Below are 288358 nucleotides of genomic sequence, written 5' to 3' on the forward strand. Positions count from 1 at the left end.
TTGCAAAATTAATTTCTTTCTTTCCTTTTTTTTTTTTTTTTGCAAAAATCTCTCTCCATCCTTGAGGGGAAATTACTCATCTTCCTACAGGGGGAACTCTAAAGAGAATGTTTTCCAAAAAGGGGCCAGCTGGGCGGTGTCCTCTTTTCCCAACGCCCAGATTTCTATTCTTAGATCTGGAGATAGCAGGCAGCTTTCATTTTTTCTCTTCCTAATTCCCAGCCCTTCCGCGGGCCGAGGGAGCCCAGGCTGGCGGGTTGGAGCCGGTGGCCTGCCCAGCGGCAGACCCCGCACCTCCTCCGGCCTCTGCTGGGCTCCAGGCCTGGGGACTCGGCGGGCCGGGTCCGCTGAGTCAGTTTCTAGCGCGATTCCGGGCCGCGCTGCGCCCCTGCCACCGGGATCCGGTCCGCCTTGGCCCGCGAGGGGGTCACGGTCAGGGTCACCCAGGCCGGGCCCCAGCTCAAGCCGTGTCTGCGCTGCTCGCCACGGTTCCGCTGGGCGCCCAGCCTCGGCGAGCCTCTCGCAGGCCACTGAGCTCCTTTTTGGGGCCTGGGTGGGGGAGGAGGAAGCAGGAGGAGGAGGCTCAGGGAGGGCAGGGCGAGCTGGGTGGGGAGTCGCCGCCCTCGGCATAAACAGGCGGGCGTGGGTGCGCATGGGGCGTGCGGGGCGCTGGGGCTGCGGGCAGTGAGCTGTGCTCGCCCCGGAGCAGCGGCCTGGGAGCAGCGGCCGGGAGCAGCTGGCCTTGGCGCAGGAGGGGAGGCCCGCTGGGCGCAGGGTCCATCATGGCCAGTGGCAGCTGTCAGGGGTGCGAGGAGGAGGACGAGGAAACTTTGAAGAAGTTGATAGTCAGGCTGAACAATCTCCAGGAAGGAAAGCAGATAGAGACGCTGGTCCAAATTCTGGAGGATATGCAGGTGTTCACCTACGCTGACCACGGTAATCATTTGCAACCGTTCCTTTCTCTCCCCCTCCCTCCCTCCCACCCCCGCTCCTCTTTTGCAAACTTTCTCCTCCGCTCTTTGCGCAAACCTGGACTCTTGGGAAACCACGAACTCCACTCCTTAGCGCAGAAAGCAGCTGAGAGTTCTAGGAAGGGCTTGCGGTGACTCCTTTTGCTTTCTCCGCACTTTTCAGACTGAAAGGGGGTGCCACTGGGAATGGTGACTTTGCTGTTTTTTTTTTTTTCTGCCCCCACCCTCTTCTTTTCCAGCCGCCAAGTTATTTCAAGGCAAAAATGTCCACGTGCCTCTGTTGATCGTCTTGGACTCCTATGTGAGAGTGGCCTGCGTGCAGCAGGTAGAGTTTTCAGTCGCTTATTTCCCCTTCTTTTTGGAAAAGGATCTTTTCCTGTCAGCTTTGCATACCTAGAGCTATGAGTCATTTCAGAGATTTGGCTTGATAAACCCTGACTGTGATTTTAAGATGGAGAAGGACTGTCAAATCATTATCAAAAGTTAACGGTGTCAAAGGACACCCTAACTGTGCTCTTTAATTGTCTTTAAGAAGTAACTTTATACAGTTGACTAACAATATGGGTGGTGGTGGGAGGTGAATAATAGGTTGAGGTTTAGTTCTGTTACTGGCTATCTGAGTTCATCAGTATTTAAGTAAAAGTTATACCAACAATCCTGCCAATGTACAGCAGGCTCCAGATGACTGCATTGTGAATAATTTGCGAAAAGGGAACAATTAACAGTAATAAAATTAATAATAAATTAGTAAAATGAGGTAACACATATTTTCAGAGGGTTAAGCTTTTTTAAATTTAAAGACAGATTTCTGTCTTTAGTTGTAGTATATCTTGTAGTATCTAAATGAAGTCATGGTTTATGATTCCTCTATAAGCTCAGATTTATACTTTTCAACTGTTTTCACATAAAAATGAATGTAGAAGTGAAACTTAGAATGTCCACCATTGGAAAGCCAGAAATTCGCTAGATCTATTAGATATATATTTTTTGAAAAAGGAGCCCTAAGGAGATAATTAAGGATGATAACCAGTCAAAACAAATACTTCCTAACCTGTTAACTTCCTTTGTAGATTTAGAGATTTAGAGAACTGAAATCAGTGTTGTCATTTGCATGTAAGGTCCTGAGTGAAAGAGAATTGAACTTTGAACTCTATTGAGGTGCAGTCATAATACCTACATGTGAGGCTAGACAGCTGTAAGAATTATCTGTATCTCTAATCTCTATCTCCTGCCTATCTCTTTATCCAGCTAGTCTCTCCTGGGTGAACATATACCTAGCTTCTTTTATATAAGGACATTTATATCTGGGATAAATAGTTACTTTTGTTTTTCTTCAACTGAAATATTTGCCATCTGACTATTGATGTTCAGGCTGTCAGCTAATAAACTATGAAAAAATGGAGGCATGATAAAGACACTGTTCTTTTTATAATTTTTTTAAAAAATATATTTTATTGATTTTTTTTTTTTACAGGGAGGAAGGGAGAGGGATAGAGTTAGAAACATCAATGAGAGAGAAACATCACAAGGTACCTGCCCTTGACTGGAATCAAACCTGGGATCCTTCAGTCTGCAGGCCAACACTCTATCCACTGAGCCAAAAACGGTTAGGGCGATACTGTTCTTTTTAGCATCCAGTGTCTGAATGTCATCCATGAAATATGAGTCATTTTTCAGCTCTGGCCCTTTGAGCTTTCCACCCACATCATCCCCTCTTACTGGCCTGTTTTTTGGTATTCAAAAGTCCTTGTCTTGCACCCCCCATTCCTTGAGCTCTGTGCTTGGTGGAGCCACATCTGTTGGGTGCCACTCAGAACAACTGGACCCTGGGTGGGCTGGGCTTTGGTCTGCAGGGCCCAGAGGAGGCAGTGCTAGACTTGAGAACCAAGGGGAGCCTGGGACAAACCCACCACCGAATTCTTTATTTTAGGAACTGCCTAAGCAGTGACAGAGCCAGAACTCAAGTCTCCACACACTTAAGAATATCTTCCCATCAGGCAGTCCACTAGCTGTCTGAATTCACAAGCTTTTCGTGCAAGTAAAAATCACAGCCGTTTGGCGCAAATATTGTGGCCACTCTAGACACAAAGACATTATCAATTTTAATTATCAACGGTCTTATCAAAGGACTGCAGAAAGGGGTCTCTCCCTGATAGTTTAATACTCCACTTAAAAGAAAGTGGTGTGTTCCTTTTTCTTCACGTCTTTTTATATTACTTTTGCAATTAATATAGATATCCTTTCATGCTTTGTATGTTGAATTAGCTGGGAGTGCTGAATGAAAAGCTCTTAATGATGAATTAAAGGAGTTCCGGTAAATTACTCTTCATAATAAAATATTAATGTTTCAAAAATTCATTTAGCATGATAATCCAGATTCTGAATTTTTATTTTCAAGGTCTTCTCATATTTTCTTCATGCTCCTTAACAAATGACAACCTTCAGGGAATTGGTCGTTAGGCTAGCTGTCCTAATTACTTTTCTCTTCCTGCCAGTCATCTGATCAATCTCTGTGCTCCTCAATTTTACATTACTTGTCTTTATCCACAGAGTTTCAACCTTTGAAGTAAGGGAGTGAAGTAAATGAAGGGGCCTAAAATTTTCTTTAACCCTCTATACTGTTTCCCATTGTGCATTAATTAGATCTTTGAGTTTATAGACTAATTATAATAAAGTGAAACTACCAATTTGAACTATATATATAAAAGCCTAAGCAACTGTCTGATCATCCGACCATTCAACTGGTAGCTATGATGCACACTGACCACCAGGAGGCAGACACGCAACGCAGGAGCTACTGAGCTGTGGTGACTTGGCAGCTGCGGTTCTTGGGTGACCCACCGGGAATCAGAGGAGGGAGCCTGATTCTGAGGGGCCTCACCCAAGAACCGCCCTCTTGCATGCAGGACCTCTCAGGGGATGTCAGAGATCTGGTTAGGGGATGTCAGAGGTCAGGCTAAAGGACCCCACTGGTGCACGAATCTGTGCACTGAGCCTCTAGTCCTATCTAATAAAAGAGAAAAATGGTAATTGGCGTATGACGATACCCTTTTCATTGGCTAATCAGGGCTATATGCAAATTAACTGCCAACTAAGATTGGCAGTTAACTGCCAACAAGATGGCGGTTAATTTGCATATGTAGGCACAATGCAGGGAGGCGAAAGGGAAAGCAGGAAGAAGCCCCCTGCCACTGACAGTGATCAGAAACCCAGTCATGATCAGAGAATCAGGCGCCTTTGCCGCCCTGGCCAGTGATAGCAGGAAGTAGGGGTGGAGCCAGCGATGGGAGCTGGGCACGGTCGAAGCTGGCAGTCCCGGGAGCTAGGGGTCCCTTGCCTGGGCCTAAAGTGAAGCCCAGGATCGCAGGGCCGCTGCAGCTGTGGGTCCCCGCTGCCCGGGCCGGACGCCTCAGCCAGAGGCGGCGCCCCCCGCTGCAGCTGCAGGTCCCCACTGCCTGGGCCGGACGCCTAGGCCAGAGGTGTTAGGCCTGGGCAGGGGAGCTGGGGGTCCTCTGCCCAGGCCTGACACCTCTGCCGGAGGCCTCAGGCCTGGTCAAGGGGCCGATCTGGTGATTGGTGATCGGAGAGTGATGAGGGTCCACTCCTCTGGCCAAGGCATCAGGCCTGGGTGGGGGGCGGAGCCAGGGATTGGGGGGATATGATGGTCCCCTTGCCCAGGCCTGAAGCCTGGGTCAGAGGCGTCAGGCTTGGGCGGGGGGTGGAGCAAGCGATCAGAGGGAGATGGGGGTCCCCTGCCCAGGCATGATTCCTGGGCCAGAGGCCTCAGGCCTGGGCGGGGGCCAGAGCCAGTGATCAGGGGGAGATGGGGGTCCCCTGTCCAAGCCTGACACCTCTGGCGGAGGCGTCAGGCCTGGGCAAGGGGCCGATCAGGTGATCAGAGGGTGATGGGGGTCTACGCCTCTGGCTGAGGCATCAGGCCTGGGCAAGGGGCCGATCAGGCGATCGGAAGGTGATGGGGGTCTACGCCTCTGGCCAAGGCATCAGGCCTGGGCTGGGGGCAGAACCAGTGATGGGGGGAAATGAGGGTCCCCTGCCCAGGCCTGACGCCTCTGTCAGAGGCGTCAGGCCTGGGCAAGGGGCCGATCCTGTAATTGCAGGGTGATGGGGGTCAACGCCTGAGGGCTCCCAGTATGTGAGAGGGGGCAGGCTGGGCTGAGGGACACTCCCCCCTCCCCCCCACACACACCCAGTGCACGAATTTCTTGCACCGGGCCCCTAGTTGTATTATAACTGTAGGATGGGAACCTTCTCTCTTTGAAAGATAAGCTTTTAATTGAACAGGTCAATAGATCACTTGCTACCCATGTTTTAGGGCCAGCAATTCTATTTATTTTATTTATTTATTTATTTAAAATATATTTTTATTTTTTTCAGAGAGGAAGGGAGAGGGGAGAGAAATATAAACATCAATGATGAGAGAGAATCATTGACCGGCTGCCTCCTGCATGCCCCTACTGGGGAATTGAGCCTACAAACTGGGCATGTGCCCTTAACTGGAATTGAACCCTGGACCCTTCGGTCTGCAGGCCGATGCTCTATCCATTGAGCAAAACCAGCTAAGGCCCAGCAATTCTATTTAATCATAGCAGCATAGTTGCCTCAGTCTTTTTGCAAAGTAATTTCTGATGCTGTTGTTCACCAACCAAAACAAGACAGGTTTTCTTCTTGAAAAAGCCATGCAGCTACAGAAATGAATATAGCATCCTATGTGATTAATGATTTATTTTCCACCGGAAGCTGTTTCAAATGTTATTTTCTTAAATACTTGGGGAAAAAGTCTCAATGTATTTTATGAAAGCACAAAAATAGCCAGTTTCTATGACAGCTGCATTGTCAATGTCTGTTCAGCTTATATGGAGGAGGGTGTCTTACTTAAGTATAGAAAAAATAACTGTCAGAAATTGCTGCATTTTTGAGTAATTTGGAAGCATGTAAAAGGAAGTAATGATGGAGTAAAGCAATTCATGCTTAATCCAGAAAAGATCCAGAAATGATATGGTGAAGAGATCTTGTGTAATTATTTTTATCTTGTGAAATACTCCTTATTCCTGTAAACAAGAATGTTGTGCCATTATTCCTTATTAGATGCACAGAAATGTCTCATCCTTGTCATTCAACTCTTTGTATCCCTCAGTTCCACTTATGCATCCAGTGTTAGAATGAAGATATATTTGAAAAGTATGGATGGACCTGGAGAGCATTATGCTCAGTGAAATAAGCCAGTCAGAGAAAGACAAGTGCCATTTGATTTCACTCATATGTGGAATATAATGAATAAAATTAACAAGCAAAATACAGACTGATTCATAGATAGAGAGCAGGCCAACAGCTGTTGGAGGGGTGGGGGTTAAGGAGCTGGAGGGGCAGAGAGACTGAGCAAAAAAGAAAAAATAGAGAGAAAAAACGCATGGACACAGACAACAGTGTAGTGATTGGGGAGATGGAGGAGTGTGTAAGGGGGATAAATGGTGATGGATGGAGACCTGACTTGGGGTGGTGAACACACATACAGTGTATAGATGATGTGCTATAGAATTGTGCATGTGAAACCTGTATAATTTTGTTAACCAGTGTCACTCCAATCCTATATAATCCTATATAATAAAGAGGTAGTATGCAAATTGACCATTATGCCCTCGCACAAGATGGCTGCCCCCATGTGGTCAAAGATGGCCACCAAAAGATGGCCAGCAGGGGAGAGCAGTTAGGGGTGACCAGGCCAGCAGGGGAGGGCAGTTGGGGGCAACCAGGCCGGCAGGGGAGGGCAGTTGGGGGTGACCGAGCCAACAGGGAAGGGCAGTTGGGGGTGACCAGGCCGGCAGGGGAGCAGTTAGGCGTTGATCAGGCTAGCAAGGGAATGTTTAGGGGGTGATCAGGCTGGCAGGCAGAAGCGGTTAGGGGCAATCAGGCAGGCAGTGCAGGCAAGCGGTTGGGAGGCAGCAGTTCTGGATTGTGAGAGGGGTGTCTGACTGCCAATTTAGGCCTGATGTGGGACCGGACCTAAACCAGCAGTTGGACATCCCTTGAGGAGTCCCAGATTGTAGAGGGTGCAGGCTGGGCTGAGGGACACCCCCTCCCAGTGCACAAATTTCATGTACTGGGCCTCTAGTACATTCAATAAAAAGGAAAACAATCCCCCCCACCCAAAAAATAAAAATAAAAAAAATAAAGCATCGGTAAGATAGTATTTCATTTGGAAATATGAAAGAGCCTAGGGACATTTTTGATGTCTAGACATCATCAGCTCATTTTTTAGATGTTCTAAAGAAATTTAGAGGGTTCCCCGAACAGATTCTACCTTCTCTCTATCTTAGATTGCCTTTCTCTTTGTTCTGGAACAGATGTTACATTGTTATCAGACAGTGATGCTGCTTTTCTAGGTCCATTACCTGGGGTGCAGTCTTTCCTGATAACTCACACTTTGCCATAAAAATCTTCGACTTCCCCTAATCCTCCATTCCAAGCCACTTCATTTTTTCCTATTATTAAAATCCTAAATATTTCGAAGAAATTCTGTCAGGTAGATATGACTTGAATAATACTGAGGCCTGAGTATAGCCTCTCTTGCGCTTCATAATCCCGCTATGCCCTTGAGGACTACTTTGTGTGTTTTACTCTTTTTAATATTTAGACAACAGGCATGTCCGTTTCCTTTGTCATTCAGAAAGATGTAATATTTTTTTTGTGTGACCTTCTGGTATGATTTTTGGAACAAGATGTATTGCAAGTACATTGCTTGCTTTTCTTAGGAAGCATGTTAGATTATCATTTTGTTTAAACATAACTATTTAAAAGTAATCTAATCACCTGTCCTAGGAATGAAGATATTCACGTTTGACTGAAAATGTTCCATTAGCATGTTTTAAAAAGTGTGACTATTTGGCTTTCTTGCTTTCAGGTGGGTTGGTCACTTCTATGCAAATTAATAGAAATCTGTCCAGATACAATGCAAAGCTTAACGGGACCCCAGGACATTGGATGCGATTGGGAAGTCCTTGGTATTCACCAGTAAGTATGACAGATGTGTCAAAAACTGCATTAAATATTTCTCTATACATATGACAACCCTTTTCTTGATACATTGTATTTGTAATCCAAGTCAATCTAGTAAAATTACTTAAAATAAAAGGTTATTTATTTCTTGAATCAATGATTTACTTTTTTTTGGCTTAATCCTCACCTGAGGATTTTTTTCCCATTGATTTTTTTTTAGAGAGTGTGGAAGGGAGGGAGGGAGAGGGCGGGAGGGAAGGAGGGAGAGAGAGAGAGACATGGATGTGAGAGGGACACATTGATTGGTTGCCTCCCACACATGCCCCAACGGGGCTGGGGATTGAACCTGCAATCCTGGTATGTGCCCTTGACTAGGAATCGAACCCGAGATCTTTCAGTGGGGCTTATGCTCTAACCACTGGGAAGCACTGGCCAGGGCATCAATGATTTACACTTATAGAGAGCTTTCAGCTCAGAAGTATATTATCTAATTGAATAAGAAAACTAATATTTGAGGTAAAATGTCAGGAGTTATTTTAATAAAATAAGCAATACAGTTGTACAATTGGCTAAGTTGTACAATTTTGATGACTACTTATGAATTCAAACCAAGAGACTTTTTTTTTTTACTTTTAAATTTTAGAACTGATACAAACCACTAGTTTTTAAAAAGAGGGAAATGAAAAGTTAGTTGTTTGAACAGTAATTTAGAAGTTTATGCTTTACTGTTTTTAAGAAGTACATTTATGTATGCTCATACATATATATTTAATGAGCTTAAACTGCAGCTTTCAAAATGAAAAGAAGAAATTACCTTGCAGCCCATCTGCAGCCTATCTTGATAGCTGTTTTACCAGCTATGTTATTGCAGTTTGCATCATAATTACTTTGTAGATGGAATCACTTGTTTAGCCATAATTAGTTAAGAAAAAATGTTCCCAAGGAAAATCTGTTTCCAGGAAAATTCCTTTTGGATAACTTTGTTTTGTGACATTTAAAAACTATGTCCTGTCATTAACTTTTGTGTTCTTTGTTCTTAATGGGATTTTCCTTTAGCAGAGAGAACTGAATACATATTGTTCCCAATGGCATTTTGTTTGTGAAAAATGTAATATATGCAAAATGAAATTTTACATCTTTGTGTTGTTTATTGGTATCAGCGATAGCTGCAAATTTAGAAAAATAAGAGCTATTTGTTCACTCATTCATGCAGTCACTCATTCACTCATTTGATCATTCATTCATTTACCCTTCATTCATCAATTGTTTATTACACTCCTTCTTTAGGCAAGAAGTGTGAAGAAGATAGACACTGCTCTCTACAGTGGAGCATATTAGATTATTCCCTGCAAAAGTTTATTGTAAAACATTTCTCCCTATATTCAAGGATTTCTCCCCGCCCCCCCCCCCCCAAAGGCTTACAGTGTTGAAGAAGAAATCCCTTGGATGGTGAAGTTCTGAATAGAGGGAATGCTGTAGGGAGAGGTAGGGGTAGCGCGGATAGGAGGAGAATCCACAGTATTGAAGTATGGGGTCACTCACTTTCTCACCTCACCAACTGGAGACCATGTAACAAGTTTCTTGGATCTAAAATGAAGCTATGGATGCTACCTAACAATGGAAAGCCACGCAGTTCTGGGTGGGAATAGACTAATGATTGCATATTTTAGAATTGATAACTCAGAGACTCAAATTTAATAAATACTAATTGAATATCACTGATATCCTAGGTTCACTTTCTATTGTAAAATATTATCAATTTCTTTTTCAAAAACAGACCTTTTAAATTGTAGACTTAATATAAACCACTAGTTTTTTGAATATCAATAATTTATATATTCAAAGGATTCTTAGTTTATATACACAAACTAACATCTTTATAACATCTCTCTATATTTTAAGACATCAATATGCATTGCATGTATTTCATAAGTTTATATAATATAAAAATGGGCTTGATCTCTCTTTTTTTTTTTTTTTAAATATATTTTATTGACTTTTTACAGAGAGGAAGGGAGAGAGAGATAGAGAGTTAGAAACATCGATGGGAGAGAAACATAGATCAGCTGCCTCCTGCACACTCCCTACTGGGGATGTGCCCGCAACCCAGGTACATGCCCTTGACCGGAATCGAACCTGGGACTTTTCAGTCCACAGGCCGACGCTCTATCCACTGAGCCAAACCGGTTTCGGCTGGGCTTGATCTCTTGATGCATATAAATCTTCATATCTTAGATATAGAAAATCATTAATACTTAAATTTGAATATTTTGAGGAAGAAGTTATTACTTTTATATTGAGACTCATAATGGTTCCCTGTTGAATTGTCATAAGCCTGGCTCAGGTTTATAGGAAGAAAAAAATACATGAACTTCAGTATAGGGAATGAAATACAATGAGATGAATCAAGTATAGGCGAATAAAAACAATAGCTAAAAATAGCAAATATCTGGGCATTATATTTTACTGATCTCAATTTCTCTTTAATTACAGACTGATTATTAAAATGCTTACAGTTCATAATGCCAGTATAAACCTGTCAATGGTTGGACTGAAGGCCTTAGATCTCCTTCTAACTTCAGGTAATATATACACATATATTTTTAATGTTGCTTATTTAACAAATATTTTAAACTATTTGCAGTGTTTTAATGTTTAAAAGTATAATAACATAATATAACCTAAATATTGATGATCCCCAAATTCTTTGGTTCCATTTTTCTTTCCTTATCTCTTTTTCTCTAACCTTTTCTGTCAAATCCCACATAATATCTTGGCTTTTAATATTACCTTATATAGAACTATACCCCAATTTATATATCTCGCCTCAGCTTGACTCCTAAAATCTGGTTTTACATCTCATATTCCCATTAGCTTGTGGTCCAAACAGATCCTTGTCATTATTATATCTTTCTTCGTTATATCTTTAGAATCCTATCTAATAAAAGAGAAACATGGTAATTGGCGTACAACCGCTACCCTTCCCATTGTGTAATCAGGGCAATATGCAAATTAATTGCCAGCCAAGATGGCGGCCGGAAGCCAGGCAGCTTGAAACTAACATGAGGCTTGCTTGCTTTAGTGACAGAGGACTCCAACTTTCCCCGTTCCCCGCCTGCCGCTGCAGGCCTCTGAGCTGCAACTCTAAGCAACTATGTAACAAAAATAGAAGCTAAACAAAACCCCAGAAACCTGTTTTAGTCCGCCGGGCTTCAGCCAGCAGGATCGCAACATTGTAAGCAAAGGCCAGAAACCTACTTTCAGCAGCGGAGGCCTAAGAGCTGGAGCCAAGCCTCAAAGCTAAAGCTGGCCCAGAATAAAAAAAGAAAAAAGAAAAAAGAAAAAAAGGAGCGGTTGGGAGCTTCAGTCACACCCAGCCTGAAAACAGCCCTCAGCCCCTCACCCAGACTGGCCAGGCACCCCAGTGGGGACCCCCACCCTGATCCAGGACACCCTTCAGGGCAAACCAGCTGGCACCCAACCGTGCACCAGGCCTCTACCCTATATAGTGAAAGGGTAATATGCCTCCCAGCACCGGGATCAGCGGAGCCGCGAGGCCTCCCGGCACCGGAATCAGCCTGACAGGGGGCAGCGCCCAAACCCCCTGATCGCCCTGCGGCTCTGTGTGTGACAGGGGGCGGGGCCACAACCTCCCTATCCACCCTGCTCTGTTCGTGACGGGAAGGCGCCCCAACCCCCCCCCCCCCATGGGCCCTGCTCTATGTGTGACGGGGTAGAGCCATAACCTCCCCATCGGCCCTGCCCTGAGTGTGAGAGTGGCGGCGCCCCAACCCCCTGATGGGCCCTGCTCTGTGCGTGACAGGGGGCAGCGCCCCAACCCCCTGATTGGCCCTGCTCTGTGCGTGACAAGGTACAGAGCCCCAACCCCCCTGATGGGCCCTGCTCTTTGAGTGACAGGGGGCAGTGCCCCAACCCCCTGATTGGCCCTGCTCTGAGCCCGACCAGGGGCTGCACCTAGGGATTGAGCCTGCCCTCTGCCACCCGGGAGCAGGCCTAAGCCAGCATGTCGTTATCTCCCGAGGGGTCCCAGACTGCGAGAGGGCACAGGCCAGGCTGAGGGACCCCCCTCCCCCCCGATTCCACATATTTTTGTGCACCGGGCCTCTAGTATTTTATATAATACTAGAGGCCTGATGCATGAAATTAGTGCACGGGGGAGGGGAGGTTCCCTCAGCCCAGCCTGCACCCTCTCCAATCTGGGACCCCTTGGAGGATGTCCGACTGCCGGTTTAGGCCTGATGAGTTGGACATCCCTCTCACAATCCAGGACCGCTGGTTCCTAACTGCTCACCTGCCTGCCTGCTTGATCACCCCTAACTGCCCCCCCTGACAGCCTGATCGCCCCTAACTGACCCCCTCTGATGGCCTGGTCACCCCTAACTCCCCCCCTGTGCCGGCCTGGTCACACCTACTGCCCCCCCTCCCCCCCGCTGGCCTGGTTTCTCCTTACTGCCCCCTCAGCCAGCGTGATCACCCCCAACTGCTTCCCCACCAGCCTGGTACCCCCAACTGCCCCCCTCTGCCAGCCTGGTTGTCCCTTACTGCCCCCCTGCCAGCCTGGTGGCCCCCAACTGTCTCTCTGCTGGCCTGGTCACCCCCAACTCCCCCTCTGCTGGCCTGGCCACCCCAAACTTCCCCTCCGCCAGCCTGGTAGCCTCCAATTGCCCCCCCTGCTAACCTGGTTGCCCCACACAGCCTGCTGTTCAGTGGTTTGGTCGTCCCTCACTAACTCCCCTGCCTGCCTGGTTGCCCCCTGCAGCCTGCTGTTCAGTCATTTGGTCATTCCTCACTAACCCCCTGCAGGCCTGGTCGCCCCACGAAGCCTGCTGTTTGGTCGTCCATCTGGTTGTTTTGGTTGTGACGGCCCCTGGGTCTTTATATATTAAGATAATATCTATAATAATAAAAGCATAATATGCTAATTAGACCAGACGTCCTTCCGGACGACCTTCTGGATGAAGCCGAGGCTGCAAGGGAAGCCTGGGTCCTGGGTGCCTGCTGGCGGCCAGAGGGAAGCCCAGGTCCCAGGTGCTGGAGGGAAGCCTGGGTCCCGGGTGTCAGAGGGAAGCCGGTGCCGGCAGCCAAGGGACGGAAGGCTTACTCTTGCATGAATTTCATGCATCGGGCATATAATATAATATAATATAATATAATATAATATAATATAATATAATATAATATAATATTATATTATATTATATTATAATATAATATAGATAATATAAGATAATATAATTAATATATATTTTTAGAATATGACATAATAGTAATATTTAAAAAATATATAGCTTTACTTCTTGAGTGCTTGATAGATGCCATGTTTCACTTGTAAAATACTTCACATGGCTTTGAAAACATAATCCTCAAAACATCTCTTGAGATAGGTGCTTTATCTCAGTTTTCTAGGAAAGGAACACTGAATCACAGAGAGGTTGCCTCATCCCGTAAATAACAGAATTAGGGTCTGGTTCCCTATGTCAGGTTCTTTCCCTGAGGAAACTTCTGTTCGGATCAGAAAACAAAGACTCTTCATATTTTGAAATAGTTGTGCTCATTGCTGTGATGGATGCCTGCTCTGATAGAAGGTTCTCAGAAGAAAGGCTGCGTACAGGAAAGCGAATCAGGAAGGGTAGGGAGGCATTTCCTTCCAAGTGGTGGAGGGTACTGTAGGTCAGGAGAGCAGCAGGGGCAGAGTTGAGAGGTCTATGAGGATAGCACCATAGGGGCTGGACCCATGGGTCGGACTCCCTTAGTCATGAGGACCCAAAAGGAGAGGCAAAGGAAGAAAGAAGGTAAAGATCAGAGTACAAGGGAAGAGGGAGAGGAAAGGCCAGAATGTACTCACCACTTCACCACAACCTTTTATTAAAATGTATAATGGAACCTTCTAACGAATCTCAGCCATGATTTATTTTAAACTCATCCTTGGGAGCTTTTTTTTCTTTTTGAGGGGAGAGGAGTCATTCTCTATTTGGCAGTGGACAGGAAGCTGCTGAGGGTTTATGTATTTAAAAATCTACCAACACTGGATTATATAGCAGTGTGTGCAGCCATGTGTTTTGAAAAGACTAGTCAATTTAATTTCTTCCACATAACTTTCATAATTTTGCCCTGTAAGGCAAGTTTTTAATGTGTTTTAAAGTTTATCCCAGATACTTATTGAAGGTTAATTTATGAATCATTTTTATTGGTTGGCTTATTAGCTAGTTGATTTAATAGTTACTGGGTACTTCCTTTGTGCTGGAGAACTGCAAGAGAGATAAGGCAGGATTCTTACAACATAGAAATATTGCACAGCTCAGCACCACTGTCCAGTATTACATTTTGAAATGAAGGAAATGTTGAATATCTATACTTTGCGATATCATGGCCATATGGTAGCTGTGGAACATCTAGAGTGTGAGAAACTGAGTTTTAATTTTATTTAATTTTAATTAATTTAGAGTTGAAAAGCTAGATGTGCCTAGTGGGTACCGAACGGACAGCACAGGCAGAGGCATCAAGGGTATTTAAATAAATAATTTCAATTTATTAAGAAAAGTACTACAACATGGATATGAAGAAAACCAGCATAGGAATACAGAGAAGAGAGCGCTGAACTCATTTGTAGAAGTTAAGACCATGGACAGGAACAAGTTTAAGCCAGCCCTGCCTCTTATTAGTTGTTGGACCTTGGGCAAAGTCACTCGGCTGATTTACCTCTAAAGTTTCTTCAGTTTTCTTATCTCTCAAATGGGGATTGCCCCTACCTTGTGGGGCTGTGGTGGATTTACACGTGGTAGCAGGAAGTGCTTCAACCCGTATCCAACATGCTATGTACTATACAGGATTTGCTACTACTGCCACCACTTTCATTCCAGGACTACTGTTTTCATTGACAGAATAGGTATCGTTAGTGTTATTTCTTGAATTATGGTAGGAGCATGTTGGTGGTGGGAAAGGGCACGGAACTAGTGCAAGTGCAGAGGGATATCAAAGAAAATGTTTAGTGGTCAGTAAGGAGTTTAGCATGTTTCGAATCAGCAATGCATGGAGAGACACGGGGCTTATGAAATAAAGCAGCCAGCAGCCAGTTTGTAAAGAGTCTTGTTTGTCAGACTGAAGGGTATGATAAGGCCTTCGACAGTTTCAGCAAGAGGTTTACTGAATATCTTCCCTTTGATAAGGTAAGATAGTTATTTAAAGGGCCACTATGCATGACATAATTGAATTATTAGTTCCTGGTTCTGTAGGTTTATAGTTGAAGCTCTATATGTCTTTTTCTATTTCTGTTTCAAAACATTGCATGACATAAGGAGAAGTACCAGAGGATGTTAAGATCTTTTCCAATAGAAAGTATTAGAAATATCATTCAAGGAATAAATTAAGTAGAAATTTGGGCCAGGCCCAGCAATTAAGCAATTGTATTTGCATTCCAGGTGAGAGATGATGAGGTCCTGAACACAATAGGCATGGAGGGGCCTAGATCATAAGGAATTTTCAAGATATTTAGCAGATAGATTCAAAGGACCTGGTAATGAGATGATTGCTTGGTTGGGCAGAGAGTATGAAGAGAATGTGAAGAAGGAAGGTGACCCGGTGGTTTCTCTCTTGGGTAACTGTTGGGTGATGGTGTCATTGATGAAGATGGGGAACAGGAGCAGCCTATGTTTGGGATATTCAAATAGTGTTGTCTAAGAGGCAGATAGCAATATGTTTCAGGAATTGAAGGCAAGGTGTCTTGGCTACAGGTATATAGAGCTTGATAGGTCTAACATCTGGGGCAATTTCGTGGTTTATCAAAAATAAAAAGCCCACAAACCATTTGTAGTCCCCATGTTAAAATTAACACATTAACTGTTAAAGCAGCTGTTTACTTGGGACGTATTTTCTCTTCATTATAGGTAAAATCACCTTGCTGATATTGGATGAAGACAGCGATATTTTCTTATTAATTTTTGAGGCCATGAAAAAGTTTTCAGCCAATGACGAGGTCCAGAAACTTGGATGCAAAGCTTTACATGTGCTATTTGAGAGAGGTATGTTAATATGTCAAATTCTTTATTTTTATATTTATGTAAGAGATTTATATAAGAAAAAGAGGTTTATAACGGGTAAAGTAGAACATAATTGTGATACCAAGAAGGTATGTACTATTTATTAAGAGGTAGGCGTTGTCAGTCGTGGATGAGTAATGGTGTTCATTCAGAAATATTGCTTGCTGTTGTGGAATGAATTTTATTCATGGGCCATAAATTGTGTAATCATAGTACACTTTCTTCCATTGCTTAACAAGACATAAGGTTCACTTTGCAAACCAAATGTGTAGGTGTTAAGAAAGAAAAAATAAAACTGAAGACAAGCATAGGTTAAATTTGGGTTTATGACGTTGAGTCATCACCGGAGATTTTAGAAATTGGTAACAGCTCTGCATTACAGACTCAGGAGGTTTACAAAGTGCCCCTTAGGAAAAAGCCCAATATGTTTTTCTTTTTATCAGATGGCACTGAGATTGATAACAGAAATTATCATGTAATTTTAGAGTTGTTGGGATCCTTTCATCCTTTCACTGGCCGGATGGGGAAATGGATCAGGTGAAATGAGCAACCTGCCTGAGGGCACACAGCTAGCTGCCACCATTGCAGTTCAATTTACCACTATATTTTGAGAGCAGCTTTTGCATCATTATGAGAGCTGACTGTGCTGGGGGTTTAGGATGAGAATAATTTATGTGGGCCCTGTGTCCTTATCAGTTTGCCACTCTAGTGTCTGGCAGCTCCAGGAATAGGATAGATCACCTTATACTGTTGAATTCCAGCTCATTCCAGAAGGACTTTAAACAGCATATAGATATTTATACACACTAGAGAAAAAAATGATGAGGAAATGGGTGAAGGGAAAATGATAAGAAAATGATAGGTTCAATTTACTACCTACCTCAGGTCCTGTGCATTTGCAAATTATTGGACCAGAAATTTGGCTCTTTGCTTCCTATCTGGCAAAGAAAAGAGGTAAACATCATTGGTTACAAATTTACTTGAGATAAAAGAAAACTCACTTATGAGGACAGGCAATGGGTCTCATGAGAGACCTGAGAAATCATCCCAAAGGTTTCCTTGGATGAGATGATAAAGTACACACAATATGCAAGGAATACAAAATGTATTTCATTGAAAGACACTCTGTCAAGAGTCAGAGCAGCATGGGCCTGCTAGATGATCATACTTGGGGAGAAGAATTTGCTGTGAGTAATGAATGGAAGAACTGCATGTCTTTTGGGCTATCTTCTATAAATGTTTTATCTTGCAGCGAGGCTCTTGTGAAGAATTGGGCAAAGTACAGTTTGAGGTTTTATTGTCTTACAGGGCCTCCAATCTTCTGTTTTAGGGGCATATTCTTCCTCAGGGAAGAAGGGCTAACATCACACTCACCAGCATGTGGGACCCATCCATGACATATGGAGAAGCACCAGGGAATGTCAAGATCTTATTCAGTAGAAAGTTTGACAGTGCTGACAGTATTATGGTTGTCAATGTAGAGTAGGAAAATTGCTAAATTTTCCAAGGAGTATCTCCAGGACTTAGTGGCACCTGGAAAGTTACCTTTCAAAATTTGAAAGTATGCTGTGGAATCTGCTCCACAAAATGAAAGGTTCATGATACTTATTAGAAGAACCTAATTTCACATTGTATTATATGGGCCATTGGTAAAAAGCTGAAAAACAAAAAGTAATACTGATCATGAAGAGTGCTGCATTTTCTAACATTTTTGCCAGTGCTTTGCTCAGTCTGGATAAATCAGATTTTTGTACATGTGTTTGAAGTTCCCATCCAATAAAACAACTCTAAATGGAACTCATTGGCTTGATCAAGAGACTTTTATTATGAAAATTAATGATAATTTTTGATTGCTGACGAAATCAAGACCATTAAGACAGAGTGTTTGAAAGTCTAATTACTTGTCATTTGCTGATGTTCATTCCTCTTGAACTGATAGATTTAGCTGAGCTGTCCTTCAACAGTTACAGTTAACCACTCCCTTTTCAGTATTGTGGTATGTTTACTTCCCATAGGTTATGTTTATTAGTCATTGGTCAGGATTCTCCCAAATCCCCCAAATGGAACTGTAAATAATTTTGTTTTTCTGAGAACTGATGACTAATACTCTTACATTTGAAATCGTGGAGAAACTAATATAGGTCAAAACAAAATTATTTTAATCTCAATAGTTCTTTCTCCACTATAAAATTTTAGGAAGGGCCCTGGCTGGTTTGGCTCAGTGGATAGAGTGTCGGCCTGTGAGCTGGGGGGTCCCAGGTTCAATTCCGGTCAAGGGCACATGCCCGGGTTGTGGGCTCGATCCCCAGTCGGGGACTTGAAGGAGGCAGCTGGTCCATGATTCTCTCTCATCATGGATGTTTCTATCTCTTTCTCTCTTCCTTCCTCTCTGAAATCAATGAAAACATATTTAAAAAAATTTAGGAAGGGCTTTTTGCTGATATATATAAACATATCTCTATTGTATTTATTGTGTCTCACACAACTATCATGAATATTATATTTTTGATTAATTAAAAATTTCATGTCATCTTTAAGCTTTTTCTGTATTTTGCCTTTCATTTTTTAGTTTCAGAGGAGCAACTGACTGAATTTGTCGAGAATAAAGATTATATGATATTGCTAACTGCGTTAAAAAACTTTAAAGATGAGGAGGAAATTGTGCTTTACGTACTGCGCTGTTTACATTCGCTAGCAAGTCCTTGTAAGTAGCCTATATACATGATTTCTTTTTGTGTGTGTGAACAATTACAATATATTTTTTCCTGAGTGTGTTTTAAAAATATTTTTATTATTTAGAAACTTGTGGATGCTGAACCCATTCATTTATTTATTCATTCAATTGTTTTTTATTTATTGATGCTGTACTGGAGTTGGCTCTGGGCTTGGTATGGGGAAAACTGTTAGTAGAAAATATAAACATATTTATTGCCTTTTTGGAGCCCATAGTACTATGGGAGATACAGATAAGTACATAGGTGACTGCGATGTATTATAAGGTAAGAGTTGGCCGAAGTACCTTGGATTAGGAGCACAAACAGTGCATGAGGCATGATCTCTCAACAAAGACTTGAATGATGAGAAGAGCTTTTTTGTGTGTAGGGAGGTGGAAGTGTAGGCAAAGTGGCCCAGAGAGGGGGCATGATAAGTATAAAGATGCCAGAGCAAGAGAGAGCACAGTGCATTTAAGAAGATAAAAGTAGCTCAGTAAACTGTGTGTTTCAGAGTGTGTATGTGTGTGTGCATGCATGTGTGTGCATGCGTGTGTGTGTGTGCATGTGTGTGTGTATGCACATGCACAGCCCCAAGTGTGTGTTCGGGTGTCATTTAATGGAGGTGGTGGCAGGGCTTGATAAGAGTCAGTGGATGAGAATAGAGACATAGCAAGATCTTAAAGGACCCAAACAGCCACAGGAAGGAGTTTAAACTTTGTTGTGATCTTGTTTAGCATTTTTTGATGTTTTGAAATCACAAAAAAGTACAGATAAAAAATTAATCTGCTGTGGATGCTACCAGTGATTGTCAATGGGTTCAGATAATGCTTCAGATTCTGTTACTTTTATACGTGCATGAGCATTTTGTATTTCAGGTATTACCTGGGAGGGTTTATCCAGGACATACACATGCATTTATTTAGTAATGCTTCCATCTTCACATGAGATTAAATGGGTTAAATGATGTGAAAAAATGCAGACTAGTCTCTGTTATGTAATATGTTATAAAAACATTGACCATATTATTACCTAATTTGTATTTCACATATGCACGCATGGTTTCAGACATGGAAATTTGCAGGTCTGAGACTTCAGTAAAAACCCCAGTCCCTTGTGAAAGAAAGCCCTTTCTTTGTGATGGTTTTAAAATCCATCATTTTTTTTATCCCTAGGAAATTAACCACTTGGAAGTAGATGGGGCTGAGCAATAATTGATAATGGACATACCTTTAGATTTCTCTGAGTCATCCACTGTCAACAAACTGAATATATTCTTAATTTTATTTTTCCTTGGCTATATTTATACATTTATTTATCTACCAGAGGCCCGATGCACAAAATTCATACAAGAGTAGACCTTCCTTCCCCTGGCTGCTGGCACCGACTTCCCTCTGGCACCCAGAACCTGGGCTTCCCTCGCAGTCCCAGCTTTGTAGGAAGGACATCCGGTCTAATTAGCATATTATTAGCATATTATGCTTTTATTAGTATAGATTTGGGGCTGGCTGCTTTTGAAATTCAGTGTTTCCCACCCACATCTGCCATAACCCCAGGGAAAATGTGTTGATTCATAATGTAAAGGTCAAAGAAAGTAGCACATTTAAACAGTCAGTGTTTTGAACACTGATGGTACTTGGAAGACATTTACCATTATTGAGTCATAGAGAAAATCATGTCTGCTATTCTGAGTAAATGCAGAAAATTGTTTTAAGAGGCCGTTTTTCTTTCATTTTAACATGTTTTTCCACATTTAATATTTTTAGTACAACTTAAACATAAAAATATATTTTTTAGGAAAATGGTTAGTTTGGCTATGCTGAAAAAGAAATAAAAATCCTTTGCAAACATCTTTTTTGTTGTTGTTTTAATAATAGTCAACATTTCATTCAGCCATGTAGTTTTTTCCATATAGGTTCTGCTCGCACAATCCCGCTCTCTGTTAATTAACTGCCTTTCCCAGTGGATTCTTTCCTTCCTTTCTGTTCACCAGTGTTTGGCCCTTAGTCATACAGTTTAGTATGCTGCCTCTCCTCCCTGTCCCCCACCTTTGTTGCTTTGCACACTGGCTGTTCTGCTCCCCTTCTGGAATGGACAGAAAATTGCTCTTAGCTGACTTCAGCTGTTTAATTATGGAATGGAATCTTCATTTTTCTTTTGTTGATTTGAGGAAAAGGAACAATTAAAAGCCTTTATCTGATATATTAGTGCCTCATTAGGGAATAGGCCCTAAATTCCCCTATTGGAACATTTATGGCCAAGGCATTATATTTTTATGTAATAATGATATTTTTATACTTATGTAAGAACACTCTCGATTTCCCCTCTATCTTGTTTAAGTTTTTAAGCCAAGAAACAGCAATAAAGCAACTTTCCTTTAATGCTAGAGATGAATCCTAAATCCTATTATATTTGCAATGAACAGCATAGTATTTTTATAGCTATTTGACAAAGCACGGTATTTAAATTTGGAAATGTAGCCATTATGCTGCCAGAGATTTACAGTAAGAAGTCTTTGTATGTGTATTTATGAGGGAAAATTCTTACCTTAATGACGATTAGGATTTCTCTAAATTTAGGCAACAATGTTGAAGTCCTCATGAGTGGCAACGTCAGGTGTTACAACATTGTGGTAGAAGCCATGAAAGCATTCCCTGTCAATGAAAAAATTCAAGAAGTGAGTTGCTGCTTGCTCCATAGACTTACGTTAGGTGAGTTATAATTCTTGGTTCATTTATTATCACAGTCTCTATGATGTAAGTATATATAGCATATGTATATTTTATTCTGACATATATTAGATGGAAATACTGTAAAATTGTAAACTGTCCTGTCATGCTTAGGAGGAATTTTAAAAGGAGTGGCAAAAAAATAGATGTGGGTAAGAGAAGTCTTATTGTTAGTGCGATATTTAAAGTATCATTATGTAAATAGTTCACATATAAAGAATGAGAATAATATGCAGAAAATGTGAAGCACTAGGCAAAAGGACTCTCCAGTCAACTTGGATGTTAGTACATTGCCAGTTTGATAAAAGCTACTCTGGGCTCTTTCTTTCTCTGCTTTCTCTACAGAGGTTAACACTATCCAGAATTTTGTGTTGAAATATTTTTGGTTTTCTTTAATCATTAATCCATAGCTATCATGTGTTTTGTATCTGAGAATTCCAATATAAGAAGTTCTTGGGAGTTTAACCTTAGTGCTTCTGTGCTGCCCGTCTGTCACAGTCTTGTCTTCCTGTATGCTTGTGAGCATCTCTGACTGAGCTTAATCTCTGCAAATAGTGTGGATCTAAGTTACAGATCCTCAGGACTTGCAGGAGTTAGGGCACAGGACTGATCTAGGAGCACTTCAGAATCGTTTTAAGGTCCCAGCTGGATGTGGGGGACTCTGGTCGAGCTACCCTACCTTGGCGAGAGTCTGGGGCTAGTCCGTTGATCTGAGTGACCCATACTTTCCTACAAGGCTACCCTGGCTAGTCCATTTCCCTTCACCTCACAGCCCTTGTTTCAACTTCCTGTTGAACCTCCCTACCCCACTTCCTTTTATTTAGAGGAAATAAATCTGATGTTTGAATTTAGAGGAAATAAAGGAGTGGGGCAACTTCCTGTTGAACCTCTCAGCCCCACTCCTCCCCAACCCATCTTCAGGATCATTTAAAGCAGGGGTCCTCAAACTTTTAAACAGGGGGCCAGTTCACTGTCCCTCAGACTGTTGGAGAGCCGGACTATAGTTTAAAAAAAAAACTATGAACAATTTCCTATGCACACTGCACATATCTTATTTTGAAGTAAAAAAACAAAACAGGAACAAATACAATATTTGTATTTGCATGTGGCTGTAGTTTGAGGACCCCTGATTTAAAGGGTCAATAAAACAACAATATTATATATAAGAAATGACTTTGGAAACTATGAAATAAAAGTTCAAATATTAAGACATGTTACCACATCGCCATACCTACACATGAGGACCCAGTCAGCAAGTCTGTGCGTGCCACCCAAGATCACGTAGTGAATAAGTGGTGAAATCAGGCTGTGAGCTGGGATTTCTGCATCCCCTAAACAAAAGCATTTCTTCTAAGACATAGTAGCCATTTACTAGTGTATCGTTTTTTATCAGGTGAGATTTTTATTTATTATGTTTCATGAAGGTCATAATCTTCATGAAGATCTTGCTACATGATATTTGAGAGCATTTTAATGTAATTCCACTCTTCATTTCTTAAAATAGACAATTGATTACCATACTAACATACAATCCTCTATTTCATGTTCTGCAATATACCAGTCAAGTTACAGCTTGCTCCACTTATATTACAAATCTGAGTTTACCTTAATCCCCGGTAATGAATCAGAGGAAGTGGTTTCATTGTTGGGCGTAGGGAAATGGTACTTGCTTACCAAATAGGTCTGTCATGGCACATGAAGGGTGCGCAGCATTATGCTATTGAAATTAAATGAACCAGAAAAAATAGCAAATCACTAAGTTTTGTGTTGTTCTGTAACTTTTTGAAAATAAAAAGCCATCAAATTTATCTTCAGAAAAGGATGCATTTTTCTCTCTCATTGATTTCTCAACAGGTTTAGTATGTGTTCCATTTAAAAACTAGAGAATTTATTGTCTCTGTTATTGTTTCAAAAGAAGCTGGATAAAACTTTTAGCTTTCTCTTCATAATTAAAATAAAAACTCAAAGTCAAGATATAAATACTTAGCATTTTGTCAAATTATGTAATCTAATTAGGGGTTTAATACATTGAAAGCCTTATATAATTTACTATGTATTTTTACAGAAATTATCTGAAAATAAGATGGGGCCAGTCTTACTGGTATTTGCCCAGTCACAGAGCTGGCAGTGGCATGGGAATAATAGTAGGGAAAAGAACCAAGTTTAGGTAAATGGATAAAAGTAGAAGAGAATCTTTTTAAAATGACTCCAAGACCAGAGATCACGAAGGGCTGGGAGCATGTCTGCTTAGTGAGTGCATCTGGAAGAGGCAGAACGTATGAGGGTATTGGTAACGAAGAGCTATGCCTAGTAAAACTACCTTTTGATTTTGAAAACACTGATTGCTCTCTAGTGTGTTTTAGGTGTTTTATTATATAGGATCTTTTCCAATTCTGGCTTTGTTTCTCAGGGATCATTTAATTACATTTATGGCTAAATAGGAGTGCCATTCTTACTTCTACAAGGAAACCTGGCAACGGTTAGTGAATTACAAACAAGCTGAATGGAAAGAGGCACATCTTTTGGGAATTATCATTTATTTTTTCCTATTCAGGATTTAGATTTTTTGAATGATGTGTTGATTCTTGGAAGAATGAGTGTAAAAAGGTGGGGGACTTCTTCTGGGTTGGGTTAAAGTTGTTGAAATATTTGCTTGGTTTTCTCCTGGGATTTCCACAGACAAGATCAAGTAATAAGTGTGCCAATGGATTTTCTTAGCAGTATTCCTTTAAGCGAAAGAAGGATGTTTCAGCAAAAGCATTTAATGACAAGGCAGGGCCTTAACCCACCCCCCATCTTTCAGAAGACAGGAAAATTAAACTATTATGTACAATGAATATTGTAGAGCCATGTATAACAGACACCTCATTGTTTTCATATAATGATGGCATGAGAGGGAGTCAAAGAACACAAAGTTAATATCACCCAACCATATTAATTTTGCCCAGTCAGTTCCATTGCCTACATAAGATTATTGAATGACTGCATGAAATAAATTTTTAAAACTTAATGCCATCATATTAAGCTATTTTAATTAAGGTAAATGAATGTTTTAATGTCACTAAACTATTCACTACTTAAATTTACTCATTTAAATACTGTTATATAATTAAAGTTAATTTAAGTTCCATGAGTGAGAATACATCTAATATTTCACTTAACTTTCAGGTAATTTTTTTAATATCCTGGTATTAAACGAGGTCCATGAGTTTGTGGTGGAAGCTGTGCAGCGGTATTCAGAGAATGCAACGCTGCAAATCGCAGGGCTCAGCTGTTTAGCGCTCCTCAGTAAGTAACTTTACTAAAAAGGAAATTCTTACAGGTACATTTGATCCTGACTATTCACATTATAACAAGATAACATCATAACAAGAAAGTCATATGTAGAGAAGGACCCATTAAGTGCCCTTTCTGTCCTAATGTAATTCATTTTCCAGTAGAGGATACTTTCAAGGGGATTAACATTTCCCAAGTTCATACACCAGTACATCTTTGACTTGACTTTGTTATGGGGCAGCTAATCTTCATTAATCTTCCTCTAGTCCATTAGTTTTGTTTGATTTCCTCTTCCTCATTTGGCCAATTAGCTAGATGGGATAGCAGTGACATGAGGTGTGTGATATATTATTAAAAAGTTCTTTATAATTAACCAAAGCCGCTACTAATGAATACCTCACTATGTTTGTTTTGTTTCAAAATATGGACTTAGAGCTGGTTGTTCAAACTGTAAGTAAGGCATATATTTATGTTCTTTTCAAGCTGAGACCATTTTTTTAAATCAAGACTTAGAGGTAAAGAATGAAAATGAGGAGAATGAAGATGATGAGGAAGAAGATAAGTTGTTTTGGCTAGAAGCCTGTTACAAAGCCCTAACTTGGCATAGAAAGAACAAGCATGTGCAGGTTGGACTCCATAAATATTACAGTTATTCAAAATTGTTTGTTCAATGATTTATGTTTTGACAAGTTTTTTTTTTCCCCTCCCCTAATCCAGGAGGCTGCCTGCTGGGCCTTAAACAATCTCCTTATGTACCAGAACAGTTTGCATGAGAAGATTGGAGATGAAGATGGCCAGTCAGTTGTTTTGATTTTATATGTTTTAGTTATATTTCTAATCAATGCATATAAAATACCATAACTGCGAATTTTATTGTTAGATTTTTGATATAGGCACATATGTTTTAAGTCCCTTCAAAAAATAGTAGTGGATATATAATATTGTGATCCCATTGCCTTCAGGAATTAGTAAAAGGTTGTGTGTTTGAGTTATTACTGTGACATTTGGAGTCAAGAGTCATTCAGTAAACTATGAATCATCAAGAAAGAACCTAATAATTTTATGGCTGTTCATTTAAAAATGCCATTTTAGCCTGGCCAGCGTGGCTCAGGGGTTGAGCATCCAGGAGTTCCTTGTTAGATTCCTCGTAAGAGCCGGTGCCCAAGTTGCAGGCTCGATCCCCAGTAGAGGGCGTGCAAGAGGCAGCCAATCAATGATTCTCTCAATATTGATGTTTCTATCTCTCTCTACCTCTCCCTTCTTTTCTGAGATCAACAAAAATATATATTTTATTTTATTTTTTTAAAATATTTTTATTGATTTTTTACAGAGAGGAAGGGAGTGAGATAGAGAGTTAGAAACATCGATGAGAGAGAAACATCGATCAGCTGCCTTCTGCACATCTCCTACTGGGGATGTGCCCGCAACCCAGGTACATGCCCTTGACCGGAATCGAACCTGGGACCTTTCAGTCCGCAAGCCGACGCTCTATCCACTGAGCCAAACCGGTTTCGGCAACAAAAATATATATTTTAAATAATGCCATTTTAAATAGTCTCAGGTAATAGAAATCGCAGTCACCTGTGGCTTTTTTTGTTGCAGTGGCTAGCCAGCAGGTTGTCACTACCATGAGTTAAATGTGTTTAGAAGACTCCTGTAGTGATTCCCTACTTGATGTTGCAGTGTTGACCTGCCTTCTCCTGGGAGCATTATTTGTAGCTGATACCTCTTGAGGAGGCTTTCTATGGGAATGCTAGTCAAGCCTCATAAGACGGACCTTCTTTCCAAAGATACAAACTGTAAACAGGAGATCTGTGTATATCGGATTTGTATCAGGGCCACACCCATGTCTTATGGCAGCTGCTTACATTTGTGCTGTTTGCTCTCAGTATTTAAATGACTTATCTTGGAAACTTAAATAGTAATATCCATTCCTTATAGCCCGTTTGCATAGTGACCCACTGCCAATTAGAATAGAATTAATAACACACTTGCTATTTAATTAAACATCTCTATTTTGAAAGGAAATGCTAATCCTGATTTACCTTGAGCAATCTTTCCAAGAGGTTTGGGTAAGGTAGATTCATGTTGCAGTTATAAATTTCACTTCATAGCATACTGATTTGTCAATAGCCATAGGAATCTTTAAAATAAATACATTGTTAAAAAAAAATACCTGTGCTCTATATTTCAAAAACTGACACTGCTTCTTTACAATTTTTTTGTTTTTCCTTTCTTGCTTCCATTATATCCTTTTTCTCATTTTATCCATTTTAATATATATATATAGATAGATAGATAGATAGATAGATAGATAGATAGATAGATTTTGGAGAGGAAGAGAGAGATAGAAACATCAATGATGAGAGAGAATCATTGGTTAGCTGCCTCGTGCATGCCCCCTACTGGAGATCAAGCACGCTACCCAGGCATATGCCCTGACCAGGAATCGAACCTTGACCTCCTGGTTCATAGGTCAACGCTCAACCACTGAGCCACGCCAGCCCGGCTATCTTTCTCTTTTAAATTTAACCACTTCTTCATAGATTTGCTGTCTTTTCCCCCCTCTATTGCTTATCACTTTGAAGACAGAAACACTAATTTATTAGCATTTAATGGATTTAAATCTAACTTTTAAATACATATAAAAGTGATTACCCATAATTCACTCTTGTAAGTGGAAGTGATATAAAATATGTAGATGCCCTTGTATTTTGTTAGAGAGAGTAGAGAAGTGAATATTTGGGATCATGATTGGAAAGATTAACATTGTGGTTGAATTTGTGCAAGGTTCCCAGCTCATCGGGAAGTGATGCTCTCCATGCTGATGCATTCTTCGTCAAAAGAAGTCTTTCAGGCATCTGCGAACGCTTTGTGCACTCTCCTAGAACAAAATGGTAAGGAGTACACCATTGTTTTTAATAAAAAGAAACACATTTTGTGTTTTTTACATTATAAAAGCAACACATTGTTAAAAATGTCATATGTATATATCTGATATAGATAGTAAGTATATACATGCATCATGTATATTATACATCTCTCTCTATATATATACATATCTGATATATAGGTAAAAAAATTAAGAAAATAAATACTTTGATGTGTTTCTTCTGGACTTCTCTGTATGTACTCACACATGATATAGACAAAATATTTCCTTCCCTTTTATACGCAGAAATGGGATCATATACTCTTATACAGACAAAGTGTACATTTTTTTGTGTTGATAAATATAAATCCTTACATTTTCATTTTTTAATGCCTGGATAGTTTTCCAATGTATGCCTATATTCTATTTTATGAACCAGTTTCTTTTTTAAAAAATCTTTATTGTTGAGATTATTACAGATGTCCCTCTTTCTTCCCCCCATAGCTCCCCTCAACCCAGTTTCTGCCCTCCCCCTCCCCAGGCCTTCCCCACTCTATTGTCTGTGTCCATAGGTAATGCATACATTAATATAAGATCTTTGTTTAATCTCTTCCCGCCCCCCTCCCTTTCCTTTGAGAATCATCAGTCTGTTCCATTTCCATGCCAATGATTCTATTTTATTCACCAGCTTATTCTGTTTATTAGATATCTTATTTGTTTGATTTTTAGATTCAATTGTTGATACATATGTATTTGTTGCCATTTTGTTGTTGATATTTTTTTATCTTCACCTTTTTCTTCTTCCTCTTCTTAAAGACTATTCTTCAACATTTCATATAATACTGGTTTGGTGGTGATGAACTCTTTTAGCTTTTTCTTGTTTGTGAAGCTCTTTATCTGACTTTCAATTCTAAATGATAGCTTTGCTAGGTCCTTGTTATTCATCACTTTGAATATTTCTTGCCATTCCCTTCTGGCCTGCATAGTTTCTGTTGAGAAATCAGCTGACAGTTGAGTGGGCAGTCCCTGTAGGTAACTACTGCTTTTTTCTTGCTGCTTTTAAGATTCTCACTTTGTCTTTAGCTCTTGGGATTTTAATTATAATGTGGCTTGATGTGGTTCTCTTGTTTGGGGTTCTCTGTGCTTCCTGGACTTGTAAGTCTATTTCTTTCACCAGGTAGGGGAAGTTTTCTGTCATTATTTCTTCAAATAGGTTTTTAATATCTTGCTCTCTCTCTTCTCCTGGCACCCCCATAATTCGGATGTTGGTATGCTTGAAGTTGTCCCAGAGGCTTCTTACACTATCTTCATATTTTTGGATTCTTTTTTCTTTTTGCTCTTCTAGTTGGGTGTTTTTTGCTTCCTCATTTTTCAAATCATTGATTTGATTCTTGGGATCCACTAGTCTACTATTGAATCCCTGTATATTAATTTTTATTTAAGTTGGTGTATGCTTAATTTTTGACTGGTCTTTTTCTATTTTTTTTTTTTTTTGGCATTCTCACTAAGATCTTTGAAAGTCTCACTAAGTCCCTTGGAGGTTTCTAGAAGATTGTTGAGTAATCTTATAACCTTGGTTTTGAACTCTATATCCAGTAGTTTCCATTTCTTTTATTTGTGACATATTTCTTTGTCTCTGCATTTTGGCTGCTTCCCTGTGTTTGTTTCTATGTATTGGATAGAGCTGCTAAGTCTCCTTAAGTTGACAGAGTGGCGTTATATGGTAGGTGTCCTATAGGCCCCAGTGGCTCAGCCTGAGGTAGACACTCTAGGTCAGTGGTCGGCAAACTGCGGCTCGGCAAACCGCGGCTCGTGAGCCACATGTGCTCTTCCACAAAATACCGGCTCTTCCACAAAATACCGACTTCTGTGCATGGGCCACGAAGTTTCAATTGCACCATACGTGCGCGCCCGCATGTGGTATTTTGTGGAAGAGCCACACTCAAGGGGCCAAAGAGCCGCATGTTGCTTGCAAGCTGTGGTTTGCCGATCATGGTGCTAGGTCAAGCATGTCAAACTCACAGCCCGCTGGCCATGCGTTTGACATGCTTGCTCTATGTGCACCCCTTTGTGGGCTGTGTGCACAGTCTTGTTGTAGCTGAGCCTTAATTGCTGTTGGTGTCACTGGGAGGAATTGACCTCCAGGCCAATTGGCTGGGGGACCATCTGTGACGACAGTGGAAGAGCTGCTGTGCAGGAGACACCCTTATGAAGCAGACATGCTTCAATGGGGCTTTGGTGCTCACTGAGTCTGCCCCTTGAGTGTGTTGCTGATGGATATGTAGAGTTATAATCTGGTATGGTCTGACACTGACCACTGGGTATACTGGCTCTTGGGTCTCCAGGGAAGTGTAAAGTCAACCACTGCCTGTGGTCACCCAACAGGAGCTACAGAGAGATCTGCAAATGATTATAAAGGCATTGGGAGTTGACAGCTCTTGCAGGATATTTTTGGAGAAAGAAAAACAGAGGAAAATACTGAAAACCTGAGATAGGGACCAGTGTACTAGAGAACCTGCGTTTAGTGAAAAGAATCAAGAAACTACCTCTTCCATGTTTCCTTATGCTGTTATGGAAGTGAAATCCAGGGGAAAAAGCATTTGTTATTCCTTTTCTTCCTTTCTCACTCCACCTCTCTGGTGGCACTTGAATAAAAGGCTTGGGGTGGCAGGAGTCCTTGCAGGCAGACAGGGGGTGTCTGTGGGAATAATAATGGGGCAGGAGCAGTAAGAAAAGGCATTGCTCTTCTCCAATCCCAGCTTGTACTGCACGGAGCCTGGATAGGGATCCCGCTCCTGAAAGTAAGGGCCACACTGGGCTGTCATTGCGTGGAGTGCCATGCACGAACAACATGGCGTCGGTGCTGTGATTCTTTACCTAGAAATCGCCGTCATTGATATGTCAACAAAACAGTCATGACTTGTGAGATTTGGCCTGCTCCTTTATTAGGGTGTCAGGAGATCAGTTACATTTGAAGTCGACCTTGATATTTTTGTTCAGAACCAGTTTTCTGCTCTTTCTGGTTCTTTACTTCTTTGCTCTTGGCCACCTGCCAGGTAAAGTGCCTATAGACCCCTTTGAATCATCCTTGGAGTTCTGCCTTAGGAGAACATTAAGGCATTGAGCAGCTCGCTCACCAGCCTTCGTGGGCAACTTCTCCTTGAAATACACTTGAGAACATTGAATGTGCAGGGATGGCTGTGGTTTTCTAGAAATATGACTGGATTGGCAGCCAGTCCATTAGACTCTGCCATTGTGGTCTTAAGGCAAAGAATCAAACGTAGTGACATATGTTTTCATTTTTAATTAATTAATTATTGAGGTCCTGTTATGTACCACCCCATGCCTTAGGCACTTGGGATAAAACAATCTAATAGAAATCTCAGGCTCATGGAGCTTAAACTGTAGTGGGGAAGAGAGATAATAAGACTAAATAAAAATATCTGATATGCCCGGTAGCTAAGAAAACAAAACAAAACAGTTTTTTGGAGGAAATGTGTTAGGGGTCAGAGGAGATGAAATTGAGACTAGGCAGCCATGAAAGAAGGTGACTATTGAAGTAAAGCCCTGAAGGAGTTGCCTCTTGCTAATGGTCTCTTAAAGCAGATAATTTATCACTAAAATGGAATGAAGTCAAGAATATTATGTAGGCAGTTGGTAAATGAGATAAAATGTACAAAGTGTTCTGTAAACTGTAAAGTGACTCTATGATGAAATTTCTTCTCTAGGTCTAGTGTTTCATGAAATTTCTGTTCTCAATTTTCAAGTCTCAAATTGAGTTAGCGTCCAAGATAGTGGTTCTTAAAGTATGGTCTCTGGACCAGGAACATTGCCAGGGAACTTGTTAAAAAATGTAAATTCTAGACCCCTATATGGACCTACTGAATCATAAATTCTGGAGTTGGGACCCAGTCAATCTATGTTTTAACAAACTCACAGGTGATTCTGAGGCACCCTTAACATGTGCAAACTGCTTGTCTAGAATAACTTCTATATTTTAAAGTATCTCCTTGGTTAGACTTTAACCACTTTAGGAGGGGTTATTAAAACTTCTGATGTAACCAAGCGAAAGAACCAAGGTCTTACCACATTTTAATGTGTGATATTTTAGATGTCTTTGAAAGGTATGAGTTTTTCAGGCTTTGGCAGGAATTTAGAATGTGTATATCACTTCCACTTCCTTCTGAATTTTGTCATCTTTTTTTCCTTTCCCAATTTGAGATTAATAACTCATTTTTTAAAAAGCACGTAAGTTGCCATAACCGGTTTGGCTCAGTGGATAGAGCGTTGGCCTGCGGACTGAAAGGTCCCAGGTTCGATTCCGGTCAAGGGCATGTACCTGGGTTGTGGGCACTTCCCCAGTGGGGGATGTGCAGGAGGCAGCTGATTGATGTTTCTCTCTCATCGATGTTTCTAACTCTCTATCTCTCTCCCTTCCTCTCTGTAAAAAATCAATAAAATATATTAAAAAAAATAAAAAGCACATAAGTTAAAATGTTTTAAGTTTCATTTTCTACTGCTTTCAAAGTATTGACTTATACTGTATAATGATGGAATTAATATTTTTAGAGAGGTTTCAAAACAATTTATATTTATATGGAGACTTTAAGACATTGGATTTGTATTTAGTGAAGAAAGTTCATTGGAAGAGGAAAATTATTCTGTAATCATTATTGTTGGGATATGGTTATTTACATGTAATGTAAAATTAGCTGTAAAGCATATCTATGTGTTTCTTAAGTCTTGTGAAAATAAGTAATTATTACGGTCTATATCAGGGCTTTCCATTACTTCGCCTATGAAGGTACACATAGATATGAACATGTTTTTACAGTCCACTAGGGCAAATGGAGAAGGTAGCTCAAGGCGGCCCAGTCTGGTTCCAGTCTCTGGCCCCACCTTATGGTCCCTCAAGGAAAGAGAGAGGATGGTCAATATCTCCACACACCTGTAACTTTCCCCAGACCACTAGTGTCTAATATACCTAGTGAGTCTTAGCTCTATATAAATACAGGTATGTCATGAAATTATTTTAAATATTAGAATGAAACTTAACTTTCAATCTTACTTTGGAGGGCAATATTTTAAAACATTCTGCAAAAACACTCTTTTCACATGGCCGAGGGTATGGTGATTACATTGGTAGCCATTTACTCGGTGAATAAAACTTTTAAAAATAAAACCTCCACAAATGGTTCATAAATGAAAAACCACTGGAAATAGTATATATTATAATGAAGCAAATATTAATGATTGTAAAGTTGTCAATGAAATATAAATTACATATAGACTTGTATATATACTTTCCTCTGATTTTGGACTCTTTAGTAGTCTATGTGTATTCATTTCTACAAGTAACATTTAAAAATCTTGTAGTTAATTTCAGAAAAATCCTGTTGTCAAAAGGAATCTACCTGAATGTGCTGGAGTTGATGAAGAGGCATCTACACTCCCCTGAAGTGGCTGAAAGTGGCTGCAAAATGCTGAATCATCTTTTTGAAGGAAGGTAATATAGATTCATAAACTTATGCAGAATATGTAATATTGGACCAGGTAGAATAGAAATATTTCAAGCATATTTCTAAGAATGAAAAGAAAAATAAGGCATTTGATAATTGAAACATTGTGTAATATAATATCATATCAAGATATCACAGACTTATCTGAATATTGAAAGGGATGGTAGAGATTGTAGAAATATGTTGAAGGTTTGCATCTGTGCTTCATGCTTGGTGCTGACTACGGTTTTCAAAGTGGCAATTATAAAGCACATAACCTTAAATAGTTTTTCAAATTATTGTGTATGAAAGGTATAAAAATTCAGATCAGGATATTGCTTCTAATTGTTGATTTTTCACAACTAACTTTTATGGTTGTCCCTTCATTTAAATTAACTTTGTCTTCTCTTCCTGTTTATTCCTTAGCTGGGAAACTTTTGTTCACAGCTAGTCCAAGTCTAGAGATGTCAAGACTACCTGGCTGGTTAGAGGCACAGCAGAGACCAGATCTGGGGGTGGGTGATGGGGCTACAGGATATGCTCAGGGCCTTTTTACATTTATGCCAAAGAATGTGAGGTAACTTTGTCGTAGTCTGAGTAAATGTCAAACAAAAATAGGCTGTATAGAACGCTGTCATGCATAATAGGAAAACTGCATGGCACAGACGTTGCAGTAAAAACTGATTTCGTGTCCTGGTTTTCCTACTAATCTGAGCCAACTGTTTTGCCTCTAAATTTCAGGTGCCTCATTAGTAAAGAGGTATAACAATAACCGTATCAGTTGTACGTTTAGAGTGTAAGAATTAAATGAATTAATTTAAAGAAAGAAATTAGGATAATTTCTGGTGGAATAAGCACTCAATAAATCATAATTATTAATATTGTTATTAAATATGAATAAATGGAATGCATACAGCATGAGGAATTGTATGTAGCACATCTATAGATGTAAAAGGAATAGGATTACATTGCTTTCTTCATCAGCCTAGCTAATCTATTTGTGTTTATATATGTCATATCTTTGAGTTGAATTTCTCTTATTTAAAAGTTGCTCTTGAATATTTAAATGAAGTTTATCATAGATAGTGATTTTCATGGTCCTGCAAGTGTGTGAATCTTTATAAATGAGGTGAAAACACAGTGGAGTTAACCTACAGTTTTAGATTTTGTAGATTCTGGGCAATTCGTGTTTCTGGCTATTTGCTCACATATAATAGGCATACAGTTCCAGTCCTGGAGATTCAGAGTTAACTGACAACACACCTATGCTGAAAATTCATTGTGTAGTTGGAGAGACTGATAGGTCAACAGATAATCACATACTGTGTGATAATGCAATGGCAGTGATGTGTAAGAGGAGTAGTGGTGAGAACTCAGCTGGGATTGCCCAATGAGGGAGGGTACAAAGAGGGGATGTGTTTAAACTGGAACTTTAAGGTGGAAAAGAGGGACTGTATTTCAATGACCATAGAACCATGCAAAGTGAGGATATGGTTCTTAGTGAATACTAGTTGGCCCTAAAAAAGAATGAAATTTTACCATCTGCACCACCATGGATGGACATAGACTAGGGTATGATGCTAAGTGAAATAAGACAGACAGAGAAAGACAGATACCATATTATTTCGCTTATATGTGCAATCTAAAGAACAAAACAAACAAATAATCAAAACACAAACAGACTCATAGGTACAGAGAACAGATTGATGGTTTCCAGAGGGGAGGGGCGTTGGGGGACGGGGGCACAAAGGTGAAGTGATGAAGAAGTACAAATTGGTAGTTAACAAACTAGTCATGGGATGTAAGGTTCAGCATAGGAAATATAATCAATAATATTGTAATAACTATGTTTGGGGCCAGGTGGGTATTTGAAATATCGAGGGGACCACTTTAATTTGTAAAGTTTATGATTATTAATATAAAATAATATTAAATGGAAACTGTAACTGAAAATCTATAATAATAAAAAGGTAATGTGCTAATTAGACCGGACATCTTCCGGACGTCCTTCCTGACGAAGCCGGGGCCAGAGGGAAGCTAGCCCAGGTCCCTGGTGCCAGAGGGAAGCTGGTGTCGGCAGCCAGGGGAAGGAAGACCTCTCTTGCACAAATTTTCGTGCATCGGGTCTCTAGTAAAAAATAAAATGAAGAAAGAATAGTTAAAATGCCTTAAAGAAATCAAGACTTTAATGCAAATAAAACTAATTAGAAAATGATATGAGGAGTCTGGTGCTGTTTTTCTAGAAGAGGCGTGCAGTATGATGCAAAGAGCCCTTACCTTGAGGGTCAGGTGAGTTTACCTTCCAGCCCTGGCTCTGTCACCTTCTAGTGATAGGACCTTGATATTTAACCTCTATCAGCTTAAGTTCTTCATCTGGAAAATGGGGAAATAACTTCTACTTTTCAGGGTTGTTGCCAGTAACCCATGTGGCGCCCGTATGGGAGTTGTTAGTATTTGAAAGGGAATAAAAGAATGCCCAGGTGACTGTGAATTCAACTTCTTGAGGTTAAAGTTTAATGAAAGAATAATTAAAATTTTGTATGCTCATATCACTGAATTCAAATGCATTTTCAGATAGCCTTTTCTGATAGAATGTATTGGTTCTGTTTCCATGCACTTGTTTCAAATTGGTGCTCGTACAAGGAAATCAGTTTGTATTTTTAATAAGCATTTCAATCTTGTATCTCTAGTAACATTTCCCTGGATGTAATGGCAGCAGTGGCCCCCAAAATAATAACAGTTATGAAAAGTCACGGGACATCATTGTCAGTGCAGCTGGAGGCACTTCGAGCCATTTTACATTTTATGCTTCCAGGTAAGCTACATAATTGACTGTGGGAAGAGATAGCAATTTAAATGGATTTTTGTCTTCTTACAAGTATGAACTTGCTAGGCAAAAATTAAAGGGCCAGTTTCTGCCTAACGAATGCAATTCTTTCCACTAATCCAAAATAAAGGAAAATGATGTGGAACAGATTAATGTATAAGGAAATTTAATAAGAAAGTTCAATAACTTATTTACACAAGAAGTAATTACAGTGTAAGTATTTCCAAGGAGAGTATCCGTCTTTAATAAGTCTTTTCTATTTCTGTTGGCATCACTGAGTCCAAGTTATTTTTGTTTTGTTTTTGTCTAAACTATAAAAATAACTAACTAATTTTCACGCTTCTTCTCTTGGCTCTTTTCAGACCTTTTACACTGTTGCTGAATTAATCTTTCTCAAACAGAACCATGTGATTTTTACTCATTAACCTGAATAGCTCCCATCTCCTCCCCCTTCTACCTCCTATTTACATCTATTATGACCTGTTTGTCCTTCAGAGTCCGTTCAAAACATCTGCTCCTCCATTCATTCAACACATATTTATTAAGTGCCTCATGTTCTAAACATTGTGATGGCTACAGGGTATGCAAGATGGGGGGGGGGGAAGCAAGCATAATTGTACTATTTTAGGAGTTCAGAGGTAGACGGACATGTAAATAATGAATTTTCAGACAGTGGGAGAGGAGCTGTTTTAGATCTTTGTATAAAGGTTACGATCATACTTGATGGAGGCATAAAGAATATATTCAAAGGAGTAGGTCAGAGACTGTGATATTGCGGTGGAAGGGTGAGCAGGGCTGACCTGGTAGAAAAGTCAGGAAGGACATTTCAAGCAGAAGGAGAAAGTGCACCATGTAGTCTGCCGCAGAGGAGAGCAGTGCCTGAGGGCGAATGTGGAAGGACAGGCACAAGCCTGGAATTATAGGGCTTTGAATGCAACACTGAGAAACTTGTGCTTTATTCCTGGAAGTCAGTTCTACCTTATTAAAGGTGGTTAAGCTTGTTGTGTCATGACCAGATCTGCAGTTTATAACAATAGCACAGTGGTGTACAGGGCGAGGGGCATGGGGAGAGCCTGGTTACAGGGATGTAGGGTTGCAGGTGATGATATGGTGGGGGCCTAGCGATGGAGGAGAGGATGAAGGCATAGGAGATACATTTGGCATGACTTTCTGCTCATTGATATCAGGGATATTACTTTTTTTGGTTCTATAAAATTTCCAATTTTTTGGAAGCCCAGTTTTTTTTTTCTTTTGAAATGAAATCCTCATAAACCTACCATTACCATACATTTCTCTATTAGGTAAAGGCTTAATCATCTACTTTACTATATGCTACCATATCATATTGACACTCTACCACACCATGCTGCACCATACCTTACTGTACAATAACCTATCATACCGGTCTATATATCTGTTAGTAACTGTGGTATCAGTACCCCAGTAGTTTTGAGGTTAAATATAGTTCTGATTTGAACATTTTAATTTGAGGTGCTTTTAAGATATCTGGATGTACATGCAATCATTTATTAACCAGACCATATTCATACTTCCTTAATTGAAACAAAGATGTTCATTATAGCAAGTTTGTATAATTCAGCATCCAATTTAAGACCACATATATCCTCTGGTGTTATGGCTCTTAAATTTCTTTCAATCTAGTATTGTTCAATTCCTCCCATTTTAAAATACCATTACCTTATTGAAATGATTGAGCCAGTTGCTTTAAAAAATAATAATCAAGACCCAGTTATTTTAATGAAATATTATTTGGCTTGTTCTTTCTTGACTCATGTCAGTTCTAGTGGAAATAACATAAAATTCTTTAAGAAGGGGCATAGGTAAATTGGAAAGTGCATAGAAGAAAGTGACTAGTAGTATAAAACCGCATCCATGATAACAGTAAGAGGGGCTGAATCTGTTTCATTTGGAGAAGAGATGATTCAGAAGGATACAAAAACTATATTGAAGTCCCCTCATTTATAGCTAATAACAATAATACCTAACAATGTGTCAGGTATTATTGGAAGTGCTTTATGTATATAAACTTTTTAAATTCTTGCAGCAACCCACCAAGCAGTTGCTACTTTTTGTTGTTGTTGCCATTTTACAGATGATGAAACGGAGTCAAAGATGCAGATATTTTAAGGTGACATCGTAAATAATGGAGCCAGTTGTTCAACTGCAGCCTGACTCTTGAGTAGGCACTTTTAAATACACATTTGTGCAACTACTGTGTATCGAACAGCAGTTATATCTAAAGCACTTTGCTTGAAACCCTTGGGGGTCTGGAGATGATTAAATTATGGATTCTGCCCTCATTAACTTTGCTGTCCATACAGTTTAAAGGGCTATTATTATGTGGAAAGGAAATTAGATGCATTCTGGATAGTAGAACTTCAGTGATGTAACAGAATCCAGAAATGAAATTTATGGAAATGTTCGTTTGGTCTTAATAAAAGAAAGATGTCTAATAAGACTTGTTACATGTGGCATGAAGTTTTTACTACTCAACAGGCCTGCTTTTTCTTGGCACATCTGCTTGTGATGTAATGGGCAGCCTCAGAGGTTAATGTGGTCTTGGTCACTGAAAGTGAGACACAGAGTTTAAGTGACTTCCCCAAGATCCTACAGCAATAGCGAATGTCAGAACCTGTTTGAATAAATTTTAAAATAAGGACTGATTTTTTAATTGACACTACTACAGATTTCTCCCGTTTTCACTCCTTCTCCCCCCCCCCCCACCCCCCCGGGCCTTCACTACATTATTGTCTGTGTCCACGGACTATGCATTTGTGCATATATGTTCTTTGGTTACTCTCTTCCAGTTCTCCCCTAGCCCCGAGCCTCTGAGATCTGTCAACCTGTTTCATGTATTCATTCCTCTGGTCTTATTTTGTTTGTCAGTTTATTTCTTCATTAGATTCCACATATAAATAAGATCTTATGGTATTTAAGCAGAAAAAAAAGAGAGAGAAGCTGTATTGAAATAGCTAGAAGAACTATGATGCTAGAAGGACAAATATTGTGGATGGATTGTTAAAACAAATAAACTGAATTAAGTAAAAATGTATTTGCTTGGCAACATGCAGATGATACCTAATAAAGCAATAGAAAAAAAAGAGGGCTGCAAATTCCAGGAGTCTGAGAATCCAGCCTGGCTTATCCACTGTGGTATTCCCTGCATGTAAGAAAATTTCATGATACCATAGTTACTAACTGATAGCAGGCATTCATATATTTGCTAAAAAATGAAAAGCTACATACAGCCAATTTATAATTTGTGTTAATACAATTTTTAAAGTGAAAGATAAATAATTGGTTATTAATAATTATTTTTATAGTCTCAGGTTTTGGAAACCTCATTCATTCATAATAATTTTACTTAATATTCTATTGCATAATCAATTTTTTAACGTCCAGGTTTTTTCTAACAGTTTTGGATAGTTTAGCTACAACGTAGCTTAATAAGGCATATGTTTCCTTTCAATAACAATATACAGCCTTACGGAATTTTTCAGAAAACTCGATGCCCTTTCCCAGCGCAGCACTAAAATGCATCTTTATTTTTTCACTATTATTTCAACTGCTCTTTTTGCCTACATTTTATATCTGACCTTTTTTTTTGGTAGTTCAAATAAATTTGAACTTTTCTCAAGTTGTCCATTGTTGCACAAAAATCTTCTAGCTCCTTGTATGAGTACAGCCTACTCATACAAAAAAGAGATTGTTTGCCACAGAAAATTCCTCAACCAAAATAACTTCTTGCGTTTTGCTCCTTTCAGTAAACATCCACACTCACTGTATTTATTTTATATGATGAACTACTTTTATAAATTCCTAAGTGAGGCTAAGGTTTTTTTTTCCCTTGGTAAAAAAAAAAATGTATTAGAAAAAAAGTACAGCATGTATATTGTTAATTATGATCATTCCTAGCAAGTAACAATCTGTTCAGCTTAATATTTATGAGAAAAGTATGAATATATGTATGTATCTATGTATTTTTGCCGTTAGGCATGCCAGAAGAATTCACAGAAGATGCCGAATACCAACACAAGCTAAAAATGGTTACAAATCAGTGTTTCAGGAATGATATTCACAAACTGGTCCTGGGATCTTTAAACAGGGTAGGTACAATATAGATTTTCTGCCTTTATACTGTTAATCAGGGTATGAAGTTTGGGGAAATAGGAGGCATTTTTAGTGTAAGTTTTCTATGTTTTGTTTACTCTGATAGTAGGAAGTTCTGTGGTTAGAGAAGTTGTGTGGTAAGATGACAGTAGGGATACAGGAGTGAAGAGATGCGCCATTCCCGCTAAGAGAAGTGTACTTTTGACTACAACGATCAACTGTGAGTGTGCTATCAACCCCTGGCTTGGACAGGTTCTTTCGATTGCTAGTAACATAAAGCCACTCACGTTGGCCCAACCAGAAACAGAGCTGAAGAGCCAGAGACACAGCTGAGCCTCAGGGGTGATGTCAGGAGCTGTGGCTGCTGTTTTCTCTATCTCTCCTCCCAGCTGCTTGTCTTTCTTTTCTGGTCCCATTTCAAAAAGTTTGGCCCATGAAGACACATGTGGCACAGCATGGAAGTCTTCTTCTATTGCCTTTGCTTGCGTTTGTTGCTCTTCTCAGAGATAACCTCTGAAGTGGTTCCGTGTGGCATTGCGTCTTCCCATTTTTAGGTAGTTACATATCTATGCACATTTATGATAATATGTTATAATTAATATAATCAATAATCATACTAAGTATGAAAAGAGGAGAAGAGCTAAATTATGTTTCTATTGTGCAAGACAAAGTTATTGATGGAATTAAGGTGGTTAGGAAGTTTAACATAATATAAATTGGTTCTTTATAAAAGATGTAAAAGAGTGAAGAAGTAAGGAATGATTAGGGTTAATACTTTTGTGAAAGGAAGAGAGCAGAAAAGGTCATTAATGGAAATGATTTCATGTGATGTAATATACTTTGAAAAATGTCATGAATTAATTAGAATATAGCCTGCAGAGAGATCTCCTTTACAAATTCAATTTCAACTGAAATTGTCATGTAATTGTCTATGATATATTTAAAGCATTTATACTTAAACCTTAATATGATCCTTGAATATAGCAATATAATAGGTTGAATTTGATTCTAGGTATATTTGATCAAAGTAAGGATGTGGAAGGAACTGTGTTAGGCATTGGGAAGCCAAAAATGAATACATTTTAGTACCCTCTGTCATGGATCCCATAACCCAGCGAGGGGAATAAAGGCATGCATGAAACCAGTTGTTCTACATGAGCATTTATGAGCTCTCCTAGCTTTATGAACAGTATTCTAGGAACTTAGAAGAGGCAGCAGTTCATTTTTTTTTTCATGGCATGTGTTTGTGAGAAGCAGGAGGTACCAGAAACGCCTTAAGCTAGTTCTGAGTCTAGTTAGCCCAATGTTTTCTAAAGTTATTGAATATGAGTGTGATATAGTTGACAGTGAGGAGTCAAGAGACCCAGATCTGCCAGTAAGGACCTTGATGCCAAGAAATCAGTCAACTCCTATGTCTTTTTAACAATTTTTTTTGCTATATAATCCCAAGAAATGTGGGCTGAGAGCTTAAAACAGTTTACACTTGTACCTTGAGTTATCAGCTCAAAAGTTTCAATCTCAATTTTTCCCATTTATAAAGTAGGGCTATTAATAGTCTGTTTACATTATAGGGTTGTTGTGAAGATCAAATGAGTTAATATATGCGAATATCTGGCACATAGCAAGTGCTCCATGGGTTTTGGCATTATCCTCATGGTTGTTGCTATTGTTGTTATGGTGACTTGAGGTTGTGTCATGGTGGAATTCCATCCATGAATAGAAGAGTCATAAGAAGAGAACTTTGGACAAAGTTTGATGTTGAAAGAAGAGATTGTAAAGGAGCAGGGCAACAGAATGGCTTTGGGGGCATATTGTGTCATGGAATGACTAGGGGCATATTGTGTCATGGAAATCAAGGGAGGGAAAAGCAGCAAGTCAGTTATTAAAGGACTTTTTTTTCTTTGAATGGTTTGAATTCAGAGTGGTCAGGATCGAAGTCTGATTATAGGAAACTAAGGGGTGGGGAGAATGTGGAGTTAGTGGGTATAGACTTTTAAGTTTAGAAATGAAGGGAAGTGGTAGCTTGATGGAATGGAAGACCGATTTAATTATGCTCTGTCTCCCACTTAGAAGTATTTTTTTATCTGAGGAGAATGTCAGCCCCAGGCCTGAACTGTGGACATCACTCAATGTTTATTACACAATGCGTAATATCATCCTCAGAAGAACCCAGCATTATTAGGATCATTCAGCTATTTTATTTTATTTTTCAGTGACAGTTGACATTCAATATTACTTTATATTAGCTTTAGGTGTGCAGGATAGTGGTTTGACAATCATAACGTACAAAGTGATTCCCCGGACATTTCAAGTACCGCCTGGCATTAGGATCATTTTAGAGGTGAGGAAGCCAAGATGGATACTGAGCCATCCCTCTAGCTTCCGCTTGCACCACTTTTAAATTTTTAAATATTTTTTGAATAACACTGTCTGAATAAAGACCACTTGTGAGAAAAATGTTATGCAATTCATTTTAATGGTTCTCAAATTCATGGAACTGTTAAGTGATGAGACAGGATTTAAACTCAAATTTAATTGGCTCTAAAGTTGGCTTACTACCTAGAGATTTGTGAAGATGGAAACAATGGCAGGAAAAAGGGAGGCAAGGCTAGAGGTGTCTTGTTGAAATGCTAGATGAAATGATGTCCCACTGAACAGTGAGTGAGGCTAAGGAGGAGAAGAAGTTGTTCTAGGTATTTTCATCACAAGCATTCTTTTGCCACAAACATCTTGGCTGCAAGTATTTTTGCTGAGTGACAAATTGGTGCAAAGGCAATTTCTCAAAGATAAACAGTTGATGGTTTGGTTTACATTTGACAGACTTAATGTATTTTAGCTAGTTGTGGTTTTGGTTTTAATTCTCCATTGACTAAATTCTTGCAGTATTCCCATTGTTATCCCATATAATAAAAGCCTAATATGCTAAGTGTCCAGTTGTCTGGTCATCCGTTCAACCAATCAAAATGTAATATGCTAATGATATGCTAAGGCCCTCAACCGCTTGCTATGATGTGCACTGACCACCAGGGGGCAGATGCTCTGACTGGTAGGTTAGCTTGCTGCTGGGGTCTGGCCGATCAGGACTGAGCATGATGGGCAAGACATGCCCTGGAGCCCTCCCATGGCCCCTCCCTGGCTGGCCAACCTACCACGTCTCTCCGGCCCCAATCATTTACTGGTGGGGTCCGTCAGCCTGGCCTGCACCCTCTTGCAATCTGGGACCCCTCAGGGGATGTCAGAGAGCTGATTTTGGCCTGACCCTGCAGGACAGGCCGAGGGACCCCACTAGTGCCCAAATTTGTGCACTGGGCCTCTAGTATTATATAAAGCTTAGCCCAGTGGTTCTCAACATGTGGGTTGCAACCTCTTTGAGAGTCAAACAACCCTTTCACAGGGGTCACCTAAGACCATCAGAAAACACAATATATAATTACATATTGTTTTTGTGATTAATCACTATGCTTTAATTATGTTCAATTTGTAACAATGAAAATACATCCTGCATATCAGATATTTATGTTACAATTCATAACAGTAGCAAAATTACAGTTATGAAGTAGCAACGAAAATAATTTTATGGTTGGGGGTCACCACAACATGAGGAACTGTATTAAAGGGTTGTGGCATTAGGAAGGTTGAGAACCACTGGCTTAGCCCTCTTAATGGTCTCTATAGTAAGGAGTAGACATGGTGATCCTAAAGTAGTGGATGACAAGTACTATATATGAGGCCAGATTGCAAAACCACATGTAAAGCCAGATTTTATACTATGTTGGAAAATGGTAATGTAGTTTGTAAATCCTTTGGTGTGCACAGTCATCCCTTCCACCATCAACACCAAAAGTTTACCAAGCTATGGAAAATAGGAAAGGTGTGGCTACTAATTCTCAACAGTTTCAAGAGCATTAATTTTTGCTTCTTTGAAATTGATATCTCTCTTAAGGAAGGAAAAATTAGTACCTAAAGTGAAAAAGTATGAAGCTAAACAAGGAGACGAATCCACAGCCTATAAAGAAAAAGTACAGTATAATACTGTGAATGAAAGACTTCCAAAACAATATATGTTCATTTTTCGCAATTAGGTTTTTAAAATTTTGTTATTAATTTTTCATGTTTTATTTTGTCCTTTATAGTGTTTCTTATTTTTTGTTATTTTATCTTTTATGGCAAAATTGCCTTATAGCCAATTGGTTGTGCCTCGAAAATGTTTTCAGCATTTACAGTAAACATGCTTAGGTCAGGAGTTACCAGACATGTGGAGGAGAAGGGCACAAGGTGAGAAAATGATGCTTAGCCACACCCTATTCACAAAAAGATGCTGAATGAGGACAGTTGCTAGGCACGGAGGGACTAGATTGGTAAAGGAATGAACGTCTGTTCTTTAACAGAATGGGTGGGAGAATGGTGACAGGGTAGAAGATGTTGGTTGAGAGGTTTTACACCTGGCTTGAAGCCACTTCAGCTCTATGGTGACCTGTGCTGACATCAACCAGAGATTTGGAGTGGGGATACCATGAAACCAGTGTCCGTGAAAGGAAAAGTCCTGGTAAGGATAACGTTGTCATTTTTTTTGGAAAAGAAAGCTATTTATTTGGTGGACATGTGCATCATGGTAGAAGTTAGGAGAGCATCATGGAAAAGCAGAGAGGATCAGTCTAAGAGTTAGCTGTACATCACCAATGTCCAAAGGAGGGGAGGTATGGCTGTGATTGTCATGTGGTTGGAAATTGTGTTGACTGTGTTATTCTCAGTTAGTGTGATGGCCTGGAAAAAGAAGTGGCTTTTGTTAAAGAATATCATAAATAATGACAAATCACCTGGAAGAATTGAGATGAAAGGTTGGAAGTGGATTAAGATCCTGGGCTTTGAAGGCAGACACATGTATGTTCAGGTCTCAGGCCTGACACTTTTTAGCTGTGTGACTTCAGATCTGTTCCCATGTCTTTAAAGTTTGGTGAATCTATTCCATGAGGTGGTGGAGGGGAAATGAACAGATAAGGCATGTAAAGCACTTAGAGAGTAAATTCTCAATTAGTATTTTCTATAGTGACAAGCAGCATTGCATTTTCCTGATTAAACATGCAGGCTGTGGAATCAAACATCCCTGACATGGTCTTAACTTAGCAACTTACAATCTGTGCGACTGTAGGAATAGTTATTCAAGCCCTTTAACCATTTGTGAACTCATCAGTGAAGTCAGTAGAGTATGATATTTAATAAGATTATGAAAATGCATGTAAAGTATTTAGCCTGACATGGAACAGGTACTCAATATGTATTGAAGTATTAGCTTTTTAACCTTAATAACGAATAATAGTAATTATTAGTATGAGGCAGAATCAAGGATATTAATCTTTATTTAAATACTTTTATTATTTGATCAGTCTATATAACTGGCATTAACTAAAATAAGTACTAAGGACTCATTTTTAAAAGCAAATATTTTGAATTGTCCTTTTGATTTTAGTTCATTGGAAATCCTGGGATTCAGAAATGTGGATTAAAAGTAATTTCTTCTATAGCACGTTTTCCTGATGCCTTAGAGGTGTTATCTCTGGAAGGTGCTATTGAATCAGTGCTGCAAACACTGAAGATGTACCCGGATGACCAAGGTTGGTTGGTACAATTTGAACGCAGGGTTTACAGTAGATTTTTATAGGCCTTTAGCTGCTGGTGGGGTGTCTTTAAAGTTTTTTCTTTAGTTTTGAGATTTAAAACACTTAATATTGTTTATTTTTCCCCTTTCTTCTAGAAATTCAGCGTCTGGGTTTAAGTCTTATAGGATGCTTGATTACAAAGAAGAATATAATCCTAGGAATTGAGAATCTGCTAGCAAAAATTCTGGTTTCCAGTTTGCAACGATTTAAGGATATTACTGAATTACAGACTAAAGTATGTGCATTATCTTGAAGGGAATTTGATCTTGTGCAGATTTCTCTTTCAGAGAAGGTGGTATAATTCCCACTTAATGGAGATATTCTAGTTAATTGAAAACCATCTATCATTTTGTAATATTTTAATTATAGAAGGGGAAGAGAATTGGATTGAATCTCTAAAGATCCTATGTTTCTTCATTAAATCTCCAAGATCAGCTTGTCTATTTGCCATTTGTCTTTTCCATGAAGAGCAGAGACTGTGCTGAAGAGATTCTAGGTAGCTGAGCTGCATTTGCTTAGAGTTTGTATAAATAGAAGCTATAATTATTCTGAAGTTTGTCATTCTCTGTGTTTTGTTGTGGGCTGCTTACCTGTAGTATTTTTGCTCCTCAAATTTTTTTCTTGCAGTGAAACAATATTAAAAATTTTTTTCATCAAGCAACATTTAAAATATGATATATAATCAATCACTGTTTTTATGAGGAATCCAAGATATTGCCTTAGGGTTAATTAAGGCAAGATTTAAGAAATACATTCTTTCGCCCTAACTGGTTTGGCTCAGTGGATAATAGAGCATCAGCCTGTGGACTGAAGGGTCCCAGGTTTGATTCCAGTCAAGGGCATGTACCTTGGTTGCAGACACATCCCCAGTAGGGAGTGTGCAAGAAGCAGCTTACTGATGTTTCTCTCTCATTGATGTTTCTAACTCTCTATCCCTCTCCCTTCTTCTCTGTAAAAAAAAAAATCAATAAAAAAATATATAGTAAAAAAGAAATACATTCTTTCAAGTCCCCCCTCCCCTCCAACCCCCGTTCGAATGTTGGGAAAACAAACAGTTTCTTTAAGATTTCTGCCCTGGTTGTGGTTTTTAGTAATAGAGTTTGCAACTTTCATAAACCATGCTCAGCAAATAGTTTCACAAATGGAAGCATTGACCAGGAATAAAAATGTCTTGGCTCTAACCTTTGCAGAGACATTATTAGTAAATGAGATAATGGATATAAAGTTTTCAATTATGAAGTGCTGCTGAACACACAATATTCTTAGATTAAAAACAACAATATGCTTTATAAATATGCTCTTTATAATGTGCCTCTACCGAGACTGCTTAACGCCAAGGAAGAATTGGTTAAAAGTAATCCAAGGGGAAGTATATGGTTTTGTGCAGGTATGGGACTCTCAGTGACTCAGTGAGAAGTCATCTGGGCATAAATTCTAGGATTCCTATAGTAGAGGTCGCAAACTATTGACCTCATGCATTTAACCTGCCAACATACTTTATTTGGCTGGTTCAGTGTTTATGTGTTTTTAATTTGAACTAGGTGCCTTCTACACATTCATTCGCATTACCTACTTTGCCGCTGCATTTGCGTTGGCAGGGACCTCTGCTATAGAGGTGGGTGGACCATATGTCCCTAGACCTGCATAAATTAAGATTATGCCTCTTATCAAATATTAGGAATTATTTATAGGAACTCAGCATCTTAAGTGCTCAAAATAATTATTTTAATATTTTGATGATCTTATTAATATATGAAATTGAAAGATGTTAAACATCAAAAAAGTTAAGCTGATCTTTGGTGAGTTTACTCACACTAAGTAATAGAAAAGACAAAAAAGTTCATTCTTTCCTTCAAATCTCGCCTGGGTGGAGAGCCCAGAACTCTTGGAAATAGGTTTAGGTGGTTCTAAAAAGGAATGGCATGACTGATCAGTTCTTTATAAATAATTTGCTTCAAGGATGTAAACTTCAGAGTGCCTTGAGAGCTTCTCTCAAATACACTAAATGTGAATGAGATCCACGGGCTCACATTTGTCTCTGAGGTTAAAATTTTAGAAGAAAGCGCAAAACGTTGGGGGAAATGCTGCTGGGTTATCTATAAAACCCAATTGCAACCTCATAATAAAAACATAATTTTACTGGCCTGTTTGGTCTGCAACACTGCAGCCTGTGATGTTTCCACCCCGATGAATACCTGGCTTGCATCGTGTAGCAATAACTTCAGTCAGGAATCTTTAAAAGCTAAATATTAGTGAATTAGGAGTTTTTCCTGCTTTGCTAGACAACGGTTTGTTAGCATTTTATTTTCTGTGTGCCTGCTCTGTTTCTTAGTAATGAGAGAGCAAGGTGTATTTATAGGATTATTTCAAGGTTTGTAGCTTTAAAGTACACACCCAAAAAATACATCTACTTACTTAAGCAAACAATTCAGGTTTTTAGTATCAGATCCACGCTTTTTTATATTATTTATTTATTCTTTTTTTGCTCATAATTGCTTATGTTTCCATTATTATTTTTGATCACACTTGCAGGGATTTCAGACAGTCTTGACCGTGCTGGAATGCTCAGAGTCTTTTTCCAAGCTGTTGGTGCATTATTCCTTTGACTCAGTAATATTCCATCAGATGTCCTCCAGTCTCATGGAACAGAAGGATCAACAGGTACCAAGTTCCTCCCCTGCGTGCTAACTGTCATGTATTTAGCCAACTCTAATCCTTATTTCCATTCTTTTTAGTTTCTAAACCTTTGTTGCAAGTGCTTTGCAAAATTAGCCATGGATGATGAGTTAAAAGGTGTGATGCTAGAGAGAGCATGCGATCAGAATAACAGCATCATGGTTGAATGCTTGCTTCTGTTGGGAGCAGACGCCAATCGAGCAAAGGAGGGAACTTCTTTAATTTGTCAGGTAAACTTTCAAGACGACCCTTGTTTTATTCTGTTGACGCTGCCACTGTATAGCTCTTACTTACATCCCATTATTCCTTACCGCAGAATTGGCCAGTTTATTGCACAGCTCCTTGTGATTTGTAACAGGAGTTTCGTTTGTGGAATTTCAGAGGCAATAGGGACCTTAGGCATTGTTGTGGGATCCTTCATTTTACTTGTCTGCCTACTTTGTTAGGTTGATTAGTAACTTTTCAGATGTTCTCCTGTGCATCTCTATACACATTGTTCAGCAGCCACACTCCCTCAACCCATGGCTTTATTTGGTATTGATCATTTTTCAACCATTTTGTCTTCATTTTGTATTTCTTTGCCTAGAAAGTTCCCCCCTCAAGGTTATTGCATGTGGCCATGTAGGCTGGTACCGAACACCTCAGGGGCCTTGTTCACATCCCCTGTAATTGCTCCCACACAGTTGTGTAGCACTGTGGTCCTGCCTTCCTTCTCTGCCTTCCCTCCTGCACTGAGCAGACACATCTATGTAATTGTTCTACTTTCCTTAAATTTCTAATGGAAATTCTCTTTCCTGGATAAAGCCCTCCTCATACTCCCCGACCTCCAGATAAAATAAAGGTTTACTTCTTCTTAAGTCCATGACAATTTATGCACTCCTCTTGTATCTCTTCTGAGTTGTCTGAAAGTAGAAATCTACAATGTCCAGTTCTCAGTATGATTCAGTAAGTATTTAGTAAAGTGCATTGCATGTTTTTAAAAGTCTGTGTGTGTGGTATAAATTTTGGAGTCTCTGATAGCATTCAGGCAGTATCATGTATATTTTCTAGATATTTAATAAACAATTCTACCAAAGCAATTGCGTAATGATTTAATATATATTATTAGATGACCGGCAGAGTATTGTTTTCTAATAATTTATCTTTAAAGTCTTTATTTAATTTCTCACTTGCCTATGGATTCAAATCAGTTTTTTCAACTGTGAGATTAAGTTAGTACTAATTAGCAATCTGTATAAAAGAAAACTAAACCTGTTACTCATTTTCATGCATAATTAATTTATGCATTAAAACCAAATAATCAAATTTAGTCAAAAATTTTAAAGCTAGCAATATTAAAAAGAGTTGCTTCTCTATTTTAAAGGTAACTAAATCATTCCCCTCAATAACTTAATGTTTTTATTGTGTATCTTTTCTGATATGTGCAGATCACTGCATTAATGTTTTTGGGTATTCCAAGAACTTAGAAGAATCTTCCCCTAAAAGCACCTGAGTGCAGGTACTCTACATTTTCCATAGGAAGTGCATTGTACTTGTCTCTCAACTTAACCAACTCTTTCTATACAAAAGCTTTTTATTTTTCTTCCCATGTTCTTTTAAACTTAATTGCTTATATATTATCTTTTATTTTTAAAAAAATCAGATCTTTAAGTGAGTGAGTGTATGAACTTTAAAGAATTTGTCCTAGTTGTAAATTTTTTTAGCCTATCAAATAATAAATTGTGATTAAATATGTGGATAGATTGATTGAGCATAGCTTATTGTGTACTAGTGCAAAATAAGATAATCAAGGCTGTTTATTTATTTGGCAATGCTGCATATTTAAGGACTAGTCAGAGCAATGGTGAGTGATTCTTATTAGGCTTTCTGAGGAGATTTTATGTTGTAACTAGAGGCCCAGTGCACGACATTCATGCACTGCGGGGGGGTAGGGAGTTGTACCTCAGTCCGGCCTGCTCCCTCTCCCAGTCTGGGACCCCCGAGGAGTCCTTAGTGCCTCTGTGGAGGCGGGAGAGGCTCCCGCCACTACCACTGCACTTGCCAGCCGTGAACCTGGCTTGTGGCTGAGCAGCGCTCCCCCTGTGAGAGAGCACTGACCACCAAGAGGCAGCTCCTGCATTGAGCGTCTGCCCCCTGGTAGTCAGTGTATGTTATAGTGACCAGTCCTCCCACCATTCAGCCGATTTGCATATTAGCCTTTTATTATATAAGATGGGCATGATTGATAGAGAAGAATATGGAAGATTATTCTGGGTATGAAAATGCATGAATAGAGACCTGAAGATAAAACTCTTCAAATCATGGTGGGAAGAACAAGTATAATGAAGTCTGAATGAAAGTATACACACTTTTGTGGTATTCATGACCACCTGGGCACCGCTCTGTGTTCTTTCCACAATTTAATCCTCATCACATTCTTAGGAGTGGGTCCCAGTTATCTCCATTGTTTGGGCAGGAATTGAGGCACAGAGAGGTTAGGTGAATTGCCTGATAACACTTCTCCTGGTAAGTAGTGCCTCCCGAGTGTCTGGTTTAAATTTTTTGTTTTTGTTGTTTAGAGTTTGACAGAAAAATTCTTTAATCAAAACAAGTTTACATGTTGACACGGCTTAACTAGAATAATCTGTACAAATTTTGATTGTGCTAAAGACCAAACAGATGTAATAGCAAGAGTTCCTCCAAAACAGTGAAACTCCAGTTACTGAAATAAGTTAATAATTGATGATAAAAAAAGTATCTATAGATGAAAACAATTATCTGAGAAGTCAAAACATACAATGCACGGCACATGCAAACACTGAAGTATTAAAAGCCCCTTTCCCATATTGAGTTTCAAAGAACTACCAACTGACCTATCAAATTATCTTAGAAATGCCATCTGTTAAGTGATCCTTAAGTTCTGTGTGTAAACCTTGGTTCACCCTGATTTAGTCCATATATGTGAATATCAAAAACCACTCCTTTGTCTTCTTGCCTCAGAGCAACAAATGTTCCCACTCTTTGCAATCCTATCATGTGAACCACACAGAAATAAAAATCCCCTCTGATATAGCCATGTTTTCACATAGGTTAGTTTTGTTATATGGTATTTACCTTGATTTATTGCATAAGTATCATGGATTGTTCTCCAATTAAAAAGATACTACTTAGTGACTTATTTATTTAAAAATATATTTTATTGGTTTTTTACAGAGAGGAAGGGAGAGGGATAAGAGCTAGAAACATCGATGAGAGAGAAACATCGATCAGCTGCCTCCTTCACACTCCCCACTGGGGATGTGTCCACAACCAAGGTACATGCCCTTGACTGGAATCGAACCTGGGACCCTTTAGTCCCCAGGCCGACGCTGTATCCACTGAGCCAATCCGGTTAGGGCGTGACTTTGTTAATGAGAAAGGCAGGTGTGGGTGGGTGGGAAGAGATCAACCAAAGAACTTGAATGCATAATACGCATAATGCATGGACACAGACAATAGGGTGGTGGAGGTTTGGGGTGGGGGGCGGGGACAGGCTATGAGGGGGTCAATGGGAGAAAAAGGGAGACATACGTAATATTTTCAACAATAAAGATTTTTTAAAAATTCAGCAATATCTCAAAAACTTAACTTTTACCCTGGCAGGTGTGGCTTAGTTGGTTGAGGGTTGTTTCATGCACCAAAAATGAACTTTCATCATTTAGTTTTCAGTTTCAGCTGCTATTGCCTGTAAAAGATCTGAGGTGGCTGAACCCTAGAGCCAGGTTCATTCCCAAATACACCCACTCTGCTCTATGCAGGAAAGGCATATGGCTTCACTGAATTCCTAGCCACGGAACTAAATTACCCTCTAAAGTTAACATGGGTTTTGTTACACCCCATTTGTTTGTAGAACAGTTTGGATATCATATAAAAAGGCATAGAGACCACATATTGCTACAAAGCAGCAGGATGATTGAGCACAATGCAGACCATGGTAAGATTAACTTTAGGGAGAAGAAGGGAGGAATTATATTGAAGTAGCATTTATCTATCGTAAAAATGCATAACTTCTACACAACCCACCAACAGTGGAAAGACAGTCTGATAAATTCAAGGTCTGTAAAAACTATGCACAAAGCTCATGATAGTTGGGAAAAGAGGAAAGGTTTATTTAAGTAGTCATTTTAAATATGTAACTTTTTTCTATTATCAAGTACACATGAGCATACACACACTAATTGAGAATATTCTACAACCACTGTCTCAGAAGCAGTTCAGCATTTCCTAAATGGATTTCCCTCACATTTACTGTATAATGTAGCTGTTACTACTGCACAAGTACAAGTAAGCAGTGTTTCCTTTGAAACAAAGACCACGGGATTTTATCCCTCAAACAAGTTTTAAACATCCAAACCGATGCTTATAAAAATTTAAAATTTTCAACAGTGAATATTTCAAATTGAAACTATTACATACTTCTCAAATGTTTTTTACGTCCCAGGTGTGTCAACCTCCTTATCTAGCGTGGAGTCCTGCGGAGATATTTCAGTCTCTCTCTGCACTGGATGGCTTTTTCTTACCGCCGCCTCGGCTGTGCCTTCTTTGTTGCTTTCTCCATTATGTTGTGGTTGATTTCTGTCTTGAGCATCAGATCCTCCATGTAGCGTCTTTGAACCTTTTTGCTCTTTTCGAGACTTTGTTCCCTGGACCTTTTCTTCCCTGGATCTTTGGTTTTATTTCCTTCCTCGTGCTGTCTTTGTTTGGCAAGAGATTTATTCACCACTCGTGTGATTACAGAATCTCCTTCACCAGCCAAAAATGTGTTCTTAAACTTGCTGTACAACATTGTAGGCGTTTCCATGATAATCTGACTCACTTTGAAGCGCCATCTTTTTTTTTTTTTTTCCTAGTGTTGTAATCACCTCTGTGTTTCTGAGCTTGTTGCATTGTGAGCTGGTGATGCAAATGCAGCCAAGGCCTCAATACACCTGTCCGCTGCTTTAATCTCTTGTCTACGCAGCAGATTCATGGTAGTCGTGTTGCTGGGTTGTTCATTCATTCTCAAATGCTTATATCAAATATTTGGTTTGGATTGCTGGCTGCATTAATTATAAATTAGAAGAGGAGATAGAAGACTTCAAAAGATAATAAATTATACTTTTAAAAACTGATTATATTATAAATTATCTTAAATTATTATTTAAATATAAAACTGTATTTATGAGCAGTACTTTTTCCTCTCATGAAGTTGAAATTACTTTAATAATTTTCTTTTGTCTAATATACTTTCTTTTTTAATATATATTTTATTGATTTTTTTAAAGAGAGGAAGGGAGAGGGATAGAGAGTTAGAAACATCGATGAGAGAGAAACATTGATCAGCTGCCTCTTGCACACCTGCTACTGGGGATGTGCCCACAACTAAGGTACATGCCCTTGACCGGAATCGAACCCGGGACCTTTCAGTCCGCAGGCCGACGCTCTATCCACTGAGCCAAACTGTTTAGGGCTATACTTTCTTATATATCTCTTTCTTCCTGGCACCCTGTGCATAAAGTCAGTGTGGATTGTTTGGGTCCCCCAAGGACAATATCCCTACAAAAATGTATTGAGCACCTTCTATGTGGAAAGCACAGTGCTAGATAATTAGTGAAAAATATGAAAGGGGTTACCTGTTTCAAGATGTTTATTTTTTTCTAAGTGGATGTTGTGAGAGGAGAGAGAATAAAACATAAATCATCTTAATACAAAGTGAGCAGTAAGTGCCATAACGTAGAGATAAAAGTTGGCTGGGCTGCAAGAAAAGACATTTGTAATTGAGTTTTTTGGCCCTTCTCTCCCTCCCTCACTCCCTTTTACCCAAATTCCCTATGGGCCCTTAAAGAGGATTTTAGTAATTTTTCTAGTTAAATTACATATATTCTTAGGCATTGCACTAGGCTACAGAGGTACAAATTGAATTTCAATAGCATTCATGCCTTTCGTTCTAGTTATAAAACAGATGGGCATGTCTGGTTCAGTGTGCTAAGTACTATGTGAAACAAAGTGAGATGGGAGCCTGGAGGAAGAAGGGAGTGTGTGGCCTGGGAGGTTGACAGCAAGGACTCACTGTGCAAGAGACTTTGAAGCTATTCCTTGAAGAACGAACCTCTTTTTGTTCATTTTGTCGGTGAAGAGCTTAGTTGAGACACTTAGGCAATAGAAATAGCATAAATGGAGGTAATGAGATTTGAAAAATTGTAAGTGGTGTTTAGGGGAATATCGTGGAGCAGAGGGGTTTTAGAAGATTTTTAAATTGGACCGTACTTGGTCATATCCACAGTAGAAAGGTACTTTAGTGGCTCTAGGGAGAATATGTTGAAGGTGGGTGATGCTGGAGACTGCTGACCTGGGACCTTGGCTCTTAGGGTCTTCCTTTCTTTTCTCTTCTTCTCTTTTCTTTTCTTTGTCCTTAATTTTGGGTAGTGAAAGGTGCACAGGCTTTGGAGCCAGAAGATTTGACTTCAACTCCAAATCTCTTATCAACTATCTCTAAGGGTTTGGACAAATCACACATGTTTTCTAAATATTAAACTATAAAATGGGTAATCATTTCTGTGGCATAGGGTTTTACTTTATTTTATTTTTGTTTATTTTATTTTTTTCTTTATTGATTAAGGTATTACATATGTGTTATTGTAAGGATTATAGATCCTATCTGGACAGGATTCAGCACAGTATCTGACATATCATATTTCCACTATCTGTGACTTTGAACTTCTATTTGTCAAACACTCCATTCCATGCCTTAGAGAAGCTGTCCTGAGCAGGGCCAGTGTGCTGTGCTTCAGGCAGTGTAGGCTTCTCTCTGCTTACAGTGGACACTAGCTTTTGTAGCACTAGTGAGCGAACCCACCTGAACACAGCTCTGAAAATGCAACACTCGAAGGAAGGTGGAAAGCCGAGAGACAAGATATATCCTTGTGTGATAATTCAGATTCTTGTCCATAGGAGTTCAGGAAAACTAGAAATGAGTGATGTCTGTCTTTTGCACACGGCATTAACGAACATTATAACATTTATATTCTGTTACAAACGAAGACGGGGCAGTAAGCATTCACTGTGCTGAGGCACTAGTATGCCAGATATCTTCCAATGAAGAAACAGATGCCCGAAAAGTGTAAGCCTCACCTGCACTTGCGTAACTTCACGTTTATGAGCTGCCATATTATATTGCCTCTCTCATGATAACTGACTTCCATGTGGCAGATCATTTGATTTATGCTTCTTTGATAGGGATGGTGCTAATCTTATTTATTTTCCTAGTCTATTTCATGAATGGGTTTTGCCTTATTTTATTTTGTTTCTATCTAAATTTAAGAGTGTAGAGAAAAATGACACCAGCTTCAATGTCCCAGTCTCCCAAAGGGAAGAGGTACAGGCTTTTAGTAAGCTTATATGTGTACTTTTTTCCTTAATAGGTGTGCGAAAAAGCAAGCAGTCCTAAACTGGTGGAACTGCTACTGAATAGTGGGTCCCGTGAACAAGATGTACGGAAAGCACTGGCAATAAGCATCAGGAAAGGCGACAGCCAGATCATCAGTTTGCTCTTAAAGAGACTTGCCCTGGATCTGGCCAATAACAGCATATGCCTCGGAGGATTTTGTATTGGGAAAATCGAACCTTCTTGGCTTGGTCCTTTATTTCCAGACAAGACATGCAATTCAAGAAAAGAAATAAGTAGGTATTAAAAGGAACACTTCGTATGTCTTATTTTTAGTTGTATTTTTTTTGTCACTAATCTTTTAGTTTTTCTTCTAGATTGGTACAACGTAAGCCAAAAATATTGTAAGGGTTTGGGTATCTTTTTCTTGTCATGAAATGCTTGAAAGTGATGTTATATTTAAGTTTCTTATGATCCAGCAAATGCATATTTTATAAAGATAGTGTAAGACTGTGGGATCTTTCTGAGGGGTTACTTTTCTTTTTAATATATTTTATTTATTTACTTTTATTTTTTAAAAATTTTAATTGATTTCAGAGAGAGAAGAAGGGGGGAGAGAGAGAGAGAGGGAGAGAGAAAGAGAGGTGAAATATTGATGTGAGAGAGAAACATTGATCCGTTGCCTCCCGTACATGCCCTGACCAAGGATGGAACCCACAGTCTCGGTGTGTACCCTGATTGGGAATCGAACGTGAGATCCTTCAGTGCACCAGACGACACTTCAACCAACTGAGCCCCACCAGCCAGGACTTTTTTTTATATATTTAATTTTTATTATAAAAGTAATTCATACTCATTTTAAAGATAGGGAAACAATCATAAGGAAGAAAATAATAACTTATCCCTTATAGGCAATGATGTAGATTTCCCCTATACTTTTTATTTGTTTATATATACATATGCATCTAAATGTATATGTAGTAACATATACACTTTCATTTTCAAGTTAACATACTATTGGTTCCAATATTGTGTTCATTATTAGAACTAGTCAATACTTCTAACTCTAGGTAAGGCCATAACTGCCAAGAAAATGCATCTCTGAGTGTTAGGGTACTGCCTTGGGATATTCCCAGCTGAAATCTGACACCGGCTCCATACCTGGAGGCCAAGGAGAGACGAGGAAAGAGGCAGACTACCAAGATTGATCCCTGGCAGTTTTAATGAACAAGGGAACTTAACATACGAGGCTTGTCCGGGCAACTGCAAGATGAGTAAATCTCCACCCCCACCTGCCAGAATCTTAAAGGTCATGTACAGGTCTGACCTGGTTTCAGTCACATATGCCGTCCAGGTGGTCTCAACAACACCTGCTCTCTCAAAGGCTACATCTGTGGGCAGCTCCCACTGTGGGCAGGATGGGCAGGATGTGAAATCCAAGGACAGGGATAGGGGAGGGGCTTCCGATGGCCCCGTCCAGCTCATGGATCCACCAGCAGCAATGTCCTTTTGATGACCTCCTCCAATATTTACTGTGTATTTTAATTAAGGATATTATCTCTCCATATTTTCAAGTTAATATATATTTTGTATATGTTAAGTATAATGATGACAAGTTATCATGAACCTCTTTAACATTTGTCTTTTTAGCTGTCTCTCATTTACTCACACTAAGTGTATTTTTTTCAGTATTTTTCTTTTAAAAAAAATCTTTTTTGTTTAAAGTATGACAGTATTTTAAAGCGTGACCTCCCAGCTTTTCCTCTGTGACCTTACCCCCATGCTCACTCCCCTCCCCGCAGTGGTGGGACTCTCTGACTCTTCACTTTAAGGACTTTCTTGTTAATAACATGTTCTCTCTACTGTCATTTTCTGACACACTCACCAGACAAAACCCCATTCCTCATCAGCCCAACAGTCTTATTTTTCCTCTCCTTCCCTGAGATAGCTGCATGCTGCTGAAGGATCCATCCATGCATGTTGGTGCTTCTGCATAGTCAAGGTCTCCAACTTCCTGATGGGGCCTAGAAGACCCCATCTGGCTGAGTTTCCCTCAGCTTCTTAAATGCTTCCTATACTCTTCCAGGCTTTTCCCAGTGTTACCCTCTCCACCTAACTCCCTTACCTTCTCTCGCACCTGGCCAACTCTTCATTCTTCCTGCCTCAGCACCATAGCACTATTCAGAAGAAAATGTTCCTGCCCCTATGAAGTGTGGGTGGATGGTCCTTCTACCTGACCCCCCTTCCCCTGCACCTTATTTTGAGGACAATTTGTCCATATCCATTAGAATTTTTACCCAGCAATATTCTAATAGGAATCTCTGATACAGAAATTCTCAATGTACATAAAAATGTGTGTACAAGGATGCACATTAGTGTTGTTTATAATAGCAAAAATTAGGGAAAAATCATAAGTATTCCCCAAAAGAAACTCTTCAAATTATCATGGAACATCCATTCAGTGCTTTGCAATCATTGGGGAAAATAAATCTAGCAAATTCAAATGTTTGGACACAGAATGTATTGTTAATTAAAAAAAGAGGCACAGAACAGTGCTTTCAGTATACTGAAACAGTGTTTTTAGTATACTATAGGTGAGCACACAGTTGTGATATTGTAGTCATAAATGTTTGAATATGAAGAAGAACATGTCAGAAAAAAATACTACAGAAATGGGCTCCCCGGTTGCCTCTGGGGACTTTGGAGATGAATAAGGCATGATTAGATCCCTAGTTTCATCAATTTAATCAGTTTCATGGCAATAGCCTGTTCACTTCTTTAATCTTTGGTGCCTTTGGTGTTTGGTAGAGAGGAACTGTAGGCTCATTGGAGAAAAAGGAAGGGAGATTTACCATTTACTTTATTCCCTTTGTTCTGTATGAAGTTTTTAAAAAATTTTTAATTTGGATTTTTTTTTACCATGACAAGTCTTACCTAATTTAAAAATATATAATAATGTTACTGAATTGATTTGAGGATATAGCATGATTTCTTTGGTAGCTTGTCTGAGTAAAGAACATTTTGGATTCATAGCTTTAAAACATTTTTTCAGGTACTATTGAACTGAGTCACATACATGTGTTACAGTATTGGAAGAAATTTCCCAGGCTTTATATAGACAATGAGGACTCTGCCAACTAATAAGGTTAACTTTGAAATTCCACATAATTCCCCAATAGAATGAAACACTTAGCAAATAGTTTGTAAAAATACGAATATCATTTATGGAGCATATTCTCTGTCCTAGGCATTATGTTAAACATTTTATATGCATCATTTCATTTTTTCGGTAACCCTATGTTGTATATATTGTCATCTTCACTTCCGCAATGAAGACACTAACATGTAGGGGGGTCATACAATTCACAGGTGGCCTTACCATGATTTGGGCACAGGCTTGTCTGGCTTCACAGCCCAGGCCCTTTCTGAGGTTAAGTGAGTTTCATAAATATTCAGTTCTGTCATCTACACCAAAGCTTTGTATAAATTTGTATGATTTTTTGAAAATTAACATTGACTTCCTGTAATATCACAATTGTAAAGTGACTTTGGAAGTAGGAATGAACAATTTTCTAAAAATATGAGAATATGCTTTGGTATGGTATATGTTTACATTTGTTTAGTTGTTGATGTCTAAGTTGCTGGTGTATCTTTTTTATTTTTAGATATAGGATCCACACTAGCAAGAATGGTCCTCAGATACCAGATGAAAAGTTCTGTGGCAGAGGGAGCAGCCTCAGGCAGCGATGGGGATTTTTCTGAGCAAGTACTTGATAAATTTGACCAATGGACCTTCATTCCTGAGTCCTACGTGGACAGTGTGTTTGGACAAAGTGATGACCTAGATAGTGAAGGTATTTATTATAAAAAAAATAGTTCCCTGTATGTTTTAAAACCCTTGCACACTGACATTGAAAAATGGGAATTGAGACAAAATCCTGATTTAATTTATTTGGAAAAACTTGAGGAAAATGTGTTCATTATTGAAAATAGTTAGTGCTTACTAACTCCAATTCAGGCAATGGCTGTAAAAACAATTCATCTCTGCACTTAACAATGTTTGATACTGCCTTTAGTAGGTGACTGCAATTGGATTCCAAGTTCCATCATTGACTATATCCTTTCTGGATTGTGTAAACCTTATTAAAAGTTGTATTGCCAACCTTCTAGGATTTTTTGGTAAGAATTAGATTAAAAAATATATAAACTCTCTGGGAGAGTTCTTGGAAAATAGGAAGTACTTAAAAATATGTATTTACCTTTATTAGAATTAAGAATAATATTAATCTTTTAATAACTCACTCAAGATAACTTTTAAAAATTGACATAGCAAGATATATAATGATAGTGATTTGGGCTGACATTTAAAGCAATACAGTTTGGTAAAAATGGGGTGAGGTATTTTCTTTTATTAACATAGTGTGATTGTAAACTTTGGGTGATAGAAAAAAGGTATTTGAGAGGGCAAAAAGTAAGGATTATTCCAAGATCTCATGTCTCAAGTCCAAGTATTTTTTAAAATAAACTTGATTTAGAAATAATTATTATAAAAAGAAATGCACCTACTTAAGTATATATTTTCATGGGTTTTGAAAAATTTTTACATCCATTTAATAATCACTACTATCAAGTTATACAACATTTCTATCATTCAACAAGTCCTTGTTGCCTCTTCATAAAATAGTTCCCCAATCTTGGTCCTTGGCAACCATTGATCTGCTTTCTATTCCTATAGATTGCATTAGTATTTTCTCCAGTCGCATAGAAATGGAATCATGCAGTATGTTCTCTTTTATGTCTGGCTGTTTTCCAAAGTGTTTGTACCACATTATACTCCCACCAGCAATATATGAAAATCCTAGGTGCTTTCCATCTTTGTCACCATACAAAACTTGATATAGTCAGTCAAATTAATTTTAGCCATTCTAGTGAAGGCACAATTCTAGCTCATTTGTGTTGAATTTTTATTTGGGATGAAATTATTGAATTTTGATCACTATTGATATTTACAGTATTTTCATGTTCTTATTGACCATTCATGTATTTTCTTTGGGAAATATCTGCTCACATCTTTTGCTAACTTTTTAAACTTAAATGAGTGCATGTATGTAATGAATAGTTTTTGTTTTGTTTATTTATTGTTCACACTATTAGAGATGTTCCCATTCCCACCCCTCCTTACTCACCGCCACCCAATGCCCGCTCGCCATGCCTCTGGCTTTCTTTTTATGGTATTGTTCAAAGAGGAGGTTTTAAAAATTTTCTAATTGCTATGTGGTTTTTTTGTTTGACTTATGGGTCATTTGGAAGAGTGTTTATTTTCCAGATATTTGGAGATTTTCCACATAACTTTCTCTTATTGGGTTAAATTTAACATTTTTGGGTCAGAGAACATACTCTGATGATTTTCATCCTTTTAAATTTATTGAGGTGCTTTGTTGGACTACTGTTTGGCTTAACATGGTGAATGCTCCATGTGAAATTTAAAAGAATATATATTTGGCTGATCTGGAGTTAAGTCTATTAGTATGTCTGATTGCTTGGTAGTGTTTTCAGTCTTCCGTATCATTACAGATTTTTCTCTCTACTTGACTGGAGAAAGAAATGTTGAAATAAAAATTGTGGATTTGGTCATTCTTTCAATTTGATCAGCTTATGCTTTATGTATTTTGCAGCTCTATTATGGGGTGTATAACAGTAAGGGTTTTACATTTTTTTAAATGATTTTACCCTTTCATATTGATCCAACTTACATCTAGTATCCTCACTTTCTTCCTACTGTAGAACTCCTTTTTCATTTCTTACAGTGCAGATTTGTGGGAAACCTCTTTGCAGGTTACTGGAGCTCTTTTTCCAGGATTCTGCCCCTAAACTCTCAGCTAAGGAAGTCTCCCTGAATGTTGATCTTCATCTCCTCTCAGGAAAGCCATTGAGCTTTGTTTAAATTCCTTCTCACTGTGCCACGGGCCCTCCAATTGCCCTGAGGCAGAAAGCCAGGGTGATCATAGGCTTACAGATTTTGTTTCCTTCATTCAAGGACTACACAGTCTGGCACTGTCCCTTGCCCAATGTCTGAAACCAGTTGTTTAAAATATTTTTGTCCAATTTTCCATTTGTTTGTGGGGGTTGGTTAAGATCTGTGCTTTTGTCTCTATCATGGCTGAAAGAAGAATTCTTCTTAAGTAGGTATAAATAAAGGAAAACATTTAAATAAATGCTAACATAAAATAAATTATAAAATGTATAGATGCTTGTATAAACAGTATGCTAATAGAAGTTTCACAAACATAAAGGGGGATAATTATCAAAATGTAATAATTATAAAATATGTACACAATTAAATTATAAAGTGTATTAAAATACTTAAGCAAAAGATCATTTAAATTTTAGGATGAATTAAATTTTAATAATTCATCAAGTAGGAAGTATTTGTATCAGTTTTACAATTTATATAGAATATTGTCAAGTTGATTTCTGAATATATAGATTTTATATAATTTTTTTGACACTTAAGATTATGCCTTCTCTTAAGATAAAGAGTAGTATAATTTAATCATAATTTTTAGTAGTGCCTTCAGATTACATATCATTAGTAATATGATTTATTTATTGATCTTTATTTTTTAAATTCATAATTTTAAAAGTAGTTTTCATCTCTTCTCTCTCAAAACAGTATTGCTAACTAAATACAATGTGTTTATTTAATGTTATTTTACCTGAATAAATAACATTATTTAATGTTATTATGTGAAACCATAAAATATGAAATGTAAATAGAGATGTATTCAAGATTGCTGAATATTAAATAATTTCAAGTGTGATTTCAGTATAGAAAACAATGTTTGAAAAATTTCTAAGAAAAATTTAGAGAAACAGAATAGTTTTGATCAGATCTGAACATAAACTTTCTCTGCTTGCTGTACATGCACATACTTATTATTGTATACATAACTACTTTTTTTCACTTGGCTCTTTTCTACTGTACTATGAGCTCAGGAGGCCTGGATTATTTTTCCAGTTTATCTCTATCCAACACTTACTCAGTGTGTAGTCTATGACAACCATTCAGTAAATATTTATGGATGAAGAAAAGTGTAACTGAATTTTGAAACTGAAAAACCAACATAGTTTATTATTTCTATTTTAAAAATGTTACAATAAAAAGTAGGTGATTTCTATTAATGAAAATATTTTTAATCTCATGATCTAATGTGGTATTAGTATCTTATGATTGGGTAAACATTTTCTATTTGCCTTTATTTATTATTTAAAAATAGGAAGTGAAGGCTCATTTCTTGTGAAAAAGAAGTCAAGTTCGATTAGTGTAGGAGAATTTTACCGAGATCCTGCCTTGCAACGTTGTTCACCAAATTTGCAAAGTCATTCCAGTTCATTGGTAAGTTAAATTGTGATTATGTTGTGTGTTTTGTTTCTGACATTCTCTTGATAATTGAGCTATTGATAAAAAAAAAAAAAAGCTAGGAGCTATTGGTGCAGAAATTTCCTGATGTATGAAAACTTCATATCGGAATATAAATATATATCTACATTTACATATATATAATTTTAGTTTATACTTGTAGATTTTTAAGCATGTTTGGGGCATATACAGGATGGGGGCAAAAAACGTAGGTTAGAGTTGTTCATATGGAAAATTATACAATAATGAATAAAAAACAATAATACAAGAATGAACTCTGTTTTCACATACTCACAATGTAAACCTGCTTTGGCCCCACCCTCTATGTACTAAGTATACTTCATTATGATTTTATCCTCTTTCTCTTTTCAGAGCTCCATGTATGTGCCCGTGTTAGCTCAATGTCTTATGGTGTCTCTGGTCCCATGAATACTTTCGATAGAAATCTTATAGTGATTCCTAAGGAACCCAGATAGGAAATGTTCTCTTTGCTCTTAAAAAATGACACTGAAAAAAAAAATGACAGTGATTGTACTGTAAATGTCTATTTGTTTAATAGGGACCCATTTTTGATCAAGAAGACTTACTGAAGCGAAAAAGAAAAATATTGTCTTCAGATGATTCACTCAGTAAGTATTTGAAAGTAATCATAACTCAGTTGATATTTTGAGCAAAATATAATATTTGTTAAATTTCTTCTGTTTTTTTCAAAATTTCTTAGTGCCCATTTCATCTTATATAACATTCCAATTATAATAGATTTAAAAATTTACTGTTTATACAGTATATATAGGACATGTATTTTTTTCTACTATTTATCTGAAATGTAAATAATGCCCTCACCTATAATGCCCTCTTCATCCCTTTCTCCAGGTCTGTTGTTTTATTTTTTACACTGCTAAGACCGCTTGATTAAATATTTATTATTTACTCTCCATCTCTGGCACTGGTTTGGTTTCCATAGTTTGGTTTTTGCTGAATCTCCAGTACCTTGAATAGAGCTTACATTATTAGGTGATCAATAAACATTTGCCCAGCTAAATTATCCACTTATATTTCCATTGTTTGTCTGCTTTTGACAAAAGGGTCATCAAAACTTCCATCCCATATGAGGAATTCAGACAGCACTTCTTCCCTGGCTTCTGAGAGAGAATATATTACATCCTTAGATCTTTCAGCCAACGAACTCAGAGATATTGATGCCCTAAGCCAGAAGTGCTGCATCAGTGGTCATCTGGAGCACCTGGCAAGGCTGGAGCTTCACCAGAACGCACTCACGGGCTTCCCACAGCGGCTATGTGAAGTAAATTTAACCTGTCCTACTAACTCTCAGCATATCTGAAGAGCTTTGGCATTTACATTTAATGTGCATGGTTAAATCTTTAAAAAGAACGTTCTACTTTTGTGTCCTTGGACAATAATCCCCCCATTCTTCTGGGTTTCACACAAGTCTCTTAGACTGGGTGGTGCTCAGAAACATCTTTGAGGGCAGGCAGTGGAAATGGAGAGGTAGTTAAAAAGGAATTCAGGGTCCTGTCCTAAAGATACATGGTACATGTTAAACTCTCTTAAGGCTAGATGTTGGTTATGCCTTCAATTATTTAATTGTTGTAAGGTGGTTCAAACTACTTAAACTTGATAGACTAGACTTAGACCTGGTTTGGGTGGCACTGGCTCTGGCTCAGCTACCAACTGTGTGATAATAAGAAAACGTTACTCCGACTGCTCTAAGCCTTTCATTTCCTCATCTGCCAAACAGGGAGGCTAGACTAAACTACTCCTAAACCATTTATTGAGTTTTGAAATTATATGTAACTTAAAAATAATTATTTGTTAAAGAATAGGAAAAGAAAAGTAGAATTCAGCCTACTTAAAAGAGAGGGAATTTGAAGAGAACATGACAAGGTTCTCGTAATGAGCTACGTTAAGGCATTCCAAAACAGAGCCAGCTCAGAACCTTCTCTGCAGGAAATTTCAAATTGACACCCCTAGATGGCAGTTTCTGTTCCTGCCTAACTGTGTTTTCTTATAAAAATATTTTCTAATTAAACCTTGGGAATAAATAATTTTAAAATCTGAATAATCTGGTTGGATCTAAAACAGTGGCAGAAATTTTGAAACAACTTCTGGGGCAAAGATCCATTAATAAGCCTTTATAATCATGTCAAACTCTTTAGAATTCCAAGTGAAGATAAATATATTGCTAAGTAAAGAAGAGCACAGAGAAGTTATTGTTTGGGTATTTTAGCCCTTTGACAATAATTCATACCAAATATTAAAAATTTGACATAATATGTAAATGGAAGGTTTGCTGTTATGATAGTAGGATTAGAAATGGCTTAAAAATAAAAATGGAGATTTGAAACAAAAAGTTCCCTAAAAAGAAGAGGTTCTAAATAAAATATATGTTATGTACAGTGACTAATTTTATGGTTAAATCTTATTTATATTAAAATGTATAACAATTACCAAAAGCTAGCATTTAAAATTGTATTCCCAGGATTATGTTATACTACTTATTCATGAAATCATTAGTTTAAATATTTTTTGAGGCCTATGCTGCTTCCATTTTTACTTGCTGAAGGAATAAAGCTGAGTTAAATACTAAACTTTATTTTTGTGAACTTGCTTTTGAAAACCTGCCTGCCACATGTCCCCTGGTTTTACCCATTTTAGAGCAGAGAAAGTTGGACCAGTCAGTGTACTAAAGCTCTCTTGTGAGTTATGTTTTCAAGTTTTAGAAAATTCTTAATGGTTCTAGTTATGGGAGTTATGGCAGGCAAGAAATATTAGCTAAATTTACTAGTCAGTTTCTCAGGGGGTTTATTTTGGAATTTTAAAAATACTGTCTTTCCAGGTGCTGAAGTGTTTGACGCACTTGGACTTGCACAGTAATAAGTTCACAGCGTTTCCCTCCTACTTGTTGAAAATGAATTGTATTGCCAACCTTGATGTCTCTCGAAATGATATTGGGCCCTCAATAGTTTTGGATCCTGCAGTGAAGTGTCCGACCTTGAAACAGTTCAACCTGTCATATAACCAGCTGTCTTCTGTTCCCGAGAACCTGGGCAATGTGGCAGAGAAACTGGAGCAGCTGACTTTAGAAGGGTAGGAAGGGCTCATTAGAGACCAAAGGGTTGCCTTGCATGGACGTTGTGTAAGGTTGACAAAATATGCTGACATTATTTCTACAGCAATAAATTTTAAACTGTAACATGTTAAAAGACGGAGGCAACTAATATTGCAGCTTGCATCAATTGACTTAAATTTTCACAACTAATTTTAAAGTTGATAAATCTGATTGATGCTAAACTTTGAAGGCAAATTGTTTTTTCTTTTTTCTTTAAAGCATAGGAGTTCATGCAATTTAGTCCTCATTTTCTCTCTTATGACTAGAAATAAAATATCAGGAATGTGTTCTCCCCTGAGCCTGAAGGAACTGAAGATTTTAAATCTTAGTAAAAACAACATTTCATCCCTGTCAGAGGACTTTCTTGAGGCTTGTCCTAAAGTGGAGAGTTTCAGCGCCAGAATGAACTCTCTTGGTAAGTGTTCTGGGTGAGCCTTCTCTTTACCAGCACTTTTGAATATTACATGATGAGTAATATTGGACATTTTTGGTGGGGATTTAATGGTATTGTTTGAGTTTAAATATGATGCTGGAGCTTCAAATATAAAGCTAGCGGGTTAGTGATAAAAATAAATGAGGAGTCAAGCCATGGACACAGGAAGGAAACTTGAATGCATGCTGCTAAGTGAAAGAAGTCAAGCTGAAAAGGCTACATACTGTATAATTCCAACTAAAAGACACTGGAAAAGGCACTAAAACAATCAGTGGGTGCCAGGGGTTTGGAGTGAGGAAGAGAGGAATGAATAGTTGGGGAAAAGGAGGATTTGGGACAGTGGAGCTATTCTGTGTGCTACTGTTATGTGGACACTGGTCATAATACATTTATCAGGATGCATAGAATGTATAACCCAAAGAGTGAACTCTGTTGTAAACAATGGATTTTAATGACAAGGCATTAATATTGACATTAATTATAACATATACCAAACTATGCAACTTATTCATAATAGGGGGGGGGGGGAAGTGTGTTTATGGGTGGTGGTAGTGAGGAGAGAAGGGATCCATGGAAAACTTGGTACTTTCCACTCAAATTTTCTGTAAATATAAAGCTGCTTAAAAAAGTCTACTTTTTAAATTAAAAAGAAAGTTTAAAATTTTATAAATTAAAAATAATTTTAGCAGGTTAGTATTGGCATAGATCAAAATGACAGTATCTTGGGCTATAAATAGTCACTATATTGTGGTTCCTTTCAGTCTACTAAACTAAAAACTCTTATGAATACCTGATCTTGGTAAAACAGGAATCCTAAGTTCCTACCGAGCTTCTTCAGAAATTTTTGGAGTATAAGTATTATTACTACTATTGTTTCTTTTTAATCAATCATTCAACAGTTTTCAAATTAGTAAGGTTAATGTACATTTTTTAAGTTCTTGTTTTGTGCAAGGTATTACAATAATAATTAATATGACCACTACTTTTATTACAAGTCACGGAAAACCCTTTGTGGAATACCCTAAGCCTGTGAGATAACAGGGAACTATGTTCATTTGCAGCCTATCTGAGAATTATAATATTAAGGGAAAATACTTTTATAACCATAAACAGAAACTCCTCATATTTTATCTTTCCTAATGGAGGCCATGTGCATCTTGCCACCAACGTGACTGTTCTATATCTGACTCAGTAAAATTATTTTTTAGTAAAATAATTTTTAATACATTTTAATAGCAGAATACAGTTTGACCACTTATTTTCAAATATATTAATTTGTCAGAATGATCAGAAACAAATGAGACGAGCCATGCTAATTTGCATAGTATTTTCTTTTTTTCTCCCTTTCACCCTCTTCTAATATTGATTATGTTCCTGCCATGAACCGGAAACTGGGGATAGGAGGCAGGGGAGTGTGATGTTTAAGTTGGGTCAGGAAAAAATAGCATTTTTAAGGACTCTGAGGCTTGATTATAGTAAATATGTCATCTCCACTGAATTTCACACACACACAAACCTATAGAATAGGACAGGTATGATCTCTGCGTGACCAATTGAGGAAATTGAAGCACTGAGATTTTTGTGTGACATGTCAGGGACATAAAATTAGCTAACCATGAAAACCTGAATACACCTAAGTTCAAAAATCGATTTTCTTTTCACTACACAACTTTAATGGTTTTAGAAGTTACCTATCTTCTAAAACTACACACCTTTAATAGTTTTAGAAGTTATCTATCTTCTAAAACTACACAACTTCAATAGTTTTAGAAGTTGTCTATAGTTAGGTCATACCTGAGTGGGACCACGAACCATTGAAAATAACCTCATGTGAAATGAAGTTTCACTCAATTCTTTGATTTTATAAGAGTGTTTTTCCATATAGCATCTCAACCTCAAGACTCTTTAATTCTTAAGTGGAGAAGCATTTCTACTAACTTATTTAGTCACAAATACTTTTGGAAAATAGGTGAGGTGTAGCATAGCATGTACCTTTCAGGAAGACAGCATCTAGCCATGTCCTGGAACTTTTTGATCCTTGAAGGTTTTCTAGATAAAGCATAACTCATACTTTTAATATTGAAAATGCTAAGAAATAATTTCTGAAGTTACTTTCATGGAACCATAAGTTTTTATATTTCTGAAGAATCTCAGATATCATCTGGTCTAGCTGTACTATTTTGCAGATGACAAAACAGGCTGTATGATGTGCTCGGTTTCCAATATTGTGTTCCACAGAATTTCATTCCTTGGAGGTCCTCATACTATATTTATTTCTTGGGAATTCATAACATATGCCAGGCTATTGAGAACTCTGAGATACTTCATTTTATTTTACCTAATGTTTCCCCAATCTCTTAAGATCACATGATCAAAAAATACCTTCATTAAGTAACGTCCATATTATTCCATAGGACACTCTTTATGAGATAGTACTCTGAAGAATTTTTATCTTTATATATTATATTGTATATTAGTATTCTAAAGTATTTTGTTACAGTTATTTAAGAGTAATTTGAATTAATCTATAATTTATTTCACAAAATATCACACATAATTTGAAATGAATATTCTAATAATTTTTATGTTCATAGATGTTAAACAGATTAATTATATTTAGATAGTTGCTTAGCTTTCATATTAAAAGATTTGTATAAGTATGGTGTATTATTTTAATGTTTAGTGGTAGTATTAAGGATGTCACCATATTTTAAAAGTAGATTTTTGAAAAATTGTCAGCATAAGAATAGAAATTAAATTAAATGACAGGTCATTGGTAACTGTTCTTATAGAATCCAATAGAAATCTAGTTAAAATGATTTAAATGCCCGTTATCTCATTTTTGTTTTCTTTTAGATGCTATGCCTTTTTTACCTTCTTCTATGACAAACATCAAATTATCTCAAAACAGATTTACATGTGTTCCAGAAGCAATTTTAAATCTTCCACAGTAAGTTTATTATTTTAATTTTAAAGCCACACGAGCTGGAGCAGAACCTTCAGAAACAAGGTTTTGATTTAGGCATATAAAATGTAATTGATTTCTAAACCTACTTAGCTTACTGTTTAAATCTATGAATGTTTGACATTCACTAGACAAAAGGCCCAAGTTGTTACTTGGACTTTTAAACTTTTATATTAATTTGGTATGCTATTGTGTAGTAACAGTTGAAGATTATTTACTGAATAGTTCGCATTATGATACTCAAATGAGATTACATTGGCTGTCACTTTAACTATGCAAGGCCTCATGCTCAGTGTTAGGGAACGCTGTGTATCACCCTGAGACAAGCAGGTGGAGGAGTGCGCCCCTGCACAATGTTAATGAGCTCTAAGACCCAACGTCTGAAGAATCCTCCTAGTAATAAGTGAAATTGAAAAGAGATAGGGGGGCTGTATATTTATAACTCTTCTACTTGAATAGAAGCAGGAATTTTAATGACCATTTTTGCATTTGTTAATTATGATTTCTCATGTGTCATAAACATGCGTAAAACACTCATTCTGAGATTGACATTTCTATGTTTCTGGAGCAGGGAAATTAGGCCTCAATTTTGCTTTTAATGGTTCTTATTCATGTAAATGTTTCTAGTGAGAAGGCCTCCTTTCTAGCTCATCTGTACTTATAAGTACCCCAAAGCACACATGCATCCTTATATATAAATGTTGTTAGTTTTAAAGTTCTTATTCTCTAGTGGAAATTACTGGTGATATAATTTTATGTATTTTGGAAACACTCACTTGGTTCTATCTTGACACTGTATTGTTTTAGCTTGCGATCATTAGACATGAGCAGCAACGAAATTAAATATCTACCAAGTCCTGCACACTGGAAATCTTTGAACTTAAGGGAACTCTTGTTTAGTCATAATCAGATCAGCATCTTGGACTTGGGCGAAAAAGCACATGCATGGTCTAGAGTAGAGAAACTACATCTTTCTCATAATAAACTGAAAGAGGTAAGAGGTCATCTTTATTTGCTTAAAGTTATTGCCATTTGAAAATAGGCTTGCGTAATTTGCATCATCAAAAATTATCATTTTAAAATCTGTCATTTTGTATTTCCTACTTTTTGAATAAGATCTAAACCTACCCTGAGATAAATTGGTATATTAAGAATGCATAATTTCCATAAAAGAACACTTTTTGTGCTCTATTTTTTAATTACAGAAATATATCTTTTAACTATGAATGTGGTGTCTGTAATGCTTTAAATGTGTTATTTAATCACAAAATCACTGGTCTGTTACCAGACTCTCAGATATGCTGCACTTCTAAAGTTGACACTGGGCCGCATATAGTCGTGTTTTTCCCCTGACTTTCTTTCCTACATTCTTAAATTCCTGCATTCCTTTACCTCATCCAAGTGAGCCAATGTCCTTTGCTTTACTCCATTGCCTCTGTTACAAATCTGAAATTGATTATCCATTGATCTCAGAAAAAAACTTTTTTTGGGGCCAAATTCAAAAGGCAAAAATAATTAAATGTCTAAAACTGTGAGGTTCAGAATAACTGATTTTTGGAACTTGATTTTTGCCAGAAAAATTAATATTTTTTATTTTATTTTAAAAGTAATGAGCCCTAGCCGGTTTGGCTAAGTGGATAGAGTGTTGGCCCGTGGACTGAAGGGTCCCGGGTTTGATTCCAGTCAAGGGCACATGCCTGGGTTGTGGGCTCTATCCCCAAGTGGGAGAGCACGCAGGAGGCAGCTGATCTATGATTCTCTCTCATTATTGATGTTTCTATCTCTCTCTCCCTCTCCCTCTCTGAAATCAATAAAAATATTTTTTTTAAATGAAAAAAGTATTGAGTACTACTTAAAATTTTGGAATGGAAAAAACAAACTCTAGTTAACGTGCCACCTAACTTAGTTAAACAAAATTTAGTTGTATTTTAATAGTATTAAGTTGTATATAAGCTTGTGATGACCAGATCTTTATAGTTTTACTGAAGAACAAAACAATGTGAGGAAACAGATGATTGGATTTGGAAAGCCATAAAGACATTTGCTTTCAGTGTTGTGAAGAGATGACTTATGTTACCAAGGGAGCAAGGGTTTTCAAAGATTATAAATATGTGACCTAGTTTTGGGTAAGTCCCTCATATTTATCTCTTTAAGCATTCGTAGTGAAAGCTGTGCCAAGCACTTGGAAGGGTTTTGATCCCTGTTGAAAGGTTGTGCATGTCGCTGATGGGATCTCTGGTCCTCTCTGGCTCCCTTATCAGCTTCTTGTTCCTTGGCAGCGCACATCTTCCTTCCCACCAACAGACTTTGCCCCCTTTTTTTTTTATTTCATTAAGATTCCTCCTGAGATCGGCTGTCTTGAAAACCTGACATCTCTTGATGTTAGTTACAACTTGGAACTGAGATCCTTTCCCAATGAAATGGGGAAATTGAGCAAAATATGGGATCTTCCTTTGGATGAGCTGCGTCTTAATTTTGATTTTAAGCATATAGGATGTAAAGCCAAAGACATCATAAGGTTAGATCATTTTATTTCCATTTGTTTCTGTTAAGTGTGTTTCAGATTTCTCTGTGACTTTGAGAAATATAGAATTACAAAATAAGAAAAAAATGTATAGTACTATTTAACATTAAGATGCTATGTATCATTTGCCTTTTATATAATGAACTAGAGGGCCGGTGCATGGATTCATGCACTGGTGGGGTCTCTCGGCCTGGCCTGCCCCCTCTCACAATCTAGGACCCCTCGGGGGATGCCGGACTGCCTGTTTTGGCCCGATCTCCTCAGGCTAGGCCAAGGGACACCACTGGTGCACAAACCCATGCACCGGGCCTCTAGTATGAATATAAGATCTTTGGTTAATCTCTTCCCACCCTCCCCATCCCCCTTCCTCTGAGATTCATCAGTCTGGTCCATGATTCCATGCCTGTGTGTTGAGCATCTGCCCCTGTTGGTCAGTGTGTGTCATAGCTACTGGTGGAATGGTTGCTTAGGCCTTCATATATATATATATATATATATATATATATATATATATATATATATATATGAATATTTTTCCTCCTTATCATGTTTCTTGCTAGAAACAGACTCTAAAAGGAAAGTACTACTAGTTGGTCTCTTGTTACCAACTACACAATATAAAGAAGTATAGCAGAATATAATGAATTCTTTTTTATGTATTTATTGATTTGTAGAGAGAGAGGATAGAGGGATTAAAAACATCAGTGCCAGAGAAATATCATTGATCAGCTGCCTCCTACACGCCCCCTGCTGGGGATTGAGCGCACAACCCTGGGCATGTGCCCTCACTGGGAATTGAACCAGTGACCATTGAGCCACACTGGCTGGGCTATAATAACTTCTTAAGCTTCATTTCAGATAGAAGATAGTTATATGTCTATTTTATTTTAAAGCATTATAGTTTCTTAAATAATAAAACATTACTAACTTTGGTTTTGCTTACTGACCTTGATCATATTTGAAATCCCTGAAACTCCCCAGGTATCACTGTTTCTGGTGCTTACACTTTACAAATGTCAAATATTTTTGATAATTGACTTTATCTCCTTGTTATATTTTAACCATATTAGTCTTATTGTTACCTATTCATACAATTATTTATTTCCATTTTTACAAAATTACTTATATCTATATTTATCTTACAGGTTTCAGCTCATTTATCACCCCTCATTGTGTCCCTGACTATAATAGCCATTAAGGCTGGGACTATGGCTGTATTTACTCATTGTCTGATAGTTGGCACAAAGCCTGGCATACAATTTATAGTGTTTGAATTACCAGAGAACTGTATTTACCTAATTATCTTCTGCTTACATTTCAATTTATATTTAACTTTTAATGAAGAACTAGTAGCCCTGCGCACGAACCGTGCACCAGTAGCTCACCAGTAGCTCGCTGCCACCCTCCAGTAGCTCTCCACCCACTGCCCTGCCCTCCTGTAGTTTCCCCCCCCCGCCCCCCCCCCCTTTAGCTTGCTGCTCTACCCCCTCCTGTAGTTCTCCACTGCCCCCTTGTAGCTTGCTGCCCCACCCTCCTGCTGATCCATGATCCGGTCTTACTCGGTCAGTCATTACACTTTAAGGTGTAATGACCATTTGCATATTACATCTTTATTATATAGGATAATTTCTGTCCTCCTGAGCTTGATGCAATTTGAAAGGAAAGAGTTTGTTGCCTGCTATGCTAAACATGACCCCTGATTTTAAATAATTATGTCTCAGAATTTTTCCTTCTTGAAACTGAAAAGATGTTCATATGAATATTGGTTCAATTACTATAAAACATTTAGTGGAACTAGTTTTCAGTGTATTATTTCATATTATCAAGCCACTGTGTAAGTAAATCTTTTAAACTCTGTTTTACATTTTAGAAAAGACAAAGACCTGGGATAGTTTAGAAATTGTAGACATCCTTTGCTTTTTCAAAGAATGAGTTTTTTCAAAGAGTGGTGAATTCTGAATAGTTAATGGTCACTGGACCATTGCTTTTATTGTTTATTGGTGATGAAAACAGAACTTTAGTTGCATGTGAGAAAATGACTGATTTCAGTAATAGCAGGTAGAGATATGATCTGTCAGGTCTTATTTTCTCAAGTTTCAAAAAAACCAAGAAGAGTTATTCAGCTTTTTGGTCAGATCACCAGGACTGTTGGTCAGATTCCTGTTAGTTATGAGAATGGATCTGTCAGTGATCTCTAAAATTCAGTTATGATTTAATTTCCTTCTCTAATTTTAAACTGTGGCAACATTTTAATATACTTAAAATGTACCTTTATATATTCATTATATCTTAGAGAACACTTAAAATCTATTGATATAAAGGTGGCTTTGTTAGCTACCTATGGCATTTCTAAGTAGTTTCATCTATTTTCACACTAAGATGATTAGGAATAGCAATATATCTGATACTATAATTGTTTATGTATAGTAATTTATAATGTAACCAATATGACCTTTCCATGTATATTATACATATGCATATATGATATATGTGAATATCCTATCTAATAAAGAGGGAATATGGTAATTGACCCTCATACTGTCACAAAGATGGCAGCGTCCACAAGCCAATAAGGAGGGTATATGCTAATTGACTGCCATACCCTCAAAGATGGCAGCACCCACAGCCACAAGATGGCTGGCAGGGGAGGGTAGTTGTGGGTGATCAGGCGAGCAGGGGAGGGCAGTTAGGGGCAACCAGGCTGGCAGGGGAGGGCAGTTGGGGGCGATCGGGCCAGCAGGGGAGCAGTTAGGCGTCGATCAGGCAGGCAGGAGAGTGGTTAGGGGTGATCAGGCTGGCAGGCAGAAGCAGTTAGGGATGATCAGGCAGGCAGGCAGGCGAGTGGTTGGGAGCCAGCAGTCCCGGATTGTGAGAGGAATGTCCGACTGCTGGTTTAGGCCCAATCCCTGTGGGGCCTAAACCGGCAGTTGTACATCCCCCGAGGGGTCCCAGATTGGAAAGGGTGCAGGCTGGGCTGAGAGACACCTCCTGCCCCAGTGCACTAATTTTGTGCATCGGGCCTCTAGTATACATTATATATGTCATCCATGAATATATATGTACACACACATATATAATGTACCCAATATAACCTCACTATCAAGGTTTAGCATAATAGTATGCATGGGTACTCTAACTTGGCTCTCTGTCACATGGATTTTCTAAAATTTTATACTTTATAATTTTTTAGGGTTTTGTGTTAATTTAAATAAATCTCTGTGTGTGTGTGTGTGTGTGTGTGTGTATAAAATTCTAATGGGCATTGCAAACATTTTTACATTTTGATTATTTATGGTGATGGTGTAACATGTCATTGTGTTTGATAATGCTACCAATCATTATCAACTATACTAATATTAATAATAAAACATAGGCATTAACAGCATACTGAAAGACAAGTGCACTTTACTTATAAAAGTTGTGCATTTTTTTGCATACTATATTTTAAAAATCTGACATTTAAAAGAGTTTAATGCACAAGAATTTACCAATATTTTAAGTATACTATTAAACAGTTTATTATTTTATTTTTGTCTTTCTAATACCAGGTTTCTTCAACAGCGGTTAAAAAAGGCTGTGCCCTATAACCGCATGAAACTTATGATTGTGGGAAACACTGGGAGTGGTAAAACCACCTTATTGCAGCAATTAATGAAAACCAAGAAATCAGATGCTGGGATGCAGAGTGCCACCGTTGGCATAGACGTGAAGGACTGGCCTATCCAAATAAGAGGCAAAAGGAAGAAAGACCTGATTCTAAATGTGTGGGATTTCGCAGGTATTTATTTTGCTAGAATTTTAAAATCATGTTGATCTCTTATTTAGATTTTGGATTTAAAAACGGAGTTTTCTGTTCCAATACTGCAAAGAGACCAGTGAATCCTATGGAATTATTCCAGAACTGTTTACTTCTCCCCGCATTACCCTTGCCACCAGGACAGAGAAGTGTATGGAAGGGAATGTTAGAAGCTGTAGGTGGCAGCTGAAGTATGGGGTTCATAGCTAACACCTCAGCCAGAAGTTCTCAATCGCTAGTAAACACTCAGTTATAGTCTTCAAACATCGTTGATTGTTCTTCTCTCTTTTTTGTATGCTGAATTGTGTATAGTATCATCTAAAAAATTTGTTTTGAAAAAAAGCAGGCTAAAAAAGAGTCTCCAATCTCTGTTTAGGTCGGGAGGAATTCTACAGCACGCACCCGCACTTCATGACCCCGCGATCCCTGTACCTCGCCATCTATGACCTCAGCAAAGGGCAGGCTGAAGTTGATGCTATGAAGCCTTGGCTATTCAATATAAAGGTGGTCTATTCTAATCATTTGAGAATACAGAGTAATTTCATTTTTTTTGTATGTAAGGTAATTTACTTTAGGCAAAGAGTTGCTTTAAGAGTTTTGTGAGTTTTTTTGTGTTTTTTTTTAAGGAAGTTAGCAGCACTGAAATTTTGAGTTGGCTCAAAGTAATTAAGTTGTGACATGAAAATAAGGTGTTCCGTATTGGTGAGTGTTATAGATACTTGGAACCCTTTTCAGCTATAAACATGGGAAATACACATGCTAAACTATGTTTATCATATTTTAAAATGGAATATGAGGTTTTCTAACTTAAAATAAGTTATGCTAAAGAAAACCAATCTGTGCAGCTTTGAAGATGCATAGTGGCAATTTAGTATGAAGTTTTTCAGATCTTACACTTATATATGGCACCAGATTAATGTGCTCCTTTATTTATTTATTTATTTATTTATTTATTTATTTATTTAGTGAACTGAAGTATAATTGACAATATGCTCTTATATTGGGAATCTCTCTTTGTTAGTTTCCACTTTGTCCTTTGCTGCCAGTTATTCCTTACAAGCTCGTTTTGTAATTTTGGTAATTTTTTAAACCTTTTTTTGTTTCTACTTTATTATAGTTAGACAAAGTGAGCAAATATTACAATGGCAGTGATACTTTAGTGGTTTTTTTTCCCATTGTAGACTTCAAATAGAACGACTTTAGAAATGAATTCAAGAGATTGAATTTGCAGAGAAGGAAGAGAAAATATAAACCATATCATGACGCTGGAATAATTCGTGGGTTTTTTAAGTGCTTACTGGAAGTCCAAAGCACACTTAGAAAGTTACCCACCTGAAACGTGTTAATAATTGAATTGAGAAGACACATAAAAACGACTTATAAAATTTCTTAATGTTGCATTATTTTTCTTAGGATTAAGGAAAGAAAGGCAGCTGTTTTCTTCATGATGTCCTTTAATTTTTCACTTCCACTCGAGTGAATTTCAGTGGAAATGTAATCAGTATTTTGGGTCTTTCTCTGTAGGCTAGAGCTTCCTCTTCCCCTGTGATTCTTGTGGGCACACATTTGGATGTGTCTGATGAGAAGCAGCGCAAAGCCTGCATCAGTAAAATCAACAAGGAGCTCTTGAACAAGCGGGGGTTTCCCGCAATCCGCGATTACCACTTTGTGAACGCCACCGAGGAATCCGATGCTTTGGCAAAACTTCGGAAAACCATCATAAATGAGAGCCTCAATTTCAAGGTAACGTAGTTAATGCCTACTGGGGTCTGGTAGCTACGTCTAATTTATTAATTCGTATGCTACGCAACTGCTTAGAAATGGCAGAAGACGAGGTATTTTTCATATCTGTTAGCGTTTTAAAGTATTTTCCGTTTTAAAACTACTCATGCCATACTTCATTTCAGGTTCATAGAAATGGGAATAAAAACAATTAGAGGGCCTGAGAGGATCTAAGAGAGGGGATGAGAGACGGAGGGTGTTTCTGAGAGAGCCTGAGCAAATGATTCTGATGCCTTTCTCTCCCAGCTTCCCCCCGTGGTGATGTAATCAACAGGGTAAATGTGAATGCTGGGGCCTTGGGATCATCTTTCTTCTGTTAGTTTTTTTACTGTTTTTTCTTCTCCTGCTTCTTTCTTTGGTAGCTCCTTTTGTATACTCATCTTGCTATTCCAGGCTGCTCCTCCATACCTCCTGTTCCTTTGATTCCCATTATAGATGTTTTTCCCTCAACATTGTTAGATGGCTTTTCACTTGGTTGCCAAGATCACTAATTTGGTTTTCGTCAATGTCTAAAAAATTCTTTTAATTACATACAAACAGGGTTTTTCATTTTAGGAATGATGTCTTTGATTTCTAAAGTGCCTTTCTAATAAATCAAATACAATTCATTGGGTTTATAAAACACAGATAAATTAGTTACCAGGCAGAATACTTAAAAATATTTTTATTCATTTCAGAGAAGGGAGAGGGGGAGAGATATAGAAACATCAACGATGAGAGAGAATCGTTGAATCCCTGCCTCCTGCACACCCCACAATGGGGATTGAGCCTGCAACCTGGGCATATAACCCAACCAGGAATTGAACCATGACCTCCTGGTTCATAGGTTGATGCTCAACCACTGAGCTACACCGGCCAGGCAGAACACTTATTTTTAATACTTACAGGAGAGAGAAATTTTCCAGGGTCCTCCAGACAGCATGATGTAAACTGTGTGGAATAGGCCCTGACATTGTAATATGAGAAACACAGTGGTGACCTTCATTGTTAGTTCCTGTTGGCTTAGCTCATTAGCACTAATGATGTAGGCATGGCTTGTAACTAAGGGGTTGTTTTGCCTGGACAGTCCCAGCATAATTATAAGTAGTGTCCCACAATGTCCTCAATCAAGCATTCCGGTCTGGATGATGAATGTGATGGTCGCCCTGGTTATAACGTGTCTGCCGGTTAGCTTAGTTCTGTCCCATTTCCACTGATTATGCTCCTATCCAAAGCCTAATGAGCCTGTTGTAAATGTGCTGGTCTTCGTGGTGTCCCAGGAGACAGTTTGCACGTTTGTATCTTTCAGCACATTTATCTCAGTCACTGAAAGGTTTTGCCAGTGGTGGGTCACTCTTGGCATTTTATGTAAGAAGAATGGTGTATTATTTTATTTGCTGAGTTTCCCACTCTCTCATGGGACTTATGATTAGAGATTAACATGACTTTTAAGAAACAAATATACAGAAGTCATTCATCCAGTTAAATATTGTCTTTATCCAGGTGGTTTTCTTCTGAGACTATGCCTGTTGTTAATTATACTATTTTAATAGCTTCTCTTTTTATCATTACTGTTGGAACATACATTATATTTTTTAAAAAGACCCCTTGGAGGTTAATTTTGTTTTGAAAATGCCTGAATTTTGTTGAAACAAACACTATGGATAAAGTGGTTAGTTCATCAAGCTGGAATAGTACTGCTTTTGTCTAATAACATGTTGTCACTATCAATCAGTAAAAGCATATTTCTTCCTGCATTTATAAATGAAATCTGAAGGCAACACCATGCAAGGATGTAAAAGAAATGCTTTGAAAAATAGAAATGTTATTTTAAGAAAGGTATATATTGCTAATGTATACACCACTCTGGCACTTTTGTTCGAAAATTCATTTGATTGCTTTGCAGAATAGTGACTCTTTTCGATGACCTAGAACCAACGAGCTTGCTAGACCTTTAATATTCTTTTCTCCCTGCAGTGCTTCAACCCATATTCAAATAGCAGCTTTTAATCTACTAGAGATCATTCTTTTTGCCCTCTCATTTTTTCTCCTTTCTTTTATCTTGGCTCTTCTCTAATATTTTCCTGTCTCACCTTTATTAACATGTATCTGTGCAAACGCTAGAATAAAACTGGTGTGTGTGTGTGTGTGTGTGTATGTATGTGTGTGTGTGTGTGTGTGTGTGTGAGAGAGAGAGAGAGAGAGAGAGAGAGAGAGAGAGAGAGAGAGAAAGAGAGAGGCTGTTGGTGACCTGACACAAATTAAAAGAAATAGGACAAATCAGAACAATACCCCTTTCAATTTGTCCAACCCATTAGCAGGTATTCTTTCCTGGCCCTGGAGCCCAGTCCTATAAAATTCATCTTTTTTTCTACATGATTTGCTATCTGTGAAAACCCTTGTTTATTTATAACTGTAGGTTTGCCTCCTTGAGTTAAAACATAAACTTCAACCTGAAGTTTTGTTTTATTTTAATTTATAAATAATGCAGAGAGGGACTGTGAAAAGTGTAGATTAGTAGAGTTATAGTTAATTTTCTGGGGCAAGGGATAGATGAACACAGTCTTTCAAATTACTGTTCAGAGGTAAATATGTAAATAATGGGTATGGCAGCTGTAAATGAAGCTCCTTAAGGTTCTAGTTACAAGTAGAAAAAGAGCAAGTTAAATTTTATGTGTGTTTATAAACCCAATTTCTATTTGTAATATGTTTAATAATTTAGGTAGGAATTTTGGTATGTCAGGTACACAACATACAAGAATATATGCATGGGTCTAGAAATGGGGAGAGTTTGCCACCTGGTGGTTCTTAAAGGCATTTTAGTTACTATTGTTAGAGCTGTATTTCTATTTCAAATTAGATTTTCATGGGAAAAAAATGTGTGGAAAAGACTGTCATTATCAGAAACATCATCTTAAGGCAATTTAACATATTTTTATTTTACATTTCAATTAGTATGCAGTTATTTTTTTAAATATGTTTTATTGATTTTTTACAGAGAGGAAGGGAGAGGGATAGAGAGTTAGAAACATCAATGAGAGAGAAACATCAATCAGCTGCCTCCTGCACACCCCCTACTGGGGTTGTGCCCGGAACCAAGGTACATGCCCTTGAATCAAACCGTAGGCCGACGTTCTGTCCACTGAGCCAAACCAGTCAGGGCTAGTATGCAGTTATTAAAGTCAGAGTGTCACAGAACAGAAGTCATCCTCTTTTGTCAGTGTTTTTGGATGACGTTTTATTTTCTCAAGTTTAAGGTTTTACAAAAAGCCTAGTTTAGGTGAGGAGATGTCATGTCTGTCTCCAGGCTTTGCTGTTGATACGTACATTAATATAACATTTGCAAATAACAAGCACAGAATTTAATGTTTTACCTCACGGTGTGGATATTTTCATCTAATAAGCAAGGTTCAAAAGCTCTTGTAGTACTGATTGCTTATATTAGCATGTCTATTGCATATATGTTTAATGTCTTAAAAAACAGAAAATCTTTTATTTATGGTTAGGTTTTTGCTATGTATTTTCTGGATTGCTGGGTAAATAATTCCATACTATTTTATTTGATAGTCTTTTCAAATTGGTTCCTGTGTTCATATTTTTATCTTATTACCATTTTATTTATCCCTCAAAATTTAAATGATTTAAATCACATTTTGATTTTAGTTGAAAACACACTTCTGAATGATATGCCCCTTTCTTTAAACCTATTAGCACTGAATTTATCCACCACCTGACAAATATATGAATACAATGGATTTTTTACAGCTTGTCATTTTTAATCACATAGATCCGAGATCAGCCTGTTGTTGGGCAGCTGATTCCAGACTGCTATGTAGAACTTGAGAAAATCATTTTATCAGAGCGTAAAAATGTGCCAATTGAATTTCCTGTAATTGACCGGAAACGATTATTACAACTCGTGAAAGAAAATCAACTGCAGTTAGATGAAAATGAGCTTCCTCATGCAGTGCACTTCCTAAATGAATCAGGTTTGGGTGTTTATTTGTTTCAGATTTTTTCAAAGCGTGGCTATGGTCATTTATAAAAATGGATCTGAACCATGCTAGAATTTGCAGTCGCTACTTAACAGAATAGCTCCAGAATTCTTTCATAGGCCACTGATGTCTATCTTCTTGGAAGATCATCCTGTGCATTGATGTTAAATCCTATGTCATGTCATAAGAAAAACATTGGAAACCATCTAAGGGCAACAATGGAAAAAGCAAAAGTTAAAATGTGTGGGTTCCAGGTCTTGACTGTACTAGTCAGGAGCTGTGGAAGCCTGAGTATAAGGCATAGCCTTTCAAAGTATCAAATGAATTTAGTGTGTGTGGAAGTGGCTTACCTACCGGAGAAGAGAATTATTATTGGAATGGTCCAATGGGGCACTTTGAGAATCAGTGGTTGCCTGAGATGCAGCTATGAGTGCAGATCTTGCTCTGTTATATCACATATTGTCAGCATGACCTCATACATAACAACTCTCAATTATGTACTTGATCAGTATAATATAATTTGATATGAAATTATATTAAATTTCATATAATTTTTTATATGAAAATTTTTTTTCACATGGGTTATAATCTGTTCCTTCTTCCCATCATTCTTAAACCAATAGCTTCCTAGGATATTCTGTGTCTCTTACCTCTATTTGAAAAATGAAATGTGTCTTTGTATTGCATATTTAGAAAGCCAAAAGGAAAATTATGAATTTCTGTTTGCTTGTAAATAGATGCCCTGCAATACATGGCATTGTCTCAAATATGCTGATATATGATCACTCAATATCATTAAAAAATACTTCTTTATAATATTGGATGTTAGGGCTGGAGAGCTAGGATGCCCATGCTGACATTGTCTCACATGTCAATGAAGAGGTTGGACTAGATTCTCCTGCTCTTTGATGTTTGTATATTCTAGATTTCATGTTTCATTGTTTGATTTTTTTTACTCCAGGGGTCCTTCTTCATTTTCAAGACCCAGCACTGCAGTTAAGTGACTTATATTTTGTGGAACCCAAGTGGCTTTGTAAAGTCATGGCACAGGTTGGTGTCTTATATTTTTGTGACATGGGGGTAATGATTGAAAAGGAGAATAAATGGCACCCAGAGCATTGAACATTGTAGACTTGCTGTTCAGTTAAGATAGAAACTACAGCAAATATAGAAAACTATAGGGCACTTCATGTAAAAAACTACTTAAAGAAGAGCTTTGTGGAAGAAGGGAAGGTACCTAAGAATTTACTTTCACGCCTTTAATGTCTGTAATGACGATGTTTGTACCACTGAGTTCCATGGCGCTTTCCTAGATCCTGATCATATCTTTGGTTTGGTTGATTTAGTCAATTGTATGAAAACTTTGTGAAAATCCTTGGAGTAAATATATATAAGAAAATTGGATCATTGAGCCTGTGAAACCTCTATCTAGACAACATGGAGGGGGATTTTGACTCTTGAGAGAAATGATTTGAGTTCTAAATGCTTACAATTTTTGAAAACTTTGGATTGCAGTAGTAATAGCTATTTTTTCTTCATTTATATTTCATATGGAAAATTATTTCTTCTATTGATAATTACCATTGAGTTTATATTAATTAGTTATAATAATCCATCAACATAGGTTTGCTACAGAATGTCACTCAGGGAGAACACACTAGCTCAGGTTTTTTTCAACAGTAACTCTTAGGGCCAGATAATTCTTTGTTGTGCATTATAGGATAATAGCAGCATCTTTGGCCTCTACCCTGTAAATATTAGTAGCATCTTCCTAGTTTTCACCACCAATGTGTTCAGACATTACCACATATTGCTGGGGATGCAAAATCACCCTCACAAACAGAGATGAGCTCAGGGAGGATGTCTCTAGCATCTGCATTCACTGGCATTTATTTGGTTTATGAGTATAATTTATAGTTTTGCACGTGGCTCCCAGAATCCCTTAAATAATTATATCTTCTTACATTAGGAGTCTCTCTTCCAATTAAACTATAATGGTAATTAGATTCCCTCAGCTAATCTTGAATGATAGTTCCTAAAGTCCAACTAAAGAAACTTATTTGGATCTAAATCTTATAACACAAAACTTGAGGGCATATTGAAACATTATTTTAATTGGCAATCAATTGTAATGTGGTAGCAATGACTATTTTGGTAGCTATTATTAGGTAGCTTTTTATCCTTCTGCACACATGCCATGGAAAGTGTGATTGTACTCATCTGCTCCGTGATAATGGAGCCAGTAAAGTGACTGGTCAAGAGTACTAACTCTGAGCCATTGTGACCTGTACTCAAATCTCTTGTGAAACTTACTTTGTGACATTTCTTAATGATTTAAGTCTGTGGTTTTTTTTACTTACAAAATAAGCATAGTAACAATTTTAACTTATACATTGCCTCTCTAGTTCAGTGTAAGTGAGCAGTATATGTTAGCTAGTTTCATATTTGACACATTTGGTGATTAAAGCTTATTATTTTAGGAAATGAAAAAAAAAATCTTCAAAGCCGTACAGATGTATTTAAGCAGTTTTGGAAAGTGTGCCAGTATGGAGCTAATCAACAGCAACAAAATCTGTGCAGTAGATGCATTCTCAACAGCAAAAGGAGTTTTAAATATTCAACCCTGAAGATTTTGTTGTCCTAGTGGCATGCTATCATGCTCTATCTAGTCAAGAAAATGCTGGATGTTGCACACAGAAGTGATATTTTTCTATGTGAACTAGGAACATTGAAAGCTGCACACATGTGGACACTATTAGAGTAGGTGGATTAAGGAAGTGGTTTGTATGCAAATCATAATCTATTAGCAAAAGCAGATTTCCACCATCACCACAATAAACTCTCTGATAATTCTATAGAATAATTAAGTTGAAACTCCATGGAAGTTCTTCTCATTAGAATGGTTAGACTGTAAACATGTTAATTTAAGTGAAAACCAATTCAAGAATTTGAATAGCTCCAAGTTATTTTAAAATATAGGCCTAAAAGGTCAATAAAATGATAATTTAAATTTCTTATTAACTTAAAAAATAAATAGCACAATTCTGTTTATGCTGATACAGTGAATTGCAATGTCGTTTTCACTGAGTTTTATAAAGAATGAAAGCTATAAATAATCAAGTTTAAAGAAGAATGACTTGTCCAATACCCATCATGAAAAATAAATAGGGATATTTGCCTGCATGAATCAGCAAACAAGAAAGGGATTAATTTCATGGTGCAGAAGTGCTAATGAGCCCACCCTCCCTCTATATGCCCTGAGCTGTTAGGTCACTATACTTATTAAAGAAGGTTCCATCAACACAGAGAGAAGTTTACAAAACTCATTTAACTGTATGATACAAGATATGAAAGGGGCTTATTGAATTAATCGGGTGGAGTATTAAAAAATTTGCATGGCAATTTAGTCTTGGTAACGTGTGAAGGAATTTGAAAAATTCTCATTACTTGCAAAAGGGCTTATGAAAGCCTTATAAGTTACTAGGCTGAAGGAATATTAGTAGGTCTTTTAAAGTGACAAAATTAAGATAATGTTTCAGTTTTCTATTGCTTTTTAACAAGATACCCCAAAGCTTTGAGACTTAAAACGTCGGCTGTGTTTATTAAGCGATCTGAGGTTAATTAGGCTCAGTTGAGTGGTCTGGTCCACAAGGCCTTGGCCAGGGTCATTCCAGTGGCTTCCCTTATTGAACTGGGCTGGAGGGTCCAAGAAGGCTATGCTCACAGTTTGGTGCTCCTCTGTGTGCCTCTCATGTGGCTCCTTCTCCTAACATCTAGGCCCAGAACTGGTGTAATGTTAGTTCTGCCACATGCTAGTGTATGGAGCAACCCCAGGCCAGGTCAGATTCGAGGGGAGAGGAAATGGACTCTACTTCCTGAGGTACTGATCAGCATGCATGTATAGGGAGAGAAGGAATTGATATGTCTATCTTTGGAAACTACCACAAAGAATGGTGGCACATATAGATATATATAAAAAAGCAAGCACAAACCTCCTTTAAAACCAATTGGCCTAAGTAAAATGAATTAGCATAAGTATATAAGTATATAAGGATGGCTTATTTACTTCTCAGAACAGCCCTCTTAAATGGTACTGTATTAACTCTCATCTTGAAGGTGAAGAAGTTAAGTGACAGGGAGGTAAAATAATTTATCCAAAATTATACATTGGGATTTCAGACAAAGAGGTTTGACAGCAGTGTTTATAAATCTAACCCTAGGATAAAATGCTACAAATTTCATTTTCTCAAAATCCACCCATCTAACCTTATTTATTCAAACTATGTTCTAGATATTGTTCTGGTGCTGGGACTGTAGTACTAGACAAGACAGCATCCCTATACTCATGAAGCTGACATTCTAATGGGAGGAAATGACCAATAAGAAACACTTACATGTCAGGTGGTACAAAGTGCTACAGAGAAAATATAAAGTATGGTTGGTAGCAGAGCACGAGTTGTTAGACAAGGTTATAGTCACTTAATAACAATAACACACCAAACAATTCTTTTTACCACCTAAATTGTAAGAATGATCTGGGACATCTATAAAGTGTACAATATGGGATATGTCCCAAAATATAGGTTGTTTAAAAAAATTATTTTTTGATTACAGTTGACATAAAAATATAATTTTTACTCTTTAACAACTCATTATACATTTTTGTTGGATATCATTATGTTTATTGATTCAATAAACATTATCTGTATAAAATAGAAATACAGAGATGAGTAAGAAAAGTCCTGAGCCCAAGGATTTTACAATCCAACATTTCAGACAACTACATAATGTAAATAATGTTTGCTCCTATTTAAGTATCCCTTAAACATAGATCTACTAAAGAAATTAAGCACAAACCTCTTTTAAAAATGAACTTGGCTAAGTAAAATGAATAGGAATATGTAGATAGTAATGGCTAACACATGAGGACTTACTATATGACAAAAATCTCCAGGCAATCTAAAGACAGTTATTTTTTTATTGTTTAAAGTATTACATATGTCTCCTTTTTTCTCTGATTGACCTCCCTGCCACTCCCGCCCCTCAGGATATGCCCCCACGGCCCCAGTGTCCGTATCCATTGGTTATACTAATATGCATGCATACAAGTCCTTTGGTTGATCTCCAACCCTGCCCTCCCCCCCAGACTTCTCTCTGAGGTTGGACAGTCTGTTCAGTGTTTCTTTATCCCTGGATCTATTTTTGTTCATCAGTTTATGTTGTTCATTATATCCCACATATGGGTGAGATCATGTGATATTTATCTTTCTCTGACCGGCTTATTTCACTTAGCATAATGCTCTTTAGATATATCCATGCTGTTGCAAATGGCAAGAATTCCTTCTTTTTTATAGCAGCATAGTATTCCATTGTGTAGATGTACCACTGTTTTTTAATCTACTCATCTGCTGATGGGCACTTAGGCTGTTTCCAAATCTTAGCTATTATAAATTGTGATGCTATGAACATAGGGGTGCATATGTCCTTTCTGATTGGTGTTTCTGGTTTCCTGGGAGATATTCCCAGAAGTGGGATTACTGGGTCGAACGGGAGTTCCATTTTTAATTTTTTGAGGAATCTCCAGACTATTTTTCCACAATGGCTGTATCAGTCTGCATTCCCACCAGCAGTACATGAGGGTTCCTTTTTGTCCACATCCTCTCCAGCACTTGTCGTTTGTTGATGATAGCCATTCTGACAGGTGTGAGATGGTACCTTATTGTTGTTTTGATTTGCATCTCTTGGATGATTAGTGACTTTGAGCATGTTTTCATATGTAAAGACAGTTACTTTTATTATCTCACTAGATGCCTGGTGCACAGATTCATGCACTGGTGGGGTCCCTCAGCCTGGCCTGCACTCTCTCACAATCTGGGACCCCCCCGGAAATGTCGAAGGCCCAGTGCACAGATTTGGCCCAATCCCTGGAGGCCAGACCGAGGGACCCCACCGGTGCATGAATCCGTGCCTCTAGTATGCATATAAGATCTTCAGTTAATCTCTCCCCCACTTCCCTCTGAGATTTATCAGTCCATTCCATGTTTCCATGCCTGTGTTTCTGCCCCCTAGTGGTCAGTGCGCATCATAGCTACTGGTTGAATGAAAGAATGATTAAAAGGTCAAATGGTTGCTTGGGCTTTTATATATATAGACTAGGGGCCCAGTGCACGAAATTCATGCACTGGGTGTGTGTGGGGGGGGAGTGTCCCTCAGCCCAGCCTGCCCCCTCTCACATACTGGGAGCCCTCAGGCGTTGACCCCCATCACCCTCCAATTGCAGGATCAGCCCCTTGCCCAGGCCTGATGCCTCTGGCCTAGGCGTCCAGCCCGGGCAGCGGGGACCCGGAGCTGCAGTGGCCCCGCGATCATGGGCTTCGCTTTAGGCCCAGGCAAGGGGCCCCTAGCTCCTGGGACTGCCAGCTTCGACCCTGCCCAGCTCCCATTGCTGGCTCCACCCCTACTTCCTGCTATCACTGGCCAGGGCGGAAAAGGCACCTGATTCTCTGATCATGGCTGGGGGGCAGGGCAAAGGCGGCCCCAGGGCCGCCTTTGCCCTGCCCCCCAGCTCTTAGCTCCCCCCTGGGTTTCCGATCACTGTCAGTGGCAGGGGGCTTCTTCCTGCTTTCCCTTTCGCCTCCCTGCATTGTGCCTACATATGCAAATTAACCGCCATCTTATTGGCAGTTAACTGCCAATCATAGTTGGCAGTTAATTTGCATATAGCCCTGATTAGCCAATGAAAAGGGTAGCTCGTACGCCAATTACCATTTTTCTCTTTTATTAGTGTTGATTTTACAGAAAAGGAAACTGTGGCTTGAAGACATTAAGTACCCTTTCCCAAGGTCACACAACTAGAAATTGAGCCTGTGTTGAACTTGGGTTCTTCTGACTTATGTTTTTAACTGCTGTGATGATGATCAAAGCTCAAAAGTATAGTCTCCATGTTAGAATCACATGGGTTTCTTGTTAAAAAAGCAGTTTCCCAAACCTTATACCAAACCTATAGATATCAACTCTGAGCGGAGTCCAGCAAAATGCAGCAGTTCCTTTGAAAATTAGTAAACTGTACTACACTGCCTCTCTTCTCATTGAGGAAAACACCTTCTACTACATAAATATATAGTGAAAGTTTTATTAGAAACCATTGGTGATAACATAGTCTGGAAGATAATTTCCCTAGAAATATATTATTAATGAAACTGTAATAAGAATGCAGAGTATGAGATTGATCTGCTGATGGGAACTGTGGAAGGCTTTGAGCTTCATTGGCTTTGGAGGATCTTCATAATTTCAGATCTGAATTCCTTAATTTAATAATTTTGTGAGGGTATTTTTTTGAGTGGATGCTTTTTTTGTGGGGAGTAGGCTTCTAAGTAACATGGCTGCTAGTTAGGGAAGTTAGGTCCTGTGTTATATTTGACAGTGTTACAATTCTTCTGATTATTTTCCCTAAGCAACCTGACAGAAAATGCATTAAATTCAAAACTTTTCACAAAGTAAATTCCAGTGATTATAAGTGTAAATCTTTCAGATTTTGACAGAGAAAGTAGAAGGTGGTCCAAAATATCCTAAAGGAATTATTTCACGTAGAAGTGTGGAAAAATTTCTTTCAAAGAAAAAGAGATTTCCAAAGAACTACACACAACAGTACTTCAAACTCCTAGAAAAATTTCAGATTGCCTTGCCAATAGGAGAAGAATATTTGCTGGTTCCAAGCAGGTAAACCAAAAACTTAACATTTAACTACCCTATAGAAACTCACCATCTATTATATTGTTTTAATTGTCAGAATAACTTTGATCTATGATTAATGTACTAAGTATTATTTTTGCTTATTGTGTAAACGTTCTTCTGAAGTAAAACACTTTTAATGAAAACACTACATTTGACATTTTAAAGAGAGAGTGACTTATTTCATGTCTATAATTACTATTTGGTTTACAACTGTTTATTTAATAAAGGTAAATAGTGGAGATGTGTGTGTGTGTGTGTGTGTGTGTGTGTGTGTGTGTGTGTGTGTGTGTGTATCCTTACACAGTAATGAGAGAGTTATAGCAGACAAATTCTGGGGAGATAGTGATTTTTTATCAGAGTTTTAAAAGAATTTGTGGCAGTGAATTTTGAGAGGAGAGGGGAAACAATGGAGAGCTAATTTCTGGCCCGGTATTATAGAAATTTTTCTTACTGCTTTAGAAGCACCTGAGGAATGTTAGAAAGTAATATGACATTGAAAAGTGCAAATTGCATTGATGGATGGATGGTGACTGATTCTAAAAATAGATATATACTTTTTTTTGGACATGCAATCTTTTCAAGTTTTATATAATCCCTTGCTTGATACTTGTTTGTGCATAACCAATTATAACAATTTATTTATTAGTATAAATAAGAATACTGGAAAAATTCATGCTCTACTACATCTGAGCATGCATTTGAATTGATTAAATAACCATTGAAATTTTAAAAATATATTTTTATTGATTTCAGAGAAGAAGGGAGAGGGAGAGAGAGATAGAAACATCAATGGTGAGAGAGAATCATTGATCTGTTGCTTTTTAATGCCCTACACTGGGGATCAAGCCCACTACCTGGGCATATGCCCTGATCAGGAATCGAACTGTGACCTTCAGGTTCATAGGTCGATGCTCAATCACTGAGCCGCAATAGCTGGGCCATTGGATTTTTAAAATAGGAAGAGAATGTAGCAAAAGAAAAACATGCAATTGCTTTGAATATTTATCTTCAATTCATCAATTTCAAGTCATAAAGCACTTTGGTCAACATGGTTGGGTGTTTTATGAAACTATGTAATGATGCGATGTCCTTTTCCCTTTAGTCTGTCTGACCACAGGCCTGTGATAGAGCTTCCCCATTGTGAGAACTCTGAAATTATCATTCGACTTTATGAAATGCCTTATTTTCCAATGGGATTTTGGTCAAGATTAATCAATCGATTACTTGAAATTTCACCTTACATGCTTTCAGGTAGAGGTAAGTATTTAATGAAGACAATATGTAGAGAAGTTAGGGGGAAAATACATTAAAAATAACATGCAATTTTCACAGAGCTTACTCATTTTTTAAGGCACCTGAAAATCAGAAAATAAGCTTATACAACTTCATATTGGCCAATATAAAGACATGTGGTCAAATAAGTGTAACAATTTGTCAAGAAGAAAATTCCACAGGTCCTCACTTGAAGCCCATTTGTTCATATTTTAGACACATTTAAAATATGTATGAATAGTTTGCTTTCTATGCCAAAGCAGATTAGAAGCAATATTTTTAAAAGGTGGATTACCAAGAATCACTGGTTTAAATATACACACACAGGCATTCTTACACACACACACACACACACACACACAGAGAGAGAACAAAGAAAAACTAGGAATGAGCACTGCAAAGTCAGAGAGTTTTACTCAATGACTTGTAATATCCTGACCATTCAGACCATTCAGCATAGAGACTATAGTAGCTCCATTCTGCTGCGTAATCCCAGAGGAGTTTAAGAAAAAAAAAAAAGAATTAACATGATGCCACTGTTACTATATTCTGAAATAAATCATATCTTGCTTGTGATTAACCAGCATTTAGATAGTTACATTGCATTAAAACATTCAGAAAGTTTTAATTTGAGCATGACCACCAACTTCTTTTTAAAGAGAACTTATTTTTGATTCTCTTTCTTCATCTGTTACACATATTAAACTACTTAACACCATAAACCTGAAATCTATCTTAGGTTATCTACTGGATATTTTGTGTTGTTGTGTGTTTTTTTTTTTCATTGTTGTTGTTGTTGCAAAATTAAGGATAAAATATTTAGCATCATATTTAATACCTAAGATGAGGACTAACAATCATTATTTCAATACTTTTTTTCAAAGCAAATATATCTCTATTACTGTCAATTGGGGGGTGCAGTTTTTCCCCACCTTTAATTTATGGGGTAGTTAATAATTAATGGGTATAACTGGGTCCATTTAAACTTCTTTCAGAACGAGCACTTCGCCCAAACAGAATGTATTGGCGACAAGGCATCTATTTGAATTGGTCTCCTGAAGCTTATTGCCTGGTAGAATCTGAAGTCTTAGATAATCATCCAGAGAGTTTCCTAAAAATTACAGTTCCTTCTTGTAGAAAAGGTAAGGAAATTAATTCAAAACATTGAACTGTACCACTAAAGAAATCTAAACTTAAAAACAAACTTTATAGCTTCTCTGTGTTAGCTTTGTGACAGAATAAAGTTCCAATAGGGTGGTGATGAGCTCTTCTTTGGATTATGTAGGCTGTATTATTTTGGGACAAGTTGTGGACCACATTGATTCTCTCATGGAAGAATGGTTTCCTGGGTTATTGGAGATTGATATTTGTGGTGAAGGAGAAACTTTGTTGAAGAAATGGGCATTATATAGTTTTAATGATGGCGAAGAACATGAAAAAATCTTACTTGATGACTTGATGAAGAAAGCAGAAGAAGGTATGTGTTGATGCAACTTACAGATGTTTCTAAGTGATGTCTCAATATTTGCAAAGTGAGTTTTGTTATAAATGTAGAGACTATTCTTATCCATGGGAGATGTGTTAGAGTACATTACATTCAATTATAGTGAAAATTCAGGAAAATGGATTATATTTGTTACCCGTAAGAGCATGTATTCTAAATTGAGAGGGATGTTGGTTTTAGAGGATGAATATTGCCACATGAGCAACATAACTTCATCTGTGAAATGGGAATGCTAACCAAAACTACTTAATATAATTATTATAAAAATTAAAATAGATTATACATGGAAATAACTTAGCAACATGCCAGCCATGTAATAAGTGCTCCACGAATGTGGTAAAAGATAGATAATGTCCTAGTCAGATGTTGGATAGTCTAAGGCAGTTCTGAATTCTGCTTTCTAATGAGTGACCCTAGGAATGAGTTTTAAAATTCTAATAGATAGATATTAATTTAACCTTTAAAATTTTATCAAATTTTCTAGAAAAAAATAGGAGTGGTAAGAAAACCTAAAGGACTGATTAGAAATAATAGAAAACTTGTGAAAGTCATAATCACAAATTTATATGCATTCTTTTATGTACTTCTCAGGGGACCTCCTAGTAAATCCAGATCAACCAAGGCTCACCCTTCCAATATCCCAGATTGCTCCTGACTTGATTTTGGCTGACCTGCCTAGAAATATTATGTTGAATAGTGATAAATTGGAATTTGAACAAGCTCCGGAATTTCTCTTAGGTAACTATTTTTGTTAGTTTGAGAATTAAATGTAGGATGCATTTTTCCTAGTAATCTATAAAATTTTCAAATATAATTGTATTATAATGGTTTTTTGGTGTTTTCATATATTTATCATAATGTTTTTCCCCTTTTTGGAATGATATATTTTAAATTAATATGTTTCGGATCTAGAATTTGCTTTGCACTCAGTCTTGTAGATTAGGTTTGAGATGAGGATGAGACAAGCATGGAAGCACATATATCTATAAAATATATCCTTGCACTTTCTTTAATTTCCAGGGTTTGGAAGGCAGATAAAGAGGTTTTTGAATGTGTGATACAGCCATTTTTCAGTCTCAAAAAAGACAAAGTGGATTACCAGTTAGCTTTGATGCAAGGCATTGGGCAAATAGCTATGATAATTTTTTCAGTTTGGAATCCAGATTAACCAGAAAAAGAGTTTTGTTTTTATCAGCTATGGAAGGTGGGATAAAAACTAGTTTGGAGAAAAGATAATGAATGTGCCTTTTGGTGGAATGTGAGATTTGGAGGAGCATGTCAGTGGGAATCTCCCAACACACATTTGTAAATAGAGTTTAGGTAGCTTGTGAAATTGTGAAAATCCTGTCTGTGGGGTTCCATTAAGTTAGGGAGTGGATGGGGTCCTTGAGTGGGGAGTGTGTAAATGAAAGACAGGAACACTAGGGATAAGACCTTTAGGCCCATCTTAGTTTATGGAGCAGAAGAAAGAAGAGGAATCATTAAAGGAGACTTGATTCAATGAAGCAAGCGGGTCTGATTTATCTTCAAGTATACAACAGGTATAATTACACCAGACACAATTCAGTTTTTCTGCTGGAACAGATTAACTTATGTGCTTTGTACTTTCTTTTCAAAAGGTGATGGCAGTTTTGGATCAGTTTATCGAGCAACCTACGAAGGAGATGAAGTGGCTGTAAAGATATTTAATAAACATACATCACTTAGACTATTAAGACAGGTAAGAAATCCAATAACATTACCATATTCAACCATACACTGTTAATCTCCTAGAACTCTTGTATCACACGTTTGTGAAAATGCAAAATGATGACCATGTTTCCCCCCAAAGTTTATTTAGTTTAATCATGAAATCCCACGTTGTCCTCTCTTCATGGAGGAAAAAAGTTTTGTTTACCTTGTTGAAAACTAAGAAAAGACAGTTTTCTGATAATTCTTGTTTTCAGCCTTCATAGTTATATACTACATGTACAAAAGAAAAAGGGTACCTCTTTTGAGGTCTTGTATTTCAAAGGAATCAAAATTTATGCACAGTAGCCCATTTAAAAACGTTTCTTGGCCTCAATTAAATCACTTTTTTTTTCTCAACAAGCACTTATATTCAGGGTAATGCTGTGTGCTGATTGCCTTATGTGTCACTGAACCAATCACTATGTTAACAAAGGTATTACTTAGAGTATCCCCACCTTTCCCCAAGGCTGGAGATGGGGTCAGTTCCCCCTAAAGTTGATGGGCTGCATGGGTGAAGGTTGGATACCCCAGCAAGAAGCAAGGTATTCTTAGAAAGAAAGAAGAGTGACTGGATGTTGAATGCATAACCAGAGTGGTCACTCCAGTACCCTCTCTTGTTTGAGTACTGGTGGGGATTTATTTCTTTTTTTCTGAGTTTTTCCTTGTGCCAAGTCAACTCAGCTAAGGGTTCAAAAGCCCAAGTGAGGGCGGTGAAGGATGAAGAAATGACAGACAAAGAGAATAAGCTGGGTCTATCAGCCGTGGGCAAACTATGGCTCACGGCCCGTTTGAAATGAATAAAACTAAAAAAAAAAAAAAGACCGTACCCTTTTATGTAATGATGTTTACTTTGAATTTATATTAGTTCACACAAACACTCCATCCATGCTTTTGTTCTGGCCCTCTAGTCAAAAAGTTTGCCCACCCCTGGCTAGGTGGATGTTCCTGTGCCTGGCTGAGGCCACAGAGAGAAATCCAGAGGCAAGCTGAGCCTTTATTTTATAGCCAGAGGTAAACAAGTTAGTGGTCACCATAGTTACAATGTTCTTGTGAGTTTCACTTGTTTTGGCAGCAATTGCTATATCTCCCTCAGCCCATTAGTTTCCCAGATAAGATCTAGGGAGTGTCATAAGGTCAAGCCTAATTATGCTAAGAGGGCTGTGCCCTCTAAGCTGGGACTTGTTTGTGGCTTTGCCAATAGTTCAGTCTGAGGCTTAACCCTATAGCTGTGCCCTACATTTCCTGACAGTAGGAATGAGGGAGGGAGACAGGGTGAGAAGAGAGATAAAATCCAGTCTGCCATCTTATACCAGAAATCAATTATATTTTTGAATTTGTTCATTTTTTCTTTTGCCCTTGATGCATTAAAAAAAATATTTTGTGCCTGAATCTGAATCTAAATAACTTAGAAAAGGCACAGTTACAATTTATTAGTTACTCTGAATAATAAAAATAATTTTGTGTCTATGCAAAATATTCTGGAGTAATTTTAATTATTAGTACTAGAAGTCACACTATAGCTCTAAGGCAGCGGTTCTCAACCTGTGGGTCGAATGACCCTTTCACAGGGGTCGCCTAAGACCATCCTGCATATCAGATATTTACATTACAATTCATAACAGTAGCAACATTACAGTTATGAAGTAACAACGAAAATAATTTTATGGTTGGGTCACAACATGAAGAACTGTATTTAAAGGGCCAGAAGGTTGAGAACCACTGTTAAAGAATAGCTAATAAACAACTTGTTATATAAGTTGATTTTTCAGCCTAAGTCATTAGTCTTCAATGTATGTTTCAAATTTTCGTTAATGTGCTCTTTGAAAACCAGAACACTAAAAATGTATATAGGACTGACTAGGGCATGGACAGCTAGGTGAACCAAGGAAATGGTAGAAGGAATAGAAACCCCAAGAAACTAGAAATAGCAATCAGAAGGATATATGCACGCCTATGTTCATAGCAGCACAATTTACCATAGCTAAGATTTGGAAACAGCCTAAGTGCCCATCAGCAGATGAATGGATTAAAAATCAGTGGTGCATCTATACTACGCTGCTGTAAAAAGGAAGGAAGTCCTACCATTTGCAACAGCATGGATGGAACTGGAGAGAATTATGCTAAGCGAAATAAGTCAGTCAGAGAAAGATAAATATCACATGATCTCACTCATTTGTGGATTACAATGAACAAAATAAACCGATGAACAAAAACAGATCCAGGGACAGAGAAGCAGTGATCAGATGCTCAAACCTCAGGAAGAAGGTAGGGGAGGGGGGGGCGGTTAAGGGGCAGAGATCAACCCAAAGGGCTTGTATGCATGCATATAAGCCTAACCAATGGACACAGACAACAGGAGGGTGAGGACATGAATCGGGGGTGGGGAGAGGGCACAAAAGGGAACTAAGGACACATATGTAATACCTTAATCAATAAAGAAAGAAAGAAAAAAGAGAAACAGTAGAGTGTGAGTAATATGCTTCTTCTTAAAAAAAAAAAAAAAAAAAAAAAAAGGAGCCTTGGCCAGGTGGCTCAGTTGGTTAGAGCATCGTCTCTACAGGAAGCAACCAATCTATGTTTCTCTCTCACATTGATGTTTCTCTCTGTAAAAAACAAACAAAAAAAAAAACAATAAAAACATATCCTCCAGGGAGGATTAAAAATAAACAAAATCAATATTTCAATAAATCAAATTTAAAAAAAAGAAAAGAAAATCAAATGGAAACATTTTAGTGTTTGGTGCTACCTTTTGAGGGTCATTCTGCCAGTGGTCAGGAGTTGCGGCTGATGGATTGCATTCTTTTGCTCTTTTCTAGAGCTGCTTTTCTAGAATAGAAAATTTGGACTAGGCTTCTGCCTGTGAAAGAAAATAGAGCTAACTTGACTTGTTTTCATCAGTTTTCACCAACTCAGCTAATCAGACATAGGAGAAAAAAGATTTTAATCTTCAAAGATTTTGTCGGAAGCCTTTGTCCTTGGCAAAGCCCCTCTCAGGGCATTCAGCCTTTCTCGTTCAGCTGGCAGATTGCTCCACACTTCGGTTTCCTGATAGATGCAGTTGGCACTGATACGTCCCATCTTTGAAGCTGGTTGTTAACAAGCAGAGCTTCTGCAGAAATCACAGCTGAAAACATGAATCCATTTAAAATCAGCTAAGCTATACATTTCATTGAAATTACAGTTTCAGAGTAAAGTGAAATAGGCAGAATGAAGCATGTGGAATTAAAAAAGCAGCAGTATCCTAAAGGAGATGATGAAGTTTCGCACTATGTGGTCTAGAAAAAAAAATGGTATCAGAACAGAGACCTCTCTGTTTAAGCTAAAATGGCATCTCTGACTTCTTGGATTGGAAAGAGGTTGTTGCAGGTGGAGACTGCTTTAGTAAGGGCGACCTGAGACAGGTCAGTCTGAGGAAGGGAGAGTATTTGAGCTAAGATCTGGATGGCAAGAAGCCTTCAGCTTTGTGAAGGGGGAAGGGATTTCTAGGAAGAGAGATCAGCAAAGGCAGAGAACCTATGGCTATAAGGAGGGAGCTGGGTGGGTGCCAGGGATTGAATGAACACCAGCATGGCAGAGGGGTGGTGAATGAAAAGAAGAGAGAAAGGAGATGGGGCCTGAGAGGTGGGCCGGGGTGAGATCAGGCCAGGCCATGAAGGTTATATAAGTGCATAGGATTTTTTTTAATGTCCATGAATAAACCTGGTAATACATTACATTTTTAAAAGATATTTTATTGCTTTTTAGGAAGGGAGAGGGATAGAGAGAAATAACCATCCCTGAGAGAGAAACATCATTGATGGGCTGCCTCCTGCACGCCCCTCCTGGGGATCAAGCCCACCACTTGGGCATGCGGCTCTGACAGATTGGAACCCATGACTTTTTGGTTCCTGGGTTGACGCCCAACCTCTAAGCCATGCATGCCAGGCAGTACATGGAGTTTTAATCTAAGCGTATGGGAAGTCATTAGGGAGTGTTCAGGAGAGAGTGATGCCATCTACGCCTGTGGGGTTTTGAGGAGAGGCCATAGCCTAGATTTCTGTGGCCTTGGACATGAAACTTTTCTCATCAAATCAGAGATTGACAGGCAGGTTGTACCTTGCAAAGCAGTTACAGTGGATTAGTGGTGGCTACTCAGAATCTGGCGCTGAGAAGGTTAACATGACCTGTTAGCGTGACCACAGGTGTGTCCTGCCCCTGAATTAAATGTTCTGATGAATGCAGAGCAAAAAGAAAAATAGAACTTAAAATGTTCATTCATACTATAGTTTCAAAAACCAGCTGTTCATTCCAAAAAAATGTGGGAAACGTAAAAAAGCTCACAGAAGAAACAGTTTCCTATCATTGAATCGCCTAGCGAAAACCATCTCAGGGTGTGGACACACTTAAGGCAGCAGACACTTGGGTCAGAGCGTGTGTCCTGTTCCTCTGAAATGATTGGCTTTTGCAGGAGCTGGTGGTGCTTTGCCACCACCACCACCCCAGCTTGGTCTTTTTGCTGGCGGCTGGGATTCGTCCCCGGATGCTGGTGATGGAGCTGGCCCCCAAGGGCTCCCTGGACCGCCTGCTGCAGCAGGACACAGCCAGTCTCACGCGGACTCTGCAGCATAGGATCGCACTCCATGTGGCTGACGGCTTGAGGTATTTACTCCTGTGGTTTTCTCTTCACTGTATGACGCGTGTTAGCCCACACTTCCTCCCAAGGCTCTGAGAATAGCACTTCCCACTAACAATGTGTCCTAGTAACATTAAAAAAAAATGGGGGATGAAAAACGACCATTTCCGCGATTGAATTTTAAAATCAGATAAAACAAGAGAACGAAGACCACGGGGAGCCTCCCAGCTAGTGGTAGGGAGCAGGAACCCAGGAGTCCTGCTCCAGAGCCCATGATCTTGCTTCCTCTAAAAAACTACAGGCGAGCATTCCAAGTGTCAAGGAAAGTGTCAGTGATCATGGATGATTACAGTATGCAAAGATGAGCCTATCTTTCTGAAAAGGACTAGAGTGACCTGGTTTCTGGATCATAATGTGTCTCCGAGGCACACCTACCCTGCAGTCAGAGGTAGACAGCCGCGGAGAGGCAGCTCAGCAGTGGAGAGGCTGTGGTCTTTGGAGTCAAATGGAGTGGGATAGCCTGGCAAGTATGGCTTAGTGGTTGAGCGTCAATCCATGAACAGAAGGTCATAGTTCGATTCCCCTTCAGGGCACATGCCTGGGTTGCAGGCTTGATCCCCAATGTGGGGCATGCAGGAGAGAGCCAATCAATGATTCTCTCTCATCATTGATGTTTCTATCTCTCTCCCCTTCCTTTCCTCTCTCTGAAATCAATAAGAACATATAAGGAAAAAAGGGACTAGGATAAATCACTGCTCACACACTTTGTATCTGTGATTTTATTTTATTTTTAATATATTTTTATTGATTATTGTTTTCAACCCTCTCCTACCTCACTTTCTGGTCACTGTGCTCAGCCCTCACCTCCCTGAGGTGTCTCAAATATGCCAGAGGTTTTATACCAGCTCATCTCTCCACCAGGAATCTCTGACTCCAGATATCCTATTGGCTCTCTTCTCATTTCATTCAGTTCTCTTCTGAGACAGGATTCCCTGAATCCTGTGTCTCTCTAGTCCCTATACCACTCATTTCAGATTGGTATTCTTTGTTTTTATTTTTTTTAAATTGTTTATTGCCTGTCTTTGCCACTAGAGTCTAAGTGTCACAATAGCAGGAACTTTGCATCTCATTCACGGTTGCATCCCCAGCACCTAGAGCAGTGGGGCATCAGTAAATATGTGTTGGCATTGGGGGGAGAGGGAGGAAGGTGCCGGGGTCCAGCCCCAGCGGGTCCAGGGGTCCCCAAAGGTGTGGACGGAGTCGGCGAAGAAGGAAGGACACGGAGACAGCGTTCAGTTGATCAGCAGCCTAGCCAGGATCTCTAGCCCGGATCTCCAGCCAAGTTCTGGTCTGGATCTCCAGAGAGGTTCTGCTTCGGATCTCCAGCGAGGTTCTGTAGCCATGTTCCCTCGCTAGGTTCTCCAGCCAGGTTCTGTCCAGGCTCTCCAGTCAGGTTCAGTGTCCAGGTTCCAGTCAGGTTCTCCTGCCAATCTCTGTAGTCAGGTTCAGTCCAGGATCCCTTGCCATGTTCTCCCGCTAGGCTCTGTCTCTAGGCTCCGAGGCCAGTCCCTCTCCAGGATCCTCCGGCATGCTCTCTCCAGCGAAGTTCTTCTGTCTCCAGGCTCCATGTAGGTTCTGTCTTCTTGATTCTGTTCTAAGTTCTGAGTGTTTCTGTCTTGTTACAACTGTATTTATACCAGTTGATTCAATCCTATCAATCTCTATTACAAAGGTTAGGGCGTTTCTTATCTCCATTCCAGGGAGAAAAGATTATGTAGTTTAAGCATGATTGTTCGTAGTTAAAGGGATTAATTACCCGCCTGGCACTTAGTTGAGGGGTTTTATTCCCTCCCTAACTTCAGGGGAAAATCCCTACCTGGGGATTCAACCTTTCTCGGAGAGGTGACTTTGGTTAAAACACAGCGCCAAGAAGGTGAGCAAACATATTAAGAACCGTATGCCATATATGCCAGGTCCCTTGAAACAGCAAGGATGGACCGGCTCCCGGCAGGAAGGAGGGAGGGAGGGAGGGAGGGAGGGAGGGAGGGAGGGAGGGATGAAAACAGTGCCTCGCCATATAGTTGCCATGCAGTGGATACAAACCTCCTTCCCTTCTGAAATAGTGTGTTTATTCCTTTTGGGCAGTATCCAGACATGTAAATGGAATGGGCACTGAGGAAAACAAATAAACACAGCTCACAAACACACCAAACCAAACCAACCAAGAGGATGTAACTCTTAGTAACATATAGGGAATATAATAAGTGCGTAAAATAAGTAGATTTCTCTTTCTGAAAGAGTCCAGAAACCACTGTAAAACAACAGAATCAGTAAATGAAACAGGAATGCAGATTTGGGTTAGGGTTGCTATACCTACTTTTGAACACCAGGGGGGAACCTTGTGTTAAATTAATCCAGATAAAGTGCAAGGAGGCTTCATGTGTTTCAGAGCCGCCTCCGTCAGGTTGCTCGATTTAACTAACTCCATATCCTAGTTTTACCCTAATCCTTCCATGTACTCCCCAAAGTGCGGTTTTATAACATGGAGAATTGTTATTTTTATTACTCACCCCTGTTTGAAAGACCTCCTCTCTAAAACAACTTATTCGGGTTCTCTGAGACCTTCCTTTAGAAAACAAATCCAGTAGTTTCTGATGAAGTTCGTGAAATTTTAGCATATTTCCCTCTAATTTGCTTGATTTGTTCTCAGCATAATGTCAAGACAGCATTCTGGATCTTGTGTCCAAGAGGGTAGTAGATTTCAGTAGCTATCAATCTTCCACCAGCACTAAGTAAAACTCAGCATTAAAGTTTGTCTTCCCAAATACAGGGTGTCCCCCAAAATGCATATATTATACACTTTAAATAATTATAAAGACAGTATTTATTAAGAGATTTCATTTTCATTTAACAACCATCAGCTATTAAAGTGTGTATGTATTTTTGGGACACCCTGTATATTTTAGTATAGAGTCTACCTACAGAGGTAGAAAGAGGCAATGAAACCACACTCCTTTGGAGTCCTTAAATGGTGGAGCTGTTTTGAGTGACATACAAGAACTTCTTTACATTACATATCTTTTGTTCCACAGTTTTGTCTGCAACTATTAACGTACATCTTTAATTCAGTCTGCTCCTTTGAGCTCTTCGTCATAATTCTCAATTACCAGTGAAGACGTCCCATAAATACCCATGTTTCAGGACATTCAAAATTGAATTTACTTTCTCTATTACTTCTGCTCCCTATCAATCTGCTTTTTCTCTCGTATCTCCTACTTGCCAACAAAAATCCTTGTGGTCATATCCAGACCAACCCCCTCCCCAAAAAGTAAGTATCCATTTGTCCACCAGATTTTATACTATTTGACATTATCTTCTTATCCCATTCATTTATTTTTATGCTACTGCTGCTGCCTTGGTCTAGTGCCTCCAGGAAATTATCAGAATATTTCTTCTAAAATAAAAATCTAAACACGCCTGAAATTTCCTGGTTGTTCCAGGCTATCTACGAAGTACATCCAAATTCCTTGGTGTAGCATCAAAACTCTTTCTGTATGCCCTGTGCCTGCCTCCCTGGCCTCCTGCCACGCTGCCCTGACTCTACATTCTAGCCATGCTGAAGGTCTGGACATTTCATGGACATCCATGTCTATCTTTGCATTTGCCATTCCTCTTTTTCCACTAAGTTGTCTGCCCAGAGGACTCATTTTCCTCTAGAATTCGCACACATAACATCTCCGCAATGACGCTCAACAGCACCATGAATGGTTGGCTTCTGTAACATGTTTCTGGAGTCCACTCCATGCAAGACTTGGTGTTGGGTGCTGAAGAGGGAAAAGTAGAAATGATATTGCTCTTAGCAATTGAAAAATTGACAGTGTAATGGGAGTCTGCTTTGCTATCTTATCTCTTTGCTTTTGTCCCTCTCGCTTCCCTAGCATTGCACTCACTACATTTCTGCAACCTTGTTAGAGTCCCCATTTCTCCTTATAGATCAGTGGTTCTCAACCTTCCTAATGCCATGACCCTTTAATACAGTTCCTCATGTTGTGGTGACCTCCAACCATAAAATTATTTTTGTTGCTACTTCATAACTGTAATTTTGCTACTGTTATGAATCATAATGTAAATATCTGATATGCAGGATGTATTTTCATTGTTATAAATTGAACATAATTAAAGCATAGTGATTGATCACAAAAACAATATGTAATTATATATGTGTTTTCCGATGGTCTTAGGTGACCCCTGTGAAAGGGTCGTTCGACCCCAAAAGGGGTCGCGACCCACAGGTTGAGAACCGCTGTTCCAGATCGTGACCTCTCAGGATATACTGGTGGTAGTCATGATTAATGAAGGACTGTGTTTAGACTAATTTTTAAAATAAAAAAATTGTTAAAAATTGTTAATGCTTATTGTCACAATGCATAAATTGTGGCTGAAATATATTTAGGAAGGCAAGATCTGCACTTGTTAAGATTTCAAAAGTTATTTTGCTAGTCTATTAAAAGTTATTAAAACTGTACTTTTAGAGATTAAATTCTATAATTGAACATTTTAACTAACCCAGATAATCTTTCCCTCCCACTGACATTATTCCAAATTAAGTTTAACTACTTTTTTAACCTCTGTGAAGAATTCTGAGAGTCTGTATTCTATAAATATTCTGTAAGAGGCATGCATCATGAAGGATTTGGCTGTTCTTCAATTATTCATTACTTGGCTTTAACTTTTTTCTTCTTAATCTCCCAGCTTTCTCTTCAGCAGGGCAAGGGTGACTAATGGCCTTTTAGTAAGCCCTTAGTAAATTTTTCTTTCATGTCCATTCCTTATTGTTAAGGTCAATTTCATTAGTACATTTATCTTATTTTTCAGCCAAAAAATACGTATACCGAAATGAATAGGCCTAATGTCAACTGTCCTAACTACATCCGGGAAGGGAATCTTCTACTGCATTAGTTGATGTAATTAAATGATGCATACAACTGGGCCATCATGCAGTGGAAATTTCAGGGTATTGCTTCCTTTCTGCTCCTCCTAGTCCCTCTGCCAGTGATTGGTACTAGATAATGGAGTAAATATTTGCTAATCTAATGTGATCCCAAACCAAAAAACCACAAACAAACAAAGGGTTTATATTTATCTCTATTAAGAACTGTGAAAAATTGTTCTTACAATGTCGGTCATGATAAACTTGGAAGATTACATGGAGATTTATGGCATATTTGATAGCATAGGAGAGAGAAGACAGAGGTGGAGAAAGTGTGAATTTTGTGAATGTATAAGGAGGGGCAATAATTGACTTACTGTAGTAGCTGGAGCACAGTAGTAGCCCCCAGGCCATGTTTCCAGAATAGACAAGATGTGGTTGAGATTAAAGCTTTATTTTAGTGTTTTTACAAATAATGCTGCAATGTACAGAGGAGTACGTGTATTCTTTCAAATTAGTGTTTTGGGTTTCTTCAGGTAAATTCCCAGAAATGGAATTGCTGGGCCCTAAGGCAATTCCATTTTTAATTTTTTGAGCTAAATCTATAATGCTTTCCACAGTGGCTGCAGTGATGGAAAAAATAAAATAAAATAAAATAAAAATAACAAAAACCTTTTATTTTATTTTTTTATATTAACTAGTTTTATTAACTTTATCGTCAGTATCCAGCTCTAGTTGCTTATGGATCAGTCTAAAAGGAAAGATTTAAACATCACCCAGTATTACTTTTCCCAAGAAAATGTTTTACTTATTCCAAGTCTTACCCAAAATGTTATTTGTCAACCTTAATTTATAATGGAATCGGGTTTAAAGTAAGTTAGGTCAAAAGGATTCAAATTGAAAGCTAGAAAAGTGTTTTTATTTTGATTGTTACTATTGAAAAGCAGAAAATATTTTCCAAAAGTTAGGTAGCATTTTAGTCAGTAAAAATAAATATCAAAAGAGAAATAGAACAAAGAGAATGTAAAAATCTGAGATCAACTTCTATATGGTTTTAAGAAAAGCAAAACTATTAAGTAAATGGGGGTTACAACACTATCCTATCAACTCGTATTAAACATATCTACATTTTAAACTAGTAAAAATACTCATGTGATCATTGAAGGAATTGAGAATTCCTTTTAAGTAATTCTTAGGGTATATGAAAGAAAAGTCTCAAAAACTGGTCATTTGTTTCAAGTGGCTGTGGCTTAAGTAAAAATCACTTGTCAGGATTGACCTGGTTTGACGTTATTGTGTGTATCTTTATTTTTAAGGAATACGTTTGCGTTATAGTGTTGGACTTCCTTCTGCAATATCTTTTAACTTTGAGGGTCAAACAGCACAGAATTTTTAATGCTTTGCATAATGGATATACGTACTTAAGAAAATCCTGACCAAACTTATAACGACGCAATCACATTTTAGTAAGATGGCCCGTGCCTTTCTCTGGCAGGTACCTCCACTCGGCCATGATCATATACCGGGATTTGAAGCCGCACAACGTGCTGCTCTTCACCTTGTATCCCAATGCCGCCGTCATCGCCAAGATCGCTGACTACGGGATTGCTCAGTACTGCTGCAGAATGGGCATCAAAACATCGGAGGGCACACCAGGTGGGGGAGACGGTTTCCTTGACAGTTCCCTCAGGATGGCAACAGTGTCTTCAGTTGTGAGGTCAGGAGCATGAAGGGAACCCTGGAGCCTGTCACATTGTGTGCAGACACTCGCTGACTGTGTGAAGAACTGTGACCAGTACATGTAATTTTGATCGCTGTATTCTGTAGGGTAAAAAAAAAAAAAAAAAAAAATCAACTGATGTAATTTTCCAGGGGAAAGAAAACAAAACAAAAAGAGAGAATATTTTTTGTCAGGTTCTATTTTAAAAGTTGGATTTTTACAATACTTACATACTCCAGAGAGGTTTGTAAAAAGGAACAGCAAAAGTTTTAACCTGGGTAATGTTGACCCCTACCTAAACATGAAGCAAGCCAAGTTCAGGTTCACAAACCCTTTTTCATAACTCTGAGACAGTTCAGGTACTGGCAGGAACCACAGTGCAGTGTGTCCACATTTTTAAAGATAAATATGGGATGGATTCTTTCAACTTGAAGTAACTTGGAGACCTTTAACCTTAACTCAGACAAATGGATATACTATATCCTGTTGGGGGTGACAGTTCTGGGTCCTGTGATAATTGTACTGTTGACTGAGATCATCGCTGACTGATGGCTTCAACTCATCCATAGAAATGCAACAGTCTTTGGGTAAATAAAAATGTTAGTCTCTGGTTATTCACTATCATCTGACAGAGATTATGTAACATGTTCTACTTATACTTCTCTGAAAGTGAAAAAGAAAGATATAAAATAAGACATAGCTTATAAATCGCTCATAATTTTGATCTATGACTGTTTTCTTTATATACTCATTGCATTTGTTAAATCAGGCTTATCTGAAAAATTATTTCTTTAAAAATAGTTTTTAGACAATGAATCATATTTTCCCAATTATTTCAACATTATTATTATGATAATTATCTGAGGGAAAATGATCCTTATTTATTTATTATTTATTTATTTATTTGTTCATGCATTTGGCAATAATTTAATTGACAGTTTACCAAATACCAAACTGGTGCTATTACTTAATAGCTATTTGGGGTTCATCAAAAGTCACTCTCTGGGGCTCAGTTTTCATTGCTGTAAATTGTGATGAGGGAAATAATGTCTATCTCATGGGGTCGTTGAGGGTAAAAAGGAAATAATGCATATTGCAGTTGCCCCAAGTATGTTTACAATTACTCTAGTGGTGACTTTTGGAATGTGCATGAATAAGTGTAAATTTTGCCATCCAGAAGCATACATTCCACCAGGAGAAATAAGGCTGGAAGCAAATAATCATAAAGCATTGTGTCAGTGTCAGTAGGAAATCTAGTTCAAAGTCTGGTGATAGCTCCAAGGAGCAAGTGATTCCCTGAGCTGTAGGTCATCAGGACTTCCTTCTAGGGAAGGTGATTCTGGGTTTATATTTTAAAAATAAGCTTGAAGGCTTGGAAAAAAGGGGGAAAAAAAGGAGTGGGAGGAGACCTTCCAGGCAAAAGGAACTAAGGAATAAAATACCCTATTCAGATACCTTCAGGAAATTTGGTATGAGTTAAGTGATAGATGGAAGATGAAGGGTTATTTAGTTAAGTGTTTTTCAATTTCGGCTCTATATTGTATAACATGTAGAGCTTTAGAAAATGTATTCACTGGGTGGTACCTTCAGAGTTCTACTTTGGTAGGGGTGGAGCAGGGCTTCTCAATAGGCCACACGATAGAAGTTCCTGAGAGGGACTTTATTTGTTTTAGACATAGTTTCATTTTTATTCTTATTTTGGGTAGAGGGAGCAGAGTCACACATTCTCAAAATAATGAAGGCAGAATTTTAGCCATGTTAATGTCACTTGAAGTCTAGAAATCGCCCTCCTGCCCCTTTCTGTGTTTGAAACACTTCCCTGGAAGGAGAAAAATAATAGAGATTTATTTTCCTATTAAGTTTCATTTCTTTAATTTTGAAACATTACTTAATAATTCCTTACAGAATGCTTACTGTTATTATTCTTCAAGATCGACCTTGGGGTGAAATGTCCTGGGACAGGACTGTTAATTGCTTGATCAAGGTGTTTTCTTATTGAGTTGACATGGCCTAGTTTAGAACTCATCTCCGAGACACTTCATTAGCATATATGCCTAATTATATGTCTCCTTAGGTATATGAGCTCTGGTTTGGGCATATTTATTAATATATCTGTTTATTTTCAGGCTTTCGTGCACCTGAAGTTGCTAGAGGAAATGTAATTTATAACCAACAGGCTGATGTTTATTCATTTGGTTTACTACTGTATGACATTTTGACAACTGGAGGTAGAATAGCAGAGGGTTTGAAGTTTCCAAATGAGTTTGATGAATTGGCAATACAAGGCAAATTACCAGGTAAGTTTTATTTAACTTCAATGGATTAAAAAATATCCTTTAAAAAAGCTATTTAATTGTAGTTGTGTACCTAATTCATTTCACAGATGATAATTGCGTAGTGCATGAATATTCTTACATCTGTGATACAAATAAAAATCACATGAGTATAGTAGCAGTTTTAGGCTTTTTAATTTATTTTTAAAATATTTTTATTAATTTTAGAGAGAGGAAAGGAGAGGGAGAGATAGAAACATCAATGATGAGAGAGAATCACTGCTCTGCTGCCTCCTGCATGTCCCTTACCTGGGATTGAACCAGCAACCCTGGCACATGTCCTGACCAGAAATAGAACCATGACCTCCTGGTTCATGGGTAGATGCTCAACCACTGAGCAACACTGGCTAGGCTAGGATTTTTTATAAATCCCAAGTCAATATTGCTTTATTTGGTGTATATTTAGAAGAATGCTCAGAACAGGATCATGCTATTAAAACTTCAGGTGTTGTGACTTCTGTTCCCATAAAAAGTTACCATGTGCCCATTTGCCTGGAGTGTTTTCATTTTCTTGGAGTGAAATAATGTATATGCAGGAATGGAAGTTTGAATTATTTATAATAATAATTTTTAGTAGTAAATATTTATAAGAATTAGTAAATGGGTATTTAATGAGTTCAAATCTCATTTTGAATGATTGTTCATGCTTTTAAGACATTCTAGAACTTTTTCATTCATTCTTTGAGTATTATTTCAGCTCCCAGGACAAAGTACTCTTTTAAATATATTCAGTTGTTTCCCATATTTTCTGCTTCCCCTGTCATTTTAGAAATATTTTTGAGAGTACACTATATGCCATATGCAGGGATATAGTTTTAACTTTCTCCTTTTGGGGACTTTAAAGATTCCCAGCCAAAGGAAATTTATTCTCATTTGAATAAACTTTTGACACAATCTGGGTCATGTCCCTTATTTGCAGTCAAAGTTTCCAGGTTTCTGTTTTACTTCAACCAGAAGAATGGCATCTCTCTTACAAAAAACAAATGTGTACAAACAGACTGTGGAGACATGATGATTAATATTCAAATAAAAAGCACTTCTATAGGAGTCTAATTATTATGTGAACAAAAATGTTTTCAGTCTATTTGAAATACAGCTGTGGAATGAAAATACAGTATTTTATTCAATTGGTATTAGTGTCTTTTTTTTTACCATAAAAAAATCCATAAATCTTTTTCAATGTCTCAACTAGAGATAATGCTAACAAAATTAGCTTTTGTGATAAGTAGATTCATAATTAATATAGGATTATATAAATCAGTGTTTTGAAATATCTGGGTCTTTTATGTACACTGAGTGGAAATAAAATAAATGTTCTGATTTGTCTAATGTTCTAGCATCTTTTTGAACGTTTTAGATCCAGTTAAAGAATATGGTTGTGCCCCGTGGCCTATGGTTGAGAAGTTAATTAAAAGGTGTTTAAAAGAAAATCCTCAAGAAAGGCCTACATCTGCCCAGGTATTACTGTGGTCAAAATGTATCAGTATTTGGAACAGACCATCAAATACATGCATACATGCACACATACATAAAACCCCCGCATACATATACTCAAACACATAAATAAACATGCACATTTCAGAAAAGTATAAAGCAGATGCGTGTGTCCTCTGCCAGCCCAGACGCACAGTGAGAGAGCATTGCCACCTCAGAAGTCCCCTCATACCCTCCTTCCCTGCTCGCACCCCTCTCCTTTCCCTTAATCCTTGCACTGTGCTGACTTTTGTGCAATCCTTGCTTTTCTTTTCTTTATGATTTTGCCATTCAGTTTAGATTTCTGTATTTACAGATTATTTAAAATGTAATCATGCCCTAGCCGGTTAATCAATGGTTAGAGCATTGGCCCATGGACGGAAGGCTTTTTAATTTATTTTAAAAATATTTTTATTTTATATAAGTTTTATATTAATTTATAATATATTAAATTATATAAATTATATATATATATGTTTCATTTTATATAATATAAATTAACGTGGGTTCAATTCTGGTCAAGATCACGTACCTCAGTTGCAGTCTTGATTCCGGGCCCTGGTCAGGGCATGTGCAGGAGGCAACCAATCAATGTGTCTCACTCACATAGATGACTCTCTCTCTCTCTCTCTCTCTCTCTCTCTCTCTCTCTCTCTCTCTCTCTCTCCCCCTTCCCCCATCCTTCCACTCTCTCTAAAAATCAGTGGGAAAATATCCTCATGTGAGGATTAACAACAACAGCAAAAGGTTTTCAAATAACCTCTTTTATACATTATTGGAAACAGAACTCGTACATGTTTTAAACCAAAACAGAGTTTAATGGATCAAAATAAGAGCTGTCTTTATGTTGTGGACTTTGATTTTGTATAGTAATTTATTGAAAAATTTTTGTTCAACTTTAAAATTTTCTACTTAAAAATAGCTGAACACATTTCCCTGACTTTATCAAGCTTTTTATAATCATCTTGGCTACTAACACTACTGGTTTTCTAATTGTGGTTACCATTGTTCTTAATCACATAGACATTTTCACAGTGAAGTTTTCATAGCTTAATTATTGTTTTAGTTTTTCTTCCTTTTATTTTCAAGTATACTTTTCCTGTATTTTATATTGAATTTTTTTAGTACATGACATAATTAGAAAACTTTGACATATTTAATTTTTTAACTGCAATATATACTAAGCAAGAGGGGTAAACTCATCACCTTCGTCAGATGAGGTACTGAGATAATAAGGGGCTTTCTCAGGGTCTCATGTGAGGTGCAGGCAAGTGGCTCTAATTCGAATTTCCTGACTCCTAGTTCTGTTTCCTTACAGAGGCTCTACACTGTCTGTCTAGTTCTTTAGTGCTTGAAGGAAAAACATAAAACCAGAATCTAGAAGTGAGTTCTGAGTTTTGTTACCAAAGATCAAAATTCATTTTCCCTTCAGTTGGCCCGAGTATTTATCTTCCTAAGTAACTTTTGAACATGATGTGGCTCTGCAGCGTAAAACTGGGTGACCCTGCTCAATTTCCGTCATCGCCACTTTGCAGATTTTCTTTTCAAGTTACGATACATACTACATATACAAAAGGAGTATATATCATGCCCAGTTTAAAAAGATGTATTATATTAATGTGATTTTATCTATAGTTTTGCACTATTAGTCTTGTTGCTCTGGGTGGGTCAGAGGTTAGCTAACAGGTTTAGGTTTTTCTTGATAGAGCTGTAACATTTAGGTCTACATTATGTGCAAGAATCTGGTCTTTCAAAAGGACCTGTGTTAACTTGATGTGCATTGTTTTGTTATTTTTAAACTTGCTCAGGTCTTTGACATTTTGAACTCGGCGGAGTTAATCTGTCTGATGAGACACATATCCATACCCAAAAACTTCACTGTGGAGTGCATGGTTGCTGCAAATCAGAGCGGCAAGAATGTCAGCGTCTGGCTGGGCTGCGGGCCCAGGGACAGAGGCCAACTCTCCCTTCTTGACTTAACTACTGAAAGACTTACTTCGGAGGTAAATCCAAATACTCTTTAAATTAGAGATGCTGTAGAAAACTTATTTTTGCAGATTATTACATTTTATTTTTCAATTACAGTTTATATTCAATATTATTTTTTATTAATTTCAGGTGTACTGCATAGTGGTTAGATAACCTTAAATCATGTACTAGTTAAAAAGTTACTTAGGAAGAAATGAAATAAGAGCTAGTTTAGGGGTATTATTAAATTGGCTTTTGTTAGAACAAGAATATTCATATGAAATGAAATAAGTATGTGTTTGGTTTTGAAATGGCAGTATATGTGTGTCGTAGGCCAGGGTCTCTAAAAACAGAGACTGAGGCAGAAAATCTTGTATGAGTGATTTAAGGAGAGAGAAATTTAAAAAAGTAATGTTTTTATATATTTCAGAGAGAGGAAAGAGAGAGGGAAAGTGAGAGATAGAAACATCAATGATAAGAATCATCAATTGGCTGCCTCCTGCACGTCCCCTACTGGGGATAGAGCCCACCAGCCAGGCTGTACCCTGATTGGGAATTGATCCATGACCTCCTGGTTTATAGGTCAATGCTCAACCACTGAAGCACATTGGCCAGGTGAAGAGAGAGAAACTTTTAAGTATAGGAAGCCAGAAAGAGCAGGGGGAAATCTTAACAAAAATGTATTTTTGAGGAAGTATAGCCTCAGGGTTTATCCATAAGAAATTCTGGAGTATGAAAAAGAGCACAGATTTATCCCTCCATGAGGCATGGGGGCCAGTCTTTATTCCCATATATCAACCAGTCATTGGCTACCATCTTCCCAAGGAGAGAGGAGGTATAACTTCCCAGCCATTTCTGGGAGCTGGTATAACCTCCCAAGCTAATGGTAGCTGAGGACAGCTCTGTTGTGAAGGGTGCAACTCTGAGCTATTAGTAGCCAACACCCAGAGCAGCTCGGAGCGGGTGCAACTGACTGAGAGAGGGGCTCTGGGCACAACTTCTGCAATATGTTGTATTGACAAAAATAAAATAAATTTCTAGATTTTATAAATAACCTAATTTTTCACTGTTGTCTTGAAATACGTGTGCCTAAACATTACTTTTAAGATTGAAAAATCTCCTAATACTTCAATGGAGTGTGAAATGGTGAGAAATAACTTTCAATTTCCAGTTTTAGTTTCAGATGCATTCTAGATAGGCAAAGCTTGTTTGCCAGTTAACTCATTTATCAGAGAAGAAGGGAGAAGGATAAGGAGAAGGATGAGAGAGAAACATCGATCAGCTGCCTCCTACACACCCCCTACTGGCTGACGCTCTATCCACTGAATCAAACTGGTTAGGGCTGGCAGAATATTTTTATTTTCTGTAAGTTCTGGTCACTTAAGCTAGAATCAGTTTCTTTAGAGTGTTTTTCTCTTCTTAATAGGAAGTTACCAATAGTAGAATACTGTGCCTCGCCTTGGTGCACCTGCCTGTGGAAAAGGAAAGCTGGATTGTGTCTGGGACACAGTCTGGCGAGCTCATCGTCATTAATTCTGAAGATGGGAAAAAGATGCATACCCTTGAAAAGATGACTGATTCTGTTACTTGCTTGCATTGCAATTCCAATTCCAAACAAAGGTACACTAGTAAATTTGACCATTGGGGTAAATTTACATATCTTTTAGATGACTTAATGTGTGGAAATTATTATAGCATCAGGAAAGATTGCTCAGTTGTAACATTTTCCCATTGTTAAAGAGAATTGTGGGAAGCCACTAAGGTATTTATTTTTCTGTATACAGATCAAACTGAGGCATTTATAAAAAAGGCCAATTATTTCTTTAGGCCACCAGCCTTGTTCCTGGTTTTATCTTAGCTGTTGCTCCATTCTTTATCATTCCTCACATCAACTTACCTTTGCAGGACCTCTTTAAAGATGACTTCTTGTTCATTCTTTCTTTGAATATGTATATTTCAATTGCTTGTTCTGTGTCAATCTAAAACATATGGGTTAACTATCAAATTGGGAAAAAAGTCAAATAAATGCATAAGTTATTAATAGGTGAAAATACTTAATCATGGTCAGTTGTTGGGATCTTATCTCAAAGGAAATTATCTAAGTGGCATAAATTCAGGTGTGAGTAACAGGTTAGTTGCTGTAATCTATGTGGCGGGATGATTTCCAGGAGACATTAAGATTATTGCACCCCAAAACTCCTCTTTGATAAGTCAGTAAATATGAGAAAATAAATATTAGAAAAATGTGAAGCCCAAGTGTTTGGCAGCTGAACATTTCAAGTAAACCATGTTTGAAATTTTAAAGTTGCAATTGTTTGAATATTGTCAAAGAAAAATTTCATCAGATGTAGTTAAACAAGCAAAGAAGACTTTATTGAAGACTATTGCAATAGAGGAAAGAGAATGGACTCAACTCTGCTGAAATAAAAGCCAGGGGAATTATTTTTATTTTTATTATTTTAAACTAGAGGCCTGGTGCACGAATTTGTGCACGTTGTGGGGTTGGGGGGTTGCCTCAGCCCGGCCTGCACCCTCTCCAATCCAGGACATTTCTCTCACAATCAGGACTGCTGGCTCCTAACCGCTCACCTGCCTGCCTGCCTGATCGCCCCTAACCACTTCTGCCTGCCAGCCTGATCACCCCTAACTGCTCCCCTGCTGGCCTGATCGTCCCTAACCACCTCTGCCTCAGCCCCCGCCACCATGGCTTTGTCTGGAAGGAGGACCAGATGACCAGAAGCTGTCTGGTCGACATGGTCTAATTAGCATATTAACCTTTTATTAGTATAGATTTCATGGGGGTTACATTAGTCTACATGAACATATAGGTTACATGTGTGGATTTCTAATTTACAAACTCTCTATATAGGACCATGTGCCCACCACTCAAAGTCAAATCTTCTCCTGTCACCTTATATTAGGACCCCTTTCTTAACCATTCGAGTGAGCAATGGGAAAGTACTGGAAGTTTTTGGGGTGAAGGGAAGTAGTGAATGAGACTGAGCCATCTGTCTTGGCAAATTGGTCCTTATTGAAGTTAGGCTGGGACCCTCCCTAGAGACTGGGAGATGGGCCACTCTTCCTTAAATATATTTGTAAGGGAGGGCTTCTGGATTCTTGAGAAAGGCCTATATAATTGGCAAGAGGCTAGAAGAAGATTTACATCTCAACTGGGCTGAGAAAGAATTACAATTGTAAGTTTTTTTTAAGTAAATGATGTAAGAAAAGGGATCAAGGGCCTATAGTCAGGAAGAAACCTGTTTAAAGATTTAATCAAGCTAGGGAAAAGGTTAAGGCCACCTTGGTCAAGGTAAGCATTCTTTTTGTAACAATTTTGACATTTTTTCTTTTAGCAAGCAAAAAAATTTTCTTTTGGTGGGAACTGCTGATGGCAACTTAGCAATTTTTGAAGATAAAAGTGTTAAGGTAAATGTTGAATGCATTCTACACCAAATTTATTTTAAGTTATTTGTTTTATCTATGCTCATCCTCAGCTCCTTCTAAAGTGATTATAAACTTTCTGAGAGCAAGGATCATAAATTCTGCTTTTTGTCTTTTTATTGCTTAATAAAGTCTAGTACACTGTATATCCTCTATAAATACTTGCTGATTGAGTGTATGCTTTATATGAAATAAACTAAGGATAAAATGATAAATGAGATCTGATGTATAATGTGAGGAATATGAATAATTCTATTTTTATGTAAGCAAAGTTGATAATTACTTATAAATATATTGTGGAAAAAACAAAGGAAACAAGTTTTAAATCAGGTTTGCCATCAAGTTTTTCTTTAGCTTTGAAGATATCATTTAACTTTCTGTTCTCTAGATTCTCATTTATCATTAGAGCATTTATTCCTCCCTCCCTCCATTCATCTGCGGTTCCAACTATTCATTCAGAATTCTACCCCTTCATACTCCTTGTTATCAAAAAACTTATCATCTAATGAGAGACAGAGAAGTAGAGCAAAATATGAAGGTTATTTCCGGTACAATTTTTGCATGGAGAAGTGAAGAGCTTGGTTATAGGATCACATTTTGAATGCTGGTTGAATTGAATCCTGTTTTTATAAATCCTTTGAAAAAATGTATCCTGAATTTTTATTTTAATACCTGTAACCTTATAAGATGGGAAAGTAGTCTTTAGAAAGCTTAAACTTCACAGTGTTTCATTCTGCATATACCCAATAAACTGGATGTGTTTCCTCTTTTTGGCAAAGTGTAAAGGAGCTGCTCCTTTGAAGATACTCAATATAGGAAATATCAGCACTCCACTCATGTGTTTGAGTGAATCCGTGAATTCAACTGAAAAAAACATTATGTGGGGAGGATGTGGCACAAAACTTTTCTCGTTTTCTGATGATTTCACCATTCAGAAACTCATTGAGACCAGGACGACTCAGGTGTAAGTTATTCCTGCATATGCAATTAATGTATCATTGTATTTGTGTTATTCTTTATAATCAAGTCAATAATGCTGTTAATAATCCCAAGTGAAAATCTTTTAAAATACATAATTTATATTTCTATTATAAAATTAAACATTTATTATAGAAAACAGAAAATTCCAGAAAGCAGCAGGACATTAAAAAATCACCCAGCCTAATCAAAATTGGGGTAATTATGAAAACCTATGGTAATCTTAGGAGTATTTATCAATCTCAATGTTTAACAATTTTGTTACCTCTGTATCAAATCAGAAAAGGAATTTGCAAGCCATTATTTTTATCTATGGATAATGTTTTGGAGAATGTCTATTAAGTATTGATTGTAGGAAACATAGGCACTCAGGTATAAAACCCTCTGTTGATTTGATGGTCCCTTCTACAGCAGAGTGAGTTATACCAATTTCAAGCAAGAATAAAATAAAATATAAATCTTGTTTCAATTTTAAAGTTGTATTTCAAGTGAATCATTGCAGGTGGTTCTTGTTTATTACATTCTTCAGTGAGAAGCACTATACAGTGGTAGAGAAGAGCTTCAATCATAGTTCAGATATTGGCTTTGCCATGTATGGGTTATGTGAAGTTGGACAAGAACTTCTCAAATCTCCAGTTCCCTCTTACCTGAGGACTGTAATGTATATTATCTCAAAGGCATGTTTGGATGACTAAACAAGAAAATTACAGAAAGAGCTTATAGAAAAGACATGGTCCTTGTCCTTAAGCATTTACATATACAATTTAGCATCAGGGACACACTAATACAATTTTATATTTAACTAGAGGCCCGGTGCATGGATTCGTGCACCAATGGGGTCCCTCAGCCTGGCCTGTGGGGATTGGACAAAAACCAGCTCTCCGACATCCCCTGAAGGGTCCCGGATTGCAAGAGGGTAGTTCTCGGGTGATGCACTCTGAAATCGGGCTCCCTACTCTCTGCTTCTGGTTGCATCACCCAAGAATCACAGCTTCCAAGTCACCACAGCTTGGTAGCTCCTGTGTTGAGCGGCTGCCCCCTTGTGGTCAGAGTGTGTCATAGCTACCGGTTTGAGCATCTGCCCCTGGTGGTCATTGCGCGTCATAGCTACCGGCCAGTCAGCAGATTGCTTAGGCTTTTATATATATAGATAAGATCTATAATATTACACTAGTGGCGGAAAAAAGAAGGATTAGTTTATTTTTATAGGTCAGGGAAGAATTTCACTGGAGCTGACATTTAAGTTAAGCCACAAAGGCTAACTAGAAGTTTGCCAATACAGATGGGGCCTATGTTAGCCAATCTGTTTGCAAAATATGTAAAATGCCAAATGTGCTAGGTTGAAAAATTGATATTTTAAAATGCTTGTCATTTTTCTTTATTTTCAAAGAGGGAAAGATGTGGATTTTTTCTTCTCTTATAACTTGACTGGCTTTTGTTGATGCAAAGGTACCTTTTGCTTTAATATTTGCAGATGTTGCCACTAAAATTTATTTTAACATCTTATGTTTTATAACTCTAGGTATAGATGGCTAACACTTAATTCTTGACAATGGAATTTTCTTGCCACATCATAAAGTCACTGATGTTATGATGAAATTTCCTTTAGAAACTAGGATGGTTTGGATATTTGGGCAGTATAAAATTCTATAAAGAACAAGATAAGCTCCAGCTGGTGTGGCTCAGTGGTTGACCATCAATCTATGAACCAGAAGGTCACGGTTCATTTCCTATTCATGGTACATGCCTGAGTTGTGGGCTCAATCCCCAGTAGGGGATGTGCAAGAGGCAGATGGTCAATGATTCTCTCTCATCATTGATGTTTCTATCTCTCTCTCCCTCTTCCTTCTTCTCTGAAATCAATAAAAAATATTAAAGAACAAGATGAAACTGAAATTAAAATTAAAACCAGAAATAAACATTAATTGTAATCTTTAATTTATGTTATCATCAAGTGAAAAGTATAAAGTGACCGAAAATAAGTAAAGTACCATAGTAAGGTATATTTTTAGTTCACATTAGAAAAGTGGAAAAAAAAAACCTGCCAATACACTAGCCTGTTTTTTTTTCAAAATGGTGTTAATATATTACGTGCATTAAGAACTCATCCAGGCTCACATTGCATGTTAATATAGAAGAAAAATGAATAGTAGTGACCTTCTTTTTCCCCTCCTAGGTTTTCTTATGCAGCTGTCAGTGACTCCAACATCATAGCAGTGGTGGCGGACAGGGCTCTCTACATTGCTAAGAAGAATAGCCCATTTGTGGAAGTGTGGGATAAGAAAACGGAAAAACTCTGTGAACTAATAGACTGTGCGCACTTTTTAAAGTAAATTCATTGGGATTTTTTTCTAAATTTTATTTTGTTGTAGGAGGTGCACAAGATCCACTTCTTAAAATTTTAAGTGTACAATACATTATTGGTGACTATAGGTCCAGTGTCATTGGTTCTTTATTTTATGCCGGTAAGAGCTGTCTTTATACTTCAAATTTTACAGACGGGGCAAGCATGACTTACATTTCTTCCTTTCTCCCTCTCAATAGAAAGTTGAAAGGAAAAAAAACACACCCAGAAACAAAATTGTTTATGCTTTTCAACGCCATGTCTTGGAATCCAGAAAATGTCATTTTGGATCAAAAAAAATAGGAGCATAATATTTGTGGTTTCTTCGAAGTATTATAGAGAATACTCTCTCATGAAAAAATAGTACATTATTAAAAATGACCATACTGGATTCATTGCTGGCTGTGCATCTAGTAGAATTATAGTATTAATATTACTAATAATTAGACTGTGGGCCCCAAAATACTGTGTTCAAAAGTAAAATAATATAAAAATATGGGGGGGGAGGGTGCACTGGACTGACCGATGCACTAACTACAGAGGGAGGACCAAACCCGAGCCTGAGAGCCAGCTCTCAGTCCGATACAGTGAGCGTGTCTGAGACAACCTCAGATTTGACATCAAGCACATCCTTTGTTGCTACTGCAAAGAAATAGGGCCATCACCAACCTCACTTGGTAGCCATGTTCTACTTTTGTTTTGTTTTTTTCTGAATACATTTTTATACTCTGAAGAACATTTAGATTAGACCCTATATCCATGAAAGGAGACTTCAAAGTTTACTTTCCTAGGATCTTCTTATCTGACAGTTTTTCTCTGCTTGGGGAGGAGATTTTTTCGCAGATATGCAGACAGTTCTGCCTGATAAAGGGTCTCCTACCACCTAAAGATCCAAAATTATTAGGATCCTTTTATTTCTGATACCTCATTTTTGTGATGACTTATTTGTTAGCTCAGGGGGAAAATTAGTGGTTTGTATGGATATCTTTTACATATAAATGATTATAATTTTATTTTTCTTTGAAGCTTTTATACTTCATGGAAAGCTTTTGAAAATAACGTTTTTCCTTCTTATTGGGAAAAATGTATTCTTTTTATACTGAATTTTTATTTATAGATATTGTATTTATCATATTGAGTTGAAAATTTCTTGAAGTTAAGGGGCTATTGTGTTATGTTTGACAATTTGTGCTTCAAGGAGAAAAATATGGCCAGGTGGCATTCAGTGTAAAGCAAAATTAGTTTTGTATAATGTTCATGATATATAAAGTCTACTGTTATGTATTCATAATTTAAAATATGATATATTTGTGAATATCTATAGACACATCTGTTTTATCAGTTAATCATTGAAAAAGCATTAATGCATACTTTTTTCACGATTGTAGGGAGGAAATGGTGAAAGTGAACAAGGAGTCCAAACACAGTATGTCTTACTCGGGGAGAGTGAAAACTCTCTGCCTACAGAAGAACAGTGCTCTCTGGATTGGAACCGGGGGAGGCTACATGCTACTCCTTGACCTTTCGACTCTCAGGCTCATCCGTATAATTCAGGACTTCTGTGACTCTGTCCGAGTCATGATGACAGCGCAGATAGGCACGTGTCTTTCCTTTGGATTTTTCGCATGTTCTCTAAGACTATAAACTATGTTGATCTTTAAGTTTTTCCTTCACTTTCCAGTGTCACTTGAAGTGTCTCAGAAGTTCACCTAGTGCAGCATAGGGCTGGGACACGTTTTGAATAGGGTCACTAAAGAAATGGAGAGAGTCGATGCTCTCCACCCCATAAGAGAAGCAGATTATTGCAAGAGCACCCAAGTCTGGGTTTAATTCCTCTTTTTTCCTTATACCTAAGGTCAAATGGGAAATGGGCAATGTTGAGTTTGTTTTTTTTTTTTACTTTTGCCCAAAGAAATTAAAGCAAATGTTTATTTTTATTATAGTTCAAGCTTCCCACCCTTGTTAAAGAATTCCGTTTGGCTTTTCATTCTATAAATAAATTTATATTGTTGTAACAAGATATGCTGAACTCCTTCTTCAATCTACAAATATTGACAAATCATGATGTTTTACTCAAGACTTTATCTTTCCTTGCTCCTACTTCGCTATTTAAATACGATGAAATCGTGATGGTGGATGAAAAATATTTTCTACATAAATAATCACATTTCATTGTCTACTTTTCGCTAATTATTTGGTTTAAAATAATAATATTAGTATATGTACAAAGTTTATCACAAAAGTAACATTATGGGGTTAAGTTCTGTGAAAGTAGAATTTGTGTCGCTTTGGCAGATAAGTAATAAACTGTTTGGTAGGGTGAAGAAAATAGTAAATTGTTTCACAGGAATATATTAAGGAGAGACAAGTATTTCTCCTCCCCGTCCCCAATTTTCCATTTATGGATATCAGAGTTGCCCAGGAGTTAGAATGAGGTGCTGCTAGCGACTGGTGACAAGTCAACAAGCAGAGCAGATGGTCTGTAGTGAGTTGCTCTCTAAGGTTATTCCTCCAGGGTGATTACATCCTCTAATTTAATTTGTATGTACTTTGGGACTCATCAAGGTTGTTCCCTACTGACATTTTAGTGGGATTTCAATGGGTTTAATTGATTTTTAAAATAAAGATAAATTTAAATATAACATACAAGATGGAGCATGATCTGGCTTCGCCCACCTCTCTAGCCTACATCATTGGCCACATTCCTCCCAGCTCTTTCTGGTCTAGAATTATGTTTAGTCCATCTTAAGTACCATGCTTCATACTGCCTCAAGGGTTTGCATTTCTGCTTAGTTAACGTAGTTACTAATGAGTAACTAATCTCCTCATTAGAACATAAAGTCCTGTGGGTTGGATTTGCATATGTTTGTTTACTCCTTTCTTCCCAGGGCCTGGCCTAGGCCTCATACATAGGGGACTTTTGGTGACTATTTGTTGAATAAGTTAATGAATGACTTGAGGAGAAGAATGGTTTTGTGACAGAGTGTCCATGTATCCATCCATGCCGCTCTCCATCCAGATGCTTCCCATTTGGCCAGTGCCTTATGGAAATACTTACACACACACAATCTTATGTAATATAACTTTTGGTGGAGGGGTAATGTATAAATATTAAACCCATTTTGCAGGAAGGTTAAGCTATTTTCTCAGGTTCACACAATTAATAAAAATTATAGAAAGGGGTAGATCACAAATTTTCTAACTTTAAAGAGTTTCTGGTCTTCTTGGAGAGCTTTTTATTAAATATAATTAGGTGTCTCTGAAAAAGTAAAATATAAATTAAATTCCAAGGTTTTGTGTCTTAAAATGTGAACTGTACATTTTTAGTCCAACTTACATTGTTTTAACAGAAAAACTCTTTTTTTTTTTTTTTTTTTTTTTGTAAAGGAAGCCTTAAAAATGCCATGTTGGTTTTGGGATATACCTGGAAAAATACTGAAGATATGCAACACCAAAAAGGTATGTTGAATGGGATATTGTTTTCCAAACATAGTGTGATGATATGGATGATTATAATATGTGTTTTATACATTTATAGTAAGTAATACATATGCTATAAGACTTTAAGCATTTTTAATTGATAGCTTCTTTATAGTGCAAATAATTTAGACATAAATCTTTAAAATTAAGTTTCAGTGATTTAGGGGTGTTGAATATTTATTTTATGACAAAGTAGAGATATCAGCCATTATAAAATTAGAACTAGCCCAAATTTACACTAAATGTGGACATTTTTCCTTGCATCTTACCTATCCATTTGATGCCTGATTTTGAACAGTGATTGAAAAGCTCTATTTCTTTAAGTAAATTAGATGTTAGGTTATTAAAGGTCCATATTCTTTTTAAAAATTTAGTTGTTAGTTTAACAACTAAAAAAAAATTTTCCAGATGGAATCTTTATATATAAATGGCAATAATTTAGTACATTATATGTAGGTATATTTCTATATACACATTTATCCAAAGTAACTGAATATAAATTAATGAAGTTAAAATAAAAATACCTATGGTACATCTTTGAGACATTATTTCATTTTTTTCATCTTTCTAGAATTACAATCTTGCTTGTCTATTTGGGACATCAATCTTCCACACGAAGTGCAAAATTTAGAAAAACATATTGAAGTGAGAAAAGAATTAGCTGAAAGAATGAGAAGAATAACTGTTGAATAAGAGGGATATCACATATTTTTATCTTTGGATGGGAAAATTAATCTCTTCTCTTGTAAATACTTCTTTAAAAAATGTTTACATATGAAAAGGGTATTCCCACTTTTTGAAGTAGCTCATGTGTATATGAAGGAATGTTTATATGTTTTATTTTAAAGGTAAATATTGTAAAAATAGTTACCATTGAAAAAGATCTATTTAAAATGTAATATTATAATTCCTATGTATCCTAATTAATTTTATGAATTAAGTAATGAAAGAAAATCTATAAAAAGTACTTAATTACAGCACTTATACTAAAATTTACAACATGTAAAATTGTTTTGTTATCCATAATGAAGGTAAACTTTATTTTACATTCTGTGCTTAAAACAAGACTATTGCTTGATTACTTTCCAGATTTTCTGCAAAGTAGATTAAAAATATTAGGACAGTTTCTCATATAATATATTCCTTCAGATTGCTTTTAAATGCAGTTATCATATATGCTTGTAAATAGTTAATGCATTTGCACTAATAAAATCCTATATTGTAATGAAAGCCAATTGGTTGCTGATACAAACAATGCATCTTACAACTTTACTCCATCTGAAAGAATGTGGCATTCTTATTCCATCAAAATGTACTGATGGAAAAGTCACACATTGTCAAAGCCCTCATATTCAGCCCTCTGCCTTTTCCTGTTTTGATACTCTACCTGTGACTGTGGATACCCTGAGTTTTATAACATGTAAATGCAATGTTCAGTCCTTCCAGTGATAGTTTCATGCTTTTATTGTGATTCTCAGTGCTAAGCCAGACCACTCCCCACTCCTCACTGTTTCTACTCTTCTGTGCTTTAATGTTCCTACTCATCTCTTTTCTAAATTTTTTGCCCTGCAAATCCTACATCATTCAGGTAGAAACCCTGTTTTCAGAACTGTAGAGTCCTACAATTTCCACCCAGACCATGGGGCCTAGTTTACAACACTCTTTAATTTGCCGAAGAAGAAAGGAGCTTTAGCTATGATGGCTATGTCCTAACGTAGTTTTCTAAATTGTACATAAATTTTTAAAATATCGTCCTATGATAGGAGTATTGGGGCCAAATATATAGATGACAATTTGTCATTTCTGCGTTAAATAGAAAGATTTGGTAAATCATTTCAAACAATTCCCTATGGTTGGATTACTAGTCTATTTAGTATTTTCAGAACTGACTGGCATTTTATTATATGAAGACTTTAGATTTGTTTATATTAAGGGTAATCAAATTCTTTTGTGAAATTTTATTTTGTTTTGGTTTAAGGTATACGACTTAGTGGTTAGATAATCATATACTTTACATAGTGTTCCCCTCAATATTTCCAGTACCCCAATTGGCACCATACATAGCGATCTCAATATGATTGATTATATTCCCTATGCTTTACTTCCTTTCCTGTGACTATTTTGTAACTGCCAATTTATCTCTTCATATGTTTTACAAAATGGAGGGCAATCAAATTCTTAACCTTGAAAGACTCTACTTTTTAAAGGGACCTATGTTTTAATTTATGTAGTTTTAAAAAGTCAGAAATGATGGAGCTGTTTGTTCCTGTGAAATTTCTCATTGTAACTTTGTATTTATATGCATTTTTTTTTTACAAAAGACAATTATGGAGAAATATGTAAATGAACATTGTATTTAAATGGAATAATAAACATTTTTTAAAGCCTGTTTGTGAATTTTAAAAATTTATGATAATGTTTCATTTTTTCACATATAAATGATTCATATGGAATCCATCTAATATGAAATTTTGTATTAATCTGTGTATGGGAAAATCCACTATAGGAAGTGTTAAGTTTTCTTTTGAGGATTTATTCAACTTTCTATAATACAACTAGTTTTCAGGAATTCAGGATAAAACATGAAGGGGATGATATGTTCTATTTTTAAATTCTCACAGAGTTTTTTCTCACTAGAAAAAATACAGGATTTTATTGTTCTCCTGTGAAAAGGCAGGTCTTTGCAGGACAGGGGAGTGAGTTGTGAAGCAGGAGGAAGCCCCTGCTTGCCAGCGGAGAGCGGTCCACAGGACCACACGGACCCGAGTCCTGGCGCAGGACCATCTTGGAGCTGCAGCGGTCCGTGTTGACTGGCTTGGACTTCTTGCCACTCTGGGGGACCTCCTTCACATGCCCCAGCACATGTTGCAGTGCCTGTTAAAAACCTTCCCACCAGCTTCTTGTTGGTGATAAGCAGCTGGGTGTAGTTCTTGACCCACTGCGTGAGCGCGGAGAGTGGGCCCGGGTTCAATTCCTCCTCTTCCCGCTTCTGCAGCTCCACGGAGTCACCTCTCTAGCGTTTGCTGAGGAGGCTCATGGTGGTGATGGCTGAGCTCCGGGAATGTTCCTGTCTCCTTCTTGCATCTGCCTCTGAAGAGACTCACAAAGTATTTTTTAAAAGAATTGTTTACTCTGAAATACTGAAACAAAAAATACACTTTTATAATAGCTGATTAAAAAACAAACAAACAGGCACAGTGATTTAAACATTTTCCTGATCAGGGCCTTAAAATAATCTACTCATCATTATCAGAATATAAGCATTTATCTTAACAGCAAAGATTCTTTCAGGCAAGTTTTGCATTAAAAAAAATGGAGTCCTTCATCTAACTCTGGCAAGCGCTATTGATTATGTGTGAACCATGTTAACTACAATGCAACTTTTTATCGAGAGAGGAAGACAGATATTGATGAAACACGGCAGAAGTAGCAAAAAAGATGGTGAGCGTACAAATGTTCAGATACGGAGAAGAGATAAAGCCCCAAACCCTTGTGACTTTTCATCTTGATGTAATACATCACTGAAGACAGCGTAATGCAGCCTGGGAAATGGAGCATTTTTCATGGGGAGCCATCAGCCATCCAGTAAAATCTTAAACCGCAATCTCTCAGGAGAAATGGAATTCCTCATTCTCCATTCTGGCTAGTTCCCCACTGTGGGTGCCATGGCTTCCAATAGCCAATCTGGCTGCTGATAGCACACAGATACTTGATTTTGTCCCGGTTCCTTAAGGCATTCAGAGGGTTCCTAGTACCTTGGCTCTCACGCAGGAAGCAGGGAAGACCCAAAGGCCTGCAGCTGAGCAAGCCGAAGCCTGCTTCTCCTGCACTCTCCTCCCCCTGCCCTGGTTTCCTGGAAGGCGCTGCTTGGGAGAGTCTCAGCCCAAGATGAAGAACAGGGAAAGGGGAGGAGTCTCAGCATCTGGGTCCTGGGAGCTGCTGCTTGGCCTCCACGAGAATGTGCTGTTCTGTGGCCCTCAGGGCCTGGGAAACTAACATGGAGACCCTTCTGTGTGTCACTCTGCCCTGGGCTTCCCCACATTTGCTCCTCTGACCACCTAGAGGAGGAGGCTACTACCCCCTTTTACTTATGAAAATACAAACCAGGGTGATAAATGCTGTGTTAGAAGTACCACAGGAGAGTGGAGAATCCATCTACTTGGCCAGAGAGTAGAAGAGTAGAAAATCCAGAAGGATCTCTCTCTCTCTCTCTCTCTCTCTCTCTCTCTCTCTCTCTCTCTCTCACACACACACACACACACACACACACACACACACACACACACACTGTGCAAATCTATCAGCAGAGCCATTCAGAGTGGAATTAAGCATTTGAGGCAGCGGAATCACATTGCACTTATCTTGGGAAGGTGAGCTTACTTCACCCCACTCCTAGAAACTTACATCTGGTGTATGCAGTGGGAAGGTAATTTACCATAGTGGAAGCCCAGCGGAGGAGGACATGTTCTGTAAACTGATTGTCTCACGTTGTCAGTATTTTGCTTTCCTGTTACACATAGTATAGTGCAGATGGGGCATATGTCAGAGTAATTAGGCAACTACAGATAGGAGATACTTGTAGGCAAAAGAGGATTTTCTGGCCGTAAGATGCAGCTGGATTTCGGCTGCCACTCACCAGATACTACATCTTTGTCAAAGGATCGAAGCAGAAAATCTTTGCTACAGACAGATGAATAAGAACATTGTTATTTTGACTTAAGTAACTTTTTTAGAAAAAGAGATGTTTTCTTCTCTTTCTCTTTTCCTTCCTCCCTTCCTCCCTTCCTTCCTTCCTTCCTTCCTTCCTTCCTTCCTTCCTTCCTTCCTTCCTTCCTTCCTTCCTTCCTTTCTTCCTTCTTTTCGTTCTTTTTTGCCCATCACCATATCTCTCCTATGCCCTCTTACACCTCCATCCACTCCCCTTCCCTGCCACAATCACCACACTATTGTTCATATCCATGAGTTCTTCCTCCCCCCCTCCCCCCCAGCAGACTGCCTGTTCTCTATGAGACTATCTCTATTTTGCTTGGTAGTTAGTTCAGTTTGATCATTAAATTCCACTTATGAGTGAAATCATATGATACTTGTCTTTCTCTGACTGGCTTATTTCACTAAAATTCTTCTGGGAATTTATCCAAAGAAACCCAAAACACTAATTCAAAAGAATATGTGTACTCCTGTGTTCATTGCAGCATTATTTATAATAGTCAAGATTTGGAAGCAGCTCAAGTATCCATCAACAGATGAGTGGATAAAATATCTGTGGTACATTTACACAATGGAATACTATTCTGCTTTAAGAAGGAAGAAAAATTTACCCTTTGTGACAGCATGGATGGACCTGGAGGAGAGATAAGTTCCTTAATATGCTTCAGAATGTAGATTTCTTTGATGAAAGACTACAACTCAGGTTAAACAAAGTATGCCTAAAAAGAAATAGAAAAGAAAAAAAATGTAGAAAATAGTCTACATTTAAATGAAGACTATTTAATAAAATTTCATTTGGAGGCTCTCTGTTCATTTAATCAATGCTGCCATTATTACTCAATTATTAAAACTTACCTAAAGAGCCACTTTAAAAAAAGAATTAAAATAAAAATGTCCCAAAAGGAACCAGTGAGAAGAATTCGGCATTTAGAGATAGAAAGACTTTGGCCTAAATTTCAGATTCACCATTTACTAGTCAGTGAACCAGACTAAGTCACCCAAGTGGCCAAAGAACCCGTTTCCTCATCTATAAAACGGCAAGAGCGGTGTAGCCACCTTTTCTAGAGGGATGAGGGTAAAATGAGATCGTGCCCATGAAGTCATGTAATTAATTCCCAGGCAAGTCACCTGCAAAGAATTAGCAACGAAGAGGACAAAGATATAAAAAGGGGGACCTCTGTAATTCAACAATAAAGATACATTTTAAAAAAGAAGGAAAAGAGCACCTCCTATACTAAAAACAAAACAAAGCAGATTTAGACTCTGATCAATGTATATGTATTGTCATCTCTAGAGTAACCACTAAAAGAATATGAACAGAGTACAGCTAACTCTTGAACAACCCGGGGGCCAGGCGTGTCAACTACTGCGCAGTCCAAAATGTGAGTGTAGCTTTTGACTCAACAGTAGGCCCTTCGCATCCATGGAGGCAAAGCCTGCATACAAAGGGCTGACTGTATTTATTGAAAAAAAAAATCCACTTATAAGTGGAATCTATACAGCCCAAACTAGTTGATGAGAAAAAAGAACTCATAGAATATTTTTAATCCAAATGAAAACACAAAATTAGTGAAATCAAAACATGGAAAAAATTGGACATAAAAATTTAACATAGGTATACAATTAATATATCAGTGCTTACATTAGATGTAAATAAAGTAAGTGAAACAATTAGGACATGATTTTCAGATGATAAAAAATAAAAATCTATCTGTATTCTATAAGATACATCCAAATTTTAAGAACACATGAATATTGAAAGGAAAATAATAGAAATACACACACAATCATACACACACATGCACAAGTAACAACTAAAATGAAGCCAAGGCAGCTTTATGAGACAAAACAGACTTTAAGGCAAACATCATTACCAGAAAGAAGCAGGGTCACTTTTTTGAGGCTCTAGGCAGGACACCCTAAAACATCCTGCTATGGCATATTGATTACTTTGAATTAAAGTTACTTGACAAGGGGCCGGTGCCAGAAGGGAACCTTACCCTCCCTTGTGTGCTGGAATGCAGGAAATGAATCTTCCATGTGACAGGTGTCCGCCTGTACCAGGAAGACACCCCCTTATTGCCAGAGTTAAACAACTGAGGGCTAAAAAGTCTGTTTAATTAAATCTTACTGCCTCTTTTCTAATTTACTATTTGGTTTAAATTCTTCATAACGAATACCCAAACCTTTCTTAGATTCCTTTCTAGTGAGCACTAACTTTTTATTTTTTGTCCTGTCAATTTTTCACAAGTGGTATTCTTTCTTTGTCTAAACAGTATAAAAGGGTGCCTGGTTCAATCATCTCTTTGAGCCTCATTTTATTATCTGAGTATCATATTGTGGTGACTATCCTGTGCAGACATATCAAATTGGTTTTTCTCTTGTTGATCTAATGTTTTATCCACTTTATTATTTTATTACTAGTCCAGCCATAGAACTAAAGAAGGGTAGAGTTGGGGAATTCTCCCCCTTCCTGAGAACCTTATGGTGACAAATATTTAATTCACTGTGAAGATATAACTTTTACATTTATGTATATAATATGCATTTGAATTTATATAATTACATATTCTCAAATACATAAAACATAAATGAGCAAAACTACAAAGAATAATTAGACATATCAGAGTGAGAGATTTTAACATACTGCTCAGTAATTGATAGGAGATTGGACCAGACTGAAGAAGAACCAATTAGTGAGGACAGAGGATTGACCGAAACAATGAACAAGTTGACATGATAGATATAAAAAGACATTGCAACTAATATCTTTACCATATTTGGGTGTTTTGTTCAATCACACGAGAAACATTTACAAAAAATGACCATGAATTGGCCCAGCATCATTAATTTAATTATTTAATTGTAAAGTGCTGAAATAATACAAGTGTATTCTCTTACCAGAATGGGTGGTGTGACAGACATAACAAGGCTTCTGTTAATCTCATGGGAAACTTTGAAGCTGCAATAGGCCTCAGAGTTGTCCTAAGTTGGGGTGAGAGGCCCAGGCCTTTATGCCCACACAAACCAGTCATCAGAAGTGGGATGCCTGAAGAAGGCAGAATGACCTTGGGCAGGACCACAGAGATATCTCTGGAGAAGGCCAGAAGCTAAGGTGACAATCTTCTCAGCAACTGAGGGGATGTGTCCTTCAGTTCCTGTGGCATTGAACAGCATCTGTGATAGGGGACTAAAATCCCAGTATGTTCCTAAAGTCATAAATGCATGAATAATAACCAATTGCTTTGAACCCATTTGTTGATTCTGATGAAACAGGGATAAAATTTTGAAGGACTTGTGAAATACATGGGACAGAAGACATAAATAAGGACACACCCAATATGGACAGCTATAACCCGAAAGAGGTATTCTATCAGAATAAAGGCAAACCAGACCCAACTCACTCATACTTTTGCAGCTCCTCACTCAAATTGTCTTATTGCTGAGCATAGGAAGGTGGTGATAAAAGACTTGGAGACACTGTAACTCTGAAGTCATGATAGATTTCCAGACTAGATTTATACCACATGTGTTTTGTTTTTTTTTAAATCAGGAAATTCATTATTGAAAGCAGTTCCACCGGGAGTGTTTAGGTGCCTGGAAAAAGAAAACTTACATCTTCTATGTAGAAATACACATTTATCCTATCTCACAAATAATATAAATGATTTTTAAAGGAAATAAGCAGTGTACAGCCCATGTAAACAAAGCCCACAAGAAAAGAGGACAACATGAGAAAGAAGCTTTAGAATCAACTCAGAGCAAAAGGAGACCAGCTAAGAGTCCAAACACTGGAATTGTGCAGCATAGAATTCTGAGATTAAAAACAAACTTGAAAATTTCTTCAGGGCACAGGAAACTACAAATATAACTAAAGAGATGTGAAAACCAATCAAGTGAAACTTCTAAAAAGAAAAAATATGCAATAATTGTAATTAAAAGTGTCATGGGTGGGTTTGATAGTATTATAGACATAGATGAAAAAAAGTGAATAAACTGGAAGTAAGTCAAATAAATTTTGCACCATAGATAGAAAAATAGATTGAGAATATAAACTGAGGGTTCAAGAATCTTGTACAATGGGATAAGAATGTCTCACGTATGGCTGCTTGAAGTGTCAGAAGAGAGAATGTAAAGAAGGTATGTTTGAAGAGAGAGTGGCTAAGAAAGAGCTAGAGCTGATAAAGGATACCAACCAATGTATACACAAGAAGCCTGGAGAATCTAAATCAGAATAAATTAAAAGCCATCTTCACACAGGCCAACCAAACTGAAAATACAGAACATCAAAGAAAAAGTCTTGGATGGGTCTCATAAATATAGTACTAGATGAGAGAAGCAAAACAGAAAGAATGTACACAGAATACCTCTATTCATATAAATTAAAAAAAAACTAATGTTCATGGACGCATGTATAGGTGGCAAAACTATAAAGCAAGCAAAGAAATAATGATTATAAATGGCAAGAGAGTGACTATCTCTATAGGAAGGGAAAGAATTCTGTAGAGAAGCCAGCAGGAGGGGAGTAGAGATGCTGGAAAACATTCTATCTCTTGACCTAGTTGGTGGTTAAATGGGGTTTTGTTATATAATAATTCCTTAAAAGATGTATTTATGTTTAATATATGTATTCATGTATGTAATCTCTCCATTAAAAATAAAACACACTAATTGACTTCCGCTAAATGAAATAAAATTGTCCTGAAAACAGGACAATTTAAATTTCTGTAGTTCTTATTCAGGTTTAATTTTGATTTCCCCCCATCCTGTCAAGTGTTAATAGGGCATATGGTTTAATGGGGTATAATAGCTTACAAATAATTAAATGAATCACTCACTTCTAGTTAACATCACTACATAATGCTTCATTCCATTTTAACACTACAATTAAGACCATACAAGCAAAATAATTCTGAAAATTTAAGATGAGATTGTGTGCATTGAGACATATTAGGAAGTAGAGAAGCGTAGTAGGTTTGTTCAGATGATGATTATTTTAATTTAATTTTTGACATGTTTATTTAAGCTTCTTGTAAAACATACAGATGAAAATGTTCAGTGGGCAGCGGTGGATGCCATCCAAGACTCAGAGGAGATTGTGGAGACATAGGTCTGTTTGTAAGCCATCTGCTGAGAGGTCATCTGTATTACTTTGTTACGGGTTGCTACTGCAAACTGCTGGCACCTTGATCTATTTTCTCCCAGGTCTGGAGGCTAGAAGTCTAAGTAGGATCAAGGTGTCACAGGGTTGGATCCTTCTGAGGGCTGTGAGGGAAGGAGCTGCTTCAGGCCTCTATCCTTGGTCTGCAGATGACCATCTCTACCTGTGTCTCTATATTGTCTTCCCTGTGTACGTGGCTGTGTTCAAATTTCCTCTTCTTACAAGAATACAAGTTATATTCAATAAGGGTTTAGCTTAATGATCTTCTTTTAATTTAATTACCTCCTTAAAAATCCTATCTCTAAATATGGTTACATTTTTAAGTACTGAAGATTAGGACTTCAACATATGAATCTTTGAGGGGTCACAATTCATCCTATAACCCTATTACCTTTAAAAGGGGAGAGTATGAGATGGCCAATGCAGAGGGTATACTGTAAAAAGAAGGGTCTGGAAAATATCCATATTAATAAGAGATAGAAGAAAGGACAGGTTGAGAAGATAGTTTAAAGCAGGAGGTAATCAGTGGAATCAAAGGGACAGACCATTGAATAAGGATCTATGTGAATTGAATAAAGCAAATGAATGTGGTCATGCAGCCCTATATGGTGACCATTTAGAGGACAGTTTATAGAATGGAAGGCTGATTGAAGTGGGTAGAGGAGTATGTCCAATAAGAAGGTGCAATGGGAATGGAAAGATAGCAATGAATGTTCAGAAGTAGAAGAATAAACTTGGAAAGAAGCAATTGACATAATAACGTAGGGGTAATCATGTAGAACCAATGATAGATGATCTTTAAAATTATGTCTTTAGATTGAGCACAAACCATTTCAATGATATAAATGGAGACAGGAGACACAGACATAAAGCTATTATTGTCAGGAATATGGATCACCACAGATTTCTTTATCAAAAGAAAGCCAGGATTCAAAGATGCTCAAAATCTTGACAACATTTCTTGTTTACTTTCATAAAATCACTATCTTATGAGTCTATTTTAACATTACCAGTTTCTTCTGCCTACTAAATAAACTACTTTAAAAAAATTCGGTTAAATTGGAGGTGGTTATTTACATAGAAAATTATTTATGCATATATATCTAATGTTAAGTGTTATTTATATGTAAATAATTATACCATTTAAATAACATTTATTAAAAAATGTAATTGTATTCTTATTTCCCTTGGTATGAAACTTCCCTTATAACAAACATTTTCTCATTTTCAGGAACTCAATTTCCCAATGCAATTTCAGATCATAACATATAAGAAAATAGGGAACGTTTTGTTCCACAATCCAAATAGATACTGTTAAACATTTTCTGTATTTCCTTCTGGTACAAATGCTATTAAAAGAACAAACTATCTTGCCCATACTTGTGCCATTGTTCTTTTGACTGTTGATCTTTCCTCTGACAGTGTATCGTTAGGTGTACAGACACTTAAGCCACATCCTTTTAAATCAAGAAGGAAACATTCAACGATTGTTCTTTTGATGGATATGCTTTTAATCTATGTACATCAGTTATGCAGTATAGTTTTTTGGTATTAGTAGATGATTTTATTTTATTGATATACTATTGCCAAAGAGTTAAAGTGCTTAATTTACTTGTAAAAACAAGCTACCCAATAAAAAGTTTCAGAAAATAAAACAGTCTGCCTCCTATAAAAAGTATTTTCCTTTTAGGAATCACATTTAACATTTGCTAAGTTTATAGTTTTAATTGTTTGTAAAATACTTTCCTCTTATAATGCTATCAATGATGGAGACTTTGAAATCTTAGAAGGTGAAAATAACCTACAGTGAAATCCTTGGAGTGGTTTGAGGAGGAAAGAGGCACTAGACTCCCACAGTTGTGTCTATATTGGGGAGTCTCGGGGGCACACTTTGTAAATTATATGACTGTTAATCACTGGGTTGTACACCTGAAACAAATAGAACATTATACGTCAACTGTAATTAAAAAGTAAGAATTATTTAAGAAAATAAGTTATGGAAATGAGAAAAAAATCAGCAATAGAAGAATAAGAGGAAACAGCAAATGAGGTAGAAAAAAACAAAACAAAACAAAAACCCTGGAAATTGCAGAAGTCAGAGTGTAACAAGAAGGAAGAATTAATCAACTGTGTGTTAAATATTAAGAGGTCAATGAAACCAGGACTGAAAACTGACTGTTGGATTCCATTGTCCTTGACAAGAGCACATTTTGTGCAATGCAATGATTGAGTGAAAACTTAATGGGAGTTGAGTTAGTCATGAGATAATAGAAGCCAGGAAATGGAGGCAATGAGCACAAGTAACTTTGTGAAGTTTCATCATTAAGTGGAGCAGAGAAATAGGTAGAGAGAGCTGAAAGGGAAGTGAGTTCAATGGTTTTTAAAAATAAAAGCTTTATTGCCCAGCAGGTATGGCTCAGTGGTTGAGCATCAACCTATGAAACAAGAGGTCACGGTTTGATTCCTGGTCAGGGCACATGCCTGGATTGTGTGTTTAATCCTCAATGGGGCATGTGCAGGAGGCAGCTGATGGATGTTCCTCTCTCAACAATGTTTCTATCCCTCTCTCTCTAAAAATAATCAATAAAAACATTTTAAAATAAAATAAATGCTTTATTAAGGTATAATTCAGATACCAGGCAGTGTTTTGTTTTGTTATATTATTAATTTTTAAAGGAAGGGCAAAGAGTAGAAGTGTTTATACTGTTGGGAATAATGCAAAAGGGGAGGGAAACCTTGATGATGAGAATAGAGGTGAACAAATTACTGGCATAAAATAGTTGGGTGGAATCCAGTACACAAATGGGAGGGTGCCTTAGATGGCAGCACAGAGAGTTCATCTGTATGAAGAAGGTAGGCAGAGTACATGGTACAAATACCAGTAATTAGGAATCTGTGGGAAAGGGAGCTTGTAGTGTTTCTCTTTTGATGGCTTTTGTTAACTCAATAAACTTGGAAGTGAGGTCATTAACTAAGAGGGAGGATGAGAAGGAGGTATTGGATAGTAGAGAAGAGAGAAAACATAAAGTAAAAGCAAGTGAAAGCAAATGGACTAGAAAATATAATTGCCTGGCTATTTTAAGGTCACACTTGGTAATAGATTTAAGAGAAATAAGTTAGCATGACTGTGTATTTTTACCCTGTCATATTCATCTACATGCAATATAGAGGGAAGGAAAAGAATTTCACTTAAGCCATGGTTGGGGTTTTTCCAAACAAGTATAAGACAAGGCCAAGGAAGTTAAAAATTTATGCGAGGAAAGAATGATAAATGATAGAATTTAAACCATGTAAGAAGGTACCTGAATTGTCAAGAGGAGGGAAGCCAAAAGACTGTTGGAATTAGACTTCTGGAATGAATTATCTGGAAAGAGAAAAGTTGGAATTGAGACTTCAGAATGTTTGAAGTTGCATTTAACTTTGTTCAAAATGCATTTTCCATCTAGAATCCTTCCCTGATTCTGCATGTCCAAGCCCCATTTATTTTTCTTGTTTCAGCCCTTAAAAACTTTCCTCTCCATGATATTTTTCGTGTTTCTCCCAAGATACAAGAAATCCCACCTTATCAGAATAGACATTTCTCCAAAGAGGACATACGGATGGACAATTGACATAAGAAAAGATGCTCAATGTCACTAATCGTCAGAGAAATGCAAATTAAAACCACAATGAGATATCCTCTCACATCTGCCAGAATGCCTACCATGAATAAGTCAACAAACAGCAGTTGCTGGCAAGGATGTGGAGAAAGGGGAACCCTTGTGAACTGTTGGTGGGAATGTAGATTGGTGCAGCCATTGGGGAAAATGGTATGGAGTTACCTAAAAAAAAAAAAAAAAAAAAAAAAAAAAAAAAAAAAATTAAAATAGAACTGCCTTATGACCCAGTGATTCCACTTCTGGGAATATATCTAAAGAAACCCAAAATGCTAATTTGAAAGAATATATGCACCCCTATGTTCATTGCAGCATTGTTAAAATAGCGAAGATTTGAAAGTAGCCCAAGTGTTCATCAGTAGAAGAGTGGATAAAAAAGCTGTGGTATTTACACAGTGCAATACTACTTGCATGTAAAAAAGAAGGAAATCTAACCCTTTGCAATAGCATGGATGGACCTGGAGAGCATTATCCTAAGTGAAATAAGCCAGTCAGAGAAAGACATGTATCATATAATTTCACTCATATGTGGAATCTAATGAATAAAATAAACTAACAAAATAGAAACAGACTCAGAGAACAGACTGACAGCTGTCAGAGGGAAGGGTGGTTGCAGGGCTGGATGAAAAAGGTGAAGGGATTAAATAAAAACCCCCACAAAACTCATAGACACAGACAACAGTATAAGATTGCCAGATGGGGAGGATGCCGTGACCTGCATGGCGGGGTTCAGGATCTGAAGATGGGGCCGACACACAAATGAAAATGCTATACAAGAAATATGAACTTAGAAGGCATTGGGGCCAGGGTGGGGGGTCTCTTTCATGAAGAGCACACTGACCTCTGGCCGGTTTGCTTTTTATTTACTTGAACATACATTTGCCCTTTAGCAATGCATACAGGCATATCAAAGGTAAAGTTTGGTAAACAGTAAAAGGATTATCAGGTTAGGAAATTGCCTTGAGCCACCATTGTCTCAACAGACTAGGTGCTTAGCATCAGTCCATCAGCCTTCCGCGTTCCTTCCTGCACTCTTGTGACAGTATTGGCAAGCGGTGGCTTCCCGCAGGAGAGGAGTAGGGAGAGGTAGGAGAAAGTATAGGAGGCATAAATGGAGATCGAAAGATACTTAATTTTGGGTTGGTGAACACACAATACGATATACAGATGATGTATTATAGAATTGTACACCTGAAAACTATATAATTTTATTAACCGATGTCACCCCAATAAGTTCAATAAGAAAGGAAAAAAAAAAATGGTAAGAACAAAGAAAATAGTTTTCAAAGAGCAGCCCAGTGCTGGATAGCTATAAATCAGAGGGTTTGATGAGTTCAGAATGCTGCTAAATGGGGCATTCATGGACCAAGCCTAGCAAACCAAATAGTTCATGGACAAATAAAGACAGGAGCGTGCTCAGTGCCTGGTTTCCAGGCTGCCACTACCCCTTGGCACCTCACTCTGATGCTCACTCTCATTTGTCCTTTAGAGGCTACTTCCTCGGGAGGCTCAGTTTTCATTTGGTTATTTTGTGACATTTCGTTTTTGCTGTTTGTTTTTGTCTTCTGCAAAGTTCACAGCACAACTGAAATCTGCAAATAAAAATCTATTATTTTTAGTAAAAACAGAAAAAGAAATACCACTTTCCTAGAGCAGGGAGCATATGAATAAAAGCGTTCACTATCCACCTGTTTATTTCCTTTAGGTTATTCAGGAAATGAGTGGAGAGAATACACAGATGACTGTTTTCTCTTTAGCTACTGAAGTCTTTTCTTGGTAGTGATTGGTAGCAGAAATAAAGCAGATTCTCATCAAAGCGAGGGAGTTGGCCCTTCTATTTTTCAGGCCCACCTGGTTGGTACCTGGATTCCTGGATTGTTACTCCTCTCTGCCTTGCTTAGCACAGGCCAGACAGTCTCCTCTTAGACCCTAATTTGAACTTCCTCCCTTCACTCCGGAATACCTACATATAAATTCATGCATGGTTCTATTTAATTTTATTTTTGTCTTAAAACATTCTTTTTCTGATATTCTCATTTTCATGTCTTCTACTTATTTATATATTCATTATGAAGTATCTTGTTGGAGCATTATGTATCCTGTGAATAATAATGCTATTACTATAACTGTGGTACATTTATATACTTTAGTGTGTTAGTACCTATCTATACCTATATGTCTGTGAGGGTTATACATTTCTCAAAATATCTATTGACATATCCTATGTAATAAAGTGCTAATATGCAAACGGTCATCATGCCCTCACGCCGTCATGCCATAACGACTAAGACGTTCAACACTAGGGAGAGAGGAATGGGGACCAGCCAGGCTGTGGCCCAGGAGAGGGACAAGCCACCCACCCTGTGGTCCCAGGTGACAGCGGCTGCACCTGTGCCTGTGGCCCGGAAGAGGGAAAAGCCACCCGCCCCACGGTCCTGGGTGCCTGTGGCTGCAGACCCGGTGAAGCTGCCAGCCCACAGTCCCCTGCGGCTGCGGCAGGCCCTGGTGAAGCTGGCTCAGGTCGTGGGTGCCTGTGGCTGTCCAGAAGGAGGGAATCCTGGGTCCTGGGTGCGGGGTGAGGCAGAGGCAGTTGGGGCAATCAGGCCAGCAGGGGACAGTTCAGGGTGATCAGGCCGGTAGGGTAACAGTTAGGGGCAATCAGGCAGGCAAGCAGAGGGGTTAGGGGCGATCAGGCAGGAGGGGGAGCAGCTAGGAGCCAGCAGTCCTGAATTGCGAGAGGCAGTCGGACATCCCCCAAGGGGTCCCGGATTGGAGATGGTGCAGGCTGGGCTGAGGGTCGCCCTTCCCCCCTCCCCGCCATGCACAAATTTCGTGCACCTTGCCTCTAGTCAATAAATAAAGAGTTCTTTGTTTCAAGGTAGCCTAATGTTAAAAACACATTTGTTGTAAAGGCAGAGGCAATTGAAATATTTAATTACAATATTTGAGTTTCTTGAGGTATTAAGGCTTTTGCAATGATGAATAGGGGACAGATAAATGCATATCATCAGCCTGTTTGGTGTTTAATCCGGAGGCTTTTAGTTCCTGCCTTTGCTGTTTGCACAGGGCTGGGTTTGGCATGAACTGGACTGGGTCCGAGAGAGAAGATGTCATATAAATAAGACACAAACCTGACTTGAAATGGATTTCGTCTTTGGCATGCCGTGATATTTACCTTTGTTCTGTCATCACTAAGTTTACCACGCCTAGCCCATGACGAGAGACGGTGGTATGAGTGGGTATAAAAGCTCTAGTTTGAGGGTCCGCTGTGGATCTTTTCTCCAGGATGACCTGTCTCTATTTCTAGGTCCCAAATTACTACCATGAAGTTGACATCTTTGTACTTGGTTGTGACACTTTGTGTCTTCTGCAAAGGTAAGGGACTAACTGAAAGATCCTTTCAAATGTGATAGATCTAGGTATACGTTTGCTTAACTGTTTGGTGTTTTCTACTTCAAACATTTTTTTCCTTGGAAAATTTTTCCAACATCTTAGAGTAATATATTAAATTAAAAAACATACACGTGGATTTTCAACCTCTCGGTTATTATTTCAGCTTTAATAAGCCTATCTTCAGGATATATCTGCTTAGAAATATCTGTGAAGAGGTTACTCAAGATGTATGTAGTGTTTGTTACTACTTTTCATCACAGTTTATCCTTTAATGACTATCTTAAAGTTATAGCCACACTAAGACTAAAGACCTGCAAATCATGAAAATATCACTAATTGAAAGACTGATTCATCACCAAAAGAACATTTTGTAGGGAAAATTTCTTAAGCTAAGATTTTCCTACTCCAGGGATGGTTTCTGAGTTACTGTGTCTGCTTTTCTGTCTCTCCTACTTCTGTTAAACATCCAGCTCTATATCCTGATAGGATCACTATATCTGCTTTCTATATCTGCTTTTTTTGTACACAGTTCCAAATATTATTTACTTCTTTCAGTCAATTGGGGTGAGAACACCATCAATCTAAGCTCATTAGCTAGTATTTGTAGTAATAGAGTGCACTCTGAGACACTGTGGGATTTTCCCTATGGATAAAATTCATGCATGGGTTTTATGATAACTCTATTTGTTTAATATAACTCAACTTATATTTTAGAGAGACTCTTCCAGGTATTTAACCTAAATGGAGGATATGTTATTATACATTTTTTAGAAACATTTATATTATCTTCAAACCATATCTGTAAACCATTACTTCTTAGCCTTCAGCTAAATATGTGTGCATGTATTTGTACAAATACACACAATTTGGTTTTGGTAACAATTTATCAGCACACATAGGAAACCCTTTGTCTTTTAACTGGCTGTGTTTGCTGTTTTAATTAATTTACACCTATAGGTCTGATATAGGTTTGCTGACCACAAATCCTTGATTTTCTGGGACAGTTCTAATTTTTAGAAGTTTGTCTTAGTATACGACCATATGCTTTGACTTTTACTTGAATAATGTCATCAGTTTGAGTTAGGAAATTTGTAAAAATTATAGAGTATGGAGAAGAATTGAAAAATAACCAACAACCTGCAATCCATTAAGCCCCCAAATAAAAATGTTATCCAAAATGTTTTTTGAAGTTTCTTGAATATATAATCAATATGCAACTTTATGCAAAATTTTGTTGTTGCCATTCTGTTATATTTAATTTCACATAATTATTATGAAAATTCTTTTGGATAACAATGATTTTGATGTTTTTTATAAAAATATCTTTATATATAAATTATGCCATTTGTTGTATATACTCACTCTTAATATGAGTCATTGACTCAGTTGTACTTACTAGAGTTGACAATTTTGCAAATTTTTATGCTATTTATTTAAATATGAAGAAAATTCACTTTGGTTTACCATAATAACCCTTAAATCATTTGTAAAGTATGTGTACATTAATTTTATGGGATCCAGTTATAAAATAAAAATTGAGGTCATTTGATTCAAATTAAGTAAATTAAGTTTACACAGTATTTTTGCCACATGAAAAAAATCTATTCACTAAAACATCTGCGCTTCACCAACTGAATAATAATTAATGCTGTGAAGAACCTTTGCAAGCATCCAAGGATTATTGTATTTTGCTGTGTTCTAATTCATGCATCTAGGGTGTATTCTAAACTGGCTGGGGGACTGGCACATGTATTCTTTTTATAAGGTTGTTCTGAAGGGGTATAAACATACCATGGTCAATGGATAATTTCCATATTCATGTCTGAGCATTGAACTCAATGAGCCTATCTCTGTGGGAACACCTCCCAAGGACAAGAAAAAACTGTAATCAAGATTCATTTTCTATTGGCAAATCTGTCAAATATGCTAGTAATGACAGCAATTCTTCTTTTTTCTTTAGATAATGAAGTAGCTGAAAGCAGTTCAGGTAAATTATTTGGTTTTCTTTTCTTATACTCTTTATACCAAGTAACAACACAGCGGCAGTGCTTTTCTTTGAAAAGAAAGCATATCTTACTGGAAAAATCACTAAAACATTTCATGAAATCTTCCTTATTAGTACAAACAAACGTATTCTAGTGTATTTTTGTATAATTTGGGTCAGACATTTTAATATTTAACCAGTTGTTTATAAGGTGGTGTCATTTGAAGTGGGAAATTGCTTTGATTATTAGCTTTTCTAAAATCACATACTTACATGAGAAATGTGGATGTGGATTTAAGGTTTTACTTTCCTATATTTTTATTGAACAAACATGCTCTTATTTTGTACTCTGGCATTAATTCCTTAGTGATCTATTTTAATTAAACTCAATCTAGGCCTAACAGTTTTACTACTGATTCCTTTGGGCAATTGAATATCATGGAATATTATCCATAATTTTGTTTCCCTAGCCACCAAAAGAAAAAGCCACAGCAAATCAAAACTGCTTTCGTGGAATTTTTCTTAAATCTAACAATAATATTTTTGCTAATATCAATATAAATTTACTATCATTCCAGTCTAACGTATACAACAGTCAAAATAGCCCAAGATTACTTTTATATGTTTTTCTTATACGGCATTTTTAGATCAAAGAGGTAGATAAAGAACTCACAAGTTTTCTAAAGTAAAGGATCTAAAAAAGAGGAGGGGAGTCTCTTTTCCTTTATTTTCATTAGGGAGAATTATGTCTTATTTTTATTTGTACTTATTTTTACATAGTCTTCAAATTTTACTTATAAATCATGAATTTCATTTTCTTGTCTAGTCAGTGACCAAAATGCATGTTTGCCACAACTTTATGGGAATAGTGTATTCATTAAGGCATTATCACTTCTAAAGTATTTTAATTTTATTTGGGAGATTAAAAAAATAAGTGGTATGACAGAAAGCATAGAATACCTCATGTAATATAGTATACATTACCTTAACAAGAGTGTTTTGTTGACGAATGCATTTGTTAAGTAAATGTTAGTTGATTGTCCTTAGTGTTTCAGGCACTGTTCTAGACACTTGGGATGTCTCAGAGAATAAAACAGGCAAAACAACAACACATACAAGCAAAAGAACACACCTTGAGTTTATGGAGCTCAAAATGTAGAATGAACAGTCAATAAACAATAAACATTACAAGTAGTAACATGGTATATGACAAGATGATAAAATCCTGGACTGAATAAGGGTAGTTAGTGTTAGAACGGGATGGTGTTGCAATTTTAAATCCTCAGAGTATGCCTCATTGAGATGACTTTTCAACTAAGACTTGAAGAGGTGAATGCTACCATTAAATTATGAGTAAAAGTTTTAATCTTTTTTTTTCTTTGTAGATTTAAGGAAAAGAGAAACAGGTATGTTTTCCTAAAATTATCAGTTATTACTAAGCCAAGGATAGTGTGGATTCAACTGTCCACACTAATATTTTGATGAGGGAAGATTGGATACTGAAACTTGGGGCTTAGCAATGGAGGAGAAAAGAGGGAAGTCCCTGCCCTCTGTTCGCAAGGAGAATTTCTAAGACACATCTGATACGTCTTCCCAGCTCTATTCATTTTCTTTTTAAATTGAATTTATTTGGGGTGACATTGGTTAACAAAATTATATAGGTTTCAGGGGTACAATTCTAGAATACATCATCTGTATATTGTATTGCGTGTTCACCAACCCAAATCAAGACTCCTTCCATCACCATTGTATTTGTCTTTCTTGAAGTCTTAAAGCTAAGACAAAAAGATGTGACTATGGTGATTAAGACAATCAGTAGCATATTTTGTTTCAAGTGTTGCCAGAAAAACAAGGCTGATACAAAATAAAATGTGGCTTTTCATAGTGTCGCAACCAAGTCACCTTATTGTGACAGCAATGCTGTTTTCAAATGAAATCTCCTGTTCTCACACCAGGTGACTTACTGGTTGCAGGTTCACCCTTTGATGACTCACACGGAAGGAAATCAGTTGCTGCTTCGGTCTTCGACACAGAACATGGTTCTCCAGGAAAGGCTGAGGACAGGCGGCGAGAGCGGCGAGACACTGAGAGTTTAGAGCTAGAGGACACCCCAGCAGGTACTGCTAGAGACAAATGCTTACCTAGGAAACAGGGGCTTCTTTCTCACTTGGGAGAACCTGATAATCTCTGTTTTATTTGTAGTTCATGGCCAATAGTAACAGTGGAGTAGGAATCATCTAAAGTCACTAATACCAGTGCCATTGAAAGTGATGAATTCCATCTTTAGAGAATTGTAGCAAAGATGTTTACATTAAACCAAACTTTTCCCCGATACTTTTTATTTTCTTCTGTTATCTTTCTACTTAGTACCATTATTATGATGATCAGTCATTTTATAAAGTATAAGTTACTGATTTAAAATGCTTTCCGGACCCAAATTTAATCTCTCATGTTTCTGTTAGCAACCACAATTCATTTTCTATATCAGTATTTTCTCTTTAACTTTCATAGTCAATTTTCTGAGTGATAGCATAAAGCAGGGTTTCTAAACAGTTTGTAGCCTCGCAATTTTTTTAATTTTATTTTTTATTTTCATTTTTATTTTTTTGCGGGGGGGAATTAAATTTCTTTAGATGAGGCATGTCCTCTCTGGTTCAATAAACTACTCCTTATTGGCCAATTCAGGCTTTTACTTTACCTGCCTGGTCCCTGAAATATCTATATTTCATAGCTCTACATAAGTGGGAAAGGAGATTCCGTGAGGAAAATAACTTCAATGTTTCATATTAAAATTTAATATTTGAGTTCATTTTGTGATATCTGAAAAGGGAGAAACAGCCTTGGGTGTAGGGGTGCAGTTGAGATATTTTCAGGAAGGACACCAGTCATCTGTTTTGAAATTGATAAACTTGGTATGACTAATAGTCATTACCACTTGTTTTTACGGTAGTGAGACATTTAATTGTTTGCTCATGTTATACAGAACACAATGAAACTCTTATGGAATTCTATCAAACCTCCTGGCAAACTGGTTGCCATGCACACACCTGATTACACAGTGTGGAAGTATATGTGGAAAGACATATGGAGAGGAGGGGGAATATACATTACATTTGAAATATAGGCGTAGTTCAAGCAATATGTATAGTACAATTTCCTGACTAGTCAATGAATGCGACTTTTCTCTGATACTGATTGTATTTTTGCAGAGGAAACCACTGCGGCAACTAGTACTGACAGCAGTGACTCTGGTGGTACGGATGCTGCTAACACTGATTCAAATCAAAACGAAGATGGTAAGGATCCATCTGGCCCAAGTGGATTTGAGGAAAATGCAAAAAAAGGAGCTGGCTCTAATTGTGCTTCCTGTATTCTAAGTTGTTTCTTAGTTTCTTCTTTTGGTAGAAAAATCATCAATGAGCAAAGCAGGGACTGACGGTGTTTTTGACAAATAAAGACTTACTGTTAGAAGAACACATGGGAAAGATTTTAAAACTATGTTTGATTCTTAAAAGGATCTGTGTTATCTTCAGCAGGAATTTAAACATTTTAATTAAGAGGCAAATAGATATAATGCTTTAATGAAGGGGCTTGGACCTGGAAGGAAGATATCCAGTTTCTGTCCTCAGGATTTCTCAGTAATTTTCTGTGGACTTGGGGGAAGCCACTTAAAATCTTTTGTTCCTGCTCGGCCAGTGTGGCTCAGTTAGTTGAGCATCATCACATGCATCAAGAGGTCACTAGTTCTTCCTGCCCCCCTCCTAAGTCAGGGCACATGCCTGGGATTTTGGGCTTGACCCCCAGAAGGGGTGAGCAAGAGGCAGCCAATTAATATTTCTATCTCTCCTTTCTCCCTCTCCCTTCCTCTTTCTCTCTTCTCTCTCTCTCTCTCTCTCTCCCTCCTGCCCTCCCTCCCTCCTCCTCTCTCTAATTCAATAAAATAATATTTTAAAAAATTCTCTTGTTCACAAATTTTGACATAAGAACAAAAATTTTTGGTCTTATATTTCCATGACTTTTGAAATGCTTTATAAGTTATGCTACACTAGAACTTTACAAGTTTTGTTAGTCATATTCGAACTAGTTTTCTTGAAAAATAAATGTCAGGAAAAAGTAGATTTATAAAAGTGTTGATAAATGGAAATTTATATTAAAAAATTTAAGCCAGTGGAAGAAATATGGATTAATAAAGCACAATAAATCCAGATATTTTTTGTGTCAGAGCTCTTTATCTTAGAAGATATGGAGGTTAGTGGAAAAGGAAAGAACAGCAAAAAATTTGTTGGTAAATCCATGGGCTTTGGCTCCCATGTCAGTGGCTCAGGAATTCTGATCCAGGCTCTATTAAGAAAAAAAAATACAAATAATTTACATCCTTTGCTTATTGATCCTGATAACAGTTTCATTTTCCATTTGCTTTTAATTTTAGACTTGGTGGTATAAGAAGAGGTTATTTGGATTTGGTCTTGGTAATTCTGTTCTGTGGAGTTGGCACAGTATTCTTGAACAAAAAGGCTTGGTTAAAATGAAATAGGGGACGCTGGAAAATCAGATTCTAGGGATTACTCTTCAGGTTTTGTGCATAAAACCTAAAGAGTCATAACATGTATTTAAATATTTCCCAGTGACAATCTTTTTTACAATGAGCAGATAGCATCAGTATAACATGTTGGGCTGGATTTAGTATTTGTGCCTCTGGAAACTTAGTGAAGTCTAATTAGTAACAGATACATTGTAGTGTAATAATGGTTGACCTCAGTCAGAATTGGTCATCAATCAATCTGTTCAAAAAAGTCTTGGTCATATAGAAACAATAATTATTTGGGGTTGTTCTTAAGTTTTGGACATCAATGTAGAGGTCAACACTTCAACAGAAATGAGAAATTTAAAATCACCCGTAATTTATTGCCACTGACTTCCTTTAGGCACAGTTGGTACAAATGGTTTAAGGGACCCTGGATTTCTGACCCTCAGATCTGCTGCCATTAGCTCAGGCATACACATTTAGGTTTTGTTCCTGAGACATGTACTGAGAAGTAATTGCCTCCTATCTTTCTATTGTGGAGTAATTGCTAAGTTGAGATTTTTCTGCTCATTGAAAGTCAGCTTTCAACTGCTTTCATTTTTCTCAATCAGACAGACTTTTATTGATTAGTGTTCTTTCTGGCAGTGTATTTAATGGCAGTAAATCTAGTGGCTTTGAAATGGCAGATTGTGGTTCCCTTGACATTTCACATCTTGAGACGGATATCTCTGTTCATCTAGATTCTTGATTTTCACACTTCCAGCTTTTAGGAATGCAGAATGCTTTGTTCAATTGACATTTTGAAATGGCAGCTAGATTTCCCAAATGTGAAATAATTTAAAGTGGGAGGAAGTGTGACTGAAACTGGGATAGGAGACCTGGAACGCTTTCTCTGCAATTCTTACCTCTTTTCCTGAATAAGTTTTAAGGCCATTGATCTGGAATAGAGTAATTTTGTGTCAGTCCGTTTAGTGGCAAGGCATTTCATTCTGTTACTCCAGCAAGTGCATTGCTGTAATTGGAGCCATAGCTTTTCCATAAGATTGTAAAACCTTTTTTTCATATTTTACCAACTAAAAGATACACATAAACAACCTAATCATTTTGTATTAAATAGGCGTGACCAGCTCATCTGACTACAGTACCACGGGACCGCCCAGTACTCCAGGTAGTTTAATTTTTGACTTCAGTTTGGGAAAAAAAAAAAATATATATATCTATAATCTATATAAAGTATAAGAAATAATACTAGTAAATAATATCCTATTATGTGTTTCTCATATTGAGATGAGTTTCTAAGTGCTCTTCTCTTTGAGTGCTAAAGTTTAGATAACCAAGTGCTTATTTGAAACAATTTCATGGATAAGAGAGAGTAAATTATTTTAAGTCAACCTGAATAAAATACAGTGCAACTTCTATATCATTTTAGATATATTATTTTAAAATTTAGTTTTGAATAAAGAGTTAAAACTATTTCCACTCACTCCTAGTAAAGACAGCCTGTTGTGAAGAGAAGTGGCTTCAAGATACACAATAAATGGCATTGTAAAAAATGTTTTTAAATTTATATAAAAATCTTTACTTTTGTTATTGTTGTTGTTTTATTATGCTTGCATTTAGATGTTGCTCCAAGATTTCTTATAAATTTACTTGGTTACATAAAAGGGTCAGTGCATTAGAAATAAACAGTCATGAGAAACAAATTTCAAGGTATACTGATTTTTCCCTTTGATCAGGAAAATTAGTATATATATATATATATATATATATATATATATATATATATATATTTGAATTATCAGTACTATATAGTAGACTGGTTTAATACAATCTATCTTGGGCCTGTTTGGGCAATAGCCAATAAAAATTTATAGTTGAAAAAAATAGTTCTGTTAGGGATGCAACATGTGTTTGTAATTGTAGATGCCCAAAATTAATAAGCTCTTAATTTCTGAGCTTACTATGGGTGATTGTCCCAAGAAAAAATATGAATTTCAGAGATAATCATGTGTATGACCTTGGCAAATCACAGCTCTCACAAAATAAAATTATATATTCAGGATAAAACAATCCCCATTTATAGATTTTAGTACCAATGTCTTAATTTCCATATAGATGCCCAAATGAACTATATATTTAAAATCAATATAGGTCCTGAAATTTTACTAATCTATGCATTGTATTGAATAGAAAAAGGATCTCATATTCCAGAAGCAACTCCCACATACTCAGAAACAAATACAATTATTGGTAAGTAAAAATTATTGTGATTCTTATTCATATTTATATGCCTAAGCTAGTCAGTACCTAATTCTATTTAATAAAAGCATAATATGCTAAGTGTCCGGTCATCCGGTCAACTGTTCAACCAATCAAAGGGTAATATGCTAATGATATGCTAAGGCAGGTCAACTGCTCGCTATGACGTGCACTGACTACCAGGGGACAGATGCTCTGACCAGTAGGTTAGCTTGCTGCTGGGGTCCAGCTGATTGGGAATGAGCTATGGCTCAGACATGCCCTGGAGCCTTCCCGAGATCCCTCCCTGGCTGGCCAACCTCTCGAGTCCCTCCCCGGCCCTGATCATACACCGGTGGGGTCCCTTGGCCTGGCCTGCACCCTCTCACAATCTGGGACCCCTCGAAGGATTTCAGAGAAGTGGTTTCCGCCTGATCCCGCAGGCCAGGTGGAGGGACCACACTAGTGCACGAATTCGTGCACCAGGCCTCTAGCGAGGTATAAAGTAATCAATTTGCCATTATCTATTTGTTCATTGTATGTATGAATAAGATTACATCAGTACTATTTTTCCTCAAAGATACATACAAAGACACATAAATATATGTGCACATGTACACAGACGTACACATGTGCACATATATGTATAGAAAGAAATAATAGAAGTCTTTACACTCATTTGATATAAATGTTAACCAACTCAGACAACATTAAAAAGACTATCTGTATAAAGAGCAGAACAATTATGCAGACCACCAGTTTCCTCCATAGATTCCTCCCCATAGTAAACTCATTTTCCCTCTTCCAATGTAAACAAGATGTTTTATTCATGTTTTGTTTTGCCACATAGCCAACTTTGGGTTTTCCCAAGGCCTCAGGTGGTACTTTTAGTGTGCTTTTGCAGTATGTGAGAAAGAAAACTAATGAATAAAGCTAATGGCGGCGAGAATAGAATCTTTCAGTGATTTTTTTTTTTACCTTGGTGAATAAACACTTTAATAAATCAGAACTAGATAATACATTAATTGAATAGTTATGAATATTCTATTCTAAATATCTTACAGGTGAAGCTTCCACTTGGGACAAAGGAGCATACAAAGCTTTCAACGGCCGTATCTTCTCCTTTGAGTCACCATGCACATACACTTTCTGCCGCCACTGCGTTGACTCTGGAGATTTCAATATTGAGATCAAACGAAACACTGATAGTGAGATTGAAAAAATAACGGTTTTAATTGACAATAATGACATCTCTATATCTGGTGACACCATTTTAGTTAATGGAGAAAGGTAAATGAAATAGTGTATGGATAAAGAGATGGTGAGAGATGATGTACTCTTTTCCTATTTTGATGCATGTTGATATTTTTAATAAATTATTGGAAAAGAGTTTGGTAACTCTATAATACAGATATATGTGGGATTGTAAAATATATTTATTTCTATAACAAGGTAGGGAAAAAAGAGATGTCTGTTGTTTTACTATTTTGAGTATCTTGATTTTGAGCAACATGTGTATTCAACAAAACTGTTTAAAGAATATTTTAATTTTTATTTGTATGTTTAACACTAAATATAAACTTGAGGTTTTAGAATAGATTGAAGCCCATAGGCCATGGTTTACAGACATAGTAATTTACATTTGGAAGGGATAGCATATTTGAATACTTACCAGGAACAAGAAAATGAAGCATATTATTCTATTTGTGAACATTTCAAATTATTTCATCATTATTTTTTTATACTGAACCACTGTGTTTTGTTGTTGTTGTTGTTAATTACTCCAAAGTCCCAAAGATTTATTCATTGTTTCTTAAAAGTCTTTCCAATATTGGGAAAAGAACCACTGTATCTCTTCTGAAATGATATAAAAAAAGAAAACTTTAATAATTACTAGACAGATTTTCTAACTATAGAAAAATGAATTACCAAAGGTGTTAGAACAATACTTTTACATTTATATGTACTTGTGTTTTATACTTTTCAGTGTACAGATACCATATAACAACAAGCTGATTCACATTAAAAAGCATGGAGAATATAATGTCCTGAACAGCCGTAGAGGAATCTTGTCATTAATGTGGGACAAAAATAACAAACTCTCAGTAAGTTTATCTTTGATTTTCTTATAATTCTGTGCTATTTTTTCTTTGCTTTTAGTTACAAAAACAATACATTATAAAACCAGAGCTAAAGTTCATTGAGCAATCTCTATGTATTTGTCACTGTACTAACCATTATCTTAATATTTAAAACATCTTGAAGTACATACTATTATTAATCTTATTTTAAAGATGATGGAATTCATGAGATTCATGCTAATGAAAAAGTTAAATAACCTGCTCAAAGACACAGTTAGTAAGTGGTGGAGTCAGGATTTATTCCAAATTCTAGAGCCAGGTTCTTAAAAATCACACACCCGGTAGTACATCCATAAGTAACCAGCTTAGATAGAATAAAATACTAAGAGCCATGTTCTTTGTTTTGGGTAAATCTTGTCTTAAGATATTTTCAATATTTTATAAATATATACATTTCTTTTAAAGCTCACTCTTCACAAGCAATATCCAACTTGCGGTCTTTGTGGTAATTTCAACACCACTCCAGGTAAGATTTCAATTTATTATGAACAAGAATATTGCTTCCCAAAAGAAAATTATAAAGTAAATGCTCATGTTTGGATAACTGTAACAACACTTTGCATTTGTCTAAAGAATGAAAAAATGTTAAAATAAATATATGTCTATATTTATGTTGTCAAGTCTATGTTTAGCTTGAAGATAACGTGTACATGTAATGCGTATTGTGAATCAAACATTGCTTTTTTATTAAGGAGAAGACATCAATGAGCACATTGCCAAGAGTAAAATTGCTGGTGATTGCCCTGAAGCTACTAGTAAAACCTATCAAACTTGCGAAGATGGAGTAGAGGTAAGAAATTAGTATTTCACCTAGTAGCAAATTTCTGCAATATTCCCCTGGGTTTCAATTTAGATAGCCAGCATCCTTTCTCAGCACTCACATCTTAGAATTCTGCAACTGCTTCCCCTCCAATGTCCCTGTAGTGTGAGCTTTAGTTTAACTAAAGAGGACAAAATAATGTTCTCCCCCAAACACTATGATATTAACTATGTATTAGTGTGACAATTCTAATTTCCTTTGCATAGTGTTTTCATTTGTCTGTAAATTTACACATTTCCCCTCTGCATTATTACCTCGTCATGGGTACTAACTTGACTCTTACAGTTTAGAAATCCATGTACGGTGTCCCTAAGAACTAGTTTCTGTTCTTGCTTTCTTACTTTTGCCCCAGAGAACCAGTCTGAATTGTCATCCTTTATATCCTTTACCTTCTTTTTGAAAGCATTACAGGTAATATTTTTGACTATGACAATTGAGAATAGTCATTACTTACTCTGTGAATTTTCCAACGTTGTGTTATGTTGAATTCGATAGATTCATTTGGTGACTGAATGAATATTCACATATTCCTGTTTCAATCTAGAACAAAATTCTCAAGATCAAAAGATAGAAGAAATTTTTGTTCTATTGACAATGGGTGTTACATTTATAACCATCTTGTCATCTGTTAGCAAATCAAATTAAACCGTGACGTTATACAAGATCATCTACTATCTTCCTTGTGAAACCCTCCTTGATCTTTGCACTTAGAATGCCTTTTCTTTCCTTCATTCCCTGTGTCACTCATTGGTCCTTACAATCAGACACCATCTATAATGATTTCCCATATGTTTTCTATGAGATTATGTATGAGTTGCGTGATAATGTCTCATTTGTTGTGGTAGTTGCATACTGTGTGAGAAGTTACCCCTGTTGCTTAAAAATGTTAGTTGAATGTTTACATAAATTTATGTTAAAGCCAGTGAATACTTGATAAAGACCTACTATATCCAAGACCTGGTATTAATCCATGCTAAATTAAATTCAATGTTATATTTCTTGCCCTAAAGGGACCTATAATCTAGTGAGAAAGTAACAAAGGACAATAGATGTAAAAGCAATCTTTGCAGGTGTTATTTCACTTTATTTTATACTTCACTAGGAGAATATTATCAGTTGTCCCAGAATTAATTAGTGCAAATCGTGCATTTGTTTGGCAATAGCTTTCATATTTCCTGAAAGAAAGCAAACAAAAATGGTTAAAATAGAAGATAGTTATGCGGTAGTTAAGATATATTGAAATTTGAACTTTTTGGATTCATTAACATGTTTTTACTTTCTTAACCAACATGAGAACAAATATATCGTTTCCAGAACAAACTCACATAGCCCACACCAAGAAAACAGAGTCACTGCACTTTACTGTCATCTGTTTGCTCACCAAATATAAGCAGACTCACAGTTAAAGGGCCAATATCCCTTCTGTCTCTTGTGTTATCAATCATTTACCATCCAATTTCTGATATCGACTGATCTCTCCTTTTCTCACCTCTTCCACTTTCTCAAGTTCTAAACCTCATGTCACATTTAGAGAAATTTGGGATGAATTCAGGTACAATTTTTGGAGTTGTTTTATAGCAACTCAAATGCCACAAGTGAAGTACTATTTTAGGAGTGACTGTATCTACTATAATCCTTAAAAAATTCTTCGTTTCAGCCAGCATCCAATAATCCTCCCTGTCAAAACCACAGGATATTATGCAGAAAAGTACTTCTGAATTGTTCTCTTCTTAAATGTTCATTTGTTCATTTTTAATGTTTTATAAAAACTTTATATTTTATTTTGCAGTACTGTAACAAAATTATTGGAACCTACTTTGAGGAATGTGGAAAGGTTTCTGCCTTATCCAGTGACTACAAAAAGGTCTGCATTGATGAGTATTGCCAAAATGGAGACAAAACGTCAACATGTGACACTTATTCAGAATTGTCCCGCCTTTGTGCCTCAGACGGTCCCGGCACCTACGAATCCTGGCGAGACGACTCTGATGTGGTTTGCGGTAGGTTTTTCATTTTATTGTAGATTTCCAATCAGGAAATTTACACAGGGGTGGGCAAAAGTAGGTTTACAGTAGTGAGTACACGAAACACAGAGCTTATTGTTGTATTATTATTTATTAATTATCGTATTATTTTCCATACGAATGACTATAAACCTACTTTGGACCAACCCTGTATGGGACTTTAAAGTTGAGCCATGTTTCGTAGTGATCTTCTCAGATGATTGTAAGCCCTGGGAAGCATTGAGAGATGGTAGAGTCTTGTCTTCACATGTTCTTGCGAGGACACTGAGGCCCTTTGGTGAAGTAACTCGCCACAGGTTGCAGTGCTTTGTGTAAAGATGTTAATGAGGAACTTCATGATATTACAATAATTAAAATTCACTGGGGGAAATGAGTAAAACTGTACAAAAAAACTGAAAAAGTACTGGAAATGTTATCAAAAGGATATTGACTAGCACTATGATTTTCTTTCAAAAAAATTAACACATTGCAGACCAGTAGCTTTATTGCTAGCTTTACCCAGTGGCCAGATAAGGTTCTATTGAAGGAGTACAAAAAACGTTTTACATAAATGTTAAAGGCATGCTTTAAAATTAAATACCCATTGCATTTTGAAATTATTTATTACATGTTATTACAAGCTAATATCTTTTGAAAGTATGATACTTTGTAAAACACTGTGTAATAACAGAGAACACGAGAATTCTCATGATCCGTCTTAATAAAACATAAATATAAGCTTCATAACATATATATACTTTCCATGTATGCTTAGCTCAATCTTAATAAGTTAGAATACAAATAAGATCAAAGTAAGATGAAATAATATTATGTACAGCATGCATTTCCTCCATATTAAATTTTGTATTATAAAATAATGCATGGTCAATTGGCATAATACAGTGGTACTGCGTATCTTGAAAAACATATATCTTGAAAATTAGACTCAAAGAATCCTATTTGAAAAGATCCTCATTAGAATGTTATATATTCATCCCATTAATTTTCCTCTAATTTTCATATATAAATGTTTCTATATTTCTCCAGAAAAACCTCAATGCCCAGAAAAACATATCTACAAAGAATGTGGCCCCTCAAATCCTGCAACTTGTTCTAATGTAGCTCCTTTTCAAGACAGTGAATGTGTGAGTGGCTGCACCTGCCCAGAAGGTAATACTATTTACACCAAAAGACCTGACAAAGAAGTGACTCACTCTAGTGCAGTCTTATCTCTAACAAGACATTTAATGAATTCACTTATTCATAGTCCAGCCTTCTAGCAAACTGCAGATGGGGGGTAGAGAGAGGCCTTTAAAGTTAATGTGCATTTCTATCTCTGTGGTACCTGAGGGCTGTAATACCCACAGATTATCCTCTGATTCTATATTTGGCTCAGGAGTACTGCTCTGTGGTTCAGAAAATTACATGCTTGCAAGTTCTCAAAGAAGGAGTAACTGCTTAAATATAAATTACTATGTTAAGTGCATGTCTGCACCCATCAGAACTAGCTCAACAGTCATTTCACAATACACTGCTTGAGAATTTACTGGAGTTCATATGTCTTGAGATTCACCTTACATAACGTATCCTAGGTTATCTGTTGGATGACATTGGAGAGAAAGGAAGATGTGTATTGAAGGCCGACTGTCCCTGTGAGTCTAATGGAAACGTCTACCTGTCAGGAGACGTTCGAGAAGGTCCTTGTGGGTCTCAGTGGTATGTGTGTACTTTTCATCCTCACTTTGCTGATAGTGAAAAAATACGAATGTTTTAGTCTAATTTAAAATAATCCCTGAATCCACCCTTCAGACTAATTTAGCAACCTCATGGGATTTTCCGTGTTAATATTTTATCTTTTTGGCTGAGGAATCTGTAGTGTGATATTTGTATAAAACATGTGAACTTTCTGTGTATCTTTAAAAGATAATGTTTTCCGCTAACTGAAAGAGTGTTTTGAATAGTGCTCCAGTTGGTGGTTGCAAAAAGAGAACAAAGAATAATACAAGAGTATGGTTACAATAATGAAATAGTAATCATTCTAATTGCCAAGAATATTTAATAAAATGTATAATCAGAAACAGCCCAACACTTTTTAAATAATTCTATAGAAGGCTGCATTAGTGGAGATAAATTTAATCCAGAGTAGATTTTAATGTGCCAAAGGCTAGTGTAGATTATTCCTCTTTGAATAGTTAGCTTGATTCTTCCTTTTGAGTGCAGCAAGAATTTGCTGATGAGAGAGAGTTCCCCATTCCTCATTATTACTTTTCTCTGAAACTCCAAATTTCTGCAGGATCCCAAAAGACTTTTCTAGAAATATATGATGTCTTTCTGGGGAAATAATTTAACTCAATGAAAAACAATGTAGTTTTTATACTATAATAATTTTCCTATAAATAGAAAATGTTTGATTCATGTGGTAATAATTTATTAATAATGATTATAAAAACAATAGTATGATTTATTAAATATCTACAAAAATGCTGTTCAAGAGAAGTATAATGTGAGTCATGAATGTCACTCACATAGATAACTAACACTTTTAACTATTATTTCAACTTAAAACTAGTATAAAACGTTAACCTGAGGTTTTACAATTTTTTTCATGTTGTCTTCGTAGTCTGTATATTTTTCATTTAAAGTAGATCTCAATCTGGACTAGCCAGATTTCAAATAATCAATAGCTATACGACTCTGTACTATATTGGAAAGTACAGGTCTACAATGTGGCAAGTAGCAGATGTTTTAATACTAACAGTGAAATATGTTCCATTTAAGCACCTGAGATTCAGTTTACAAGTTTTTATTTGTTTAATGCAGTTGGATGTTATCATTTTATTCAGTGGAATTCACGACATTTAAAACACCAGGATACCACTGTCAATGAGGCATTATATCAGAACTGAGATTTTGGGTGGGGGATGTGCATGGCCTAATACAGCTTAACTAAATGTCAGTGTAAGTTGTGATTTCTTAAAGATATGATTGGTGGTCTTTAACATAACCATTTTATTTTAACAGCACATGCCAAGATGCAAAGTGGTCTTGCACTGAAGCAATGTGTCCTGGAAGATGTAAGGTGGAAGGAAGTTCAATTACCACGTTTGATGGTGAAAAATATAACCATCCTGGAAACTGTCACTTTTTGGCCATCCACGTACGTAAGAATCTCGAACACTTCAGAAAACTAATACAGGCTCCAAGCTATTTTTAAATTAATTTAAACACAATCTTCACCTTCAATTATTAAAAAAATAAATAACAAACAGCCTTTCAAGCACTGGTTATATATTTCAGTATGTTTGCTATCACATTGACATTGGCAACCCGGATTACCTGTGCTCTTTAGAAATTCCTGCTTACAAACAAACAAAGCCCCTTTCATCACTAATAATTTTCTAAATGCACTGGAAAATTATTTGTGCTACTTTTCTTTGCATGTGTTCACTAGTGTCTCAAATGAAACCATCCTTTATATTAGAGGTGGGAAACTTTTTGACTCCAGGGCCACAATGGGTTCTTAAACTGGACCGGAGGGCCGGAACAAAAGCATGGATGGAGTGTCTGTGTGAACTAATATAAATTCAAAGTAAACATCATTACATAAAAGGGTACGGTCTTTTTTTTCAATAGTTTTATTCATTTCAAACGGGCCCGATCCGGCCCGCGGGCCATAAGTTTGCCCACGGCTGCTTTATATTCTATTAGAGGCCCAATGCATGAAATTCGTGCAAGAGTAGGCCTTCCTTCCCCCCGCCTGCCGGCACTGGCTTCCCTCTGGCACCCAGGACCCAGGCTTCCCTCGCAGCCCCGGCTTCGTCTGGAAGGTCGTCCAGAAGGACGTCTGGTCTAATTAGCATATTATGCTTTTATTATTATAGATGAAGCATCTTTCTCTTTCATCATTATTCTTTGCATTTATTTTTAGGCTTTATGACAATATTATCAGTATGATAGAGGCTGTCCTTATATTTAAATTCTTTTCAGTATTAAAATTTTAAGTAGTTTGAATTTTAATAAAAGTGGAAATCCCATTTCATAGCTTGTATCTTCGGCTAGCATGAGGATAAGTAATATTATTTAGTCTTCCTGGTAAGAAACAAAGATGAACAGAATATGTGATTCCTGAAGTGAGAGATGCGGGCCAATGCCCAGTACTCTTAGAAATGTACTTGCTGCTGCTAAAAGTCAGTTTTCCAAATTTCCTTTCCTTCTCTTTGTACACCTCATGTAATCCATGAGAATGGGGAATGGGTAAAGTGAGAAGGACATATGCCAGAATGTATGGAATATTTGCTTCTTATAGTTTAGGGATTCCTAGATCTTAAAATGAGAACTGGAAGTCAATGTTTGACATGAATTATATTGAGGTTTTATTAATTGTCTCTCACATAGGATCTAAATAGACAATGTGGACTGTCCAGAGACTAACCAAGCTAGGTTGCCTCTAATTCACCTTAGCCTCCACATACAGCATAACTCCCTTGGAGGGGAAGACAGAAAGTAAAGATTAAGAAAAAACAATGGCTATGAAAAACCACCACTCATAGGCCACACAGATAGAGCTGATCAGTAAAGCTCTTACCAATTTTAATCTATACCATGGATTGAAGTTGGATTCCATTTTCAGAGCAGAATGATTGTATAGAGGCATTGTGGTGACAGAGGAAACTTGATTTTCGGTGATGAGCACACAATGGAATCTAGAGATGTTGGATTATAAAGTTGTATGCCTGAGAAGTATAAAATGTTATTAACCAATGTTACCCCAATAAATTTAATTTAAAAATGCAAACATGCATTGTGAATAAATAAAATAGTAATAACATGTCATCGATAACATTTAAATTATTATTTAAATGAAATGCATTTTTTTTAACAGGATGAAGATTGGTCTGTTAGTGTTGAGCTTCGTCCATGTCCAAGTGGTATGTCAGGAACGTGCTTAAATAGTGTTACACTCGTCTTAAATTCGGTAAGTCATCAGCTTCCTAAAGTTTACTCAGAGCACAACCAAATTAATTACATCACAAATTCAGAATTTCAGAGGTTGCAGAAAAGAGACCTTACTATGTAAATTAAGAGCACAAATAAGATTATGCAGAAAAGTGGTAGAGTCTCTGGAAGAGCTGGATAGTTCCAAGGATCCTTAAATAAAAATATACCATAGATACACAACGAACACGCTCATTATACATCAACCTTACATAATTGTAAAATTATTAAATACTGTGGATCATTTAAGAAAGAAGCAATTATATTTGCTTACAATTTCATGTATGAGAAACTAACAATTTAAGTGGAAATAGACCTAGATGAGAAGGAAGAGCAGCCAGCCTGCACTTATAAGCTTTTGAACCTTTGGAAATCCAAGTTACCTTCAAGGGTCTTAGTTTCCTCATCTACAATTGGGGATGAGGAGTCCTTTACTCACTTCCTCAAAGAGTTGGTATGAGAAACAATGAAGCAAAGTATGAATGGAAAATGCTTTAAAAATGGTTTAGATATTTAGGAATTAATCCAATAAAATTATACCTGTTTTTATTGCATCTATTATGTATTGCATTGCATTAAACTGAAATAATTTTGTAAATTGATATGAACTAACAATGTATTTTCAATTTTAGTCTGGTTCAGTTGACAAATATGTATTTAATAAAGATGGAACAGTCACAAATGACAAGATTGAAAATCAACATTATTACTATTCAGGTAAGTTTAATAATACCACTTAAAAATAAATGTAGGAGGCATTCATGTATTCAACTTTTAATGATAATAAATGTTTCTGTTTTTAATATATATTAAAGAATAAAAACACTTTAATAAATTTAAAACTGTTTAATATATTAATTCCTGCTAATAATGTTAATAATTCTTTTAACAGACAAAATACAGATTTTCAAGGCATCTCTCTCATACTTTCAAGTAGAAACATACTCTCATGTAAAAATGCAAATACAAACTGATCCCGTGATGCAATTATATGTCTCCATGCCACCTAACCAATTCACAGACACTGTCGGTAAGTCCTCTGCCTATGTTTTTATTTCCAAGGCTCTAATATGTCAATCATCTCTTGTAATTTTCAATTGTCTCTTAATGATATTAAACCATAAGTCATTTTTACTTCATCTTCCTTTTTATATTTCAGTAAAATTTTAATTTGCTTTTTATAGTAATGACAACCTTGTTTGTTACAAAACCCATTCCTAAATGGTCCTCAACATTTTAGGCTTTTAAATAAAGGCTTTTATTTTTCAAATATAGTGATCTTTGATAATATGTTAAATATCCTTTTGTTAATATGCATTTTTAAGGATTTGGGTCTGTAAAAGAATAAACTAAGATATTATGGATATCAATCTTTTGAAAATCATATTTCACATACAAACTACAGTATAACATGTTTTTTCCGGTCACGTGCTCATATCTTCCACTGAGGTTTTTTCTACTACAGAAATCAGCTCTTACATACTGTCAATGGCGTCACACGAAACAAACAAGAACAATTACGGCAAATTCCATAGTCACTTACGTGTATAAAGACTAAGCAAGCCGTACTCTTAGATAGCTTCTGCAGTTTTGACATAAAGAACTGAATATGAAGTGAGGATATGAGTCCAAAAAGTTGAGTAGGGAAGGGGATGTTCAACTTTGTCCTGTGCTCTTCCACAGGACTCTGTGGCTCCTACAACAACAGAGCAGAGGATGATTTCATGTCAAGTCAGAATATACTGGAGAAGTCGTCTCAGGCTTTTGCTGATTCTTGGGAAATGATGTCCTGTCCTAAAGGAAACCCAACTTCATGCATCAGCATAGACACAGGTAATGCTAATTAAATGCCAAACTCTGTGGTTAAAGATTAGGTGCTAGGAATTATGTACTTATTTTGGTAATGATAGGAGTCTATCACATAAATCTGGTTTTAACTACTGTTTGGCGTGCTGTCCCATGATTAGAGAAACTGTCTGTGTGGCTGGGGGCATTCCTAGCAAACACATCTTTCACAGGGAATGGCTGGGTCATCTCAGTTGTCGTTTTCTATATCCATTTTTTCCTTCTTATACAGTTTTCTCCATGGTTATAGAATAATAAGGGTAGAAGAGATTTTATAGATTATTTGGTTTATTAAACAAGGCTCATGGAAGTGATCGTTGCTTGAAATTGTTAAAGAGTGAGCCACTTAACAATAGAGCTGTAGCCAGATTCAGGTCTCCCAGCCACTGCTACCAAATATATTAGTTATCCCAAACCCTGCATCTCATTAAGGAAATTATACTGGGCGACAGGGGTGAAATGAGGGGTGTTGTGGTGGCTTCATTTACCCAACTTGTCAACACAGACATAAATTTATATTTTAAATTAAAAGACACCTAAATAAATAATCTAGTTCTCTTTTTACCACTTATGTGTAGGTATAAACTGCATTTCAGAATAAGGTTAGATGATTTTATATAAAAGTCCAAAGCTAATAAAGATTTCTGCCTCTTTGGCTTAAAGTGTCTCTGATTATATCATGCTATTGTTTTTATATAGCAATAAATTCAATTTAAAAATACTTTAAAAACATAATTACTTAAAGACAAAACTTTGTTAAACATTTGCACTTTTGTCTTGTAATTAAAAATTACAAAGTTATTAATATAATTTTGGGGTGCCTTAATTTCCTTCCAGAAAGGTTTGCTGAAAGTCACTGTGGAATTCTTCTTGATTCAAATGGGCCTTTTGCTTCCTGCCATTCAGTTGTGAACCCCAAACCGTATCATGAGGTATGTGAGGGTCTAACATTAACAACTTTTTTAGGGAATACTTTGACAATATCAAAAGAATCATGCAGATATTAAAAAAATTTAAAAGCAACCATTGACGGTAGATGATGATATATGTTTAAATTTAGCATGGGATTCCACTAATTTATTCAATTGTTAGATATACCAATTTTAATTTAAAATGTGGTACAAAAAATGAGAAAAATCTTGATGTTCTCTTTCTGTCTTTCCTAAGTTCGTTGAAAACTCAGTTAACTATTGATATGCTGTCTTGCAAATTTTTACTATAAAAAGAAACATTTCCCAGTTTCAAAACCATTTTATTTTGCAGGGAAGCAGAGTGGTAATGAACTGAAGCATCATACTCAGTTTATCTGTTCTTCTGAATATATTCATAATGTAATATAATTTTTTTTTATTTTAAAGGAATGCAAAAAATACACTTGCAGTTGTGAAGATGGTCAAGAATGCCTGTGCACAATTTTAGGCAACTATGTGAAAGCGTGTGCTGAGAAGGAAACATACATAGTGGAATGGAGAACTGGACGATGCGGTAAGAAGGATGAAGGCTTCACATAATTCTTCCTTCTCAATTTTAAGAGAGAGAGAGAGAGAGAGAGAGAGAGAGAGAGAGAGACTATCAAAGAGAAATTTCTGTTTCTGACACACAACAGATGGTTAGTTGCCAGAAGTGTGGTTTAAAACAATGTCTCCCCCGGTCCTGGGTAGGGGAGGATGAGCTTCAGGCACTAGTGTGACATTTTGGAAGTCAGTGACGTTAGGCAGTAGGAACTATAAAAATCTTCATTGTCCTGATACTGCATTTACACTTTTGGGGGGTTATGCCAAGGAAAACAATAACAATTTAAAAATATTAATAGTGCACATTTCTGTTCCTCAATTGTATTGAATACTCAAGATCCATGTCCTCCCTTTTTTTGTAATAAAATTCTGATATGTTTTTGGGAATCTGCCCCATCTTCATTGGGGTAAATCTAATTAGAATTACCAATCAAAGCAACCCAGCCTGCTGAAGGACAAGGGATTAGCATGTGATTTAAATATGGTCACTCAGTGCCTATGTGTGTGTGTGTGTGTGTGTATATATATATATATATATATATATATATATATATACACACACACACACAGTGTTATATATGTGTATATACATGTATATCTTTGTGTCTATATGTATACATATGTATAAATATGAAATATTTTATCTTTGAGCAATCCTTGCATTTTTACTTCATTATTTATTTCTTTTATCTTGATTTAATATGTTCATATTTAAACAGAACAGAATATGTATGTATTTATGTATAAACATAAGTTTCTGTTCAATTATTATCTGCCAAAATTTAAATAACGTCCTGACTCCTATTGCATTTCTAAGTCAGAGTCAAATGTTAAAAAACTTATTTATTAGAAACCAAATAAAATTAAATCAGTAAATTAAAATCTCAACTATCATTTATAAAACCTTGCTTTGTTTTAAAATACTTACTGCACTACTTGAATGCAACTTTAGAAAGTACTCAATTTATAAAAATAATGTTCTGTACAAAGGCATCTCTTATAGATCACACTTAATACCTCATAGTCCATAGCCAGTCAATCAATAAGTTCTGTCAAGTTCACTTCCAAAATATCTCTAAAATCCATCCATATCGCTTCATCTTTATTGCCATCAACCTAGTTGAGAAACCATGATTTTTTCCTCCCGGGTGACGGCAATAGCTTCCTTCACTTTCCCTCTTGGTTCCTCAAATCCATTTTCTACAGAGAAGTCAGTGTCATCTTTAAAGAAAACCAATAAAGCAAACCCGGTTGTGTGGCACTCGGTCTAACAGGGCAGGGCTGGTCATGGCTCTGAAACACCACAGTGCCTAAGAGGGCCTGAGGGCTCTACCTGCCCACTCGGGGTCTGGGTGCAGAGCTCTTATTCTTTCACGTGCTCTTTACAAGAATCTCCTCCTCTCCTAACTTGGGCTGTTGCCCACACATAGAATTACCTTTCTCTGGGCTGCTTTCACGCTGTCCCTCCCATTCACCAAGAGCAGGTTCCCTGCTGCACACAGCACGTAAGGAAAGTGTACTTCCCCCAGCAGCAAAATATATAAACATATAGTAGGGACTCAATATTAATTGGGGGGGGATAAACAATGAATGAGTACATTTTCTTGATTTTTAAAAATAATCTCAATTATGGCCCAGCCAGTGTGGCTCAGTGGTTGAGCGTGGACCTATGAACCAGGAGGTCATGAGCCCGCACATGACGGGTTGCAGACTTGATCCCCAAAGGGGAGCATGCAAGAGGAAGCCAATCAATGATTCTCTCTCATCACTGATGTTTCTAGCTCTCTCTCCCTCTCCCTTCCTCTCTGTAGTCAATAAAAATATATTTTAAAAAATCAATTATGAACAATTTACTAAATTTACTATAATATCTATAAACATCAAATTGAAGTAAAGTTGCTAATTTTTCTGAATATGTACATATTTATTCTATCCCTACAGATCACTCTTGTCCAAGTGGCCTAGTTTTCAAGTACAATGTAAAAGCCTGCAACAGTTCTTGCCGATCCCTGTCAGAGAGCGATAGGAGCTGTGATGTAGAAGATGTTCCGGTAGATGGATGCACTTGCCCTGATGGGATGTACAAGGATAACGAAGGAAATTGTGTTTCAAAGTCCCAGTGTGAGTGCTACATGAATGACGAGGTCATAAAACCAGGCAAACTCATCGAGATTGATGACAATAAATGGTATGGAGATCACATATTTATTTGTTATCGCTTTGAAATCCAGGGATTGTCGTTTTCAGAGAAATAGTCTTTTGCTAGCATGATGTCTTCTTTAGACCTGTCAAATCTTTTATTTTCTACTTCTGAGGAAGCATGGTTATTGACACCCTTTATCAGAGTGTTCATTGCATCATCATGGCTGTAACTAATCTATCTTACTGTTGTTTGGTTTTAAATACCAGTAGAAGAATATTTTAGCAGCTCCTACCTGCAAACAATGTAGAAATGATTTCCTAGTCAGACAAGACTTTCTAGTTGTCTCTCAGCATTCACCATTCAACAAACACATCAAATGTATATTTACTGTGCACCAGGCCTGTGATTACTGCAGCTGATGCAAAGATGAATGAACATTGTCTGGGACTCAAGAGTACGCAGGGTACTAACTCTTGGGAGAATCAAACTTTCTTTGACGTCCATACAACTTTGTTTGTATATTCCTATCACACATTCAAGCCTCTATCTTATATTTTGGTTCATCTGCATTTTCTGAGGACTGTGTCTCATTCAGACTACTACTTGCACTAAAACAGGTGGTGCATGGATGAGGGGTTAAAGTTATTGTAACAGTGTATTAAGATTTTGTTATTGAAATTCGATGTTTAAATGCATCATTTTCTTGTCTTTCCAGTGTCTGTCGGGATGGAATTCTTCTTTGCCAGACTCCCATTGATCTAACCCACCGTAAGTGTTGACATCATGGTGAAGGCTTACGATACCTATTTTGGTTAAAATAAACAGATCAAGAGGCCCTTGGTTAATCCCTTCCTCTCTCCTGCAGAGAATTGCTCCGGGGGGGCTGAATATGTTGACTGCAGTGATCCCAAGGCACAGAGAAGAGTTGACAGTACATGCAGCACTCGGAACATACCTAATTTTGAGGTAAGTAACATGGCATCAGAGCTTAGCTCTTTAAAACTTTTCATTGTTTGGGGGCAAAAGGAACTAAATGCAGATAAAAAAAATAATGAGAAGGTCATATTATTTATTGCTTATTATTTTGACTTGTCCAATGTTGACACTAAATGCATGCCTGGTATATTAATGTATTGTACATTAATGCTGATAATGTGATGTGCCGAGAGCAGTGCCTTATGATGCATACTTTGTACTTATTCCTGTAGGAGAACTCACCTTGCAAACGTGGATGCTACTGTCCAGTAGGAATGGTTCGAGATTCTAAAGGGAACTGTGTCTTTCCTGATGACTGCCCTTGCTCTTTTGGTGGACGAGAGTATAGACAAGGAAGTGTCACCTCAGTTGGCTGCAATAAATGGTGCCTAAGGATTGCTTTTTTATTTTTTGGATATTAGGAAGTGTGATGTCTGCCCTTATTTTTATGGGAAAGGAAAAGTCATACTCTGGGAAATTTCAAAACTAATGGTCAAATGTATTTAGAAAAAATGCTATATCTTTAACTAGAACTTTATATACCATCATATATGATGAACATCATAAAATGTAATGAAGACAATTACAAAATTTAAATCCATACGAAAACTGTTTAGTGCTTTTATACAAAAACAGTATGCACATAGACATCTTGGAATAATATAACTGGTGTGCCCTCTATCATTGCTTCCTTTTAGTACTTGCATGAAAGGATCTTGGAACTGCACACAAAATGAATGTCAGAGTACCTGCCACATCTATGGGGAAGGTCACGTTCAAACTTTTGACAGAAAAAGTTACAGCTTTGATGGGCTCTGCCAGTATTCATTTGTTGAGGTAACTGCAAGTGTTTTGCCACAGTTTTTCTATATTTCTTATTATTTTTTGTATATAAGCTCTGGATAATTTTATTCTGAAAACGTGAAAAAAATATTTTAAATGCCCCTTACATGTTTCTCAAAGGCAATAAACTGTAACAAAGGAATGCTGACTCTGAAGGCAGGCCACCTGGATTTGAATCCCGGCTCTACCTTCTCACATGTGTGGCTTTGGGCACATCCCTTCACCTTTCTGTGTCTCGGTTCCCTTATCAATAACACGGGGATGGAAATAGTCCTTACTTGAAAAGAAATTAGAAAAAATACTGGAGCACATACTAACTTCTTATTTAATGTTAGATATTATTATTTTTTTAAGAATAGCACTATGTGTTACAACAGCATTTTATGATTGTTTCTCTGCCAAGCAAATTTATGTATTTTATTCATTTAATCATTATGACACTAAGAGGCTGATAGTGTTCCTATGATTCAGCTGAAGACATGAAGGTCAGAGAGGATAAGCAATGTAAATTGCTAAGTAGACAATGCCATATTCAAACCTGATCTGATTGGTTCCAGAGTTCGTTACATACAACTAAGCTCCTTCCTCAGTAACATCTAATGGGTGAAATGTAATTGTTGGTATTTATTAGTTTTAATTGAATAGTAAGTTTCATATAAATCACCGAGAGAAAAAAACATACCTTTAGCTGTTTACAGCATCCAGAAATAAACTTATGATTATAAACTTATATAATTTAAATACTTACATATCTATGATATAATTCTAAACCCGTATAGAAGAAATGGGAAAGGGCTGAGTCAAAGCGAGGTGACTAGTTTGCACTCAGTCAAGGGGACTACTGTCTTGTGGGAATTCCATAACATCCCATAATAAATTACCAGCTTGTGGTAACTTATTGAGTTTCAAGTGTCACTGAGTGAGATATTTGTCTGATACAAATGTTGAAATTGAGTTCCACATCCCTGATGTTCATAAACGTATTATAATTTGATTTTTAAAGGATTATTGTGGCAGTGAAAATGGCACATTCCGCATTTTAACTGAAAGCGTCCCTTGCTGTGAAGACGGGCTCACGTGCTCAAGAAAAATCATAGTTGCTTTTCAGGTACAGAGCCATTTCTCTTTACTTACTTCTCCTCTCAGATTACGACTGGCCGAATAAAACGGATTTAATTGTAAGTATATGTTTTTATTTTCAGGATCAGAATGTTATCTTGCAAGATGGTAAGGTAACAGCCATCAAAACGACAGAAAGTAAGGAGTGTGAACTCAATGGAAATGCGTACACTGTGCATACCGTTGGCCTATACCTGATTCTGAAATTTGTCTCTGGAATAACCGTGATTTGGGACAAAAACACAAGAATGACTGTTATATTGGAGCCATACTGGAATGTATGTACATTGCTAATAAGTAATTAATTGGGAAGCAAAATCATTTCTGTTACTGAGAATTATACACAGCTTTGTAGATAGAAAGTGGGAGGAGGGTAGTCTCTGTTATGGAACAAGCCCTCCACATATATTTAATCTGCATGCAATACGAACTATAATCAAAGATGATTGAATCCGGTGAAAAATAAATGCAATACACCTGAGGCCCTCTAGTTTAACCACATATGGTTATTTGAGATTATTGCATAAATTCAATTTTGAAGTAGTTGGTGTATATATAGAATTAGATGTATTCCTGAGAGCAAATATTCTAAGAACCTAAGGGGATTCTCACGAAAATTTAGAAGCTAGTGAATATAATAATGTTTTCATTCTTAAGGCATTTATCTTATTTGATACTAGATCACTTTACAATATAGGATTTCTTGAATTAAATGGAGCAGAATCTTATCCACAAACTCTGGTTTCCTTTCAAAATATAAATTTTAAAATAGATTAATGATTATAATATATATAATTACCTATCTAGCTCTATGCATAGAACTAGTAAAACTCACTTTTAATTTTCCTTTCTGATCTCATCTCCCTCTCTCTCTCTCTCTCTCTCTCTCTCTCTCTCTCTCTCTCTCTCTCTCTCTATATATATATATATATATATATATATATATATATATATATTACACACCTATATGTCTATATACCTAACAACTTACTCATTTTCCTTTCTGATGTGGCTAGGGCAAAGTGTGTGGTCTTTGTGGAAACAGCAACGGCGATCTCAAGGATGATTTCACCACGCGGTACTCCTCAGTAGCTACCGGAGCACTGGAGTTTGGCAATAGCTGGAAGACGTCTCAAGAATGTTCAGACACCGTAACTCAGACTTTCCCATGTGACTCCAACCCCTACTGCAAAGCCTGGGCTGTGCGGAAATGCGAGATCATCAGGGACAGCACCTTCAGAGAGTGCCACAGCAAGGTAGCCGGGCTCTGAGGGGGAGGGCCTGCCCGCGCCGCGCCCGCGCCCAGACACTCACGCTCTGTCCTCCGCCGCAGGTGGACCCCAGCACTTACTATGATGCGTGCATCGAGGAAGCCTGCGCCTGCGACATGGAGGGCAAGTACCTGGGATTCTGCACGGCTGTGGCCATGTATGCGGAGGCGTGCAGCGCAGTTGGAGTCTGTGTGGCGTGGAGAAAGCCCGACCTCTGTCGTAAGTGGAGCCCATAAAGTGTTCTTTAACAACGTAATTAGGCAGAATTGTTAAGTAATCGTTCTTCTCACATTTTCTCTCTATATACTATAGATTATATATCAACTCTCTATATTATTTATATCTATCTATATAAAATCTTGTACTTAGGTTTAAAAACATATTAATAAGTCACAATGGAAAAAAAATACCTATTTTAAACAAGCATAGCACCTAGCATACCACATTAAATTCAATTTTACTTGCAGAAGTTCTTGGTTTTACAGGGGGGAAATTGAATATTGATGGAAAAGATCTCATTAAAACTTAGATGAACAAAAAACTGTTTACATAACCTGTTACAGTCACAAATCCTTAAGAACTTACGTCATAAATCACTATTGGTTAAAGCCCTCACTCATTATCATAAAAACTTTTATAGAGCCCTAGTCAAGATAAACTGTAAGATAAATGTAAAATGAATCGTGACATATATGGAAAGTGGTAACTTTAATAGGAATCAGTCAACTCTTCCTTTTAAAGGAAGGTATTATGAGAAAATATGACAAATGAGCAATGTTAAAATTGAATCATCATTTTATTCAGTTTATGATGCTCAGCTTATGTTATATTGAAATCTTTAGTTACCTCATTTGGGAAATGCTATTTACATATTTTAAAAAGCTTAATTTTTGCAGAGATTTATTTTTCTAATTTAAATTTGAACATTAAAACTGCAAATCTAGACTATGAGCTAAATTATCTAAAAATGGGAAAATTAATATTACTTTTCCACCTCAAACCAACATGAATGCCATTTGTCAAAGAAAAGTGTTATTTTGATTCTATATGCTTTTTTTTTTTATTTTGGTGAGCTGTTTGGGCTCATATAACAATTTGGATAAATACAAAGGAAATAGATAAGACAGAATGTCATACTTTAGTTCTGCTATTGTAATATCATTCAAATTCCTTTTTAAAAATACTTGGGGAAATGAAAGTGAAAGTTGTTACCTAACAAGAGGAATAATTGGCTATAATTCGGTTACAGCTGTCTACTGTGATTATTATAATGCCCCTGGAGAATGCAGCTGGCATTATGAGCCTTGCGGGACGGTGACTGCAAAAACATGCAAAGATCGAGTTATTGGCCAGAAATTTTCTGCACTTTTAGAAGGTAAGGTGAATTTTAATAATAGCCATGAAGTAATGCAAATTTTATTGATACTAGAGGCCCGGTGCACAAGATTTGTGCACTGGCGGGGAGTGGGGGGGACAGGGTCCCTTAGCCCGGGCTGTGTCCTCTCGCAGTCCGGGACCCCTTGGGGGACGTCCACCTGCTGGCTTAGGCCCCATCCTCTTAGGGATCGGGTCTAAGCCGGCAGTCAGACACCCCTCTCACAGTCTGGGGCTCTTGCAGTGTGGGACCCCTCACTCCTTACTGCCCGCCTGTAGCGGGGGCAGGCAGGAGAGGCTCCCGCCACTGCTGTTGCACTCCCCAGCTGTGAGCCTGGCTTCTGGCTGAGCAATGTCTCCCCTGTGGGAGCACACAGATCACCAGGAGGCAGCTCCTGCGCTGAGTGTCTCCCCCTTAGTTGTCAGTGCATGTCATAGCTACCAGACATTCACCATTTGGTCTATTTGCATATTACGCTTTTATTATACAGGATTTTAAAATTGGATGCACGGCCCGTGTGGCTCAGTGGTTGAGTGTTGACCTAGGAACCAGGAGGTCATGGTTTGATTCCTGGTCAGGGTATACGCCTGGGTTTCAGGCTCAGTCACCAATAGGGGACATGCAGGAGGCAGTCGATCAATGATTCTCTCTAATGTTTAATATTTCTAGCTCTCTCTCCCTCCCTCCCCCTTCCTCTCTGAAATCAATACAAAAATATATTTAAAAAAACCCCAAAGCTAGAAATTGTTGTTAGCTCCTGACAATTTAGTGTCCTACATTTTGTAATTTAATGATTAGTTATCTTTATTATGACATTAATATTTCCACATTGAAAACATTTTCTCAGGATGTAAATTATCTGTTTAATGAGAGAGAGAGAGAGAGAGAGAGAGAGAGAGAGAGAGAGAGAGAGAGAGAGGAGTCCCAGTGCTACAATCCCATTGCCTATTGTCATTCTTAAGAATGTGTTGTCATTTTGCTATTATCTACTTTAGTTCATGAAATCATTTAAGTAACTTTACAACTCTATAATGCATTGTGATCAGTGTCGGTACATAGAGACCAACGGTGGGTCATTTTCACACTCAGGTTGTTATGCTAAGTGCCCGGAGAGTGCTCCTTACCTGGATGAGAACACCATGAAATGCGTCCGGTTATCCGAGTGCAGCTGCTTCTACAATGATGTCATACCAGCAGGTGGAGTGATCCAAGACAACTGTGGGAGAACATGGTACATCATCTCCTACCTTTCTATTAAGCAATTCTGTTTCTTGCATTTTAATTTAGAAAAGAAAGCAAGAAAAAAATATATGCATGTAATTTTTAACTCATTTCTAAATAAAAAGGCCAGCTTTAGTTTTACATCAGTGAAGTTAGTTATTTTGTATTTTCAGTAAACCCACATATCAGCAAATGATGAAATCTTATACTGAATAATGCAGACGACAAGATAAAAATGATACTATGTAGTTTTAGGTAAAAAAAAAAGTTTTGATTCTATAAATGTAAGATCATGTCGATAGCCTTTCAGACAGGGACATGGGAGCAAAGAGGTGGCATCCATGCTAGAGCAGCCACAGCGCGTTTGAAACTGAAAGTGGGAGAACTAACTACAGCTTGAGTGTAAGGAATTCTTTTAGGTCCCAAGAACTCCTTAGGGAAATGATTGGAAATAACAGTATTCGGGGGGAAAAACACAACACCAAAAAACCAAGCAATTTGAATCAATAGCACGCTCTTGGGGAAGCAATGATTGACTGTTCTCTTACTTGCTCCTGTTTTGATTTTCACTGTTAGACAATTTGTTGTTTTACATTTTGAAAATGAATGTAACCAGGAGTTAAAATTTCAATCTCACTCTTATTTTTTAAACATTAACTTTCAGCTATTGCATCGCAGGAGAGTTGGCGTGCAGTGGTGAGTCCTTGCATTTTACTGTAATTGATCTAGGAAAGACTAGATCAGTGATGGCGAACCTTTTGAGCTCAGCGTGTCAGCATTTTGAAAAACCCTAACTTAACTCTGGTGCTGTGTCATATATAGAGATTTTTTTATATTTGCAACCATAGTAAAACAAAGACTTATATTTTTGATATTTATTTTATATATTTAAATGCCATTTAACAAAGAAAAATCGACCAAAAAAATGAGTTCGCGTGTCACCTCTGACATGCGTGTCATAGGTTCGCCATCACTGGAATAGATAAAGGGTCTGGGATCTTTTCAGTTCATCAACAACAGAATAGGCACTTAACGCTTCCCACTGCCCCTCAGTGAATCGAGGCCATTCATTCCATTGCAGTGCATTTGTTGATGTCACATCAGTTCCAATCCAATGCTGCCAAGTCACTGTGAACACCGGCATGTGGGCAGTTCTGTTGCATGTGTGCCCCTGCCTGTTTGTAGGTTCTGGGGACTAAGGGAGTGAGACATCAGCCAAAATAGTTGAATAAATGGTGGAGTGGCAGGTGAGGGTTGATACAGATAGAATTAAACAATGGAAGAATCGCTCAGGAGCGACACATCTTAAAAATAAATCCAATGAGCTTCTAAAGAACACACAAACTACTCTTTTGTGTACTAGAAAATGTAAAGAGTAAGATACAAAAGACATAACCCATAGGAAGCTTGAGATTTAAATTTCTTCATGATTTTGTATTAATAATAGTAATGTATGATTATTACAGGAATTGGTTCTGACAATTCAACAGTTACAGGTAAAATCATCATTATTTTAAATATGTGTTTCTGATTTGTTTTGTGGATAACTTTTTATAGTTTTACATGAATCTGTGCAGGTAAAAGATAGGCTGATAAATGTGCTGATATAAAAATTTCAAATTAAAATTTAGTTACTAGAAAATATGTCAAAATATTATTTCATTATACTCCTGTGAATTAATTTAGGAATATGATTAGGACATACAATAGGAATTGTTTGCTGATTAGCTAAACACATAATCTAAAGCTTGACATTTTAAGATAATAATTGGAATAAATGGAATGAAAAAGGAGTAAATGTGGTCTTCCATGAAGTAAATATTTTAAAATCATGATGACACTGGGAGATCATTTGAAAACATAGAAATAAAAAGTTTTATTTTCTTAACTTATATATTTGCTGTAAGCTATAAAAGCATTTCAGTTATGTCCATTCAAGGGAGTGCTGGGAAAAATGCAATTTCACTATGGCTTATGGACTTTTAATTTAAGTATTTTAGTTGCTGTAGTATACTTCCCTAGTCCTTCTTGTGTGATTCAAGGAGGGCTTTTATTTCCTGTTGATTGATATTTGGAGATAGCACAGTAAATTAGAAACTTTAGGTTTTGATAATATATTTAAAGTTATGTGGTTGTCGGTAAAATGCTATTTACATTTTAGTTATTATTGGTTACATACTTAACACTAAGGTTATTATATATTAAGGTTCTGAACTTTATTTTTGGCCCATATACAGACCTTATAAGATTCCTATGAGATTTTGCTTAGGTGGTACTAACCGGAAATAGTTATTTTGGTAGACATGCAATAAATATATAGTGCTCTTTTGATTTAAATGAAAGATTGTTTTTCCCTTAATCTTTACACACAATTTCAGAAATTTATTATTATTTTAAGGCAACTTGTTTCTTTAACTAAATTTCCCAGCAAAAATTATTCAAGTATTGATTTTCATAAATATTGTCTTCCCTAAACAGTTTCTACTACAACAGCTACCTCCATATTAACCACCACAACAGGTAAAAAATAAATGCTTATTTGTTTTTTAACTTCTAAATTAGCAGCAACCATTTAGGCATTTTGGCCCTATTTTCAAATATGTATGTATGTATGTATTTATTTATTTATTTTGTAAATAAATAAATAGTAGGATCTACATCTAAATTGTAATATGAGTAAAGAAGCATCTCTATTTGGAGCTTATGTGTCCTAAAAGAACATTCCACATGCTACTAATTTGGAAAAAGTGGCAACTAAAGAAAATTCTGTTAAATTCTTTGAAAATAATTTACAATTTTTTTACTAGCATCAAATAACTTTAATTAAAACAGTAGCCAGTAGAGTACAAAAGTATATTAAAATGTGTGAACATCTGATAAATAAGTTGAACTATTACATTTAATTATTTATTTGCATTCTAGCAATACAACATGTCTTCAACACCTTTTTTAAAAAATATATTTTATTGATTTTTTACAGAGAGGAAGGGAGATGGATAGAGAGTTAGAAACATAAATGGGAGAGAAACATTGATCAGCTGCCTTTTGCACACTTCCTACTGGGGATGTGCCCACAACCAAGGTACATGCCCTTGGCCGGAATCGAACCTGGGATCTTTCAGTCCACAGGCTGACGCTCTATCCACTGAGCCAAACCGGTTAGGGCTCTTCAACACCTTTTTAACATACATTTCCAAATATTTGTTTCCTCCTTTGTATAGCAATTCCATTGGCAACCAGTAGCTCAGGCACAGGTAAGCCATAATATCGAACCACAACTTAATCAAGAGGGCATTAAAAAGTTCAAAACTTCCCTTTGCTATAGTATTTAGGTGAAATTTTTGTTTATTTATATTGTTTTTTAAATTATCTTAGGGGAGAAGTCCAGAAAAATATTATACAAAATAAGTTTTTTGACCTTTTACATGTGTACTATAGATTTTAAAAATTTAATTTCACATTTTAACATCCATTCACTTATATGATCAAATTTATTTGAAACATTCATTTTCACCCAATTTATATATGATAATAGATGTTCTCAGAAACATAATTTTCCCTTCATACAAATTTAATTTTTTTTAATTTTTTTTCTTTAAATCAGCAACATTCATTCCAGGGATTACAACATCAAGCAGTGAGACAACAGGTAGGTGAATTAGAAAGCCTATAAAAGGACAAAGATTTTTACATCTATTAAAATTGTTTTATCTCAATTTACTTATTAGAATTAACATACCCAGTCTCCAATACTTAGGACCTTTTCTTCCTCCAACTTCACACTATTTCTCTTCCTCCTATTATTTCTTTCTTTCCTCTAATCTATATATACATGTAATTAAATCCATGGTATTTTTATGGAGATATTATTGACATATAACATTATATTAGTTACAGGTATATAACATAATGATTCGATATTTGTATATATTGATAAATGGTTGCCACTGTAAGTCCAGTGGACATCCTTGATGGCAGAGACCATGGTTTGCCATTCCTGTGTTCCCAATTGTACCCAATCCCAATCTATAGAATAGTTAGCATTCAATATTTTCTCAGGATAACAAAGATCAGAAGAAAAAGAATTTTTTTTTCTGGTAAAATGTAGTGAGATATTAGGGCTGTTTGAGATGTGGAGGGAATGCAGCTCTTTGCTATTATCTTGTTCCCTGGGTAAAGTACTTTTGATCAAATACTGGATCAAATACTTCACTGAATTAAGTACTTCTCACTGGCAATTAGGCTTTATTTTATTTTTTTTTACCAAAACTTGAAAAGATGAAATAAAATATTTTAAAGTTTCTTTCCATAAATTTAACAATGTAGAGATTCTTCAGAAGTCTAAAAATAGTTCTGTATGACCCATCAATCCTACTACTAGATTTGCTAAAGAAAACAAAAATATTAATTCAAAAAGATATATGCACCTCTATGTTCATGCACCACTGTTTACAATAGCCAAGATATGGAAGCAATCTAGGTGTTCATCTATAGGTGAATGCATAAAGAAGATGTGCTCTACATATATAATGGAATATTAAAAAGAATGAAGTCTTGTCATTTGTGACAGCATGGATGGACCTGGACAGTATTACGCTAAGTGAACTCAGACAGAGAAAGACAAGTATCCTATGGTTTCACTTATATGTGGAATCTGAAACAAAACAAATGAACAAACAAAACAAAAATAAATTCAGAAACAGAGACCAAAGGAATGGCTACAAGAGGGAAGAGGATGAGTGGATGGGTGAAAACAGTGAAGGGCAATATGGTCAGTAATATTATGATAAGTTTGCACAGTGACAGGTGATCGCTATAATTAGTGAAGTGATCACATTGTAAGATATAAAAATGCTGAATCACTGTGTTTTTCACCTGATATTAATATAACTAATATATTGTATACCAACTATATTTAAAATTGTTAAGAAAGATACTAATGAAACTCTGAAATAGTGATTCTAAATAAACCCTGTCTTCCCAATCAAATAAACAAACAAATAAAAAATTATCTTGCTCGGATGAACAAAGGCATTACTGTCAAATAGAAGGAGAAATGACTAGGTCCTCAAGAGAGGATTGATGGTTCATTTGACTTTATACTCGAGCATCTTGGATAGAAGCTGAGGTATGAATTCATTGTTGAGCCTATCATTGAGGTACATAGCACAGGATTCAAGTGCACTTTTGACAGATTTAGAAAAACATTATAGAAATCTTTAAAAGCATAAGAGAAGCAATATACAAAGCTTAAACTTTTTTCCATGTGTTATATATCCATTTTCTTTTTTATATAGTAAGTGCTTCAAAGGGTTAAAATACCATGAGAGATGCCTACCCAACCATTTCAATTAAGTATGTTATTTTTAGAAGAAATATATGCAGTTCTATTTTTCCCCTGTTTAAATTGACAGATCTTGACACAGAGCTAACCTTTACTGAGCACTGCTCTAAGTGTGTGACATATATTATCATATTTGATACAGAAAACTCTATGAAGTGGGTCCCATCATTTCCCCCAATTTACAAATGAGGAAATGGAAGCACAAAGAGGTTAAGTTATATATCGAGTTCCTTGCTAATAAGTAGCAGAGAGAGGATTAAAATTCAGAACATCTTTTTCTAGATTCCACTTGTAATGCTTCTGTGTTTTAATGTTTAAGAAAGAGAATATAGTTTAATTTAATTTAAATACATTATTGAAGTAGCATATAATTACAGATTCCAATTTCAAAGTGGACTTGTGTCACAGTCCTAGGTCCTAGGTGACTTAGATTTCAGTCTCAGTTTTGTCACTGACTAGCAATGGTCTTGAATAAATTACTTCAGTTTTCTGAGTCCAATTCTTCATATGTAGAATAGTTACAATACTTTTATTCCATTCACTCATTCATTCATTCATTCATTCATGGGTTTATTCATTCATTCTGTTGACAAATACTTACCAAACTTCTATTATGTGCTAGGTACTCTAATGTTTTTAGAGATATAAAGGTGAGTTAAAATAGACATGTTTCTTGCATTCTTAAAACCTATAGTCTAGCCAGGATATCAATCAAGTAATTACAAAAGCAAATGAAAACTTGCATCAAGAGCTGTGAAGTGCTTAGAATGTGGGTGAAGAGGATAGAGCAGGGGTTTGATTAAGTCAAGATGGTCAGAAAAGGCTGACATAAAGATGGCTGATTTGAGAACTGACCAATAAGTAGTAAATAGACAAAAAGGAGAGAAACTGTGTTCTAAGTATAGAGAAGTACAAATAGCAGATATGAAAGAATGAAGGAAGGCCAGTGTGGCTGGACAGAGTGAGGATTAAATAGAGAGATTGTGTGAGAAATTTATATTTTTCTTCTTTTTTAAGTTACAAAACACTATAAAATTGTAAAGGGATATAACCACATAAACAATAGCTTTGCAGAGATTTTCAATAGAAATTAAGACTGAAATACAGAAAATAGCTGACTCTTAATTGATGATGAAAGCCAGAAATTAATAAAGGCTTATTTTTAACTCCACAGACCCCTCTCAACAAACATTTTATAAACTCCTACCACCTTCTTGCCAATAGGACAGGTATTGGAAATGCAAAGATAAAAACATGGTCTTTTTCTTCAGGAGCATATTGGTCATTTCAAATGTATCTCCACAAACCTGCTCTATCAAATCATTAAAAAATTCCTCAAAAGTATTTCTCCTTCCTCTTACCCCAAACCCTTGCAGACTAAATGTTATTTTGTAGAAAATTATTGGAGGCACAGATAACCCGAGAGAGAAGGAATTGAAAGAAACAAACTGTAAAATCAGCCTCTGCTTAATAGAGAATTAACTTTTCATTGTGAATATACAGGAGTGGGCAAAGGTAATAAATAATAATACAAGAATAAACTCTTTTACATACTCACAACTATAAACCTACGGTTGCTCACTCCTGCACATTTATTCCACATAAATTGGAATGTATGTTATAATGTCACTATTTAAAAATAAAATAAAATCTTATTACTCTCAACACTAAATACATTGCAAACTACTATCTATTAAAAACTACAAGGGACCAATCTTTCTGTATTTTCCCTTGAGGTCAGAAAAATTCACACCATATCTCTTTTTCTTATCAGGAACAACTCTAACTCTACCCGTTGAAGCTTTTACTACAGGTCAGTATATTAATTCCTGACTTTTATATGTTAGAAATAACTAACAGTATAAATTACTAGGAACTTTGGATTTCTAAAAAAAAATTTATATGAGAATTTGACTTTTGAAAAAAATATTACCAAGAAATAGTTTACACTGGACTTTTTCCACTGGTTTTGAACTTTTTAAAAATGAATTTAACTTGTGTTTGGCCAGTTTATATTGATTGGCTATAATATGATAGTTTTATTTTCTTCCTTATTATTAACTATTAATAGAATATCTACAACAGTACTAAATAATATCAAGCTTAATTTTTTTAAAAAAAGAATGTAAGATAAGAGAAAACATATATCTAAAAATATATTGTGTTCTTTTAGGTGTTTTAAGTGTAAAAGTAGCAATTAGCTACTTGGTGATATGACTTCATCATTGTGATTACACCCCTGAATGACAGTGTCATTAGGTTCCATTTCTTTGAGAGCAACCTAGTTAAGACAAAAGTATGCAAACTTAGTGTGATCCCATTACAAATGCAGAGAACATGACTTTGTTTTTTTAAGAAAAAAAAATAGCAAGGACTAAACCAAAATCTTAGAGGAAAGTGTCATCAAACTAGCTGAGAGTTCGTGCCCACCTGTGCACAGCAAGTCAATGAGAACTGACACCAGGTTTTCCAGCGATGAAATAGAAGTGATTTTATTGGGATGGCACCACCCAGGAGAAGGGGGAGCTGGTGCTCAAAATCCCAACTTGCCGGTGACTGACAGTCAAGAGGTTTTAATACAACAAAAATGATGGGTAATCATGAGTAAGGGGCTTAGGGCTGTGGGGCTTGCCGATGGGTCCTTGATTACGTAAGCAGTTCATTTTCATCTTCCACTTGTCTACTGCCCTCCTTGCGGCCTCTAGTCTGGTTTCAGAGAGTTGTGGTGGGCGGGGTGGTCATTTCCACTTTGTGGGCTAAAAACCATCTGATTACAAAATAAGATGGTTTTCATTTGACTTTATACTCGAGCATCTTTAACTTATAAAAATGTGTGTCAATAAGTTACCTTGGTGTGCAGGGGTGAAAGCTATACATCATGAGACCCATTTATTGAATGCCGCCGAGCAGGTCTTGGGGTGAGCAATTTCTATAATGGTTAACAGGGTGCTAGGTGGCTTCCTTCCTGTGGCTGTTAACCTAGCTTACAAACCTATTTTGTGTTAAAGATATTTTTGAGGGTGTTAACACTCTAGCTTCAAAAATAAGATTAGAAAAATATCTTAGGGAACTCTGGGTAGAAAGTCACTGGGTTCTTGATTCTATTTTCTATGTTAGGAATTGATTGAACAGTTAAGTCGCATATTGGCAACAAAGCCCGGGTATACTTGAGCTGAGTTCATTTCCTGTTTTTTCTCAGGCCTTATGAGTACTCCGTTTCCCGTCACCTTCACAGCTGGAAGTGCAAGCACCCCTGGAGCAGTGGGTCCTCTCTTCACCAGTCCTTGGCACGTATCAGGTACAGTAAGTCCAGAACAGCGTACACAGCCACGTCTAAGCAACTGGTTTCAGGCAGTGCTGCTCAGTACAATATTTTACAACATAACGATAGCTGGCTTAGATATATTATCAGATGTAGGTGTTCTTTTTTCACATTTTTTATTTTTTTAAAACAATTATTGTTGAAAGTATGACATATATCTGTCCCCATTTTTATATTTCTTTTTATTAATTTCTTTTTTTATTGTTTAAAGTATTACATATGTCTCCTTTTTCTCCCATTGACCCCTGCCCGGCCACACTCACCCCCCAGGACAACGTAGGTGTTCTTTTTGTATAACTAAAGTGTAGAGTCTTTGTTTATTTTCACAGGTTGATTCCTTAAAGTATATCACCTTGTGACAGTTATACATGCCCGTTACCTGGAGTGTTGACAGCGCCCATGTACTTTTTCTAGCACGTGTTTGTTTTTTTATCTTCCTCAGGGACCACTGGATCATCAGCAAGTACAACCACAGGAGCTGAAAAACCAAGTTCACCTGACACAGGCTTCAGAGGAGGTGAGATCCAGAAATGAGTCAAATGCTATTTCTTCCATAGCTCCTTTTCATAAGCAGTCCTCTGTTTCCAGTCGGGGACAGTTGTACCCTGAGAACAGCATTAGGAAATGGGGGTCCAGCGACAGCACTAAGGCACCTGGAGGACTTTGGGAAAATATTCAATAATTAGTCTTTCTATATTAAATCAAATATTAGTGATATATTTCTAGAGTACACTAAAATTTCTAAATTATGCTCAAATATGTAACAGAATTTAATCCATGTTAACACCATGGTAGTTAAATCTCTTTATTGCCATTAGGAAAAAAAATAATAAAAGGTCTCAAAGCTGACAGAAGCAGGAATAGAACCCAGAACCCTTAGCCTTCTCTGCAATAGCGACCATTCCCTGATCAGTGCATAGAGCAGTGATGGCGAACCTTTTGAGCTCGGCGTGTCAGCATTTTGAAAAACCCTAACTTAACTCTGGTGCCGTGTCACATATAGAAATTTTTTGATATTTGCAACCATAGTAAAACAAAGACTTATATTTTTGATATTTATTTTATATATTTAAATGCCATTTAACAAAGAAAAATCAACCAAAAAAAAAAATGAGTAAGTGTGTCACCTCTGACACGCGTGTCATAGGTTCGCCATCACTGGCCTAGAGCATCAAAAAAAAAAAAAAAAGCCAAATGAGGACATGCTTGCCCTTGTGCATCACTGACTAAATTCCAACTATTACTAGTTTCATGAATAAATAAGACATTATTGATACTCTTTAAACATAGATAATATTCAGTTAATGTAAGTCCCTCTTACATTTTCACCTCTGCATCATATTTGCCTCTGCTCCGGTGTTAGATATTGTCCATCTGGTCTCTGCAGTTGTTCACCTCCCTCACCTAAATCTTAACACAGTGGGGTTCAAAGTGTGGTTCCCAGACCAGCAGCATCAACATCTCCTTTTAGAAATGAAAATTTGGGGGCCACCTCCCTAAAATCAGAATCTCTTAGAGTAAAACCCAGCACAGTGTATTAATCAACAAGCCCTTTCGGCAATCCGTGCTTATCAACGTTGAGAACATCTTTCTCCCTTTCCCTGCCAATTTATGCTTTAGTCAGTACCACTTGCTAGAATGGACTTCCTAAAACTCAACTGTGATCCCGTCACTCCACTATGTAAAATACTTCCATTGTTCTGGTTGCTTTTGGATAAATAAAAACTCCTTTACATATCACTAGAAGCCATGCCTTTAGAGTATGCATGGGTCTTCCTTTTATGCCTTTATGATCTAATTCATGGTCTGATTTTAAGAACTAATCTATGGCCTGCTTTTGTTTTTCTACATTTATTTTCCTTTAGCAAATTTCTTGATTTAAAATTTATGTCACATACTTTTTTAGAATAAGCTATAGTTTACATAAAAATAATGTGTTAAAAGATAGAATCTCCAGCCGCAGAAATTAAGAAAATGGTTATTTTCAATTAGATCAATGAACTGACTCAAACTTTAGGGTGATGACTGTTTAGTCTACAGTCCTTAAAATTTGAATCAGAATTATTTGGCTAATAGTGATAAGTCAATCAGTGAATTTTTTTTTTGGTTACCAGGTAGTAGTTTTAAACAGAGTTGCTGAAAGTTTGGTCCACAAATGAGTGCCATCAGAACTGTTGATTACTGGTCATGATGTGGGAAGAACTGAAACAGAGAACAGGCATTTAGAAACAGCAGTTTTATCAGTGGTTGAGCTTCGATCTATGAGCCAGGAGGTCATGGTTCAATTCAATTCCTTATCAGGGCACATGTGGAGTTGCTGGCTAGTTACCCAGTAGGGGGCGTGCAGAAGGCAGCCAATCAATGATTCTCATCATTGATGTTTCTATCTCCCTCACCCTTCCCTTCCTCTCTGAAATCAATAAAAACATATTTAAAAAAACAGAAGCAGCAGTTTCACACAGTCCCTTTAATACCTCCTGAATAAAAGCTTATGTTTTAAATGATTTTATTAAAAAATATTTCTCTACTTTCATGGCATTTCCCAAAACACCAATATAGGGCAGATTGACATTTTTGCAGCATTGCTCTTTTGCCACAGATCATTTGAGAAGCAAAAGTTAGCGTGTAAACTCTGGGGCTAGACTACCTGGGTTTGTCTTCTGGACCTGCTGCCAACCAACCTAGTGCCCTGGAGAAAGTCACTTACCCACGTCTGTGAAATGGGAATATTATTACCTGCCTCAGAGGATGCTTATAAGACTGGATGAATGGATTTATGTCTGGGGTATTTTTTTAAACTGCTATTTTCCCTCCCAGCTGGAATAGGGGGCCCAACTGCACCACCAGTGGAAACGGAAGAAAAGAGCACATCTGGGGCACCAAGCACAGGAGCAACAAGCACAGGAAAAGCAGGCAAGTCAGGATGTGCACTTTAACGCCTGTAAAATGGTCCAGAACATATTCCAGGTCGAAATAAAGATGAAGCTGTGTGTGACATTAGATCCTCTAGCTGCAGAAACTCTGGGTGTCATTGAAGGTTTCTTTTACATTAGAATCCTCGATTCCGTCACATGAGAGTGACATGTATAATCCTACCGCTCTAGAAGTAACGCCCCTTCCTTGCTGTTATGCCAGGGACCTCAGAAGGACCAGAGGACTTCACCACCGCACCTGGGAGCCAGAGCACCAGCGGAGGAGACACAACTGCCCCAGGCACAACCTCGGGAGGCAGAGCGGGTATGGAAATGGGGGCTCGGAAGCATTTTCTTACTGATCACAGGGAAGCCACCAGCGGCTTCTACTGGGTTATTAGCTGTTAGTCAATATGCACATTCATCATGTCACCATCCCGGCATCTATGGGCTGAATGGCTGTATTTCACTGACATCAGCTCACAGGTGACTTAGAGCAAAGAGTATTATATTGCAGACTCCTGCCTTTGAACATCTGAGGCTCTGAGTCTGGGTGGGGCTCAGGTCATGGTTTGCAATCTTGGCTACACATTGGAATTGACTAGAGACATTTTTTGGAAAATGCACAATGGAGGGCCTTTTAACGACTAGTTGAATCAGAACTCCTGGAGGAAGAGCCCAGGCACAAATGTTGTTTAAAAGCCTTATAGTTGGTTTCAGTGGGTTGAGAACCACTAGGCTAGTATATCTGTATGTGTAGTAAGCAACCCAGGTGATTCTTATAATTAATTTTTAGAAACAGTGAGGCTAGTATTTCTGTATGTGTAGTAAGCAACCCAGGTTACTTTTATAATTATTTTTTAGAAACAGTGAACTTGAAATGCTTTAAGTGTAAACAAATATATGCAAAGTATTTGAAAGAAGAGGACAGCAAAATCTGTTCTGCTTAACCATAGCTCAATGGTATATATGTATTTATTGTTTATTTTGAAAGGGACTACTGAGTCATCAGCTGGGGAAACGACTAGAGCTCCAAGCAGTGAAGGGACACCTTCTGAGGAAGGCAAGTCAGGTGAGCAGAGGGTGTCATTCAGAGGCCGTGGCTTTGTCAAAAAGGACCAAATTAAATCAGAGCTTGCTGATTTCACTCAAGTTCATCATCTACCATCCAAAAAAATAAAAAATAAAAGGGTATAAAATGATTAACATTTTCTTTTAAAAAACATATATTTTTATTGATTTCAAAGAGGAAGGGAGAGGGAGAGATAGAAACATCGATGATGAGAGAGAATCATTGATCAGCTGGCTCCTGCATGCCTTCCACTGGGGATCGAGCCCGCAACCCGGGCATGTGCGCTTCACTGGAATCAAACCCAGGACCTTTCAGTCCGCAAGCCAACACTCCATCCACTGAGCTAAATCAGCTAGGGCAAAATGATTAACATTTTCAAGATTTTTCATTTTTCTGGATTCTCCAAATCTTCCCTTCAAAAGTAGCACAGTACTGGGTTGTCACAATAAGACACATGCTCTCCCCCTACTGTGTTTGTCAGGGGTAACAGCAGAATCTGGGAATTACTGTTGGAACTGGCAGTAGCTAGACCACTGCTTCCAGCCCAACAGGGATCTCAGCAGGCAAGGTGCAGTCTCACTTTGGTGGTGCTCCATCATGAGTTTAGCGGAGACCCTACATTCTTATGAGGACTGTGAGTGCATTTAGTAAAGGCTATGGCTATCATTTTAGGACAAGTAAACATAGGTAGTGGGAGCATTTTCAACACAACCATCTATGTAGACTAGAATTGCCAAATAAAAAACACAGAATGCCATTTACATTTTAAATTACTCATAAGTAAGAAATAATTTTTTAATATAAATATGTTCTATGCAATAATTGGGACATGGTTGTTTGTTGCTTATCTGGAATTCAAATGTCACTGGGGGTCCTGTATTTTTCTTTGCGAACTCTGGCGATCCCCGTGTGGCCTGATCACCACCGTTCTTTTTAAACAGGAACCACTGGAGGGGAAAATGCAGCCACCACTGGAGCTGCTGGTGAAAAGACTTCTGGAGCATCAGGTACTGAAATAACATAGTCAGAATAAATCTAGACAACAGAAATGTGATGTCTTTACTCAAAATTTTGTTAGAGATAAGGTTTCCTGGGGAAATTTAACTCATTATTTGTGTAATGTGCAAACTGAAGAAGATCAGAGATAAGTTAATAGCTATTTATGATGTGTCGCATCATACTCTAGAGAACATAGGGGCAGAGTAGAGTCAGGTACTTGTTCTCTTAGAGCTTAATTTTCGAGCAAGAGAAATGAGTATTTATATCAATGCAAAGGCAAAGGCCATGCAAGGCAGAAGGTAATCAAAGTTAAGGAAATGTTCAAGGACAAGTGTTGGAGTGGGAATTCAAGAGGATATTCTAGCAAGAGAAGGGATTAGATGGGGATTTACTCTCTTTTGAAAGAATATGATATTATGCTCAGTGCAGTTTGACTATATCGACATGCTTCAACTTGAGCAAAACTCAAAACATAAGTACGCTGAGCAAAAGTGTAGGTATATATTCAATTCCAGGGGAATAAAGAGCAGTCATATTTCTAGTATCGGGGAACTAGAAATGAAAACAAATTCTCCCAACCCAGAGACCCTGCCACGAAGCAAACATTTCTATTATTTACTATGGATTAAATTAAAAAGCGATGCAAATTACAGGCCATTTGCTAAGCAATTGCAAAGACAGACCTCTCACCAAGCAGACACAACCCATTACCTTCAAGTTCTGAAGAAAAATTGTATTGGTCTTCAAGCAACAAAACTTGATAGCACTATTTATTACACATAGTTCATCCTAAACTCATCGGGTAATTGGGTGCCATCTGGTTAGTTCATTGGTTTCCTACAAAGGGAAAATAAACCTCCTATCTTGATGACAGGAGGAAGTTTTATAACCAGAGGAAAACAAGGGAAACACTCCCTAATGTTTACATCTCAAAGAGACAGTGCCAGAGTTCCTGAGAAAGACACTCCTTGGGTATTATGATAGCAAGAGGCCTATCAGTTTTTTTAAAAAAAAGATTTCAATAAATTTCCAAGACACAGAGAAAGAACTTAAAAATACAAAATTTCTAAAGTCAATGTTCTAAGAAAAGGAAGGGGGAAGTCCCTTATTTCTGAGAGAATTAAGCTTCACTCTTATTTTAAATTATTTTTTCTCTCACAAGCCAGCCTCAGAAAATGATCAATTTCATATTTTAATGAGCTAACTTTTTGTTTCTGTTATGAAATGAAGCTACACTCAGCTATCCCATGGGGCAACCCCTGGAGCTGGATGTGGCAGCCCCCTGGGGAACCAGGCGCTGCAAACAAAGTCCTGGGAGGTCAGACAAAGACTTGACTGACTTTTCAGCTGTTCCCAACTATCAAAAGAGAAAGAAAACAAAAATAAAAAATTCAACTTAAGAGTTTGCATAGCAACGAACAAATGCTTGAATTTAGAATCCAAAATCACATTAAAATAATTTCAATAATAATTTCTACTTCTTTTTAGTGAATTTTTTTTTCAAAATCAGGAAATCCATGAATATAGTTCATCATACTAACATATCTAAGAATAAATACAGCTATAGAGGCTGAAAACGCACTTGATAAGCATTTGATAACCATTTCTGATGAGGAAAAAATACTTCAAAATAAGTAACCTGCTAAAATAGTGCCCATAGGTAAAAATTGCTCTTAGAATCAATATTATACTGTAACCTCAGTTTTCTTGTCTGCAAACGTGGGCAATGTAATCTATTAAGTGAGGATCCCATGAAATAATGAATAAATGTATGTCAAAGACATTTTTTGGAATGTATGGAGTAATAATTATTATTAATATAGAAAATGGACATTTCTGTAGTCGTTATTTGGAAGTCAATTTAAACCAGAATTGGTTACCTCACAGTTTATGAAATTCTATGAATGAACTCTTTCCATTTTTTCCTTTACAACAGGTACACCTGGGACAGCAGGTGGCACAACTGTTGGAGGTAAAAGTACATCTGAGTCACCCAGCAGTGGGACTACAAGTTCATCAAATAAGCTAGGTGAGATAACTAAATACAACAAAAATTCACAAAATCTTATTGGTGTAGACACTTGTTTATAAGAGGATCTTTCCTGTTTCAAAATCAGAACTCTGAAATTCAAATATGTGAACCAATTGGGAAGATTGCCATTACATTATTTGTCTGCTATTCAATATTTATGCGCTATTGGGATGTCATTTAGTGTGACCAATGATGTCACAGATAATGACATTGATGTGACAGTTCAGATATCCTCCATTATTAAACAAGCTTAATACAGCATTTTAAAATTGATATTCCAATTTAGAAATCACTTGCATATTTTTTGATGCAACCATAGTGGAGTTAAGTAAAAAGTAATAGTGACAATCTAACATTTCATCTTATGTTTGGTCCTTAAATGAAGATTTGGAGTTAGGCTTCTTTTGAGTTACATACTTTGCTCATCCACTTAGTTACATTTCTTTATCTAAGGTCTGCATTGTTCTACAAAAAAACCCACTGAGGCAACAAACAAAAATTTTTGCATTTCATTGATTGACAATATAATTTTTCAATACTAGAAATATTTAAGAGTTCAATAAATTATTTTGTTTCTTGAATAATAGGCCTCTGGTTACTAAAAGTTTATCAACAAGGATTTCAAATTTCAAGTTAGAAATTTTCTTTTTACAAAAACTACTACCTTGAGTATTTAGAAAATTTTTGTGGTTCCTTAGTATACAAAAATATCATGGTATAAAATATTAACACATTTTCTATAAGTTTTTAATTGAACAAAAAAAGTGATTTAGAATTGTGATGAAAAGCTATTCCAATTTCTGAAGAAAATTTAACAAATAACATTCCACACCAAAGATGTAAATATAATTCTTCAAATTAAAGTATCATACATTACATTCTTATAATCTGCTTTTTTTATTTGTTATATATTTTGAACATTTTTATCTATGTATTTAAATACCAGCAGCATCAATTTTATTTATTATCTAGTAGAGTATCATGCAGAAACATCATAATTTAATAATATTATTTTTAATGTAATTTTTTGAGTAAGAAATATATTTGTACAGTCCAAAAATCAAAAGTTTATAAAGGTAAACCCAGAAGTCTTGCTGCCATCCTACCCCTTTCCTCATTGGTAACCCTTTTTTATTAGTATGCTTTCAGTGTTTTCTAATACAAATACAAGCTAATGCAAATATATATTCTTTTTTAAAAATTTATTTTATTTATTTTATTTTTATTATGGATTAGATGTGTGTATATATATATATATATATATATATATATATATATATATATATATATATATTCTTTATTGATTAACTAAACAGAATTCTTGGTTTACTTTCAGACCCATAACTGTTCTCCCAATCCTCTCTATATCAATAAATGGTACCATAACTGACTCAGTTGACTCAGGAAAAAATTAGAGTTATCTTTGATGTCTCTCTTCTTTTTATTTTGCACTTCCTACATACAGACAAGGCCTCTTAAAGCTATTTCAAAAACATATCCTGAACCCATTCACTTTTCTCAATCTCCTTTATTACTACTCTAGGTCAAGATATGCATATATCATTCGGGTTCCTGAAATCACTTTTTTTTAAAATTTATTATTATTATTATTATTATTATTATTATTATTATTATTATTTTATTTTGTAAAATATATTTCCATTTCAGAGATGAAGGGAGAGGGAGAGAGAGACATCAATGATGAGAGATAATCATTTATTAGCTGCCTCCTGCATGCTCACCAATGGGGATAAAGCCTGCAACCCAGGCATGTGCCCTGACTGGAAATTGAACCATGACTTCCTGGTTCATAGGTTGAAGAAAAAAACCACTGAGCACAAAGTCCAAGCCTGAAATCACCTCTTACTGGTTTTTCTACTTCTATAATGCAACCTTTACCATATATTCTCTACAGAGTGGAAAGAAGGATTTTAAATATATATAAATGTATATATAGCTCCCTTGCATAAAACTATACTCTATTGCATTTAGAAAAATGTACAACTTTTCTCTCATTTCAAATAGCTTACCAAATCCAATGAATATATCTTCACCTTCTAATGATTTCCCACTAACCTCCTATTAATACCTATAAATTCACCATCTAGTTCTGCTTCTCTAGCACATGTAATTCAGTTATCATTATGGCCTTTGCAGTGGCTGTTTCCACTGCCTATGATATTTCCCATGACTGTCTGCTTCTTGTCATATCTCAAAATAAATGGCATCTTTTCAGAGAGACTTTGCTAGCCAGGCTGTCCAAAATGAAATCCCAGTTGCTCAGAATTTCCTCTCTTTATGTTAGTGCTTTGAGGCTTTCTTTGTTTGTAAATTTCTTTGTTTGGTTGGATAGTAATTTTACTTTTAGGTCTACATGTCTTTAACATCTACTAGGATTATCTATGGGATTAGAGAACTATCTACTTACTAGGTAAATCTTAGAGAAATGATTTAAACTATTTTAAGTTTTTTCTCCATAAAAATGGAAAGTAATACTATACATATCATAGGATTATTCTGATGCTAAAATGAGGTAATACTTATAAATTTCTTAGAACATACATGGCATATAAAATATTCAATAATGTTAAATGAGTAAAGAGTTAGGAAGAAGGTACACTGTAGAAAAATAAATGGTATAATAAGATAGGATGCTGGCAACAGGAATGAAGATGCACAAAACTATAGTTTAGAAAGAAGGCAGCATAAGCCCTAAGGTTAATCAATGACCAGAACAACTTTAAAACAATGTTTTTTTGTGAAATGTTTTCATAGGAACAACTGGAAAATCCGCTGAAGAATCAGGAACCACAATAGCACCATCATCTGAAGTGACAGGAACAACCATCACATCAGCTGGAGAATCAGGCAACACTAGAAAAACAGAAACAACTAGATCATATGATGTAGGTTCACAGTCAACAGGACCTTCATCTGAAGGATTAAAGACAACAGAGGCAGCAACTGGAATACTAGGGACAACTGGTTCATCCCCCAAAACACCAACTGGAGGATTACAAACAACTAGATCAGAAGCTGGAGGATCAGGGAAGACAGAATTATCAACTGGAGAAACAGGAACAACTGTAACATCTACAGGTTCAGAAACAACTCAATTAATATCTGAAAGAGTAGGAACAACAAGACCATCAGCTGTAGAGTCAGAGACAACTGGTGGAATGTCAGGAATCACTGGTGTAACACCTGAGGGATTAGGAACAACTGGAAGATCAGCATCTGGAACAACTGAATCATCTGCTAAAGGTTCTAGAACAACTGAATCACCATCTAAAGGAACTGGGACAACCAGAACCCCAGCAGAAGAAAAAGGAACAACTGGTACAACAGGTGATATGCCAGGATCCACTGGTGTAACACCTGGAGGATCAGGGACAACAGGAACATCAGAATCTGAACCAACTGAAACATCTGCTAAAGGGTCTCAAACACCTGAATCATCATCTGAAGGTCCTGCAATAAGTAGGCCATCTGAGGGAGAGACAGGAACCACTGGCCCAACAGGTGGAATGTCAGGAACCACTGGCGTGGCACCTGGGGAATCAGGGACAACTGGATCACCTGCTCAGGGTTTGGGGACAACAGAATCACCATCTAAAGGAACTGGGACAACCAGAACCCCAGCAGAAGGGAAAGGAACAACTGGTCCAACAGCTGAAATGACAGGATCCACTGGTGTAACACCTGGAGCATCAGGGAAAACAGGAACATCAGAATCTGGAACAAGTGGGTCACCTGTTAAAGGTTCTAGAACAACTGAATCACCATCTAAAGGAACTGAAACAACCAGCACCCCAGCAGAAGGGAAAGGAACAACGGTCTCAATGGGTCACATGTCAGGAACTACTGGTGTAACACCTGAAGGATCAGGGACAACTGGAACATCTTTCAGAGGTTCAGGAACAAGGGAATCATCATCTGAAAAACCAGGGACAACCAGGTCATCCTCTGGAGAATCAGGGACAACTGGCCCAACAGGTGGAATGTCAGGAACCACTGGTGTGGCACCTGGGGAATTAGCAACAACTGGATCACATGCTCAGGATTCTGGAACAACAGAATCACCATCTAAAGGAACAGGGACAACCAGATCATCTGCTGGAGAGTCAGGGACAACTGGCCCAACAGGTGGAATGTCTGGAACCACTGGTGTGGCACCTGGGGAATTAGCAACAACTGGATCACCTGCTCAGGGTTCTGGGACATCAGAATCACCATCTAAAGGAACTGGGACAACCAGAACTGCAGCAGAAGGGAAAGGAACAACGGTCTCAATGGGTCACATGTCAGGAACTACTGGTGTAACACCTGAAGGATCAGGGACAACTGGAACATCTTTCAGAGGTTCAGGAACAAGGGAATCATCATCTGAAAGACCAGGGACAACCAGGTCATCCGCTGGAGAGTCAGGGACAACTGGCCCAACCGGTGGAATGTCAGGAACCACACCTATAGCACCTGTAGAATCAGGGACAACAGGGGCATCAGAATCTGAAACAACTGAAACATCTGCTAAAGGGTCTCAAACACCTGAATCATCATCTGAAGGTCCTGCAATAAGTAGGCCATCTGAGGGAGAGACAGGAACCACTGGCCCAACAGGTGGAATGTCAGGAACCACTGGCGTGGCACCTGGGGAATTAGCAACAACTGGATCACATGCTCAGGATTCTGGAACAACAGAATCACCATCTAAAGGAACAGGGACAACCAGGTCATCTGCTGGAGAGTCAGGGACAACTGGCCCAACAGGTGGAATGTCTGGAACCACTGGTGTGGCACCTGGGGAATTAGCAACAACTGAATCACCTGCTCAGGGTTCTGGGACATCAGAATCACCATCTGAAGGAACTGGGACAACCAGAACTGCAGCAGAAGGGAAAGGAACAACGGTCTCAATGGGTCACATGTCAGGAACTACTGGTGTAATACCTGAAGGATCAGGGACAACTGGAACATCTTTCAGAGGTTCAGGAACAAGGGAATCATCATCTGAAAGACCAGGGACAACCAGGTCATCCGCTGGAGAGTCAGGGACAACTGGCCCAACCGGTGGAATGTCAGGAACCACACCTGTAGCACCTGTAGAATCAGGGACAACAGGGGCATCAGAATCTGAAACAACTGAAACATCTGCTAAAGCATCTCAAACACCTGAATCATCATCTGAAGGACCTGCAACAAGCAGGCCATCTGAAGGAGGGACTGGAAGCACTGGCCCATCAGGTGGAATGTCAGGAACCACTGGTGTGGCACCTGGGGAATCAGGGACAACTGGATCACCTGCTCAGGGTTCTGGGACAACAGAATCACCATCTAAAGGAACTGGGACAACCAGAACCCCAGCAGAAGGGAAAGGAACAGCGGTCTCAATGGATCACATTTCAGAAACTACTGGTGTAACACCTGAAGGATCAGGGACAACTGGAACATCTTTCAGAGGTTCAGGAACAAGGGAATCATCATCTGAAAGACCAGGGACAACCAGGTCATCCGCTGGAGGAACTGGGACAACTGGCCCCTCAAGTGGAATGTCAGGGACCACACCTGTAGCACCTGTAGAATCAGGGACAACAGGGACATCAGAATTTGGACCAACTGAAACATCTGCTAAAGGATCTCAAACATCTGAATCATCGTCTGAAGGACCACGAACAACCAGATCATCTGCTGGAGGGACAGGGACAACTGGCCCAACAGGTGGAATGTCAGGAACCACTGGTGTGGCACCTGGGGAATTAGCAACAACTGGATCACATGCTCAGGATTCTGGAACAACAGAATCACCATCCAAAGGAACAGGGACAACCCGGTCATCCGCTGGAGAGTCAGGGACAACTGGCCCAACAGGTGGAATGTCTGGAACCACTGGTGTGGCACCTGGGGAATTAGCAACAACTGGATCACCTGCTCAGGGTTCTGGGACATCAGAATCACCATCTAAAGGAACTGGGACAACCAGAACCGCAGCAGAAGGGAAAGGAACAACGGTCTCAATGGGTCACATGTCAGGAACTACTGGTGTAATACCTGAAGGATCAGGGACAACTGGAACATCTTTCAGAGGTTCAGGAACAAGGGAATCATCATCTGAAAGACCAGGGACAACCAGGTCATCCGCTGGAGGAACTGGGACAACTGGCCCCTCAAGTGGAATGTCAGGGACCACACCTGTAGCATCTGTAGAATCAGGGACAACAGGGACATCAGAATCTGAACCAACTGAAACATCTGCTAAAGGATCTCAAACACCCGAATCATCGTCTGAAGGACCTGCAACCAGCAGGCCATCTGAAGGAGGGACAGGAACCACTGGCCCAACAGGTGGAATGTCAGGAACCACTGGTGTGGCACCTGGGGAATCAGGGACAACTGGATCACCTGCTCAGGGTTCTGGGACAACAGAATCACCATCTAAAGGAACTGGGACAACCAGAACCCCAACAGAAGGGAAAGGAACAGCGGTCTCAATGGATCACATTTCAGAAACTACTGGTGTAACACCTGAAGGATCACGGACAACTGGAACATCTTTCAGAGGTTCAGGAACAAGGGAATCATCATCTGAAAGACCAGGGACAACCAGGTCATCCGCTGGAGGAACTGGGACAACTGGCCCCTCAAGTGGAATGTCAGGGACCACACCTGTAGCACCTGTAGAATCAGGGACAACAGGGACATCAGAATCTGAACCAACTGAAACATCTGCTAAAGGATCTCAAACATCCGAATCATCGTCTGAAGGACCTGCAACCAGCAGGCCATCTGAAGGAGGGACAGGAACCACTGGCCCAACAGGTGGAATGTCAGGAACCACTGGTGTGGCACCTGGGGAATCAGGGACAACTGGATCACCTGCTCAGGGTTCTGGGACAACAGAATCACCATCTAAAGGAACTGGGACAACCAGAACCCCAGCAGAAGGGAAAGGAACAACTGGTCCAACAGCTGAAATGCCAGGACCCACTGGTATAACACCTGGAGAATCAGGGAAAACAGGAACATCAGAATCTGAAACAAGTGGGTCACCTGTTAAAGGTTCTAGAACAACTGAATCACCATCTAAAGGAACTGAAACAACCAGCACCCCAGCAGAAGGGAAAGGAACAACGGTCTCAATGGGTCACATGTCAGGAACTACTGGTGTAACACCTGAAGGATCAGGGACAACTGGAACATCTTTCAGAGGTTCAGGAACAAGTGAGTCATTATCTGAAGGACCAGGAACAACCAGGTCATCCACTGGAGGGACAGGGACAACTGGCCTAACAGGTGGAATGTCAAGAACCACTGGTGTGGCACCTGGGGAATTAGCAACAACTGGATCACATGTTCAGGGTTCTGGGACAACAGAATCACCATCTAAAGGAACTGGGACAACCAGAACCTCAGCAGAAGAAAAAGGAACAACTGGCCCAAAATCTGAAATGCCAGGATCAACTGGTGTAACACCTGGAGAATCAGGGACAACAAGAACATCAGAATCTGGAACAAGTGGGTCACCTATTAAAGGTTCTAGAACAACTGAATCACCTTCTAAAGGGACTGGAACAACCAGAACCCCAGCAGAAGGGAAAGGAACAACAGTCTCAATGGGTCACATGTCAGAAACTACTGGTGTAACACCTGGAGGAACATTGACAACTGGAACATCTTTCCTAGGTTCAGGATCAAGTGAATCATCATCTGAAAGACCAGGGACAACCAGGTCATCTGCTGGAGGGACAGGGACAACTGGCCCAACAGGTGGAATGTCAGGAACCACTGGTATGGCACTTGGGGAATTAGCAACAACTGGATCATCTGCTCAGGGTTCTGGCAGAACAGAATCACCATCTAAAGAAACTGGGACAAACAGAACACCAGCAGAAGGGAAAGGAGAAATAGTCTCAATGATTCCCATATCAGGAACTACTGGTGTAACACCTGGGGGATCAGGGAAAACAGGAACATCAGAATCTGGAAGAACTGGATCACCTGTTAAGGGTTCTGGGACAACAGAATCACCATCTAAAGGAACTGAAACAACAAGCACCCCAGCAGAAGGGAAAGGAACAACAGTCTCAATGGGTCACATGTCAGGAACTACTGGTGTAACACCTGAAGGATCAGGGACAACTGGAACATCTTTCCGAGGTTCAGGAACAAGTGAATCATCATCTGAAGGACCAGGAACAACCAGGTCATCTGCTGGAGGGACAGGGACAACTGGCCCAACAGGTGGAATGTCAGGAACCACTGGTGTGGCACCTGGGGAATCAGGGACAACTGGATCACCTGCTCAGGGTTCTGGGACATCAGAATCACCATCTAAAGGAACTGAAACAACAAGCACCCCAGCAGAAGGGAAAGGAACAACTGGTCCAACAGCTGAAATGCCAGGATCCACTGGTGTAACACCTGGAGAATCAGGGAAAACAGGAACATCAGAATCTGGAACAAGTGGGTCACCTGTTAAAAGTTCTAGAACAACTGAATCACCTTCTAAAGGAACTGGAATAACCAGAACCCCTGCAGAAGGGAAAGGAACAACGGTCTCAATGGGTCACATGACAGAAACTACTGGTGTAACACCTGAAGGATCAGGGACAACTGGAACATCTTTCCGAGGTTCAGGAACAAGTGAATCATCATCTGAAGGACCAGGGACAACCAGGTCATCTGCTGGAGAGTCAGGGACAACTGGCCCAACAGGTGGAATGTCAGGAACCACTGGTGTGGCACCTGGGGAATTAGCAACAACTGGATCACCTGCTCAGGGTTCTGGGACATCAGAATCACCATCTAAAGGAACTGGGACAACCAGAACTGCAGCAGAAGGGAAAGGAACAACGGTCTCAATGGGTCACATGTCAGGAACTACTGGTGTAACACCTGAAGGATCAGGGACAACTGGAACATCTTTCAGAGGTTCAGGAACAAGGGAATCATCATCTGAAAGACCAGGGACAACCAGGTCATCCGCTGGAGGAACTGGGACAACTGGCCCCTCAAGTGGAATGTCAGGGACCACACCTGTAGCATCTGTAGAATCAGGGACAACAGGGACATCAGAATCTGAACCAACTGAAACATCTGCTAAAGGATCTCAAACACCTGAATCATCGTCTGAAGGACCTGCAACCAGCAGGCCATCTGAAGGAGGGACAGGAACCACTGGCCCAACAGGTGGAATGTCAGGAACCACTGGTGTGGCACCTGGGGAATCAGGGACAACTGGATCACCTGCTCAGGGTTCTGGGACAACAGAATCACCATCTAAAGGAATTGGGACAACCAGAACCCCAGCAGAAGGGAAAGGAACAACTGGTCCAATAGCTGAAATGCCAGGGCCCACTGGTGTAACACCTGGAGGTTCAGGGACAACTGTAAGATCAGAATCTGGAGCAACTGGATCATCTGATACAGGTTCAGGAACAAGTGAATCATCATCTGAAAAATCTACAACAACCAGATCATCAGCTGAAGGGACAGGAACAACTGTCTCAACAGGTAACATGTCAGGATCCACTGGTTTAACACCTGCTCGATCAGGGACAACTGGAAGATCAGAATCTGGGACAACTGGATCATCAGCTAAAGGTTCAGGCACAACTGAATCCTCCTCTGAAAGAAAAGGGACAACCAGATCATCCACTGGAGGTGCAGGAACCACTAGTCCAACAGGTGAAATGTCAGGAACTACTGTTGTGGCACCTATGGAATCAGGGACAACTGGATCATCTGTTAAGGGTTCTGGAACAACTGAATCACCATCTGAAGGAACTGGGACAACCAGAACTCCAGCAGAAGGGAAAGGAACAACTGGTCCAGCAGCTGAAATGCCAGGATCCACTGGTGTAACACCCGCAGGTTCAGGGACTACTGTAAGATCAGAATCTGGAGCAACTGGATCATCTGTTAAAGGTTCAGGAACAACTGAATCATCATCTGATAAAACTACAACAACCAGACCATCAGCTGAAGGATCAGGGACTACTGGATTTGTAGCTGGTACCACTAGATCTACTCAAGGAAGTTCTGGATCATCAACTGGAGCATCAGGTAGAACAGAGACATCAGCAGAAAGATCTGGGACAACTGGACTGTTATCTAGAGAAACATTGACAACTGGATCATCAACTGAAGTGGGAAGAACAACAATGACTACCACATCTGGAGGTAAATCAATTTAGTAAAAAATAGACCCAAGATTTTGGGTAATATGAGTTTTGGTCCCATAATTTGGAACTATATAAATTTATCAGAATTAGACTATTTACAACTTGAATTTTTGAATAATATATTAAATTTATAGAACATTATTGTTTTAAATTGATATTTCACACTTCTTAATAATTTGATGTTTCCATCCCCACTACTTTTTTATTGACCAGGTGCATTCAGAGAGTCAGTAGGAGCTACCACCCAGCCAAGCAGAGGGAGCACAGCTGGAGCAGGAGCCTCTGGGGCCACCTCTGCTGAGAACCAAGCAGGCAAGGCTCACCTGGGTGATCCAGCACAAACATGCCTGACACCCAAATTGTGATGATGAGCTTAAGTTAATTACTAAAGCCTGAATTTTGGGAATAAAATTAAATTATATTCTAGCTTTACTATTAACATTTAAAATTGAAATTTAGTTAAATGAATGTAAGTTTATTATTTTTACTAAAATGAATCATGTAAAGATAATAATTAATTGCCCCTTTACCCAGGCACAACTGAAGAATCATATGGAGAAACCACTGAAGCAGGCGAAAGCACAACCAGATTAACCACACCTGGTAAATCAGAAGAGTGGGAAGGGATGCTACTGGCTCAGGTTGTGGCTCAACATAAGGTTTTCTGACACATGTGATCATGAATATCAGTGTATTGTAAATATAAAACTTAGAAAATCAGATCCGAGTTATCCAGTATTTAGAGCCTTATATTTTAACTAGAGGCCTGGTGTATGAATTTGTGCATGAGTGGGGTCCCTCTGGATGGCCTTAAGGGATTCCCCTGAAACCTGCAGTCAAACATTGCCTGCATCTCCTACCTGCCACTCCCACTCATCCTGGCCCCACTGTGCCTGCTGCGGGCTTGCGCCCAATTGGTCCCGATCAGAAGAGGGTTGCACTGCTGCAGCAGCGCTTGCCAACCATGAGCCCTGCATCTGGTGCCCTCCCAAGGGGAGTGGCCTGCGGGATCAGGCTGAAACCAGCTCTCCGACATCACCCGAGGGGTCCCGGATTGCTAGAGGGCGCAGGCCAGGCTGAAGGACCCCACCAGTGCATGATTGGGCTGGGGAAGGACCACGGGAGGGCTGCAGGGCATGTCCAGCCCATCTCTCTCAGTCCTGATAGGCTGGGTCCCAGTAGCAAGCTAACCTACTGGTCGGAGCATATGCCCCCTGGTAGACAGAGCAGGTCATAGTGACCGGTCGACCGTCTGTCCCCTGGTGGTCAGTGCACATCATAGTGAGCTGTTGAGCAGCCTTAGCAATCATTAGCATATTACACTTTGATTGGTTTGGTTGTTCTGCCGTTTGGTCTATTTGCATATTACCCTTTTATTATATAGGGTAGGTGCTTTCTCACCAGTACTGGAACTACACTTGAGCTCAAAGTAGTTACTGTGACAATGTCCAGGTTATATCCCCCTAAAATAAAAACACTGCTTGTGATTTTCCATTTTTAGTCTCAGGTTCCATACGAAGCACTTCTATCTCAACAATTCCATCAGAAAGTTCCACTGTAGGTAAGTAAATAGGGAATGCTGGTTGCATGCTTTTTGTTTTCATGTTCTTTGGCTAGTTTTAAATGATAAAATAATTAATAAAAATACCTGTTACATAATTAAAATCTCTTTAAATATATTATTTTGCTTAACTATTTGAATAAGGACAGTTATGTCATTTTACTCATGAGGAACTTAAAAAAAAAGCCATTACCTAGGTTGGTCCAGGTTCCTCAGCCAATCAGAGTGGAGCCCATGTTTTTATCCATTGCTTCCTGACTCCAGAGACTTATCTTCACCACATGTCATCCTCTAAGACAAATATACAATGATGTTTAATGAACCATTAAGAAAAGCTTGCTTCTTATATGTGCAAAACTTAAATCCCCCCCCCCCTTTCTAACTATAATAACTGCAGCAACAGGTATTAAAAAAGGTTTACAATTTTTTATACAAGAAAAATTGTGGCATTTGTTCCAAAAACAGCAAGATTTGAGTCATTTTACTTGACAAAACTATAATTCTATTCTTTTATAAGTGAAAAGTTCATCACTTCCTTTCTTTTTTCAGTTAGTCCAACCTGACATAAAATTTACAAATACTTATAGGACAATTTTTTCATAACAATACATGGACAAAATTATTTATTCAAGGCTAGAGTACATTATTATTTAAGTTTCTGGACTAGTAATGTATTGTAGTACTTGAGAAAGACATGTCTCACTTTGTAAGTTATCTAATAGAACCTAAGATTTAGTGACTAAATTGTCTATTATTTAAGGAATAGATTGCTAATAATTTTTTTTCTGGTAAAGATTTATGCAACATCTATTCTAAATACTTTTAAAAACGCCACTGGTGTAAATTTATTTTATAAACTAACCCACCAGGAAATAATTTATTCAAAAATTTGATTCAGACTAAATTCATAATTATTCTTTACTCATTCAATGGTTATATAAATGTAAATGAATTCACATGATTATATTATTTATTGAGCACCAAGAGTATATTATAAATTAGTACCATGGCTACTAGGATATGTAACTATTAGGGCACAGTATGTATTTTATCTTTTTATTACTATTTCTCTTTGCACTTCCCAAGTTCAAGACTTTAGTTTTAAATTAAATGGAACCAGACAAGAGGTACTGTTTGTAAATATTTTACTTGGGAAAAAGACAGTTGTTCTGTTTTCAGTTTGATAATTTGTAACTTATGAATGATTTTTTACAAGAACACTTTACAGTTTTTTCCCCCAAGAGATCCCTCATCCTGACTTGAATTTTTAAGTAAAAGCCTATGGAAATAACACTCCTGTTTTTTAAATTTAAAATTATATATAACGGCTGTTGAAGCACTGAAGTGAATTTTTAAAATGCAATTCAATAAGGATATTTTTTAATTGAATTTAATCTTTCCTTTTTTAGGTCCAGAGAACAAAGTTCTACCAGAACTCATTGAAGGTAAGTTGAAATTAAAATGACAAAAAACTGCTTCTGCACAACGTAGTTTGAAATATTTCTATCTTTTCCATTTGAGCACTGAAAAGTCACTGAGGGGCTGTGATAGTCTTTCTAAACTATAATTTAATATAAATTAATCTTTATGCGTTGAGATAAATAAAAATGTACATTTATATACATATATTGTGTTTTTAATTTTTAGTGCCACCAGGACAGGCTAAAGTAACAGGTAAGAAAATATAACCATAACTATAACTATAACTATAACTATAACTATAACTATAACTATAACTATAACTATAACTAACTAACTAACTATATACATATATATATATATATGAAATTGTGTTACAGTAACTAGAATAGAAAATAAGATAGCAGAAGTCAATCTATCAGATTAATAAAACATAAACTTCAAATTAGAGTTTGGTAGCATAGAGCTTTTGCTTTTCCTGTTCTTATGCCTTCTTAAATCATAACAAAGGTGTATTGAGTTTCTTACATAATAGTTAAATTTTACATTGGTTGTGTGTAAACATAAAAAATCAAGTAAATAAAGATAACTCTAGAAATATCCTCCTCATTCAAAAAGAAGGTACCATACTTCTCAGTATATTAGCATTGTCACCTACAATTTTCATGAAAATTTTTAGCTTTTATGGCTTCCTGGTGTCTCTTTTAAGATTTAAGTTTTAAAAGATAAGCAAAAAAAGAAGGTGGTTCTGCATAACATTTCACTTTTCTAAAAATTGTCCCCTTCTGCAGCCCTTTAGCATTTACATTCAGATACAAGCTCCATGAAGATGGGTATTTTTGTCTTTACTGATATATAACCCCCTTTTGGTCCTTATGTGATGAGGTGTTTGATTTCCACACTGGTCCATCTGATCCACTGAATTCTGCCTTTGTTGAGTGGGGACCATGGGACATGCATCACTCAGTGTGCCATGCAGTGAGCTAAGAGAGATCTTAAAACAGCTATTTCCAAAACAGGTGGAGTTGAAATATTAGAAAACCATCTCTATGGACACAATGGGAATTAAACAGTTTACCGGCTTGCTGTGATAATATAATACAAAATACCTCTTCCCAACATCCCAAACACCCAGAACATTCTTGTCTATTTTCTCCCTCAGAGGCCACGACTACCAGAGGAGGTGCAGGCATCACTGGAGATGGATTCAGAGCAGGTGAGAGGAAGCATCACATGCCTTCTGCTAACCACTAATTATGATGCTCCTAGGAGAGCCAAGAGAGAGAAAGACTTTCTGGAGAGCTGTTCATATTTCCTTTATTAATACTGTATTTTGGGTCAACTGATCCTTTTTAAGTTTTAAAATTTTGTCCTGCAATGCTGCTAATAACAGAGTTCATAGTTATAGCTGTAATTCTTGAACATGGCATGATTGTCCAAGTAGTTCTCAGTAATTTACTGATGTTATAAGACTTGAAGAGAAAAGTAAGAAAATTTTCTATTCCTGAGAAGTAAAGAAGAGCTGCGTAAACCCAGGGAACATGTCTGCCCCATATAGATGTTGGCCTTTCACACAAAAAAACAATGAACAGCACAATATTTTCTCAGTAGCTGTAATTTTCAGAACATTCATATCTTCTTCCGTTTCCATCCCCCAGCAGGTACCACTGTGTCATCAGAAAGTGAAGTCACTGGGAAGAAAACAGGTGAGTGTGGGAGAAACCCAACCAGTTTACCAAAATAGAATGTTGCCAGGAGGTTGCCTCAGGTTGAGAACATTGTTCCTCTGAAAGTCTTGGGAAAATACATGCAGCTCACTGTCAAAGAAGAGGTAGACAGTGAGCCAGTTAGACAAAATGAAAATATAGTTAGGTTCTTTTTAGGTGCATGTTTTTTAAAAAAATAAAACATGGTGACTACAGTTGAGTTGGTTTTGTGTTTTAGGCACCACTGGGGTAACTCCTGGCACAACTGTTGCCCCAGGCAGTTCCAAAACAGGTGAGTCTACAATTTGAAATAGAATCTTCCCCACTTCTTCCCACAAATTAGATTTCCCCTCTGAGACTATTTATTGGAAGGGGTACCGTCGTATCTTCTCCATGATCCTGAAATATTCTTTAATCACTTCTTTCCTCATTCTCTCCCTCAGAGGCCACAACTTCCCTTGGGGAAAGTGAAACAACTACAGTTGGAGTAGAGACAGGTGAGTGCTCTAAGCTAATACTTGCATTTCATAGGAACATCTTAGAATAGTCTTCTGAAAATATATCTACACTATTGATATATGTTATGTCAAGCAATTTCAGACAAAAAGATAAGCCAGTCCTTACATTGTTTATTGTTTACTGCTAGGACTTTCCTTGGGGAATACCTACATTTCATAATAACTACTTTAAGAAATCTGCTGAAAATATATCTATACTATTTATGTATGTTATATTGAGTAATTTCTGAATTTGAACAAAGGCAAGCCAATCTTTATAGTGACCCCTTATTTCCCAGGCTCTCAAGGGCTTTTACTAGACCATCATGAAGTCGAACAAGTGATGGATAAATAGTTAAGTAGAGATTGAGTTTTCAGTTTCCCTCCAATAAAGAGATGTGACAGTTGAGGACTCAGTAAAATTGTTATAGAAAGAAATGTTACATGTTACATGGGAGACATATGGATGCCTTCTTGGCACTAAAGCTCACAGATATATAGTTTGCTGCTACATGGGGACTTTAGATTCCTATTTAAATCATGTAGTACACACACAATTGAGTTAAGAACCATTGACCCCTTCTTGTAGGTACTACTGGTATAGCCTCTGGAGAAACCCCGGGACCTGGGAGTTACATCACAGGTAAGTCTGCAAATACAAGTACAAACTATTCATCAGCACCTTGGATAACATTCTGACAATAGCACAGTGTGGACTTTCCCACCACCTAGCCTTTACTCCTTTCCTTCTTTCCTCTGTCAGAGGCCACAACTTCCATGGGAAGAAGTAGGACCACACAAGGAGAATTTTTAGAAGCTGAACTTGTTAGTTGGAGGTGTTTTTGTTGTTGTTGTTGTTGTTGGTTTTTAAATCAAATCCCTGTTGATGTGGCTGTAGGGAACATAATGAGTGGGCAGCTGAGCTGAGGAAATGGGTTTGCTTTCCCTCTGGGAACATAGCATGCTAGAGTCACAAATCTGGGTCACCCAGGAATTCCATTGCCTCACATGTTCTTATTATTTCTAGAGGGCTAGGCTTCCAGAGCTGTTTGTTGTGTGGCAGGGATGAGGCCAATCTTCGGACCATCCCCTGCCTGCCAAGGCTGCAACACTTGTACATGGCTTGACATTTTCCCATAAAACTTACTAAGGCCTAGCTCATTGCCCCAGTTATCATGTTTAGTGTTTACTGCTGGACTCCAGCTGCTCAAATGTAAGGCACATTAGGATAGGGATCTTAGAATAGTCTACTCACCAATACACCCAAAGGCCTAAAACAACATTGCACAGTGGAATGAGGAAATGTGCACTTGTGTTGAAGCTTCACTCTACTTGCTTTAATAGGTAGCACCACGCTTTCACCTGGAGCCAGCAGCAGCTCACAGAAAACCGAGCCAGGTAGGATACACTAAATAAATTTTCTTTGGAGAGTAGTAGAGTCACAGATTTCTCTTAAACATCCGAATATCAAAATGCCTCAAGTAATTGATGAGTAACATTTAGAAAGTTATATTGATTATATGCCTCTTTTCTCCTTTAGGCACCTCTGTCACACCAGGGAGCCCAGGAAGTGAAAAAGGTGAGGGAAACACCAGGTCTGTTTTCACTTTCAGTGAGAGCTGGGCAAGAGAAACTCTAGTAGCAACCGTGATAAATAAGTATGTCAGCAAAGGAAATTGTGGAAAGTTACAGATGGTTCATTTCATTCAGAAATAGAGGACCCAGGAAACATCTCTTGGTCATTCCAGGATACAAAACTACCCAGTGCTGAAGATGGAGTTGATGCTGTGCTGATGCCTTTATCTTTCTCATTTTCAGATGCTACGCAGGGGTTGTCTAGGACAACCACTAAGTCTAAATATATATGAAACACTTCACTATGGCTCCTTGGGTCATATATTCTGACATTAACACAATGTGTACTTTCCTACCACCTAGTCTTACTCCTTTCCTTATTTTCTCTATCAGAGGCCACGACTTCTACAAAAGGAAGTGGTACCACACAAGCAGGACTTGTAGGAGGTGAGCTTTTACATTATGAGGTTTGGGGCTTTAAAAAAAAATCCTATCTCTGTTTATGTGGCAGCAGTGAAGACATGAGTGGAGTGGGAAGGTGGGCTGAAGAAATAGGCCTGCATTCCCTATGGGAACAGAGCATGCCAGAGTCACAAACCTGGGTCTACCTTGGAAATCTCTGGTGTCACATGTCTTCCTCTGACTTTGCACATACCCTGGGTTTCAGAGCTCCTGATTGGATGGCAGGGATGACCTACCAATGGGCCAGCCCCTGCCTGCCTGGACCCAATTCTTAAATATGGTTTGCCATTTTCCCATAGCACCTATTAACATGCATCAAATTGACTTGTGTATCATGTTTACTGTTCACTGCTAGCCTCCAGCTGTTAGAATATAAGCCACATAGGGAAGAAACTTTGAATGTTGTGCTCACTGATACAATCAAAATAATCCTAAAACAAAATTGCTCAGAAGATTTGCTTAAGAAATATCAATAGGAGGATAAACAGATAGTTATTTTGAAGCTTCACTCTACTTGCATTAATAGGTAGCACCACCCTTGTTCCTGAGCCAATAGCAGTTCACGGAATTCTGAACCATGTAGGGTCTCTAAATAAATGCACCATATGAGAGTATCAGAGTCACAGAGTTATACTTTGAATCTCAGAATATAAAAATATCTCAAGTAATTGATGAGTAACATTTAGAAAGTTGAAACCATTATCTGCCTCTTTTCTCCTTTAGGCACCTCTGCCACACCAGGGAGCCCAGGGACTGGAAGTGAAACAGGTGAGGGTGACATAGGTCTCCTTTCACTCTCACTGGGATGTGTAGAAAGGGAAACTCCAATAGAAACAATGATTAGTAGGTTGTTCAGGTTAGAAAGTTGTGGTAGTCACTGATGGCTGGTTATTTCTGAAATAGAAGTCTCAGGCATGGCCGTCTAGGAGTTCAAGGCCATGGAGTTAGTGTAGTTTGAAGGAGAGCGCTAATGCTGTGTTGATGCCTTTATATTTCTCATATTTAGGTGCTACACAGGGACTCACTAGGACAACCAGTGTATCTGAAGGTTCCAACACAGGTGGGTTAACAAGAAGTCTCCATATATAAACTCATAATGTAGTTAGTAGACGTGTTCTGATAAAAAAAAAAAATCACATAATTCTCTTCTCATATCTCAAATCCTTTATCATTTTCTTCCTTCAGAGGCCACAACGTTAACAGAAAGCAGCGGCACTTCTGGAACTGGATTCAGAACTGGTGAGAAAGAGTTCCGGCAGTTGGGGTTTACTATTAATGGTGACTCTTCTTAGTCTGGCCTGCTGGGAGGGGTGCTTTCCTGCAGAGTGGTTTGCACATGTCTCAATACTGGCTTCTAGTCTCACATGTATCACTTTGTACAGAAGGGCTGGTGGTAAAATCGGTATGGGAGGTTTAACTTGTGATGGCATACACATCACTAAGCAAATATTTATGAAGGGAATCATCCTGGATGAGGCCCAGAAATCAGGATTTTAAACAGATTCCCAGGTGATTCTAATGTGCAGCCAAGGTTGAGAACCACTGCATTAAGGGAACTTTGAATATTCTGCTTACTGATATATCCAAAAGCCAAAACAATATTGGACAAAAGACTTGCTTAAAAAATGTCAGTGGGATGATGAAACATATGCTTATGTTGAAGCTTCACTCTACTTGCATTGATAGGTACCACCACACTTTCACCTGGAGCCAGCAGCAGTTCGCAGAAAACCAAGCCAGGTAGGTAGGATAGACCAAATAAATTCATCATATGAGAGTATTAGGACCACAGAATTCCAATTTAAACATCAGAATATCAAAATACCTGAAATAATTGATAAATAACATTTAAAAACATAACCCCATCATTAATCTTTTCCCTCCTTTAGGCACCACTGTCACACCTGGAAGTTCGGGGACTGGAAGTGAACCAGGTGAGGGGTCTTAAGATTTCCTTCCATTAATGGGGGGATAAGGATATATATGTAATACCTTAATCAATACAGAAATTTTACAAAAAAAGACTTCCACATTCAGTGGGATCTAAGGAAAAGGGTACTCCAGTAGGAACAATAATTAGAAACTCAGTCAAAAGAAGAAGTTATGGAAAGTCATTGATGGCTCATTTATTTCAGAATTAGAGGTCTCAGGTAAGGTCTTCTAGTAGTTCAAGGCCTCATAGGTGCTTCAGGATGAGGGGTATCTAATACTGGGTTGAAGTCTTTATCTTTCTAATTTTTAGGTGCTACATGGGAATTCTAGAGGATAAGCCTTATATTCTTTCTTGTTTCAGGTACTACTGGTATAGTCTCTGGAAAAACTCCAGAACCTGGACCTTACACCACAGGTTAGTCTGGAACTACATGAAAAAGCTAGACATTAGCTCCTTGGGTGATATATTTTGAGTAGCACAGTGTGGACTTTTCCACCAACTAGTCTTTACTCCTTTCTTTCTTTTCTTTATCAGAGGCCATAACTTCCATGGGCGGAAGTGGGACCACCCAAGCAGGACTTCTGGAAGGTGAGCTTTTTAATGATAATTAATCTCTGTGGGGCTAGAATGAACACATGGGGGGCAGGAGCACTGAGGAAATCTGCCTTCATTTGTTTGGGAACACAATATGCCAGATTCAAACACCATAGTCGACCTTGGAATTCCATGGCCTCACATATATCCATCTGGATTTTCAGAGGCCCAAGCTTGCAATCTAGTTGTTGGATGGTAGGGATGAGGCCCACCTGCGGACCAGTCCCTGCCTACAAAGGCCCCAGTTCTCATATTTGGATTGCCATTTTTCCATAGCACTTAACTAACATCTGCCCCATTGACCATTTCATTGTGTTTATTGTTTACTGCTATCCCTCACTTGATAGAATATAAGGCACATTAGGGGAGGGATCTTTGATTATAGTGCTCACGGTTACATTCAAATGCCTTACACAATATTGCACAGAAGACTTAATAAGTATCAATGGAACATGAAACTTAATCTTATGTTAAAGCTTCACTCTACTTGTGTTAATAGGTACCACAACACTTTCACCGGGAGCCAGCAGCAGTTCACAGAAAACTAAGCCAGGTAGGGTCACTAAGTAAATTCACCATATGAGAGTATTACAGTCACAAAGTTCTACTTTAAACCCTGGAGTGTAAAAAACTCTCAGGTAATTGATAACTAAGTTTTACAAAGGTGAAAACACATGTGCCCTTTTTCCCCTTTTAGGTACCTCTGTCGCACCAGGGAGTCATGGGACTGGAACTGAAACAGGTGAGGGTGACATAAGGACTCCTTTCACTTTACTGGGACCGATGAGAAAGAGAACTCCAGTAGCAACAATGTTATGTAGGTGGTCAGGAGATGAAATTGTGGAAAGTCATGACAGTTCATGTACTTCTGAAACAGAAATCCTAAGGATAGGTCTTCTGGTCATTCAAGGACACACAGCTGCTTCAGTACCGAAGAGGGAGGTACTGCGGTGTTGATGGCTTTATCTATCTCATTTTTAGGTGCTACACAGGAATTCACTAGGGGAAGCATTATATCTGGGGGTCCCCACACAGAAAGGTTCACAAGAAGAAATCTTCACATTTAAACCCAATATCATTATGTCTCCACTGATAAAATATCACCATAATTCTTCTCTCCTATCACAAATCCTCATTCCTCACCCTTCACCATTGTCTTCCTTCAGAGGCTACAACATCAACAGAAGGCAATGGCACATCGGGAACTGGATTCAGAACTGGTGAGGAAGAGTTTCCGCAGTTGGGGTTTACCATTAATGATGGGTCTTCTTAGCCTGGCCGCTGGGAGGGGTGCTTTCCTGCAGAGTGGTTCTCATTTGCTTCCAGTTCTTCTTAGAATTAACATATTTTGGAAAACTCTCAATATTGGCTTCTAGTCTTACAAGTATAACTTTGTAAAGAAAGGCTGGTGGTGAAATCAGTATGAGAGATTTAACTTGTGATGGCACAGACATCACTAGAATGTCAGTGTGAGATGAGAAATATTATGTATCTGAGGAAAGGGAAAAGCAATGTGAACTCTTAAACAGGCGTATCCTATGCAAAGCATTCTTGCTCAAAATGCCAATAACAATATCAATATTTTTCTGGGACATTGAAATATTTTCCTGTTTATCCTTGAATGGTAGTCACCACTGTGAGGATGAGACATCAACCCCTATTTAGGAGAAAGGCCCCGCTTTAACCATCTTTGACTGAATGGAATTTCTGGGACAGAAATATCCCAATTCCTCCATTCTCACCCTTCACCATTTTCTTTCATCAGAGGCCACAACATTAACAGAAAGCAGTGGCACTTCTGGAACTGGATTCAGAGGTGGTGAGTAAAAGCTCCTGCAGCTGGGAGTTTTATATTAACTATGACTATTGTTAACCTGGCCTACTGGGAGGTGAGCTTTTCTGCAGAGTGGTTCACACATGCTGCCAGTTCTTAGATGTAACATCTTGGAAAGGTTCTCAACACTGGCTTCTCGTCATTCCTGTTATAACATTCTAAAGAGGTGCTGGTGGTAGAATCAATAGGAGAGGTTTATCCTGTGATGGCATACCCATCACTAAGATGTTAGGAGAAGCTGAGAAATATTATGTCTCTGGGAAGGAGCCAAAACAATGAGAACTCTTAAACAGGCCTATTGAGGGAAATTCTCTAAGCCAACTATTATACCTGGGAGTTCCCACACAGGTAGGATAACAAGAAGAAATCTTCATATTTAACCCCATACTGTAGTTAGTATTCTTGCTCTGACCTAATATGTCAGTAATGTTTTCCCTAATATCACAAAACCTCTGACCTCTCCATTCATCATTTCTTCCTGCAGCTGGCACTCCTGGAACAGGATCCAGACCAGGTGAGAATGAGTACCTCACAGTTGGGGTTTACCATTAATTGGGACTCTCCACAAGCTCCCATTTTGGAGGTGTTCTTTCCTGCAGAGTTGTTTGTATTTACTCAGTATTGTCTTTGATTTAACATAGTAGCAATAAACTGTCAATGCCTGCTCATGCCTCACAGCTGTAACTTCCTTAGGAATGGCTATTGGTGAAATCCCTGTAAGAGGTTTCCTCTTTGATGGCATATACATCACTAAGATGATAGAAGACCCAAGAAATATTCTATATGTGGGTAGAAGAGAAAGCAATGTGAACTCTTAAGCCTGTGCTACATATAGGTCCTCTTGCTTAAAATGCAGTAAGGATAGTCAGTATTTTCTGGCACATTCAAATAGTTTTCTGGTTTTCCTCTCACATTAGGTGCCACTGCAGTGCCACCAGGCCAAGCAACTGGGAGTGTGACAGGTGAGCCTGGGAGAAACCCAGCTTTCTTCTTCATTTTAAGTGAGTGGAATGTCTATAGAGGGTGCCTTACATTGGAAATATTGCAGTTTTTACTACTTTCTTAGTGATATGGATTATAGGAAAGTTATATTATTGTCACCTCATCAGGAAGTAGTGAAAGGGCCCTTTGATATAACAAAGATACACTTAGATTCTTTCTAGAGGCAGCCTTTTAAGAGCTGTGAAGGAGTCACCAAGCGGCACCGTTGAAGATCTCAGAACTTTTGTGTTTCAGGCACCACTGGTCCAGCTGTTGGCACAACTGTTGCACCTGGCAGTTCCAACACAGGTCAGTAAACAAGGTGGCAGGGAATCTTTCAGATGAGATTTCTCCTCTATTGCTATCCTGTGTAGCAGAACTACCTTATCTTTCTGTGGTCCTCAAATAATTTTCAATGATCTCTATCCTCTTTTCCTCCATATTGGGGGACAGGACTTCTGTAGAAGATGGTGGAATAACAAGAGTTTTGTCTTTTTTTCCCCCTTCTCTTAGAAGCCACAACATCCACAGGAGGCAGTAAGGCTACACAGGGAAGATTGCCAGGAGGTAAGCTTCTTAGTCCAAAGCCCAGGTCATTAATGACGAACTTTTACAAAAATGAAGCATCATCTGCCTTTTTCTTCCTTTAGGCACCTCTGTCACACCTGGGAGTCCAGGGACTGGAAGTGGAACAGGTGAGGGTGACATAAGACCTCCTTTCTCTTTCACTAGGATCTTGGAAAAGGGAACTCCAGTAGCAACAATGATCCGTAGGTGGGGCAGGGAAGGACCTTGTGGAAAGTTATGGACAGTTACATTCCCTCTGAAACAGAGATCCTAAGAAAAGGTCTTCTGGTCATTCAAGGACACACAGCTGCTTCAGTACTGAAGAGGGAGCTAATGCTGTGTTGATGACTTTATCTTTCTCATTTTTAAGTCCTACACAGGAATGCACTAGGAAAATCTTTATATCTGTGGGTTCCCACACAGATAGGTTCACAAGAAGAAATCTCCACATTTAAACCCAATATCATTATGTCTCCACTGATAAAATATCACCATAATTCTTCTCTCATATCACAAATCCTCATTCCTCACCCTTCACCATTGTCTTCCATCAGAAGAGGCTACAACATCAACAGAAGGCAGTGGCACATCGGGATCTGGATTCAGAACTGGTGAGGAAGAGTTTCCGCAGTTGGGGTTTACCATTAATGATGGCTCTTCTTAGCCTGGCTGCTGGGAGGGGTGCTTTCCTGCAGAGTGGTTCTCATTTGGTTCAGTTCTTAGATTTACCATATTTTTGAAAACTCTCAATATTGGCTTCCAGTCTTACAGGTGTAACTTTGTAAGGAAAGGTTGCTGGTGAAATCAGTATGAGAGATTTAACTTGTGATGGCACAGACATCACTAGGATGTCAGTGTGAGATGAAAAATATTATAAATATGAGGAGAGGGAAAAGCAATGTGTCCTTTTAAACAGGCATAACTTATGCAAGGGGGTTCTTGCTCAAATGCCAATAAGTATATCAATATTTTTCTGGGGCATTGAAATATTTTCCTGTTTATCCATGAATGGTAGACACCACTGTGAGGATGACAGATGAATGTAGGAGAAAGGCCCCTCTTTAACCATATTTGACTGAACGGAATTTCTGGGACAGTTTCTGATGCTGAGAACATTACTGTTTTTATTGCTATCTTACTGATATTGGTCATTGGAAAACCAGATTCTCACCTCATCAGGAAGTAGAGACAGGGCCCTTTGCTATAACAAAGATACACCTAGAGCCCTTCTGGAGGGAGGACAGGACACATGTTAAAGATCTCAAACATTTGTGTTTCAGGCACCACTAGAATAGCTCTTGGCACAACTGTTGCTCCTAGCACTTACAACATAGGGGAGTCAAGAGGGTGACATAGGATTTTCTCATGCCCTCTCAAATATTAGTTGTCTGCACTGATATTATTCATTGTATTTTCTGTGATCCTGAAATATTCTTTCATTACATCTTTACTACCCTAATTTCCCCAGTGGCCACAACATTCAAAGTGGTACAACTAGAATTGGAATAGACACAGTGGAGTGTTCCTAAGCTAACACCTACATATTATAATAACCTTAAAGCAGTCTTCTAAAAATTTTCTACACTATTTACATATGTTACTGCTGGGAAAGTTCAGATTTTAAAAAGATAAGCTACACATTACATTGCCTCCTTATTGCCTAAGCTTACAAGGGCCTTCAGTAGACAACCATGAGTCTATCCAATGACCAATAAATAGGTAGTATATAGAGAGATATTTCTATGTTCCCTCCATAAAAAGAGACATGATAGTTGAGAACTCAGTAAAATAGTTATAGAAAAAAAATGTTGCATTGGCACTTTGGATGACCTCTTGGCAGTAAAAGTGACACGGTTATAGTTTTCTATCACATGAAGATGTAGATATTTATTTAAATCACGCGATGAAAAAACAACTGAGCTAGGACCACCACCATTTTCTCCTTGTAAGTAATATTTGAAAAGTCTCTGGAAAAACTCTGGAACCTGGACGATATGTCACAGGAAAATCTGAAAATACAGTAAAAACTTGACATTGGCAGCTTGTATGATCTATTCTGACAATAGACAAGTGTGTCCTTTTCACCACCTGGTCTTACTCCATCCCTTCTTTTCTCTATCAGAGGCCACTACTTCCACAGAAGGAAGTGGAACTACCCAAGCAGGACTCGTAGGAGGTGAGTTTTATTTGTAACCGAATCTCTGGGGTTTTGAATCAAATCCCTGTTTGTGTGTAGAGTAAACACATGTGTGGGAAGTTGGGCCAAGGAAATGGACCTGTATTTCCTCAGGGAACACAGCATGCCAGAGTCACAAACTTTGATAAGCCTGTAAACCATAGCCTCATATTTCCCCATCTAGATTGCAAGGCCCAGGCCTACAGAGCTAGTTCTTTGAATGGCAGGTATGAGGCCACCCTGTGGCCCTGCTCCTGCCAATTAAGACCTCAACTTTTATATATGGTTGGACATTTTCTTATAGCCTTTACTAACATCTGTCACTTTGACTTTTCATGCTTGTTGATCACTGTTGGTCTCCAGCTGCTAGAATGTAAGCCACATGAGTGGAGCAATCTTTGAATATTCTGTTCACTGATATATCTAAATGTCTAAAATATTATTACACAGAAAAGATGCTTCATAAATATGTGTTAAATCATGAAATGTGTATCTTTTTTGCCTTAATAGGTACCACAACACTTTCACCTGGAGCCAGCAGCAGTTCACAGAAAACTAACCCAGGTAGGGTCAGTAAGAAAATTCACCATATGAGAGTATTAGAGTCACACATTTGTACTTTAAACCTTGCAGTGTCAAACGCCTTCCGGTAATTGATTACGAACATTTACAAAGACGAAGCATCATCTGCCTTTTTCTTCCTTTAGGCACCTCTGTCACACCAGGGACTCCTGGGACTGGAACTGGAACAGGTGAGGGTGGCGTAAGACCTCCTTTCTCTTTCTCTGGCATCAGTAAAGAAGGGAACTCCAGTAGCAACAATGATCAAAAGGTGGGGCAGGGAAGGACATTGTGGAAAGTTGTGGACAGTTAAGTTCCCTCTGAAACAGAGATCCTAAGGATAGGTCTTCTGGTCATTCAAGGACACACAGCTGCCTCTGTACTGAAGAGTGAGCTAATGCTCTGTTGATGCCTTTATCATTGTCATCTTTAGGTGCTACACAGGAATTCCCCAGGACAACCATTATACCTGGGAGTTCCCACACAGGTAGGTTAACAAGAAGAAATCTCCATATTTAAAACCATAATATAGTTATTAGGTCTGTTCTGGTAAAATATCAAATAATCCTTTTCCTAATATCCCAATTCCTCCATCTCACCTTTCACCATTTTCTTTTATCAGAGGCCACAACGTTAACAGAAAGCAGTGGCACTTCTGGAACTGGATTCAGAGGTGGTGAGTAAGAACTTCTGCAGCTGGGGGTTGAATATTAACTGTGACTATTGTTAACCTGGCCTCTGGGAGGTGAGCTTTCCTGCAGAGTGGTTCACACATGCTGCCAGTTCTTAGATGTAACATATTTTGGAAAGGTTATCAACACTGGCTTCTAGTCGTTCCTGTTGTAACATTCTAAAGAGGGGCTGGTGGTAGAATCAATAGGAGTGGTTTATCCTGTGATGGCATATACATCACTAAGATGTTAGGACAAGCTGAGAAATATTATGTCTCTGGGAAGTGGACAAAACAATGAGAACTCTTAAACAGGCCTATGGAGGGAAATTCTCTAGGCCAACAATTATGGCTGGAAGTTCCCACACAGGTAGGATAACAAGAAGAAATCTTCATATTTAACCCCATACTGTAGTTAGTATTCTTGTTCTGACCTAATATGTCAGTAATGTTTTCCCTAATATCACAAAACCTCTGACCTCTCCATTCATCATTTCTTCCTGCAGCTGGCACTCCTGGAACAGGATCCAGACCAGGTGAGAATGAGTACCTCACAGTTGGGGTTTACCATTAATTGGGACTCTCCACAGGCTCCCATTTTGGAGGTGTTCTTTCCCACAGAGTTGTTTGTATTTACTCAGTATTGTCTTTGATTTAACATAGTAGCAATAAACTGTCAATGCCTGCTCATGCCTCACAGCTGTAACTTCCTTAGGAATGGCTATTGGTGAAATCCCTGTAAGAGGTTTCCTCTTTGATGGCATATACATCACTAAGATGAAAGAAGACCCAAGAAATATTCTATATGTGGGTAGAAGAGAAAGCAATGTGAACTCTTAAGCCTGTGCTACATATAGGTCCTCTTGCTTAAAAATGCAGTAAGGATAGTCAGTATTTTTTGGCACATTCAAATAGTTTTCTGGTTTTCCTCTCACATTAGGAGCCACTGCAGTGCCACCAGGCCAAGCAACTGGGAGTGTGACAGGTGAGCCTGGGAGAAACCCAGCTTTCTTCTTCATTTTAAGTGAGTGGAATGTCTGTAGAGGGTGCCTTACATTGGAAATATTGCAGTTTTTACTACTTTCTTAGTGATATGGATCATAGGAAAGGTATATTATTGTCACCTCATCAGGAAGTAGTGAAAGGGCCCTTTGATATAAGAAAGATACACTTAGATTCTTTCTAGAGTCAGCACTTTAAGAGCTGTATTGGAGTCACCAAGAGGCACCATTGAAGATCTCAGAACTTTTGTGTTTCAGGCACCACTGGTCCAGCTGTTGGCACAACTGTTGCACCTGGCAGTTCCAACACAGGTCAGTCAACAAGGTGGCAGGGAACCTTTCAGATGAGATTCCTCTTCTATTGTTATCCTGTGTAGCAGAACTACCTTACCTTTCTGTGGTCCTCAAATAATTTTCAATGATGTCTATCCTCTTTTCCTCTATATTGGGGGCCAGGACTTCTGTAGAAGATGGTGGAATAACAAGAGGTTTTTTTTCTTTCCGTTCTCCTAGAAGCCACAACTTCCACAGGAGGCAGTAAGGCTACACAGGGAAGATTGCCAGGAGGTAAGCTTCTTAGTCCAAAGCCCAGCTAATTAATGACGAACTTTTACAAAGATGAAGCATCTTCTGCTGTTTTCTTCCTTTAGGCACCTCTGTCGCACCTGGGAATCCAGGAACTGGAAGTGGAACAGGTGAGGGTGACATAAGGCCCCCTTTCTCTTTCCCTGGCATCCATATAAAAAGGGAACTCCAGTAGCGACAATGATCCATAGGTGGGGCAGGGAAGGACATTGTGGGAAGTTATGGACAGTTACGTTCCCTCGGAAACAGAGATCCTAAGAAAAGGTCTTCTGGTCATTCAAGGACACACAGCTGCTTCAGTCCTGAAGAGGGAGCTAAAGCTGTGTTGATGGCTTTATCTTTCTCATGTTTAAGTCCTACACAGGAATGCACTAGGAAAATCTTTATATCTGTGGGTTCCCACACAGATAGGTTCACAAGAAGAAATCTCCACATTTAAACCCAATATCATTATGTCTCCACTGATAAAATATCACCATAATTCTTCTCTCATATCACAAATCCTCATTCCTCACCCTTCACCATTGTCTTCCATCAGAAGAGGCTACAACATCAACAGAAGGCAGTGGCACATCGGGATCTGGATTCAGAACTGGTGAGGAAGAGTTTCCGCAGTTGGGGTTTACCATTAATGATGGCGCTTCTTAGCCTGGCTGATGGGAGGGGTGCTTTCCTGCACAGTGGTTCTCATTTGCCTGCAGTTCTTAGATTTACCATATTTTTGAAAACTCTCAATATTGGCTTCCAGTCTTACAGGTGTAACTTTGTAAGGAAAGGTTGCTGGTGAAATCAGTATGAGAGATTTAACTTGTGATGGCACAGACATCACTAGGATGTCAGTGTGAGGTGAAAAATATTATAAATATGAGGAGAGGGAAAAGCAATGTGTCCTTTTAAACAGGCATAACTTATGCAAGGGGGTTCTTGCTCAAATGCCAATAAGTATATCAATATTTTTCTGGGGCATTGAAATATTTTCCTGTTTATCCATGAATGGTAGACACCACTGTGAGGATGACAGATGAATGTAGGAGAAAGGCCCCTCTTTAGCCATATTTGACTGAATGGAATTTCTGGGACAGTTTCTGATGCTGAGAACATTAGTGTTTTCATTGCTATCGTACTGATATTGGTCATTGGAAAACCAGATTCTCACCTCATCAGGAAGTAGAGACAGGGCCCTTTGCTATAACAAAGATACACCTAGAGCCCTTCTGGAGGGAGGACATCAGGAGATGGACAGGATACATGTTAAAGATCTCAAACATTTATGTTTCAGGCACCACTAGAATAGCTCTTGGCACAACTGTTGCTCCTGGCACTTCCATCATAGGGGAGGCAACAGGGTGACATAGGATTTTCTCATGCCCTCTCAAATATTAGTTGTCTGCACTGATATTATTCATTGTATTTTCTGTGATCCTGAAATATTCTTTCATTACATCTTTACTACCCTAATTTCCCCAGTGGCCACAACATTCAAAGTGGTACAACTAGAATTGGAATAGACACAGGGGAGTGTTCCCAAGCTAACACCTACATAACATAATAACCTTTTTAAAGCAGTCTTCTAAAAATTTTCTACACTATTTACATATGTTACTGCTGGGAAAGTTCAGATTTTAAAAAGATAAGCTACACATTACATTGCCTCCTTATTGCCTAAGCTTACAAGGGCCTTCAGTAGACAACCATGAGTCTATCCAATGACCAATAAATAGGTAGTATATAGAGAGATATTTCTATGTTCCCTCCATAAAAAGAGACATGATAGTTGAGAACTCAGTAAAATAGTTATAGAAAAAAAATGTTGCATTGGCACTTTGGATGACCTCTTGGCAGTAAAAGTGACACGGTTATAGTTTTCTATCACATGAAGATGTAGATATTTATTTAAATCACGCGATGAAAAAACAACTGAGCTAGGACCACCACCATTTTCTTCTTGTAAATAATATTGGAAAAGTCTCTGGAAAAACTCTGGAACCTGGACGATATGTCACAGGCAAATCTGAAAATACAGTAAAAACTTGACATTGGCAGCTTGTATGATCTATTCTGACAATAGACAAGTGTGTTCTTTGCCACCACCTGCTCTTACTCCTTCCCTTATTTTCTCTATCAGAGGCCACTACTTCCACAGAAGGAAGTGGAACTACCCAAGCAGGACTCGTAGGAGGTGAGTTTTATTTGTAACCGAATCTCTGGGGTTTTGAATCAAATCCCTGTTTGTGTGTAGAGTAAACACATGTGTGGGAAGTTGGGCCAAGGAAATGGACCTGTATTTCCTCAGGGAACACAGCATGCCAGAGTCACAAACTTTGATAAGCCTGTAAACCATAGCCTCATATTTCCCCATCTAGATTGCAAGGCCCAGGCCTACAGAGCTAGTTCTTTGAATGGCAGGTATGAGGCCACCCTGTGGCCCTGCTCCTGCCTATCAAGGCCCCAACCTTTATATATGGTTGGACATTTTCTTATAGCCTTTACTAACATCTGTCACTTTGACTTTTCATGCTTGTTGATCACTGTTGGTCTCCAGCTGCTAGAATGTAAGCCACATGAGTGGAGCAATCTTTGAATATTCTGTTCACTGATATATCTAAATGTCTAAAATATTATTACACAGAAAAGATGCTTCATAAATATGTGTTAAATCATGAAATGTGTATCTTTTTTGCCTTAATAGGTACCACAACACTTTCACCTGGAGCCAGCAGCAGTTCACAGAAAACTAACCCAGGTAGGGTCAGTAAGAAAATTCACCATATGAGAGTATTAGAGTCACACATTTGTACTTTAAACCTTGCAGTGTCAAACGCCTTCCAGTAATTGATTACGAACATTTACAAAGACGAAGCATCATCTGCCTTTTTCTTCCTTTAGGCTCCTCTGTCACACCAGGGACTTCTGGGAGTGGAACTGGAACAGGTGAGGGTGACATAAGGCCCCCTTTCTCTTTCCCTGGCATCCATATAAAAAGGGAACTCCAGTAGCGACAATGATCCATAGGTGGGGCAGGGAAGGACATTGTGGGAAGTTATGGACAGTTACGTTCCCTCGGAAACAGAGATCCTAAGAGAAGGTCTTCTGGTCATTCAAGGACACACAGCTGCTTCAGTCCTGAAGAGGGAGCTAAAGCTGTGTTGATGGCTTTATCTTTCTCATGTTTAAGTCCTACACAGGAATGCACTAGGAAAATCTTTATATCTGTGGGTTCCCACACAGATAGGTTCACAAGAAGAAATCTCCACATTTAAACCCAATATCATTATGTCTCCACTGATAAAATATCACCATAATTCTTCTCTCATATCAAAAATCCTCATTCCTCACCCTTCACCATTGTCTTCCTTCAGAAGAGGCTACAACATCAACAGAAGGCAGTGGCACATCGGGATCTGGATTCAGAACTGGTGAGGAAGAGTTTCCGCAGTTGGGGTTTACCATTAATGATGGCGCTTCTTAGCCTGGCTGATGGGAGGGGTGCTTTCCTGCACAGTGGTTCTCATTTGCCTGCAGTTCTTAGATTTACCATATTTTTGAAAACTCTCAATATTGGCTTCCAGTCTTACAGGTGTAACTTTGTAAGGAAAGGTTGCTGGTGAAATCAGTATGAGAGATTTAACTTGTGATGGCACAGACATCACTAGGATGTCAGTGTGAGGTGAAAAATATTATAAATATGAGGAGAGGGAAAAGCAATGTGTCCTTTTAAACAGGCATAACTTATGCAAGGGGGTTCTTGCTCAAATGCCAATAAGTATATCAATATTTTTCTGGGGCATTGAAATATTTTCCTGTTTATCCATGAATGGTAGACACCACTGTGAGGATGACAGATGAATGTAGGAGAAAGGCCCCTCTTTAGCCATATTTGACTGAATGGAATTTCTGGGACAGTTTCTGATGCTGAGAACATTAGTGTTTTCATTGCTATCGTACTGATATTGGTCATTGGAAAACCAGATTCTCACCTCATCAGGAAGTAGAGACAGGGCCCTTTGCTATAACAAAGATACACCTAGAGCCCTTCTGGAGGGAGGACATCAGGAGATGGACAGGATACATGTTAAAGATCTCAAACATTTATGTTTCAGGCACCACTAGAATAGCTCTTGGCACAACTGTTGCTCCTGGCACTTCCATCATAGGGGAGGCAATAGGGTGACATAGGATTTTCTCATGCCCTCTCAAATATTAGTTGTCTGCACTGATATTATTCATTGTATTTTCTGTGATCCTGAAATATTCTTTCATTACATCTTTACTACCCTAATTTCCCCAGTGGCCACAACATTCAAAGTGGTACAACTAGAATTGGAATAGACACAGGGGAGTGTTCCCAAGCTAACACCTACATAACATAATAACCTTTTTAAAGCAGTCTTCTAAAAATTTTCTACACTATTTACATATGTTACTGCTGGGAAAGTTCAGATTTTAAAAAGATAAGCTACACATTACATTGCCTCCTTATTGCCTAAGCTTACAAGGGCCTTCAGTAGACAACCATGAGTCTATCCAATGACCAATAAATAGGTAGTATATAGAGAGATATTTCTATGTTCCCTCCATAAAAAGAGACATGATAGTTGAGAACTCAGTAAAATAGTTATAGAAAAAAAATGTTGCATTGGCACTTTGGATGACCTCTTGGCAGTAAAAGTGACACGGTTATAGTTTTCTATCACATGAAGATGTAGATATTTATTTAAATCACGCGATGAAAAAACAACTGAGCTAGGACCACCACCATTTTCTTCTTGTAAATAATATTGGAAAAGTCTCTGGAAAAACTCTGGAACCTGGACGATATGTCACAGGCAAATCTGAAAATACAGTAAAAACTTGACATTGGCAGCTTGTATGATCTATTCTGACAATAGACAAGTGTGTTCTTTGCCACCACCTGCTCTTACTCCTTCCCTTATTTTCTCTATCAGAGGCCACTACTTCCACAGAAGGAAGTGGAACTACCCAAGCAGGACTCGTAGGAGGTGAGTTTTATTTGTAACCGAATCTCTGGGGTTTTGAATCAAATCCCTGTTTGTGTGTAGAGTAAACACATGTGTGGGAAGTTGGGCCAAGGAAATGGACCTGTATTTCCTCAGGGAACACAGCATGCCAGAGTCACAAACTTTGATAAGCCTGTAAACCATAGCCTCATATTTCCCCATCTAGATTGCAAGGCCCAGGCCTACAGAGCTAGTTCTTTGAATGGCAGGTATGAGGCCACCCTGTGGCCCTGCTCCTGCCTATCAAGGCCCCAACCTTTATATATGGTTGGACATTTTCTTATAGCCTTTACTAACATCTGTCACTTTGACTTTTCATGCTTGTTGATCACTGTTGGTCTCCAGCTGCTAGAATGTAAGCCACATGAGTGGAGCAATCTTTGAATATTCTGTTCACTGATATATCTAAATGTCTAAAATATTATTACACAGAAAAGATGCTTCATAAATATGTGTTAAATCATGAAATGTGTATCTTTTTTGCCTTAATAGGTACCACAACACTTTCACCTGGAGCCAGCAGCAGTTCACAGAAAACTAACCCAGGTAGGGTCAGTAAGAAAATTCACCATATGAGAGTATTAGAGTCACACATTTGGACTTTAAACCTTGCAGTGTCAAACGCCTTCCAGTAATTGATTACGAACATTTACAAAGACGAAGCATCATCTGCCTTTTTCTTCCTTTAGGCTCCTCTGTCACACCAGGGACTTCTGGGAGTGGAACTGGAACAGGTGAGGGTGACATAAGACCTCCTTTCTCTTTCCCTGGCATCAGTAAAGAAGGGAACTCCACTAGCAACAATGATCAATAGGTGGGGCAGGGAAGGACATTGTGGAAAGTTGTGGACAGTTAAGTTCCCTCTGAAACAGAGATCCTAAGGATAGGTCTTCTGGTCATTCAAGGACACACAGCTGCCTCTGTACTGAAGAGGGAGCTAATGCTCTGTTGATGCCTTTATCATTGTCATCTTTAGGTGCTACACAGGAATTCCCCAGGACAACCATTATACCTGGGAGTTCCCACACAGGTAGGTTAACAAGAAGAAATCTCCATATTTAAAACCATAATATAGTTATTAGGTCTGTTCTGGTGAAATATCAAATAATCCTTTTCCTAATATCCCAATTCCTCCATCTCACCCTTCACCATTTTCTTTTGTCAGAGGCCACAACGTTAACAGAAAGCAGTGGCACTTCTGGAACTGGATTCAGAGGTGGTGAGTAAGAACTTCTGCAGCTGGGGGTTGAATATTAACTGTGACTATTGTTAACCTGGCCTCTGGGAGGTGAGCTTTCCTGCAGAGTGGTTCACACATGCTGCCAGTTCTTAGATGTAACATATTTTGGAAAGGTTATCAACACTGGCTTCTAGTCGTTCCTGTTGTAACATTCTAAAGAGGGGCTGGTGGTAGAATCAATAGGAGTGGTTTATCCTGTGATGGCATACACATCACTAAGATGTTAGGACAAGCTGAGAAATATTATGCCTCTGGGAAGTGGCCAAAACAATGAGAACTCTTAAACAGGCCTATGGAGGGAAATTCTCTAGGCCAACAATTATGGCTGGGAGTTCCCACACAGGTAGGATAACAAGAAGAAATCTTCATATTTAACCCCATACTGTAGTTAGTATTTTTGTTCTGACCTAATATGTCAGTAATGTTTTCCCTAATATCACAAAACCTCTGACCTCTCCATTCATCATTTCTTCCTGCAGCTGGCACTCCTGGAACAGGATCCAGACCAGGTGAGAATGAGTACCTCACAGTTGGGGTTTACCATTAATTAGGACTCTCCACAAGCTCCCATTTTGGAGGTGTTCTTTCCTGCAGAGTTGTTTGTATTTACTCAGTATTTTCTTTGATTTAACATAGTAGCAATAAACTGTCAATGCCTACTCATGCCTCACAGCTGTAACTTCCTTAGGAATGGCTATTGGTGAAATCCCTGTAAGAGGTTTCCTCTTTGATGGCATATGCATCACTAAGATGACAGAAGACCCGAGAAATATTCTATATGTGGGTAGAAGAGAAAGCAATGTGAACTCTTAAGCCTGTGCTACATTTAGGTCCTCTTGCTTAAAAATGCAGTAAGGATAGTCAGTATTTTCTGGCACATTCAAATAGTTTTCTGGTTTTCCTCTCACATTAGGAGCCACTGCAGTGCCACCAGGCCAAGCAACTGGGAGTGTGACAGGTGAGCCTGGGAGAAACCCAGCTTTCTTCTTCATTTTAAGTGAGTGGAATGTCTGTAGAGGGTGCCTTACATTGGAAATATTGCAGTTTTTACTACTTTCTTAGTGATATGGATCATAGGAAAGGTATATTATTGTCACCTCATCAGGAAGTAGTGAAAGGGCCCTTTGATATAAGAAAGATACACTTAGATTCTTTCTAGAGTCAGCACTTTAAGAGCTGTATTGGAGTCACCAAGAGGCACCATTGTAGATCTCAGAACTTTTGTGTTTCAGGCACCACTGGTCCAGCTGTTGGCACAACTGTTGCACCTGGCAGTTCCAACACAGGTCAGTCAACATGGTGGCAGGGAATCTTTCAGATGAGATTCCTCTTCTATTGCTATCCTGTGTAGCAGAACTACCTTACCTTTCTGTGGTCCTCAAATAATTTTCAATGATGTCTATCCTCTTTTCCTCTATATTGGGGGCCAGGACTTCTGTAGAAGATGGTGGAATAACAAGAGGTTTTTTTTCTTTCCGTTCTCCTAGAAGCCACAACTTCCACAGGAGGCAGTAAGGCTACACAGGGAAGATTGCCAGGAGGTAAGCTTCTTAGTCCAAAGCCCAGCTAATTAATGACGAACTTTTACAAAGATGAAGCATCATCTGCCTTTTTCTTCCTTTAGGCACCTCTGTCACACCTGGGAGTCCAGGGACTGGAAGTGTAACAGGTAAGGGTGACATAAGACCTCCTCTCTATTTCACTAGGATCTTGGAAAAGGGAACTCCAGTAGCGACAATGATCCATAGGTGGGGCAGGGAAGGACATTGTGGAAAGATATGGACAGTTATGTTCCCTCTGAAACAGAGATCCTAAGAAAAGTTCTTCTGGTCATTCAAGGACACACAGCTGCTTCAGTCCTGAAGAGGGAGCTAATGCTGTGTTGATGGCTTTATCTTTCTCATTTTTAAGTCCTACACAGGATTTCACTAGGGCAAGCATTATATCTGGGTTTCCCGCACAGATAGGTTCACAAAAAGAAATCTCCACATTTAAAACAATATCATTATGTCTCCACTGATAAAATATCACCATAATTTTTCTCTCATATCAAAAATCCTCATTCCTCACCCTTCACCATTGTCTTCCTTCAGAGGCTACAACATCAACAGAAGGCAGTGGCACATCGGGATCTGGATTCAGAACTGGTGAGGAAGAGTTTCCGCAGTTGGGGTTTACCATAAATGATGGCTCTTCTTAGCCTGGCTGCTGGGAGGGGTTTTTTCCTGCAGAGTGGTTCTCAATGCTTCCAGTTCTTAGATTTACCATATTTTGGAAAACTCTCAATATTGGCTTCCAGTCTTACAGGTGTAACTTTGTAAGGAAAGGCTGCTGGTGAAAACAGTATGAGAGATTTAACTTGTGATAGCATAGACATTACTAGGATGTCAGTGTGAGATGAGAAATATTATATTTATGAGGAGAGGGAAAAGCAATGTGAACTCTTAAACAGGCATATCCTATGCACAGGGTTCTTGCTCAAAATGCCAATAATTGTATCAATATTTTTCTGGGACATTGAAATATTTTCCTGTTTATCCTTGTATGGTAGGGACCACTGTGCGGATGAGACATGAATGTAGGAGAAAGGCCCCTCTTTAACCATATTTGACTGAATGGAATTTCTGGGACAGTTTCTCATGCTGAAAACATTACTGTTTTTATTGATTTCTTACTGATATTGGTCCTAATAAAACCAGATTCTCACCTCATCAGGAAGTAGAGTCAGGGCCCTTTGCTATAACAAAGATACACCTAGAGCCCTTCTGGAGGGAGGACATCAGGAGATCGACAGGATACATGTTAAAGATCTCAAACCTTTTGTGTTTCAGGCACCACTAGAATAGCCCTTGGCACAACTGTTGCTCCTGGCACTTCCATCATAGGGGAGGCAACAGGGTGACATAGGATTTTCTCATGCCCTCTCAAAGATTAGTTGTCTGCGCTGATATTATTTATTGTATTTTCAGTAATCCTGAAATATTATTTCATTACCTCTTTTCTTCCCTATTTTCCCCAGTGGCCACAACATTCAAAGTGGTACAACTAGAATTGGAATAGACACAGTGGAGTGTTCCTAAGCTAACACCTACATATTATAATAACCTTAAAGCAGTCTTCTAAAAATTTTCTACACTATTTATATATGTTACTGTTGGGAAAGTTCAGATTTTAAAAAGATCAGCTACACATTACATTGCCTCCTTATTGCCTAAGCGTACAAGGGCCTTCAGCAGACAACCATGAGTCTAACCAATGACCAATAAATAGGTAGCATATAGAGAGATATTTCTATGTTCCCTCCATAAAAAGAGACATGATAAGTGAGAACTAGGTAAAATAGCTATAGAAAAAAAAATGTTGCATAGGGCAATTTGGTTGACTTCTTGGCAGTAAAAGTCACAGGGTTATAGTTTGCTATTACATGAAGATGTAGATTTTTATTTAAATCATGCAATGAAAAAACAATTGAGCTAGGACCACCACCATTTTTTTCTTGTAAGTAATATTGGAAAAGTCTCTGGAAAAACTCTGGAACCTGGAAGATATGTCACAGGGTAATATGAAAATACAGTAAAACTTGTCATTGGCAGCTTGTATGATCTATTCTGACAATAGCCAAGTGTGTCCTTTTCACCACCTGGTCTTACTCCTTCCCTTCTTTATCAGAGGCCACTACTTCCACAGAAGGAAGTGGGACTACCCAAGCAGGACTTGTAGGAGGTGAGTTTTATTTTTAACTGAATCTCTGGGGTTTTGAATCAAATCCCTGTTTGTGTATAGAGTAAACAAATGAGTGGGAAGGAAACATTTGAAGACGAAGGAAATGGGCCTGTATTTCCTCAGGGAACACAGCATGCCAGAGTCACAAATTTAGATAAAGCTTGAAAACCATATTCTCATATTCCCCATCTAGATTGCAAGGTCCAGGCCTACAGAGCTAGTTCTTTGATTGGCAGGTATGAGGCCACCCTGTGGCCCTGCCCCTGCCTATCAAGGCCCCAACCTTTATATATGGTTGGACATTTTCTTATAGCCTTTACTAACATCTGTCACTTTGACTTTTCATGTTTGTTGATCACTGTTGGTCTCCAGTTGCTAGAATGTAAGCTACATTAGGGGAGGGAACTTTGAATATTCTGTTCACTGATAAATCCAAATGCCTAAAATATTATTACACAGAAAAGATGCTTAATAATTATTTGTGGAATCATGAAATGTGTATTGATTTTGAAGCTCACTCTACTTGCTTTAATAGGTACCACAACACTTTCACCTGGAGCCAGCAGCAGTTCACAGAAAACCACGCCAGGTAGGGTCACGAAGTAAATTCACCATATGAGAGTGTTAGAGTCACACATTTGTAATTTAAACCTTGCAGTGTCAAATGCCTTCAGGTAATTGATGACAAACTTTTACAAAGATGAAGCATCATCTGCCTTTTTCTTCCTTTAGGCACCTCTGTCACACCAGGGAGTCCAGGGACTGGAAGTAAAAAAGGTGAGGGTGACATAAGACCTCCGTCCTTTTGCACTAGGAACTTGGAAAAGGGAACTCCAGTAGCAACAATGATCCATAGATGGGCAAGGAAGGACATTTTGGAAAGTTATGGACAGTTATGTTCCCTCTGAAACAGAGATCCTAAGAAAAGGTCTTCTGGTCATTCAAGGACACACAGCAGCTTCAGTCCTGAAGAGGGAGCTAATGCTGTGTTGATGGCTTTATCTTTCTCATTTTTAAGTCCTACACAGGAATTCACTAGGAAAATCATTATATCTGGGGGTTCCCACACAGATAGGTTCACAAGAAGAAATCTCCACATTTAAGACAATAGCATTATGTCTCCACTGATAAAATATCACCATAATTCTTCTCTCCTATCTCAAATCCTCATTCCTCACCTTCACCATTTTCCTCTTTCAGAGGCTACAACATCAACAGAAGGCAGTGGCACATCTGGAACTGGATTCAGAACTGGTGAGGAAGAGTTTCCGCAGTTGGGGTTTACCATTAATGATGCCTCTTCTTAGCCTGGCTGCTGGGAGGGGTGCTTTCCTACAGAGTGGTTCTCATTTGCTTCCAGTTCTTCTTAGATTTAATTTTTTTGGAAAACTCTCAATATTGGCTTCCAGTCTTACAGGTGTAACTTTGTAAGAAAAAGGCTGCCTGTCAAATCAGTATGAGAGATTTAACTTGTGATGGCACAGACATCACTAGGATGTCAGTGTGAGATGAGAAATATTATATATATGAGGATTTGGACAAGCAATGTGAACTCTTAAACAGGCATATCCTATGCAGAGGGGTTCTCGCTCAAAATGCCAATAATTGTATCAATATTTTTCTGGGACATTGAAATATTTTCCTGTTTATCCTTGTATGGTAGGCACCACTGTGCGGATGAGACATGAATGTAAGAGAAAGGCCCCTCTTTAACCATATTTGACTGAATGGAATTTCTGGGACAGTTTCTCATGCTGAGAACATTACTGTTTTTATTGCTTTCTTACTGATTTTCATCATATTTAAACCAGATTCTCACCTCATCAGGAAGTAGAGACAGGGCCCTTTGCTATATCAAAGATATATATGGAGCCCTTCTAGAGTGAGGACATCAGAAGATGGACAGGACACTTGTTGAAGATCTCAAACCTTTTGTGGTTTGGGCATCACTGGAATAGCCCTTGGCACAACTGTTGCTCCTGGCACTTCCAACATAGGGGAGGCAATAGGGTGACATAGGATTTTCTAATGCCCTCTCACAGGTTAGTTGTCTGCTCTGATTTGATTCATTGCAGGACTACCACCATATATTTTCAGTGATCCTGAAATATTCCTTCATTACCTCTTTTCCACCCTATTTCCCCCAGTGGCCACAACATTCAATGTGGCACAACTAGAATTTGAATAGACACAGTGGAGTGGTGCTAAGCTAATACCTAAATTTCATGATAACCTGCTTAAAGCAATCTTCCAAAAATTTTGTACACTATTTATATATGTTATGTTGGGAAAGTTCAGGTTTTTAAAAGATAAGCTAGAACTGGGAGGAGGGGAGTTATGGCGGGAAAAAAGAGGAACAAATGTAATAATCTGAACAATAAAGATTTAATTAAAAAAAAAGATAAGCTAGATATTACATTGCAACCTTATTGCCTGAGCTTACAAGGGCCTTCAGTAGACAACCATGAGTCTAAACGATGACAAATAAATAGGTAGTGTATATATAGAGAGATTTCTTTCTTCCCGCTATAAAAAGAGATATGATAGTTGAGAACTCAGTAAAATGGTTATAGAAAAAAATGTTACGTGGGGCTCATAAGGATGAATCCTTATCACTAAAGTCACAGGGTTATAGTTTGGTATTACATGAAGATGTAGATTTTTATTTAAATCATGCAGTGAAAAAACAACTGAGCTAAGGATCACCACCATTTTCTTCTTGTAAGTAATACTGATAAAGTCTCTGGAAAACCTCTGGAACCTGGCAGATATGTCACAGGCAAATCTGAAAATACAGTAAAAACTTGACAATGGCAGCTTGTATGATCTATTCTTACAATAGCCAAGTGTGTTCTTTCCCACCACCTGGTCTTACTCCTTCCCTTATTTTCTCTCTCAGAGGCCACTACTTCCACAGGAGGAAGTGGGACCACCCAAGCAGGACTTGTAGGAGGTGATTTTTTTTTCATCTTAATCTCTGGGGTTTTTAACCAACTCCCTGTTTGTGTGTAGAGTAAACACATAAGTGGGAAAGTGGGCGAAGGAATTGGCCTGCATTTCTTTGGGGAGCACAGCATGCCAGAGTCACAAACTTAGATAAGCCTGAAAACCATAGTCTCATATTCCCCATCTAGAGTGCAAGGCTCAGTCCTACAGAGCTAGTTCTTTGATTGGCAGGTATGAGGCCACCCTGTGGCCCTGCTCCTGCCTATTAAGGCCCCAACCTTTATATATGGTTGGACATTTTCTTATAGCCTTTACTAACATCTGTCACTTTGACTTTTCATATTTGTTGATCACTGTTGGTCTCCAGTTGCTAGAATGTAAGCCACATTAGAGGAGGGATCTTTGAATATTCTGCTCACTGACATATCCAAATGCCTAAAACATCATTACATAGAAAAGATGCTTAATAAAGATTTGTGAAATCATGAAATGTGTATTGATTTTGAAGCTCAAACTACTTGCTTTAATAGGTACCACAACACTTTCACCTGGAGCCAGCAGCAGTTCACAGAAAACCACGCCAGGTAGGGTCACTAAGAAAATTCACCATAGGAGAGTGTTAGAGTCACACATTTCCACTTTAAACCTTGCAGTGTCAAAAGGCTTCAGGTAATTGATGACGAACTTTTACAAAGATGAAGCATCATCTGCTTTTTTCATCCTTTAGGCACCTCTGTCACACCTGGGAGTCCAGGGACTGGAAGTGAAAAAGGTGAGGGTGACATAAGACCTCCTTTCCCTTTCCCTGGCATCAGTAAAGAAGGGACCTCCAGTAGCAACAATGATCAATAGTTGGGGCAGGGAAGGACATTGTGGAAAGTTGTGGACAGTTAAGTTCCCTCTGAAACAGAGATCCTAAGGATAGGTCTTCTGGTCATTCAAGGACACACAGCTGCCTCTGTACTGAAGAGGGAGCTAATGCTCTATTGATGCCTTTATCTTTGTCATCTTTAGGTGCTACACAGGAATTCCCCAGGACAACCATTATACCTGGGAGTTCCCACACAGGTAGGTTAACAAGAAGAAATCTCCATATTTAAAACCATAATATAGGTATTAGGTCTGCTCTGATAAAATATCAAATAATCCTTTTCCTAATATCCCAGTTCCTCCCATCTCACCTTTCACCATTTTGTTTTATCAGAGGCCACAATGTTAACAGAAAGCAGTGGCACTTCTGGAACTGGATTCAGAGGTGGTGAGTAAAAGCTCCTGCAGCTGGGGGTTTAATATTAACTGTGACTATTGTTAACCTGGCCTGCTGGGAGGTGAGCTTTCCTGAAGAGTGGTTCACACATGCTGCCAGATCTTAGATGTAACATTTTGGAAAAGTTCTCAACACTGGCTTCTAGTCGTTCCTGTTATAACATTCTAAAGAGGGGCTGGTGGTAGAATCAATAGGAGAGGTTTATCCTGTGATGGCATACACATCACTAAGATGTTAGGAGTGCTGAGAAATATTATGTCACTGGGAAGGAGCCAAAACAATGAGAACTCTTAAACAGGTCTATCGAGGGAAATTCTCTAGGCCAACAATTATGGCTGGGAGTTCCCACACAGGTAGAATAACGAGAAGAAATCTTCATATTTAACCCCATACTGTAGTTAGTATTCTTGTTCTGACCTAATATGTCAGTAATATTTTCCCTAATATCACAAAACCTCTGACCTCTCCATTCATCATTTCTTCCTGCAGCTGGCACTCCTGGAACAGGATCCAGACCAGGTGAGAATGAGTACCTCACAGTTGGGGTTTACCATTAATTAGGACTCTCCACAAGCTCCCATTTTGGAGGTGTTCTTTCCTGCAGAGTTGTTTGTATTTACTCAGTATTTTCTTTGATTTCACATAGTAGCAATAAACTGTCAATGCCTGCTCATGCCTCACAGCTGTAACTTCCTTAGGAATGGCTATTGGTGAAATCCCTGTAAGAGGTTTCCTCTTTGATGGCATATACATCACTAAGATGATAGAAGACCCAAGAAATATTCTATATGTGGGTAGAAGAGAAAGCAATGTGAACTCTTAAGCCTGCGGTACATATAGGTCCTCTTGCTTAAAAGTGCAATAGGGATAGTCAGTATTTTTTGGCACATTCAAATGGTTTTCTGGTTTTCCTCTCACATTAGGCGCCACTGCATTGCCACCAGGCCAAGCAACTGGGAGTGTGACAGGTGAGCCTGGGAGAAACCCAGCTTTCTTCTTCATTTTAAGTGAGTGGAATGTCTGCAGAGGGTGCCTTACATTGGAAATATTGCAGTTTTTACTACTTTCTTAGTGATATGGATTATAGGAAAGTTATATTATTGTCACTTCATCAGGAAGTAGTGAAAGGGCCCTTTGATATAAGAAAGATACACTTAGAATCTTTCTAGAGTCAGCTCTTTAAGAGCTGTATAGGAGTCACCAAGAGGCCCCGTTGGAGATCTCAGAAATTTTGTGTTTCAGGCACCACTGGTCCAGCTGTTGGCACAACTATTGCACCTGGCAGTTCCAACACAGGTCAGTCAACAAGGTGGCAGGGAATCTTTCAGATGAGATTCCTCTTCTATTGTTATCCTGTGTAGCAGAACTACCCTACCTTTCTGTGGTCCTCAAATAATTTTCAATGATCTCTATCCTCTTTTCCTCTATATTGGAGGCCAGGACTTCTCTAGAAGATGGTGGAATAACAAGAGTTTTTTGTGTGTTTTTTCCCTTCTCTTAGAATCCACAACTTCCACAGGAGGCAGTAAGGCTACACAGGGGAGATTGCCAGGAGGTAAGCTTCTTAGTCCAAAGCCCAGATAATTAATGACGAACTTTTACAAAAATGAAGCATCATCTGCCTTTTTCTTCCTTTAGGCACCTCTGTCACACCTGGGAGTCCAGGGACTGGAAGTGGAACAGGTGAGGGTGACATAAGACCTCCTTTCTCTTTCACTGGGATCTTGGAAAAGGGAACTCCAGTAGCAACAATGATCCATAGGTGGGGCAAGGAAGGACATTGTGGAAAGTTATGGACAGTTATGTTCCCTCTGAAACAGAGATCCTAAGCAAAGGTCTTCTGGCCATTCAAGGACACACAGCTGCTTCAGTACTGAAGAGGGAGCTAATGCTGTGTTGATGACTTTATCTTTCTCATTTTTAAGTCCTACAAAGGAATTCACTAGGGCAAGCATTATATCTGGGGTTCCCACACAGATAGGTTCACAAGAAGAAATCTCCACATTTAAACCCAATATCATTATGTCTCCACTGATAAAATATCAACATAATTCGTCTCTCATTTCACAAATCCTCATTCCTCACCCTTCACCATTTCCTTCCTTCAGAGGCTACAACATCAACAGAAGGCAGTGGCACATCGGGAACTGGATTCAGAACTGGTGAGGAAGAGTTTCCGCAGTTGGGGTTTACCATTAATGATGGCTCTTCTCAGCCTGGCTGCTGGGAGGGATGCTTTCCTGCAGAGTGGTTCTCATTTGCCTCCAGTTCTTAGATTTATCATATTTTGGGAAACTCTCAATATTGGCTTCCAGTCTTACAGGTGTAACTTTGAAGGGAAAGGCTGCTGGTGAAATCAGTATGAGAGATTTAACTTGTGATGGCACAGACATCACTAGGATGTCAGTGTGAGAGGAGAAATATTATATATATGAGGAGAGGGAAAAGCAATGTGAACTCTTAAACAGGCATATCCTATGCACAAGGGTTCCTGCTCAAAATGCCAATAAGTATATCAATATTTTTCTGGGACATTGAAATATTTTCCTGTTTATCCATGAATGGTACACACCACTGTGCGGATGAGACATGAATGTAGGAGAAAGGCCCCTCTTTAACCATATTTGACTGAATGGAATTTCTGGGACAGTTTCTCATGCTGAGAACATTACTGTTTTTATTGCTTTCTTACTGATATTCGTCATATTAAAACCAGATTCTCATCTCATCAGGAAGTAGAGACAGGGCCCTTTGCTATAACAAAGATATATCTGGAGTCCTTGGAGGATGTTAGGACATGGACAGGACACATGTTGAAGATCTCAAAACTTTTGTGTTTTGGGCATCACTGGAATAGCCCTTGGCACAACTGTTGCTCCTGGCACTTCCAACATAGGGGAGGCAACAGGGTGACATAGGATTTTCTAATGCCCTCTAACAGGTTAGTTGTCTGCACTGATTTTATTCATTGCGGGACTACCACCATGAATTTTTAGTGATCCTGAAATATTCTTTCATTACCTCTTTTCCACCCTTTTTCCGCCTGTGGCCACAACATTCAAAGTGGCACAACTAGAATTTGAATAGACACAGCGGAGTGGTGCTAAGATAACACCTACATTTCATGATTACCTGCTTAAAGCAACTTCCAAAAATTTTCTACACTATTTATATATGTTATGTTGTGAAAGTTTAGGTTTTTAAAAGATAAGCTAGACATTACATTGCCTTCTTATTGCCTGAGCTTACAAGGGCCTTCAGTAGACAACCATGAGTCTAAACAATGACAAATAAATAGAGAGTATAGAGAGAGATATTTCTCTCTTCCCGCTATAAAAAGAGATATGATAGTTGAGAACTCAGCAAAATGGTTATACAAAAAAAATGTTATGTGGGGCACATAAGGATGAATTCTTAACACTAAAAGTCACAGGGTTATAGTTTGGTATTACATGAAGATGTAGATTTGTGTTTAAATAATGCGGTGAAAAAACAACTGAGCTAGGATCACCACTATTTTCTTCTTGTAAGTAATACTGATAAAGTCTCTGGAAAACCTCTGGAACCTGGCAGACATGTCACAGGCAAATCTGAAAATACAGCAAAAACTTGACATTGGCAACTTGTATGATCTATTCTGACAATAGCCAAGTGTGTTCTTTCCCACCACCTAGTCTTACTCCTTCGTAATCTTTTCTCTCTCAGAGGCCACTACTTCCACGGGAGGAAGTGGGACCACCCAAGCAGGACTTGTCGGAGGTGAGTTTTACTTTAAACTGAATCTCTGAGGTTTTTAACCAACTCCCTGTTTGTGTGTAACACATGAGTGGGAAGGTGGACGAAGGAAATGTGCCTGTATTTCCTTGGGGAACACAGCATGCAGGAGTCACAAACTTTGATAAGCCTGAAAACCATATTCTCATATTCCCCATCTAGATTGCAAGGCCCAGGCCTACAGAGCTAGTTCTTTGATTGGCAGGTATGAGGCCACACTGTGGCCCTGCCCCTGCCTATCAAGGCCCCAACCTTTATATATGGTTGGACATATTCTTGTAGCCTTTCCTAAAATCTGCCACTTTGACTTTTCATGTTTGTTGATCACTGTTTGTTTCCAGCTGCTAGAATGTAAGCCACATTAGAGGAGGGATCTTTGAATATTCTGTTCACTGATATATCCAAACGCCTAAAACATTATTACATAGAAAAGATGCTTAATAAATATTTGTGGAATCATGAAATGTGTATTTTGAAGCTCACACTACTTGCTTTAATAGGTACCACAACACTTTCACCTGGAGCCAGCAGCAGTTCACAGAAAACTAACCCAGGTAGGGTCACTAAGAAAATTCACCATAGGAGAGTGTTAGAGTCACACATTTCCACTTTAAAACTTGCAGGGTCAAATGCCTTCAGGTAATTGTTGACGAACTTTTACAGAGATGAAGCATCATCTGCCTTTTTCTTCCTTTAGGCACCTCTGTCACACCTGGGAGTCCAGGGACTGGAAGTGAAACAGGTGAGGGTGACATAAGACCTCCTTTCTCTTCCCCTGGCATCAGTAAAGAAGGGAACTCCAGTAGCAACAATGATCAAAAGGTGGGGCAGGGAAAGACATTGTGGAAAGTTGTGGACAGCTAAGTTCCCTCTGAAACAGAGATCCTAAGGATAGGTCTTCTGGTCATTCAAGGACACACAGCTGCCTCCTTACTGAAGAGGGAGCTAATGCTCTGTTGATGCCTTTATCTTTGTCATCTTTAGGTGCTACACAGGAATTCTCAAGGACAACCATTATACCTGGGAGTTCCCACACAGGTAGGTTAACAAGAAGAAATCTCCATATTTAAAACCATAATATAGGTATTAGGTCTGCTCTGATAAAATATCAAATAATCCTTTGCCTAATATCCCAATTCCTCCATCTCACCCTTCATCATTTTCTTTCATCAGAGGCCACAACGTTAACAGAAGGCAGTGGCACTTCTGGAACTGGATTCAGAGGTGGTGAGTAAGAGCTCCTGCAGCTGGGGGTTTAATATTAACTGTGACTATTGTTAACCTGGCCTCTGTGAGGTGAGCTTCCCTGCAGAGTGGTTCAAACATGCTGCCAGGTCTTAGATGTAACATTTTGGAAAGGCTCTCAACACTGGCTTCTGGTCGTTCCAATTGTAACATTCTAAAGAGGGGTTGGTGGTAGAATCAATAGGAGAGGTTTATCCTGTGATGGCATACCCATCACTAAGATATTAGGAGAAGCTGAGAAATATTCTATCTCTGGGAAGGAGCCACAACAATGAGGACTCTGAAACAGGCCTATCGAGGGAAATTCTCAGGCCAACTATTATACCTGGGAGTTGCCACACAGGTAGGGTAACGAGAAGAAATCTTCATATTTAACCCCATACTGTAGTTAGTATTCTTGTTCTGACCTAATATGTCAGTAATGTTTTCCCTAATATCCCAAATCCTCTGACCTCACCATTCATCATTTCTTCCTTCAGCTGGCACTCCTGGAACAGGATCCAGACCAGGTGAGAATGAGTACCTCACAGTTGGGGTTTACCATTAATTAGGACTCTCCACAAGCTCCCATTTTGGAGGTGTTCTTTCCTGCAGAGTTGTTTGTATTTACTCAGTATTTTCTTTGATTTAACATAGTAGCAATAAACTGTCAATGCCAGCTTATGCCTCACAGCTGTAACTTCCTTAGGAATGGCTATTGGTGAAATCCCTGTAAGAGGTTTCCTCTTTGATGGCATATACATCACTAAGATGATAGAAGACCCAAGAAATATTCTATATGTGGGTAGAAGAGAAAGCAATGTGAACTCTTAAGCCTGTGCTACATATAGGTCCTCTTGCTTAAAAGTGCAATAAGGATAGTCAGTATTTTTTGGCACATTCAAATAGTTTTCTGGTTTTCCTCTCACAATAGGCGCCACTGCAATGCCACCAGGCCAAGCAACTGGGAGTGTGACAGGTGAGCCTGGGAGAAACCCAGCTTTCTTCTTCATTTTAAGTGAGTGGAATGTCTGCAGAGGGTGCCTTACATTGGAAATATTGCAGTTTTTACTACTTTCTTAGTGATATGGATTATAGGAAAGTTATATTATTGTCACTTCATCAGGAAGTAGTGAAAGGGCCCTTTGATATAAGAAAGATACACTTAGATTCTTTCTAGAAGCAGCTCTTTAAGAGCTGTATAGGAGTCAACAAGCGGCACCGTTGAAGATCTCAGAAATTTTGTGTTTCAGGCACCACTGGGCCAGCTGTTGGCACAACTGTTGCACCTGGCAGTTCCAACACAGGTCAGTCAACAAGGTGGCAGGGAATCTTTCAGATGAGATTCCTCTTCTATTGCTATCCTGTGTAGCAGAACTACCTTATGTTTCTGTGGTCCTCAAATAATTTTCAATGATCTCTATCCTCTTTTCCTCCATATTGGGGGCCAGGACTTCTGTAGAAGATGGTAGAATAACAAGAGTTTTTTTTTTTTTTTTTTTTTCCCTTCTCTTAGAATCCACAACTTCCACAGGAGGCAGTAAGGCTACACAGGGAAGATTGCCAGGAGGTAAGCTTCTTAGTCCAAAGGCCATGTAATTAATGACGAACTTTTACAAAAATGAAGCACTATCTGCCTTTTTCTTCCTTTAGGCACCTCTGTCACACCTGGGAGTCCAGGGACTGGAAGTGGAACAGGTGAGGGTAACATAAGACCTCCTCTCTATTTCACTAGGATCTTGGAAAAGGGAACTCCAGTAGCAACAATGATCCATAGGTGGGGCAGGGAAGGACATTGTGGAAAGATATGGACAGTTATGTTCCCTCTGAAACAGAGATCCTAAGAAAAGGTCTTCTGGTCATTCAAGGACACACAGCTGCTTCATTCCTGAAGAGGGAGCTAAGGCTGTGTTGATGGCTTTATCTTTCTCATGTTTAAGTCCCACAAAGGAATTCACTAGGAAAATCATTATATCTGTGGGTTCCCACACAGATAGGTTCACAAGAAGAAATCTCCAGATTTAAACCCAATATCATTATGTCTCCACTGATAAAATATCACCATAATTCTTCTCTCCTATCACAAATCCTCATTCCTCACCCTTCACCATTTCCTTCCTTCAGAGGCTACAACATCAACAGAAGGCAGTGGCACATCGGGAACTGGATTCAGAACTGGTGAGGAAGAGTTTCTGCAGTTGGGGTTTATCATTAATGATGGCTCTTCTTAGCCTTGCTGCTGGGAGGGGTGCTTTCCTGCAGAGTGGTTCTCATTTGCTTCCAGCTCTTAGATTTACCATATTTTGGAAAACTCTCAAATTGGCTTCCAGTCTTACAGGTGTAACTTTGTAAGGAAAGGCTGCTGGTGAAAGCAGTATGAGAGATTTAACTTGTGAAAGCATTGACAACACTAGGATGTCAGTGTGAGATGAGAAATATTATATATATGCGGAGAGGGACAAGCAATGTGAACTCTTAAACAGGCATAACCTATGCACAGGGGTTCTCGCTCAAAATGCCAATAATTGTATCAATATTTTTCTGGGACATTGAAATATTTTTTTGTTTATCCTTGTATGGTAGGCACCACTGTGAGGAGGAGACATAAATATAGGAGAAAGGCCCCTCTTTAACCATATTTGACTGAATGAAATTTCTGGGACAGTTTCTCATGCTGGAACATTACTGTTTTTATTGCTTTTTTACTGATATTCGTCCTAATAAAACCAGATTCTCACCTCATCAGGAAGTAGAGACAGGGCCCTTTGCTATAACAAAGATATTTATGGAGCCCTTCTAGAGGGTGGTCATCAAGAGATGGACAGGACACATGTTAAAGATCTCAAACCTTTTGTGTTTTAGGAACCACTAGAATAGCCCTTGGCACAACTGTTGCTCCTGGCACTTCTAACATAAGGGAGGCAACAGGGTGACATAGGATTTTTTCATGCCCTCTGAAAGATTAGTTGTCTGCACTGATGTTATTCATTGTATTTTCAGTGATCCTGAAATGTTATTTCATTACCTCTTTTCTACCCTAATTTCCCCCATGGCCACAACATTCAAAGTGGTACAACTAGAATTGGAATAGACACAGGGGAGTGTTCCTAAGCTAACACCTACATATTATAATAACCTTAAAGCAGTCTTCTAAAAATTTTCTACACTATTTATATATGTTACTTCAGGGAAAGTTCAGATTTTAAAAAGTTAAGCTACACATTACATTGCCTCCTTATTGCCTAAGCTTACAAGGGCCTTCTGTAGAGACCATGAGTCTAACCCATGACCAAAAAAAAAAGGTAGCATATAGAGAGATATTTCTATGTTCCCTCCTTAAAAAGAGACATGATAGTTGAGAACTCAGTAAAATAGTTATACAAAAAAAAATTTGCATAGGGTACTTGGGATGACTTCTTGGGAAGAAAAGTCACAGTGTTATAGTTTGCTATTACATGAAGACGTAGATTTTTATTTAAATCATGCGATGAAAAAAAATTGAGCTAGGATCACCACCATTTTCTTCTTGTAAGTAATATTGGAAAAGTCTCTGCAAAAACTCTGGAACCTGGAATATATGCCACAGGCAAATCTGAAAATACAGTAAAAATTTGACATTGGCAGCTTGTATGATCTATTCTGACAATAGCCAAGTGTGTTCTTTCCCATCACCTAGTCTTACTCCTTCCCTTCTTTTCTCTCTCAGAGGCCACTACTTCCACGGAAGGAAGTGGGACTACCCAAGCAGGACTTGTAGGAGGTGAGTTTTATTTTTAACTGAATCTTTGGGGTTTTGAATTAAATCCCTGTACGCGTGGTGGAATAAATACTTGAGTGGGAAGGAAACACATGAAGGCATAGGAAATGAGCCTGTATTTCCTTGGGGAACACAGCATACCAGAGTCACAAACTTTGATAAGCCTGAAAACCATATTCTCATATTCCCCCATCAGATTACAAGGCCCAGTCCTACTGAGCTAGTTCTTTGATTGGCAGGTATGAGGGCACCCTGTGGCCCTGCCCCTGCCTATCAAGGCCCCAACCTTTATATATGGTTGGACATTTTCTTATAGCCTTTACTAACATCTGTCACTTTGACTTTTCATGTTTGTTGATCACTGTTGGTATTCAGCTGCTAGCATGTAAGCCACATTAGGGGAGGGATCTTTGAATATTCTGCTCACTGATATATCCAAACGCCTAAAACATTATTACATAGAAAAGATGCTTAATAAATATTTGTGGAATCATGAAATGTGTATTTATTTTGAAGCTCACACTACTTGCTTTAATAGGTACCACAACACTTTCACCTGGAGCCAGCAGCAGTTCACAGAAAACTAACCCAGGTAGGGTCACTAAGAAAATTCACCATAGGAGAGTATTAGAGTCACACATTTCCACTTTAAGCCTTGCAGTGTCAAATGCCTTCAGGTAATTGATGACAAACTTTTACAAAGATGAAGCATCATCTGCCTTTTTCTTCCTTTAGGCACCTCTGTCACACCAGGGAGCCCAGGGACTGGAAGTGAAAAAGGTGAGGGTGACATAAGACCTCCTTTCTCTTTCCCTGGCATCAGTAAAGAAGGGAACTCTAGTAGCAACAATGATCAAAAGGTGGGGCAGGGAAGGACATTGTGGAAAGTTGTGGACAGCTAAGTTCCCTCTGAAACAGAGATCCTAAGGATAGGTCTTCTGGTCATTCAAGGACACACAGCTGCCTCCCTAATGAAGAGGGAGCTAATGCTCTGTTGATGCCTTTATCTTTGTCATCTTTAGGTGCTACACAGGAATTCCCCAGGACAACCATTATACCTGGGAGTTCCCACACAGGTAGGTTAACAAGAAGAAATCTCCATATTTAAAACCATAATATAGGTATTAGGTCTGCTCTGATAAAATATCAAATAATCCTTTTCCTAATATCCCAGTTCCTCCCATCTCACCCTTCACCATTTTGTTTTATCAGAGGCCACAATGTTAACAGAAAGCAGTGGCACTTCTGGAACTGGATTCAGAGGTGGTGAGTAAGAGCTCCTGCAGCTGGGGGTTTAATATTAACTGTGACTATTGTTAACCTGGCCTCTGGGAGGTGAGCTTTCCTGCAGAGTGGTTCACACATGCTGCCAGTTCTTAGATGAAACATTTTGGAAAAGGTCTCAACACTGGCTTCTAGTCATTCCTGTTATAACATTCTAAAGAGGGGCTGGTGGTAGAATCAATAGGAGAGGTTTATCCTGTGATGGCATACCCATCACTAAGATGTTAGGACAAGCTGAGAAATATTATGTCTCTAGGAAGTGGCCAAAACCATGAGAACTCTTAAACAGGCCTATGGAGGGAAATTCTCTAGGCCAACAATTATGGCTGGGAGTTCCCACACAGGTAGGATAACAAGAAGAAATCTTCATATTTAACCCCATACTGTAGTTAGTATTCTTGTTCTGACCTAATATGTCAGTAATGTTTTCCTTAATATCAAAAAACCCTGACCTCTCCATTCATCATTTCTTCCTGCAGCTGGCACTCCTGGAACAGGATCCAGACCAGGTGAGAATGAGTACCTCACAGTTGGGGTTTACCATTAATTAGGACTCTCCACAAGCTCCCATTTTGGAGGTGTTCTTTCCTGCAGAGTTGTTTGTATTTAATCAGTATTTTCTTTGATTTCACATAGTAGCAATAAACTGTCAATGCCTGCTCATGCCTCACAGCTGTAACTTCCTTAGGAATGGCTATTGGTGAAATCCCTGTAAGAGGTTTCCTCTTTGATGGCATATACATCACTAAGATGATAGAAGACCCAAGAAATATTCTATATGTGGGTAGAAGAGAAAGCAATGTGAACTCTTAAGCCTGTGCTACATATAGGTCCTCTTGCTTAAAAGTGCAATAGGGATAGTCAGTATTTTTTGGCACATTCAAATAGTTTTCTGGTTTTCCTCTCACATTAGGCGCCACTGCATTGCCACCAGGCCAAGCAACTGGGAGTGTGACAGGTGAGCCTGGGAGAAACCCAGCTTTCTTCTTCATTTTAAGTGAATGGAATGTCTGCAGAGGGTGCCTTACATTGGAAATATTGCAGTTTTTACTACTTTCTTAGTGATATGGATCATAGGAAAGGTATATTATTGTCACCTCATCAGGAAGTAGTGAAAGGGCCCTTTGATATAACAAAGATACACTTAGATTCTTTCTAGAGGCAGCTCTTTAAGAGCTGTATTGGAGTCACCAAGAGGCACCATTGGAGATCTCAGAACTTTTGTGTTTCAGGCACCAGTGGTCCAGCTGTTGGCACAACTGTTGCACCTGGCAGTTCCAACACAGGTCAGTCAACAAGGTGGCAGGGAACCTTTCAGATGAGATTCCTCTTCTATTGTTATCCTGTGTAGCAGAACTACCTTACCTTTCTGTGGTCCTCAAATAATTTTCAATGATGTCTATCCTCTTTTCCTCTATATTGGGGGCCAGGACTTCTGTAGAAGATGGTGGAATAACAAGAGGTTTTTTTTCTTTCCGTTCTCCTAGAAGCCACAACTTCCACAGGAGGCAGTAAGGCTACACAGGGAAGATTGCCAGGAGGTAAGCTTCTTAGTCCAAAGCCCAGCTAATTGATGACAAACTTTTACAAAGATGAAGCATCATCTGCCGTTTTCTTCCTTTAGGCACCTCTGTCGCACCTGGGAATCCAGGAACTGGAAGTGGAACAGGTAAGGGTGACATAAGGCCCCCTTTCTCTTTCCCTGGCATCCATATAAAAAGGGAACTCCAGTAGCGACAATGATCCATAGGTGGGGCAGGGAAGGACATTGTGGAAAGATATGGACAGTTATGTTCCCTCTGAAACAGAGATCCTAAGAAAAGGTCTTCTGGTCATTCAAGGACACACAGCTGCTTCAGTACTGAAGAGGGAGCTAATGCTGTGTTGATGGCTTTATCTTTCTCATTTTTAAGTCCTATACAGGAATTCACTAGGGCAAGCATTATATCTGGGTTTCCCGCACAGATAGGTTCAAAAGAAGAAATTTCCACATTTAAACCCAATATAATTATGTCTCCACAGACAAAATATCACCATAATTTTTCTCTCATACCCCAAATCCTCATTTCTCACCCTTCACCATTTCCTTCCTTCAGAAGAGGCTACAACATCAACAGAAGGCAGTGGCACATCGGGAACTGGATTCAGAACTGGTGAGGAAGAGTTTCCACAGTTGGGGTTTACCATAAATGATGGCTCTTCTTAGCCTTGCTGCTGGGAGGGGTGCTTTCCTGCAGAGTGGTTCTCAATGCTTCCAGTTCTTAGATTTACCATATTTTGGAAAACTCTCAATATTGGCTTCCAGTCTTATAAGTGTAACTTTGTAAGAAAAGGCTGCCTGTCAAATCAGTATGAGAGATTTAACTTGTGATAGCATAGACATTACTAGGATGTCAGTGTGAGATGAGAAATATTATATATATGAGGAGAGGGAAAAGCAATGTGAACTCTTAAACAGGCATATCCTATGCACAGGGTTCTCGCTCAAAATGCCAATAATTGTATCAATATTTTTCTGGGACATTGAAATATCTTCCTGTTTATCCTTGTATGGTAGGCACCACTGTGCGGATGAGACATGAATGTAAGAGAAAGGCCCCTCTTTAACCATATTTGACTGAATGGAATTTCTGGGACAGTTTCTCATGCTGAGAACATTACTGTTTTTATTGATTTCTTACTGATATTGGTCCTAATAAAACCAGATTCTCACCTCATCAGGAAGTAGAGTCAGGGCCCTTTGCTATAACAAAGATACACCTAGAGCCCTTCTGGAGGGAGGACATCAGGAGATGGACAGGACACATGTTAAAGATCTCAAACCTTTTGTGTTTCAGGCACCACTAGAATAGCCCTTGGCACAACTGTTGCTCCTGGCACTTCCAACATAGGGGAGGCAACAGGGTGACATAGGATATTCTCATGCCCTCTCAAAGATTAGTTGTCTGCGCTGATATTATTTATTGTATTTTCAGTAATCCTGAAATATTATTTCATTACCTCTTTTCTTCCCTATTTTTCCAGTGGCCACACATTCAAAGTGGTACAACTAGAATTGGAATAGACACAGGGGAGTGTTCCTAAGCTAACACCTACATATTATAATAACCTTAAAGCAGTCTTCTAAAAATTTTCTACACTATTTATATATGTTACTGTTGGGAAAGTTCAGATTTTAAAAAGATCAGCTACACATTACATTGCCTCCTTATTGCCTAAGCGTACAAGGGCCTTCAGCAGAAAACCATGAGTCTAACCAATGACCAATAAATAGGTAGCATATAGAGAGATATTTCTATGTTCCCTCCATAAAAAGAGACATGATAATTGAGAACTAGGTAAAATAGCTATAGAAAAAAAAATGTTGCATAGGGCACTTTGGATCACCTCTTGGCAGTAAAAGTCACAGGGTTATAGTGTGCTATCACATGAAGATGTAGATATTTATTTAAATCACGTGATGAAAAAACAACTGAGCTAGGACCACCACCATTTTCTTCTTGTAAGTAATATTGGAAAAGTCTCTGGAAAAACACTGGAACCTGGACGATATGTCACAGGCAAATCTGGAAATACAGTAAAAATTTGACATTGGCAGCTTGTATGATCTATTCTGAGAATAGACAAGTGTGTCCTTTTCACCACGTGGTCTTACTCCTTTCCTTCTTTAACAGAGGCCACTACTTCCACAGAAGGAAGTGGGACTACCCAAGCAGGACTTGTAGGAGGTGAGTTTTTTTTTAAACTGAATCTCTGGGGTTTTGAATCAAATCCCTGTTTGTGTATAGAGTAAACAAATGAGTGGGAAGGAAACATTTGAAGACGAAGGAAATGGGCCTGTATTTCCTCAGGGAACACAGCATGCCAGAGTCACAAATTTAGATTAAGCTTGAAAACCATATTCTCAAATTCCCCATCAGATTGCAAGGCCCAGGCCTACAGAGCTAGTTCTGTGATTGGCAGGTATGAGGCCACCCTGTGGCCCTGCCCCTGCCTATCAAGGCCCCAACCTTTATATATGGTTGGACATTTTCTTATAGCCTTTACTAACATCTGCCACTTTGACTTTTAATGTTTGTTGATCACTGTTGGTCTCCAGTTGCTAGAATGTAAGCTACATTAGGGGAGGGAACTTTGAATATTCTGTTCACTGATAAATCCAAATGCCTAAAATATTATTACACAGAAAAGATGCTTAATAAATATTTGTGGAATCATGAAATGTGTATTGATTTTTGAAGCTCACTCTACTTGCTTTAATAGGTACCACAACACTTTCACCTGGAGCCAGCAGCAGTTCACAGAAAACCACGCCAGGTAGGGTCACTAAGTAAATTCACCATAGGAGAGTATTAGAGTCACACATTTCTACTTTAAACCTTGCAGTGTCAAACGCCTTCAGGTAAATGATGACAAACTTTTACAAAGATGAAGCATCATCTGCCTTTTTCTTCCTTTAGGCACCTCTGTCGCACCAGGAAGTCCAGGGACTGGAAGTAAAAAAGGTGAGGGTGACATAAGACCCCCGTCCTTTTGCACTAGGCTCTTGGAAAAGGGAACTCCAGTAGCAAAAATGATCCATACATGGGCAAGGAAGGACATTGTGGAAAGTTATGGACAGTTATGTTCCCTCTGAAACAGAGATCCTAAGAAAAGGTCTTCTGGTCATTCAAGGACACACAGCAGCTTCAGTCCTGAAGAGGGAGCTAATGCTGTGTTGATGGCTTTATCTTTCTCATTTTTAAGTCCTACACAGGAATTCACTAGGAAAATCATTATATCTGGGGGTTCCCACACAGATAGGTTCACAAGAAGAAATCTCCACATTTAAGACAATAGCATTATGTCTCCACTGATAAAATACACCATAATTCTTCTCTCCTATCACAAATCCTTATTCCTCACCCTTCACCATTTTCCTCTTTCAGCGGCTACAACATCAACAGAAGGCAGTGGCACATCTGGAACTGGATTCAGAACTGGTGAGGAAGAGTTTCCGCAGTTGGGGTTTACCATTAATGATGCCTCTTCTTAGCCTGGCTTGATGGGAGGGGTGCTTTCCTGCAGAGTGTTTCTCATTTGCTTCCAGTTCTTCTTAGATTTAATTTTTTTGGAAAACTCTCAATATTGGCTTCCAGTCTTACAGGTGTAACTTTGTAAGAAAAGGCTGCCTGTCAAATCAGTATGAGAGATTTAACTTGTGATGGCACACACATCACTAGGATGTCAGTGTGAGATGAGAAATATTATATATATGAGGAGAGGGAAAAGCAATGTGAACTCTTAAACAGGCATATCCTATGCAGAGGGGTTCTCGCTCAAAATGCCAATAATTGTATCAATATTTTTCTGGGACATTGAAATATTTTCCTGTTTATCCTTGTATGGTAGGCACCACTGTGCGGATGAGACATGAATGTAAGAGAAAGGCCCCTCTTTAACCATATTTGACTGAATGGAATTTCTGGGACAGTTTCTCATGCTGGAACATTACTGTTTTTATTGCTTTCTTACTGATTTTCATCATATTTAAACCAGATTCTCACCTCATCAGGTAGTAGAGACAGGGCCCTTTGCTATATCAAAGATATATATGGAGCCCTTCTAGAGGGAGGACATCAGAAGATGGACAGGACACTTGTTGAAGATCTCAAACCTTTTGTGGTTTGGGCATCACTGGAATAGCCCTTGGCACAACTGTTGCTCCTGGCACTTCCAACATAGGGGAGGCAATAGGGTGACATAGGATTTTCTAATGCCCTCTCACAGGTTAGTTGTCTGCTCTGATTTGATTCATTGCAGGACTACCACCATATATTTTCAGTGATCCTGAAATATTCCTTCATTACCTCTTTTCCACCCTATTTCCCCCAGTGGCCACAACATTCAACGTGGCACAACTAGAATTTGAATAGACACAGTGGAGTGGTGCTAAGCTAATACCTACATTTCATGATAACCTGCTTAAAGCAATCTTCCAAAAATTTTGTACACTATTTATATATGTTATGTTGGGAAAGTTCAGGTTTTTAAAAGATAAGCTAGAACTGGGAGGAGGGGAGTTATGGGGGGAAAAAAGAGGAACAAATGTAATAATCTGAACAATAAAGATTTAATAAAAAAAAGATAAGCTAGATATTACATTGCAACCTTATTGCCTGAACTTACAAGGGCCTTCAGTAGACAACCATGAGTCTAAACAATGACAAATAAATAGGTAGTGTATATATAGAGATATTTCTTTCTTCCCGCTATAAAAAGAGACATGATAGTTGAGAACTCAGTAAAATGGCTATAGAAAAAAATGTGACCTGGGGCTCATAAGGATGAATTCTTATCACTAAAGTCACAGGGTTATAGTTTGGTATTACATGAAGATGTAGATTTTTATTTAAATCATGCAGTGAAAAAGCAACTGAGCTAGGATCACCACCATTTTCTTCTTGTAAGTAATACTGATAAAGTCTCTGGAAAACCTCTGGAACCTGGCAGATATGTCACAGGCAAATCTGAAAATACAGTAAAAACTTGACAATGGCAGCCTGTATGATCTATTCTTACAATAGCCAAGTGTGTTCTTTGCCACCACCTGGTCTTACTCCTTCCCTTATTTTCTCTATCAGAGGCCACTACTTCCACAGAAGGAAGTGGGACCACCCAAGCAGGACTTGTAGGACGTGAGGTTTTTTTTTCATCTTAATCTCTGGGGTTTTTAACCAACTCCCTGTTTGTGTGTAGAGTAAACACATAAGTGGGAAAGTGGGCGAAGGAATTGGCCTGCATTTCTTTGGGGAGCACAGCATGCCAGAGTCACAAACTCTGATAAGCCTGAAAACCATATTCTCATATTCCCCATCAGATTGCAAGGCCCAGGCCTTCAGAGCTAGTTCTTTGATTGGCAGGTATGAGGGCACCCTGTGGCCCTGCCCCTGCCTATCAAGACCTCAACCTTTATATATGGTTGGACATATTCTTGTAGCCTTTACTAACATCTGTCACTTTGACTTTTCATATTTGCTGATCACTGTTGATCTCCAGCTGCTAGAATGTAAGCCACATTAGGGGAGGGATCTTTGAATATTCTGCTCACTGACATATCCAAATGCCTAAAAAATCATTACATAGAAAAGATGCTTAATAAATATTTGTGGAATCATGAAATGTGTATTGATTTTGAAGCTCACACTACTTGCTTTAATAGGTACCACAACACTTTCACCTGGAGCCAGCAGCAGTTCACAGAAAACCACGCCAGGTAGGGTCACTAAGAAAATTCACCATAGGAGAGTATTAGAGTCACACATTTCCACTTTAAGCCTTGCAGTGTCAAATGCCTTCAGGTAATTGATGACGAACTTTTACAAAGATGAAGCATCATCTGCCTTTTTCTTCCTTTAGGCACCTCTGTCACACCAGGGAGTCCAGGGACTGGAAGTGAAAAAGGTGAGGGTGACATAAGACCTCCTTTCCCTTTCCCTGGCATCAGTAAAGAAGGGACCTCCAGTAGCAACAATGATCAATAGTTGGGGCAGGGAAGGACATTGTGGAAAGTTGTGGACAGCTAAGTTCCCTCTGAAACAAAGATCTAAGGATAGGTCTTCTGGTCATTCAAGGACACACAGCTGCCTCTGTACTGAAGAAGGAGCTAATGCTCTATTGATGCCTTTATCTTTGTCATCTTTAGGTGCTACACAGGAATTCCCCAGGACAACCATTATACCTGGGAGTTCCCACACAGGTAGGTTAACAAGAAGAAATCTCCATATTTAAAACCATAATATAGGTATTAGTTCTGCTCTGATAAAATATCAAATAATCCTTTTCCTAATATCCCAGTTCCTCCCATCTCACACTTCACCATTTTGTTTTATCAGAGGCCACAATGTTAACAGAAAGCAGTGGCACTTCTGGAACTGGATTCAGAGGTGGTGAGTAAGAGCTCCTGCAGCTGGGGGTTTAATATTAACTGTGACTATTGTTAACCTGGCCTCTGGGAGGTGAGCTTTCCTGCAGAGTGGTTCACACATGCTGCCAGTTCTTAGATGTAACATTTTGGAAAAGGTCTCAACACTGGCTTCTAGTCGTTCCTGTTATAACATTCTAAAGATGGGCTGGTGATAGAATCAATAGGAGAGGTTTATCCTGTGATGGCATACACATCACAAAGATGTTAGGAGAAGCTGAGAAATATTATGTCTCTGGGAAGGAGCCAAAACAATGAGAACTCTTAAACAGGTCTATCGAGGGAAATTCTCTAGGCCAACAATTATGGCTGGGAGTTCCCACACAGGTAGGATAACAAGAAGAAATCTTCATATTTAACCCCATACTGTAGTTAGTATTCTTGTTCTGACCTAATATGTCAGTAATATTTTCCCTAATATCACAAAACCTCTGACCTCTCCATTCATCATTTCTTCCTGCAGCTGGCACTCCTGGAACAGGATCCAGACCAGGTGAGAATGAGTACCTCACAGTTGGGGTTTACCATTAATTAGGACTCTCCACAAGCTCCCATTTTGGAGGTGTTCTTTCCTGCAGAGTTGTTTGTATTTACTCAGTATTTTCTTTGATTTCACATAGTAGCAATAAACTGTCAATGCCTGCTCATGCCTCACAGCTGTAACTTCCTTAGGAATGGCTATTGGTGAAATCCCTGTAAGAGGTTTCCTCTTTGATGGCATATACATCACTAAGATGATAGAAGACCCAAGAAATATTCTATATGTGGGTAGAAGAGAAAGCAATGTGAACTCTTAAGCCTGCGCTACATATAGGTCCTCTTGCTTAAAAGTGCAATAGGGATAGTCAGTATTTTTTGGCACATTCAAATAGTTTTCTGGTTTTCCTCTCACATTAGGCGCCACTGCATTGCCACCAGGCCAAGCAACTGGGAGTGTGACAGGTGAGCCTGGGAGAAACCCAGCTTTCTTCTTCATTTTAAGTGAGTGGAATGTCTGCAGAGGGTGCCTTACATTGGAAATATTGCAGTTTTTACTACTTTCTTAGTGATATGGATTATAGGAAAGTTATATTATTGTCACTTCATCAGGAAGTAGTGAAAGGGCCCTTTGATATAAGAATGATACACTTAGATTCTTTCTAGAGTCAGCTCTTTAAGAGCTGTATAGGAGTCACCCAGAGGCACCGTTGAAGATCTCAGAACTTTTGTGTTTCAGGCACCACTGGTCCAGCTGTTGGCACAACTATTGCACCTGGCAGTTCCAACACAGGTCAGTCAACAAGGTGGCAGGGAATCTTTCAGATGAGATTCCTCTTCTATTGTTATCCTGTGTAGCAGAACTACCCTACCTTTCTGTGGTCCTCAAATAATTTTCAATGATCTCTATCCTCTTTTCCTCTATATTGGGGGACAGGACTTCTGTAGAAGATGGTGGAATAACAAGAGGTTTTTTCCCTTCTCCTAGAAGCCACAACTTCCACAGGAGGCAGTAAGGCTACACAGGGAAGATTGCCAGGAGGTAAGCTTCTTAGTCCAAAGCCCAGGTAATTAATGAGGAACTTTTACAAAAATGAAGCATCATCTGCCTTTTTCTTCCTTTAGGCACCTCTGTTGCACCTGGGAGTCCAGGGACTGGAAGTGGAACAGGTAAGGGTTATATAAGACCTCCTTTCTCTTTCACTAGGATCTTGGAAAAGGGAACTCCAGTAGCAACAATGATCCATAGGTGGGGCAGGGAAGGACATTGTGAAAAGATATGGACAGTTATGTTCACTCTGAAACAGAGATCCTAAGAAAAGGTCTTCTGGTCATTCAAGGACACACAGCTGCTTCAGTCCTGAAGAGGGAGCTAATGCAGTGTTGATGGCTTTATCTTTCTCATTTTTAAGTCCTACACAGGAATTCACTAGGGCAAGCATTATATCTGGGTTTCCCGCACAGATAGGTTCACAAGAAGAAATCTCCACATTTAAACCCAATATCATTATGTCTCCACTGATAAAATATCACCATAATTCTTCTCTCCTATCACAAATCCTCATTCCTCACCCTTCACCATTGTCTTCCTTCAGAAGAGGCTACAACATCAATAGAAGGCAATGGCACATCGGGAACTGGATTCAGAACTGGTGAGGAAGAGTTTCCGCAGTTGGGGTTTACCATTAATGATGGCTCTTCTTAGCCTGGCTGCTGGGAGGGGTGCTTTCCTGCAGAGTGGTTCTCATTTGCTTCCAGTTCTTAGATTTACCATATTTTGGGAAACTCTCAATATTGGCTTCCAGTCTTACAGGTGTAACTTATTAATGAAAGGCTGCTGGTGAAAGCAGTATGAGAGATTTAACATGTGATTGTATAGACATCACTAGGATGTCAGTGTGAGATGAGAAATATTATATATATGAGGAGAGGGAAAAGCAATGTGAACTCTTAAACAGGCATAACCTATGCACAGGGGTTGTCGCTCAAAATGCCAGTAATTGTATCAATTTTTTTCTGGGACATTGAAATATTTTCCTGTTTATCCTTGTATGGTGGGCACCAGTGTGAGGAGGAGACATAAATATAGGAGAAAGGCACCTCTTTAACCATATTTGACTGAATGGAATTTCTGGGACAGTATCTCATGCTGAGAACATTACTGTTTTTATTGCTTTTTTACTGATATTGGTCCTAATAAAACCAGATTCTCACCTCATCAGGAAGTAGAGACAGGGCCCTTTGCTATAACAAAGATATATATGGAGCCCTTCTAGAGGGTGGTCATCAGGAGATGGACAGGACACATGTTAAAGATCTCAAACCTTTTGTGTTTTAGGCACCACTAGAATAGCCCTTGGCACAAGTGTTGCTCCTGGCACTTCCAACATAAGGGTGGCAACAGGGTGACATAGGATTTTGTCATGCCCTCTCAAAGATTGGTTGTCTGCACTGATATTATTCATTGTATTTTCAGTGGTCCTGAAATATTATTTCATTACCTCTATTCTACCCTAATTTCCCCCATGGCCACAACATTCAAAGTAGTACAACTAGAATTGGAATAGACACAGGGGAGTGTTCCTAAGGTAACACCTACATATCATAATAACCTTCTTAAAGCAGTCTTCTAAAAATTTTCTACACTATTTATATATGTTACTTCAGGGAAAGTTCAGATTTTAAAAAGTTAAGCTACACATTACATTGCCTCCTTATTGCCTAAGCTTACAAGGGCCTTCTGTAGAGACCATGAGTCTAACCAATGACCAAAAAAAAAGGTAGCATATAGAGAGATATATCTATGTTCCCTCCATAAAAAGAGACATGATAGTTGAGAACTCAGTAAAATAGTTATACAAAAAAATTTTTTATAGGGTACTTGGGATGACTTCTTGGGAAGAAAAGTCACAGGGTTATAGTTTGCTATTACATGAAGATGTAGATTTTTATTTAAATCATGGGATGAAAAAAAAATTGAGCTAGGATCACTACCATTTTCTTCTTGTAAGTAATATTGGAAAAGTCTCTGCAAAAACTCTGGAACCTGGAATATATGCCACAGGCAAATCTGAAAATACAGTAAAAATTTGACATTGGCAGCTTGTATGATCTATTCTGACAATAGCCAAGTGTGTTCTTTCCCATCACCTAGTCTTACTCCTTCCCTTCTTTTCTCTCTCAGAGGCCACTACTTCCACGGAAGGAAGTGGGACTACCCAAGCAGGACTTGTAGGAGGTGAGTTTTATTTTTAACTGAATCTTTGGGGTTTTGAATTAAATCCCTGTATTCGTGGTTGAATAAATACTTGAGTGGGAAGGAAACACTTGAAGGCATAGGAAATGAGCCTGTATTTCCTTGGGGAACACAGCAAACCAGAGTCACAAACTTTGATAAGCCTGAAAACCATATTCTCATATTTCTCCATCAGATTGCAAGGCCCATGCCTACAGAGCTAGTTCTTTGATTGGCAGGTATGAGGGCACCCTGTGGCCCTGCCCCTGCCTATCAAGGCCCCAACCTTTATATATGGTTGGACATTTTCTTATAGCCTTTACTAACGTCTGTCACTTTGGCTTTTCGTGTTTGTTGATCATGGTGGTATTCAGCTGCTAGAATGTAGGGGAGGGATCTTTGAGTATTCTGCTCACTGATATATCCAAACGCCTGAAACATTATCACATAGAAAAGATGCTTAATAAATATTTGTGGAATCTTGAAATGTGTATGTATTTTTAAGCTCACACTACTTGCTTTAATAGGTACCACAACACTTTCACCTGGAGCCAGCAGCAGTTCACAGAAAACCACGCCAGGTAGGGTCACTAAGAAAATTCACCATAGGAGAGTATTAGAGTCACACATTTCCACTTTAAGCCTTGCAGTGTCAAACGCCTTCAGGTAATTGATGACAAACTTTTACAAAGATGAAGCATCATCTGCCTTTTTCTTCCTTTAGGCACCTCTGTCACACCAGGGAGTCCAGGGACTGGAAGTGGAACAGGTGAGGGTGACATAAGACCTCCTTTCTCTTTCCCTGGCATCAGTAAAGAAGGGAACTCCAGTAGCAACAATGATCAAAAGGTGGGGCAGGGAAGGACATTGTGGAAAGTTGTGGACAGTTAAGTTCCCTCTGAAACAGAGATCCTAAGGATAGGTCTTCTGGTCATTCAAGGACACACAGCTGCCTCTGTACTGCAGAGGGAGCTAATGCTCTATTGATGCCTTTATCTTTATCTTTGTCATCTTTAGGTGCTACACAGGAATTCCCCAGGACAACCATTATACCTGGGAGTTCCCACACAGGTAGGTTAACAAGAATAAATCTCCATATTTAAAACCATAATATAGGTATTAGGTCTGCTCTGATAAAATATCAAATAATCCTTTTCCTAATATCCCAGTTCCTCCCATCTCACCCTTCACCATTTTCTTTCATCAGAGGCCACAACATTAACAGAAGGCAGTGGCACTTCTGGAACTGGATTCAGAGGTGGTGAGTAAGAGCTCCTGCAGCTGGGGGTTTAATATTAACTGTGACTATTGTTAACCTGGCCTGCTGGGAGGTGAGCTTCCCTGCAGAGTGGTTCACACATGCTGCCAGGTCTTAGATGTAACATTTTGGAAAAGTTCTCAACACTGGCTTCTAGTCGTTCCTGTTGTAACATTCTAAAGAGGGGCTGGTGGTAGAATCAATAGGAGAGGTTTATCCTGTGATGGCATACCCATCACTAAGATGTTAGGAGAAGCTGAGAAATAGTATGTCTCTGGGAAGGAGCCCAAACAATGAGAACTCTTAAACAGGCCTATGGAGGGAAATTCTCTAGGCCAACTATTATACCTGGGAGTTCCCACACAGGTAGGATAACAAGAAGAAATCTTCATATTTAACCCCATACTGTAGTTAGTATTCTTGTTCTGACCTAATATGTCAGTAATTTTTTCCTTAATATCCCAAATCCTCTGACCTCACCATTTATCATTTCTTTCTTCAGCTGCCACAACACCAGCAGAAGGTAGTGGCACTCCTGGAACAGGATCCAGACCAGGTGAGAATGAGTACCTCACAGTTGGGGTTTACCATTAATTAGGACTCTCCACAAGCTCCCATTTTGGAGGTGTTCTTTCCTGCAGAGTTGTTTGTATTTTCTTTGATTTCACATAGTAGCAATAAACTGTCAATGCCTGCTCATGCCTCACAGCTATAACTTCCTTAGAACGGCTATTGGTGAAATCCCTGTAAGAGGTTTCCTGTTTGATGGCATATACATCACTAAGATGATAGAAGACCCGAGAAATATTCTATATGTGGGTAGAAGAGAAAGCAATGTGAACTCTTAAGCCTGTGCTACATATATAGGTCCTCTTGCTCAAAAGTACAATAAGGATAGTATTTTTTGGCACATTCAAATAGTTTTCTGGTTTTCGTCTCACATTAGGTGCCACTGCAGTGTCACAAGGCCAAGCAACTGGGAGTGTGACAGGTGAGCCTGGGAGAAACCCAGCTTTCTTCTTCATTTTAAGTGAATGGAATATCTGTAGAGGGTGCCTTACATTGGAAATATTGCAATTTTTACTACTTTCCTAATGATATGGATTATAGGGAAGTTATATGATTGTCACCTCATCAGGAAGCAGTGAAAGGGCCCTTTCATATAACAGATCCACTTAGATTTCTTCTAGAGGCAGTTCTTTAGGAGCTGTATAGGAGTCACCAAGAGGCACCATTGGAGATCTCAGAACTTTTGTGTTTCAGGCACCTCTGGGCCAGCTGTTGGCACAACTGTTGCACCTGCCAGTTCCAACACAGGTGAGTCATCAAGGGGTGGGGAATCTTTCATGAGTCTGTCTTGATGAGATTCCTCTTCTATTGTTATCCTGTGTAGCAGAACTACCCTACCTTTCTGTGGTCCTCAAATAATTTTCAATGATCTCTATCCTCTTTTCCTCTATATTGGAGGCCAGGACTTCTGTAGAAGATGGTGAAATAACAAAAGGGGTTTTTTTCCCCTTCTCTTAGAATCCACAACTTCCACAGGAGGCAGTAAGGCTACGCAGGGAAGATTGCCGGGAGGTAAGCTTCTTAGTCCAAAGCTTAGGGCTATCTATCATCCTTTCTAATTGGCTTGCTGCAGTGAACAAATGAATAAGGAGTGTGAAGGGGGGATCTGCATTGTCTCTGATGCCATATTGTGTGTTATCAACCTGATAATTATTTTGCTTGGGAAAACCTCAGATGCCTCAGCCAGTCTGTCCTCATTGTTCTGGCTTACAGAGATGTTCTTCTCCGCCGCCCGCCACCCCTTAAAAAAAAATGATATAAATATATATTGCCTATATCTCTCCCCCCTATTACTTCCAATCCTCCTTACCCCAGTAGCTTGCCAATTTCTATCCACTCTCTCATTTACTTATACATAATATTTATTGTTTATTTTTTATCTCCCCATCTAGAGAGCTCCATAAAGGGAACTTGCTTATCAAAATGCTCTTAAGTTATATAAAAAATTATTACTTATAAAGATTAAAACCATACTTTATTTTCTCCCTTACACACTTCTGGCACACCAGGTGCATCTGTCCCTGAAAATGAAATAGGTAAAGGGCATTTAAAAATCTGCTGTGGCATTTAATTACCACATAGTGACAGGGAAACCTGGGAAATAAAATACTGTGAAATTGCTCATTTTTTACTTTCTTCAGAGAAGAGTATCTTCAGGAAAGGGCTTCCAGTGTTTTAGGGCCACATTGGTGCTGCCAAGATGAACTGTGGAGGAAATACTCTATTGTTCCATTTCCATTTTGCATTTTAGGTACCACTGAAGAGTTTTCTGGAACAACTGTTACATCTGGAGATTTTAACACAGGTAGGTTAACAAGAAGGAAATACCCTTTATTTAACCTCTCTTTTGGGGCTGCTATAATAAAATACTATTTCAATATCCCTTCCTAGTATTCCAAGTTACCAGACTGTATCATCTTACCTTGTTGCAGGTACCACTAGGGTAGCTTCTGGCACTCCACTTGAACCTGGGAGTTCAAACACAGGTGAGCCAGCAGCTGGAGAGAATTGCCCACCGTACTGTCATTGAGAAAATTATACCCTTAACTTTCGTCAGAATGCTAAATGCTCTTTAGCTCATGTTTGTCTACCTTTCCTCTCTCTTAGAAGCTACAACACTCCCTAGAGGCAGTGGAACTACAGGAAGCAATACAGGTGAGCTCGCAGGCATCCTAAGCTCTCCACTTTTCAATGACATCATAGCTAATACTTTAGAGCACTAACTATTTGACATACACACGTCTCATTATTATTTCTTTTATCTTTCACTCCAAGCGATGAGGTAAGTACTATTCTTTTTACAGATGAAGACATCTGTGGCTCAGAGATATTAACCAACTTTCCCAAGGTCACACAGCAAATAAATAGCAGATTTCAACTCAGGCAGTCCGGCTCTAAAGGCCATCCTCTTAACCATGATACTATACTACCATTATACAATATCACTAGATTTCCTTATTATATGTCTAAATTTTTCTAGAACATTAAAATTTCTACAGCATCAATACTTTACCCAAATAAAAATTCAACAGGCCATCAATCCTGCTTCATTTCTTTTCCTGGGAGAATCTAGTAGCCTGGTCACTGGCATTCAAATAGGTAAAGGGAAATACCTTTGTCTATTCAACATTGACCCCAGAGAAAGGAAAATTATCTTTGAGACTCCGCAATACCACCCCACATTCTACTCTCCATCCAATAAATTTATATTCAGAATGCAGCATTAGAAAATGCATAAAATCACTCTGGAACAAGCTATTCTTGAAAGTGGTCTTTTTATATAATAAAGAATTTTGTAATTTCCTAATTATATTGTAGAATATAATCTTCTTATGGGAATGAAATCACACAATGTTGTCATTCAATTTTGCTTTTAGGTTCTACTGAAGTGGCCCCTGGCAGTACCATCTCATCTGGAAGTTCCAACACAGGTGAATAAATGAGGAAACATGTACTATAATTTCTTTCTTGGGCTAGCTCTAAAGCAACATCACATGATACCTTTTTATTATAGGTTTCCGCTAGCCCTCACTACTCCCTTTCACTCTCAGAAGCTACCGTTTCCATAGAAGGAAGCTTAACCAATGAAAGTAGAATTGGCAGCTCTTGAGTTCTTGCTAATTCATAGTCTGCCTTTGCCTCTTCATGGGGATATTTGTTAGAGGAAGCTTATACTTATGAAAACCATATTATTTCTTTTGGGCAAACCTTATACTATAATTCTTAAAAGAGATGCCCAGAAAGGTTTCTCCTTGTGACATTCAAGCTATTACCCTGGTGTCAGATGGAGGCCTTATATGTCCATATGGTTCTCTTTAGAGAAACAGATGGTGGAAGTAACTCTAGAAGTTTAGGTCTATTGAATTTTGGATTTCAGATAGTATAAATTTCTTTGTTGAGTATAATTAAATACATTTACACAAATGTTGTTTCTATTTCTTGTTATTAGGAGCCACCACTGGCACATCTGAGAGGTCAAGTCCTGGAAGTAAAACAGGTAAACATGAGAAAGGCCCAGAAACCTTTGATAGTTAATCCTAGGGAAGTAATTTATCAAGACTGAACTATAAGCATATGTATTTATTGTGGCCCTGAATTAAAAAATGGAGAATGTACCTCATTTTGGCAGGATAACCCAAAGAAGGGTCTTCTACTTTTGAGTTACAGTTTTATTGTTGGTTATGCTCTTCTCAGGATGGTAAATATATCACCATTTGCATTTTCTTTTTCTTTCTTCTACTTTAGGAACCACTGGTGTGGTCTCTGGCACAACAGTTGCACCTGGAAGTTCCAATACAGGTAAATCAATAATCAAATAGGGAATATAAGGAGCTTCAGTGAGGAGGCACCCTTTCCGTCTCTGCCCCATCAACTCCTCCACCCAAATACACACATTCCCTTCCATATCCTGGAGATACCACCAAACTTTTCACAGTTATGGGACTTACTCTTCTCCTTTCTTTCTTTCACTTAGGGGCCACAACTTCTTCAGAAAGTGGTGGAACCACTGAGGGTGAAATGAAAATAGGTAAGCACTAGAAATCAGATAATTATTTTTCTCTTCATCTTAAAGTAAATTACATTGGCTATAATAAACTTAGTGGAAATACTACTCTACCTAAATCTCTCTTCAAGCACAAATTCTCAGTATGTTAGTACTTTATCCCATGTAAATTTCCCTTTTCTTTGTATATCTGTAGTAAAATGGCATAATAGAAATTACGGCGTCACTTAAGGCAAGAAAGTGCTGATGTAATACTCTTAGTTCATTAAGAAACCCAAATTTGTTCAAAATTAAATCCTACTTTTAAGCCAGAGGGAATTTACAAATTGATTCTCTCCTCTTGTGATTTCAGTTACCACTGAGTTCACTACTGGCACAACAACTGCACCTGGGAGTTCCAACGCAAGTGAGTGATGAAAAAGTTGAAGAGCCATATGATCTTTAGAGACCTGGTGTCTGCCATAGGAATTGTACATAACGTAATACTGTTACAGATTTTTTTTTTAAATTTCTGTATCCCATGCTACTCTCTCCTATTTCTTCTCAGAGACTACAACTTCTACAGAAGTTGAAACTACCACTGGAGTTGGAATGGTAACTGGTAAGTGGTTTGCTCTTTCAGCCTTTTGGTACTCAATAATTTTCTGTTTGAGTTTGTGGTAGATGATAAATGAGTGAGAAGATGGCTGAGATAGGGTTTTGTATTCTATTTGAAGAAACAATATGTCAGATCAATAACACTTGGACCTTGTTGTCAGACTTATTTTTTTCCATACACCAGCCTTTTAGATGTGAGTTTATGAAGCCAAAAATGATGTATCACTTTCAATCTTTTATTTATCTTGCCTTTGCAGGTACTACTACAGGATCTGCTGGAGTTTCCAGGGGCCCAGGGAATTCCAGTCCTGGTTAGTAGATATGTTTAATTCATACTTCTTGGGCTTTTCTTACCTAGGTTAGCTCCCTGATTTTCCTAGAGAACATCCTATACGTGTAATTCTCTATACACATTATTTTATTTTTTTACTTTATTCTTTTTTTTGGGGGGGGGGGGGTTTAAGGAATTCTACAACAGTATTAGTAATAGTTATCAGTAACCAAGAAGGTAGTAGAGATCACTACAATAGATGTTAGTAAATTTGTAAATTAAGGCCTCGATTGAGATGCCTTATCCTTGATCACAAGTTTAGAAGTAATTAAAAAAAATTTTTTTAAATTTGTTTGTTTCCTTCCATTGGAGAACAAGAGAGATAAGTCACTGGAAGAAAATCATGTGACTATAATACAAATATTCCCTAATTTAGTAATTAGATTCTAGATCTAGAGAAATAAAATGTATGAGGAAATTAGGACTTTTACTTCCATATTTTTTTTTTTTGACATGCAAGCATTAGAAAGTACATTGAACAATATACTTGGCTTAATATTTGGTGCAAGAAAAATTGTTAAACTGCTCTCTATTAAGAGAAAAAGGAACACTTGTCAATATCACACTCTTCTTAGGGCAAGAAAACCTTTGTAAGGCTCATCCTTCCCTTTTATTACAGGTGCCACTGGGATAGCCTCTAGAATCTAATTACTAAATTAGAGGGGTAGAGGTTAAAATTCAGCCCATGTACCTATAACAAGGTGTAAATCCATGAGGCCTCATCTGCCCAAAGGGATGTTTATTGTAATTCACAGAGGTACCCTATGGACGAGCTGCAGCATTGGCCCAGACTTTCATCTGATTTACTTTCTCTCTTGTTGTTGATCTTTGAAAAATAGTCATAAGACGTGTATCTGAAATGAAATGTTCTTCATTTGCCTTTGTAGCTACTACTGTAGTATCAAGTGGAAGTACTGGTGGCCCAGAAAGTTCCAGTCCAGGTAATAGAAATGACTGACAGAAATAAAGTTTACATGCTAAACATTCTTCTCGCTTAACACCCACGTGTTTCAGTTATCCAATATTTATCCCTTTGACTGAGTATCCAACTTGAACTTTAAAAGAAAAATTGTTCCAGGTGGACTTAAATAGGCAAGAAATACTTCATATAAGACTAGAGGCCTGATGCATGAAGATTCATGCAGAAATGGGCCTTCCTTTCCCTGGCTGCCAGCACCGCCTTTGCTCTGGCCCAAGCCGCCTTTCTGCCTTCCCACACTGTCCAGAGGCCCGGAGCGGTTGGGATGGTGCAGAAAGCCTGCATCCACTTGGGGACTGCATATGCAAATTAACCCACCATCTTTGTTGGGTTAATTTGCATGCTCACTCCTGATTGGCTGGTGGGTGTTGCAGAGATATGGTCAATTTGAATCTTTCTCTTTTATTAGTGTAGATTATTGCAATAGGAGTCAAGACCACTGCAATAAGGGTGATATTTTGAACTCAACTCTGCTGAAACAAAAGGCAGGAGAGTTTTTTAAGTGCTGGGGTGAAATGGTGGAAAAGTACTGGAGGGCAGGCCATTAGGGGAGAGGTTGGTCTAAATGATTAGGCCATGCATGGTTGCTAATTGGTACTTACAGAATGAAAGTAGGCTCCTACCTTCCCACAGAGACAGGGAGATAAGGGTGCTATTATTCTTGATGTTTACATGTCAAGGGGGTGGCTCTCAGGTCTTTGAAAAAGATTCCAGGATTTTAAAACTGGCCAAAGCTGAAGGAATATTTGCATCTCAGAGAAATAACTTATAATTGCAAGTTTTTTAAAAATAAAGGCTTCAAGAAAAGGGAGTTCAGGGACCTGTAGTCAGGAAGAAGCATGCCTGAAGTTTAATTAGACTGAGGAAATGTTAAGGCCATCTTAATAAACAGAGATGTTTTCTCATTTTCTCTCACTCTACTATAACTTCTGTCCCCCCAAAACTGTTACAGGATAACCAAGAAACCAAGTTATAGGAATAAAACAGTGAAGTGTGGAAAAAGTTTTTGTCACTTAGAGAAGGAAATTCAAAAGTGAAATTTACCAGGATCTTAGAAAAATATTCATTTCTGTGAGATAGAAACCTCTTATGGTTCAATTGCAGGAGCCTTAGTATATGCATGAGAACATGCCAAGTGCTTTGAGACTTTGTTCCATGTAGAGGTGTCTTGGGACATGCTCTTTTGAGACCAGAAAAAGCTCATTGCTCTTTTGCTGCTCATGTTAGGTACCTCCCAGGAAGCATCTGAAACAACCATTGCTTCTGGAATTTCTACCACAGGTAAGCCAAATAATAATAAACAAACTTTGCTTGGTGGCATCTCAGAAGACAGGATAGGTTACCAGAAGTTAAACTCTATCTTCTCCCGTCCACTGTATGCACCATGGTTGTCCCTCCCTTAGTGGTCACTGCTTCCACAAGAGTCAAGGAAACTTCTGGAACTGGAATGTAACCATATAAATGCTGGCAATACATACTCGTCGCTGAGCAGTGTGCTTGTGATTACATATAAGGAGCTGAGTTTGGGGGAGAGGGGTGGTGGAAAAGGAAAAGGAGAGAGGCCAGGAAGTTATGCTGAATTTCCTTTTGGAATATGACTTCGAAGCTCAACTAGGTGTGTGTTTTTTTCTAGGACTTTTTTGGTTAGGCTTTCACCAGAACTCCTCTCCTGAAGACAGTTATAAAGCTCTTAGTTTGAAATCTCTGAGTATGAGATTATGAAATATGCTATTCCTGTCAAATGGAATACTAACAAACCCCAAAGTGTCCTAGCCAGATTAAATGAAATGACCCAAATGTACTGGAATGAACTGTCTATTCTACACAAAGTTTTCCTTGAGCATGAATGTGTGTGATCATTTGTACACTCATATACTAGTACACAGAGGCTTGATGTGCATACATGTTATTCTGATAAATAAAATGACAATGCCATCCTCTTATTTCCCCTCAGAAACCACTGCAGGAGCAACAGGAGATCAAGAAAATGAAAATAAAGCAGGTCAGTATGGGAGGAATCCTAATTTCCTTATTATTTGGGGGAGATTATTATGGGCACCAAAACTATCTTTACAGTATATTTAATGCTAACCCATAAACATGTACAGCAATTATGGTCTCAGGGGTCTCAGGAGTGGAGAATGTTAATACCTATCTATTAGTTGGTACAATTGAGTGAAGGGATCACAAAGGATCTGATTGAGTTTAATATTGGCTAAAGTGAGAAGGGAATTCTACCAAATAGCCCTTGAGAAGACAGAGACATGAAATAGCATGAGTGAATTCAGGAGTCAACCAGATATTGGTGATGACTGTGTGAAGTTCAGGGAAGAAATGGTATCGAAAAGGTAAGTAGAGGAAAGTTCATGAAGGACCTTATTTCCAAACTTAAACAAGACTTTAATCCAGTGGTTCTCAACCTTGGCTGCACATTAGAATCACCTGGGAATCTTTTTAAAATCCTGATTTCTGGGCCTCATTCGATGAGAACCACTGCTTTAATCCTTACACTAACTGGGATCTTTATTAGACTTTTATTAGGAGAATAATATGATCAGATAGGTGTTTTAGAGAAATTACCCTGATAACAAGGTGGAGATTAGGAGATTGTTCTTTATGTTTTTTTCTTATGAATATCTTCAATGAACTCTTGGAATTCTGGTTCAGGGAAGATTTTTTCTGCTGTATTTATGCCCCATAGATCATTACTCTCTCCTGCTGCTGGTTTCTGTTAACCTGCCAAACTTTTTTAGTTTGGGATTAGCCTCGCCTCCCTCAGTAAAGAGAGACATTTGATCCCCCAAACTCCCACATGTTTGATTTTTCTTTCTGTATTTCTGTACCTATTATTTGTTGGCATCTCTCTACCTAAACATGCAGAAATTTTAAGTTCCTCTCAAATATTCTCTTGCTTCTAGGCTAGACATTTTACCTGGTAGGTAGAATAAAAGTATTAATCTGATTATTAATTGTTTGAAAATAGAATTTTAATTTATCAGGCAATTGTTGGGTGGACTAAAATATGTGATGTGCAAAGCCTCAGAAAGAAACATATGACCAGTTTAAAATATTTGGTTAGGGTAGAGATAGAGCAAGACTGAAGTAGTTCAAGAAGACAAAAAGAAGATAAAAGTTTTTAAAGGATTAAATAAGTTGGTAATTACAAATACATTTCTCAGATATATGAATTATTCTTTTTCTATTTTTTATTAAAAATATTTTTATTGATTTCAGAGAGGAATGGAGAGGGGGAGAGAGATAGAAACATCAATGATGAGAGAGAACCATTGATTAGCTGCCTCCTGCACACCCCCTACGGGGGATTGGTCCGCAACTTGGGCATGTGCCCTTGACCAGAATCGAACCTGCAATTCTTCAGTCTTCAGGCCAATGCTCTATCCACTGAGCCAAGCCGGCTAGGGCTTCTTTTTCTTTTTGATTATGTATTTTATTGTCGTATTCATCAGAATTGTCTCCCAAGAAAATTTTGAAGAGAAGTTTATCTTGATGGCATATCATTTCTCCTTTAGATTCTCATATGCCTGCCATTAAAATTGGAGATCCAAAGGGAATACTCTCTAATGGTGGAATTTCAAATGCCTCGAGGAGCAGAAATGGAAAATAGACAGGAATGTGTCTGTTTGTATGGCTAGCAAGGTAGCCAATTACTTTCAGTAATAAGATAACTCTACTTACCCCGAAACTATTCTAAGGACTTTAGGGACTAATCTGAGCTGTCTGTTTTTACACAGGCTGTCCAGCACCACTTCCACCACCTCCAGGTAAGAATACCTGCACTTGAAAAGCAATCATTCTGCATTGATGTTTAGATGAGAAACTGGTATTGAGGGCAAAATAATACAATCTGTTTGTGCACATTGAGTTTAACGTTCTTACAGATTGGCCAGCATGCTATTTATTAGACTGAATGAGATCTGGGTCCATCTCACACATGATGTTTGGACTGGAGCTAGAAATTTGAGAGTTATCTACTTAACGTTATAGTGGACACTGTGGAGAGAGAGGAGGTACCAGGGGAAAGACTAGAGAAAGAGCTGATAGAGGAATTTCAGAGTGTTGAATCTGAAAGAAGAATATTTTCAAGATGAGAGTTACAAGTGTTAGCTATTGCAGGGAACTTAAAAGTCTGAGAAGGCCCTTGAAACTGGTCATTATAAAGTCTAAATTTCCCCTAAGAGAAATTTAGAATTCTCATTTCTGGGGTTTCTAAAAATAGGAAATATATGCTTTTTCAGGACAATTTGTTCAAAGTAGGTGGATATGATTTTTTTCCACTTAAAGGCACCGTAATCCTCCATAATTCTGTGTCTCTGAAATCGTAGTGCTAATTACACTATTGGCCACCTGGTGGTTATCTACAAGTAACAGATGGTTATATTTTGCCAAATTTAATTAGCGTTTATCATTTCATGTTAACAGTTTGCCATGGTCCACTGGGAGAAGAGAAATCAGTAAGTGCATAGTTCTTCTTCACTTTAATCCAAATTTGCTGTCATTCCTGTATTGGAGTAAAAGTCTAAACTTGGTTTGTTTCTGTAGCCTGGAGACACGTGGACTGCTAATTGCCACAAATGCACCTGTACCAACGCTAATACGGTGGACTGTAAACCCAAGGAGTGCCCTTCTCCCCCCACATGCAAAACTGAAGAGAGGCTTGTAAAGTTCAAAGATAATGATACCTGCTGTGAAATTGGATACTGTGGTGTGTATTCATAAACCATTTATTTGAATTGAATTGAATAGTTGTTTACTTACATATCCAAGAGATATTTATTGAGCTGCTAAATGATCATTACTATGCAGGATAGGTGTGATAAATAAAACAGAATCAGTAGTTGCCCTCTTAAAATTTACTATCTTTGTAATGGGGAAACCCAGAATTAACAGCTATGAACATAATCAGTAGATTAAAGAGTTATGACGATGTTAGGGGAAGAACATTATGATTGGTTGATAAATTCTATCCCATTTACAATTTCTGCTTTATGAATAAAAATAATTATAATGTTTACTTTAGGATAAAATAATATATTTGTTTTTCAGAACCAAGAACATGTTTATTTAACGATACCAACTATGAGGTAAAGTCGTTTTTTTACTTTATCCTATTTTTATCAATATAATTATGAACAAATGCAGCCTTTTTCAGCTTATGACATGAAAATTTCATAGTCAACTGTGGGGAGGAATTTTTTCCCCTATCTTCAATTTTCAAAAGGAATGTCAAATGTAACACTCAGCATGGTTCCCTTCACAGGGAGAAAATATACTTGATCATTAACTACCTAGCATTAGAGCTTCTGAATAATATTTCCCATGGGGCTTGCCAGATGGAGAAGACACACTTTGTAACATTCTAATCAATGAACAGAGTTAAACTGTAATTATAACCAGGAAGATCAGATGGCCAAACTGTCACAGATCAAATAAGAAAACCCCAAAGACTAGAACCCCATTATGTGAATATAGCAGTACAGGGGTGGGTTTTGACAACTGATTTGGCATTTTGGAAAGTAATTTAACATCTTAGAAAAAGTACCAGGAAGCCATAAAAACCAGATGATTCTCAAAATGACTTTAATACATTTTAACTGATGATGCTAAATATTAAAAAATCTGAAATAAAGTATATGTGGTATGGTAGGAAATACATGGAAGCAAAGCCCATGAGAGTTTTAATTTGGTAACTTATTTATCACACTCAATTTTTAGTTTCTTAATTTTTAGTTTCCAAAGGTGACCTGACTTGAGAATTTATGATAGTCTTTAAACATAAAATATGATGATGTTTAAAGAACAAATAAAACATTTTACCTCTATGCATTTATATGCAAAACAATTGAAATAATAAAATTTTAGTCCACCAGAAAGTTTATTTTGTAGTTTTAGGCCTTGAAAGAAATGCAATTTCCCAAACTGGTGTTTGAATTTTGAACATAAATTAATTATAAAGCAATCTATTGAGCTTTAAAAGTATATGACCTGAACCTGTATACGTTTGTTAACCAGTGTCATCCCAATAAATTCAATAAAAAGAAAATAGTATAGAAACAGAAGCAAAGACAGAAGATGTTACTTGTCATTTGTGATAAACCCATTTTATGCCCTTCCCCTCTATTTGGATTTTTGATTTGTTTACCCTTAAACTTAGAGCATAAAAACCGGTCAATTGACTGCTACAAATAAAATAACCTTTCTTGAAAACACTTAAAAACTACAACAGAGTAACTGTATGCAGATCTTAATTTGAGAACCTTGACACATTCTGTGCTATCAATGATTAACTTTGATGGAAGTAGAAGGCTTTCAATCCACCTTTTCTTAAATGTTAACCTAATGGCTGAACGTGCCTCTGGAAATTCACTAACCATCATGAATTTTGATTTTTTTTAAATACAGGTTTTATTATCAACAGCAAAAAGAAATCAAGGTGACTAATTACTTTGTTTTCTCCCCATTCCCACTCCCCCCCAGATTGGTGCTTTTTTTGATGACCCCAATAACCCATGCGTCTCCTACTTCTGCGACACAACTGGTTTCCGTGCAGTGGTCGAAAACTGCCCCAAGCAGACCTGGTGTGCAGAAGTAAGTCATCTTCTCAAGTAGTACAACAACAAGGTTCACTTCTCATGTTCAATACAAACACAACCTGTCTTCTTTCTCATTTGGAAAAATTTACATCTGGCCAATAGATCTCTTATAGACTTCATTCCAGATTTCTCATTCACCTTTTATTATCATGTGTATTTTTCATATCGAAGATATATTTGCAGGCTCTCTAAAATTTAATCTAGTGCTATTCTAGAAGAAGTTAGTTTCTGTGGAAAGCATATTGTTATTGTTAAGCAAACAAAAAAAACCTAGTTTGTTATCAAGGTTTATAGAGTCAGGTTAATAATTTTCTATAAAAATACAAAAATTTCATGTAACTCCATATGTCTACTGTTCAGAGTTTTCTTAGTGCCACAATCTTTATTTTTATGGTGCTCAAATGTGGTGAGGATTTTGAATTAATAAATACTTAAATGTAAGTTATTAAGAAAGGTTTAAGCTTATTTTTCTTTCTGAAGATATAATTGATAATATAGTTCAAAGCTTTATTTTAGAACTTTAATATTGGACTTCCACCCACATTTATTGCATTTTTATCCTGAGACATTGATAAGTTTAAGAGAATAATAATGTGTGAGGTAAAAATTCCTGCCTGTGAGAAACTTACAGTGTCTGGTAGTAATATCACTATTAAAGAATTTTTCAATTACAATAAGTAAGGGCTGTTTTGTTTTTTTATTCCTTTGCATTTTATTTTAAAGAAAATTTCATTTAAGTATTGTTTTTCCCTTTCAACCCACTGTTGCAAAAATTAGTGTAAATACTGTCTCATTTTTATTACTACTCTCTCCTATCCGTGCTCCCTGAAACTGAGCCTGAGGTGTTCATCTGTTCCATTTTCTCCCCTTGAAATAATATTTCAATAAGTTAAAAAATGTTATATTATTTATAGAAAATTTCAATTTTTTTCTTTTTCTCTCACCCATATAGGCAGACCGAGTCTATGATTCAAAAAAATGTTGCTATAAATGTAAGTAAAATTAAGCTCCACATGTAGAGGCAATACAAACTTTTGAAAAAAATTAGCTTCTTTAAACAAAATGGCAGATCATTAAAAGAAAGTCTCATGTGTTTTTAACATAATAGGTATACTAATCTATATGCATAAACTGACAATGGATATTTGCACATAATATATGATAGTTACTTATTCATGTTGGTTGTAACAAAACTAGTTGTTTACAAGGAAAAAATAATTTTCATGGAAAGAAATTTAGCTTGCTCTCATCTAACATCAGCAGGTTATGTTGTAAATTGATATATTAAATCATAAGAATGATCAGCAATGAGAAAATAAATAGATACCAAAAATAACCATGCCCCTCTGTCTTCCTTTCCCTCCCCTTTTTCTTTACTCCTTCCTTTTCCCCTTCCTCCTCTTCCTTCTTTCCACTTCTCCTTCTCCTATGACAGGAATAATAGCAATAACAATAAGATAACATTTATTGAGTGTTAGGCAGTCATTTCTGCTGGGTGCTGACATAGATAATCTTGTCAGTAAAATTGTGAGGTATTTATTATTATTCTCTAATTATGGTTAAGAAAGCTGAGACTTAGCAATTGTTAATGTTAAATCTTTCTGACTCTCGGATCCATTTTTTTTTTTAGGTAATACTAATTGCAGATCTTCACTCGTCAATGTGACTGTTAAGTACAATGGTTGCAAGAAAAGACTTGAGATGGCAAGATGCGTAGGGGAATGCAAACAGACCATCAAGTGAGTTTTTCTTGGAACATGTACTGTATGTTAATTTTGTAACATTGTTAAGGCATGAAACTTTTAAAACATTATGTAGGAAAAAAATTTAAGATTTTTTATTGGTTGTTAGAGATAGAGGAGAGGGAGAGATAGAAACATTGATGTGAGAGTGAAACATTGATTGGCTACCTCCTTCATAACCCCTACCTGGGACTGAGCCCACAACCTGGGGGCATGTGCCCTGACCAGGAATTGAACTGACAATCTTTGGTGTATGGGATGACACCCAACCAACTGAGCCACACTGGCCTGGGCCATGGAAAACTTGTATATGCTAGCTAATGATCAGAACCTTAATATTTAAAATATTAGAATATGAGAATCCTAATAAGTGATGAATCATTTTGAAGTAGCTTTCTCTATATATCAAATGTAATACATTTATGGCAAATGTATTTATTTTCATACAGTGATTACAGAGAGTACTTAAGCAATTACTCTACCTAAAAGTGTATTTTTAAACTGTCACATGCATTTTAGATATAACATTTTACATTTTTTCCTTTATGTACACTTACACATGTAAATTAATTTATGAAGAATAATGATTGGGTGTTAAAGTGCATATTTAAAAATCATTTTTATTTATTTTTTGGCACCATAATGCTCTAATTATGAGATTATAAATCTCCATTTTGAATTTCTTTTCCTCTTTTTTTTTATCTTACTACCACTTATCACTGATCTACATCAGAAACGTATAGCTATACAAGGTGTAGGGGGGAAAAATAAATTGGTTGGGAGGCTTGGTAAATCACTTAGATAATTAGAAGTTGAGCATTGATGTCAATTTATTTCCAAAGACATTCCAAAAATATTAATTACTGGATATTTTATTTTTAGGTACAATTATGATATCTTTCAGTTGGAAAATTCCTGCCTTTGCTGCCGAGAAGAAAACTATGAGTTCAGAGACATCATTCTTGACTGTCCTGGTGGCAAAACCTTGTCTTACAGATACAGGCACATCACAGCATGTTCTTGCTCTGACAAGTGCCATCAATCTGCATCCTCAGCGAGCAAGTAATGTTAACGTTACCTTTCCAGTTGTAACAGGCGGGTATTTATTTTATAAGTGAACAAAAATCAGCACTCACTTGTGAGAATAATGAAACACTGTATCTCTGTCCAAAAGTGAATTCTCATTATGAGGCATTTTGTTCTTTTATTGACTGAATCTGGAAAAATAAATACAATTTTGCAAGCAATTCGTGAGTACATGTATTTATTTTATAGCAATAAGAATTCTTTTTTATTTTAATATGCTTTATTTCTCAAGATAAACAAGTTCTTTGGGGATCTTTAATTGCAGTGCTTATCTGTGAATAGGTGGCTCTAGCCAAAGGAATTCTAAGGAGAAACTGAGTCATCTCATGGGTGGTCAATAAGCTCATGTTCTACTCTCCAACTGATGAGGCCATTGTCCTGTTTTGTTTTTTCCCTTTGGTTAAACTTACTGAAAATGTAGTCTTTGTTCTCTTTCCTCACTTCTCTATGCCAGTTACATCACCTCTTTCATTCTACTACAACTCCCTCTACTTCGGACACCAGTGGACTCCTTAAAATTCTTCCTATAGGGGCTGATATCATTTCCACTCTTCCTTGAATCTCTTTTATATATATACTAGAGGCCCGGTGCACAAAAATTTGTGCACTCAGGGGGAGGGGCGGCGTCCCTCAGACCGGCCTGTGCCTTTTCCCAGTCTGGGACCCCTCAGGGGATGACCACCTGCTGGCTTAGGCCCGCTCCCCGGGGGATTGGGCCTAAGATGGCAATCAGACATACCTCTGGCAGCCTGCAGCCCTCAGGGGATGTCCACTTGCCAGTGGGGAGTAGGCCTAATCTGCAGTCGGACATCCTTAGTGTTGCTGAGGAGGCAGGAGAGGCTCCCACCACCACCGCTGTACTGGCAGCCATCAGCCTGGCTTGTGGCTGAGCAGAGTTCCTCCCATGTGAGAGCGCCCTGACCACCAGAGGGCAGCTCCTGCATTGAGCGTCTGCCCCCTGGTGGTCAGTGTGTGTCATAGTGACCAGTCATTCCCAGTCGTTCTGCTATTAGGGTCAGTTTGCATATTACCCTTTTACTATATAGGATAGAGGCCTGGTGCACGGGTGGGGGCTGGCTGGTTTGCCCTGAAGGATGTCCCAGATCAGGGTGGGGGTCCCGCTTGGGTGCCTGGCCAGCCTGGATGAGGGGATGATGGCTGTTTGCAGCTGGTCACACCCCCTTCAGGGTGGGGGACCCCACTGGGGTGCCTGGACAGCCTGGATGAGGGGATGATGGCTGTTTGCAGCTGGTCACACCCCCTTCAGGGTGGGTGTCCCCACTGGGGTGCCTGGCCAGTCTGGGTGAGGGGCTGAGGGCCGTTTTCAGGCTGGCAGGTGACTAACACCCAACCTCTCCTTCTTTTATTATTATTTTTTTTTTATCCTGGGATTTATTTACCTTCTATGGCTGTCACTGGAGCTTAGAGCCGGCTTTAGCTCTGAGGCTCGGCTCCAGCTCTGAGACCTTGGTTTGTTTGGCTTCTATAATTGAAACTCTGTTGCAACTCCAGCTCTGAGGTCTGGCTGGCTGAAAGCAGGTTTCTGGGGTTTGTTTAGCTTCTATAACTGCAACATTGTTTCTTAGAGTGCAGCTCAGAGGCCAGCAGTGGCAGGTGGGGAATCTTGGCTTCCTCCATTACTGGAGCAAGCAAGCCTCCTGTTTACTTCAGCTGCCTGGCTGCTGGCCACCATCTTGGTTGGCAGTTAATTTGCATATCTCCCTGATTAGCCAATGGGAAGTGTGTCGGAGGTACGGTTAATTACCATGTTTGTCTATTATTAGATAGGATTCTAATTCTAATTCATTCATTCATTCATTTGAACTTGGCTGCTATGTGGAGAATTTATTTCAAAAGTCAAACTGAGAATTGGAAAAAAGGGCAAGAGAAGAAACATTTAAATGCCAAACCTACTATTTATATATTATGCATTCATAGGGAATAAAATCATGGCAGATACAGCATTTGGTTTACAGACATGTGTTTTTCAAATTGTTACTCAATATAGTGTTCCTGAATTTATATTGCAACTGAATTATGGTTGCTTGCAGATAAATATGTATTCAAATATCTTTGTTTTCTCTAAACTCCCAATTTGCATGTATTCATCTTGAAGTCAGCCATGCAACTGATGAATAGGTCATAATTCAACCAGACTCAGTTTGTATGGACTGATTGAGTGGAGAAATGTGGAATAAGGCAGTGGGCATAAATCCTGACATCCTCTCCCCAAGGAAAGTTACTATAAAATGTCTATAACTAAAAAAAAACAAACACTTTAGATTTCCCTAGTTCTATTCTTCTATGAGTTATTTTATTGTCTGACCTGAGCCAATTATAACACTAGAGGCCCGATGCATGAAATTAATGCAAGAGTAGGCCTTCCTTCCCCTGGCTGCTGATACTGGCTTCCCTCTGGCACCGGGACCCAGGCTGGCTTCCCACTGGCCTGGCTTTGTCTGGTCTAATTAGCATATACCCTTTTATTATTATAGATACTGACAAGATTGTTTAATATCTTATGCTGAAAATTGGACTAAGAACTCATTTTCTAAGTTAGACTGATTTAGAAAGGAGAAAATATTTACATAATAAAAGTGATGAAAATAATAAACACTCAGAAACATTTTGTTAAGGAGGCTGGATTTGATTCTAGTGTAAAGCAGGATCCAAGTCCATCCCAAATCTCAACTTTGATTAGTAATCAAACTCAGTGATGTGGACAATCAGAACATGACAGGAGGAATTCATTCTTTGTCAGGACAATACAACAGTTTACTTCCCAGTGTTTTTACTTAAATTTATATAATTTTTAATCTTCAAATAGAGATATTTAAAAGAATTAACCAAATATAGGAAAATGAGGAATATAGGAATGTCTTTACGACATTCAGCTTTATAAAAGGACAGAAGACCAGCAAATGTACATTTGAAGGACTTTAAGACTATTTTACCTACTGCCTGGACAAGCTAAAAAATTCTCTAGAGTGAGAGTGTGGTAGGTTAATGTATTTCACACTGACCCAGCAAGTAATGTATGCAATATTACTGAGAACTTTGTCTATTGACATAGCAGGGCAAAGAGGACTTCCCCTGCGGTTTACACCTTCAGAACTTTTTCAATATTCTCTGAATCACTGATGTGTACTTCTGCAGAGGTTCCTCTCTCTTCTTACCAGCAACTTGTTTTGTTTAATTAAAAACAAACAGAACGTAGACACTAATAGCAAATTAGCAAGCACTAGTGGTGATTTATAATCCAGGGTCAAATTTAGCCACAATAGTAGTAAAGAAAGGAAGTATATTTCTCATGTTCAGAGCAGAATTAGTAGGCAGTTCTCATAAATGACATGCAAATAGTTGAAGAATCAGTGTAAGCTATGTTAATGATTTCCCTCTCAATGTTATCTTTCCCACCATCTTTTATTCTTTTTAATGCAAATTTATTGACTTTTTTTTTCTTTTTTGTGCATGCCCTTTCCTGAAGAGTTACTTTATGCTAGATATTTTTCTCTAGTCACAATATGTGAAGGATTAGACCAGTACTTTCTTCTTTAGTCTTTTTCTACCTATTTTCTAGTTACCCTGAATAATCATAGTGAAGCACTTACATTTTATTCAACATACCCTTCTATGTCATCTCTCTGTCATCACCATTTACTTTTTTTCTTTCTTACTTTGTCCATGTGAGGAATGCTAACTCACCTCCCATTGCCTGCTGGATCACAATCCCTTTTGATGAGAATGCATAAGTCCTGGAAAATAAAATTCTGTATATCTAAAGACCCTGCTCCATCTGGACATAGATGAGACATAGATCTGGACATAGATTAGGATTGGTGATGAATACAACTAGCATTGATTGGATTCTCTTTCCTAGGAATTTGAATGTGGTTTACTGAGAGATTGTACAAATCAGCCGTAGACTTTGCAAAACATACCTAGATGGGCAAAACTTGTGGTGGTCATAGGAATGAAAATTGCCTTGGATGGTTTGGCTCAGTGGCTAGAGCATCGCCCTGTGGACTGAAGGGTCCAGGGTTCGATTTCAGTCAAGTACACATGCCTGGGTTGTGGGCTCGATCCCCAGTAGGGGGTGTGCAGGAGGCAGCTGATCAATGATTCTCTCTTATCCTTGTTTCTATCTCCCTCTCCCTTCCACTCTAAAATCAATAAAAATATATTTTTTAAAAGTGAATATAATTGGTACCAGCAAGCCAGTTACATGAAAAGGGAAATAATAGTAAAGCAGAAACTAAGAATCTTGAAGAAGAGAAGTGAGAATGTAACCCATCTTACCATTCTTTTAACATCCTATATAATAAAAGGCTAATATGCAAATCGACTGAATGGCAGAACAACTGGTTGCTATGACATGCACTGACCACCAGGAGACAGATACTCAATGCAGGAGCTGCCCCCTGGTGGTCAGTGCACTTCTGCAGGGGGAGCACCACTCAGCCAGAAGCTGGGCTCAAGGCTGGTGAGTGCAGTGGCGGTGGCAGGAACCTCTCCTGCCTCCGTGGCGGTGCTAAGGACCCCTGGGGGGATATCTGCCTTTCGGCTTAGGCCTGCTCCTCAGAGCAGGCCTAAGCTGGCAGGTGGACATCCCCTGAGGGTCCCGGACTGCAAGAGGGCACAGCTGGGCTGAGGGACACCCCCTGCCCAGTGCACAAATGTCGTGCACCGGGCCTCTAGTTGTTTCTATAAATGATGACCTGTTAACTAATGTGTGACTGCAGCTAGCTTGTTCGCTTAAGAGTTTGAGGAACTAACTTCAAAAGAAACAGACTCCATCCTTCAGATATTTGGCTCTGGGAGATTTGCTGACCTACACCCAGTTATCTGAACTGACTATTTTGGCTTTCATGTAGAACTCTCAATGAAGAACTCTCAAACCCCTCCTTTTTAAAAATTTTGCTTCCTCCTCCCTCCCTACAAAAACCCCTGTCTATGTCCAATTGTTAAGATGGTCTTTGTGATGATAGTGCCTCATCTTCTCAGACTTCCGGCTCTAGTATAAATTGATTTTTCCTCCCACCAGCCCAGCCATGGGCAAACTACGGCCCACGGGCCAGATCTGGCCCATTTGAAATGAATAAAACTAAAAAAAAAAAAAAAAGACCGTACCCTTTTATGTAATGATGTTTACTTTGAATTTATATTAGTTCACACAAACACTCCATCCATGCTTTTGTTCCGGCCCTTCGGTCCAGTTTAAGAACCCATTGTGGCCCTCGAGTCAAAAAGTTTGCCCACCCCTGCACCAGCCCCTGTCTCTCTGTTATTGGCTCTGAGGCAGCAGGCAGCTGAACCTGAGTATGGTAATAAGAAGACTGCAAAAAAGCAAAATTGAGAAACATATTGTTCTAGAGAAAGTCAGAGAGAGAACAAATAAGTAAATGTGCCATTCTTAAGAAGCCAAGCTGGTTCTTTTGTTTTGTTGTTTTGTTTTTCTGCAGAGAGACAAAGAAAGATTGATTTTCTTCCATATTTTTTACTGACTTCCTTTTCAGCTTGAGCTACTTGGACTGGTTTCTGTACTTCTTACCCAGAAGTTGTTTTCATTTTAAATGTTTCTGTGGTAAGAACACTCTACATAAGATCTACCCTCTTACCAAATTGTTAAGTGTACAATACAGCATTGTTGACTATAGACGCAATGTTGTACAGCGGATCTCCAGGACTTATTCAACTTGCTTAAATGAAACTTTATGCCCATTGATTGGTTTTGATTAGCACACCATCTTTCTATATTAACTCAACTCTACCCTTCTCGCTCCATAGCCATGTCTCTCCCAGATCACCTCTCTTTTCCATTCTTTTGGCAAAAGGTCCCCTGTGCTCAGATGCCTCAGATGTCCTGCACAGGCTTCTTCACACCCCACTAACCTTTGCTGGATGTACTGCTACCTGTCTCCCCAATGTTAGATGGTAAGCTTCTTAAGGATTGGATTATTACTATTATTTTTTGAGATTGTATCCCTGGCACCTAATATTGTGTCAAGCACATAATTAGGTGTCTAGTAAATATTTATGCAATGAATAAGTTAGAGTGGATTTTTATTTTATTAAAAAACAAAATGTTGAATACAGTGAGTAAACATAATAAAATGAGTAAATATAATAAAAAAATTCCAACTGTATATGCCTTTAACATTATTTTCTTCTTATTCTTTTTTTCCTTCTTGAATTTCTAGACTATATCCGTGTTTTCCAAATTTTAGTCTAGGTTCTTGCTTGGTTGCCTAATAATGAGACTGGCAAAAATTCAAATGTAGTGGGACTGCAGTAGGGACTGCACATTTGCATTTTTAAGCACGACTGGGGACTCATGTTTTCAGATACTGAGACTTCAGAATGCTCCCACCATAGAAAAACCACTTTTCCCAAGAGTAAAGAGCTTCCAATGACCAGGACCCCCAAATCCTCTCTAGATCTCACCTTGCCAGTGCTGCTTTTCATCACCTGCCAATGTTACCTCTGTCCACGTATGGCTCTCCTCGTTCCAGGGGCTTGGAGGTTGCTCTGCTTTCACACTTATCCTAGCTTTCTAAACACCCCTCAGTCTTGTTCTTTGGCTTTTCTTCTTAAATGTCAAGTGGATATTACTCAAAGCTTAGATAGGGTCCAACAAAGCACAGGGAATTGAAAACAAAGCAAAACACCATAATAAACAAAGTAGCTCAAGAGAGAGCATGTTTCAGTCTCAGGTCAGGAAGGGGAGGCTGTATGGTGAGGTAGAAGCTGGAGGGGAACCACTGTTTCTCATAGACTCTGAGTTCAGATAAATCTCACACAGTCATTTACTCCAAACTTCTAATTTAAAGATAAAGAAACTCAGCCTGAGAGAATAGGTGGGTTGCCCAAAGTCACTGTTGGTTGGTGGCAGAGCCAGTCCTAAAACATAAGTCACTGATGATACAATCAAGTGCTCTTTCCATGGAACAAATAGATTTTAAAAATATTTCATATTATTACTTTCCTGATTTTACAAATAATATATGAACATGATAAGTTTGAAAAGCTGTTTGGTAATATCCACTAAAGCTAAATATCTGCAACCCTATGGCCCAAAATTTCACTCCTAGGAATATATCCAATAGAAACGTACACATATATTTACCAAGAATGTTCATTGTAGCACTAATTTTAATAGATCTAGAATGGAAAAACTCAAATGTCTGTCGAAACTAAAATGGATAAACAATGTAATCCTACATAAGGAATCCTACATAAAGCAATTATGCATACTGCATATAATAATGCAGACAATTTTTTGTTTTTTAAAATATGTTTTTTTAATTGATTTGAGAGAGAGAGAGGAAGGGAGGAAGAATAAAGGAGAGAGAAAGAGAGAGAGAGAGAGAGAGAGAGAGAGAGAGACATCGATGTGAAAAAGAAACATTGATTGGCTGCCTCCTGCATGCTCCCCAACCCGGGATCAAGCCTAAAACCTGGCCATGTGCCCTGATGGGGAATCCAACCCATGCATGGGACAACACTCAACCTATTTAGCCACATAAGCCAGGATCAGACAAGTTTTATTCAAATAATATTCAGACAAATAAGCCAGATACAAAAGAGTATATACTTTATAATCCCATTTTTTTAAAGTTCAGAAACAAGCACAACTTATCTCTGGTGAAAACAGAGAGTAGTTACCCTAGTAGTGTTAGAGGGATGACTGGAATGAGGCAGAGGGGAGCTTCTGGACTGGCGGGAATGTTTTGTTTCTTGATCTGGATACTGGTTACCCAATGTGTTCACTCTATGAGAATTAAGTATGTTATTAATTTTTCTATATAGTTCACATTTTTGTAAATTTTATTGAAATAGAACACATATTAGAGAAAGGAAAATAATCTCGGTAGAAAATTGAAAATTAACAAAATATTAAGGAAGCTGAAATCAACTATTAATATTTTGCACATTTATTATCATATTTTATGCACATGCACTTTATCTGTACTTTTGAAATTCCAAAAGTTCAAAGATCAATTTTTTTCATAGCTAATTGACAACAAAAGTCTGACCTCAACTGAACTCACTTAGTGACAAAACTTGACCTCAACTGACATGAGGCTATTTATAGTCTTTATTTATTCCTATTGGGAAGAATATTCATACATTCCCTACAGAAAGATTAATATATTTAAATATGGGGTAATGCCACAGAGGATATAATCTTGATAATTTCCAGTTAAATACCACAAATTCTGAATTCCAAAATACATCTGATCCTAAGAATTGAATATTTGGCTTTATGTACTTTAAAAAATTGTTTTAAAACTTTTATTCTTATTGTCAGGAATTCAGAGAAGACATACAAATAAAATCTGACAACACATGTGGGTTTATTATAGCTTTATGAATTGTGGTAGGCAAAATAAACCCTACCCCACCAAACATATCCACATCTTAATTCTCAGAACCTGTGAATATGTTAGGTAACACAGCAAAGTAGAATTAAGGATTAAGGATGTTAATAAGTTGCCTTTGAGAGGGAAAGATTATCTTGAATTATCTCAGTGGGACAACTCTTGGTGTTGTACATTCTATAGATTTGGACACATGTATAATGACACATATCCTTCATTTTAGTATTTACAGAAAAGTTTCACTGCCCTCAAAATCCCTCTCCCCCACTACCCCCGTCAACCACTAATATTTTTATTGTCTCCATAGTTTTGCCTTTTCTAGAACGTCATATAGTTGGAATCATATACTAAGTAGCCTCATCATTATGGCTTCTTTTACTTGGTAATGTGCATTTAAGCTCCTTCTACGTGTTTTGATGACTTCATAAGTTACTTCTTTTGAGCACTGGATAATATTCACTGTCTAGATCAGTGGTTCTCAACCTGTGGGTCTTGACCCCTTTGGGGGTCGAATGACCCTTTCACAGGGGTCGCCTAAGACCATCGGAAAACACATATATAATTACATATTGTTTTTGTGATTAATCACTATGCTTTAATTATGTTCAATTTGTAACAATGAAATTGGGGATCACCACAACGTGAGGAACTGTATTAAAGGGTCGTGGCATTAGGAAGGTTGAGAACCACTGGTCTAGATGTATCCCAGTTTGTTTACTCATTCACCTACTAAAGGGTGTCTTGGTTGCTTCCAGGTTTTGGTAATTATGAATAAAGCTGCTATAAACATCAGTGTGCAGGGTTTTTGTGGGCATTAGTTTTCAAATTCTTTGGGTAAATACCAAGCGGAATGATTGCTGGATTTTATGGGGAAGGGGTGCTTAGTTTTGTAAGATACTGCTGAACTGTCTCCCAAAGTGGCTATATGTGGGGAAGCACGGGACTTTACTGGAATGTCTGTAAGGAGGATTTTCCGAAAGGTCAGGGGCCTCTGGGGGACCTTATTAAAGGCGGCAGCCCCTACCTTGACTTTTCCAAACAAGTCTAATCCCCTGGGTGTTTTGCTAGAATCTCTATGTTTAGTCCTTAAAGACCTGACCTTGTAGAAGCATGTACTTTCTCAAGGATGCTTACCCTGCTGATTGTATCTAGAGCAGCGGTGCTCAACCTGTGGGTTGTGACTCCTTTGGCACTAGAACGACCCTTTCACAGGGGTCGCCTAAGACCATCCTGCATATCAGATATAAACATTATGATTCATAACAGTAGCAACATTACAGTTATGAAGTAGCAACAAAAATAATTGTATGGTTGGGTCACAACATGAGGAACTGTATTTAAAGGGCCAGAAGGTTGAGAACCACTGATCTAGAGGTTAATTTTGGTTCAAGCTGTTAGAACAATAAAAGCCAAAGGAGGCAGGTGAACAGGGCTACTTGGCGGCGATAGCCAAGTAGTGCCTTAGCCCTCTCTTTCACAGAATCGTGTGTCAGAGCAATCTGATCATCCATCTCTCAGGGGCTGCTGGTCAGCCCCGGCAGCTATATCATTTTGCATTTCTACCAATAATGAATGAGAGTTCCTATTGCTTTATAGCCTCATCGGCATTTGGTGTTGTCTGTGTTCTGATATTGGCCAGTCCAATAGGAGTGTAACAATATCTCTTTGTTGTTTTAATTTGCATTTCCCTGATGACATATGACATGGAGGATCCTTTCATATACTTATTTGTCATCTGTATAACTTTTTTAAAAAATTATTTTTGTTGTTGACTGTATTTCAGATATCCCCCATTTCCCCCCTTGCCTCCCTCCCTACCCTCCCCCCGTTCATGGCACTGTTTCTGTGTCCATGGGTTATGCATATATGCATATAAGTTCTTCGGTTAATCTCTTCCCATCCCCCCAACTCTCCCCTCTGAGATCTGTCCATCTGTTCCATGCTTCCATGTGGTCTCTGGAACTATTTTGTTCGTCAGTTTATTTTGTTCATTAGATTCCACATATTAGTGAGATCATGATATATATATAATATTATATATATATATATCTTATTTCAGAACCAACAACTTCATTGGAAAAAATGGCAAAACTTGTAGAAAAAATATTGAGTGAATGTGTTGCAAGGGCAATATTGCAACATGCATGCGCAGCAGGGTGAGGAGGGGAAGTCACTTGTGTCTATAGAGGAGGCAGTCCAAGCTCATCTCTTCTTGTTGCGCTTGCCCAGGAAGAGCTTGTTGAAGAGATACTCTGTAGGCAAGGACGGATTCCGGAGTTCCCATCTTGCTCAGGTTGGTGATATGATCCCTCAACTCTTTGATGAACTTCACCTGCTCATGCAGGAAGGGACACAGATGGGCATCCTTTTTCTAGGTGGCCAGCTGGTGCCGATCAAGCAGTCTCTGGTTCACGCTCATCTCCAGCTGCACGGCTCACTCCATGGCCCTTAAGCTGTTTTCCCAATAGTTGAGGTCAAGCCTGCTGATCGCACACGGGCGCATGAGACCTCCGTGCTGGTTCTGCAGACACATGAGCCTCTCGGCAGCGTGTGCCCTCTCCTTGCTAGACTGCCCCGAGAAGAACTGGACCCAAGTGCGTCAAGGCCACGTCATCACAGTCAAATAGGAGGCCATGGACAGGTACGCATAGGAGGCTAGAGCTCTGGGTTGATCTGCTTGTTGATGGCGGCCTCGCAGTAGGGCCGATAGCTTCGGCCCACATGCTAGGGTTGCGGGGTCATTATGGCTGGTGGCGCAGGTGCAGCAGGCACCAAGGCCAAGGCTTTTACCTGAGTGGGGCTGTGGGCTGGCAAAGGGGCTGACTAAGGTGGCAGCTGCTGGGCCTGGGGGCATGCTGGGGTTGGCGGCCAGGGCAGAGGGTGGTGGGCTGAGTCAGCAGCGGTGGTGGTGGATATCTCGGAGCCTCCCAGGATGGAAGAGGAGGTTGCCTTCTGGTCACTCTAGGCCAGTGATGGCGAACCTATGACACGCGTGTCAGAGGTGACACGTGAACTCATTTTTTGGTTGATTTTTCCTTATTAAATGGCATTTAAATATATAAAATAAATATCAAAAATATGTCTTTGTTTTACTATGGTTGCAAATATCAAAAAATTTCTATATGTGACACGGTACCAGAGTTAACTTAGGGTTTTTCAAAATGCTGACACGCCGAGCTCAAAAGGTTCCCCATCACTGGTCTAGAGTGAGGCCCATCTGTGTGTGCTCTCGATGACGTGTCCGTTCAGTTCTTTTGCTCATTTAAAAAACTGGGTTGTTTGTTTTCTTGTTGTGGCTATATAGTTTTTATATGCTTCAGGTAAAAATACTTTCTTAGATGTGTCTTTTGTAAAAATGTTCTCCCAGTGTGTGGCTTTTTATTTTTATTTTCTAGACACTGTGTTTCATAGAACATAAGATTTTACTCATAGTGAAGTCCACTTTATCAATTCCCTCCCCCCCTAGATTGTACCTTTGATTTTATATCTAAAAAATCATCACCATAACCAAAGTATATTCTTCTATGTTATCCTCTAGGAATTTAATAGTTAACATTATACATTTTGGTCTATAGTCTGTTTTGATTTAATTTTTGTAAAGGATATAAGGTCTGTGCCACTTATTTTATTACATGTTGGTGTCCAGTTATTCCAGCACCATTTGTTGAAAGGACTCTTCTTTCTTCATTATATTGCCTTTGCTCCTTTGTCAAAGATCAGTTGACTATATTTTTTTGTCGATCTATTTCTGGGTTCTCCATTCTATTCCATTGTTCTAACTATTATTCTTTCACTGATATCACACAGACTTGATTACTGTAGCTTTATAGTAATACTTGAAATCTGGTGGTGTTAGTCCTCCAACTTTGTTTTTCTCCTTCGACATTATGTTGGCCTTTCTGAGTCTTTTACTTCTATATATAGACTTTAGAATAAGTTTTTTGATCCACAAAATAACTTTATAGGATATTAGCTTGTATTGTGTTGAGTCTATAGATCCAATGGGGAATAGCTGATATCTTGACAAGATGAGTGTTTCTATCCATGTACCTGAAATATCTCTCCATTTATTTTATTATTCAGGGGACAAACAGACAATGAAATCCTGAATTCAAAAGCAATGAGTTGAGAATATGGTTGATGTTTTCAAGAGGAGTGAGTGAGAGGAAAATGGGAGCATATCAAATCAGGACTCCGGGAGGAACTGGGAAGGACAATGGATTTGTTTTCCTAAGTGTTATGAAAAACTAAAGGAGGGATGAGAGCAGATTGACAAAACCAGATTTAAATTTTAAAAGGTTTATTACTAACCCTTATAGTGTGGATTATAGTGTGAGGACTACTATAGAGAAAGTAAGGTGGCTGATATTTTTAATTTTGTAGTGAATCAGGTAAAATATGATATTCCCTGGGGCTGAGGGCTGGGGCTGTGACAGTGAGAAGGTGAGAAGTGGCAAGGATGGGACAGAGAAATCATAATAAAACTTTGAGCCTGAATATTTGGGTGATGCCTAGTTTCTGAGATGGGAAAATACTGGGAGAGGAAGAGTTTGGGAAGAAGAGTTTTGCGTATGTTAACTTTAAGATGTCTGTTTAGCAACCAAGTGGAAATGCCATAGAAAGAGTGGATCTCTGAGCCTGAAGTTCAGGGGGTTGTTTCTACTTGAAATGCACCTTAGGGAGTCATACATCAACTATAGATAATTTATGGTACTGGGAAGATCACCTAAGGATTGAGTCTAGCTTGACAAGCATTGAGGTTGGATCCCTGGAGGACTCTAACAAGCAGAGAAAAATGACAAAGAGGTGACTTTTGAAGGAGGAGGAAACCCTGAGTCTCTACCATGTGTCTTCACTAGTATTCCATACACACTGAATGTCTCTACTAATCTAATCACTGGAATGAGACTTAGTCACAATTTCTCTTAATATCACTACATTAAGAACCAATATTTATGCCAATAGTTATTAATACAATATTATTAATGAAAAAAATCTTTGAGATATCAATTTGTCTATCTCCCTCTTCATGGAATAACTTAAGGTATATAATGGATATGACTTTTTCAGATATACACTTTCTCCAAAATTCTGAATCTAAATTGCAAAAGACACACAACAAAACCTACCCAGAAAAGTTTTACGTATTCAATATGCATAACTCTCACTCAGTTTAGATTAAACATAACAAATTACATATATTCCAAACAAGACTTATGATTGGGGATTCACTCATGGATGCATAGTTCTAGGCAATTAGCATACATACATCTGTGCCTGGTATTGTGTGAAGACTGGATACTGTGTTAATCTAGAAGCAACTTGGACAGAATGGTGAGAAAGTCTAAAGCTGACTCAGATTATTCAAAAAGTGCATAGCTCAACTATGGATAATCTCAATTTTATTTGACTTTTTGAATGATCTTTAAAATGCCTTTACCTTTGTTTAGCCTCTGAAATTTCCAACAGAGTTAACAGATTTGGTTTAAAGAACTATTATTAGAAGCAAACATTTAAAACACAGCAAAAGCTTAAAGAAATTTTAAAAGATTAAATATATACTAAAATTTAGGTTAATTTTAAAAATGTATAATTTTGTCACATCCCTTTGAAGAGATTAAAAAATAACTTTAATTCAGTCCATTAGAAAAAACTGATTTTTTGATAGAAGGAACTTTCTGAGAAATAAATGAATTAGTCATTAGGGCCATTAAATTTCTTAAAATGAACAAAGAATTCCACAGGAAATTATATAAAATATTAATAAAAATATTAATTTTACTGACAAGATGCCATTTGCTTTATTAAAATTCACCTAATCTGAGGAAAGTATCCCCAGAGAAATACAAGAACATAGGGTGGTAAGAATATTACATATGATAAATTTTTAACAACTTCATCCTCCTCTTTAATTCTTCTTATTTTTTATAGCAAATGAGTTCAATGAGTTGCTGAAAATTAAAAATTATTGTAATATGTCTTAGCACAGCTTTTGGTGTGATAGCTTTTTGGTAATGTCCCTTTACTTCTTGTGGATGGAATAAAGCTATGCTGTCTAGAAAATGGCTTACTGAGTATATGATGTCAAATTAGGATCCCCAAATTCTACTTCCAGGTCAGTCAAGAAGTTGTAAAGCAAAGCTAGTCTCAGTCTGTTCTCTGTGGATGATTTCACATAGATACTTTTTTTTCTTATTGTATTTTATTTTTTTTGTAGTAAGAACACAATGTGAGATCAACCCTCTTAGTAAACATTTAGTGTACAATACATTACTGTTGACCCCACATACCATGTTGTATAGCAGATCTCTAGAGCATATTTATTTTGCTTAACTGAAACTTTATGCTCATTGATTAGTAATTCCAAATTAAAAGCATTATTATAGAAAGTGTGACCTAAACAGTCAAATCCTAGAAAAATATGTGTAATATTTCTCATTATCAGAGCTTCTACATTGTTGCCATGTGTCATAATCCCTCAAACTGGAAAATATTTTAATGATTTATGGACTCCAGATTTTCATTCATCTTTTTTTAAATTGTCAAGCAGATCTTTTCTACATATAAAAGCTCAACTCTTCTCTTTCTCTCTTTTTTTTACATTTTTATTTTTTAATTCTTTATTATTTAAAGTATTACATATGTCTCCTTTTCCCCCCATCCACCTCTCCCCAGCCACCCCCAACCCCCAGCACATGCCCTCAACCCCCTAGTGTCTATGCCCATTGGTAATGCTTATATGTATGCGCACAAGTCCTTTGGTTGATCTTTTACCCCACCATCTCCTCCCCCGCATCAGGGAACTAGACCTTCAAGGAACTCTGAAGTTTGATGGTCTGTTTGATGCTTCTCTGTCTCTGGCTCTATTTTTGTTCATCAGTTTATGTTGTTCATTAAATTCCACAAATGAGTGAGATCATGTGATATTTATCTTTCTCCAGCTGGCTTGTTTTGTTTAGCATAATGGTCTCCATGTCCATCCATGCCGTTGCAAATGGTAAGAGTTCTTTCCTTTTTACTGCAGCATAGTATTCCATTGTGTAGATGTACCACTGTTTTCTAATCCACTCATCTGCTGATGGGCACTTAGGCTGTTTCCAAATCTTAGCTATTGTAAATTGTGCTGCTATGAACATAGGGGTGCATATGTCCTTTCTGATTGGTGTTTCTGATTTCTTGGGATATATTCCTAGAAGTGGGATTACTGGGTCTAATGGGAGTTCCATTTTTAATTTTTCAAGGAAACTCCATACTGTTCTCCATGGTGACTGCACCAGTCTGCATTCCCACCAGCAGTGCATAAGGGTTCCTTTTTCTCCACATCCTCACCAGCATTTGTCCTTTGTTGATTTGTTGATGATAACCATTCTGACAGGTGTGAGATGGTATCTCATTGTCGTTTTGATTTGCATCTCTCTGATGATTAGTGACTTTGAGCATGTTTTCATATCCCTCATGACCTTCTGTATGTCCACTTTTGAAAAGTGTCTATTTAGGTCCTTTGCCCATTTTTGATTGGATTATTTAAGATACCAGACATATGTCATAGCAATATCTTTACTGATACAGCTCCTGGGGCAATGGAAACTAATGAGAAAATAAACAAATGGGACTACATCAAAATAAAAAGCTTCTGCACAGCAAAAGAAACCATCAACAAAACAACAGGAAAGCTGACTGCATGGGAGAACATATTTGCCAATGTTTGGAGATAAGGGCCTAATCTCCAAAACCTATAGGGAACTCATACATCTATATACATACTTTGGTTTTTAGTCTTGTAACTTCCAACAAAGTTGCTGAGCTCCAGATGTAGTAATTATTTATAGTAGAATTGGACAGATAAAGAGTTGGAAAACTCTTACTTTATTAAACAACTAGAGACCTGATGCATGAAATTCGTGCAAGAATAGGCCTTCCTTCCCCCAGCTGTTGGCACTGGCTTCCCTCTGCCACCTGGGACCCGAGCTTCCCTCTGGACACTGGCAGGTACCCAGGACCTGGCCTTCCCTTGCAGCCCTGGCTTCGTCCGGAAGGTCATCCGGAAGGATGTCTGGTGTAATTAGCATATTATGCTTTTATTATTATAGATAGTTTAAAAATCACCACAGCTATGTGAACATATATTTTTCCATTATGAGTTTATGTTTATTTATAAAAATGTTTAGGTTAGCATTATGAATGTGATAAAGTTTTTTAAAATTGCATGAAAAAAGGAAACAGATGCTTTCTTCTGGAAACTGTAACTCTCACTCTAATTTCTGTTATCCTAGTTTGAACTCACTGCCACTACATTATTTCTTCTTTTGGAAAACAAAATGTCAGACATTAGAATATCACTAGAATTAATCTGCTTTGTTAAAAGACATATTACTGTAGAGGACCCAAAATCTGGTTTACACATATGTCTTCAAAGCAGAAATATCTATCCTTTATATAATGTTTGGAGTCACATCCAGTTCATTTTTTATCCTTATTAATTTTAAAATCTCATATTATTTCCTGTTCCTACTTAAAGTGTTCTCTGTCTTAGTCAGTTAGGGTAATCTATAACAATATATCATAGACTGGGTGGCTTAAACAACAGACATTTATTTCTCACAGTTCTGGAGGCTAAGAAGTTCAATATCAAGGTGCCAACAGATCTGGTGTCCAGCAAGGACACTTCCTGGTTTGCAGACAGACACCCATTTGCTATATCCTCACCTGGTGGAAAGAGAGTCCTCTAGTGCCTTCCTCTTCTTATGAACATTAATCCCATCGTGGGGGCTCCACCCTCAGGACCTCATCTACCAGTAAACTAATTACTTCCTTAAGGCCCCACCTCCATATATTATCACATTGGGGGGTAGGGCTTTAATATATGACTCTGGGGGGACACAAGCATTCAGTTCATAGCTGTCTCTTTTTAAGCACAGTTTCTTTTTAACCTATAATAATGCTGATAGCAATAACTTTCATTTGTGGAACACTTACTCTGAACCAAGCACTATTCTGAGGGTAATACTTACTAGCTCACATAATCCTCACCAGAACTCCATGAGGCAAACACTGTCATTACTTCCATTTTACAGATGGAAAACAGAAAAATGATACTGAGTAGCTTACTTACAGTCATTTAGCTGGGAAGTGGCAGAATTGGATTTAAAATGCTTGATTTCAGTGTCATTCTCTTAACCAGCATGCTACATAGATTATTTCTTTATTTCTTTGTTTTTGTTTAGTTTACTGGTAACTTTAAAAAAAAGAGTACAGTACATAAAAGTAAGCAAGGACATCTCTAGTTCTTGCTTAATACCTGGTCATTTGCTCTATTGATTCTTAAACATAGCACTCCTTCAACAACCAGGACTCCCCTGTATTCATCAGTGGATGTGTTTAAAGTCCAACACAGTACTGATTTGATTACTACTGAGCTGTGATAACATCCTGGTCTCTGTGAACAGTACCGAAGGACTTGCAATTAAAAACATGTTTAATGCAAAAAAAAATGGGAGAATTAAAAAGGAGGTAGGTACCAGATTAGGAACAGTAGGGATAGACCAAATTTCTATAAATTTGGGAATATTTCTTACTTGTGGTAACATCTGACTTAATTCAGCATTTTTAACATTAAAATTCAATAATGGAGTTTTTATTAGGAATTAAATATAGTTTTATGAAATTATGTAGTATGGTTTTTCCTGTATAGCCCAACAGTATATTCGCAACAATAATTTCATTAAACTAACTCATTTAAAAACATCAAATAAAGTGTGTGTTTATGTCTCTTTTATGTCCTGTTTTTATGTCAAAACCATTTTGATTATTCAGCCATGGGTATTGCAGAGACATCCCTAAGAAGATCTTTTATACTATTAATTTTCAACTGCCCATGATAGTGTTTTTTGCTCATCTTCAAAGAGCTTTTCAACAAAATGTTATTACATTAAAGCAAGTGGCAGGCATCACCAACCATATCATACAGACAATCACTCCTGAGGCGGCGACATGTAATGGCCTTGCTGATATTACAGAGCAAATTAGTTTCGGAGCTAGACTGCTGATCTAATCTGTTACCTATGGCATAATATGATAAAAAGTTAAAATCTTTGGGAAATAGTAACAACATCATGACAATATCCATGGCAGGGCATGGAAGTTGAGTACATATAATCCCCCATTTATAGAGTTCTTAGGCTGAAAGGAACCTTAGGGAACAATCTTGTCACATTTTCTGGTAATTTACAGGTAAGGGTAGATTATGTGATTTACCCAAAGCCACACAATTTTTCTCAAAATAGAGAAAGTACTAGAATTTCATTTTATTTTTATTCTGCAGTTATTGAGAGGATACTGTGTGCCAATTTCCTGCTTTGTGGCAGGAGGATGAATTGTGTACTAGCACTGATTGTCAGGGAGGGAAAAGAGGTAAAAGAATAATTGTAGTACAGCATGATTATTTCTGAGGGTAAAGTCTCCACTCCTTTTTCTAATACTGCCCTGCCCCCTACCACTGCCTCCTCATTTCCAAGTCAGGAAGACCAATGTACTGTTGTTAAAATAATGAATTTTTGCTTGGAAATTACACTCATAATTATACTTCCATATGAGGAAATCTGGAAAAGTTACAGTTGTAGCTGGCAAGATGCTTTGTCCAATTTGTCAAATGTTATCTTTCTAGAAATATTATTCATTAAGTTTATATATAACATATAAAAATATAGATGACTATAAATGTGTATGTTTATTAAAGTTAATAAATGTATTAAGTTGTGAGATATTCTATTCCTTTCATTCTAACTATTGAGTATTCATATCTGAGTTTTGTGTCCTAAGCTAATAATCCCAAGCATAACCATATTTCCCCTGAAGTCTATAGATGTGCATACCATCCAGAAAAGGAAATGCCAAATAGATGAGAATGTCCAATAATTCACTTAAATGATTTATTTTAATTCGGGGTTTTGGAAATGCTTATGGATTTCAGCTCTGGGGAAGGTCAGCAGGAAAATGGGGAAAGGGGGGAGATCATCACTGGAATTCACCTCCAGGATTTCTGGACGAAGTGCGGCAGCAGTGTGAACTGGTCTGAACCAAACACTCCATTTAGTCAACAAAAAGAATACAAACTTGATCAGGTGCCTTAAATAGTACAGGCATCTGATGTACATTATATTTCCCTGTAGAGTCTGATACTCAAGATTTTTTATCTGCATATTCCAAATAATAGTTTAGAATTTCCTATCATTCTACATTGTATTTAACATAAGTGCTTCCCTTTGAGCACAGTCTTACTATCTGGCCATCGTCTGCCTCATCCTAAGCATACCTAGCATAACATATCATTTCCACACATATTAAATTGACAAAATTAGTTTTTCCAGAAGCATCTCTAATATATGAAAGGAATAGCGCCCACAGAGAGGGCTGCCACTGGTTTTTTGAACAGCCTTAGGCATGTCACTGAGCCTCTGTATGGTTAATGCTTGTCTCTATTTTTGGACACATGTGTTATATGTGATAAGATATGAGGGCTTAAAAAGGTCATTTCTGAGAGATAAGAGTGGTATCCTGAGAAGAATTTTCTTAACATCAAGACATGACTAGGAAGTGTGATAGAATGGAGAATATGAGGAAAACCAGTGGAGATCGTAGAGCTGGAGTGATGAGGGGAAATCACCGAGCCTTGCAGGGTGGGATTTTCTGTGTGTTGCTTAGTCTTACAGTTCCTCTTTGTCCAAATCTGCCGGGGGCCTGGTCCATCCTTGCTGTTTCAAGGGACCTGGCATATATAGCATACGGTTCTTAATATGTTTGCTCACCTTCTTGGCACTGTGTTTTAACCAAGGTCATCTCTCCGAGAAAGGTTGAATCCCCAGGTAGGGATTTTCCCCTGAAGTTAGGGAGGGAATAAAACCTCTTAACTAAGTGCCAGGCGGGTAATTAATCACTTTAACTACGAACAATCATGCTTAAGCTACATAATCTTTACTCCCTGGAATGGAGATAAGAAACGCCCTAACCTTTGTAATAGAGATTGATAGGATTGAATCAACTGGTATAAATACAGATGCAACAAGACAACAACAGAATTCAGAACACAGAACCTACACAGAACGTTCTCTAGAGATAGAAAAACTTCACTGGAGAGAACATGGCAAAAGATCCTGGACTGAACCTGACTACAGAAATTGGCAAGAGAACCTGACTAGAACCTGGTGACTGAACCTGGCTGGAAAACCTGGACAGAACCTGGCTGGAGAACCTGGCGAGGGAACATGGCCACAGAACCTGGCTGGAGATCCGAAGCAGAACCTTTCTGGAGATCCAGACCAGAACTTGGCTGGAGATCCTGGCTGGAGATCCTGGCTAGGCTGCTGATCACTGAACGCTGTCTCCATGTCATTCCTTCTTCGCCGACTCCGTCCACGCCTTTGGGGACCCCTGGACCTGCTGGGGTTGGACCCCGGCACAAATCGACTCCATCTTAATATTTCTATGGGGATGTATATGCCTAAACTCCCTTTTTATACCAACAGATGATATTACACACGGAAAGTTGTTAAACTATCAAAAGGCAAGTCTAAAAAGCACATGTTTTGATTAAGAGGATCAATGTGATTAAAATTAAAAATTCAGGCAGAGGTTTTGTTCATAGAAAGGATGATTTAACTATTAGCAGGTTGAAATCAATTTTCAATATATTAAAGTTAAAAATAAAAATGCCTAACATTCTTTATACCTTCAAGTTCTACTTACAAATCCCATCATGGTATTTATAAATCTAGAAATAAAATGAGAATATTTCCTTTTAATTTTTCCTGGATTAGCATGTGATTAACTTAAATTGAACAGGATAAATTCCCTTAAACAGGCAGTCTCACTTACTAATTTAATTTAATTTAATTTCCTGGAGGATTTGACACTGTTTTTATAAATACAACATATTTGAACTACAAAACATTGCTGAAAGAATCTAGAAAACAGTATTGAAAAATATTAAAACATGTTAGTTCATATTTATGGATCAAAAGACAACACTATGAAGATAGCAATTCTTCCCACATTGACCTATAAACACATATAAAGCCTATAAAAATCCCAAGGGACTCTTTTTGCTAAAATTTATAAGCTGATCCTAAAATTTATATGGAATAGCCAAAAATTCCTGAAATAGAACAAAATTGATGTGATTTAAGTACTTCCCAAAGACCCCACTTTCTAATAATGTCACTTTCAAGGTTTGATTTCAACAAATGAATTTTGGCAAATACAAACATTCAGACCACAGCAAGTATATTAAGTGAAAAAAGCAATAACTGTAAATGATATACACTTTTCACTATTTTTATAAAATTATTTTAGGGGAGTGTATGCATATTTGTACTAAACACTAACAGATTATACATCAGGTGGTTGATTATCTGTATAAATTGAATGGTAGATGTACTTAGTTTTATTTTTCATATGTCTTTTTTCTATATCTCGTATGCATTTTCACAATGCAAATATAGAAGTATTTTAAAGGGGGAAATGTAGCTTTCCCCAAAGCCTAATAAAATGCACTTCCATTTGTAGAACCTTGGCCTGAATGAGGTTGCCTGGTCACTCCTAATTGCCAAGGAACACAGGATGCAATTATTTCTGCCTTAA

General features: G+C 38.1%; 1 protein-coding gene and 7 long non-coding RNA genes across 12 annotated transcripts; all 8 read left to right on the forward strand.

The window, feature by feature from the left end:
• The first annotated feature begins 596 nt into the window (after positions 1–596).
• On the forward strand, positions 597–123655 carry LRRK2 (leucine rich repeat kinase 2). Of its 5 annotated transcripts, XM_059682574.1 has the most exons (51): positions 602–936; positions 1211–1296; positions 7891–8000; positions 10479–10567; positions 15890–16024; positions 18612–18746; positions 21333–21464; positions 24651–24770; positions 25242–25384; positions 25476–25555; positions 27549–27655; positions 33007–33136; positions 35819–35943; positions 39970–40082; positions 45554–45698; positions 45839–45978; positions 48276–48404; positions 48479–48649; positions 55838–56096; positions 59466–59654; positions 63078–63196; positions 63780–63849; positions 64306–64523; positions 66078–66328; positions 66617–66765; positions 69640–69733; positions 70556–70742; positions 72085–72266; positions 75821–76050; positions 76445–76572; positions 77593–77811; positions 81617–81818; positions 82786–82874; positions 89356–89543; positions 90661–90815; positions 91826–91972; positions 92116–92307; positions 92926–93072; positions 93954–94054; positions 98513–98703; positions 105103–105263; positions 107454–107624; positions 109018–109118; positions 110942–111136; positions 112528–112721; positions 114455–114527; positions 115322–115506; positions 117697–117849; positions 119253–119465; positions 121256–121323; positions 121916–123655. In XM_059682574.1, the coding sequence occupies exons 1-51, from the start codon at positions 783–785 to the stop codon at positions 122035–122037; spliced, it is 7587 nt and encodes a 2528-aa protein (XP_059538557.1). In that variant the 5' UTR covers positions 602–782; the 3' UTR covers positions 122038–123655. The 5 variants fall into 5 exon arrangements, with proteins under 5 accessions (XP_059538561.1, XP_059538557.1, XP_059538558.1 ...); XM_059682575.1 differs by lacking the exon at positions 15890–16024; XM_059682576.1 differs by lacking the exon at positions 1211–1296 and having other exon boundaries at positions 799–936.
• Positions 123656–195666: 72011 nt separating this feature from the next.
• Positions 195667–199331, forward strand: LOC132227455 (uncharacterized). The gene is made up of 5 exons (XR_009451184.1): positions 195667–195738; positions 196637–196696; positions 198106–198141; positions 198344–198370; positions 199278–199331. It is a non-coding gene; the product is annotated as an uncharacterized LOC132227455 (long non-coding RNA).
• Positions 199332–220427: 21096 nt separating this feature from the next.
• LOC132227462 (uncharacterized) lies at positions 220428–221060 on the forward strand. Its single transcript, XR_009451190.1, has 3 exons — positions 220428–220473; positions 220748–220801; positions 221003–221060. It is a non-coding gene; the product is annotated as an uncharacterized LOC132227462 (long non-coding RNA).
• Positions 221061–224435: 3375 nt separating this feature from the next.
• Positions 224436–236799, forward strand: LOC132227461 (uncharacterized). The gene is made up of 3 exons (XR_009451189.1): positions 224436–224492; positions 236156–236209; positions 236745–236799. It is a non-coding gene; the product is annotated as an uncharacterized LOC132227461 (long non-coding RNA).
• A 1169-nt stretch (positions 236800–237968) lies between these two features.
• On the forward strand, positions 237969–239034 carry LOC132227460 (uncharacterized). The gene is made up of 4 exons (XR_009451188.1): positions 237969–237999; positions 238404–238448; positions 238723–238776; positions 238978–239034. It is a non-coding gene; the product is annotated as an uncharacterized LOC132227460 (long non-coding RNA).
• A 549-nt stretch (positions 239035–239583) lies between these two features.
• LOC132227456 (uncharacterized) lies at positions 239584–241810 on the forward strand. The gene is made up of 3 exons (XR_009451185.1): positions 239584–239643; positions 241165–241218; positions 241754–241810. It is a non-coding gene; the product is annotated as an uncharacterized LOC132227456 (long non-coding RNA).
• A 2879-nt stretch (positions 241811–244689) lies between these two features.
• LOC132227457 (uncharacterized) lies at positions 244690–245228 on the forward strand. The gene is made up of 3 exons (XR_009451186.1): positions 244690–244745; positions 244889–244933; positions 245175–245228. It is a non-coding gene; the product is annotated as an uncharacterized LOC132227457 (long non-coding RNA).
• A 5141-nt stretch (positions 245229–250369) lies between these two features.
• On the forward strand, positions 250370–251415 carry LOC132227459 (uncharacterized). The gene is made up of 3 exons (XR_009451187.1): positions 250370–250426; positions 250926–250979; positions 251370–251415. It is a non-coding gene; the product is annotated as an uncharacterized LOC132227459 (long non-coding RNA).
• Positions 251416–288358: the final 36943 nt, after the last annotated feature.

This window comes from Myotis daubentonii, chromosome 2, assembly GCF_963259705.1.
Source record: "Myotis daubentonii chromosome 2, mMyoDau2.1, whole genome shotgun sequence".
Classification (NCBI taxonomy): domain Eukaryota; kingdom Metazoa; phylum Chordata; class Mammalia; order Chiroptera; family Vespertilionidae; genus Myotis; species Myotis daubentonii.

Excerpts from the sequence above, each read along its gene's own strand:
- LRRK2 (XM_059682574.1), top strand. The coding sequence starts at position 783 with ATGGCCAGTGGCAGCTGTCAGGGGTGCGAGGAGGAGGACGAGGAAACT. Across the intron at positions 937-1,210 it reads GTTCACCTACGCTGACCACG|CCGCCAAGTTATTTCAAGGC; the intron begins GTAATCATTTGC and ends CTTCTTTTCCAG. Across the intron at positions 25,385-25,475 it reads GAAAGAACAAGCATGTGCAG|GAGGCTGCCTGCTGGGCCTT; the intron begins GTTGGACTCCAT and ends CCCCTAATCCAG.